Source organism: Staurois parvus, unplaced genomic scaffold (genome assembly GCF_062004578.1).
Source record: "Staurois parvus isolate SC_StPar_1 unplaced genomic scaffold, SC_StPar_1.0 ptg000210l, whole genome shotgun sequence".
NCBI lineage: Eukaryota > Metazoa > Chordata > Amphibia > Anura > Ranidae > Staurois > Staurois parvus.
In genome coordinates this window covers 2013973-2300000 of record NW_028318006.1, presented here as the reverse complement: position 1 = coordinate 2300000, position 286028 = coordinate 2013973, and the positions used below count along the sequence as shown (strand labels likewise).

Sequence of the window (286028 nt, the reverse complement as noted above, 5' to 3'; positions counted from 1 at the left end):
TGCTCGGGTGCCCCCATAGCAAACTGGGGGCACCTGACAAAAGGAAGGGGCCAGGAGCGCTGGAGGAGAACTCAAGAAGAGGAGGATCTGGGCTGCTCTATGCAAAACCACTGTATGACATTTTTGTTATTTAAAAAAAAACAAAAAAAAACAAGACTTTAGCATCACTTTAACTTCACTATCTGGTCTACAGCATCTGGTATTCCCAGGTGATGCACTGAGAACTGAGCAATCAAATGCTGCTGAGTTCAGTTCTCTGCTTCTGCCCTTCCAGCGCTCACTGGAACGCTGGGCTGTGGAGGGGGTGGGAGGTGCTGGATCAGGCTCTCGGTGGATCGCTGAGAGACTGATCTATCTGCTGATCCAGGCTTCTGGGTGGAACCTGACCATATGGTCATAATCTTTTCAGAGCCTAAACCGGCTCAGTGATGTCAACCAACAGCATGATTTAGCCTGCTGTTGGCTGAAACAGTGTCACAGGAGTGCAGCACTAAGTGCCCTTCCTGTTACCTATAGGAAAAGTATAGCCAAAATAGCTTTGGCCTTTAATAACAGAGGTGGTAGTTGCATTTATGCATTGAGTTTGCATGTCCTCTCTGTGCCTGCGTGGGTTTGCTCCGGGTACTCTTTTCTTCCACACTGCAAAGACATGCTGGTAGCTTAACTGACTCTTGTCTCAATTGGCCCTAGTAGGTGTATGTATGAATGTGAGTTAGGGACCTTAGATTGTTAGGTTCATTTTTTTTTTAATAGCAAACATAATATACTTACATACTCCCCTGCTGGCATTCCAGGCCCCTCCCTCCTGCCAAGTGCTCCCATAGTAAGTAGCTTGTTATGGGACACCTGAGCAGGCTCAGTCCCAAGCTGCTCCACTGTGTGTTCATTCACATATGGAGCTCGGCCCTGCCCTCTCTCTCTCCTTACTGGCACACTGGCTGTGATTGACAGTAGTGGGAGCCAATGGCTACTGCTGCTATCTCAGCCACTGAGGAGGGAAAGGGACCTGGGAGAGCCAAGGCACTCGTACACATCGCTGGATTGGGATGGGGCTCAGGTAAGTTTTAGGGGGAGGTGGGGACGCTGCTGCACACAGAAGGTTTTTTTACTTTCATGCATAGAACGCATGAAGGTTAAAAAAAAAGCCTTGAGTCTTTACAACCACTTTAAAAGAGCAGATAAATATCAAAAGCCCAGCCCAGTACAACACATAAATAGTTGAAGACCTCAATTGTGTCACAACAATCAAAAACTAGCTTCAGGGGTAAATCCCTAACAACATTTCTGTGGTGCTATGGTCCATTAAAATGCACCAGATTAAAAAATCCCTGCCACCTGTTTTGGCAACTTTATCAACGTGTGCCAAATTCAGGTAGTTCTTAATAGCGCCACTTTTACAAATCATGTGGTGTGTACCTGCAAAATGTAATTATCTTTCCTTCACTAAATTGTTAGAAAGTGTTTTTCTCTACATCACAGAAAATGATTGTGCATGTTCCTACTTTGTAAAGTGTGGTTAATCCAACTATATAGCTGATCAGTTGGTGTAAAGGTCTAACATAAAGAATGAACAAATTTTATACACTTCGAGTCCAGATATTTTCACCTCCTTCCAGTCCAGGCCAATTTTTAGCATTCAGCACTATCACACTTTGACAATTACTCAGTCATGCAGCACTGTATCCATATGAAATTATCCTTTTTTTGAGACAGATGGAGCTTTCTTTTGGTGGTATTTAATCACCACTGGGTTTTTTTTTTTTGCTATATAAATGAAAAAATACTGAACATTTAAATATAAAACTTTGCAAATAGATAATTTTTCTTCATAAATGTAGGCCAAAATGTATTCTGCTACATTTTTGGGGTAAAAATAACCCAAAACAGTGTATTTTATTTAGTCTGTGTGAAAGCTATAGAGTCTGCAAACTATGGATATATATTTGAAAATTGATCAGTTGAGATCCCAAAATACCGGACGCTGGTATGGCATATGGCAGAGACATGATCAGGACATTAGCATGAGGTATGGCAGTGATCAAGATGCTGATCTTGCAATAGCCAGGACACTGTTATGGGGTATGGGGGTGATCAGGATGCTTGTATAGGGTATGGCTGTGATTAGGATGCATGTATAGGGTATGGTGGTGATTAAAACGATGGTTTGGCGGTGATCAGATCACTGGTATGGCGGTGATCAAGACGCTGGTATGGTGTATGGAGGTGATCAGGGCGCTGGTATGGTGTATGGAGGTGATCAGCGTGCTGGTATGGTCTATGGCGGTGATCAGGGTGCTGGTATGGCATATGGCAGTGATCAGGACACTGATATGCTATATTAGGGTGTTTTGTGCACACTCGGGCTCCCTGCATTGTTAATTATTGATATTGTGAGGCAGTGATCAGGGGCACTAAACTGGGGCACTGGGGTGGCCTGCACTGCAGTGTGTCTGTACAAACAACCTGACAGGCTGCTGTACACTCACACACTGCAGGATCGCTTCTCTCTGTTCTCATACTGATCAGAGAAAAGCAATCTTTACTTTCAGTTTCAGTGTATACTATGTGAGTGCTGTGATTGGTCACAGCACTCACATGGCAAAACAACACATGATCACCCAAACACAGCGGTAATGTGATCCGCTGTATCTGGGCGACACACCGATCACCGTGATGCGAGCTCTGAGAGCCGCACAGGAGCCATTGATGCGGGCTTATGTACAGGAACGTTAGCCCACAGCGGTGCTGCTTCCTATCCGCCGTCTATGTAAAATGGGTGGATGGGAAGAGGTTAAAAGCGTTCCATGTGCAAAAAAAAAAAAACAACCCAAACTAAAAAAAAAAACCTGGCAACTAGCTTGCACACTCTGCTTTCCACATACAGATAAGGCTGCTTTGACACTGATGTGGTTTTCTTCTGCTTTTGCGTTTTAACCACCTCCCGACCGCGCTATAGCCAAAAGCTACAGTGTGGTTCACTGGCTCTAGGAGGGCGTCCATGGATGTCCTCTCAGAACCACACCCCGTGCGTGATCTGTGATCGCTATGTCATTCAGACACAGCTGGTCACATGTCCTGTAAAATGCATATGCATTTTTGCTAGGATCATTGTGAAAGTAGCCTTAGTGTCACAATATATATGAGTGTGCGTATATATATATATATATATATATATATATATATATATATATATATAGTGCAGCACTTGATGGTGTTATATCAATACCAATGTGTCTTGATAAATCTAGCTTGAAAACCCTTGAAATTTGTGCGTGAGAGAGGGAACCAACAGTGCTGCAGATGGGCACAGCACTGGATACAGGACTCAGATAAGTATTTACAGAAGGGGGTGGGGGAAACAACTAGTAGAAGGTTTTTTACCATACTGCAAGTATTAAGGTAAAAAACACTTTGATTTTAGAAAAACTAAAGTTCGTTCTTGAATTTTTTTTTTTAGTTTGTGGAATTGTATGTCTGCAGTTGTGGTACCATAGCCAGCCAAAAGTTTCTTTAACAACCAAAAGCAGCCCAGCTGATGGGTGGACAACAGAACAAAGGGTAACAGGCTGACAAAAACTATCAAATGGGCCCACAAAAGTCACCTGAAAAACATAAAACCAAAGCCAACATCAGCTAAGGCCTAAATGTCCACCTGGTAAATTTTATCGAATGTGTGAACAGAAGATCAAGTACCAGCTTTGCAAATCTGGGAAACAGATGTATGATGTTCAAAAGCCAGTGAAGCACTAACCAGGAAAGGGGGAACTTTGCTCTTGAGGTCAAAAGCTTGAATGATGAGCTGACAAATCTGCCTAATGATAAAAACGAGAAGCAGGCTGGCCTGGCACTGACAAAAAAAAAAGTTGTAAGGCTGCATTCATATCTCTGCCTCATATGCGTTTTTTTTAACATGTTTTTGTGCTTTATCCATTAGGCAGCCCATTCATTTGAATTGGCTGACCTACGATCGACAAACGCAGCGATATGTGGGCACATTTGTACATGAAAATTCATGTCTGCTGTCCATGTTTGAGGTGCTAGTAACAATTAATGGCACCTCAAGTTTGACATGTTTTTCACGCATTCCTTGAACATGTGTGCAAACGTGATTTGCATGCGTTTACTGAACACTTAGATGCAAATGGATCCTAAGGGCAGTGCAGTATAACACTTCCCAATCCCAGCACACCTACATTTTTGTTAGTGTCCTGGCAGAATGGATGTCTACTCTCCTCAGAGGCAAAATGAATCTTGAATGTTTGCTTTTCTCAAACAACTTTCTTAAGTTGCTGCAAAGCCAGAAGGAGCTTTTTTAACAGCTTTCTGGATCGACTGATCACTGGCTTTACCACAGAAGCTGTACCTGCTAAAAAGAAGCTGTGCTTGTAGCATTTGTATGTACAAATATGGACGCAAACATCCATTTTGCTAAAGATCCTCCATCTTGTGTCATCCTCGCTCCAAATCTCCCCTCCTCCCTTTCTGTTGAATGGCATGTTGTCTGGTGTGTGCTGAGTTCAGCAGTGCACAGGGCACAGCTGGATACCCTTCATGGTTGTAAACCCCATTAGCTGACGCCATGGTGTCTGTCCCACTCTTGCTCTGAGCTGCTCATAAAGCTATAAACCCGCCAGTCACTGGACTTGAAAGCATTCCGGAATAGCAGTAAAACATATCTGTCAGGAATGGACTCGCCAATAGTGGTGGGACTCACCTGCCTTGTGGGTTGCAGTACCAGGACTCGCCAGCGGGTGCTCTCAGCAACCAGAGGCTCACTCCTGCAGTCAGCCAAAACACCTGAGGCTGATTGCAGGAGGTGCATATAAGGAATGGCCAGACTTGCAATCAGGGCCTTGGTGTATGTTTCCCAAGAGCCCCTGTACCTGCATCCTGTTTGTGTCAGGAATGGACTTGCCAGTAATGGTGGGACCCACCTGCCTTGTGGGCTGCAGTACCAGGGCTGGCCAGCGGGTGCTCCTGGCAATCAGAGACTCAACCCTGCAGCCAGCCAAACACCTGAAGTTGATCATGCAGGTGTATTTAAGGGATGGCCAGATCTGCAGTCTCTGCCTTGGTGTGTGTTTTTCCTGGGCCCTGTATCTTGTTCCTGCATCCCTGTCCCTGTCTGACTGATTCGTTGCTGACCCTGCCTGATCCGGACCTCTGCTGACTTCTCCTGTTTCATCCCTGGCTTGTGACCCCGACCATTCTCTGCCTGACCCCCTGTACCTACCTGCCCGATTGTTATTGACCCGGCCTGCCTGATGACGCTTGCATTGTATGTACTGTTATCTGTGGGTGGTTGGTTTGGTTCGTTTGCACTGTGTTATGTTTTAGTATTGCACTGCGTTTATGTTTGTATTGTTAGTCTTTAATAAATTATATTGTTCATAACTTATCTGAAGCCTGCGTTTCCCTGCGTCAGTCACATACCTCTGGTCACACCCCAGAGCCCTGACATTACACCAAGGCCAATCCTGACCAGAAGTGGCTGCACAGGGAAGCCATCTTGGCTTGTTGCTGGGAAGGATGGATCTTGATGAGGTTATGTATTTATCTCTGCTAGTGTTTGATGACAGAGAATATGCTTATCAAACTCTGAAGGAGTATCCCAGGGATGAACTACTAGAGTGTATATGGATCGCTCATTGCCTAGTAGATCAAGGCACAGAGTTCTCTGAGGTGCAGCCATTGATTCAGGTTTGTGCTGAGTTGGTTTCATCTGGTACCCCCCGAATGCAGGGATGAATTTTTGCCCCCATTTAGTGCCGACCAGGTAGAGTCCCTGGTATGGTTATTAGAGGATGATGTGGATTACTTTCTGGAGCGTTATTCTGCATGTTCACAACAGGTACTAAGAGATTGTATAAACGCAGTGCAGTCATCGACCAGACAGGCTTTGTGTAAACTGAGCTTCGTTCAACCCATACTGCAGACATGGTCAGACTTGTTGCACCCAGCCTCAGTCAGCTTACAACATCATTCCTCCACTCAAGGCACTCTTCCTGCATCCCCGACAGCACCCCCAGTGACTGCCCAGTATACTCTAACTACCACATACCAGTCCTCTGCTCCCACTCGCTGCACCTATCCTTTCTTTAACCCTGTAAAGAAGTCCTCTGTAGCAACTGCTCCCTCCTCTGTTCCATCTTCCAGCTCTTCTCTGTCCTCAGCTGCCCCATTCGTTTGCAGACCTGCGTTTACTTGCAGTGCCCCAGTAGTTAAAACCAGAAAAAAGCGGAAATTCTTTCCAACCAGTACCATCCTGTCAGTATCCAAACCGGAGAACCTGCCTTCCGTGGTTCAGCCTGGTGCCTCGGCACCCGCACTTCAGCCTGATGCCTGTACCCAGCCTGATGCCTGTACCCAGCCTGATTAACTGATCCAGCCTGATGATCCTATCACGCCTGATGACCCAGTGCCCGCTGTCGAGCCAGACGATCCAATGCCTGATGACCCAGTGCCCACGGTCATACCTGGTGACCCGATGCCCGCTGTCGAGCCAGACGATCCAATGCCTGATGACCCAGTGCCCGCTGTCATGCCTGGTGACTCGATGCCCGCTGTCGAGCCAGACGATCCAATGTCTGACCCAGTGCCCGCGGTCATGCCTGGTGACTCGGAGCCCACTGTCATACCTTGTGACCCGATGCCCGCTGTGGAGCCAGACAATCCAATGCCTGATGACCCAATGCCCGCTGTCATGCCTGGTGACCCGATGCCCGCTGTCGGGCCAGACGATCCAATGTCTGACCCAGTGCCCACTGCCTTGCCAGATGACGCGGTGCCCGCTGGCGAGCCAAATGACCTGGTGACCCAGTGCCCGCTGTCATACCTGGTGACCCGATGCCCGCTGTCGAGCCAGACAATCCCATGCCTGATGACCCAGTGCCCGCTGTCATGCCTGGTGACCCGATGCCCGCTGTCGGGCCAGACTATCCAATGTCTGACCCAGTGCCCGCGGTCATGCCAGTTGACTCAGAGCCCACTGTCGTGCCTGGTGACTCGGTGCCCACTGCCTTGCCAGATGACGTGGAGCCCGCTGGCGAGCCAAATGACCTGATGCCTGATGACCCAGTGCTCGCTGTCATGCCTGGTGACCCGATGCCCGCTGTCGATCCAAATGACCTGATGCATGGTGACCCGATGCCCGTTGTCATGCCTGATGACCCGGTGCCCGCCGCTCCGCCTGGGGGCCCGGCACCCCTCCTGGGGGCCCGCCGCCTGCCGCCCCTCCTGGGGGCCCGGTGCCCGCCGCTCCGCCTGAGGGCCCGGCGCCCGCCGCTCCGCCTGGGGGCCCGATGCCTGTCGCCCCGCCTGGGGGCCTGGCTCCCGCCGCTCCGCCTGGGGGCCTGGCACCCGCTGCCCCGCCTGGGGGCCCGATGCCTGTCGCCCCGCCTGGGGGCCCGGCGCCCGCCGCCCCGCCTGGGGGCCCGGCGCCCGCCGCCCCGCCTGGGGGCCCGGCGCCCCGCCTGGGGGCCCGGCGCCCGTCGCCCCTCCTGGGGGCCCGATGCCCGTAGCCCCTCCTGGGGGCCCGTGCCTGCTGCTCCGCCTGGTGGCCCGGTGCCTGCTGCTCCGCCTGGTGATCCGGTGTCCAGCTCGATGTGCCTCTGCCCGGAGTCCAGCTCGATGTGCCTCTGCCCGGAGTCCTGCCCGATGTGCCGCTGCCCGGAGTCCTGCCCGGTGTGCCGCTGCCCGGAGTCCAGCCCGGTGTGCCGCTGCCCGGAGTCCAGCCCGGTGTGCCGCTGCCCGGAGTCCAGCCCGGTGTGCCGCTGCCCGGAGTCCAGCCCGGTGTGCCGCTGCCCGGAGTCCTGCCCGGTGTGCCGCTGCCCGGAGTCCTGCCCGGTGTGCCGCTGCCCAGAGTCCTGCCCGGTGTGCCGCTGCCCGGAGTCCTGCCCGGTGTGCCGCTGCCCGGAGTCCTGCCCGATGTGCCAGTCTTTGATATCCCGCCAGTTACCAGACCCGGGCGGTGGAACATTTTGCCCAGCTAGGACTGTTTGGAGCGTCCTGAGGCCGCTCCTTGAGGGGGGGGTACTGTCAGGAATGGACTTGCCAGTAATGGTGGGACCCACCTGCCTTGTGGGCTGCAGTACCAGGGCTGGCCAGCGGGTGCTCCCGGCAATCAGAGACTCAACCCTGCAGCCAGCCAAACACCTAAAGTTGATCATGCAGGTGTATTTAAGGGATGGCCAGACCTGCAGTCTCTGCCTTGGTGTGTGTTTTTCCTGGGCCCTGTATCTTGTTCCTGCATTCCTGTTCCTGTCCCTGTTCCTGTCTGACTGATTCGTTGCTGACCCTGCCTGATCCGGACCTCTGCTGACTTCTCCTGTTTCATCCCTGGCTTGTGACCCAGACCATTCTCTGCCTGACCCCCTGTACCTACCTGCCCGATTGTTATTGACCCGGCCTGCCTGACGACGCTTGCGTTGTATGTACTGTTATCTGTGGGTGGTTTGGTTCGTTTGCACTGTGTTATGTTTTAGTATTGCACTGCGTTTATGTTTGTATTGTTAGTCTTTAATAAATTATATTGTTCATAACTTATCTGAAGCCTGCGTTTTCCTGCGTCAGTCACATACCTCTGGTCACACCCCGGAGCCCTGACATTTTGCTTCCTGTCTGATCCTGCTTGATCCCTGACTCTGATTGAACTCCGCCTGTCCTGACCTCTGCTATTCCTGACCACTCTCCAGTCTGCTCGTTTGGTACCTTGTCTGCCTGATTGTTCCTGACCCGGCCCGTCTGACTACGCTCTGCCTGCTCCTTTGTACCTTACCTGCCCGTTTGCTACTGACCCGGCCTGCCCGACTACGCTTAGTATTGTTCTTTTGTTATCTGTTGGGGGTTTTGGTTTGTTTGCACTGTGTTTATGTTTAGTCTTGCACTGCGTTTATGTATTGTTTAGTCTTAAATAAATTATATTGTTTATACTATATCTGAAGCCTGAGTTTCCCTGTGTCAGTCCACACACCTCTGGTCATACCCAGAGCCCTGACAATATCTCATTTGGAAACCACTTTTTCATACACTTTAATAACTTCTCGTAGGAAATACATACAATGAAACAAAACATATACAGTCATGGCCGAAATTGTTGGCACCCTTGATATTTTTCCTGAAAATCAAGTATTTCACACAAAAAAGGTATTGCATTAACACATGTTTTGCTATACACATGTTTATTCCCTTTGTATGTATTGGAACAAATATAAAACAGAGGCAGAAAAGCAAATATGACATAATGTCACACAAAACCCCAAAAATGGGCTGGACAAAAGTATTGGCACCCTTAACTTAATATTTGGTTGCACACCCTTTGGAAAACATAACTGAAATCAGTCGCTTCCTATAACCATCAATAAGCTTCTGACACCTCTCACCCGGAATTTTGGACCACTCTTCCTTTGCAAACAGCTCCAGGTCTCTCTTATTGGAAGGACACCTTTTCCCAACAGCAATTTTAAGATCTCTCCACAGGTGTTCAATGGGATTTAGATCTGGGCTCATTGCTGGCCACTTCAGAACTCTCCAGCGCTTCTTTGCCATCCATTTCTGAGTGCTTTTTGACGTATGTTTGGGGTCATTGTCCTGCTGGAAGACCCAGGATCTTGGACGCAAACCCAGCTTTCTGACACTGGGCCCTACAGTGCGACCCAAAATCCTTTGGTAATCCTCAGATTTCATGATGCCTTGCACACAGTCAAGGCACCCAGTGCCAGAGGCAGCAAAACAACCCCAAAACATCATTGAACCTCCACCATATTTTACCGTAGGTACTGTGTTTTGTTCTTTGTAGGCCTCATTCCGTTTTCGGTAAACAGTAGAATGATGTGCTTTACCGAAAAGCTCTATCTTGGTCTCATCTGTCCACAAGACGTTTTCCCAGAAGGCTTTTGGCTTACTCAAGTACATTTTGGCAAACTGTAGTCTTGCTTTTTTATGTCTCTGTGTCAGCAGTGGGGTCCTCCTGGGTCTCCTGCCATAGCGTTTCATTTCATTTAAATGTCGACGGATAGTTCGCGCTGACACTGATGCTCCCTGAGCCTGCAGGACAGCTTGAATGTCTTTGGAACATGTTTGGGGCTGCTTATCCACCATCCGGACTATTCTGCGTTGCAATCTTTCATCAATTTTCCTCATCCGTCCACGACCAGGGAGATTAGCTACAGTGCCATGGGTTGCAAACTTCTTGATAATGTTGCGCACTGTGGACAAAGGCAAATCTAGTTCTCTGGAGATGGACTTGTAACCTTGAGATTGTTGATATTTTGCCACAATTTTGGTTCTCAGGTCCTCAGACAGTTCTCGTCTCCTCTTTCTGTTGTCCATGCTTAGTGTGGCACAGACAGACACACAATGCAAAGGTTAAGTGAACGTCTCTCCTTTTTATCTGCTTTCAGGTGTGATTTCTATATTGCCCACACCTGTTACTTGCCCCAGGTGAGTTTACAGGAGCATCACATGCTTGTAACATTCTTATTTATCCGCAGTTGTGAAAGGGTGCCAATACTTTTGTCCAGCCCATTTTTGGAGGTTTGTGTGACATTATGTCGAATTTGCTTTCTTTCCTCCCTTTTTTTGTTTTGTCCCAATACACACAAAGGGAATAAACATGTGTATAGCAAAACATGTGTTAATGCAATACGTTTCGTGAGAAATACATGATTTCCTGGAGAAATATCAAGGGTGCCAACAATTTCGGCCATGACTGTATTCCGACAGATCAGTTTAATGCGAGTCACCTGGTACCTTACATCCCTAGATTACGTCTACCCGAGAGCAGAAAGCGATATCTCCTTAACCGTCCCAAGCAAATATGTCATATTTGGTGTCTGGATGTTCAGAATATTATTCTACCAGTGGATAGGATGCTACATGTACCTATAGAAGGTGATTGAGCATAGTATAACTTGGCAGGGATTTCAGTCCTAGCCTGGGTCTCCGCCCAAAACCCCCTTCCCAAATCAGGTGATTGGCCCTTGGCTTTAGTAGACACCCCCTGCTGGGGGACTAGAAAATAGGCTGTCAGGCATGGAGAAGATGATGAAGAATTCTCCCTTTTAACATCAGGAACCAACTTTGGGAGAAAAGGTACGCTTTTGCTCAGGACACTTGAATCTGCTTAAACCAAGTACTCTGGCAAGTGTTCTACCTTTCTAAACTTCTTTCTGTTATCTCCCTGCTGTGTTATTTTTCTCTGTATTTTTATATATATATATATATATATATATTTGCTACATCTTTTTCTGTAAATATTTTTATTGCACCATTTTGACCTTTTTAGTAATAAATCCTATTTTCTGAAAAGTGTTGAATTGTTTCTAAAGCTCTTTAATGCAAACTAAGAATCCCTGTCTCTGAAGAGCGCTACTGTGTGTTTTAAACTTCTGCATACATCTGCCTGCAGTGACAGTGTGTATACAGACGCTTATTCAAACATCATAGTGTTACTGCTAAGATTGGCGAGTTTCCTCCTCCTCTGTATGTGGTGGCAGTGTTAAGGGTTAATTTCGTAATTAACCTGACCCAGTAACAATCTCAGGCTGCGGCACATAGATCGTGGTCCAGTGAGCTGGAAAATATTTGTGCAGGTTGCAGCTGAGCGTGGCATTGTTACATTGTTGTTTAGATTGGCTAGTCCTTCAGTCACAAGTTGGGGAGAAGGGCTGGGGGTCTGACACCGTGCCTGTCACAGTGCTGACTTTTAATGTGTCTTGAAATTAGGTTCTGCATAGGGCACTCACCTAGATACCTATGGTGCAATGTGCTGAGTCAGCTGCAGAGTGCTTTAGAGGTCAAGGGCTGCTGTGCAACGTATCTGGACTAACCCTATCCCTGAAGACCCCTTATAAGGTATGTCCTCCAGGGGGGCAAAGACTGGCAGGAGTGGCTCTCTTTTCCCCTGTTCCTGGAAGGGTGTCACAGGGCCCTTCGTGAACATGGTGAGTAGGGCTTTTTCCATGTTTTGCAGGGAGCCTGTTTTGGTACATACAGTCTGGTTACTTTCTAAGTGGTTAATCCTCTGAACTCTGATCATGATACAATCGGTTGCATTAGTGGTAGTGGGAAGGGGGACACAGATTTTAAACTTGGCACTTGAGCAGACTGCCTTCTGCAGCTGCTTGGGCTCTATGTCCTTCTGCTTCTGCGTGAGTCCCCTCTATAATAGTTACTGTATACTGCACCTGCAGGCACCAATTTTCTCTGAATGCACACAGGCTGGTCCAAATAGACTACCTACCATCTTTGCACTTGCATCAGTTCTATAACACTGTTCAACAGGTAAAAAGTTTTGGGCATAAAATTAGCTAATCTTACATAATTTTGGGGTGCTGAAAACGAAAATGACCCTAAAAAATGTTGATTGGCTCTAGTTTCCATGATATATTCACCCATCTAATGACGTAAGCCATTCAAAATTATGATGCAACTTCAGCTGCATATTGCGCAATTGATACTGGTGACCAATAGAAAATTGCATGTATACTGAGATGATGCAATATTAGCCTTTAATTGCATCACTTCACTGCATAAAAGCTGCAGTATCTGTAGCTGATTGGAGTTCGTCTTTACATTTTGTTTTATGCTTATATAGGCTACTCAGTAATGCCTCGAACTTGTGTGAATAAAGCAGATAATTTCTGCTATATCTGCGGTGAAATAACTTTTATCTCACAAAAAAGGAGGATAACAGGAATGATTAAGAAAGCCTACAACTTGTATTTTGGCTGCAAGATAGGAGACCAGGACAAGAGCTGGGCACCACATATATGCTGCAATTCTTGTGGGACGGCACTGGAGCAATGGTTGAATGGAAAAAAGGCATCTATGCCTTTCGCTGTGCCAATGATTTGGAGAGAGCCAACAGATCATGTTAGTAATTGTTACTTTTGTATGGTGCCTCCAATTGTAAAAGGGCTAAATAAGAAGAAAAAGTTATCTGTGCACTATCCAAATATTCCATCGGCAATACGTCCAGTTCCTCATGGAGAGGGGCTACCAATTCCTAAAGCACCAGAATCCTTCGTGGTTGAGTCAAGTGAGGAAGAACCTGAAGCGTGTAGTCACGTGCAGTTGTAAGAGATAGCCCTTTCCTCGAATACAAGAGAAAAGCCAAGAGAAGCAAAACCGACACAAACTGAAGACAAAACTAGTGAGAATCCTAAGTATTAAAATGATTCAACTTAGCTTATGGCTATAATTTTTCTTTGTAATCCTATGCAATATATTATGCCATTTAGGCTTTGTTATGTAGTCAATATCACTTGCTTTATATTTGTGGAAAGACATCTATCTATATAATTATTGTGCATTATGTAGTCATTACGCCTATAGTAGAAAACTTTCTGTTTACAGAAAAACTAGAGCCAATTGACAAATTTCATTGTTATATTTGAACTCAGAATGTGAAATTCATTAAGAAATGGATCCTTTTGTTTCCAAAACTGGCGAAAAATAAAAATTTGTTGAACAGTGTAATCCTTTGGTATCCTGCTGCCTTGCAAGTGACCTGGTCACGGGCTTCATTAAAGAATATGTAAATCCAGCATTTCATACAGAGGGTACATGATCACTTATAAAAAGAGTATTTATAATACTTTTTATATGTATGCACAAATGTTTTGCCTTTCATTTCTGTTTTAAACTGAATGGGTTGTTTTTCAAGTGAGGGTTTACATATACTTTAATGCTTTCTGCTCAGGCAACAAATTTGTGAGCACTCTTGTGGACGGTTTCTCAGTCTTTACTAGTATGGCAAATCATAGGTGCAAGGGCAGAGGGTCTAGGGGCATGGCCAGCCTGCCTGTGCCAAGAGGTAACATGCTACCTTCTATAGGGCCTGGCACTGATAGCCTGGAACGCAGTCACAGAACAAGGGTTTTGTTCAAGAGGAGTTGCAGTCTGCATACATTACATCAAAACTTAAGGATACCATTTCAGTCCTTATTGACACACTTCTCATAAGACAGGATTTGGAGCTGCCTGCATCAGCTACACCTAAAGTAATGAGCTTGGCTTTTCACAAGAGCCTCCAGCTTTTAACACTTTTTCAGTGCATTTCCTATTGTATCCTGTCTTGTATAGTGATTGATTGTGACCATGTCCATCTGCCAGATGTCTTAAGATCCTGGCTGTATCCTGAGGGATCCTTCTATCCTCAAGCAACTGGAGCTCATGCCTGTGGCCCTACTCTAGTGTGTTGTTGGGCTAGCAGATGTTATACACCAAATATTCATTCTTGGCCTTCTTTCGGTACATATGTACAGGACCCTTTGACTCAAATGTTGGTCTGTAGAGCATCTGTACAAGAAATGTCTCTACGCTGTTTGATGGGGAACACCTCTTTGGCAAATCCCTGGTCAACCTCATTAAGTAAGTCACCTGTAGGAAGAGTACTCTTTGTCCCAAGGGATCATAACCATCATTCCAAAAAAGGAGAGGTTTTGAGGATTCTAGTCAAACCTGTTCACCCCCAAGGCCAAAGGGGGGGGCATCTGCCTTATACTGGATCTAAAGGTTGTTAACACCTTCTTCTGGGTACAAAAACGTATAGAATGGAATCCGCCTGATCTATTGTTTCTTCGCTTCATCCAGGAGACCTTCTAGCCTCTGTGAACATCAAGGATGCCTAACTGCATGTCCCCATCTTCCTAGTTCATCAACAGTACCTGCATTGTGCTGTGGGCATCCAACATTACCATTGTTGCTCATCCCCTTGGCCTGTCCACTGTCCCTTGGGTCTTCATCAAGATGCTAGCCCCTGTTCCTACTCTGCTTGGCTCTCTGGGCACCCCCATAGTGAGATATTTGGAAACGTTCTTCTAAGAGAACAGTTGACTCCTTTAGCCACTGTCCAACTGACTAAGCAGACCCTTCAAAGATTTAGGTTGATCATAAATTGTTAGGAGTACATTAGGAGTTGCACATGCCCCTAGGCGCTCAGCGGCGCACCCCCGATGGACAAACCAGATCACAGTGCTTGCCACCTGGCCGCTATGAGTGGCTGGGATATCATGTGATCACTATGACCAAACATAGTGATCAAATTATAACAATGTAAACAAACTATCATGAATGGATTTCCATTCATGAACAGCTTGCTTACGGGTGTGATTTGTGATTGACCCACAGCAATCAAATGGTACCTGGCTACTTGTCCATGTGATTAGCTGTAGCCAATCACAGATAAAAATTATAAGCAAGCTGTTCGTGATTATTAACCAATTCATGACAGCTACAAATATTGCTTATACAGTGGTTATAACTGTATAAGCAATAAGTGTATTAAAAAAAAAAATCCCCAATGACCCACCCAGAGTAGTAGAGCGTCACTATGATGACATTGAACTACTCTGATGAAAGTATGTAAAAATAAATAGTAAAACAAGAAAACAGATGTTAAAAAATAAACAAAAGTTTTAAAAATTTAATAAAAAAATTATTTTTGTTCTTACATACTGTCACCAGTCAGTATCCCTGATCACTGCTGCACCAGTCATATAATGATGCTGTACTGCACTGAGGAAAGTATGTAAAAAAATGTATTTCATTTCCTCATTTTTAAAAATATTTTTAAAAAATATATAAATTTACCATGCGCTTTACTAAATACCTTGAGCAATCTACTTTCCAAAAAGAGGTCATTTGTACTGTCCTGGCATTTTAGAGCCTCAAGAAACGAGATCAGCCGTCAGTACATCAGAAATGATCAATTTTCATATATATATATATATATATATATATATATATCCTAGTTTGTAGATTCTAGAATTTTCACACAGACTAAATAATATACACTGATTTGGGTTATTTTTACCAAAGAAATGTATCAGACTACATTTATGAAGAAAGATTATTTACATGCAAAATTTTTTAACCGTAACTAAGAAAAACACATTTTTTAAAAAGTTTCAGTATTTTTTGTTTATATAGCAAAAAAAAAACAGTGGTGATTACCACTAAAAGAAATCTCTGTGTGAAAAATGATATAAATTTTATTTGGGTACAGTTTGCATGACCGAGCAATAGCCAGGTAAGTAGCGCATAGATGAATAACAAAAAATGCCCTGAAGAAGGTAAAACCTTCCAGAGGTAAAGTGGTTAAAGACCATCTTCTGAACCTATTAGGGATATTCCTATGCTTAATCTTTTTCATTACCCCCAATTCTGCAAGGCGAGTTTCTGAATTGGTGGCCCTAACCTGTAAAGAACCCTTTTCTTGTGCTACATGCAGACAAGACTGTTTTGAGGCTTATGGCCTCTTTTCTTCCCAATGTGGTTTCTTCCTTTAACAATAACCAGTACATTGTTCTGCCATCTCTCTGTCCTGCTTCTAAACATCCTAAATAGATTTCCCTCAATTGTCTGGGAGAGGTACAAGCTGTTGAAGTTTATCTCTCAGCTCCAGCACCCTTTCAACAGTCCAATTTGTTTAACTATTGCTAGGTGGATTCAACATCCCATTATTCAAGCCTATGACCTCAGGGCGATGTTGCCCCTTTCCCAGATACAGCACGCTCTACTAGATTGGTGAGCTTTTCAACATCAGTCATCAGTTGCTCATATTTGCAAAGCAGTCACCTGGGCTTCTTTTCACTCTTTCCTTAAGTTTATTAGATGTTAAAGAAGAATTTTTGTTATGGCATTACATGCACAGGTACATTGGTACGTACTTTGGTATATTTTATACCTGTAGGATCCCTCTGGAAGCTGAAAATCAGTGTAGTAGACACCACTATTCCAGTGATCCCCAGTGGCCTCAGTGCCCATGTGAATGAGGCCTTAAGCAAACTTGCATAATAATTCCCTGTGATGAGTATATTCCAATTAAAGTGTTACTAAACCCAGGACCACGCATTGACTCTATTTGGTCTCCCACAGTACACACATGAAAATGCAATTATATTAGTAAATATAAACTGATAAATACCTTTTCTCATCAGCAGTTGGAGCAGTCTTGTGACTTCTATCAGTGTTCATGAAAGCACTGGTTAAAGCTTGTAGGAGGAGTTTTTTTCTGCTCTAAGAGGATGCAGAACCCCTGACCTCTGTCTGGACAGTGCTGATTGGTCCTGTGCTGATCACATGCACTCTCCAAAGAAAAAAAAACCTCTCTAGCAATAATACCAAACTGAGCATGTGCAGAGTGACTCCACACGATATGTCTTAGAAGAAAAGAGGGAGGCACTGGAAGAACGGGAGGATCAGAGAAATCAGGATCAAGCATCCTTTTTACACAATGCAGAGGATTAACCCCTTAGGTTCCACAGTGAGTATATCAAGTATGCTTTACTGCATATACAGACTGATTTTACTGTTTTGGTTTAGTAACACTTTAAGAAGTATAGTGAGGCTAGTGTTTGAAAGGCCACTAGTGACATGTGACATGAAGTTCCCTTGGCAACTACAGAGACAAAAAATAGGTTCTAACTTTCACATATGCTCTGAAAGTGTGTTCATACAGTGGATGTAAAAAGTCTACACACCCCTGTTAAAATGTCAGGTTTCTGTGATGTAAAAAAAATTAGACAAAGATAAATAATTTCAGAACTTTTTCCACCTTTAATGTGACCTATAAACTGTACAACTCAATTGAAAAACAAACTGAAATCTTTTATGGGGGGAGTATACATAAAAATTGAAAATAATGTGGGTGCGTAAGTGTGCACACCCTTTTGTAACTGGGGACGTAGCTGTGTTCAGAATTCAGCAATCACATTCAAAATCAGGTTAAATAGGAGTCAGTACACACCTGCCATCATTTAAAGTTCCTCTGATTAACCCTAAATAAAGTTCAGCTGTTCTAGTAAGTCTTTCCCGACATTTTCTTTGTCGCATCTTACAGCAAAAGCCATGGTTCGCAGTGAGCTTCCAAAGCATCAGAGGGATCTCATTGTTAAAAGGTATCAGTCAGGAGAAGGGTACAAAAAGAATTTCAAAGGCATTCGTTATACCATGAAACACAGTGAAGATAGTCATCATCAAGTGTAGAAAATATAACGCAACAGTGACATTACCAAGAACTGGACGTCCCTCCAAAATTGATGAGAAAATGAGAAGAAAACTGGTCTGGGAGGCTGCCAAGAGGCCTACAGCTACATTAAAGGAGCTTCAGGAATATCTGGCAACTACTGGCTGTGTAGTACATGTGACAACAATCTCCCGTAATCTTCATATGCCTGGGCTACGGGGTAGAGTGGCAAGCCAAGCCCGGCTAAATTTTTCAAAACACATCTGAAGTCTCCCAAAAGCATGTGGAAAAATTTGTTATGGTCTGATGAAATCAAGGTTGAACTTTTTGGCCATAATTCCAATAGATATGTTTGGTGCAAAAATAACACTGCACATCACAAAAAGAACACCATACACACAGTGAAGCATGGTGGTGGCAGGATCATGCTTTGGGGCTGTTTTTCTTCAGCTAGAACTGGGGCCTTAGTAAAGGTAGAGGGAATTATGAACAGTTCCAAATACCAGTCAATATTGACACAAAATCCGCAGGCTTTTCCTAGAAAGCTGAACATGAAGAGGAACTTCATCTTTCAGCATGACAATGACCCAAAGCATACATCCAAATCAACATAGGAATGGCTTTAGCAGAAGAAGATTATAGGTTTGGAATGGCTCAGCCAGAGCCCAGACCTGAATCCAATCGGAAATCTGTGGGGTGATCTGAAGAGGGCTGTGCACAGGCGATGCCCTCGCAATGTGACAGATTTGGAGTGTTTTTGCAAGGAAGAGGGCAAATATTGCCAAGTCAAGATGTGCCATGCTGATACTGTAGACTCATACCCAAAAAGACTGAATGCTGTAATAAAATCAAAAGGTGCTTCAACAAAGTATTAGTTTAAGGGTGTGCACACTTATGAAACCATATTATTTTAGTTTTTTATTTTTACTTCCCTCCACCTAAAAGATTTCACTTTGTTGTTCAACTGAGTTGTACAGTTTATAGGTTACATTAAAGGTGGAAAAAGTTCTGAAGTTATTTATCTTTGTCTTATAATTACATCCCAGAAACCTGAAATTTTAACAGGGATGTGTAGACTTTTTATATCCACTGTAGCTGTGTTGTCCCTGTTGGGGAGACTTCCTTTTTCTAGTGACACCGGGACAGCAAGTGATGGAAATCTCCTTAATAAAGACACAGGAATAAAAAACTTCAAAATTAAGTAACATTTAGGCTAAAGTTGAGCTGTAATTTTGCAGATTCTACATTCTAACTTCCCTTCCCTTTTCCTTATGTTGTGGACAAGAACATGTGTGGGCAATGGGTCACAGTTAACCTGTAAGCACATTTTTTGGCTAAAATATATGAATTTCTAAACTTTTTTTTTTTCACTTTACATCTAGATCAGCAGAACATTGAAAATAAGTTAACTTTATAGCCCTTCGTGATTGATTGGATGTTTGAATTTGCTTAAGTGTTTAGACCTTTTATTTCATTTGTAATCGGTGTTATATAATATCAAAAAGTGTCACTTTTGTCTTTCTTACTGAGGATTGGGAAGGGGGGATTCCAGCCAAGTGCTTTAATTAAACAGAACATGTACCGCCAATACGCAGAGCTCACTGGCCAGTTTTCATTGTCATGCCCCCCAGAAGCCAGCCCCAAGCAAGTATGAGCTAGCCTCTTAATGTGAAGTTCCCCATGTACATACGGTGCATTAACCCCTTAGTGACCAGTTTCCACTGCACTAGCAATAACTCTCAGTGGCCAGTCCTCAATGTAAGTGTGTTAACCTATCTCAGGACAGTTTCCAGAGTGTGTACACCCAGCATATGTAAGTTAGCCCCTTGTTGGACAGTCTCTAGAAAACGTGTGTTAACCCCTTAATGGTCTACACCTAGTGTACCTGCAGTAACCCATTGTGAATACCAACCAATGCAGTTACAGTATGTAAAAACACTTCTGCCCTTCAGTGCAAAGAAGGGAATGCACAGTGTTTTGCACTGTGCTAGGTTGCACATAAAGCAGTTCAGTTGCACTTTTGTGCATTTTAAAATGTTAAGAGCCCACTGAACTAGGCTGCCTTAAAGTGGTATTAAACCCAAAAGCAAACATTTATTATATTGCAGCTTTCCAATTTTTTGAGAAGGCTGTATTTGTTTTTTTTAATTTTGTTTTTTCTATCTGGTGATCCAGCCAGTAAGTCTGTCGTTTTTCAAAAGTACAATCTCTCCATAAGAATGTATCATTTACATAGGTGAGACAAACCATTTAACACTAGCAGGGATGCTTAGAATGATGCAGTGTGAGCTGGAGTTTGGCTTCAATTTGTTAATGTATATACATCTGCTAGCGCATCTAACATTCCCCCCGCCAGACTGACAATGCTGCAGTCCTAAGGTGCCCCCTGTGCTCTTTCATGCAGAGTGGGGGCACTCTAATAAAGAAGGTGTATTACTGGCCAGATCACAAACAGAAGTAAAAAGTTTCAAAAGAAAACTAATATAGCCATCACATCTAATGATTGGTAAGCTGCAATATTTACGTTACATTTGTTGGATTTAATATCACTTTAAATAATATGTTACACCCAGTATTTCATATTCCTGCTATGTGCCTGCTGTATCATGTACTTGTGATAAAACCTATCCTGTTCTCTTTGTGCTGCTTCCTTTGTGTAAAATACCTGGTGATGCTGCCAGTACCTCTGCTTTCCTATTACAAACTGACCATGCTAGGCATGAGAGCACATCCATCTTGGTGTGGTCAGTGTTCTGGCTGTGCTGGGAGCAGGGGCGGACTGACCATTCGAGCACTTGGGCACTGCCTGAGGGCCCGGGGTCAGTAGGGGCCCCATGAGATGCCCCTGGTACCTTTCATTGGCTTTATCATAGGCTTTTTGGGTGTGGGCGAGGACACAGGGGCCCCATGATCCCCTATTGCCCGGGGGCCCCATGACTTGTTAGTCCGCCCCTGTCTGGGAGCACAGTCTGCCTGTACTTCAATGGCCAAGATGTGTGACACACTCACCTGCACAGCCTTTCTCTGGGAAGATTAGTATACTGCTGTCTCTCCTCCCCTAGCTTGCCCCTTATGCAGCTGAGAACAGAAAATATGTGATCACTTATAAATATATATATATATATATATATATATATATAGTGACAGGAAGGCAGAAAGAACTAGGGGATGTGTCCAGGATGGGTGGTATATTATTCCCAGGTTCCTGCTCTACACCGACTGTTTCTCCTTCTGTGCTGTGTAGTGAGTCTGTTTGGCTCACTGATGATTTCATGAGCTCAGCTGTAGTAAGTTTAAGGGCTCTGGGCTCTATAAAACTCCCAGGCTGCTTAGAGAGAATGCTCCAACCTGGAACCAGTTTGCTGTGCAGGACAGACTGGGGAGCAACCAAACAAGTAAATATGTGTGATCTTGGACTAGGAGATGCTCTGTGTGGACACCTTGGGGTTTATTTACTAAACCTGGAGAGTGCAAAGTCAGGCTCACTTTTGCATAGAAACCAATCAGCTTCAAACCACAGCTTGTGCAATTAAGCTTTGGCAATGAAACCTGGAAGCTGATTGGTTTCTGTGCAGAAGTGAGCCTGACTCTGCACTCTCCAGGTTTAGTAAATAAACCCCCCTGTGTCTGAGCAGCGATAGGCTGTATCCAGACAGATAGATAAGAACCTGTGTTTTCAGTTAGAGGCCCAGTGTGGCAAGGCTTTATTTTCTGTTTGTATTTTATTTTGCTGTTTTGAACATATCACCTTGTGTTTACCAGATTTGTAAATAAAGCACAACTTTCTTCACCAAGATCCTGCTGTCATGCTGAGCCTCTTTCACCATGCTCTGGCTCACCAGGGGGGTCAAGCAGAACCCGCCACTGGGCTAATCGCTCATACTATTTATATATATATATATATATATATATAACACACACACGTTTTGCTTGTGTCATTTCTATTTTAAACTGAATAAGTTGTTTTGTAAGGTGAGGGTCTATTAATGCAACCTGCATCAATGCATGAGGACACTTGAGTTAACATGCACATAAGTATGAGTGTTGGCCTAAAGATAAAACCCTTTTAAAGGCCCGTTTACATTTCCTGCAGTAAAATGCATTTTACGTCCATTATTACTACATGGTTTGTTCACACCTACGCCTGTTCACTTCTCCTGCACCTTAGTACATTTTGTGATTTTCACATCAAAATATGAACGCCCTGGAGGAGGGAGAAATGCGTCATTTCCAGTTCCAGTAAAAGCTTTGTGATGCCATCAGTGGTGCTCCGGAGCCATTGTTGCCATTCAAACACCTATTGATGTGGGAATCACAAAGTTAAAAACCATTTAATGCCTTTATTGTCTTGTGACATGTAAATGCAATATTACTTCAGTTTTAACTGAATAAAAAGTAGTACGGTATTACACTATTAGTGTCCCCCTTGTGTGTCCCCCTTGTTTTTTGCATTTGATGGTCGTTGGAGATTATTAAGTAAGCATTTTCACGCTGAATCTGGTTTATTCCTGGGAACACACTTCACCAGTAAAAGATTTTTTGTTTTGACTCTTAAGCCCAGTCCATCGAATCTGGTGAGTGTGGATTGTACTGGAAGGTGATCATGGAGTATGGTGTGGGGATATCATTTAAAGAACACATTTCGTTTTGGCACTGTTTTCTATTGGAGCACTTAATCACCGTTTATTTGAGACAGTGGATTTTTTATTATTTCATCACTATTGATTGTTTGATTTTTGCGCTGTATTGCATTTATGTTTAAGGGAGGTTTTACACTGCCCCACTACAGTTTGGCCAGCGTGGGTGCAGCTCAGAGTACACTTGGTTTTAGTGCGGGTTACCTTTGTTTTCCCATAGACTTTCTATTAGATGGGGTATTTTTGGTGCGTTTTCTCAAAGTGTACCAAAGATGCAGCATGCAGGACTTTTGGTGCACTTGTAGAAAATGCTCAATGTAATAGAAATCTATGGGAAACCTCACATAACCTACAGAAAAAAAACTTCCCTAAGTGGAAGTGTTAGCTTTTTAAAGCAGCCCCAAGTGTGTTTGTAGCGCATCTTCAGCATTGAAAATCTCTATATTAAAAGTTTCTTCAATTTTGAATAGTGCATGGAAAAATAAATGCATTTGAAATATTCGTACATATTTATAAATGGATGTTGTAAAGCTTGTCAAAATGCATTATATAACAAAAGCATACATGTGAAATGATCTTAAACAAAAATCTTTTTGGTTCGAATGTGCATATGCAAATGCATTTTTAGTAAACTAGATCCCACCACACGTCCACCTGAATCTGAACGACTCTCCCTTCTTACCCTCGGATCACATATATGCAGCTGTGCAGGCTGCATTTTGCGCAGGCATTAGAGCCCATTCATTTGAATGGACTCCCGTACACCGTGACACGCAGGGAAGAAGTCCCTGAACTTCTGAAAATGCAGCCCGCACGGGAACCTTGGTTCTCAGTACGGTTGCGTTTTCCAGTGCGGGCAACATGCCATTAGAACATGCCATTCCTCTGTGCGGGAGGTGCGGGTGCATGGATTTTCATGTGGATCCGCAGTGGCACCACCCGCACATATTTGAACCAAGCCTTACTGCACCACCTTGTGGCTCTAATTGGTAGCCTAGAGCCATTGTATCCCAACATAGGAACAAACTGAAGTGCAATTCAACTGAACTTGTTTGATTCATTTTATCTCATTTCATTTTGCTGTTTGCGAAACAACAAAACATGTCAGTCTTTCTGAAAATGTTGTTTCCTTGTTCAACAAGCTGCGCTGCACCTGCAAATGTTCCCAGTGTAGTAGAAACACGCAGAGACATGCATTCCAGACAAGTTATAACATGGGAGATTTGCAGCTGTGATTTGTCTTTTTTTATAGGATACTTAAGATGAGCACATTTGGATGACAATGACCTTAAAGTTCAGAGTGCCCCAGGAAACGTGCAAATTGCATCATGTTAACAGTCTACAGTTTAAACACATTTCTTTAAATTGTGACTTTTTGACAGGTTATATATTTCAGTGATTATATCTACTTATACCAAAATGGCATATATTGCTAATATGAACATTGGAATATCAGCGATTTTTGCAGATAGCTCTTATTGTTACATAGACCAAAAAACATATATGGTCTTATGCATAGAGGGGCATATCTCCACCCATCTCCATATCTCCAAGTCTAGGGTCACATTATGCAGGTTCTGGTTTATGTGTTTTTCTGTCGTGTTTTGCATTTTTGATCATGTGTTTTTGATGAATTTTGTGATGTTTTTTTGTTTTGTTTTTTTTTGAGGGCTATGAAAGTATGACAGTTCTGTTCATGTAGTGCGACTTTGATATGACTTTACACTCCCTGGAACTCAAGTAGCATCAAAGTATTGCAGAAACCTTTATGTCCACAGTAACATGTTAGGCTTGGGGTTAAGGGCTAGGGTTAGGGGTAAATGTTCAGATTAGAGTTAGGGTTAAATGTTGGAGTTAGGGTTAGGATTAGCGGTAATCATTAGGATTACAGTTTGAGTTAAAGTTAGGGTTAACAGTAATTCTTAGAGTTAGCATTCTAACCCTAACAATTGCCGCAAACCCTAACAATTACCCCTAACCCTAATATTTATCCAAGCCCTAAACTCTAACATTTAATCCTAGCCCTCAACCCTAACCCTAGCCCCTAACCCTAACATGCTACTTTTATGTTACTTGACTGCTAGGGAGTGTAAAGTTGCATCACATGAACAGAACTGTCATACTTTCCTATTAGCCCCCTAAAAAAATGCAAAACACAAAAAAATTGTAACACTTTTTTGTCCATTGTAGTCTATTACATGCAAAACACAATCTGCTGTAGGAAAAAAAAAAGTCTCTGACTCTTTCCAAAAAACGACTCAAAATGCACAGATGTGAACTAGATCCATAGGATCATTTCCTCAAAACACACTAAAAAAAGGGTCAAATATTGGAAATGCATGCAATACAAAACCCATGGGAGTTTATCAAGATATGCCATAAACAACTCACAATAGTTTTAAAAGCAAAAAATATTTGATTTAATAGATACAAATGTATTAAAAGACATTCATATGTAACTGTGAATAAAAGCACAATTGGAGTACGTCCATCAAATACTTGTTAGTGGGAACATTCAGAATTACAACAACAAAGTAACAATGTGAAAAGAGTAACTGGGTTATATCATAAATATCTCAATGCATCTGTTAACTGCTTGTCTAGACATGCTCTGGGACATGTGTGTTGGCTGTTTTACCATTGGACCATTCCTCTTTTTCCATTATTTGAAGTTTACTCCCTCCTGCTGGCTGTAGGGGGTGGTCTGCGTGTGTAGTGTCTCATCCCCTCACCTTGGCTCCTAGGACAGACCTTCTGTGATGGTCCTCATCTATCAAGCAGTTTCTTTGCTGTTTTTATCACATTGTATAATATGATTTACATTCCGTCAGTCATACTTTCTAATAATAAAGTGAATGAGGATTCACTGGGCGTGTTGAGAGATTTATGATATAAAGTGGAATATACTTTAAGCTGGAACTAGTCTGTAACCCCCCAATGCACACATTCTCACACACACACCTTCTCCTCTGGCATTAAACAATTCAATTTCATAAAATCAGTGGTCCATAGAGGCTGCAGCAGCAGACTTCCAAGAGGAGGTGAAGCTTAATGCTGACAAAAGGGGAAACCCTGTGTATAGCATAGGCCTGGAAACGACAGGATATCCTAAGGGGCACAATGAGTGCTGTAGGCAGGAAGGGGACAGGGGGTGGGCAGAGGGGGGTGGTTGCCCTGGGCGCAATGGTTTGCTGTAGGAATAGGGGTGCCTTCCTTCTGTTAAAAGTAATAGTAGTGACAGTGATTTTGACAAGCGAGTGACTGTGTTCCAGTCTAGCAGCTGAAACCCTACCTTTCAGTTGGTGATATTTTATCTAAATGTGAAACTGCAAAGGCTATATCCTGAACTACTCAGAATGTATTTTAAAGGTACAAAACGTAAAGAGGAAATATATGCATTGTGACGTAATTGTTGATCTATACACCATACACTTAGCTTGCAGGCACGAGTCTGGCTAGGTCAACCAGCTGGTAAATAAGCTTGTTTTCCTTAAGTTTGTGTCTGGCGTTTTCCTGGAATTCCCAAAGTTGCCATTACAATACTAGGGACAATTTGGACAGGAGCCAATTGCCTTACCAGCCTGTCTTTACAGTGTGAGAGGAAACTCACGCAGGCACAGGGAGAACATGCAAACTCCATGCAAGTAGTGACATTGTTGGAATGTGAACCAATTAGACTAATGCTGCTAGGCAGATGGGCCTACCACTTAGCCACTGTATTTATACTTTATCTTGCTGAGAGCATCAACTTAGTTAAGGAAAAGGAAATGTTCTTTATCATGTCTTGCTCTTTTAGTCACTTTAGTCAGCCAACAATCAGCTCCAGGAAGGTCAAAGAAGGTCTAAAGTTACCTGTGAGTACTGTTACAATAAGAAGACACCTATGTGAAGCCAAGCTGTCTGCAAGAAGCTCCCGCAAAGTCCCACTGTTGAAAAAAAGACGTGCTGAAGAGGTTACAAGTTGCCAAAGAGCACATTGACTGGCCTAAAGAGAAATGGCGCAACATTTTGTGGACTGATGAAAGTAAGATTGTTCTTTTTGGGTCTAGTGGCCGGAGACCGTTTGTCAGACGACCCCCAAACACTGAATTCAAGCCACAGTACACTGTGAAGACAGTGAAGCATGGTTGCGCAAGCATCATGATATGGGGATGTTTCTCATACTACGGTGTTGGGTCTATTTATTGCATACCAGGGATCATGGATCAGTTTGAATACATCAGAATACTTGAAGAGGTCATGCTGCCTTATGCTGAAGAGGAAATGCCCTTGAAATGGGTGTTCCAACAAGACAACGACCCCCAAACACACCAGTAAACGTGCAACATCTTGGTTCCAGACCAACAAGATTGACGTTATTGGATCTTAATCCAATAGAAAACTTGTGGGGTGACATCAAAAATGCAGTTTTTGAGGCAAAACCAAGAAATAGAGAAGAACAGTGGAATGTAGTCCAATCATCCTGGACTGGAATACCTGTTCACAGGTGCCAGAAGTTGGTTGACTCCATGCAACACAGATGTACAGCAGTTCTCAGAAATAGTGCTTATACAACTAAATATTAATTAAGTGATTCAAAGGAAAGCTAAATCTTCAAACATTTTTCAGTTTATATAGTGAATGTTTGAGTTTGTAAAGAAGAATACAAACACTGCTATTTTTTTGAACAGTCTAATATTCACTTTTCTTCCATTTTTTTTTAGAGGAACAACACAAATTTGATATATTTTTTTCTTAATGTTTTGATTTGGACTAGAATGTGTAGTGTTCCCAATGCATTTGTGTGTAAGACTGTATTGCAGCTTCTCATTTGTACTGTATATACTGTAGCTCAGTCTCTACAAAGGCTGCTTTAGCAAGTAAACTTTGTCCTGTTTGTAATGTCCAATCCTTGAAACAGAATCGCAGTGTTCAGGAACAAAGGTTGTGCTAGTTGATTTGTTGCAGATCCACAAAACAGTAAAAAAAAATAAATTAGACATTCAGACCTCAATTCACACATTGGCCCCTCTAGCTAAGTAGCCCCTGCCAGATACTCTTCACTGGCTTTAATTTATAACCACTGACATTGGAATGATGAGGTTTTGAAGGGCTAAACGAGATACATTAAAGTGTGTGTTGAAATGATTTTCTATTTACAAAGATCTATTTTAAAATTTGCAAATATGAAAAATATTAATACAAAAGTAGGCATTGCCTGGTCAGGCTTTTTTGAATCATAGAGGCTTACTATTCTTTACACCATCCAGACTCTGCTGCCACAATAGGGATTACAATTCCTCTATTTATACTCAAAACCTTTTTTTTGTATTTTTCAGATTCGGATAGAGTTGAGAATTGCTAGAACGTCTGTCAGGTCTCTACTGGGGAGATTCCCTGTTTCTGCCTCAGTGACTGAGACGGAAGGTTTTCCCACTGCTGTTTTATATTCTGCTCTTCTCTGCTTCATGTGTTTTGCTATTGATTATGTACTCCATACCTTTCAGTCATATTTAGCAATGCTGTACATTACATACTGTACTTAAAGATTATCTCCCAACAAATGTCTACTCCCCCTCTATCTAATCACCCATTATATTTTAAAAATCTACAATAAAAGCCCCAAATAACCAGCTGAATTTGTGACAAGTAAAAGTAACGTGGGGCCCTGATTATTTTATTTTCAGGACTGCAAAGTGGTAGGGTCCTTCTTTTGAGTACTTACCTCACTGCCTAGGTAACATGAACACTTCCCATTGGCTGTCAAGTGTCAGTGTTCTCTCATTCTCAAAAAGAATGGACAGCAACACCACCAATCAGCAGAGGGCCCAGAATGCAGATCTGGATTACTGGTCTTTAGTACCAAAAGAAGTACTGGTGGGAGGCATGCTACTTTAGAAGCCCTTAAAGAAAACATAGAATAGTGGGGAAGGGGGCTAATAGGTATGAGGGGTTTATTTGCCCAGAGATATGTTTTAAAAGTACAATTTATATTCCACAATCTTGGTTTTCTATACTTTGCTATACATTTTATACTCCATAATGCATACCTCTCAACTTTTGGACTTGAGAATGAAGGACACATTAAGTGGGTGTGGTTTAAATTATGCTCAATATTGGCCGCGGCTTAGTAACTGCTCCCATACCCTTTTAACCCTAACCCCCTTCCCCATATACACTTCCTCCTCTCTGCCCTCCCCTATGTAATCTCTTTTGGGGGTGGGGATTTATGGGGTTGAAGTTGAACCTCAACTCCCCTTCCTGCTCATAGCTGCACTCCCCTCCCACTAACCTATGCACAACAACCCATTCCTCTACTAACCTCTCTTCCCCAAGCCTCCCCTGCTCATTTCTGAACCCCCAAATTCCCTCTTTGCTTACCTCTGTACGTTCGTCTGCTTGTCCTTACACCTAAAACCCCCTTCTCTGCTAAATTCTGCACCTGAAACTCCTCCCCCTCTGCTAACCTCTGTTCCCCAAACCCCCATCTCTGATCATTTCTGCACCCCAAACCCCCCTGTCTGCTTACATCTGCACTCACCTTTGCACTCCAACCTGCCGTTCTGCTCATGTCTTCATCCTACTGCCTCTCATCTCACCTTTGCACCCCAACCCCCCCTTGCTGACCTGTACAGCCCAATTCCGTTCTCCTATAACTTCTGCACCCCAAACTCCCCCTCTCAGCTAACCTCTGGACCTCCTCTCCCTCTCCTAACCTCTGATCTCCTCTCTGTTCACTGTTGCACCTCATTCTCTGTGCTAACCTCTGCGCCCCAATCCTGCCCTGCTCATCTCTGCACCCCCACCCCCCTACCCTAATTACCTTAGCACCCCCCTCTCTCTACTCACCTCTGTACCCCAGACCCCCTCTCTGCTCACCTCCTCACTCCAAATCCCCTCTTGGCTCGCCTTTGCACCCTACTCTCTGTGCTAATCCTTACACCTGAACCCCCCTCTGATCCCCTTCTCACCCTGATTTCCGCTTTGCTCACTAGAACCTCAGGGCAGGACTGTTCTGTGTGTGTGGCATACATGAGGCTGTGGGCGGTGCTGGCCATGGTAAGTGAATCACAGGCGGCTTAGATTTATTTATAGTGATCATACTGGCTGCCGGATGGAGTACTACTGCACGGAACAACTGTCAGAAAATTTGGTCAGAAGACAGAATTCATTCTGAACCCAAGGCAGTGACATATACAGCATTTGCATGGCACCCCCTCTTGTCCCAGCCCTGCACTTCCCTGTGCTGTGCCAGCAGCTACTGCAGTATTTGGCATCTCTCCCTGCCGGTTGCCTGCAAATTAAGTCAGTGGAGCCAAGAGCCGGAACTCGTTCTGGCATTGGGCTCCAGGATACACCCTTGACCTCCAGGACTCTTGAACTCGTTCTGGCATTGGGCTCCAGGATACAGCCTTGACCTACAGGACTCTGAAACTTGGTTGAAATTCCAGGAAGGTCCTGCAGATTCTGGGATGGTTGGGAGGCATGCATAATGATCTGCTGTGTCCAGTGAGCTGTACAATATATATTGCACTATGGTCTACTGCATGATCTGTGCTGTATATTATTTTGCAATGTTTGGGTGTGAGTGCTGTTATGTATTATATATGCTGCGCTTGAAATTATACTATCACATAGTCCATTTCCAGTGTCCTTTATGCCCAGCCATCCCAATATGCTTATCTTTCATTATCCTCATCTATAGCGGCTTTTAAATTTCATATGTTTGAGTGTTTGAAAAATGTTTTTTTGCTTCTATCATTTCCTGTAGCTCATGTGATATTCAGGAAGCTCTCAATACCAGCATGCATTGCCTTACTGCATCACAGAAGAGGACATGATAGGGTGTGTTCACCTGTCTGGACCTCACCTCTTTTATTACTATACCACCTTCTACCCACTTTCTGTACATTCTACTTTAGATCTAACATCAGCTTTGTAGTGCAAGTGCCTGTCTGAATTGATACAAATTGAATGGAATGTTCAGATGTGTCCTCCTATTCCATAGTTCTGGTAAATCTAAAGGAAATTATACAGAGATTGTTCAATCAGATTGCTTAATGTATAGCCATCTTTATGCAAGTACATAGGAGGATGGAGTGGACAGAGACTCTCAGTTGTTATGTTCACATCTCTGCATAGCTGCATTTATTATTTTTTATTAAAAGGTGAACTTATCCTTTAAGAGTGTTTACTGTGGAGATCTGGCAATTGATATTGTGCCCATTTGCTGTTCACATGATGTACAGCCATTTGGTCTGGTGAGCACATTAGACTGGTGGTAGTGCAACATGTAGAGATTCATCTTTAGTTTTAATTTGGTTCACTTTATTCGCTCTTTTTATTTACAACCTACTACACTATATATGCTACCTTTGGGGAGCATTTGTCCCCCTGATTCTAGTTTCATCACCTACATACCACTTCCATTGAGGGACTAATCTGTTGGTTGCCATCTCCAAAAAGCCATTTCCTTTTAAGGAGTCATTCCAAAGAATTTCATCTACTGGGAAGGATTTGGTTGAGCTGCTGTGTATAATTTGTGCAGCAACTCTCAGTGGTGCCTGCATTTGAGTGGTGGTGGGTCTCACTGAGGACTTTTTGTTGGAGAATTTGATGAAGATTGCTATTTCACTGAAGAGTATTTATCACTAGGTGAACTGTTATTACCAGAGTCTCTTCAGTGGATGAACTATTTGTATATGTATGTGTCATGTTTCACATGACTGTCATATTGACTGTCATATGCCTTTAAGTGTTTCTATATTTTGTTTCTGCTCCTCCCTTTCCTTTGGTTTAGTTAATGCTGTATAGATAGCCCTTCCCCTTTCCCAGAAATGCATTGCAGCTCTAGCCTCATGTCATGGAGCAGGAAACATGATCTTTTTACCTATCGAATGTTCATTCTGGTAAGATTCTCTCAGTTTATGGAATAAACTTCACAAGATCTACAAGATGTCTTATTGATTGAGTCACTGACTGTGGTACCCAACTGAGGTTGAAGTTATCGCTATCTCATCACAACTGTAAGTTACAGAGATCACACTATCAATGCTTAGATTGGAGAGACAGAACAGTATGCTTATGTTATGACACTTGTACATGTTGCATACTAGCTGGTGACATAGCACTCTCAGAGCAGGTGAGTCACATATGTATGATTTCATGGGACCTTCTAGAAAAGTTTGGCCCTCACTTGGAGGTTTATTTGATAAATAATATAGGCTTTGCAGTTTTTGTTTGAAATTACTTTTGGCCCTCTCTGGGAGGGTTATTTGATAGATAATATACATTTTTGTATTTTTTGCATAGCCTCTCTCATCTGTTCTGGAGTAAGTACTCTACCCTCTTATACTGCAAGTTTTTCAAACACATGAAACTAGGTTTAATTAAGTTGTTCTAGGTAATATCCTTGCACTTTGATACTTCTATTTTTTGTATACAGTATTTATGTATTTTAATGTGAGTACTTTATATAGATTACACAAATATTGAATTCCCCTATACAGGCATATATATAATCTCTTTTGGTTGTGAGGTGCTTTGAGATTGGGTTCCTCCCCATGGGCCCGGCAGACTGTATCACCATTCACACTTTTCTGCAAGTGCATTTAAAGATGAAAGTTTTCACTTTTATTTGTGTTCATTTTTTTGTATGTGTCTTTTCCATTCTCTTACATCCAGAGTGGGTATGACTAAGATAAATAGTTTTTTTTTTATATTATGAAATGTATGCGTTGTATTTTTAAGATTCTGTAAAAAAAAGTCTAAACTTTCTAATTACAATTTATTTGTGCATATTGTTGCAGCAGTTTTATATTGAGATCTATGGTCCTGATGAAGCAGTGTTTTCCTGCAAAACGCATTGACCCTTTACAAGTTGGTCTCAAGACTATATGAACAGCTAATACACATACAGTTAGGTCCATATATATTTGAACACAAGCACAATTTTAGTTGTTTTCAGGTATTTACCAAAACATATTCCAGCTATAGTTATATAATGGATATAGACTTAATTTGAGGGTATGTACATCCAAATTGGAGCAAAGGTTTAGGAATTACAACTCTTAAGAGTAGCCAGCCCCCCTTTTTCAAGGAACCCACAGTAATTGGACAATTGAATGGTGGAGGCAGTGTGAGCATACATGGCTTCCAGTGGCACTGGGTCATTGATGTTTATTGATGATGTGACAGAAGACAGAAGCAGCCAGATGAATTCTGCAGTGTTTACAGATATACTATCAGCCCAGATTCAGCCAAATGCAGCAAAATTGATTAGACGGCGCTTCACGGTACATATGGACAATGATCCAAAACCCATTGCAAAAGCAACCCAGGAGCTTTTGAAGGAAAATAAGTGGAATATTCTGCAATGGCCGAGTCAGTCACCTGATCTCAACCCAATTGAGCATACATTTCATTTGCTGAAGGCAAAACTAAAGACAGAAAGACCCACAAACAAAGAACAACTGAAGACAGCTGCAGTTAGAGCCTTTGGTAATATCCATGTGTTCCAGACTTTAGCCAGTCATTGCCAGTAATGGATTCTAAACAAAATATTAAAATTTTATTTATGATTATATTAATTTGTCCAATTACATTTGAGCTCCTGAAAATGGAGGGACTGTGCATAAAAATGGTTGCAGTTCCTAAAATTTGTACTTTAATATTTATGTTCAACCCCTTGAATTAAAGCTGAAAGTCTGCACTTCAAATTCATTTGGATTATTTTGTTTTAATTTATTCTGGTGGCATACAGAGCCAAAAGTATGAAAATTGTGCCTGTGTCCAAATATATATGGACCTAACTGTATATGGTATTAAATTCATTTAACTGACATGTTTGTCATATCAAAGTGCTAATATTTTACAGTACTTTGAAAAAGTATTCATACCCCTTGAAATTTTCCACATTTTGTCATAACCAAAAACGTAAATGTATTTTATTGGGATTTTCTGTGACAGGCAACACAAAGTGGCACATCATTGTGAAGTGGAAGGAAAATAATAAATGTTTTTCAAAATTTTTTTACAAATATCTGAAAAGTGTGGCGTGCATTTGTATTCAGCCCCCCTGAGTCAATACTTTGTAGAACCACCTTTCACTGCAATTACAGCTGCAAGTCTTTTTGGGTATGTCTCTACCAGCTTTGCACATCTAGAGAGTGACATTTTAGCCCATTCTTCTTTTGCAAAATAGCTCAAGCTCTGTCAGATTGGATGGAGAGCCTCTGTAAACGGCAATTTTCAAGTCTTGCCACAGATTCTCCATTGGATATGGACTAGACTTTGAATGGGCCATTCTAACACATGAATATGCTTTGATCTAAACTATTCTATTGTATTTCTGGCTGTTTATCTAGGTTTGTTGTCCTGCTGGAAGGTGAAACTTCACCTCAGTCTCTAGTCTTTTGCAGCCTCTAACAGGTTTTCTTCTAAGATTGCCCTGTATTTGGCTCCATGCATCTTCCCATCAACTATGACCAGCTTCCCTGCCCTACTGAAGAAAAGCATCCCCACAACATGATGCTTCCTCCATGTTACACGGTGGGCATGGTGTGTTCAGGGTGATGTGCAGTGTTAGTTTTCCGCCACACATAGCATTTTGCTTTTAGGCCAAGTGTCCAATTTTGGTCCCATCTGGCCAGAGCACCTTCTTCCACATGTTTGCTGTGTCCCCCACATGGCTTCTCGCAAACTGCAAATGGAACATCTTATGGCTTTCTTTCAACAATGGCTTTCTTTTTGCCACTCTTCCTTAAATGCCAGATTTGTGGAGTGCACAACTAATAGTTGTCCTGTGGACATATTATCCCACCTGAACTGTTGATCTCTGCAGCTCCTCCAGATTTACCATGGGCCTTTTGGCTGCTTCTCTGATTAATGCTCTCCTTGCCCGGCCTGTCAGTTTAGGTGGCCATGTCTTTGTAGGTTTGCAGTTGTGCCATACTCTTTCTAATTTAAGATGATGGATTGTACAGTGCTCCGTGAGATCTTCAAAGCTTGGGATATTTTTTTATAACCTAACCCTGCTTTAAATTTCCCCACAAATTTATCCCTGACCTGTCTGGTGTGTTCCTTGGCCTTCATGATGCTGTTTGTTCACTAATGTTCTCTAACAAACCTCTGAGGTCTTCACAGAACAGCTGTATTTACACTGATATTAAATTACACACAGGTGGACTCTATTTACTAATTAGGTGACTTCTGAAGGCAATTGGTTCCATTAGATTTTAGTTAGGACTATCAGAGTTAAAGGGGCTGAATACAAATGCATGTCACACTTTTCAGATAGTTATTTGTAAAAAAAAATGTTGAAAACCATTTATCATTTTCCTTCCACTTCACAATTATGTGCCACTTTGTGGTGTTCTATCACATAAAATCCCAATAAAATTAATTTTACATTTTTGGTTTTAAAATGACAAAATGTGGAAAATTTCAAGGGGTATGAATACTTTTTCAAAGAACAGTATATTTTCATTGCTTGTCTGTATTATACCTTGGAGGTATTCACAAAGTCCCATTTTGTATCTCCCTTTTTATATAGATGTAGTAGTATCTTGCCCCCACATATAATATATATCTTGCCTTTTATCTGGTTGCTCAGCACCAGCATACTCAAATTAATGACCTATGCAAGAAAAAAATTGATTGCTGGGTATTTAGTGAGAACACTGATCATTAATTGATTGTATTGGAAATTCATGCACTTGCAGAGGTGGGAGGAAGCATCTCCTAGAGTAGGAGGGCAGGAGTTAGGTGTGTTAATGAGGTCAGCTGGTGAACTCCTTCCTGTGTCTTACTGGTTTTCACCAGGAAGTAATAAAGACATTTTCCATATAATAAACTAGAGGCTGACGTAAGGGCCGGTGTAGGAAAAATAGCTTTTTCTTTTCTGCAAATGAATACATTAATGCTATACTGGTACATAAGGAAGCTGGAATTTAGAAAAAAAAAGGTGAATTTAGCCTTTAAAGCTGAACTCTAGTCAGCCATAAGATGGTAATAGTAGTAGGTTATAGCCCCCCTGATTGTATAGTCTAGGGGTAAGGGAGCAAAATTACTGCCTTTCATGCTCCCACATGTTTACTCCACACCATAAGTATGGCCCACAAAGTCACTCCTCTTCACTGATTGGGTGGTCACAATCTCTCTCTGACGTCATCACGTGACCAGCAATCCTACATTGCGCATAAGGACCATGAGGGCCTTCCCACATACTGCTAGTAAATGAGAGCACCGGCTGTTGGTGGAGTGACAAATAAGGTAATTCCTCTACTTTATCTTCTAGTATAAAAGAGCATTTAACTGTTGATGTGTGCAGGGAGCTTTAACTATTGCTATTTTGTGGGTTTCCTGGAGTTCTGCTTTAAATAGCAGAAGCAAGGATTCCAGCACAACAGTCAACAGCCAAATGTCAGTTTGAAGGGGTTTCCTACTTTAAATCTTCAATAAAGTACACAAAGGTACATCAAACAGAACACATCGTGCTGTATGCTCACACAGCCATTCATATTAACCACTTGCCCTCCAGAGGATTTACCCCCCTTCCTGACCAAGCCAATTTTTGTGATCTGACGCTGTGTTACTTTAACTGACAATTGTGTGGTCATGCAACTTTGAACATACATGAAATTTATGTCCTTTTTTTCCCACAAATAGAGTTTTCTTTCAGTGGTATTTGATCACCTGTGCATTTCTTATTTTTTGCGTTATAAACAAAAAAAGTCTGACAATTTTGAAAAAGAAACATTTTAGATTTTTTTGCTGTAAAATATTACAGTAAAAAATCAAATTTTATCAGAAATTGTATTCTGCTACATGTCTTTGCTAAAAAAAATCCCAATACGTGTAAATTAATTGATTTACGTGAAAGTTATAGCGTCTACAAATGGCGATATACTGGAATTTATATTTATTTATTTTTTTACCAATAATGGCAGCGATCAGCGACTTATTATGGGTTTGCAGTGGGCATTCTGACATTGAGGGTAACTGACTAACTGCCACTGACATCCTCAGTGACACCAATATAGTGATCAGTGGTAATAAAAAGCACTGACACTGTCCTAATGACACTTGGCAGAATGGGGATAACATCTGAGGCTATCAACTGGTTAACTGTGTGCTATGTTGTGTTTTACATTGTGTGCTGCGTGTGTTTTACTATGTAGACAAGCTGCTTTGTATTGCTCTGCTATGCAGAGCAATACAAAGCAGCCTATTCGTGCTGACAGGGGAGAGATCTGTGTTGTTTACATACAGACCTCTCCCCTGTCAGCTCCACCGATGATCACCGAGTGCCGGCTGAAAATTTGGTGGTCAGGACCCGGTGAGTCATATGCCGAGGAGCCAATAGCGGCGCGGGTAGGGAGTGTGTGCGTGCCCCCTACCCAGAAGTGCAAAATCGCGTATATATACGTGATGTTGCGCATCCCTGCTGCCCTGTAGCAGTACGTCTGTTATAGGGCGGTCGGGAAGAGGTTAATGTGGCTTGTTCCTTTGCTACTTCCAATCACACTGCTAGTCTGACGCTCTCTTTATCTCACACACACACACTGAAAGGCTCTTACCTTAGTTAGGATGCACCACACCTAGACATTGGTGACATATGGGCTATTCTTTTGTATTGCTAGTAAGTTATGCATTAATTTAAAATAGTACGAAAAAAGAGTTATTATTTAAATGTTAGCAGATTTTGAATTAGAATGGACATCTGCATTTGACCAAAATAGCTACATGAAAAGCATGTGTGCTTGAATGCTCCAGATGTATTTAATGATGCATTGTGCATGGTATGTGAAGCTGACCTAATCAAAAACAGGTTTGGGCCTAGTAGCTATCTACCATTACTCTTTAAACATGAATTTTGACAAATGAACTATAAGAACGGACGTGATGCACACAGCAATAAACACTATTTGTATTATTTTCTTACTATTCACATCTCATGACAAGAATAAAGAAGCTTCAATTTGTGGACTTTTTCTAAAAATACTCTTTGAAACACTGGCTGGCTTCAGTATTTTTTAGTTACAAACCGGGAACAAGCATACTCAAAATGAATGTCAGAAATGTGGCTGAATTTCTGTCTCTATTCATTCAAATCCGTGTGGAAACCAAAGCATCAGAATGATATTCAGGGAACTAAAATTTATTAGACGGAAAGGGTGATTCTCTCATAACAGATATTGTAAAAAATATATTAGACTATATTAGAAGCTTCTGAAACAACCAACAAAAATGCTGTACAGTGCAACAGTGCTCCCCCATGTTCCTACACTGCATAGAGACAAGTGTTGGGGAAAGGAATGGAAAATGGGAGCGGACCAAAGGAAACTACAAAGGAAATTCAGAGAAAGAGCAAGTAAAAAGAAAGACGTTAACAGAAAAGGACGGGCCCATTTTTTAGAACCACCTATTTTTTGCCCTGTGCTGTTCCTGGGGCATTTTTCTTCAGTCATAATCTGTAAAATTCATCAAGTAAACTTCAAGTAATTCATCAAGGATTCAAACAAGCAAGGCCATTTTAAAGTGATTCTAAAGGCTTTTTTTTTTTAAATAACAAACATGTCTATACTTACCTGCTGTGTGCAGTGGTTTTGCACAGAGCAGTCCGAGTACTCCACTTCTCAGGTCCCCTGCTGAAACTCCTGGCTCCTCCTTTGTCTGGTGTCCCCACAGCAAGAAGCTTGCTATGGGGGCACCTGCTGCTCCGTGTGTCCATTCAGATATGGAGCCGCGGCTCGGCCCTACCCCTCTCTCTTCTTATTGGCTCACTGACTGTGATTGACAGCAGTGGGAGCCAATGGCTCCTGCTTCTGTCTTAGCCAATGAGGAGAGGGAATCCTGGGATAGCCGAGACTCCAGTGCACACTGCTGGATTGAAAGGGGGCTTAGGTGATTATTAGAGGGAGCTGGGGGATGATACAAGGAGAATGTGTTACCATCATGCATAGTATGCATGAAGGTAAAAACGTTGAGCCTTTAGAACCACCTTTTAAGTCTACTATTAAATGCATTCTTGATAATTAAACCTGAACAGGAGCATTCCAAAGAAAATATATAGATATATACTATATTGCCAAAAGTATTGGGACATGTCTCCAAATCATTGGATGCAGGTGTTTCAATCACCTCCATGGCCACAGGTGTATAAAATCAAGCATCTAGGCATGCAGACTGCTTCTACAAACATTTGTGAAAGAATGGGTCGCTCTCAGGAGCTCAGTGAGTTCAAGCGTGGTACCATGATAGGTTGCCACCTGTGCAATATGTCCATCTGTGAAATCTCCTTGCTACTAAATATTCAACGGTCAACTGTTAGGGTCAGTAGGGTCAGTGCATGTTGAAGTGCGCAAAAGTAGCCAACTGTCTGCAGAGTCAATAACTAAAGACCTCCAAACTTCATATGGCCTTCAGATGAGCACAACAGTACATAGAGAGCTTCATGGAATGGGTTTCCATGGCCAAGCACCTACATCCAAGCTGTACGTCACCAAGTGCAATGCAGAGCGTCGGATCAAAATGGTGTAAAACACTGCACCACTGGACTCTAGAGCAGTGGAGACATGTTCTCTGGAGTGACCAATCATGCTTCTCTGTCTGGCAATCTGATGGACATAGAACCAGCAAACACAAATGCTCCTGCGCTTGGGGATGGACTCGCTGCAGGCTACAACCACACAAGGAATGTCCTGGAACATGCACACCTTGCTGCCCTCAAATGGACTGGGGAAATCCAAATATACTGAATGAGGAAAGAAAAAACAGAGGATGCACAGGCCTAGTGCATTACCATAAAAAATGTTTAATAAAAAATAAAGTATGCACGCCAGTGGCTCTGAGGAAGAGGCAAGTCCTCGAAACACGTCAGCCTTTTGGATGTCTATACTCCCTATTGCGGACTGTTACTCAGCGCGGTGTTGACCCAGCTGTTCTTTATGATGTGCCTTGACTATATTGTCGTTTGTGAGTACAACACATACTTTATTTTTTATTTAAACATTTTTTATGGTAATGCACTAGGCCTGTGCGCCCTCTGTTTTTTCTTTCCTCAATCTGATGGACATGTCTGGGTTTGGGCAGTTGCCAGGAGAACGGTGCTTGCCTGACTGCATTGTGCCAAGTGTAAAGTTTGGTGGAGGGGAGATTATGGTGTGGGGTTGTTTTTCAGGGGTTGGGCTTGGCCCCATAGTTCCAGTGAAGGGAACTCTTAACGTGTCAGGATACCAAGACATTTTGGACAAGTTCATGCTCCCAACTTTGTGGGAACAGTTTAGGGGTGGCCCCTTCCTGTTCCAACATGATTGCACACCAGTGCACAAAGCAAAGTCCATAAAGACATGGATGAGCAAGTTTGGGATGGAGAAACTTGACTGGCCAGCACAGAGTCTTGACCTCAACCTGAAAAAACATCTTTGGGATGAATTAGAGACTGGGAGCCAGGCATTCCCACCCTACATCAGTGCCTGACCTCACAAATGCTCTTCTGGAAGAATGGTCAAACATTCCCATAGACACACTCCTAAACCTTGTGGACAGCCTTCCCAGAAGAGCTGGAGCTATGGTCAAACATTCCCATAGACACACACCTAAACCTTGTGGACAGCCTTCCCAGAAGAGCTGGAGCTATTATAGCTGCAAAGGGTGGGCTAACTCAATACTGAACCCTATGAACTAAGACTGTGATGCCATTAAAGTTCATGTAAAGGCAGGCATCCCTATTCGTTTGGCAATATAGTGTATGTACCTTTATAGCACATATTGTTTGAAATTAAACAATATTCATATATTTGTATGTACATTGGTTTTTGTAAAAAAATTGCCAGTACTTGGTTATTTATATACCATTGGAAGGTATAAAGTGCTAGATGTTTTAGGTATTTATATTACATTTTTTTATGGGTTAGGTCAGTGGTGGGCAACCTTCTTTTTCAACTGAGCCAAATCTCACCAAAACCACGATTGAAATTTATTTGGAGAGCCACATTTTTAAAACTGAAAATACATCCCCCATATAGTAATTCATCCCCCATAGTAATTCATCCCCCATATAGTAATTCATCCCCCATAGTAATTCATCTCCCATATAGTAATTCATCCCCCATAGTAATTCATCCCCCATATAGTAATTCATCCCCCATATTAATTCATCCCCCATATAGTAATTCATCCCCCATAGTAATTCATCCCCCATAGTAATTCATCCCCCATATAGTAATTCATCCCCCATATAGTAATTCATCCCCCATAGTAATTAATCCCCCATATAGTAATTCATCCCCCATAGTAATTCATCCCCCATATAGTAATTCATCCCCCATAGTAATTAATCCCCCATATAGTAATTCATCCCCCATAGTAATTAATCCCCCATATAGTAATTCATCCCCCATAGTAATTAATCCCCCATATAGTAATTCATCCCCCACATAGTAATTCATCCCCCATAGTATTTCATCCCCATATAGTAATTCATCCCCCATAGTAATTCATCCCCCATATAGTAATTCATCCCCCATATAGTAATTCATCCCCCATATAGTAATTCATCCCCCATATAGTAAATCATCCCCCATATAGTAATTCATCCCCCATAGTAATTCATCCCCCACATAGTAATTCATACCCCATAGTAATTCATCCCCCACATAGTAATTCATCACCCATATAGTAATTCATCCCCCATATAGTAATTCATCCCCCATAGTAATTCATCCCCCCTATAGTAATTCATCCCCCACATAGTAATTCATCCCCCATAGTAATTCATCCCCCATAGTAATTCATCCCCCATATAGTAATTCATCCCCCATAGTAATTCATCCCCCATATAGTAATTCATCCCCCATAGTAATTCATCCCCCATATAGTAATTCATCCCCCATATAGTAATTCATCCGCCATAGTAATTCATCCCCCACATAGTAATTCATCCCCCATAGTAATTAATCCCCCATATAGTAATTCATCCCCCATAGTAATTCATCCCCCATAGTAATTCATCCCCCATATAGTAATTCATCCCCCACATAGTAATTCATCCCCCCTATAGTAATTCATCCCCCCTATAGTAATTCATTCCCCATATTGTGTCAATTCACTTACCTTTGCTCCGCGCGTTCCTCTCGCCGTGTTCCCGCGCCGTTCCGGTCTTCAGGGCGCACTGTGAGAGGAGAGGAGTTCGTCACGCTGCCCTGCCTACATCCTGACAGCCAATGTTTGCCACGCTCCGCGGGCCGGATTAAAAGGTCCGCCGGGCCGTAGTTTGCCCATTGCTGGGCTAGTTGCAGTGTCCTGACTTTTGGGGTGGCCGCCCGAGAGGAGGGAGGGGAGCGGGCGCCCGGCACACAGAAGAGCCGCATTAAACTGTGTAAAGAGCCACATGTGGCTCGCGAGCCGCGGCTTGCCGACCACTGGGTTAGGTTCATGTTATTTCTTATGTGTTATTGTATTTGAATAAAAAATGTATATACAATTTTTGAAAGCAAGGTTGCTAGTGTATCATAGTTTGCATTTATGAAACATTTCTGAAAACAAAAGGAAGTGCCTTAATGGTTTTATTGAATATAACCTACTATAATTAATTTTAAAAGGCGAATACTGTATATGACTAGTTTACATCTCAAACACCTTTATTGCCATCTGTGTCCTCACTGGGAAACGTATCATATTTCCTGTGATGTTATAGAAAAAATATACTAACCGTTTTTTTTTCATGTGTGCGGTAATGTTTTGGAATATTATTTTGTTCTCAAGTTGTTATCAAGTTTGATCATAAGTAACAATGCAAGGGCTTAAAGTAAAGGTCTGTGTGTAATCAATACAAACATATTAAAGTACATGGTTACAAAGTAGAAATGGTAATTGCAGAATATTATTAATATTAAGTGCCATCAACTCAAGTCTGAGTCCTAATGACTTGATGAATAACAGCTCTAAAAAGAAGTCGGCTTTGTGTTAGTCTGGTGAGATCCTCCATTGTATCATCCCCACAGGTGTAGTCAATGTGTCCAACTATGTAGTAGTCAGTCCCCCTCTTCGCCTGGTTTCTTTGATCTTCCCAAACATTGTTTCCTTCTCCAGTGATCTCTCTCTTATGACAGTCACAATTTCATCATTTGGGCTTCTAGTGACATAGCCGGTTTGATCTCTTTCAAAATTGATCTATTAGTTCTGTGGGCTGTCCATGGCACACATAAAGTCCTTCTCTAGCACCAATGCTCAAATGAGTCCATCCTCTTTCTATACTGTTTCTGAAGTGTAACTGAGAAAATTACAGCATAGACAAGTCTGTTTTCTTGGGTTTCAGTGTAATCTCTTTGCATTTGAACACTTTGTGAGAGTCTTCATTGTGTAGCTACCCAGTGCAATCCTGTGGAAAAAGTCCTTGCTGCTAGTTGTTTCCTTGTTTAGGAGAGAGCCCAGGAGATTAAAATGCTTTACATTCTGTTACATTCTGTCACCGTCAAGCTCACAATTGTTGCCATTTTCAGTGTTCATGATCTTCGTCTTGTTTATATTCAGGTCTAATACCATGTTACGATTTTCAGTTTTATATTTTTTGTCAGTAGATACACCATATTTTGTTTGCTGCTGGTGATGAGCATTGTGTCATCAGTCAGTGTTGACCTATTTAGTTCTCACTGCAGCTTCTTGATTTCCTTTAACTATGTTATGTGTTTAGGTATTCCTGTTGGCAGCAGAGTCCTCTATAATTTGTCATGATCCACCCAGTCAAGCGCTTTGCTGTAGTCAATGAAGTAAAAGTATATGGACTTTTGATTTTCTTTGCTCCTCTCTAATATCCATCTAACATTGGCAGTTACCGGTATATCTCTCGTTCCTCTGCCTTCTGTGAGCCTAGACTGAGCTTCAAGTAGTTCTTGCTCAATGTATGACTGTATTCTTTTTTGTAATATATTCAGTAACACTTTGCTGGCATGTGGAATTAATGTTATCATTTTGTAGTTGTTACAATCTTTGGCATAGCCTTTCTTCAATATAGGAATGAACAGTGACCTTCTCCAGTTGGTTGGCTGTTTTTCCCTTCAGACATAGCTGATTAAATACCATGATAGCACCTTTTGGAGCCTCTGATTAACTCGCCTATATCTGGTGACTTACTGTTCGATAAAGCTTTAATTGCTGCTATGACTTCTTCCTTTAGAATATCTGGTTTGTCTTCGGCGTCACTGTCTGGTTCACTTTCTATAGTGTTATCCACACTGCTTTTTTTTATATACATTTTCCGTATAATCTTTCCATATCTTTTTAATGTTCTCTAGATCATTCAATATAAGTCTGTTAGAGTCCTTTAAGTATCAGCAATCTAGGTTTGAATTTAGGCCATAAAATCCTAATGTCCTGAAAAGTTAGTCTTATTTTTTCCTTTTACATGCTCAGCTTCAAATTTTCTAACAAATATATTTGAGATATCTTTCTTTACATTTCCGAACTTGGCATTTAAACATCCGATTCATTTGAGATACTTTTTACTTGGCTTGCCTTTTTTGTTCTGCTACTTTTCTTCTATGCAGATGTAGTCAATTTGATTACAATGCATATCTTTTGGAGAAGTCCATGTGTATAGCCAACACTTGTGGTGCTGGAATTGTGTATTCATGATGGGCAGTTGGTTAGTTTTGCAAAACTGTGCAAAATTATCACCGGCTTAATTTCTTTCTCCTAAGCTGTCCTTTCCAACCACTGCATCTTTGGATTTACATCCTACTTTTGTATTGAAGTCCCCCATGATGATTTGATTTGCTGCTTGATCTTTTGCTTTTTGAAGCTGTTTGAGAAACAACTCATCCTCCCCTTCTGCATCTGTTGTTGGAGCATTCACTTGGATCAGGGTGACACTGATTGGCCTTCTCTGTAGACAGATTGAGATGACTATACTGATAGTATTGTATTTTTAGTACCATCTTTGAGAGCTTATTGTTGAGAATGCCACACAATTATTCCCTAGAAGTATCATGACCAGAGTAGAATATCCAATGTTCATTTCATTGAAAGTGTCTTTATCCTGTTCATTTGAATTTGCTGACTCTTAATAAATCGATGTTGGCTTTATCCACTTGATCTTTAACAATTTCTAATTTGCCTTGGTTTATTCTTTGGACGTTCCATGTTCCTGTGGTAATAACATGATCTCCTTTTGATCTTTTTGATCATGCTACTCGGGAAGAGCTGATGGTCACCAAGAGTAAGCCTGGTAATTATGAAGCTGATGGATCAAAGCCTACAGGACGTCCTGATGTTGCTTTTGATCTCCTTTTTCTGTCCAGTAACATCAACATCGGGATGTCCCATAGGCTTTGATCCATTGGCATCTTAATTTCCAGGCTTAATCTTGGTGACCGTGAGCTCTTCCCTAGTAGAATGATGAGTTCCTTCCAATCTTGGGGACCATCTTTCAGCACTATACGATAGTTTTCTTAATTTTCTCATCATCCCATTTTGTTGGCATAATAGAAAAGTAGAATTCCAGGCCTTTCTTCTGTGCAGTGTTGTTAACATTGTGATGAACGTGGTGCCCAACCCCTGCCCTTCTCACCAACTCGTGACAAAGGACCAGCCAATCTCACACTAAGCTGTCACTCTCGTAACAATGCCACTCTCAGCTGCACCCTGACCAATAATCCGGTTTAAGGGATGGGTGCTAGGAGGTGACCAAATGTATGCTCAAGTCCCAACTACAGTTTTACACTAAAATGAATAACCTCCAATACGTGCAGGTGGTATTCTAGTGGCAAGATTAATATTCAGAATTATATTTCGAACCCAGGGATACTAAACACAGTGTACCTTGTCACCCAGGAGGCAGGAGACTGCATTCTCCCCTTTAGTATGTGCTAACATAGTCATGTATGACCGTGATTTGTTCGGAATGATATTCCCTGTTTAAATATATACCTAATATTAATGTGTCCTGTTCCTGTTGAATACTATGAATTGTATGTGGCTTTGTAAAGTTGTGGAATAGACGTTTTATGGCACGCTCTGCATTCCTAGAGCCTTACTGGCCTTGCAGGTCATGTGTGGCGGCTTGACTGAATTATTATTGTTTTATGATAGGGCAGAGGAAAGTGTTTTTCATGGTTAGTGGAAACAGACATCCTGCCAAGACTAATTAGCTGTTTACAGCCTGGCCATCTGTGTGTTTTAATTAGGATAAAAGGTTCTTTTGAAGTGTTAAATGTTACAGCTGCAAATTCCAGTTTTCAGGAGGAGGGAGGAGAGGAATATCATTGCTCATGAAAAACAAAAATGGCTGTCGCGTACATGTTCCTTGTCCCTATTGCGCATAATCGTTACAATCGTTGTCACATCAAATGTGATCTTCTGCCTTCAACACTGCCCATCTGCTGCCCAGATGGGTGGTAGATCATTAGTCTGGTATCTCCGCCAGAACCTGTCCGCCTTGGGAGGTGGGAGTAAAACTAACAGCATAGCTTTCGGCTTCATAGATACACGCAAGCTCCAGTGGCTATGTACACACAAGTCTCAGTGGTGAAAGCCTATGTACCATGTCCAGGGAATTGCAGAATAGGTAGTTCCGCAATACAAAGTTGACCTCTCAGAGAGAGACTTTTTTAATGTAGCCTGTGTTTTTGGGAGACTGTCCTCAAAGAGAAGACAAAATAGGCTCCTCCAGCACAAGAGCTGGTGTGGGCCAGAAAAGTATAAGGAGGAAGTAGGTAAAAAATTAAGGAAAGATAAAAAAGGGGGTATAAAAGGGACAAGGGGTAGTAAAGAGATAAGAGGTGAGGGGAGGGAGAACGATGTGAGAGGGATGCCTTATGTAAAGGGTGGGAAAGTGGCAGGTCCTGTTGATAATGTACTTCTATCTGTAGGTTAATTGATTATGTACTTATGGAGGTAAGTAAGTCTTGAAATTGAGTAGTGTCTACAAAAAGGATCCAGTGTAACACAATGGAGGTACATTGGGCATAGCAGTATTACAATTGTGCTGTTAGTTCCTCCATACATATAAGGTGGTTGTGTTCCCCAATCTATTCTCTCATTTGAGGGAATAATTAGACTTCCAGTGCCTGGGTATGAGAGATGCTTTATTCATATTTCATGTCTGAGGTTTACAACTACTTTAAGGTTGGGGCATCAGAGACTGAAACCAAAGCAAAGATATTATATAAATTCAAATAGTATCTATATGGGCAGGACAGTGGCTAAATGGTTAGCACTTTCGCCTGGCAGTACTAGGGTCGCTGGTTCAAATCCAGACCACGGCACCACCTGCCTGGAGTTTGCATGTTCTCCCTATGCCTGCGTGGGTTTCCTCCGGGTACTCCGGTTTCCTCCCACTCTCCAAAGACATGCTGGTAGGTTAATTGGCTCCTGTCTAACTTGGCCCTAATATGTGTATGTATGGATGTGAGTTAGGGACCTTAGATTGTACGCCCCTTGAGGGTCAGGGACTGATGTGATTGTACAATATATATGTAAAGCGCTGCGTAAATTGACGATGCTATATAAGTACCTGAAATAAATAAAAAGCCTTTTAGTATGTTTTTTATAGCTCTGAGGAAGAGGGTATACCCCTCAAAACATGTCAGACCATTTGTCATCTGTTTGTAGAACATTTTGGATATCTTCCCTCACAGCTATTCTAGCCACAGAGATGTGGAAAGACCCTGTCTGGACTTCATTTAGACTTGTAATTTTAATGGTTTTGTGAGTATATTCATGTGTTTTGTCAAATGGTACACCACTGGAATTTTGACTGGGGTTAATACTGGTGTACCAGATGGTATAGTATGTCGACTTAGGAGAGGGTAAGCAATTTGTTGCAGATAATTGAGTTTCTGTATAGTCCACCCAAGCACCACATCCCCCCATACAACTCTTATAAACAGCTGCAAGTAGTCTTTGAAGTTGAGAAGAGTAAGAGCCTAGAAAGGGGGAACACAGGTAGGGAGAAACAATTGGCAATGATTTTCTGCAGCTGCAGCATACTGCGAAATTAGCTCCAGTGATGAGGAAGAGGAGTGGGAGATGATGATAAGGTATGAGCCTACGGTTAACCTTCAAAGCTCAGGCATTCAGACAAACGGTTGATAATTTACCCTTTTCAGTGAGAGCTCAACTTCATATATAATATTAGTTTTCATTCATTGACAGATTCCCTCTCTCAATAGCAGTTAAGGACGCTGGCAAGTGCAGGCACCTCCGAGTTTTTAACAGCCAGTGATGTAACCTGGCTCTGTTTACTTACATGGCTGGGAATAAGCAAAGGAGCCTGGGACAAATAAAAATTGTGTGGGGGTAACCCTATAATACAAACCAGAAATGTTTCTGTTGGTTTAAGGCATTTGGGCACCACCAATACCCAGAACTATTGCCATATGCTATGGATTTTTATTATATATGCATGTTGATGTGAATAATTTCCAGATTTTTAGACTGGGCAGGGTTTCTATGGTTTGAGATTTTAAGCTACTAACCCATGAGATCTCACTGAAGTAGAGAAAACACTGATTGCAGTGAGATTGAGAGATATGGAGAATGTATGCTAAAGCAAGGTACATCCTGTGGTCTGCAGGAATGTTTCTGTGTGGTTATGGTGTCTGGGTACCACCACCACCATCAAAAAAACAATATTCTTACAGATGTGTGATTGTAGCATGAAATATACAAGGGTTGATCCTCTGCTCTACAAGAATATTCACGTTGAGTTACGGTGCTTTTTCCCTATAAGTACTCAAAATGCAATTTTTACAAAGCTTTTTTTATGGACATAGAAGTTGTTCATTTTTGGTCTGTGCAGATATTGCATTGGCCAATAATTTTTACGTTATATTGCAGTGCCTTATAGTTCAACACAGGTTCAACACAAACATGGATTTTAGAATCCTTATTAATGTTTTAGCCACTCATCTATCAAGGGTAGTTGAGTCTTTAGTTGATCTGGACCAAACTGGGTTCATCCGTCAGAAATCCACCGACGTTAATATTAGGTTATTTATTTACATTCAGGCCCCACATTCCAATCAAGGTAGCATAGTAATCATCACGCTTGATATTGAAACAGCATTTTACTAGAGCTATATGCATATGGAGCTTGAGAGGATGGGATTTGATCCCTTCTTCCTACATTGGATAGATCCCCTATATTGTAACACACAAGCATCTATTAAATTAGCTATCAGCCTCATTTGCCATCAGGTGAGGTACCTCACAGGGTTGTCCCCTGTCCTCCTCATTATTTGCTCTCATGATGGAACCCTTAGCAGTAGCTATTAGAACAAATCCTGCTGTGAAGGGCCTTCTGGTTAGCAAATTGGAGGAGAAGGTAGTGCTATATGCAGATAATATGCTTCTTTTTCTCCAAGACCCCAACCTTTCCTGACGTGCTGCTTTAATAAATTTACAAGAGTTTTCAGTTAATTTCTGGCCAGGGAGTAAATTGGTTGAAGTCAAGTATCATTCCAATGATCCCACCTTGAGCGCCAGTAATTTTCCTCTTTGGTGGGTAACAAAGATCAAATATTTAGGAATTTGGGTCTCTGATAATCCAGCAGAATTTGTGCACTTAATTTTTCTCCTCTATTGGGATTAGCTAAACATAAAGTAGTATGGCGATCCCTACCATTACCTCTCAAAGGTTATTTAATTAAAATGAAACTGCTTCCTCTCTTTTTATATATCCTCAGGAACGCCCCTGTTTGGAACCCTTTATCCCTCTTTAAACAAATAGATGCCTACATGACTTCTTTTCTTTGGAATAACAGTTTCCACAGACTTAGTTTATCAAATTTGAGACAGCCCCTCAGTTGGATTGGCCCTTTCAAATTTCTATCAGTATTTCCTGGCTGCCCAGCTCCCACATGCCCATAACTGGCATGGATAATGTTCTGTCCCCACTACACGTGTTGCCCTGTGGCGTGTATGCAGCTCGACAGACAGCTAAACCTTCCTGCTCTCCAATAAGCCAGACTATGTAAATCTTGATGCTTTATTGTAAAAAACAGGGTTGAGGTGAAACTATGGTACAGTTACAGTTCAATTCAATACAGGAGGAATCAGAGGACCCTGCTCATTAAAGATTACAATCTAAGAGGGAGGGTCAAGTGATAAGCAAGGCAATAACTGTGAGAGATGAGCTGATGGAGAAAATACAAGTACAAATGTTAGGTGGAGGCAGGATAGGCTTCTCTGAGGAGAATGCTTTTCAGGGATTGCTTAAAAGTGGACAAAGTAGGAGATAGTCGGACTGGTTGGGGTAAATAGTTCTGTAGGACATGAGAGGATTGGAAGACATCCTAAAGGTGAGCATTGGAGGAGGCGACAAGGGAGTTAGAGAGCAGGAGGTCTCAGGGGGCAGAGTTGTGGATGGCTTTGTAAGTTTTGTTAGTATTTTGAATTCAATTTGTTGGGTAAGCGGAAACCAGTGGAGGGATTGGCAGAGAGTAGTAGCAGACACTGAATGGCTGGTAAGGTAGATGATGCTGGCAGCAGCATTTGTGATAGACTGAAGGGGGGATGGCCTATGTAAAGGTAAATCAATGAGGAGTGAATTGCAGTAGTTTAGGCAAAGCTTTGTGGTGTCATTGGTTAGGATAGTACATATTAACTGACCCAGGGAGGAGGCGTAGATTGATAATAGGAGAGGTCCAAGAACAAAACCTTGAGGGACCCCGACAAACAATGGAAATGCAGAGGAGGAAATAAAATGGTAAGAGTTGAAGGTAGAGAGGAGTTGATGGGGACTGGATGAGAAGTTGTTAACGAGAATGATAAAATAGGTCTGCTTTGCAGTATGGAGGCAGGAATTGTATTTTTGAAGGGCATATTTTTATTGGTTGAAATCTTTGAGAAATAGTCTTAAACCACAGTGAGAGTGGCTGGCTGGGGAGCCCAGGAGTGAAATCGCACATGCCTGTTAGAAATGTGCCTGAGCCTGATGAAGACGAGATCCATTCCAAATCCAGAGAGGGAATCTCTTATCCAGGGAGCAGCACCCGCTTAACCCCTTAAGGGGAACTCTGGTTGATGTGGATCACCATTAAAGCCCCAGGATCCTTTTTGATGACCATCCACCCCTTAGAGGGAAGACACCTTAGTACCTGGCTTGCTTTGATGACTTATGGAGTTATAATTACAGGTGCATTATATATGCGCGTCCGGTGAGTGCGCATTCCTTACACAACTACTGCACAGACACCGGTTTCCAGGAAAGCAGGCACCTAAAGAGCACTAGAGTCACTTTTGAACTGTTTATATTTATGTACTTCACACTTGGATATATATATTTATTTGCTTTTGCTTGAGAATTCTGGTCTGATCTGTTTGCTAAGGTCGTGGGAGTCGAGGCCTGATTCTGTATATAGTGCGGGAGGCGAATGTGTCCATGGAGGATGACAGTGAACTGTTGTAGAAAGAAGTGGCTAGGTAAGGGCAGAACAGGGGTGCAACAGGTAGCAAAAACAAAAGGCCTGGTAGGGTCTTAACCATTTCCTTTTCTATCCAAAGCATGTTTTGGGTTTATTACTCAGTCATGTTTCAATAAAGGAATTTGGATCATGCTTTATTGGTTTTTTTTTACTTCCTCTGGATCAGCTGTGGGTATAGAATAGTGTATATGGAGGTTTTCGATTTCTGTGTTTGTGTGCTTTTTTTTTTCTGAACTGGATAGACTTTTTTTTTTTTTCATCTAGATTAACTATGTAACTGTAAATAATATGACTTGGTACAAGTGTAGTTATATTAATAACTTTTGTGTGTGGCTGCTTTCTAAAAGGCAAGAGTGTTTTAAAATGACTTTCTCCTTGTGGTACTTGTGCTTGCCCTCTAGCATGGACATGCTCTGTGAAAGTTGTATCCATCGGACATTAGAGAGCACAAAGTTAGGGTGCAGAGCTAATGGCAGTAGCCCTGTACCACATGCTCTAACACAAACTTTGCAACTACATACAGTACATTCAAAATATAGAAAACACTATCACTAGACATATGCAATGTTATTATTGCACTACCCATGCTCACTGACACACCCATCACACATCAGAAGTCTCAGGCAGCTTGCTGATGCTGGTCAAAAAATGGGAGGAGCAGGGCAGCAGGTGGTATAAAAGGGGCCGGATCTAGTAATAAAATTGCCGGTCCTGTCCCAGGAGGATAAGCACACTAGTTTATATCAAATGGCAGGTACTTTCTTTTATCTCTTGGTACAGATCTCTGTTTTACCTGAAATGAAGGAACTTTTTTTAGGTACAGACATTAATTTTCCCATGGTTCAAATTGGACAAATAAAATGTGAATTACCACCTTAACCTTAGTTGATGAAGTGGCCTGCTACTTGTATGTTACCCCCCCCCCCCATACCTTTTTTATATGTTATCCCCCATACCTTAAGTAATAACTTTGTTGGCAAGACAAAACTATTCATTATGGCTATCTATTTGACAGCAGACTGTTGGTACCTTTTAAGCAAGTCATCCTGGAATAGTTGTCCTTCCCCTCTTGGTATTGGGGTACTGCCTTGAACATCTCCTCCCCTGGTTATTTACCAATCCCCACTTATCCCACTTTTTTGCAAGTAGGATGGAACCATATGTGAGTTTAAGACATACAGATTAGTAATAATATTATATCAATGCAATTAATGCATGTAACTGATGTACCATATACAGTGTGTGTATGTATATGTGTATATATATACAGTATATATATTCATTCTCTTTCATATGCTATATGAATTTTTGATCAGACAATGTCAGTTGAGCACCTGGAATACTGACCTGTTGAGCACCTATTAAGAAGGAATAATTTAAGGGCAATAGGTCTTCCTGAGGGCTCCAACATATTTCCTTGTGAACAATACACTGAGCACTTGTGAATAGAGCTATTTCCTTCCATTCATTTTAAAGGACACTCAGAGTTCCATCCAAAAAACAACTAAACTACCACTGCCAAGAGGACCTCACCCATGGCAGATAAAATCTTAACCGTGTAAATATTTATGAAGATTAACAAATGTATAATGAGCATAACTAGCACAACACAGAAAAATCTTGTTCTGCTGTGAAGATAAATACATCATCATTGATGTCAAGGCAGGAGGTGGGGTTCTCAGCTCTTCTGTTCTGTAGTCTTGGTCCCTTGGCTTTCTCTTTTCTGTCATCATTGGCTATGGCAGGTTTCATTACTAAAGGCTCATGGGCAGCTCTTGAAGTTCATTCTGGTACTGGTTTCTTTAACTTAGGCACTAATCTCCATATTTGATTTATGGAATGTATTTTAGGACTCCTCCAGACCTGTGTGCTGTGGTAAAACACATGATTTGTGAAATCACACACAGGTCTATTCTTTCATAGCTTAGGGCAGGTTGCCAGTCTACTCAAAATGAATGACCAGGCACATTAATAAAAAGCATGGAGGGGGGATTTACTAAAGTTGGAGCACTGCATATCACACTCAGCTTCTAGCTTCAGCTAGTTCAGTTAAAGTTAAAAAATTAAAGGTAGAAGGTGATCAGTTGCCATGCACAGCTGCTGAATATAAAATAACATTTTGATGTTCTTCATTAGCACGTGAGTATGTTTTAGAACTTAAAGAGAAATATAAGCATAGTTGTTTACTGAGTTTTGTAGAATGCTGTACTGTGGAATGCTTTTGTACAAGTAGGGGCATGTGAGTTCCATCTCTTTATAGCTTCTTGTGTGGACTGGTAGACTGAAAATCTTAAAGCATTTGCTGCTCCCTGCAGGTCAAGTGAAATCTCCAAGACTCACCAATGTTCTTCCTAAACAGGTGACAAAGTGAATATCAATTATTTATTTAACTGTGTATTATTTAAATACATTTATTAGTTTTAAAAAATGTTTTGTAATGAAACAGTAGGAAACTATTATTAGAAATCACATAAAGCAATATGAATGTCAACATACTTACAGGTAAAAGACTGTGTGAGCAATCACCCAATTTCAACAGCTACTTGTGCCTAAAGTGGAACTTTAGTCAGAAAATGAAATCCTGCTAGATCACTTCTTGCTAGTCCCTTTTGCAGGTATAGCTATGTAAAACATTAAAAATAAGTGCCTACTGTGCAGGGGCGGACTGACCATTTGGAAACTCGGCACTGCCCGAGGGCCCAGGGTCAGTATGGGGCCCCATTAGATGCCCCTGGTCCCTTTTTCATAGGCTTTTTTTGAGTTTGGGCAAGGACACAGGGGCCCCATGATTCCCTATTGCCCAGGTGCCCTATGAGTTGTCAGTCCGCCCCTGCTACTGTGTACTGTTTAAAATCCAGTGATTTAAAGTAACACTTTCGCACCCTGCTCTGCAAATGCTCAGTTGCTCTCTATTTTGTGGCACTGTGCCGAAAATGTAGAGGCCAATCTGCTGACAGCCTCAAGATTTACTGCTACTCAGGGGCTCTGGGCTTCAGTAAAATGACAGCCTCCAGCCTCTCAAAGAAGAAACAGGAACAATGCTGGAGGCAATTTAAAGCACCCACTAATTTTGGTAGCATAATTATTAAAGCGGTTCTTCAGCATAAAAATAAAAGATACTATAGCTGCTGATTTTTAATAATAGGACACTTACCAGTCCAGGGATCCAACGCTGTCCTCACCTTAGCCATCTATTCACCCATCTTCGGGTCAGGCGCCAGCATATTTATTTTGGGAAGCCACCTGTGACAGCTTGCAGCTTTACAGCCAGCTTCCCACAGCACATGTATGAGCCATGCTGCACTTTGTGAATGATCCCGCAGCTTTCTGGGACCTGTGATGTGTCCCAGAAGGCTGCGGGGGGAAGAAGGGGAGGCAAACTTCCTCTTGGCTTGCCTAAGAAATCTGACCAGAAGTGGGAGTGGGTACCTGTCAAACCCAGATACCCGCTCCCCCCCCCCCCAAAAAAAAAAAAAAACAGGTGCCAAAACTTTAAGAGAAGGGGGGGAGGCGGCAGACATGCAGAACTTCCCCTTTTTGGTGAAGTTCTGCTTTAAATGTGGAACGTATGTTCCTTGCTAAAGAACATTTTTTTTAATCACGTCATAGGTAAAGTTTCTCTTTAACCAGCTGACTGGGACTTAGAGGGCCTGTCATCTGTGGATCTAGTCTGGTATTACAGGGAGAGAGTGTCCAGAAGGCATTGGAAGGAGGCAGCCAATTGACTGAACACATTTGTGGGTACAAACTGGTTTGAGACTCTACAGACTGTGTGCTGTTGCCACCCTTCTGGTGTTAGAGTCAGCTATGTGTGCTTAAAGGGGAAAAAAGTGTCCTGAAGAGCTTAGTCTATTTAAGTTTTAGTGAAAGGACTTTACTTGGAATGTCCAGTGAGGAATATTAATCCCCTCAAGCTACCGCTACAACACTCAGTCCATTCTTTTACTTGTGTAAGGACTTGGGTCATAGTTCTGCTGAAGAGAAAGTGTCCTTCATGTACATAGTTCTGGAGTATCCCACTCAATTCCTCAGCCCCATCCAAGTTACCCAAAGTATAAAAACACCAAAAATGACCCCTGGACTGTTCATTGAGCCAAAGAGTGACTGTGACTGTGTGCCTGGCTGCAGGGCAACTACTGTGAAAAGAACCCTAGGCATCCTTCAAGCGGCTCCTATGGGGGTAGCGATACATTTAAACCACATATATCTAAGGTTTGGTGCTCTGTTTGCTTTTGACATGCATTATGTCATCATGTCAAAACTCTCTAAGGGCCCCCAGAAAGAAAGCTATGGATGCCTATGATTATGGAAAGGGATTTTAAAAGATCAACAAATTATTTGCAATGAATCATTTCACTGTAATGAAAATAGTCTACAAGTGGCATAGATTTTAAAGGACTGTTAACTTGTTCAGAACTGGCTGACCTGAAAATTCAGCACAAGAGCTGACCCCAAAATTTCATTATGGCACCTGCAACAGGTGGTGTCAACTCAAAAAGATTGTATTAAATTGAAATGCATGAGAAGTGTGCCAATAATAGCATTTGCTACTAAAAAAACAAACATTACAACAAGACTACAGACTGTTATTAAACAGATTGCCCTTCTATAACAATGTGTTGTGGAGTGACAAATTAAAGACAGAGTTGTGTGGCCACAGTGATTGTAGACATGATCTGTTTGTAGACACTACACTAATAACTGAAGAAGGTTTGTATGAAACCATGAAACAAATTGTCTTTGCACATTGGGAGCATGGTTTTGTCTCTTAAGAAAATGTAACTTTGCCCAAGTGTAGTCCCAAATGAGAAATTAAGCATCTAAGACACAAACTTACTTCTTTGAAGCCTAGGTCCTTTGGGTTTAGGATCTCATATACACAGTAGTAGCTAGAAAGTAGTTCCTGAAACCAGTTACTTGAAATCTTTGGCAAACTGCTACAATTCAAGTCATTCTCACAGCTCTTGAGGGTGCTCACATTTGCCTAGCTGATCCTCACACAGCTTGGCTGAAGCAGCAAATAACAGCAGCAGGTGTTCATATGTGTATGCTTTGCATTTGGTTCTACAAGGCAGATTTGGCCTAACAAAGGTTCCTATATGTGCTCTGCCTGCCCCAAAGCATCCTCCCCTCAGCCTCATGGTTCGCTTGAAAAAGCCAGACCTACTGTATGGATACCGACTTTTTCCCAGCTTACTATAGCTAGTAGGTGCAGTATCTCTGGAAATATAGCTTGTCTATCTTAGATGTCACTTCCTAGCATTGCTTTAAGTGCTGACTTGAAAGGCTTGGCAAATGCAGAAGCGAAGATAAGTTCCTAGCTCTGGCACTTTGGTGGTGAAAGGAGGGCCCCCTCTCCTGCCCTTACATTGCTCTAGTTGTCTCTTGGACTTGGCTGTCAACTAGCCCTGCAGATTACACTATCTCTGCCTCAGGGTGCACCTTGATTGCCAGAGGACAATGTCTCAGCATGGGAGGTGCAGCTTTCTGCACCAGGCACCATATTAGAATAGATAGAGTGGGGCTTAGTGGGAAACGTTGAAGCTTAGCACAAAGAAGGTTTGTGAGCTGGAGGTTTCTCTGCACTATTAAAGTCTGAAATGGAAACTGCAGTTCAATGTTTCTAAATGTAAAATAATGCACCTAGGGAAAAAGAATCCCCTGAAAGAGTACAACATTGGGGTACAATGTTGGCCAGCACTACAGGGGAAACAGACTTGGGGGTACTTATTTCAGATGATTGCAAAATGAGCAAACAGTGTGACCAGGCAGTGGGGAAAGCAAGTAGAAATGAAGGATGCAGCACTAGAGGGGTCACCAGCACGAAGGAGGTGGTCCTGGCTCCCCTAGTTAGACCTCATTTAGAATACGGTGTCCAGTTCTGAAGACTTCACTTACAAAAAGATATTGATAAGATAGAATAAGTTCAGAGATGGGCAACAAAAATGGTGAAAGGTCTGGGGGATAAAACATATCAAGAGCGACTTCAGGAACTTAACATGTATAGTCTGGAAAGAAGTAAAAAGGGAAGACATGATTGAAACCTTTAAATACATCAAGGAGATGAATAAGGTTCAGGAAGTATTTTCAACATGAAACCAAAATCAAGAACACTGGGACATGACCTTAAAGTGATTTTAAAGGCTTATAAAAAATAAATAACAAAACATGTCTATACCTACCTGCTGTGTGCAGTGGTTTTGCACAGAGCAGTCCGGATCCTCCTCTTCTTGGGTCCCAGGCCGGCGCTCCTGGCCCCTCCCTCCTTTTGGGTGCCCTGACAGTAAGCAGCTTGCTATGGGTGCACCCGCTGCTCCATGTATCCATTCACACATAGAGCCGCAACTCAGCCCCACACCTCTTTCTTCTTATTGGCTCACTGGCTGTGATTGACAGCAGTGGGAGCCAATGAGGAGAGGGAATCCCAGGACAGCCAAGACTCCAGCGCACATCGCTGGATCGAGAGGGGGCTTAGGTGAATAGTGGGTGGGGGTGGGCAGGGGATGCTGCACACAGAAGGTTTTTTGCCTTCATGAATAGAATGCATGAAGTAAAAAACATTGAGCCTTTAGAATCACTTTAAACTAATTGGAGGAAAGTTCAAAACTAATCTCAGAAAGTATTATTTTACTGAAAGGGTAGTTGATGCTTGGAATAACTTCCAGCAGAGGTAGTAAGCCAGTCAACATTAAAAAGCTTTAAACGTGCTTGGGACAAGCATAGATCTACACTCAAACAAAACCGTAAACGAAAAAAAAAAAAAAATGGGCTGCCTCAATGGACCACTTGTTCTTTTTCTGCCATCACTTTTCTAAGTATGACCTTCTTCTGAAAATGTTCCTTTCCAGGCTATCAAGCTGAATATTTTGAATATCAATGTTTTCTAAGGCTGGAAACAGTAAAGTCAGAACTATAGATACTTGTGCTTGTCCCAGGTCAGTGTAAAAATATAAGATTACAGACAAAATAAAACTATTAGATTTGTATGATATCTAGTAAAGCAGAATTTCAGAAGGAGAGTTTAGCCATTTCAAATTTATAGTTCTTTCACCACAGTTCCAGCTCATGCAGTTTACCTTCCACCTATCACCAGCAGGGGGGGACGTAGCAATATTTAATGACACCAGGACCAGAAATAATCCTAACAAAATTTAGCAATGGTCTATGTGGGTTGAAAACAAAAAAAAAACTTGCAGTTTTAGAAGACCTTGAAAGAAAGTTGTAACATTAATGTAAAATGGGTGAACTTTGCTAGCTGGCAATAATGCATAATATTTGGATTTCTATATTCCTGCCCTAGGTGTATGCGGACACATACTTAACTCAGTTAGTTTAAACTTGTTTTGAAAAAGCAGCATGTGACCAGTAATGAAAGACATGCAGAAACCCATTACTTAAATTACAGCAGCAAGACATTGGTATGTTTTTGTGAAAAGTGCTACCAATACAACATTGTTAGCTTAATGTTACATCCTCAAACTCTATTTCATTCCTAGATTGTAAGCTCTAACGAGCAGGGCCCTCTGTTTCCTCCTGTACCAAATTGTATTGTAACTGTAATGTCTACCTTCATTTTGTAAAGTGCTGCGCAAACTGTTGGCGCTATATAAATCGTGGATAATAATAATTCAAGTGAATTCATGTCATCAGGTAAATGATCAGGTTGCTACTGCTTTAGTCCACAGAACATCAGCAGGTAGAATATTCTGCTAAATCATTGCCTGCAGCTCCTTTTCCATCAAGTTACCTGCACACCCTTTTTAAAAACCACATTAGCAAATTCCTTTTTTTTTTAACCTGATAAAAAATATAAGTTTCAGAGGAACAAGGCATAATCATGTACTACCTGCAAAGTCATTTATATTTTGGAATTGTCCTTGTTAAAGCAATACTAAAGGTTCTTTTTTTTTCTGTAAAATAACAAACATGTCTATACTTACCTGTTGTGTGTAGTGGTTTTACACACAGCAGCCTGGATCCTCCTCTTCTTGGGTCCCCCCAAGGCTCTCCTGGCTCCTCCTGTCGGTCGGGTGCCGCCACACAAGCAACTTGCTATGGGGGCACCCGCTGCTCCGTGTGTCCATTTACACATGGAGTTTTGGCTTGACCCCGCCCCCCCTCTCTCATTGGCTGACTGGCTGTGTTTACGGTTGCCACCTCATCCCTTTAAAACCAAACACATTACACAGGTTCTGTGGCTGATTAAGGTGGTAATTAAAAATACTTTATCTGCATTAAAGCAGTCACATAACCTGTGTAATTAATATGTGTCGGTTTTAAAAGGATGAGGTGGCAACCCTAGCTGTGATTGACAGAAGCCAATGACTCTCACTTGCTATCTAAGCCAATGAGGAGGCAGAGACCCGAGACAGTCGAGGCTATTGTGCACATTGCTGGATCTTGATGGGACTCAGGTAAAGTATTGGGGAACTGGGGGCACTGCTGCACACAGGTGGTTTTTTACCTACATGCATAGAATGCATGAAGGTTAAATACCTTGAGCCTTTACAACCGCTTTAAATTTTGACACTGGAGCATTGCTTTCTGCCAGTATGGCTGAACATATGATTAATATTTTGTCATCCTGCATTAAATCTTCATCCTGCCCCAGTTATATTACATACTGTCTTGTTAAGGGTCAGAGGTCCTAGAAAACGAAGACCAACTCTGCCCAGAATCAATAGAGCTTAAAGTGAACCTGTTGTCATTAGCTGTGCATTCTTGTGTCCCTGCGCCTTTAAGCAGGAGTGGGCTCCCTCCAAGCAAACCTGCCCTTAATTTGGAGACAATCAAAGATATGAGTTAGGACCACGGTATACAGATGAGCTTTGGCACGGCACCCTGGATGCCTATATATATATATATATATATATATATATATATATATGCAAATGTTTGAACTAAACCCTCTGTTTTTAACATGAATTGTTGGACGTGTTTTTGTTTATTTTGTTTTTTTTGCAGGCTAGCTTGTAAGTGTGCTGGGAATTTTCAGTCGTTATCAAGAGTATCCCGATGCACTTATACAATAAACAGAAAATTCACCTGGTTTTAAGCATGCCACAAATGCACAGGCATGAACCCTCTGTGCCTTAAAGTGCAATGCTTTGCCAAAAAATAGCGTGATGTTTTTAGGTGTGCATTTAGGCGTATTAACAACCCATTCAAATTGAATTGGCTTCCCTGACGCAACATAGCTCAGTGCACAAAAACGTGCAGTAAAGACATAATAAACAGTCCTACATGCACTTTGTGTTTCTCACCTGAACAAGATATATATTGGTCATGTTGTTTCATGGTGTCATTTGTTGCCCTGTACATACAGCCTATAGTAGAGTGAATCTTCAAATTCCTTTGTCAGCAATTTCTGTTTGTGTTCAAACATGAGTGTAACGGAACCGGAACCCAGACCGCACTGAGTTTTTCCGTTATAGCACAACTTCCCCTGTCCGAACACCATCCACGGACCACGCCCTTGGAATCCCTCAGGAAAATAAAGACAACACCCAGCTCCTACTAAAACAGGAAGCCAACAACCTTTATTTTACACAAAACACAGAATATATACAGAGGGCGGGAAAACACAACCAGGAACAAGCAATACATCATCAGCCCACCCTCTCAGTGGGAAGGGCTACAGTATAGGCAGGAAACACCTCATCACCCCTCCCCATCCAACCAGACACAGAACAATGGGATGCAACCATGTGGCAAAGGACATTGACCAACCCCCACACCAATACACAAACAGTACATCCCATAATAGTTGGTTGGGCAGGAAGACACAGCACCATGGGGGGGGAGCACATGGCAGGGACAAAGGGACACACACTATACACAATACTGGGACATTCACACCCTGTACCCCTTAACAGGCACAGGGTGGGTTAAACATAATGAGGGGGACATGAGCTGACCAAGCGGTCCCCCCACCCCCAAAAGTCACTCCCGTCACAATGAGGCTTGGAGCTGCACAGGTTAATGCATGATCTGTCTGTAGTCTAAGAACTGACCTTTCCAGTGAAAGAACTATACACTGCTCAAAAAAATTAAAGGAACACTTTGAAAACACATCAGATCTCAATGGGGAAAAATATCATGCTGGATATCTATCCTGATATGGACTGGGTAATGTTTTAGGAACGTAAGCATGCCCCATCGTTTGATGGAAATGATAATTAACCTACAGAGGACTGAACTCAAAGACACCCCGAAAATCAAAGTGAAAACATGATGCAGCAGGCTAGTCCATTTTGCTGAAATTTCATTGCAGCAACTCAAAATGGTACTCAATAGTTTGTATGACCCCCCATGTGCTTGTATGCATGCCTGACAACGTTGGGGTATGCTCCTAATGAGACGACTGTAGGGTCCCTGGGGTATTTCCTCCCAGATCTGGACCAGGGCATTATTGAGCTCCTAGAAAGTCTGAGGTACAACCTGGCATTGTCGGATAGACCGTAACATGATAACCCAGAGGTATTCTATTGGATTAAGGTCAGGTGAGCGTGGGGGCCATTCAATGGTATCAATTCCTTCATCCTCTAGGAACTGACAGTGGGTCCAAGGATTTAATTCCGATACCTAATGGCATTTAGGGTGCTATTGTCTAGCCTGTAGAGGTCTGCGTGTCCCTCCATTGATATGCCTCCCCAGGCCATCACTGACCCACCACCAAAATGGTCATGCTGAATGTTGTTACAGACAGCATACTGTTGTCCATGTTTTTTCCAAAACCTTTCACGTCTGTGCTCAGGGTGAACCTGCTCTCATCTGTGAAAAGCACAAGGCACCATTGGTGGAACTGCCAATTATAGTGTTCAATGGCAAATACCAATCGAGCTCTATGGTACCGGGCAGTGCGCACAGGGCCCTCTAGAGGACGTTGGGCCCTCAGGCCACCCTCATGAAGTTTGTTTCTGATTGTTCAGAGACAGTCACACCAGTGGCCTGCTGGTGGTCATTTTGTAGGGCCCTGGCAGTACTCACCCTGTTCCTCCTTGCACTAGGGAGCAGATACTGGTCCTGCTGATGGGTTGAGGACCTTCTATGGCCCTGTCCAGCTTTCCTAGAGCAACTGCCTGTCTCCTGGAATCTCCTCCATGCTCTTGAGACTGTGTTAAGAGACACAGCAAACCTTCTGGCAATGGCACATATTGATGTGCCATCCTGGAGGAGTTGGACTGCCTGTGCAACCTCTGTAGGGTCCAGGTATCACCTCATGCTACCAGTAGTGACACTGACCCTAGCTAACTGCAAACCTAGTGAAAAACAGTCAGAAAAGATGAGTAAGGAAAAAATGTCAGTAGCCTCCACCTGTAAAACCATTCCTGTTTTGGGGGTCATCGCATTGTTGTCCATCTAGTGCACCTGTTGTTAATCAGTTTCAGCTGCTTTGGTGTAAATGAAATTAACAACCCTCTCTGATACTCACTGACCAGATCAATATGTCATGAGTTTAATTGACTTGATGCTATACTCAATCTAATCAGTTAATGCTCTGGAGGTGAGCAACGAAGGGAAGAGATGTTTTCATCACATTAGCTCTCCCAGAATTGTGGTGCAACAGAGAAATTGTGAGACATGGATTGGATTCTGCATGACCTGTAACAAGAAGTTTCCTGTCCCCTTCTTAATTAGGGACAAACTCAGTGAATGAAAGTACCGTATATGGAAATAGGAGAATCGGTCAGCCATGTAAGGCAAACAAACATCACAAGGAATAGAACTACACTGCATACCTAGTTTAAACAACCAAAACATTTAAAAGTGTACATTCCTTTTAACATATTAATTGGCACATACTGTATTTGAATATTTTAGAGCTCACACCAGGCTGGTGATTTTTTCCCCAACCAGTATATGACAATGCTGGGTGTTGAAGTCAACATTAAAGTCAACTTATGAAGATCCCATTCACATCAGCTTTTGTATTTGAAAGGGTCCATGGGTTGTTCGCTATACCTCCACCTCCAGGTTCCCTCCAAGGCCCTTCACTGGCAGACAATGCATCCTGTAAGCAGAGTGGCATATAGAGAAATGCAGAATAGGGTCACAATCTTCACATTTGCCTAATTTTTAAGCTCCCAAGAAATCTGAAAGATAAAATGCAGAATGCAGAGTCCTGGGTTTAGTAACACTTTAAATCTAGTAAGCACATTTTTCTTACTATCAAGATGGTGGCAGTTGCAACACATATCAAAGTGAAGTTAGTTAATGGCTTTGGTGTAAATCACAGGTTGTGTTATCTTACCTTGCATCAGAATATAACGCAGCAATCAGACACTTTTTGTACTTTAAAGGATAAGTTCTCCTTTTGGAACATGTTACATGTTCCACCCTAATTTGGGGTAGAACCTGTAACATGTTCCAGCAGCTGCAGCTTCTCCACCTTCTAGTGACAGCGAGTGCGGATCTTCTCTCGACGCCCGCTGTCACTATTTGAAAATAAAGCAGCTGTGTGGGGTTCCACCCATGCAGCCATGTCAATCATTCATTAGTTTACTGTGAATGACTTGAACAACAAATACCAAAAACCTTTTGCGACTGATGGCTTGTAGCTTTGAATGGACTGTGGGGTCGCCTCATAGTTCATTCACAAGCCCTGCAGCTTGTAAACAGTAAGCCCACATGAAGGTAGGGGCTGAAAGATGTAGGACATGTCTGCAGGAGGGTAGCATTGCACCCCTGATCCACTAATCACCGGTGCAATGCTTTCCAGGCTCCCTAGGGAAAAGATAATAAATGCACATACAGTATGTGTGTAGCACTGGGCTGGACTCAAGAAATATTTTCCCAGCAGTACTGAGAAAATAGACACAGAAAGGACTTTTTTCTCTTCTCTCCTGTCATTGACAGCTGCAGGGAGAGAGGGGGCTAGACTGTGCCCTGACTGGCTGTTGCTACAACTGAATAGGACTTTCCCCTAGGAACCCTGGGGAAGGAGGACTTCTGATTGGCTGCCTGAGCCAGGCTGGCTCCTGATTAGCTGTGGGATGTTTTTAGCCCCACCACCACAGGGAGAAAGAGGAGATCCAAGTGAGATCTGATTAGAGGGTGGTGGGAGCCATTTAGAGAGCCTGGAAACCACTTAGAGAATAGGATTGCCTGGTCAGTACAATATATGCCCGGGAAGTGTTCTGTGAGTAGGGAAACAGGATTGAGAACTTTCTGTGACAGCTGTTACAGAGTTTGGGAGCAGAACTGTGTTGCGTGCGCTCAGAGAGTGTTAACCCAGAAGCCTGTGTTAGGCTCCATGTACACGAGCCTACCCTGACCTCCGGCCGTGGGAAAACGCAAATCGCCGCAAAACTGCCCATTCCTTCAGGGTGTATCAGTGTTCTCGGATCCAGGAAAGGGGCGAGTCATCATGGGTGAAGGGCAAAAGGGACTCCATGAAGGGGCTCCATGTACACGAGCCTACCCAGACCTCCGGCCGTGGGAAAACGCAAATCGCAGCAAAACTGCCAATTCCTTCAGGGTGTGTCAGTGTTCTCGGATCCAGGAAAGGGGCGAGTCATCATGGGTGAAGGGCAAAAGGGACTCCATGAAGGGGCTCCATGTACATGAGCCTACCCTGACCACCGGCCACGGGAAAACCGCAAATCGCAGCAACCGCGGTACCGCAATTTTTCATTTTTCCGCAGCCGGCGGTCAAAACGTTCCTATCCTGAATGCGATTCTTCTGCATTCAGGAGAGGAAGGTTTAACCTCACCTAAACGCGGCAGCTCCTAAACTCTGCTAAAAGCCTGTGTGCACATGGACACATAGGCTTTTATGAAGTCGAGTTTAGGAGCTGCTCATGTACATGAAGCCCTACAGAACTCAACGCTGCAAGAAGCCACAGGACTGTTGTTGTGAGTTGCTGACCACATGCTGTTGCCAGAGGATCTGTTCTGCCAGGAAAAGTGTGCTGCATCTCAATCACATGCAAAACTGTGTGCAGGGAACAGACTGTGGGCTGCAGCTATGCTGTGCACTAATGTCTGCAGCGAGGGAGGAGAGACTGTGCTTCCATTCCAGAGCATTCCAGCTGCTGACAGTGACCATGCATTCCAGCTACCTGCTAAATCTGCAGAAAGCTGGCTCGAGAGGGAGGACCCTTTTGCCAGCCACCCCTCAGGGCCAGAATCAGTCATCAGTAGTGAGAATCTTCCAGCCACCATCTTGTTTATTTTACTGAGCACTCCAAAAGCAAGGGACTTATTGCCGGTAGACTCTCTACATAGTCCCACTGGCCAGTGGTTTGGCCTGGCATCTCTGTATTAGGTAGGCTGTATCTCCATTGCCAATGCCATTTGTATTGCTGTACTGTATTGGATTGTCATTAATCTGCAATTATAAGCCAGTATCGCTCACTAGCACCCACCTAGTGCTTGTTTTTGCACCAATTTCTTCCCAGGTGGATGTGGTGAACAAACAGTGACACCCTATGAATTGTGTCACCTAACAAGGTGCATATATTGTTATATCGTTAACAGTTGTTAATAAACTCATTCCTTCAGGGTGTGTCAGTGTTCTCGGGTCCAGGAAAGGGGCGAGTCATCATGGGTGAAGGGCAGAAGGGACTTATTACAATGACCAAGCGGCTCCTTTGAGGATGATGCTACATGTGCATTTAAAAAGGTTGGGAGAACCACAATCGGGCTCAGGGTAGGATTTCTGCTGCTGTTCCTAATTTTGAGATATGGATTGCGTGCACGTCGGAAAATAATTACACGGACAACTGTCCAGTACAACCACTTTCACATCATCTCATCTCTGTTTATTGCAGGGCGGTGCTTAACCTTTTATACATAGAGAACAATAGAGTATACGTCACTATTACGTATATACAGTCACATTCTGAAAGGCACATTTTGCTTGGTTGAAATATAGGAGAAATGTAGAAACTTGATGCTTGCTTCTCATCCCGTTATCTCTGTTCACTCCCCTTCACATTCCCAAAGTCTAAGTGAAATCATCTCAGTGCGAAGGGAGGGGTTGAGAGCATCGCTCTGAGCAAAACAAGTTAAGGAGGACTGCAAAGCCCAGCAGACAAAATATATATATACTCACAACACATATATTTAGAAATATAAAAAAGTATAAAAGTAACTATGTATAAAATGTATATTTTAAACAGAAAACAGAATAGGCATTTTACCAAATCCATCACAGTCCCCCCTTAAAATGACTATTTTACTCTGTCCCTATAAAGCCTAGCTCATCTGTCCTTATGTACCTTGGAACTCTTTTATGCTGTACGTTAGACGGGTGATGACTATTTCATCACCCCCCTTGCCACAGACTTTGTACATAAGGAAGTCAGATGCTATCCCTACAAAATTGTGAGATTGCTGTTGGTGGGGAGGGACTGTAGAGGAGTGAAAGGTTTATCCTCTTCCATCACAAAAGGGTCCTCCTCTTCTTGATGGAGAAATGTAGGTGTGCTGTTGTCTACAACCTTGCTTATTAACTTCTTTACAAATAATAGAATACAACATACAATCAGAGCTAAAAGAACTAGAATTATTAGTACCGTTACCCCTATTTGGGCGAGCACTTTTTGCCACCCACTCATCCAGCTAAAATATTGATCCCACAGGTCTGAGATACCTGAGTTCTTCTTCAGCTCCACTGACAGATCTTCTAATTTTTTTATAGCCAGAGTAACCTTACCATTCGGGCTAGTATTGTCAGGAATATATGTACAACATGTTCCAGTTCCTTCTATCATTTTACAGACACCTCCTTTTTCCGCTAAAATCATGTCCAGAGCCATCCTATTCTGGAATGTCATGTAGGATGTAGGGGCTAACTGGTCAACGATTCCTTGGAGGGCATCTCTGGTGTAATTCACAAACCTCTGTTGGTTGTAGTATATGTAATCTATCCAATCTACATTTTTATTAACAGTTATTATGGGGATCAAAAATTCGAAGCCTGCTTTTACTTGGTCTCTTGCTTTGAATTTATTAGGCACCCCCCTTGGGACTCCAATGGCATCTATATACACTTGTGGGTCAAAACTGCCAGAAGGAGCTTTTCGCTTCCTCCTACGGCCAGGCGTTGGGTCAGGGGTATTTTCTGCTAGGATGTGGAGAGGCATAATGACCTTTGCAAGGGCATACTCACCAGTCCAAATCCCTTCCAATCTTATTCTAATCTTTTGGTCCCCAGTAATCATCCATGACACATATGAATACCTGGTCACTACTATCGGAACATGCTCGTTGTATTAAGATTATGGTCATAGCACCACATGGGATCTATACTACAGAAATCAAAGGTAAAAATAACTACATGAGTGTTGGATGAGTTGTACCAAAATATAGTGGTGTCGCCTATTTCGGTGATAACCACCTGTTGAGCCTCTGTCAGACTTATAAGAAAAAGGATATACAACATAGTTGTCATGGTGTAGATGACTCCTTTTCCTCAGGGGTTGGACATTCTTGCAGTGGGAGGCGTGTATCCAAGTGTTCTTCCCGGCCACCTTGACAGAAGTGGCTGTGGTCAGCAAAACTTGGAATGGACCATTATATCTTGGCTCAAGGGAATGTTTCCTCATAAATGTCTTTACTAATACCCAATCTCCGGGTAATAGGCTGTGAGTTCCTGTATCTGACTCAGAATCTGGAATGGAGAAAACACTTGGACATAGATATGGGTTAATTCACGTGATAATACAGTCACATAATCAGTTAACACATCAGATTGTAATTGCAACTGTTGCGGAAAGTAACAGCCAAGTCTGGGGGGCTGAGCTAAACAAAATTTCTTAAGGGGACAGGGCATGTTTCCCCCGGGGGGTGTGTCTGACACTAAACAGAGCAATGGGCAAACTGTCTGGCCAACTCATGCCAGTCTCTTGGGCCATTTTTAGCATCCTGTTTTTTAGAGTCCCATTCATCCTTTCTACCTTCCCACTGCTTTGAGGGTGATATGGGGTGTGTAAGGCCAACTCGACCCCCAGTGCTGTCCAAATCTCTTTTATAAGGGTTGCTGTGAAGGCTGGACCCTGATCACTCTCTATCACCTCTGGGATCCTAAATCTACAGACTACCTCACTCAGTAGTTTCTTAACCGTGGTCTTGGCTGTCATGTTTGTAACAGCATAGGCTTCCGGCCAACCAGAGAACATGTCCACCACCACTAGAGCATATTCATATCGGCCACTTTTTGGCATCTGTATATGATCAATCTGTATCCTCTGGAATGGATAGAGACGTTTTGCCAGATGTTTCTGCGGTGTCTTTTCTGTCCTCCCCGGGTTGCATTTTGCACATACTACACACGAGGCGCAGTAATTTCTGGTTAAAATGGTTATCCGTGGAGCCCAGTAATACTTGCTGATCAGTGAGTTCATTAAGTTCTTAGAGAGATGTGCATGTCCATGCGCCCATTGGACAATTGCTGGATACATATGTTTTGGTAAACAAATTTTTTCCTTTCATCGAATACAATTCTCCATTGTAGTCTGCTCCTTTATCAATCCATTCCAGCCTTTCTTCTGTATAAGCGGCCATTTACATAAAAATCAGGTATTGCTTGTCAGATGGCACATGCACTGCCAAAAGTATCTGTACTGAGGTCTCACTCTCCTCTTCAGCCACCTCAGACGTTTTTCATTGGTTTTTCGCTGCTTCTTTGGCAGCTATATCCGCCAAGTGGTTCCCTCTGGCCTCTTGAGAATTCAGTTTACCATGTGCTTTAACCTTCAAGACAGCCACTTGGTCAGGCAGGAGCAGTGCATCCATTAAATCCTTGATGGCTGGGCCGTGTTTTACCAGTGTTCCAGCCTCTGGCTTTCCAGATGATACCAAATTCATAAGCTACTCCAAAGGCGTACCTTGAGTCTGTGTAAATATTAGCTCTTTTACCTTCTGCCATCTTACACGCTGTAATGAGGGCTTGAAGCTCTGCTTCCTGGGCAGAGAAAGTTGGTGATAATGCTCCTGCTTGTAGAATTTCAAATTCCGAGGTCACAGCATAACCTGTGTGGTACCTTCCTCTTTCATCTGCATATATGGAGCCATCCACAAAAAGTGTGTAATCAGGGTTTTCCAGAGGAATTTCACTCACTGTAGGGAGATGTGTGGTTTCCATGCGCATCATTTCAAGGCAGTCATGTAGAGTAGTGCAGGGGTCTCCTTCTTCGCCTTCTTCTCCCCCCTAGAAAAATGGAAGAAGGGTGGCTGGGTTGAGGGTGAGACACCTTTGGAGGGTCACATTGTCAGGAATGAGGAGGAAGATTTGCAACCGTAGATGTCTGGCCGTGAACTGGTGTCGGGGTTGTACTTGATTCAGGATGGCAGCAATGTCATACGGTGCCAGAAGAAGCAGGAGGTGTGCTAAAACGAGATCTGAAGTTTTGTCCAACAGTGCTTGAGCAGCGAAGATGGCTCTTTAGACATGAAGGACCACCCCTAGCTACGGGGTCCAAATGGCAAGAATAGTACCCAATGGGTCTGGTTTGCCCTCCATGTTCTTGAGCTAGGACCTCCGTGGCGTGGCCTTGCTTTTCTGACACAGTTTGAAAGGTTTCTCATAATCTGGAAGTCCCAAGGCAGGAGCGGTGGATATTGCTTGCTTCAGCAGAATAAAATTGTCCAGGGCCTCGCTTGACAAAGTAAATGGCACAGACTTGAGAGCATCAGGGATTCATGTCCTGCAGTAGGATATGAGTCCAAGAAAGGCATGCAGTTGTTTAGCTGCTTTAAGTTGAGGAATATCCTGGATTACAGCTACACGGTCCCCCAGTCTTGTTTGAAAATACTGCCATAAGGAGTGACACGGGTTTGCCCATTTCCTAACGAGAGTTGGGGCGTGGTGGTTGATATTCACGCTGCCCTTCTCGGGGGTCCCTGTCTTGTCTGGGATATCTTGGGGCTCTGCATTCTCTTCTAAAGTGTCCCCGTTTCCCACAGTTATAACAGGTGATCCTTTCCCTGATATTTGGCAATGGTGGTGGACGAGTGTAGGTGGGATCTTCATCATTGACCACCATAAGGGGCGCTGGGTTTTTTTTTTTTTTTTCTCTATGCCTCTGGCCGCCAACAGTAAGTCAGACATCTTCATAGAGCGGTATTCAGGGCGGGCCACCATCAGACCTTTCCTAATATCCTCTTTGAGCCCTCAGACAAAAACAGTTGAGAGCATGTGTGTATGTGCCTTTTCATATTGAGAGAAGCCCAGATCATCAAAGGCCTGTATGAGTCTGGCATAATACTTCTCCACAGACTCCCCTTTATCTTGGGTGATGTCTTGAATCGTGGTAGTCTGATCCGCCAATTTCTCCTTTGCCCAGTCATGGAGCTGGGCACAAAACTCCACGCCTGAAGAATAGGAAATAACACTTGTCAGGCAGGCATCATTGAAGGCCGTCTGCATAACTGGCCAGAAAACATGTCCTGCTTTAATTTGGCGTAGACTGAGCAGGTCTTTCCAAGCAGCTGAGTAAGTTTCTTGTATCTGCACTACCCTGCGATAAAAGGGTATTGGCTGTTTCTCTGGGTCAGGCAGACTCGTCACTAAGGCCGCTGCTTGTGATGGGGTAAAAGCGACATACATTACCGGTGCCCCTTCCGGTAATCTTGAATGTCGGGGCTGTTTTGTGCACCATTCCTGTTTAGTTTGTACTCCACTGTGCGTGGGTTTGGGAGTCAAATCTATTGGCGCCCTTGTCACTTGCAGCTGTTGATCACTCCATTCAGATGCATCGTCATTCAATTGGACATCTGACATAGGTTTGGGAGTCATACCTATTGGCATCCTTCCTGCTTGCGGTTGTTGATCATTCAGCTCGAATACATTGTCATTCATGTATCCGGCTTGTGAAGGTGATGCTTCCATATTGGGGAAAACGGGAGTGTGGTAGGAAGCATCCTGGTTTAGAACAGGGAGAACTGGGTATATGCCTTATTTAGGCCTTCCGGGTGTACCAAGATGGCTGCCAGGCAGAAGTGCACTGGGCTGGACAGGAAATGACCATACAGATGTAGCAAGATGGCTGCTAGCAGGAAGTGCACTGGGCAGGGCTGGGGTGGTGGGCATAAAGTGGGCGTTAGATGAAGGGCAGGGCTGTCCCTCACCTCTTCCACCCCACATTCCAACATAGGGCGGTGGTTTTAGCACACACTTCCATTTACAATTTTGTGATACAAATACATTATACAATTGCCATTTTCTTGAATTTCTTCCAACTATCCTTCTTTATGCAACACTTTTCCAGTTCTGTTCCAAACTTCTGTCACGTTCAGCAAACCTTCATCACATAACATTCCTCTCTGTTCCTACAATGATTTATGCCAGTCCTCTGACCTTCAGCTTACAAACTTTCGCTACTTTAGATAACTTTTTAACTGCTTCACTTCCTTCTCTCCTCTTTACACTATCACATACTAATAATCCTTTCTGTGGCTTGACTGTCTTCTGACCCATCTTCCCCCCTCTCTCTGGGTCACCCAACTTCTCACTCTGTTCTGTTCTTTCACCTTAGTCTCAGCTAACGGTTTCAGAGGCAGTGAGGGCAACTATTAAATTAATATCCCTATTCCGCTGCTTCAGAGGCAGCGCGGGCAACTATTAAATTAATATCCCTATTCCGCTGCTTTCTGTCTTATCTCAGAACAAACAGTGATTCACAAATACACTCAGAACAGGACATTACACCTGCCGCCCCTCGCTCCGTGAAGCCTCAGCAGCTGAGCTAAACCCTCAGGGGTCTCACACCGTCAACCCCGAGTCACCGTCCGTAGACGCTTGTTGCAAGGTTCCGTCTTCCAGGGGCCAACAGCTCACCTGGTCAGAAATCTCATTGCAACATATTGCAAGGTTCCGTCTTCCAGGGGCCAACAGCTCACCTGGTCAGGACACTCATTGCAACTTATCTTTCAGTCTACTGAGTTATCACAGTCGCACAGGACGACAAACATTGAACAAATACACAGTCAGCAGAGATCCAATGGCAGGTTCGTTAAACAGCCCCAGGCGAGAAATAAAAATTACCTGCCGCTCTTGATGACCTCTGGAAGCCGACAAAACTGGCGCCAAGGCTGGACAGAAACAAATCGTACAGTGGTAAGTATAAAAAGTACCTACCGTACTCTCAGGGGTGCGCAAATCCCTTTTGGTCTGTCCTGGCCAGCCGCTCAGTCTCACGTGCGGACTTCCATCGGTCACAACCTGGGGCCCCGCGTGGGCGCCAGCTAAAAAGGTTGGGAGAACCACAATCGGGCTCAGGGTAGGATTTCTGCTGCTGTTCCTAATTTTGAGATATGGATTGCGTGCACGTCGGAAAATAATTACACGGACAACTGTCCAGTACAACCACTTTCACATCATCTCATCTCTATTTATTGCAGGGCGGTGCTTAACCTTTTATACATAGAGAACAATAGAGTATACGTCACTATTACGTATATACAGTCACATTCTGAAAGGCACATTTTGCTTGGTTGAAATATAGGAGAAATGTAGAAACTTGATGCTTGCTTCTCATCCCGTTATCTCTGTTCACTCCCCTTCACATTCCCAAAGTCTAAGTGAAATCATCTCAGTGCGAAGGGAGGGGTTGAGAGCATCGCTCTGAGCAAAACAAGTTAAGGAGGACTGCAAAGCCCAGCAGACAAAATATATATATATATATACTCACAACACATATATTTAGAAATATAAAAAAGTATAAAAGTAAATATGTATAAAATGTATATTTTAAACAGAAAACAGAATAGGCATTTTACCAAATCCATCACACATTTATTATTTTTTCCCCAAAAGGTGAACTTTATCCTTTAACTTTTAAAAGTAACATTTGAGCAGCAGCCTGAGGGAATTGTAGATATTAAGAGAGATTTTGAGTTGAGTTAGTATACTGCCATACATTAGGGTGTACAAAGTAAAATACACCTGCGGTTGTGACACCTGGGGGCCACAGCTGCAGTGTCATTTCTGCCTGCCAGCATGCCTTGCGCTCGGCTATATATGTGGAACCACTGGCACTCGCATTTATACATGCAAGTGTATGGGTGTATTTTTCAAAATGTAAAATAAATTTCATTTTTGATGGCCACTTTTGTCGCTTTACATGGCTGATAGTCTAGCTATTGTTATCCAAATGGCAAAAAAAAAAAAAAGTGTAAAACAAAATTGTGTAGCTTTTACATATTTTGAATTGCTATTTTGACCCTGTTTTTACTATTGTCCAAGTACCAATGTGTTTTTCCTGCTGTCTAGTGTATGTCTAATTATATTAGCTACTTGAAGAGTGGCCGGTTTTATCCCTTTCCAGTCCAGGCCATTTTTCTGTTTTCAACACTGTCACACTTTCAATGACAATTGCTCATTCATGCAACACTGTACTCAAATGAATTTTATATAATTTCTTTGTGACAGCTAGAGCTTTCTTTTTTTCTGGTATTAATTCACCTCTGGGTTTTTTACTTTTTACTATATAAAAGGAAAAAAGACCTAACATTTAAAAAAAAAATTCTTATTTTCTGTTATAACTTTAAAACATATATAAGTAATGTTTATGCATAACTTTGGGCCAAAATATATTCTGCTACATTTCTCTGGTAAAAAAAAATAAATCAATGTACAGTATATTATCTAGTCATTTTTGAAAGTTGAAATCCTGATGTACTGACTATCTCTTTCTTGAGGCCATAAAATACCAAGACAGTACAAAGACCTCCAAAATGACCCATTTTTGGAAAGTATACAGTCCAAAGTATTTAGTAGAAGGAACAGTGAGTTTTTGAAGTTGTAAGTTTTAGTCACTTTTTTTGGAAAAAGAAGAAATACAATTTTTTTTCACAATGTTATAATTTTACACCCAGAACACATTCTACTACTCCTTCTTAGTATGAGGCTTTTTTACAGCCTAGATGCATTAGGGGCCCAAAATCCAAGGATAGACGTTTGGGCTTTTAAGGAGCATGAAGAATGCATAGAATTTCCTGACTACCTGACATATTTCTTGAAGTTTCAGGACAGGAGAAACACCCACAAAATGACCACAATTTGGAACGCAAACACCCCAAGGTATTTTCTGAAAGGCTTAATTAGTCTTTTTCAAATGCCATCTTTCCACAAGTTTTTGGAAAATGCATGAATGAAAATGTATTTTTTTTGGATTAAGAATACCTCTTTAGACTCCAGAGAGAAAGAGAGATATTTTACCCCTGTACAACTTTACCTCATCTGGAATATGGAACAAAGGCCTGGATTTTTTCTTGGATACACAGGATATAACTGGTTACTAACATTTATAGGTAAAGTTGTTCCAGGGATCAGGGAGAAAAATTTTCCCCTGCAGGAGCGACTTAGGTCATGCTTTGCTGAGTTTTTTGCCTTCCTCTGGATCAACTGTGGGTATAGGATTATAACCATTTTTCTTTTTTTTTATGGTTGAACTGGATGGACTTTTGTCTTTTTTCAGCCAGACTAACTATGCAATATGATATTTCTAACATACAGTGAGGGTATATTTAGATTTACACCCTAATACAAATTCTACTACTCCACCACTTTTTCATAGCCTGGCCACATAGGCATTCTAGGGGAATGAATTACACATCTAATTTCATGACTACCTATCACATTTTTTTGAGGCCCTGGAGCACCAGCATATGAGAAACACCCACAAAATGACCACATTTTGGAGAGTAAACACCCAAATGTATTTTTTAAGAGGCGTGGTGACTTCATTTTATAGCTTAGTGTAGTGTCACCTATAGAAATCCCCTTCTCTGCAAGCCTAGCTTAATGGTACAGGGCTGCCTTCAGGAATGCCATGTTTACTGGCCAGGAAGTACAGGAGGCTGAAGAAAGGAACAACAGAAGAGTTCTGGTGATTCCAAGAGTGCAGTTGTCAACAAGGGATGAATGGGACTGGAGTCTCACAGGAATGTAGTCAATGGAACATGCAGATGAGTCAGTTCAGGCGACAGGAAGAGACATGGTCAGCAAAAAGGCAAAAGATTGGTAAAAGCAGCAAGCAGAAACGTGCTCAATAAACAGGCCAAGGTCAGCAGAGGTGGCAGGCAGAAGCAATGTTGCATTGGTGTGGCATTGAACAGGAATACTGATGTTGACTGCACTGGACTGATGACACTGGGACTGGTGTGGCAGTGACCAGAAACACATCTGCTGACATACACTGGGACTGGTGTGGCAACAATCGGTGACACAATTGCTGGCTTACATTGGTCTGTAGACACTGAAACGTGTGTAGCAGCAATCAGGAACATTGTTGCTGGCTTACAGTGTGGTCTGGTGACACTGGGACTTGTGTGGCAGTGATCAGGAACACGGTTGCTGGCTTTCACTGGTCTGGTGACACTAGGACTGGTGTGGCAATAATCAGGGACACTGTTGCTCTGGCTTACACTGGTTTGGTGACACTGCAGCTGGTGTGGTAGTGATCAGGAAAACTGTTGCTGGCTGCACTGGTCTTGTGTGGCAGCAATCATGAAAACTGTTTCTGGCTACACTGGTCTGGTGACACTGTGACTGGTGTGATGGTGACTGCAGACACTGTGACTGGTGTGATGGTGACTGGAGATACTGTGACTGGCTGCACTATTAGGGCTCATAAACAGGCAAGGTTGGGGGGGAGGGGGGCATACAACCTCATGGTTGAGTTGCAGTTTAACTGCCCCTCAACCACTACCCCCTTTAGTTGGAGAGGCAGCGGCCAGGGATGTGGACATGCTGCTACTGCAATGCTTTACTTTTCAGTCTTGGCATGGTTTTTACCCCTATATACCCCCCCACTTGCCCCCACGATCCTGGCCTTTCCAAGTGACTGGGAGTGCTTGTGCTGGGTCTTAGGGGTTAAAGCTAGCATTGAGGTGATACAAGGCCTCCTCACTGCCTACCAAATCCTCTCTGAAGGAACATGGAAAACTTTTCAGAGAGCACCACACATATGAATGAGGTCTTATGAGCACACTTGGACTGGTGTGGTGGTAATTGGGAACACTGTGAATGGCTGCACTGGTCTGGTGATGTTGTACTGCTGTGACTATGGTTAGAGGCAATGGCTGGCAGCATTGACATACAGTAATATCAGCGCATATATAATAACAGCCATTGTACATGATCATTGCCACACCACTGTCACCATAACAGTACAATGTCACTATGGAGAATATGACATTTTACTGCAGTAGCTAATGATCAGAATTACTTCTGTGCTGGCATACAGTGTCATCAGTGCAGCAGTCAACATTGTTGAACACCATTCAGCTGGGCAGTATGATGTCAGCAGTGTGACACTGAACATCTCAGAGAAGGTTATCTGTGGTTTGGTTTTGTAACACTCTGCTTACTATAGTCTTTATGACTGTAGTAAGGAACCAATTTTATGTCCATAGCTAATAGCTGTGAGAGGAAACTGTCCAAAGGAGGCAGACCTGCACCCTTGTTTACAACTATGATCACTGTGATTGGTCACATGGTTTCATTGGCCCTGTACCCCCATTCTTTGATCTGCTGTAGGAGCTAAGCACAAGCAGCCCATATGTATACATAAACACACACACACACCATAAATGAGTACACCCCAACAGATTTGTCGTTAAACCTTTACTTTCCTTTCAGAATCAACATTTTCTATGGGACACTGTACTACAAAATATTGCCACAAATTTGGGCCATTGATTGAAAACAAGATTTCTTAATTTGCACACACAAAGTAATTTTCCTAACAAATTCAAGACCATGTTGAAAAAATGAATACACCCTAATGAAAGTTTTAGGAGAAAAACTAAATTTTAGACAGCAAAATCCTAATTAACAAAAAATAAACTACAGGTGAGTCTAATTATTCAGCAGACAGTTGATTATAAAAGGGCATTACTTAACAAAGAAAACCCCTTCCCATTTCATGCTGTCAACAATGGCATCACGTGGAAGAGAAATGTCACAAGGCCTGAGAAAGAAAATAATTTCTTTGCACAAGAAAGGTGAAGGCTACAAGAGGATCAGCAAAGCTTTACTTATCAATCAAAATACTGTAGCAAAAGTGATACAACAATTTTACAAAGATGGAACTACATCCAACTCACAGATGTTCAGGCTCCTTGACGGGAGCATCTTCTGATGAGAAGGGTTGAAGAAAATTGCCATACAAGTTCACTGCAGTTAGCTGAAGAAGTAGTAAGCCAATCTGGGGTGATTGTTTCCCGTGACACAATATGGCATACACTGCAGAAGAATGGCATGCATTGGTGTCATCCACGTGACACAATATGGCGTACACTGCACAGGAATGGCATGCATGGGTGTCGTCCACGAATGAAGCCTCTCCTAACGCCAATGCATAAAAAAAAGCCTGCCTAGAATTTGCCAGGGCCCATGCTGGAAAAGAAGACTACTGAGATTCTGTACTCTGGAGTGGTGAGACCAAGATAAATACTTTTGGAACTGATAGCTTCAAAACTGTATGGGAGTACCAAGAAAAATGCATGGTGCCTACAGTAAAACATGGTGGTGGCAGTGCTCTTCTGTGAGGCTACATGAGTGCTGCTGGTGTCGAGGAGCTGCATTTCATTGATAGTATACTGTTGCATTTCCAAAGAAGAACAGGGCGAAATTGATTCAGTGGCCAAATATGTCTCCTGATCTGAACCCAAACACCTATGGGGAATTCTGAAGAAACAAGTTGACTATCACTCAGCATCCAGGCTCTAAAAGAGGTTGTTCTTGAACAACGGAAAAAAGATAGATGTTGCAATATGTCGCCAATTTGTTCATTCCATGCCTAGAAGACTTGGTGCTGTCCTTACAAATCATGGAGGTCATACAAAATACTAGATGTAGTAGTTTTTGTTGTGGGGTGTTTTCATTTTTGTATCACCTAATTTGAGTAAAACTGAAGATTTTTTTAATCTAAGTTAAATTATTAACCTTACTTTCATGTAATGAGCTAAACAAATGTTCTATAAAACTCAGTTTTGTCAAAAGTTTGGAAATTGTTTGTGTTCATTGCGATATTGATGAAAATATTACTTTTCAAAAGGTATGTACTCATTTATGTTGAGCACTGAATATACAGTACATACACACCCTCCTGTATTGACACTTATCCTGTCTACCCATTTTAATACAGTGGCCAGATGGGAAGTGGATAAAGTGTATGTAAAACACTTTTTTTTTATAAAAAAGGGAAAGACTAACTCCAGTAATTTTATTGCTGAATATGCCCTGATAAGTAGAGTCTTCCCGCACTATTTGTCCAGGTGACCATTGTCAATCCTAATCCCAAATGTCACTGTTGTTACCAGAAAAAAAGGTGAGGGTAAGTGTTCACATAAACTGCATTGCTGAAAACTCAAAATACATAATATACAAAAATCATGATAGTATGAATAATATGTGAAAGAAATATAAATCACAAAATGTTCGTAAACTAAATAAACTTATGGTGAAATCAGATTAGATCAGTCCCCACATGGTGCGATGAGATCAGAAGACTTCCAAAGATAGCCAATGTGACACCATCCACTCCCATGCAAGGCTTACCAGAAGATAATTGTCAGTGACATCAAGGATAACGTATGATTATACTCCTCCACAGGCCACCCAAGGTGATGACAGATAATCCTCCCAGATCGATTTCACTAGATATAATGGCTCCAAAATGAGTTAATTAAAACCGGAGCTCGAAGTATTATGCATGTATTGAAAAATTACTCCACATAAAACCGCGTAAAACCTTCAAAGATCAGAAATGTATTCAAGTAAAGCTGCACTCAAACGATAAAAGGTACAACTTAGCATGTACAAACACTAAAGCGAGAATTTCCAGCAGCCAAGACGGCCACCGTCCAGTCTCGCATATGTGGTCGTATGTGTGCGCAGCTTCTCCCTACGCTTTTCATCACAGAATATGTCATCAGGGCCACACACACACGCCGCTCCACGCTCATATATAGGGAAAGCCGCCACAGTGGATTGACCACATAGGATAAAAGCCGCAGGGGGAGGTGTTCAAACACCTGCAGCCTAATGCACCACTGTGTTTAAATAGCCACTCCTAAGGCACTGATACCCTACAGCGCCATCTTGTGGTGAAAAACATATGAAGCCAAAAAAAAAAATATGACTACAAATTCATGAATGTGCCGCAATGCCATCTTGTGGCTAAAAATTATTAAACAAATCAAAAAAATAAATATAAATAAACAATTTTAAAATGATAAAAACTATTACTAAAATGTATTTTAATAACAATCCTATTTGGCCGAAGCCATTTAATACAAAAATAAATGCAACTCAATAAATATAAAATACAATAACCCCGAAGAGAGATTATGTTAGTAATAAGTCAAAAATGTAACTAGTATTAATAAAACAATTAATATCCCACTCAATATTCAAACCCAAAGGGGCATAAGGTTTGAGTCGGTATACCCCCAATTGGAGAGGTAGTAATGCCAAAAGAACGATTTCTAAAGCTGAAACTAGGTATCTTATTACTAATCCAGTTAGGAATCAGTCAACTGTCTCCTCCCAATTTGTTCGTTCCAATTTATCCAATGCCTCATTTTTCAATCCTCCAGGTAAAGTGCTCTCCAATATCCCTAAAGTTTTTAGGGATCTGGTTCTAAAAGATTTGGAATTGGTCAGGATTAAGAATGTCAAACGTCTTAAAGATCTTATTATAGGAATGAATAAACTTTGTGCTAGGAAAGACGTGGTATTCTGAATAAGAAAGAGAATACCTGATTTCAACTGCTTACCAATGATTACCAATCATGTATTGTTTGCCAAAGATACACAAAAGTTTGGAGAACCCTCTGGGTAGACCCATCATTAGTGGTATTGATTCCATCACGGCCTGAGCAGGCAAGTACATTGATCATTACTAGCAACTGCTAGTGGTGGATACACCCTTATATTTGAGGGACACTAAACATGTTATTAATGTTTTAAGCAGGATTGGTTGGAAATCAAGTTATCTGTTACTGTTGATGTAGCTTCCCTTTATACAGCGATTTCACATCAGTTGGGTTTCAAAGCAGTGGAGTCTTTTTTAACTCAAATACATCTATCCCTGCACTTAAAAAGAGCTTCATATTTTATTTACTTCATTATTGTATGACTTTTGGCATAAAGGTTCCTATTATTTACAGAAGAAAGGGGGCGGCCATGGGGGCCACGTTTTACCCCAGTATGGCCAACATTGTTATGACAAAGTGGGAGGATGATGTGGTTCTAGGTAGTAGAAGGCTGGAGCTAACTTTTTGGAGGCAATTCATAGATGATATCCTCCTGATTTGGGATGGTGTCACTAATTCATTGGATTTGTTTTTGAATGATAATTATAGAGGTATAGCCCTCAGTTATGAAGTTAGTTCCAGTTCAGTGCATTGTTTGGATTTAAGAAGTAGTGGATGGCATTCTCACTACATCCACACTTTTAAATGAAAAACAGATAGAAATGGGTATATCCCACCAGATTCTTGTCACCCCTGTTTATGGTTATCAGTAGTGCCGAAAGGGCAATTTTTGCACCTTAGATGCAACTGCATGTAAAGAGGATTATATAAATGAAGCTCTGATATTGAAATTAAAATTTTTGGAAAAGGGGTACAAGGCAGAGTATTTGGATAGATTAATACAGGAGGTGGGATGTCATAATCGAGAACATCTTATTATTGACAAAAAACTGGTAGTCCAGGATAGTCCTGATTATTTTTGTCTGGCCTTTTTCACTACTTTCCCAAGCCAGCATTATGTTGTCAAACCATTATTCAAAAACATTAGCCAATCTTGAATAATTATCGAATTCTGTGACCAATGTTACCCGAACACCCCACTGTTATATTCGGGGGGGTAATCTTAGGAATGGATTGGCACAGAATGTGTCAAATCCACCAACCTGGCCAGTATTTGTTTGCCAATATGGATGGTTACCATCTGTGTAGGAAGTGTAAGGCATGTCAAGTAAATTCTTTTAGAGGGAGGAAAATGACCAATTTTGTGTCTGCGCAAACTGGTAAAACATATGAAATATGATTGTTTATTTCATGTGCAACCTAAAATGTGGTTTATATGTCGAGGTGTCCATGTGGCTTAGAATATGTTGGACGCATTACACGGGCCCTCCATGATCGCTTAGGTGAACATATTTTTAACATAAGGAAGGGCTATAAAGAACATAATGGGGTTTATTTACTAAAACTGGAGAGTCCAAAATCAGACTCCCTTCTGCATAGAAACCAATCAGCTTCTAACCTCAGCTTGTTCAATGAAGCTTTGGCAATGAAACCTGGAAGCTGATTGGTTTCTATGCAGAAGGGAGTCTGATTTTGGACTCTCCAGCTTTAGTAAATAAACCCCAATGTGTCCAAGCATTATACTTTAAAGCACAATAATAATCCTGAGGATACTACGTTTATAGCAGTGGAGAAATATTTCCCAAATTGGAGAGGTAATAATTCCAAAAGAATGATTTCTAAAGCTGAAACTAGTTGGATTTACCAACTCAAAACTTATGCCCTTCGGGTCTGAATTTTGAGTGGGATAGTTAAATTTTTGACCTATTGATAACCTGATCTTTGGGATTACTGTATTTTATATGTATAGAGTTGCATTTATATTTGTGTTAAATGGCTTTGGCCAAAGAGGATTGTTATCTATTTAAAATAAATTTTAGTAATAGTTTTTATAATTTTAACCACTTGCTCTCCTGAGGATTTAGCCCCCTTCCTGACCAAGCCTTTTTTTGCTATTTTGCACTGCACTATTTCAACTGGTAATTATGCGGTCATGCAATACTGTATCCAAATGAAATTTACATCCTTTTTTCTCAGAAATACAGCTTTCTTTCAGTGGTATTTGATCACCTGTGCACTTTTTTGCGCTATAAACAAAAAAAGACAATTTGGGGGAAAAATTATATTTTTACTTTTGGCTATAAAAAATATATAAGCTCAAAATTTTTCATAAATTTAGGCCAAAGTGTATTCTACTACATGTCTTTGGTAAAAAAAATCCCAATAAGTGTATATTGATTGCTTTGTGTGAAAGTTATAGCTTCTACAAACTATGGTATAGATACTGCAATTTACGCCATTTTTTGCTATACAGCACTGCGCTAGTTTAACTGACAATTGCATGATCATGCAATGCTGTACATAAATAAAATTCTCAGGTTCTCCCAATGGCACGGGACTGCCCGATAAGGCTGAGGAAGGCCACGGGGGAGGGGGGCATCTTCTCCTGCTGCCTGTAGAAGCAATCATGCAGTTAATTAGCCACTAGATTTGCTTTTACATGAAAGCCAACCGCCGGCTGAAAAAACGATACCAGGGTGTACCAGTACGTCGCTGGTCCTTATTGAATGTAAATGCTATGTTTTTTTCTTTGTTATGCAGCCTGTGGGCTGAATGTAAAGAAGAGCAGAAATCTCTGCCAGAAAGTGTGTGGTATGCCCACCATTAGAATATACTGCCCTGCATCTACCCACTTGTAATGGTGGGCGCACAGGAAATGTTCTTGTTATGTTGTTCAGCCCGTCAATCAGTCAATGTAAATGAAGAAATCTCTGCCCCCCCAATTTTTTTTTAAATATATAACAAAGCATAGGGGCCATCCACCCACTGGCCATCCCAGGCCCCCATGTATCGGCATATATGCTCTTTTTTTAACTGAGGATGAAAAAATCTCATCCAACAGCACTGCACACACCTACTTATGTATATTCTGAGAGCAAGAACCTGTTGCTGTCAGAATAAACAAGTCAGCGCTGCAGCTGAATGGCATTCCTGCAAACAGCAATGGTTAACAATAAAACAGTAACTCAATAAAAACAACTTTTTTATTGAAATATGTGTGCAAAAATGTTATAAATATATATGCCGAAGCATAGGGGCCATCCACCCACTGGCCACCCCAGGCCCCCATGCTTCGGCATATATGCTCTTTTTTTAACTGCAGATGAAAAATCTCATCCAACAGCGCTGCACACATTGACTTCTGAGAGCAGGTTCCTGTTGCTGTCAGAATAAACAGATCAGTACTGCAGCTGAAAGCATTCCTGAAAGGAAAACAGCAATGGTTAACAATAAAACCGTAACAATAAAACAGTAAGATTGTAACAGTAGAACAGTAACAATGACAACAAAAAAAACTACAAATATTTTTGATTTTTTAAATTTTTTATTTTTTTTTGTACTTGTACTTTTTATTTTTTATTGGGTTTTTTTACTTTTTTTTTTTTTACTTGAACTTAAACCAGATTGTAGAGTCTCTCAAAATGCAATAGCCAGTTTCCTGACTACCTAACATCTTTCGAGACCCTGTGCAAACTTGTGTCCTGAACTGTGCCATGCTGTGACCTATACTAATACTCCACTAGTGTGGTAGCGACGGAAGCAGTCCTTGAGGCAGAGACCAGGTTGGCCAGGACAGGAGGGACAAAAAAAAGCGGGTGCCACCTAACTCCATGTCTGCTACAGACACATCTTTTTTGGGGTGTCCTTTGGGTTGGGGTACCAGGAATGGCATCGGAAAAATGCCTCTCATTCAGCAGGCTAACTGCATCTGTGTTGGGGGTTTGGGTCACAGCACCTTCTGGATACAAAAGGGCCATGATGATCTCTTCCTGGAATTTTAGGAAGGATCCACTTCTTCCACTTGCTTTGTAAAGCACAAAAGAATTATATATAGAGCCAATTGAAATAAACAGACACTTTTTTATACCAGCATCTGGCTTTTTGGGAAACTAAGTACGGCTTCATCATCTGATCATTGAAGTCCACCCCTCCCATATTAAGGTGATAGTCATGGACACACAGGGGCTTCTTAGCAACACCAGCTGCCATGGCAATTTGGATGGTCATGTCTGCATGAATGGAAGACAGGACAAAAACATCTTGTTTGTCCTTCCACTTCACTGCGAGCAATTCCTCATTTCTCAAGCAGGCTTTTTCCCCCCTTTCTAAGATGGGTATTTACAAGCCGTTGGGGGAAGCCCCGGCAATAAGGTTGCACGGTGCCACATGCGCAAATTCCAAGATTGTACAAATGTCTAAATAGTGGTATGCTTGAATAAAAATGATCCACGTATAAGTGGCACCCAATATGGAAAAAGGATGACACCAAGTCCCAGACTATCTTGCCACTGCTCCCCATGTAGTCTGGGCATTCTGGGGACTCCACGTGACTATCTTTTCCCCCGTAAATCCAAAACTTATATGTATAGCCTGTTGCCCTCTCACAGGTCTTATACATTTTGACCAAATATCGGGCATGCTTGTTGGAGAGAAATTGTTTGAATGGAAGGTGGCCAAAATAATTAATTTGTGGAGCCTGTCAAATTCAGGGTCACCCCAAGGATGACCGAGTGTATTGTTGTTGAAATGCATAAAACGCATTATACTCTCTCATATCTATGTCTGGCCATGGCAGCAGAGACCACAGGCATATGATAAATCGGGTCTGTGGACCAATACAACCACAATTAACTTTTTTTTAGTAATGCCCATGTTGAGGGTTAGGCCCCAAAAACTTTAAATTCGGCAACTGTAATAGGGTTTCCATGCGAATGATCTGGCAAGGTTTGAATTTGGGTTGGTGGCGATAAACTGTTGTGCATGAAAATTGATTTGATCCACAATCAATGCATACAGATCTTCAGTGAAAAACAGCTCCAAAAAAATCAAGGGGAGAAGTTAAATTAGCTTTTTCCACCTGAATTCGGGGTTGAGCAGTGAATGGGGGAAGTACGGGTGCTGCCGTATTTGTGGGCTGCCAATCAGGATTTGCAAGCATATCCAGAAGAATATTAGGGGCTCTACAGGCCTGTGTGCGAATTCTTGGTGGCTGCGGGACAATACTTGTGCTCGCCACCATACCAGCTTGTCCTACACTTATGGGACTCGCTACTTCACCAAGTGATACTGCAGTGCTGGTATGTATAAGACCAGGATGTACTAGGCCGCTGGTGCTCGCCAGTTCATCAGAAGGTAGAGCAGCAATAGTACTGGCACTCATGCAATTGTAACATCTCAGCAACCTGAGAATGGGGTCAGGTACGCCTGATCTTAGCAGGGACCGCTGTCTACAGGTTCGTATTCTGAGGCTGATTGTGTCAGTGAGGCTTCCCCTTTGCTCTCACCTGACATGCTCAGAATCCTGTAGGCCTCTTCACTAGAGTACCTTTCTGTTGAAATTTTTGCAACTAAATTTATAGTTACCTAGTGTGACTCACGGGAAAAAGAGCACATGGCTGTCAGGGACTGCTTGAACCGCTACAAAAAAATTTACCGGCAAGTACTAACAGAGATCAGGTCTGATTCTGCGAACACTGCGTTTTTGTGTGCAATGTATCAAGTGACAGTGACGGTGACCTACTGACACTGCACTTGCTGGGGAAGAGGGGGGGGGTAAGCATAGGGGCTAAACACAGGTGCTGGCAGGTGTTGGGGTTGATCCTGCTAACGCTGCATTTTTTGGGACACTATACTAATGTGAACGCTGGTATAGTGCTGTTCTGATCAAAGATATTGATCCGTTCAGATACTAGCAATGGAGGTTTATTGTGTATGTGAGCGTGTTCATGGAAATTGAGGGGTTAAATGTGATTACTGGTGTACTGACGGGCAATCTGAATCTATTTGGAAGGGACACTGACACTAATGCTAAGTGAAGTTGCTGGCGACACTAGTACAGTGATCAGCAAAAAATCTGTACACTGTACTAATGACACTGGTGACGGGGCAGTGAAGGGGTTAACTGGGGACGGGGGCGTGATCAAGGGGTTAAATATGTCCTAAAGTGTTCTGTGTGCAAGTGTGCTGTTTGTACTCACTGTGTCTTGATGCTTCTCTCTCTGGGGCGGAATGTGCCCAGAAAGAGATTTCATCACTTCCTATATCTGTGTAAGTGTAAACACAGGTACAGGAAGATCCCTGATAGGACAGGGATCGATCATCCAATTTAGGCCTAAAATCACTATATATACGTGATTTTGCGCACCCATGCCGCCCTGTAGCAGTATTTCTGGGGCATTCGGGAAGCGGTTAAATTAATATTTTATTTATATTTATTTTTTTGATTTGTTTATTAATGTTTAGTCACAAGATGGTGTTATGGCACATTCATGAATTTTTAGTCATATCTTATTTTATTTTTTCTTTCTTCTTTTGTATCTTGGTGTCATAAAGGTTTTTACCACAAGATGATGCTGTAGGGTATCAGTGCCTGATGAGTGGCTATTTAAACACGGTGGTGCATTAGGTTGCAGGTGTTTGAACACCTCCCCCTGCGGCTTTTATCCTATGGTGTCAATCCTCTGTGGCGGCTTTCCCTATATATGAGCGTGGAACAGCATGTGTGTGTGCCCCTGATGATGCCCCAGGACCCCATCTGTGACAAAACGCGTAGAGAGGAGCTACGTGCACAAGTTACCGCACACATGTGACTGGCCGGTGGCCATCTTGGATGCTGGAAGTTCTCGCTTTGGCGTTTGTACATACTGAGATCGATCTGGGACAATTATCTGTCATCACCTTGGGTAGCTTGTACAGGAGTATAATCATTTATTAGCCTTGATGTCACCAACAATATCTTCTAGAGCACAGATTGACCACTTTTAGCAAGGGGTCACAAACCTCCTGGTAAGCCTTGCATTGGAGTGGATGGTGTCACATTGGCTATCTTTGGAAGTCTTCTGATCTCATTGCGCCATGTGGGGACTGATCTAATCTGATTTCACCATATGATTATTTAGTTTATGAACATTTTGTGATTCATTTATATTAATTTCACATATTATTCATACTGTCAGGAATGGACTTGCCAGTAATGGTGGGACTCACCTGCCTTGTGGGCTGCAGTACCAGGGCTGGCCAGCGGGTGCTCCCAGCAATCAGAGACTCAACCCTGCAGCCAGCCAAACACCTGAAACTGCTTATGCAGGTGTATTTAAGTGATGGCCAGACCTGCAGTCTTTGCCTTGGTGTGTGTGTTTTTCCTGGGCCCTGTATCTTGTTCCTGCATCCCTGGTTCTGTTTCTGTTCCTGTCTCTGTCTGATTCGTTGCTAACCCTGCCTGATCCGGACCTCTGCTGAATTCTCCTGTTTTATCCCTGGCTTGTGACCCCGACCATTCTCTGCCTGACTCCCTGTACCTACCTGCCCGATTGTTATTGACCCGGCCTGCCTGACGACGCTTGCATTGTATGTATGGTTATCTGTGGGTGGTTTGGTTCGTTTGCACTGTGTTATGTTTTAGTATTGCACTGCGTTTATGTTTGTATTGTTAGTCTTTAATAAATTATATTGTTTATAACGTATCTGAAGCCTGCGTTTCCCTGCGTCAGTCACATACCTCTGGTCACACTCCGGAGCTCTGACATTACACCAAGGCCTATCCTGACCAGAAGTGGCTGCACAGGGAAGCCATCTTGGCTTGTTGCTGGGAAAGATGGATCTTGATGAGGTTGTGTATTTGTCGCTGCTGGTTTTTGATGACAGAGAATACGCTTATCAGGCTCTGAGGGAGTATACCCGGGATCAACTGCTAGAATGTATACGGATCGCTCATGTTCTAGTAGATCAGGGCACAGAGTTCTCTGAGGTGCAACCTTTGATTCAGGTTTGTGTAGAGTTGGCTTCATCTGGTACCCCTCAAAGCAGGAATGACTTTTTTCCGCCATTTAGTGCAGACCAGGTAGAGTCCCTGGTATGGTTATTAGAGGATGATGTGGATTGCTTCTTGGAGTGCAGTCTTTGGTCAGACAGGCTTTGTGTAAGCTCAGCTTTGTTCAACCCATACTGCAGACATGGACAGATTTGTTGCACCCAGCCTCAGTCAGCTTACAAAAACCCAGTCCTGCTTCTAATCTATTTCCTCAAAGCTCTATTCCTGCATTCCCAACAGCACCTTCAGTTACAGCCCAGTATACCCTGCTATCTACCGCATGTCAGTACCCTGTTCCCACTCGCTGCACCTATCCTGCCTTTAACCCTGTAAAGAAGCCCTCTGTAGCAACTGTTCCCTCCCCTGTTCCATCCTCCAGCTCTTCTCTGTCTCCAGCTGCTCCATTCGTTTGCAGACCTGCGTTTACTTGCAGTGCTCCAGTAGTTAAAACCAGAAAAAAGCGAAAATTCTTTCCAACCAGTACCATCCTGCCAGTATTCAAACCGGTGAGCCTGCCGTCTGAGAACCTGCCTTCCGTGGTTCAGCCTGATGCCTCGGCACCCGCACTTCAGCCTGATGTCTCTACCCAGCCTGATGTCTGTACCCAGCCTGATGAACTGATCCAGCCTGATGATCCTATCATGCCTGATGACCCGGTGCCCACTGTCATGCCTGGTGACCTGATGCCCGCTGTCGAGCCAGACAATCCAACGCCTGATGACCCAGTGCCCGCTGTCATACCTGGTGACCCGACGCCCGCTGTTGAGCCAGACGATCCAATGCCTGATGACCCAGTGCCCGCTATCATGCCTGGTGACCCGATGCCCACTGTCAAGCCAGACGATCCAGCGCCAGATGACCCGGTGCCCGCTGTCGATCCAGACGATCCGGTACCTGATGACCCAGTGCCTGCTGTGATGCCTGGTGACCCGAAGCCCACTGTCAAGCCAGACGATCCAATGCCAGATGACCCGGTGCTCGCTGTCGATCCAGACGATCCGGTACCTAAGGACCCGATGCCCGCTGTCTAGCCAGACAATCCAATGCCTGATGACCCAGTGCCCGCTGTCATGCCTGGTGACCCGATGCCCGCTGTCGAGCCAGACGATCCAGCGCCAGATGACCCGGTGCCTGCTGTCGAGCCGGACGATCCGGTACCTGATGACCCGGTGCCCGCTGTCGTGCCAATTGACTCAGAGCCCACTGTCATGCTTGGTGACTTGGTGCCCACTGCCTTGCCAGATGACGCGGTGCCCGCTGTCGAGCCAAATGACCTGATGCCTGGTGGCCCGGTGCCTGCTGCTCCGCCTGGTGGCCCGGTGCCTGCTGCTTTGCCTGGTGATCCGATGTGCCTCTGCCCGGAGTCCAGCCCGATGTGCCGCTGCTTGGAGTCCAGCCCGATGTGCCGCTGCCCGGAGTCCAGCCCGATGTGCCGCTGCCCGGAGTCCTGCCCGATGTGCCGCTGCCCGGAGTCCTGCCCGATGTGCTAGTCTTTGATATCCCGCCAGTTACCAGACCCGGGCGGTGGAACATTTTGCCCAGCTAGGACTGTTTGGAGCGTCCTGAGGCCGCTCCTTGAGGGGGGGGTACTGTCAGGAATGGACTTGCCAGTAATGGTGGGACTCTCCTGCCTTGTGGGCTGCAGTACCAGGGCTGGCCAGCGGGTGCTCCCAGCAATCAGAGACTCAACCCTGCAGCCAGCCAAACACCTGAAACTGCTTATGCAGGTGTATTTAAGTGATGGCCAGACCTGCAGTCTTTGCCTTGGTGTGTGTGTTTTTCCTGGGCCCTGTATCTTGTTCCTGCATCCCTGGTCCTGTTCCTGTTCCTGTCTCTGTCTGATTCATTGCTGACCCTGCCTGATCCGGACCTCTGCTGAATTCTCCTGTTTCATCCCTGGCTTGTGACCCCGACCATTCTCTGCCTGACCCCCTGTACCTACCTGCCCGATTGTTATTGACACGGCCTGCCTGACGACGCTTGCATTGTATGTACTGTTATCTGTGGGTGGTTTGGTTCGTTTGCACTGTGTTATGTTTTAGTATTGCACTGCATTTATGTTTGTATTGTTAGTCTTTAATAAATTATATTGTTTATAACGTATCTGAAGCCTGCGTTTCCCTGCGTCAGTCACATACCTCTGGTCACACCCCGGAGCCCTGACACATACTATCATGATTTTTGTATGTAATATATTTTGAGTGCTGCACTTTATTTGAACACTTTGTATGAGGTGCCTGGTATCAAGGTATAGTGTCCAGCTGCTATATATTGGTGTTTACTTTTCTCTGAGCACAGAGTTAGGATTATATTAAGTGTTCATGTCAACAAGTAATGTTTTCCTGCATCTGGCATGCACAGCAAATGCAGATCAACAAGATTCCATTGACTTTAACTTAGCAGTACCCATGGCTATGTTTGACCTGCTTTGAAAAATATTGATTCAACTAGAACACCCATCAACATGAACCCTAAATTTTCCCATGGAGACACCTGTTCTGTTAACTGTCGAATTCCTCTCACTATGAAATTTTTATTTCACTTACTGGTTGTAAAGGGAAATCTCAGTGGGAAACAGACACCAATAAAAAATCTGATGAGGGTACTCAATTCAAAACATATATTTTAATATAGTATTTGACCCTGCATTCACTATATCAGGTCTCCCACAGTACACAGAACATGGAAATGCAATTATTTTAGTAAATATAAACTGCTAAATACCATTTTTCATCAATCTTGTGCCTTCTATCAGTGTCCAGCAGAGCACTGGTTAAAGCTTGTAGGAGGAGTTTTCATTCTCCTCTGACTGGCCTATGAGACTGCATGATCCCTGACCCTCTGGATAATGCTGATTGCCCCTGTGCTGATCACATGCACTCTCCCAAGAAAAAAAAACAGCTCTCTTGCAATACATACCAAACTGAGCTTGTGCAGCTTGCCCCCAAGGCTCTGTTCTATCAGCAGATGAATTGGGGACAGTAGAAGGGAAGGATCAGATAAGACAAGATCAAACATCCTTTTTACACAATGCGGAGGATCAACCCCTTAGGTTCCACAGTTGAGTATAACAAGCATGCTTTACTGCATATACAGACTGATTTTACTGTTGTGGGTTTAGTAACACTAACTATAATGTAAATAATAAAGCTATAACAAGCCTAGAGTGTGCTCTAGGAAAATGGACTCTGCACTCTGGATCCTGCTCAGGCTGCTGTTATGCAGGAGTGGTGGTATACACTGGACTGTGATGTGTTCTCTCCAATAAATATTCAGTCAGAGGTGTTCAGAGACAGGTGGTCACTAATTAGCATCTGAAGTGATCTAGCCTCCTCTGGATGTGACACCTAAGTGCCAATAAGATTTATCTATAATCAGACTTTGCCACTTTCCTGACGTAAAAGAGGAAATGGCTGGAGACAGGTTGGCTTCATGTCAGCAGGAGACCAGAGCTTTAAAGTAGCTACATACATCAAAGGAGTATGTTTCATCCCTCATAAAAGCTAAAATATTAGTTGCAGAGAGATGAAAATACTTCCTTCTGATGGGGCACTCTGTGGGCTGCATCGGCATATAAAAACTATATTTGTGGACTATGTAGAATGCCAGGAAAATGCAGGAAATGGTTATGTGGCGCTGGAGTGCGACAGCGGAACAGTGATTGGTACTGTCACGATCGGACTGATGCGCTGGTGTCGGAAATCCAATTCCCGACTTGGTGATTCAAGCCGGTCTTGGCCAGTTGACTTTGGGCAGTTAGGCACCCAGAACATCCTATTGGCGGGTACAGGAACACCCCCCAGGGTCAATTGGCCAAGAACTAATGTCCCGCCTATGTCCATATCCCCATAAATTGAGGACTCCAACATTGGGACAGTGTGATTCATACGGAGCCAGATCTATTTGACTGACTGATTGCTGATTCTCTCTGGATAAATCTGGGTAAAAGTTTTATTCTGTTTTATTCACTTTTATTTTATAGTGAATAGTCTGTGTGTCTTCTTGTATTTCTGTAACTTTTTATATTTTGTACATATTTTATGCACTGCCCAGTTCCAGGATATTAAATCTTAAAATTAATAAGTGACTTCTGTGTATGTAAACTGGCTCATATCTCCGGAGAGATTAGATTGTATTGTATTTTAGTGCCTTTATACGCTCGGTCAAGCGTGTTGGCAGATTGCATGCAGATTGTAAAGGTAACAGATCTGCCAGACAGAGATCTGTGTGTGGGGTGTCCCAGCAGACCGTTCTGCAGATAAACTGTTGGGTGGTGGCAGGCTACCTTTTGTGGTGTGTCTGGTGTAGGGGTGTGTGGACAGTGGAGGAATGATTAACAGCGGGGTTCTAGCTTGTAGGATAGCTGAAGGGATCCTAGAAGGGTGTGTGATTGCTAAGCTGCTCCTCAACTCTAATTAGTGCACCAGATTGTATATAAGATTTGTATCTGCCAGTGTGTGGGGTCGACCAGCTGGATTGGAGTCTCCCTCCGGTGGTGGCCAAGAGGTAGTGCGGGCTGTGAAAGTATATCACGGCCGGTCTTATATACGGTTTTATATATTCAAAGTTAAGTCTCCCTTATTCCCTCTTACCCCAAGTCACGGCCGCACGTGCGCGCCTTGGTTAGCTAGTTGCTGTGGGCGTGGCGTGTGGGGAATCCGTGACAGGCTCACGCATGCGTGCAAAAATGCAAGCACACGGGTGCACACGCGGGAGCGTGCCCACTGTTTCTGGCGCCAGACAGACTATTTAAAGGAAGCTCTTACTCTCTGTCAGTGCTGACTGGTCTTCAGCTAACTTCCTGTTTCCCGCTGTATCCTATGTGTATCAGTTACTGACCCGGCTTGCCATTGACCTGCTCTTGGATCCTGTTTATGCTTCTGCTCATCGGTTTCTGATCCTGGCTTCCTCCTGACTTGTAATCATTAAAACAAGGACAAGCTTCCCTTTCTGGATGGCTTTAGGCAGATTTCTGTAAAGTTGGAAATACATATGCCTCTTTTGATCAGTTCTGTAGGGCAGCAATGTGGATACCTACCCTAATCGGACACTGTAGGTGACTGCTGGCCAAATATTACTACAAGCTTCATCTTCACCCTAAATCTAACCATACACACACAATTACTCACATGCAGTCTCTTTGGCTGAACAAGAGAAATCAACCAATTCTCCCATCCACAGTAAATATCATGGATGGAATAATCTCTACTGCTAGCTGTTATATTTAAGAGCTGGCACACCCACTACTGCCTAAATGACTGAACAGTGACTACATCTGACTGAATGCAATCAATTTTTGGTCTGTAATTTTCCACTTGGCTCTTGATTAAGAAATTGAATTTTGTTGAGTTAGATGATGCCAACAGGGCCACCCATGACCAAAATTCAAGCCGTATAAGGCTAGTTTAGGGCTATATACATTATATCATGATGGGTGCTGTTAGGAAACCGTTATTAATGACAGTCATAACTATGAGCTAATAATTTAATATATAAAACAAAAAATCAATGCTAAAAATTAATAAATGGCTAAACAATTAAGTGAAAAATATAGCCAAGTATGTGATACAATTAAATCATGAAACAATAAATGCCACAAAAAGTGTCCATATGAAAACAGTCCAAATAAAGTTTCTCTATTGGAGTGCCTCTTCCCCCAAGAAAGATCCAAACCACAGGTGAAAGTGATAGATGCACTTACAGGAGAAACTCAAAAAATTAGAATATCATGCAAAAGTTCATTTATTTCAGTAATGCAACTTAAAAGGTGAAACATATATATGAAAAAGACTCATTACATGCAAAGCAAGATAGTTCAAGCCGTGATTTGTCATAATTGTGATGATTATGGCTTATAGCTCATGAAAACCCCAAATCCACAATCTCAGAAACTTAGAATATTGTGAAAAGGTGCAATATTCTAGGCTCAAAGTGTCCCACTCTAATCAACTAATTAAACCATAACACCTGCAAAGGGTTCCTGAGCCTTTAAATGGTCTCTCAGTCTGGTTCAGTAGGAATCACAATCATGGGAAAGACTGCTGACCTGACAGTTGTGCAGAAATCCATCACTGACACCTTCCATAAGGAGGGAAAGCCTCAAAAGGTAATTGCAAATAAAGTTGGATGTTCCCAAACTGCTGTATCAAAGCACATTAGAAGGAAAGTTATGTGGAAGGGAAAAGTGTGGAAGAAAAAGGTTGTGCACCTTTTTCTTCCACACTTTTCCCTTCCACATAACTTTCCTTCTAATGTGCTTTGATACAGCAGTTTGGGAACATCCAACTTTATTTGCAATTACCTTTTGAGCAGGGATGACCGCAGCCTGGAGAGGATTGTAAGGAAAAGGCCATTCAAAAGTATTGGGGGCTTTCACAAGGAGTGGACTGAGGCTGGAGTCAGTGCATCAAGAGCCACCACACACAGAAGGATCCTGGACATGGGCTTCAAATGTCGTATTCCTCTTGTCAAGCCGCTCCTGAACAACAAACAACGTCAGAAGCGTCTTACCTGGGCTAAAGAAAAACAGATCTGGCCTGTTGCTCAGTGGTCCAAAGTCCTCTTTTCTGATGAGAGCAACTTTTGCATCTCATTTGGAAACCAAGGACCCAGAGTATGGAGGAAGAATGGAGAGGCACACATTGCAAGATGCTCGAAGTCCAGTGTGAAGTTTCCACAGTCTGTGTTGATTTGGGGAGCCATGTCATCTGCTGGTGTTGGTCCACTGTGCTTCATTAAGTCCAGGGTCCATGCAGCCATCTACCAGGAGATTTTGGAGCACATCATGCTTCCTTCCGCAGACGAGCTTTATGGGGATGCTGACTTAATTTTCCAGCAGGACTTGGCACCTGCCCACACTGCCAAAAGCACCAAAACGTGGTTCAATGACCGTGGGATTACTGTGCTTGATTGGCCAGCAAACTCTCCTGACCTGAACCCCATAAAAGAATCTATGGGGCATTGCCAAGAGAAAAATGAGAGACATGAGACCGAACAATGCAGAAGAGCTGGAAGCCGCTATTGAAGCATTCTGGTCTTCCATAACACCTCAGCAGTGCCAGAGGCTGATAGCTTTCATGCCACGCCGCATTGAGGCAGTAATTGCTGCAAAAGAGGCCCAAACCAAGTACTGAGTACATATGCATGCTTATACTTTTCAGAGGTCCAATATTGTTCTATGTACAATCCTTGTTTTATTGATTGCATGTAATATTCTAATTTTCCATATAATTTAGCCATAATCATCACAATTATGACAAATCACGGCTTGAACTATCTTGCTATGCATGTAATGAGTCTATCTCATATATTAGTTTAACCTTTTAAGTTGCATTACTGAAATAAATGAACTTTTGCACGATATTCTAATTTTTCGAGTTTCACCTGTATATCACTTTCGTGCCAAACAATGTGCCACTGATTTGGAAAAATCCACCACATCCATCACTATGTAAAAGGGCCCCTGACCAGACCAGTTGGACCATTACATTAGAAATGGTCATGATGAGCTTAATAAATAATATCCAGATCTGATCCCTGAACCCAATAGCATATGTCATCAATGTGTCAAAAACAAAGACCCATCTATGGTGAAGAATGTTCAAAAACTTCTTGTTTTTTAAAATTTTCAAAAGTGAAATAAGAATTTAAAAAAGCTTACATAAAAGCAATGTGGCAAGCTGATGGCTTCAGCATATAGAACGTCAAGAACAGCCGGCAAACATACAGACCGGCGTTACTACGCGATGACATTATGCACCCAGTCGTGGCCTGTACGTGTGATCGCAAAGTAACACCAGTCTGTGTGTTTGCCGGCCGTCCTTAGCATTCCATATACCAGAGCCATCAGCTTGCACATTGCTTTTATGTAAGCTTTTGAACATTCTTCGCCATGGATGGGTTTTTGTTTTTTATCCATTGATGAAATCTGCTATTAGCTTCAGGGATCAGCTGTGGTGGAGCCAGATCTGGACATTATTTATTGAGCTCAGCATGACCATTTATAATGTAATGTAACTGGTCTGGTAGGAGGCCCTTTTACATAGTGGTGGATGTGGTAGAATTTTCCCCATCAGTGGCACATTGTTTGGCACGAAAGTGATATAATTGCATTATCACTTTCACCTGTGGATTGGATATTTCTTGGGGAAGAGAAGCTGCAATAGAGAGATACTTTATTTGAACTGTTTTAATATGAACACTTTTTGTGGCATTTATTGTTTCATGATTTATTTGTATTACATACTGAGCTACATTTTTCACTTAATTGTTTAGTCATTTAGTGATTCTAGCACTGCTTTTTGGTTTTAAATGTTTGTGTCTAACTGGTATCGTTATAGCGGCTGCTTGTTTATATGAATTTATTTCTTAGCGTGGGTTTACTCTTTGGTTACTATCCTTGATTGTAAGCTCTAAGGAGCAGGGCCCTCGAACCCCTCGTTTATCGCATTGTATTGTTATTGTACTGTCGCATGTATTGTCTCCCATTGTAATGTACAGCGCTGAGCGAACTGTTGGCGCTTTATAAATACTGTGTAATAATAATAATGAGCTACTAATTCCTTTTCTGTCAGCTTTCCCTTTAACTGTAGTACTCCTCTGTCACAAGTTAGCCTGCAGTTTCTTGTTTGTGTATTCTTACCTCCTTACTGCAGTGCTGTTCCTGATCCTTTCACATTTGTGTGTTTGTCTGCTCACCTATGGGCATTGTCTGCTGTTCTCTGGGTATTATTTACTTCCCTTCCACCACTTCCTGGCCTGCCTCCTTGTTTGCCTGCCTATACAAGACATGCTCAGTCTAGGCCACTTTGCTTGAGCAACTTCTTAGTTGTCTGAGCTCCTGTGTGTTGCGATCTCCTGTATCCTACATTTGACTACCCGTGCAACGACCCCAGGTTCATCCACTGACTGTGTGATCTGCACCCATCCTGACCTCGGCTTGTCTGTCGGCTTCCCTGTTGTCTCCTGGATTGCACTCTGCTCACGTGATTGGTCTCCGCATCCTCAGCTGGGCATACCTGGGGGCCGTGACCTGGTTCCAGCTTGCTGCAAGTCCATCCCCACCATCAGCGTCTCTGGTGAAGAAGCAGGCTGGGGCTTAGACTCAGTTTCACAACTTAGCTTCAGAACTGGCATGGAATAATGAGGCCTTTTCTGTAACCTTTTGGCAGGGTCCAGCAGACCGTATTAAGGATGAACTAGCTGGAAGGACCATACCAAACACCCTGGATGATTAGATTGTTCTTAGCATCCAAATCTATATCCGCTTCCAGGAGCAAGATCTGGAAAGGGCCATGTCACCCCCCAGTGGGTTTATTTGCTCCTGTTTTCCAGAAAACCCCTGATCAACTTACTTTTGCAACCCTACCGGCATCTGAAGAGCCTATGCAGTTAGGCTGAACATGCCTCACTCCACAAGAGCAATCACGTCGCCTAAGATTTGGCCTATGCCTTTACTGTGGGGCTGAAGGTCATATAATTTAAGTCCTGTTCTGTCCGTCTGGGAAACTCTGGTCTAGGTCACTCTGAGGGAGTTGATTTAGACCAGAACCTGAATTCTGCCACCTTCCCTTGATTTATCATACCTGTCTCCATTCATTGGGCCCTGAACTCGTACCAGGTTTCTGCTTATGTGGACTCTGGGGCAGCTGGGAACTTCATCGAGCAATCTTTGGCCACTTAATTGGGCATTCCTCTTGTCCCCTTGATGACACCCGATTGGTATCTACAGTTGATGGCTCTACCTTGGCCTTAGGACTTCTACGCTTCTGAACCACCTCCATAACTATGCAAGTTGGCGCTCTTCATTGTGAGGAGATCTCCTTCCTGATCCTCCCTAAGCCTTCAAGTCCCATTATTTTTGGACTTCCATGGTTGCAGAAACACTGATACTATCTTGACTGGAACTCTGGCCAAGTATTGTTTTTGGGGTCAAAATGCAATGGGACTTGTCTCCTTAAGGTGCTCCCACCTCGCACTGTACCTGTGGCTGAGGCCACCACCTCTTCGAGCTCCCTCAACATTACCAGGCCTTCCAAGATGTTTTTGGTAGTAAAGCTTCTCCTCTGCGTACTCTTAGTGCAGGCCCCCTTCCGAAGCTGTCCACCTCTAGTTCCTTACCCTCTTTGCTGCCCAAACCATTGGTCCCTTTACATATGTGCAGCTCCCTTCAGCTGCTTTGAACCCAGCTGTGGTTTCCACATTAGTAGCTACAGTGCTTTCTGTCCCCTGCCCTTCCCCCATAGACCCTACAGTACCCTCTGTCCCCTGTCCTGCCCCCATACACCCTACTGTGTCCTCTGTCCCCTGTACTGCCCTCATACACCCTACAGTGCCCTCTGTCCCCTGTATTACCCCAGGTTCCTGTTCTGCACAGCCTGTCTTGCCCACTGTACTAATATGTTTTCCCATTCTTACTCCTTCTGAGGCAAATGTTTCCAAGAACTTACATTTGTCAGCTTCCAAGTACAAAGTAGCTGAAGATTGTCTTCGCCGGGTGAGTCACAAATTTCTCCCTGGTGACAAGGTTTGGCTCTCTACCAAGAATATACGTCTATGGGTACCCTCTATGAAATTTGATCCTCGGTTCATTGGTCCCTTTAGCATCCTTTGCCAGGTCAATCCTGTTGCTTTTAAACTTCACTTCCTTTGACATTTGAGAATCCCTAATGTTTTCCATGTTTCTCTTCTGAGACTGTACATCAACAGGTTTTCCTATCCTCATTGTCACCCCTCCCCCAATAGTGAGTACTTCGGATCAGTATGAAGTCAAGCAAATCTTGGATTCCAAATTCATCAGAGGGAAGCTCTTGTATCTATTGACTGGAAGGGATATGGTCTTGAGGAGAGGTGTTGGATTCCTTCTACTGATGTTTCTGCAACCCGTCTGGTGGAATTTTTTCATCAGAAGTTTCCCCTTACGCCTGGCCCTAAAAAAGTGGGGAGACTTTGTAAGGTGGGGGGGTGTACTGTCACAAGTTAGCCTGCAGTTTCTTGTATGTGTATTCTTACTTCTTTCCTGCAGTGCTGTTCCTGATTCCTTTCACTTGTGTGTTTGTCTGTGCTCACCTATGGGCGTTGTCTGCTGTTCTCTGGGTTTTATTTCTTTCCCTTCCATCACTTCCTGGCCCGCCTCCTTGTTTGCCTGCCTATATAAGACACGCTCAGTCTAGGCCACTTTACTTAAGCAACTTTTTAATTGTCCGAGCTCCTGTGTGTTGCAATCTCCTGTATCCTGCATTTGACTACCAGTGCATCAGGAATAATACAGAAATCAGGGGTGGCATCAATCAGTTGAAAAACAAAGTCAAACAAAAAAGTTAGCTCAGCAACAGAGGTGAAAAAGGTTTATACACAGAGCACACCCTCAGAGCAAACTCTACAACATGCAGAGCTAAGAAGAATTGACACAAAAAATTACAAATAGTGGGCCACAGTCCCATGTTTGCACATATCTGTGTATATGTAACCAAGGTCATACTGGATTTGCCATGGTGGCATTGTACAGATAAGATCCTTATAAAAGCCAGTCCGCAGGGGTGATGTGCAGAGGAAGAACCTATTGTGTACTGCAAAGCCTAGCAGGTGCATGACCATGTACTTTCTGTAATAGTGCACACAGAGAAGGTGCTGCACAGCACACACAAGCACAACATTGCACAGGGACAGGGAGATTACGGTCTTTCATCTGGATCCCTGTCACCGTTTTATTGTCAGGCAGATGGTATTTTTTTCCTTCTGTTTTTAGTATTTTTGTAGGTTTGTCTGGACAAAGACTGACAAGAAACAGGCAGGGAAAATGTTAGTCTACTTGTATAGAACCAGTGACAGCAGGAATTCAAAGGAACAGAAGTTGGAGATTCAGAGAAATTTTTGTGCCCCACCTTTGTATGTTTCAGCAAGAACGGTTTTTGTAGCCCTGAATTTTTTGACAACGTAATAATATTCCATGATAGTATATTCCCTGCAAGAAATATGCCTTAACCTTTTTTTTTTTACAACCCCTCTTGTTTGGTCTGATACGTTCCTGATCTGCTACACTTTTTTTTTTTCTTTTTTACAACTTAGCTAGACTTCTGGTATTTGACCTGATCTCCTTTTGCCTCTGGTTATGACTTGGCTTAAATCCTAGTTTGTGGGGTCAATTCACTAACGGTTATTACATATGATGTTTGTAGGGTTTTTTAAATATTGCATGCAATAATAAGAGCCAGTTCTTCAAAGCAAAATACTTTGGCTGCTCTAAATACTATTATTTATCTTATAGTACAAAAATAATAGGATATAATACTCATGTGCTGCCAAAAATAAATAAGCACCTAAATGTGTTCCCACATCAATACAACTCCCCAAGAATAGTACTGTGCTGCCCTCTAGTGACCCAAAAAATATACTAATAATAAATAAACACCCTCCTCAGCATCAAACCCAATGTTTAATAGAATAAATCTGTGAAACAAATAAAGTCAATAGTAAATAAAAACAAAAAACTGGCTGAGCCACTAAATCCAAACGATATGTGAAACATAAAAAATACTCCAAATCAAGGAGCCAACCTATAATAAACACCTCGCTGAGCTGAAGAATAAAGTGTAAAAAAACAACAAAAACAGTAAAATATGTGAAACGTATATCAGAAATAAAACATGATCACAATAGCAGTAAACACCTGGCTGAGCTGTAATAAACACCCAGCTGACCTGAAGCATAAAGTGTGAAAATCCACAAAAACAATAATAAATTATTGTGAAACAAATGCCCGGCTGAGCAAGCAACCCCCAGAGGAATAAATATGTGATGAGTCAAGTAAATGTTAAACTGGGCTAGATATTCACAAAAAGTGCGTAAAAAAAGAAAAAAAAGATTAGCAACTCTACTGAATATATACAAAAAACGATACATGGTGACTAATAGATAACACTTAATAAAGGGCAAAATGTAGTCCAAAAGTGATATAACAGTCTCTTTCTTCCAACATTTAAAGTATTGCACCAGTGACTTCAACAGGTGTGCAAATCTATTGTGCTCCTCCACCTTCAGACATGCAATCTCACCTTAACAGCTGACCCATAGAAAACATAGGTCCCCATGCACTCAATATGAATCCCACTGGATCCTCTGTTTCCACAGGTCTCTCCAGGCATTCTCAGGAACAATCCTTTACGTCTCCACTCTGATGGTTAGGTGCTCAAAAGATAATGAACTCCTCATAGTGTAGTAAGGCTTTATTACCATAAAAATGTATAACAAATGCTACTCACATAGATACAAGGTTCACAGAACCTATTGCAGGCATTTGAGGGAAAAACAGGGTGAACACAGATGACTGAGCACGCACCAGAAAAGACATCACAAGCTTCCGTCCTACACGTTACGCCACAAGTCACGTGGCTTCTTCAGGTATCTTATGGTACAGGCAGTCAATATTTTAAGAATGTACAGAATAACAATGATGGTCACTCTACACTGACCATTAGGTCAAGGGCCAGTTCACACCAGAACGTGCTGCAGGAAAGGTGCATTCCATGTGCATTATCCACACCGCATTCAAACTGCACTGCCTTTTGTAATCTGCTGCAGGTGCCAATACATTGTTAACAGCACCCAAAATGTAGATTGCAAATGCAGTGTGCTAATAGGCACCAGATCGCAGAGTACCACAGCACCATGTGATTTGGTGAGGTGTGTTTTTCAAAAGTAGAGTGTGCACTTCTTTTTTGTACGTTTCGAATCGGTTTGGAGCCCATTCACATGATGGGCTGCAAAATCGCACTGCAAGGGAATGCGCAGGAATAGTACAGGAACATGGCCAGAACAAGAACCTTCATAACCAGATCACCAGGTATTATTTTAATAATAATGAATTTGACTTTTGAATAAACAGTAATGTTAAAGTTTAGGTGAGAGTTTAGACTCCTAATTTTTTCCCAATCCATGTAGTGTGTTGGCGCATATTTGTGAAGTATGAATGTGCATTTCATTAAGGCAGCCCATACATTATGAATAGGCAGTGATAGCATGCAGGGCACCACAATGCTGTTTGTAATGCATTGCATTGTAAAACACTGTAGCATGGTTGAAATAGTGCATTGGGATACTATCCTAAATTAACAGCAATGCAACATACGAACAATTGTGCTTTAATGCCTGGTGAAAGGTATGATGCCACATCATAAAGACATGAATGGGGCCTTAGTGATTGGGTTTATACATACTTTATTCTGTGCTTACAAAAAACACTGTATTGCATATGATTTATTGTATTTTATAGTCTCAAACTTTGAAACTTGTATGTGTGCTTCCAGATTTATAAGGATCATACATTATGATGTATTTACATTATTTGTTGCTTCACTGTCTAATAAGAGAGTGACCTAGAATAAGCATGCAGCCATTGAAATCCAAAATGTCAGAACCCCTCCTGCATGTTTTTCCTAGTCAGTGTTTTGATAACTAGTGAAGCTGAGCTGACCGCCTTGGGGCCTGCACCATAAAACAAGTCAGCAATTGAAACATTGGTTTGATGTAACTGGTTTCAGTGCAAACAAAGGTGCAGCCAATGAAGCTAAAACTCTCAATCTGCATACTTATTTTGGACCACTGACCAAGGAATTATTGAAACTATTGAATTAGCATGACAGTCAGGAATTTATTAATTTTTTTACTAAGCTTACACTTGTGATTTGGGGGGGTTGGTAAAAACATACAGTTGAGCTGCATTTTTATTGCTCCCCAACCACCCACCCCTCAAGCTACAAAGGCAGCCGGATGATGTTGTGTACCTGCCAATGCTTTGTTTTGTGGTGGAGCAAGAATTATCCTCCCTGTTGCATTTGCTGATTATTACAAATGAGTGAATAAAACAACACATAAAGTGTTATAGTGGCTCTAAATTAATAGTGATGGGGTGATATAGTGAGTACAACACAATAAAATGTGAATAAATTAATAAAATTATATCTGTGAATATAAAAATGATATATAATAATCCAAAGTCCACAGAAATTGTTCCTCCTTCTTTGGAATCCACCATGTGCTGTCCAATAATACCCAGGTGCCTCAAAGTGTCCCCCACATGGATGTGCACTCACCAATAGTTGCTGCCTCCTGTCACAATCATGCACCCAGGGAAAAAGGTGCAGTTCTCCATTTTACCCCAAACTTTGGCATTTTGGTATTTCTCTTAAATTCCTATGCAAACACCTGAGGGGGGAGGTGTGCACACAGAGCCAGGCACAGAGGCTCACTGTATTGAGAAGGCTTCATGTATCTCCTCATTCCCCCTCCCTCGGGAATGCAAGCAGCTTATGATGCTGAGCCCTGCCTAACACTTCCTCTGCCATATAAGGTAGGGAAGATACTAGTTGATGTTGTGTAGAAAAAGAAGAGGTTAGTTTTTGTGAGGAGTCAGACAAGTGAGGACCATCTCGATACAACATCTATTGGACAGAATGCAAAGGAGAATCTCGTGGCAACAACGAAACCCAATGCGAGACCAGAAATCCCTTTTGTAGCTCATCAGACTCGACACTGCTTAACTCCAGGCTTTTTTTTGGGCAAGTACTTATTTATGTAAACTTCTTTCTGTTATCTGTTTGCTGTGCTCTGTATAATTATATGTTACATCTTCTTTATGTAAATATTCGTACTGCACCCTTTTAACCTTTTGGTAATAAATCTTACTTTCTGAAAGGGTTGAATTGTTTTTATAGCTCTGAATTGCAATTTACGAATCCCTGCCTCTAAAAAGAGCGCTACAATGAGTGTTTAACCCTCTGTATAACCGGTCTGTAGAGATAGCGGTATACTGTCGATTAACCAATCACCCTAGTGTATTGCTGAGTTTCCTCTTTCTCTGTATAAAAAGGAGGTGGTGGCAGTTTGAAAGATTAATTAACCTGACCCAGTAACAAGCGCATTCAGGCTGCCGGTACATCGATTGTGGTCCCATTAGCTGGAAAATCGTTGTGCAGTATGCAGCTGGGTGTGGCATTGTTACGCACGTGACAGCGCGGTTTTAGATTGGCTAGTCCTTCGGTCACCAGTTTGGTGAGAAGGGCTGGGGTCTGACACCGCGCCCGTCACATATTGGTGGCAGCAGTGGGATAGTTACATTAGGAGCTTCAGTGCAGTGTTAAAAATTAGCTCTGCACTGAAGGATTGTAACCTTTGTGGAAACAGTCCTTAGAAACAAGCGGTGCATATTTTATATATATATATATATATATATATAGAGATATAGAGAGAGAGAGAGAGACATATAGCAACAGCTCCTATCTTTTTCTACTTTCTATTCTATCTTTGCTTGAAATTATGCCTGGGGCAGCAGAATACGAGAAAATGAGCAAAAATTATTTGAAGGTGGAATGTACCTCATGAGGATTGGACGTCTGTCGCAAAAATCGTGAAGATTTGATTCGGGACCTATTGGAGCATGATATCCGAGCAGAGCAGAACTCGGGGGAACTTGACCATGGCGGGGTATTGTTACGCACGTGACAGCACAGTTTTAGATTGACTAGTCCTTCAGTCACGAGTTTGGTGAGAAGGGCTGGGGTCTGACGCCGCACCGTCACACCTCCCACTTTCGTGGTTGGCAAAACAGGCTTCAAAGACTAATTCTCCAAATATAAGTGGATTATAACCAATGGGGTACAACCATCATGGAGGTATAATGGTTCAAACTATTAAGGATTAAGGATTGGGCAGCACAGTGGCTAAATGGTTAGCACTTCCGCCTGCCAGTACTAGGGTCGTTGGTTCAAAATCCAGCCACAGCACCTCCTGCCTGGAGTTTGCATGTTCTCCCTGTGCCTGCGTGGGTTTCCTTCGGGTACTCTGGTTTCCTCCCACACTCCAAAGACATGCTGGTAGGTTAATTGGATCCTGTCTAAATTGGCCCTTGTATATGAATGTGAGTTAGGGACCTTAGATTGTATGCCTCTTGAGGGTTAGGGACTGATGTGAATGTACAATATATATATGTAAAGCGCTGCGTAAATTGACGGCACTATATAAGTACCTGAAATAAATAAAAAAAATATAAATTAAGGATTCCATACTGTACATTCTAATGCTTATGTATCTATAAGCATGATATGCCTCTTCTTTCCTTTCTTTATAGGCTTTTCTGGAGGAGTCAAGGCAACATTCAGCAGAGGTGATCCATGAAGAGATTATGGTGGAGGTGGAGCAGATTGCAGACTTGGCTCATTCCTGCTCTGGAAGAACACCACCAAAGGGACAAAATGTAGGACGATTCAGATTGTTCCGTCAACTGTTCTGCAGGAAATCTAATGTGAAGGTAGTCTTGTGTGAGGAGAATGGGCCCTTTTTGCTCTCAGTGCTGTGTGTGTGGTGTGACTCCAATCAATCTTTGAGGCACCTGGTTATTATTAGACAGCATGTGGTGGATTCCAAAGAAGGAGGAACAATTTCTGTGGACTTTGGATTATTATATACAATTTTTGTATTCACAGTAATTCACTGATATCATTTTATTGATTTATTCACATTTTATTGTGTTGTACTCACTCACTATATTACCCCATCACTATTAATTTAGCGCCACTATAACACTTTATGTGTTGTTTTATTCACTCATTTATTACGGTTTAAAGTGTCAGCAGTTTTTTGATTAATATATATATTTGTTGAATATATTTAATACACTAAGCGCAATTTAATAGGTGTTGATAAATATCGCATACACATTTATTTAACACACTTATTTAATACATTTGCTGATCATTACAGCCTGCCAAATGCGACCTATTGAAGTGAATGGGGCCACCCCGCAACCGATGTGCATGCTTGCATTGCGTTGCTACAGGATTTTGGGGGTTAAAACAGGCAGTGAGGAGGCAAAATATCACAACCTTACTGCTTGTCAAGTGCCCTCTAAAAAGCAATTCACTCTTCAGAGAGCAATGCTTATGTAAGCAAGTCCTTACAAAGAGATGTAACTATGGCGGCCTGCTTTTTCTAACAGCATATATTTCCTTTAGTGCTAGAATGACACCACAAGTGTGCTCCATCAGACACTACTACATATCTGGCAGTGGATGGAATGGGTACAGACCTAGGGAACAGCACATCTACCCACTCTAAGGGAGGATAGGAAAAGAAGGTGAGAAAGTGAGCTACCACTGAAATGCAGAAGGTGAACATCTGCCAGGGGCTTGTTACAACATCAATATACCTGACTTCTGCATGAGTAGTCACTCTTCTTCTTTAAAGCATCACAGCAAATCTAAACCAGGAAAAAAGTTCAGCTGATTAGATCATGTGCCATGCTAGCAGTCAGCAATGTGTAATGTAGGAAAGGGGCACAGAAGACCTTTTCTATGAGTCATTTGTTGGGAATAATGTCATATTTTAAAGGAGATAAATGTGATACTTGGTAATACTTACTGATCTCAACAGCTCTTTCCTGGAACTTCATCTTCCCTCAAAAAATGACAGTTCATGTGCCCTTAATTTGGTGTTATTTGTATGCTGCTTAAATATACTTGAAAGCCCACAGGATCCCGTGTTGTTCCCTTCTCTCTCATGGCTCTCCTACTACAGGCCCCGTGCTGTGCATTCATCTTTGTTTTTTTTTTATTTAACTTTTATTATTTTGTTTATAATACAAAAAGGAAGCTCACATCTTGGGCTCCTTTCACATAGGTGGACTCCGCCAGCGGATCCATCTGATCATCAAGGGATCTGTCACACGTTAGCCTGCAGCTTCTTGTGTGTTTATTCTTACCTCCTTGCTGCTCTTGATTTCTCTCATGTGTGTTTGTCTGTGCTCATCTGTGGGTGTCGTCTGCTATTCCCTGGGTTTTATGTCCTTCCCTTTCATCACTTCCTGGGCCGCCTCCTAGCTGGCTTGTCTATTTAAGACATGCTCAGTTTGTCCCACTTTGCCTGAGCAACGTGTTGTCGGAACGCCCTTGTGTTTCTACTGTGAATCCTTTATAGGCTGTGTACCGACCCCGGCTTCCTTCTTGACATTGCTAGTTTTCTGCCTGTCCTGACCTCGGCTTGCCTACTGGATTCCCTGTGTCTTCTCCCATTGTACCCTGCTCCCGCTAGTGGTCTCCTCTACCTCAACTGGGTGTACCTGGGGGCCACGACCTGGTCCCAGCCTGCTGCAAGTCCATCCCCACCATCAGGGGCCCTGGTGAACAAGCAGGCTGGGGCTTAGACTCCGTGCCCTGGGGAACCCCAAGTTGTGGATCAAAGAGCTCACTACCACAGGTGCTGACAGTTTGCTCAGGCCATGAGCTCCTCGGAGACACCACGGCCTCTCCTGGAACAACTTCAGGGTTTGGTGCAGAGAGTCGATGTCCAGCAGGCCTATCAAGAACAGATTATGCACTGTCTGCAGGAACTCTCCTCATGGTTGGATCAGCTACAGCCCACGGCCACTTCCTCACCCTCTGCTTTGGCTTCGGTTCCGGCCCCTGCTCCTGCTGTTCAACCTTCCACTGTTCCCCTAGTGGAACACTATCCTGCGAGACTCCAGCTGCCTCCACCACCTCACTTCTCTGGTGATCCCAAGGCTTGTTGAGGCTTCATCAATCAGTGCTCGATTCATTTTGAACTAGCAGCAGATCATTTCCCTACTGATCGTTCCAAAGTGGCATACATGATTTCCCTCCTTTCAGGTGAAGCACTGGCTTGGGCCTCGCCACTGTGGGAGCGTCAAGACCCCACTATCTCCCAGCCTTCCAGCAAGCTTTCCGGAAAACCTTCGATGTGCCCGGCAGGACTTCATCTGCTGCGGGAGCCCTTCTTCGGCTACGCCAAGGTAGCATGTCGGTCGGTCAGTATGCAGTTCAGTTTCGTACCTTAGCTTCGAAACTTTGCATGGAATGATGAGGCCCTTTATGCAACCTTTTGGCAAGGTCTAGCAGACCGTATTAAGGACGAATTACCCGGAAGAAACATACCCACTGTCCTGGATGACTTGATTGTGCTTAGCATCCAAATCGATGTCCGCTTCCAGGAACGAGATCTGGAAAAGTCTGGTCCACGTCACTCCCAAGTGGGTTTGCTTGCTCCTGTGATCCAAAAATTCCCTGAACCACCTACCTCCACAGCTGGGCCAACTTCCAAGGAACCTATGCAGTTAGGCCGAACATGCCTCACTCCACAAGAGCGATCGCGTCGCTTAAGACTTGGTCTATGCCAGTGATGGCGAACCTTTTTGAGCCCGAGTGCCTAAAACTGCAACACAAAAGCAACTTTTTTATTTCAAAGTGCCAACACTGCAATTAACCACTTGCCTACCGGGCACTTCTACCCCCTTCCTGCCCAGACCAATTTTCAGCTTTCAGTGCTGTTGCACTTGACAATGACAATTGTGCGGTCATGCAACACTCATTTTTTCACACAAATAGAGCTTTTTTGGTGGTATTTATTCACCACTGGGTGTTTTATTTTTTACACTATAAATGAAAAAAGAGCAAAAAATTAAAAACATAAAAGGTTTTCTTTGCTTCTATTATAAAATTTTGCAAACAGGTAATATTTCTTCTTTGATGTGCGTTGGTGAGGCTGCACTGATAGGCAACATTGATGAGGCGGCACAGATAGGTAGCACTGATGAGGCGGCACTGGTGGGCATTGATGAGGAGACACTGATGATGCACTGATATGCAGCAATGATGGGCACTGATAAGCAGCACTGACTGATATCACCAACTGGAGGCACTGACAGACGGCACTGATCGGTGGCACTGCTGGGCATCATTGATGGGTGGCACTGATGGGCAGCACTGATGGGCAACACTGCTGGACAGCACTGACAGGTAGCACTGCTGGGTGGCACTGCTGGGCAGCACTGACAGGCGACACTTTTGGCTATAGCATGGTTGGCAAGCAGTTAATCTCACCTCTGGCAGTGTCGGTTTGGCTTCCAACCAAGTAGCTCATTCCCCATCCACGCTGAACACATCGCCCCTGGCCCCGGAGTAGTGTGGGAGCCTCTTCCTCTCTTCCACACCCATCCCCGGCTACATCACCCCTGGTGCCAGATCCGCATAGGAGCCGTTTCCTCTTGTCCACACCCACCCTGGCCCCAGAGACATGTGGTAGATGTAGTTTGATGGGGTCCAGTGTGGACGGGATCTGGATGGCCGGTCCGTGTGCGCTCATCTTCCTCTTCTTCCTGGCGTGCCCACTGAGATGGCTCTGGGTGCCAGCTCTGGCACGCGTGCCATAGGTTCGCCATCACTGGTCTATGCCTTTACTGTGGGGCTAAGGGTCATGTAATTAACTCTTGTCCAGTCCGTCCGGAAATCTCTCGGGGTCTAGATCACTTTAAGGGAGGTGATCTAGACCAGAACCTGAACTCTGCCTCCTTCCCTCGATTTCTTATACATGTCTCCATCCATTGGGCTCTGAACTCCTATCAGGTTTCGGCTTATTTGGACTCTGGGGCAGCCGGAAATTTCATCGAACAATCCTTGGCTGCTGAATTGGGCATTCCTCTTGTTCCTTTGATGACACCCCTATCAGTATCTGCAGTTGATGGCTCTATCTTAGCCTTAGGACCCCTACGCATTCGAACTAACAGCATAACTATGCATGTGGGTGTTCTTCATCATGAGGAAATCTCCTTCCTGGTCCTTCCGAAGTCTTCAAGTCCCATCATTCTGGGACTCCCATGGTTGCAGAAACATTCACTCTCTCTTGTCTGGAACTATGGCCAAGTATTGTTGTGGGGGTCACAATGCCATCAGACTTGTCTCCCTAAAGTGTGTCCTCCTAGGTCTGTACCCGTGGCTGAGGTTATCACCTCTCCGATACTCCCTCTGCACTATCAGGCCTTCCAAGATGTCTTTTGCAAGAAAGCTGCTGACTTTTTGCCACCTCACCATCCCTATGATTGTGCTATTGACCTTCAACCTGGGTCTTCTCCACCATGAGGTAAAGTTTACCCTCTCTTCATTCCTGAGACTCAAGCCATGTCTGAATATGTCCAGGAGAATCTGCAAAAAGGATATATCCGTAAGTCCAATTCTCCTGCTGGGGCTGGCTTCTTCTTTGTGGAGAAAAAAGATGGTATGCTACGACCCTGCATTGATTATAGAGGCCTCAATGCTATCACCGTCAAGAATCCGTACCCTTTACCTCTTATTTCGGAACTCTTTGACAGACTCCGGGATGCTCAAATTTTCACTAAGCTAGACCTCCGTGGAGCATACAATCTAGTTAGGATCCAAGAGGGTGATGAGTGAAAGACAGCTTTCAATACCAAAGACGGGCATTATGAATATCTAGTAATGCCCTTTGGCTTGTGTAACGCTCCAGCCGTCTTCCAGAACTTCGTTAATGACATTTTTTCTGATCTTCTGTATGTTTGTGTCATTGTCTATCTGGATGACATACTCATTTTTTTCTCCAGATTTAGGAACTTATCGTCAGCACGTGAATACTGTTCTACGTCTTTGGGACCACCGCCTGTATGCAAAATTGGAGAAGTGTCTCTTCAAACAAACCCAAGTTCCTTTTCTAGGCTACATAGTCACGGATAAAGGGCTGCTTATGGATCCTGGGAAGATAAAGAAAAAAGACCAGAGGGTAAAGGACCCAGAGGCCAAAATGGGGGTCCAAATGAGGACAAACTGCAGCCTTGAAAACCAAATAATAAATAAAAATAATTTAATTTGCAGTAAAAAAAAGTACAAATATCACAAAGATATATATGGCATGATAAGCTAAAATATACAAAAAAATTACACAAAAAATTACCTCACCACCACCCAGGGGGAAAGAAAGTCAAAAGCAGAATGGCAAGATCAACCTGGACAACACTAGACATGCAAAAAGTCCCATAAAGATGTGATGAATAGTAGACCTGTGATGAATAGTATAGTCTCAAAATTTGAACAAGACAGTGAAGATGACAAACAGGTGATGATATAGATAGCTCAAGAAGGTATAGTGAGTACCAAGGACAGGATTCATGTATAAATCACATAACCATATAAACATACACGAAAAGTGCATAATAATTTCTTTCCCCCTGGGTGGTGGTGAGGTAATTTTTTGTGTAATTTTTTGTATATTTTGGCTTATCATGCCATATATATCTTTGTGATATTTGTACTTTTTTTACTGCAAATTACATTTGTTTTTGTTTATTATTTGGTTTTCAAGGCTGCAGTTTGTCCTCATTTGGACCCCCTTTTTGGCCTCTGGGTCCTTTACCCTCTGGTCTTTTTTCTTTATTTTCCCATTTATGATTAGGATCCCAAGGATACCACATATATATATCTATGTGAGTCAGCATTATTCATAATTGGGTCATTATCTTTATTCGGTAATTTCTGACCCTGAGCTTTGGGAATCCTGGTGTGTTTTATTTTTTTTATCTGCTTATGGATCCTGCCAAACTCCAAGCCATCTCCAACTGGCCTCAGCCCTCCGGCTTGAAAGCCACACAGCTCTTCTTGGGATTCACTAACTTCTATCACCAGTTCATTCCTGATTATTCTTCGCTGGTGGCCCCAATCACTTCTTTGACTTGAAAGGGTTCCGACACCAGAACCTGGTCTTCTGAAACAGTCGACCCATTCCACAAACTAAAATCCGCCTCTCTGCATCAATTCTCGTACGTCCAGACATGTTTCAGCCTGTTTTCTTGGAGGTAGATGCTTCATCTTTGGGAGTGGGGGCTTTCCTGCTCCAAATGCATGATGGTAAGCTCCGTCCTCGTGCCTTCTTCTCTAAGAAATTTTCGGATGCTGCAAAGAATTACACTATCGGTAATCAGGAATTGCTGGCGATAAAGCTGGCACTACAGGAATGGCGACATCTGCTGGAGTGATCTCCACATCGCATTCTGATTTATACGGATCATAAGAACCTCAAGTATCTCCAGTCCGCCCGGCGTTTGAATCGCAGACAAGCACGATGGGCTCTCTTCTTTGCCAGATTTAATTTTGACATTACCTTCCGGCCTGGTTCCAAAAATGCCCGTGCGGATGCCTTGTCTAGATCATTTGACAGTGCTGACTCTGAGTGTCATATTGAGCCAGAGCCTATCATTTTTGCCAATCGGATCCTAGCCACTAGCCTAAATGCATCCCACCCGGAAAGACCTTGGTGGTTCCCGCTATTTGTCCCAAGTTACTCAAATTAGCACACTACTCTAAAAATTCTGGACATCCTGGGGTACAATGCACCTGTGCCTTCCTGCAGCGTCATTACTGGTGGTCCTCACTGCGCAATGATGTTGAAGAATATGTCCAGGCTTGCTCCATTTGTGTGCAATAGAAGTCCTCCATGTCTGCTCCAGCAGGTCTCTTTTTACCTCTACCGATTCCAGATGAACCTTGGCGTTGCATTTCTATGGACTTTATCTCCGAACTACCCCCTTCTGCTGGTTCTACTTATCTGGGTGGTTGTGGACAGGTTTTCTAAAAAATGTGCCTCCTAGCTCCACTTTCGGGACTTCCTTCGGCGGTCACGTTGGCCTCCAACTTCATTAAGGAAATCTTTTGTCTTCACGGTATGCCTTCACACATTGTTTCTGATAGAGGGGTTCAATTTACAGCTCGCTTCTGGAGGGCTCTAGCCACATCCTTCGGAGTCGAGTTGGACTTTTCTCTTCAGCCTTTCATCTGCAGTCTAATGGCCAAACCGAAAGGGTCAACCAGAACGTGGAACGCTATATTTGTGCCTTCATTTCGGCCCATCAGGATGATTGGGTAGACCTTCTACCATGGGCAGAGTTTGCCCTTAATAACCATGCCAGTGCCAGTACTGGTGAGTCCCCCATTTTCACGGTGTATGGTCATCATCCTTCGGTGCCATTTCCTGTTCCTATCTCCCCTACGGTACCCGCGGCTGCAGATAAATGATCATTCAATTCCATCTGGGCAGAGGTTTCCAAGAATTTACATCTGGCAGCTTCCAAGTACAAAACGGCTGCAGATCGCCATCGCCACGTGAGTCCCAAATTTCTCCCTGGTGACAAGGCTTGGCTCTCTACCAAGAATATCCATCTACGAGTACCCTCTATGAAATTTGCTCCTCATTTCATTGGTCCGTTTACCATCCTCCGCCAGGTCAGTCCTGTTGCTTTTAAACTTCGCCTCCCTTCACATCTGAGAATCCCTAATGTTTTCCATGTTTCTCTTCCGAGACCGTATATCATTAACAGGTTTTCCCATCCTCATCATCATCCTTCCCCAATAGCGAGTACTTCGGATTAGTATGAAGTCAAGCAAATCTTGGATTCCAAGTTCATCAAAGGGAAGCTCTTGTATCTATTGACTGGAAGGGATATGGTCCTGAGGAGAGGTGTTGGATTCCTTCTACTGATGTTTCGGCACCTCATTTTTTCATCCGAAGTTTCCCGCTAAGCCTGATCCTAAAAAAGTGGGGAGACCTCTTAAGAGGGGGGGGGGTACTGTCACAAGTTAGCCTGCAGCTTCTTGTGTGTTTATTCTTACCTCCTTGCTGCGCTTGATTTCTCACTTGTGTGCCTGTGCTCATCTGTGGGCGTCGTCTACTATTCCCTAGGTTTTATGTCCTTCCCTTTCATCACTTCCTGGGCCGCCTCCTAGCTGGCTTGTCTGTTTAAGACATGCTCAGTTTGTCCCACTTTGCCTGAGCTACGTGTTGTTGTCGTTTCTACTGTGAATCTTTTATAGTCTGTGCCGACCCCGGCTTCGTTCTTGACATTGCTAGTTTTCCGCCTGTCCTGACCTCGGCTTTCCTACTGGAATTCCTGTGTCTACTCCCGTTGTACCCTGCTCCCGCTAGCGGTCTCCTCTACCTCAACTTGGTGTACCTGGGGGCCGCGACCTGGTCCCAGCCTGCTGCAAGTCCATTCCCACAATCGGGGACCCTGGTTGGGGCTTAGACTCTGCGCCCTGGGGAACCCCATGTTGTGGATCAAAGAGTTCACTACCACAGATGCTGATAGGATCTGTCTGCATATGCAGAGCGGACATGGACACAGCCAGCTTTCCTCTATGGGCAGTCGGATGTAAACATCTGACTGTCTTTGGATCCGATCCAGTAGACGGATGGGGAATAGATCGTCCATCCATCTGTTTTTAGCGGATTGGATGCAGGCGGTGGATACAGGTGATCAGTTTCCATCTGACCACTCAGAGGACAGCTGGCTGTATCTGTGTCTGCTCTGCAGCAGTGGAGCAGACATGGACCTGTCATACGCTTGCTCATTTGACAGATCACCCGCTGAATAAGTCGATCCACTTACAGGTCTGCCTTGTGTGAAAGGGGCCTTACATCAGTTTATATCAGTTCAGTTCTATTCAGTTTACATCAGTCTACATCCATTCAGTTCTGTTTCAACGGATCTGGACGTTGACTGTTCCGTTTGAAAACAACGGACCTGAACTGACATTGATGTAAACTGATGATTATCAATTTACATCCGGCCATCCATAGACATACATTGTGGTTCAGTCTGGATCCATCTGAAATACTGCCAGATGTATCTAGACTGAACACCCATGTGAAAGGGACCTAAAACACACACACACACACACTATGGGGGGGCCTGTGGTCTTACAAAAAACGTGTCCAAGCAAACCCCTTTTCTCCTTATTTAATCCAACCCTTGCTACTTGTTATCCTTTTTACTTTATTACCACTTTCTTCCACTGCATTCCCCATCATATTTTTGTCTCTCTTTCACCTTATCTAACTTATTGGGATTCTCTCTTATTCTCAGCTGTCCTTTCCTATTCTCCATTTCCCCCCTTTACTATATAACCGCTTCCTCACCGTCCTATAGCAGAAATACAGCTGCAGGGCGGCAGGGGTGCTCAAAACCACATATATATATATATATATATATATATATATATATATATATACACACACGTGATATAGAATTTCCGAGTAGGGGTTGCCGGCGCCCAGTGGTTACTGAGGATCTCCGACTGGGAGGAGGGCTGCTTTGTTTACTAACAGTTCTCCTCACTGTCAGCTCGGGCACACTGCTCTGCGTGGCTGTGCACAGCCATCCAGAGCAGTGTGCTTACAGTATAGCACCAACATACCACCCCCAGTAAAACACTCCCAGCACACAGTTAACCCTTTGATCGCCCCTCATGTTAACCCCTTCCTGCCTAGTGCCATTAGTACAGTGTCAGTGCTTTTTTAGCACTGATCACTTTATTGGTGTCACTGGGGATGTCAGTGACATAAATCATTAAAAAAAAAAATATATATATATATATATATATATACACATATACATACATACACACACACACACACACACATTATATTTCCAAAATAATTTTAATCAATATGTACCATAAAGGTAAATACACTATATGACTGGGGATGTCAGTGACACCAAGTCCGTTCCCCCCAGTGTCAGAATGCCCGCCGCAGTCCCGCTATAAGTCGCTGATCACTGCCATTACTAGTGAAAAAAAAAAAGAAAAGAAAATTCCAGTATATATACTGCCATTTGTAAACGCTATAACTTTCACATAAACCAATTAATTTACATGTATTGGAATTTTCTTTAGCAAAGACATGTGGCAGAATACATTTTGGCCTAAATTTGTGACGAAATTTGATTTTTAAAATTTTTTAAACTTTTTTTTACTGGACATGTTTAATAGGAAAAAGTCAAAAATATATTTTTTTTTATAGCGCAAAAACTAAAAAATGCACAGGCAATCAAATACCACTGAAAGAATGCTCAATTAGAAAAAAGGATGTCAATTTCATTTGGGTGCAGCGTTGCATGCCCGTGCAATTGTCAGTTAAAGTAACGCAGCGTTTTAAAGCAAAAAATGGCCTGGTCATGAAGGGGGGTAAATCCTCAGGAAGGCAAGTGGTTAAATAATCATTTTTCACACCTCTTCTCTCCATCTTATACAGTATTATATAAGTAATCATTATATATATATATATATATATATATATATATATATACACACGTACACACACTATATTTGCAAAATAATTTCAATCAATATGTGCCATAAAGGTAAATATACTATATTGCCAAAAGCATTGGGACGCCTGCCTTTACACGCACATGAACTTTAATGGCATCCCAGTCTTAGTCTGTAGGGTTCAATATTGAGTTGGCCCACCCTTTGCAGCTATAACAGCTTCAACTCTTCTGGGAAGGCTGTCCACAAGGTTCAGGAGTGTCTCTATGGGAATTTTTGACCATTCTTCCAGAAGCGCATTTGTGAGGTCAGGCACTGATGTTGGGTGAGAAGGCCTGGCTCCCAGTCACCGCTCTATTTCATTCCAAAGGTGTTCTATCGGGTTTAGGTCAGGCCAGTCAAGTTCCTCCATCCCAAACTCACTCGTCCATGTCTTTATGGACCTTTCTTTGTGCACTGGTGTGCAGTCATGTTGGAACAGGAAGGGGCCATCACCAAACTGTTCCCACAATGTTGGGAGCATGAAATTGTCCAAAATGTCTTGGTATGCTGACTCCTTAAGACTTCCTTTCACTGGAACTAAGGGGCCAAGCCCAACCCCTGAACAACAAACCCACACAATAATCCCCCCTCCAGCAAACTTTATACTAGGCACAATGCAGTCAGGCATGTACCATTCTCCTCGCAATCATCAAACCCAGGCATATCCATCAGATTGCCAGACAGAGAAGACATCTCCACTGCTCCAGAGTCCAGTGGCAGCATGCTTTATGCCACTGCATCCGACACTTTGCATTGCACTTGGTGATGTATGGCTTGGATGCAGCTGCTCGGCCATGGAAACCCATTCCATGAAGCTTTCTATGCACTGTTGCGCTAACTTGAAGGCCACATGATGTGTGGAGGTCTTTAGCTATTACCTCTGCAGACAGTTGTCGACATCTGCGCACTGTGCGCGTCAGCATCTGCTCTGTCATTTTACGTGGCCTACCACTTCGTGGCTGAGTTGCTGTTGTTCCCAGTTGCTTCCACTTTGTTATAATACCACTAACAGTTGACTGTGGAATATTTAGTGGCAAGAAAATTTCATGGATAGACTAATTGCACAGGTGGCAGCCTATCATGGTCCCACGCTTGGATTCACTGAGCTCCTGAGAGCGACCCATTCTTTCACAAATGTTTATAGAAGCAGTCTGCATGCCTAGATGCTTGATTATATACACCTGTGGCCATGGAGGTAATTGGAATACCTGAATCCAATGATTTGGAGGGGTGTCCCAATACTTTTGGCAATATAGTGTATACAGTTTTGCCCAAGTTATATAAAACCCAATTTCTCCTTAGCCCCTTTCTCCTACTCATCTTATCCTTCCCCCTCTGAATATATGCATTGGGGGAGGTTTACTATAACTTCATGGTGCAAAAACTGGTGCAGCTGTGCATAGAAAGCAGCTTCCAGGTTTTATTGCCAAAGCTTAATTGAATAAACTGAAGTTAGAAGCTGATTGGCTACCATGCACAGTTGCACCAGATTGTGAGTGCTCCAGTTTTAGTAAATTACCTCTATTGCAGGGAGGGTATGAGGGAAGATAAAATTCTTACTTCCTCTTCCCCCCTCAGGCCATAGAAAGCAATCAGTGATATTATGTACCACTCTTAAAGTGTTACTAAACCCACCACAGTAACATCAGTCTGTATATGCAGTAAAGCATGCTTGTTATACTCACTGTGGAACCTAAGGGGTTAATCCACCACATTGTGTATGCAAGCTGTTTTAATCCTGTTTTCTCTGATCCTCCCCTTCTTTTACTGTCCCCAATCCATCTTCTATAGTACAGAGAAGCAGTGGCAAGTCTGCACTTGCTCAGTTTGGTGTATTGCCAGAGATTTGTTTTCCTTATTGGGAGGGTGCTCGGCCCAGGGCCAATTGGCGCTGTCCAGAGGGTCAAGGGTCATGCAGCCTCATAGGACAGTCAGAGGAGAATGAATACTCCTCCTACAAGATTAACCAGTGCTCAGCCGGATACTGATAGAAGTCGAAAGACTGCTATATACTGCTGATGAGAAAAGGTGTATATAGAAGTTTATATTTACTAAATAATTGCATTTCCATGTTCTGTGTACTGTAGAAAACCGGATATGCAGGGTGATGGGTTTAGTAACACTTTAAGTGAATATCTATGTGACTTTAATAGAGAGGACCTAAAAGGTGTCAGTGGATGTCTCCTCTTCTTGTTCTTTCCTTCCTCTTCCCCAGTACTCTTCTCTTGCCACTACTCCCTAACTAGGAGTGGGGGGAACTATGAGGATTTTTCCATCTTGTACATATCCCTATATAAGTGCATCACTTCCTCCATTAACTGGGTTTGATCCACTTCCATAAACCACTCTGCTATAGTTGGTACCTTCCTTGTTTTTCAATTTTTAAGAATCAGCTTTTGCTGCATTTTGCAGGTATGCTATTATGGTTTTCTTATATTTTTCTCTGGGGATTTTTATATCATAAGAGACATTGCCAGAGGTCTCTCTTAATCCTTAATTTGCTAATCAGCTCAACCAGGTTTAGAATTTTTCTCAGTAAGCCTATATAGAAGGGCAGTATCACCATATATGAGTGTAAGTTCCTAATTTGCTACAAAACATGTCGATGGTGAGCATTGTTTTAACTGATGCAGCTTTAGCAGTACATAGTACCACCTGCCAAAAAGCTTTTAATTCATATCTTTTTGTTCACATCCACAGAGGTTGAAAACAGTAGATCCATAATTTTACATTTCCAATCTTCTGATATGGTTTGATTCAAGTCTTGCTCCCATTTATTGAGAAGCTTGGATACTCTGGGTCCATGAGAGATAGCAATATTTTATAAATATTGGCACTACTGTGCTCATCTTTGTTTTCTTTATCACGGTCATCAGGAGCTGGCTTTCTCTTCCTTGTTCTTGCAGCTGACCCCTGATGACGTGGTGCCCACACCTTCTTTCTGATGCCTCCTTGAATAAATGATATTAGTATCCCAGGAGGCTCCAGGGGGAGACTGACAGATCATTCTTGGCTAGGTAATAATGGAGGCGGGGGCAGGTTGAACAAGAGTAAAAGAATAAAGGTAATCAACAATTTTTTTCAAAATGGGCTGGTTTTATTTTTTTTTGGAGGATGGAGGGGGGATAGGGATGATGGAAAGTGTAATTTTTGAGTGAAGGTTCGCTTAAATACTTTTCCTTCCAGCATCGGACAGGCACTTTTGGGGGCCAGTGAATGGAAAGTGGTGGTCTCTTTGACAGTATGGTTTATGTAGCAGCATGCAGATCGCTTTGCTAATACTGCAGCCTGTCATAATAGTTATGAATTGAATGCTGTGTATGCATGGCTGATGACATCATTTTTCAATCGTGGAACTCAGCACAAATTATCTAGGCAACAGGGTGACACCTGGGAAATCCTGAAGGAAAGAAATCGTGATTGCTGTTACCTCGCACAACTAAGGTCCCATTGCTAGAAGGTACTGAATACATACCTGTAGATGGTAAGTGGTAAGGTAGACATGATTGCTTCTGGGAGTCAACCTCCAGTGTTAATTGGGTGGAGGTACTGCATAGTGTATTAGGTTTGAAGAAATATCAGATTAAACTGAATACTTGACTTTGCACAGTGGCAACATTTCCTTGACAGCATTAGCATTCTTAGTAACATAGCTGACATAGTTCTGAGGTTGGTTAACTATGTATAATCTCACTTTCACACTGATCCGCCGCAAAAACGCACAGGCATTTTTACTGCGCTTTTGCCGCGTTCTATGAGCATTTTTAAAGGACAGGTTACTTAAAAACTGCACCAAAAATGCTTCTTAGAGGGGTTTTTGAGGTGCTTCCATTTATTTATTTTTTAACTCCCCAAAAATGCGCCAAAGATGCTGCAAGCAGGAGTTTTTACACCACACCGCAAGTGCAACGCCTCAGTGTGAAAACATACATAGATATACATTCACATACATCAGGAAGCAGTTTTCTTGAGCTTTTCAGGTGCTTTTTTTAACGCAAAAACGCTTGACAAACTCTTTGCAGCCTTAGGAGCATAAGTCAACTAATATATTTATAAGGCGTACTGATGTGTAATTTAGCCCTCATGCATACTTGATGTTTTGATAACACTGGTAACGTTAGCTGTGTAAAGCTCTATCACGTTAAAAACGTGAGGTTTTTCAGCTTTTTTTTAGGGTTTTGGCATTACCATTTAGCGGCATTTTCCTGCGTTTGCGTTTTTTAGCATTTTTTGTACCCCCCAAAGTGTTTTTTTGGTCACAAAAAGTCCAAAAATGCCGGTTTGCGACGGTTTACTGCATTTTGCCGTGTTTTTCAGCACTAGAGCGTTATTACAGCTAAAAAACTCCTCTAGAAACCCACTAGTTTAGACACATAGGATAACATGGTGAGGAATTTCACTGTAGAAAAAAACGTCAAACTCCAAAAACAGCAGCTGTAAAAACGTCAAGTGTACATGAGGGCTTAGAGCCTTATTCACCCCCTAACATAGGCGGTGAATAAGTTTCAGGGGGTAAGTCTTTTCAGTACAAAGCCAAGATCATGAATATGGGGACATGACCTCAAACTAGCAGGAGGGAAGTTCAGAACTAATACTTTTAAAAAGTATTACTTTTAGAAAGTATTTTTTTACTGAAAGAGTAGTTCATATGTGTTTGGGACTAACAGATTTATACTTGGACGAAAGAGTAAAATATATATATATTTTAAAAATGGGACAGACTTGGTCTTTTTTCTGCTTTCACCCTTCTATTTTATATGCCTTATTTTGTGTCGAAAGATTGGGCTATCATGACAGTTTCCTCCTGCGAGTTCTAGATAATCCAGTCCAATCCCATGGGAAAGCCAAACAAATAAAAAATCCTATCAATGTAAATGAATTAGCACCTTACTTCTGTAAGGTAACATTTGTATGTGTTGGTCATGTAGCCATAGTCAATCTGTCAGCACACTTTGATCATAAGAAGATGTGTCACTGCATTACTGTCCTTTGATCTGGGGAGATCTGACCCATTTCAGCCGAGGCTTCCTTTCGTCATTTTCATTCAGGGTAGGACTATTGGGAATATAACGAAACAGCTTCCCATGACATTTGAAATTGAAAACATTGCCTTATTTATTCACTAGTGTCTATAAAGCTCTAAACAACTTACAATATATCAGTCCTATAAAAATAGAAGTGCCAAGGGTCACTGATCTTCAGCACTGACATCCTCTTTGACATTAACCTTTTCAGTGCCAGAAGCTTTTTAAGATTATGCAGAATTTACTTGAAGTACACCGTAAATCTCTCATTAATGTAGCAGCAAAAAGGTTAATCTTGCCTGGCTGCTGTATGTCACCAATAGAAAAAAAAAATTGCAAAGCTCAGCTACAGAGGTATTGCTATCAGAAAAGGATAAGAAGCATTTCTGCCTTAAGCCACAGCTGTGTTTTGTGCCTGTGTATTATGAAGGCCTGCTAGACCGGCTGTCTAAATGAGTAGCTGTCTCTCACCCCTCCCATCCCCTCCCTTTTTTTCCCCTCTCCTGTTCTTTTTTTTTTTTTTTCCTTCTCTTTTCCTGCTGAGCGATTGCAAAAAGGAGCTTTTACGCTTCTGTTCAGCTGCGCTTCACCCTAAACGTCTATTCATCCCACCGTCATCGCTTCCTATTTTGCGCTCTGGAGTAAAAGGGAAAAAAAAAAGGCATAATCGTTTAACCCAGCAGCATCATCGCTGAAAGGTAGGGGAGGCTGAACCGAAGGCACTGTCAATAGGGAGACAAAAATAATTCCTCTTGTGATTTCAATTGTGCACTGTTTATTTATATGTGGGTTAGGAGAGCTTAAAGGCCTGCAGTCTTATGTCAGACAGTTAAGATTGGGTTTCTTCCATATCCTTGCATGTTTCTATTTATAGAAGACCGCTTGTTTATAACCATCCATATTTATTTTACAAACCAAAATTATACCATGTATTGCATCGTATACATTGTACAATTCTTTTTTTTTTATTTAGATTTTTTTTTTGCTTTTATTACATATTTTGACTTCAAATTGTAACCATATACTACATTAGTCTGGTAAAGTCAAGTTTGTTTCAGCTATCTATATATTTTGCAGATTGTTGTGACACTTTTGTTTGCATGTCATTTTTTTATTTTGCTATCTTGGACTTGATGCTTTATGTGTGTTGGTATTCAAAGGTTCACAATGAAATCAATTCAAAATCTGCTTTTTTAATTCAGCTGGTAATATAACGTGGGTGTGTGCATGGAAATCATGATGGTATATCTGATGATTTAACTCCTTTAATGCCAGAGGGCATGTCTGTGATTGTAACTTTTTCTATTTTATGACACACAGACTCTCCTCTTCCTGTTTTTACAACATGACTCTCAGTGATATCTTTATGAACTATGAGAATTTCCTACTAGTAGGATTTTGTTTTTGTGTTTATATGCTCATAATTTGGCCAGCCGGAGTAAAATATGTACCTGTATTGTGGACGTTGATTCACCCAGGGTCAGTGATATGTTGTTTCTTTATGCCTGGGACATGTCTTTCCGATTATCAGCATGCTGACAATATCTGGGATTCATGGTCTCCTACTGCCTGCAGTACAATAGGGCAGAAGGTGAACACTAATGAACTCTTCCACTGCTTCAGTATTTTCTGTGAAAGCTAATTACCATCAACAGGCTCAGTGATGACTGTCAGATGAATTTTAATCTGATGCACACTGTTCGGTTGCTGAGCACATTCTAGGTTTTGCCCCGAATGTTGTGAACTGTACTTCTCTCCCCCGTTCACAGGCAAGAGGGGCAATCTCAGTTTCTTTATGGATTCTTCTAATATTTCTTGCTCATCAAAATACAATCTGCTAATAGTGATGGGCAAATCTGCCCTGGTTCAATTTGTCATGGGTTTAGTGAATCTTGTTAAATTTTGTGAACCCAAACTTAGAAGTGAATCCCAATGAAGTCTATGGGGGGAGGGGGGGTGGTGGTGGCGGCAGCGGCGATGAATCGTGTGGTTAAATTCTGGTTATTTTAGATCTAAGAGGCAACCTACACATAGGAAGCTGGGCATTGCAATGGGGGATATGTATTAATGGGGAAAAAAAAAATAAAAGAACAATACCATTTCGGGGGGGTCTTTTTTATTAGACTTCAAGAGCACCATTAAAAATACACAAAGCCTTTATAGGCATTATAAAACTTCCTCCCTGTAGCTTGTGTTCTTCCCTGCATAAGATTTACATTGATCATGTAGTTTTATGGTGTCATTTGTTTTCATTTACGCACAGCTTATAATAAAGTCAATCTGCACATTGCTGTATGAGCAGTTTCTGTTTGTATTCAAACATGAGGTGTGCAGCATGGTCAATGTATGACCTCTGTCTGTAGTCTGATAACTGACATTTTCTGTGAAGAAACTACATATCCCTCAATCCTTGGATCTGTCAGTCTAGTGCAGGTGAGAGGTGCACAGTAATTTAGATCTGACACAGCCACAAATATGCACAGCATTCACAGATACAAGCTTGTCATGCAGCTGGAAGATTTTTCTTTTTTTATATATTACATTTAGCATTTGTGATGTGACACAGAGTGCATGGCAATGCATGCATTGGAGACTGTGTGATCCAGAACAGGAAGTTGTCCCTTTGGCAAATAGGGTCAGGCTAGATGTAGCAAAGCCCAGACATAGGGGACTTGATACAAACTGCAGCCACGTCATCTCTTAGATTGTAAGCTCCAAGGAGCAGGGCGCTCCTAAGCATCTTGTATTGAACTGTATTGTTGCTGTATTGTCTCCCATTATATTGTAAAGTGCAGATCAAACTGTTGGAGCTATATAAATCTTGTACAATAATAATGTGAGCCACTCATTACAAGGTAAGGCAAACATACACAAAACCGCAGAGAGAATAAAACTACACTAATCCTCATAAAACAAAACATTTTACAGAGTATAATACCTTTTTTTTCAAATAAAATTTTTTTGTTTTTTAAATCTTTTTTTAAATTTACAAATACAAATTAAAAAGACTATTTACAAAGAGAGAAAAACAAAATATTAAAACTCAAAGAAAAAACTCACAAAAGGAAGGGCAAGACAAACATACAAGAAGGCGTATACCCTAAATCCCAATTCTATTCTCATAATATCCCTACTCCTTCCCCTGAAAAAAAAAGGGGGGGGGGGACAGTAGGACAGGCGGAGGCCCCCACCCCAAATTGGTGTGAAATACTGAAGTTACCACACCCTGCTACCCAATCCATATTTCCTCTCTTACACCCCCCTATCCTCCCTTCCCACCATTCCCCATCCAACACCTATTCCTTGTGTTGTAACAAAACATGTCAATTGTGATATTAATTATAGTGGAAAAAAAAAAAAAGAGGATTTTGTGTAAATTGTAGTTATCCCCCCCATATTCTCCTTTTCAGGCCCATGATGGCAGTTCTGCACTCAGTGAATAGTGAAACTTCCAGACCTTGTTTAAGGCCTTAAAGCTGTACTTGGTGTTACAAACAGTACAACAGAAACAGTCTCAGTATCAGTGCACACCGTCAGCGTATATTTGGCTGTGGAATTGCTGTGTTTTTTTTTCTTTTACAGTTTGATTGGGATGCTGTATGTAAACCAATTTTATATATTTCAGTTTGAAAGAAAAGGCTTTTTATTTATTTAGGTAGTTTTAGTAGAGACCCATGCTTTCCCATCAAGTGCTAATAGACCCACTTTGACCACTTTTGTTAATACAAAACTGTATTGCCACTGGCCAATTTCTATGAAGCTCTTATTAGGAATTAAGAGATGAAACAAGCCAGCAGCAAGTGAGGGAGAATTGGCCAAAACATACTAGAGAAAAGGAGTATAGGTAGGTATTTTGCTATAAAAATGGAGACCATAGATGACACAGCAGTGTAAAATTGGCCAGCAGCAGGACAACTTTAAATTGAAAGACTAGTCCTAAACTTACTGTAGACAAAGGGTAGCATTGGCCGGTAGCAGGACAGTTATAACCACTTCCCACCCAGCCCCCCCATTCCTTTCATTAGATCTGTATGCCCGGGGGCGGGAAGGATTGTCGGTCATGTGACCACCATGATAGGCTGTCATAGTGTTCACTTGCTCAGGAGCCAGTCCCACTGGCCTACTGATCATTGGGGAAGTGAGGGGGGCAGAGCAGTCTGATAGCTTAGTCTCTGTGCGGGGAGTAAGAACCTGGAAGCAACATCCAGCATTCCTTCCAGTTTCTGCTGTCCCTTTCCCATGCCATTGCAGCTAGGGAAGATGCTAAAGAAGTTCGACTCTCTTTTAATGTATGATTTCTGTGCTCATTACTTTGAAGTCTATTTGATGCCATGGATTACTTTACAAGGTTTGGTGCACATTATTTCTTACAGGGACAAGGGCTTTGCCGGTATGTCTGCCTTGTCCTAACTTGTGTATTGGTATATTTGGAGCTATATCAAGACACTTCTTTGCAGATACCAACTGGTTATGACCTCTGTGGGCTCCTTGCTAAACATTTAATCATCGAGATTGTTCTTTGTGTATCACATGCACCTCCTGACCAGTTCATGTAGATGGTTTCAGCCACACACTGTATATTGGTTCAAGGATGCATATTCACAGTTGCATCAAGTGTACAGATGCTTGTGTTTGTATTTGCACATTGATCAATGCTGTATTTGTTGATTACTAATAGGTATACCTTTTCTACTTGCCAACGACATGCCTACATAGAGTAGATATTATAATATTCCATACATTTTTACAGCTGGAAGGATACTTATTTCAATGTGAGTTGGATCTGGGAGGTTCAATGATAATAAATACGTTGAGAGGGTAGTGGTGTACTGATTTTAAGTAGGTTTGGGAGGGTAGAGGTCAGCTTTTATAACTGCACTGCCTCATACAAACACTAAAAAAAAAAATACGAAAAGGTAAACCTATGTGGGGATCTGCTACTCTCTACAATCTGCATTTATAAATGCCTGTAAATATATTATACTGTATATGCTCTTCCTGTCCCTGGGTTGTTGGCTTGAATCCCCAGAAGGAGTAAGCAGATATGAGAGAGAGAGTTCAGCCACATGTCCTGTTCATGCTGCTAAATGCCCAACCAGATTCCTCCAACACAAAGATAGATGCTGCATTGTGGTCATCCCCGGGAGCCCCTGCAGCTGAACTTTGCCACCACATTCATCTGGAGGTATCTCTCTATTAATAATTATGTCCTGTCCTGAATGGAGGCACTACCAACATGGTATCAATCCCACCCTTCCTCTTAGCGAAAATTCTGGATTCTCTTACAGACATACAGGTTTAGTGCAATATCCTGTTTAGGGAGGGCTGTTTCTCATCACCTCCCCCTCCCTAAAAGAGGGCTACAGTTGTTACTCAGCATTTTTTTGCAACTGGGGTATTTGTACATCTATGTCCCATCCAGGCCATGTTTCTGGATCTTCACAATAGCCAGAGGGGGATGGGTGGGGGGTGATTGCAAGAAACCATGGGAGATGTAATTGTGCAGTGTCCCTAGTCACTGAACTGCTATTACATCTAAGCCATCTTGAGAGAACACAAACTCCAGGCACCCTTTAGATGTGCATGCTCCAGGAAGGGACCTTATATTGACTTTGGCTATGCAGTCTGCCCGTAAGTTGCCCGATTATAGTCTCAGACCTGCTATTGGAACAGTAATCCAGCAACTGATTAGCACAGCACAACTGAAGTCTGCACCATCCAGTGGCCAGCAGGGAGGAACATGCTAAGCTAAAAGGATGTGGAGATGTGTACTTTTGCTCTGGCTAACCACTCATTATAATTTATGCTTAAAGTCTCTGCTCTTAGTGCATTTAACTGCTTAAGGACAGCCCTATAGCAGATATACTGCTACAGGCCGGCACCTGTGCACAAAGTCACGTGTATGTATAGGTGATTTTGCATCTCCGGGTAGGGGGTGCGTGTGAGCCCTACCCGCACTGCCATTCGCAGCTGCGGATGTCAATCACCGGTCCAGACCGGTAATTACCCGGTGGCACCCAGTGATTACCGACAATCACCGACGGTTAGGAAGACTGTTTTGTTTACAGTCTTCCTCCCTGTCAGCTCGAGCACACTGCTCGGGATGGCTGTGCAGCACAGCCATCCTAATCAATGTGTAGTAAAGCACCCCTCGCCCCCTAGTAAAACACTCCCAGCACATAGTTAACCCTTTGATTGCCCCTCAGATTAACCCCTTCCTGCTCAGTGCCATTACTACAGTGTCAGTGCTTTTTTTTTCTTTTTCTTTTTTTTAGCACTGATCACTGTATCGGTGTCATTGGGGATGTCAGTGACACCAAGTTAGTTCCCCCCCAGTGTCAAAATGTCCACTGCAGTCCTGCTAAAAGTCGCTGATCGTCGCCATTACTAGTAGAAAAAAAAAAATCCCAATAACTATGTCGCCATTTGTAAACACTATAACTTTCACGTAAACCAATTAATTTACACGTATTGAGGTTTTTTTTTTTCAGAAAAGACATGTTGCAGAATACATTATGACCTAAATTTGACAAAATTAGATTTTTTAAAAAATTTTTTACTGCACATGTTTAATAACAAAGTCAAATTTTTTTTTTCTCAAAATTGTCGGTCTTTTTTTGCTTATAGCGCAAAAAATAAAAATGCACAGGCGATCAAATACCACCAAAAGAAAGCTCATTTCGTGGGAAAAACATTGCATGACCGCGCAATTGTCAGTTAAAGTAAAGGAGTGTCATAACGCAAAATATGGCCTGGTCAGGAAGGGGGGTAAATACTCAGGAAGGCAAGTGGTTAAAAGAGAGGTATGTGTTTTTGTTTGTTTTTTGTTTGGTCATTATCTGTCCCCAGCCTGGACTAGCTTAGTGAAGTCAGCCAACAGCGGACTTTAGCCTGCTGCCATCTGAAAATGGGTCACAAGAGTGTGGAATGAACTTCTCCTTTAAATGGGTGGCTGCAAAGGTATATATTGAGACAGCAGAATTAAAAGTTCACCTTTTAGTAAAAAATAAATGCACTTTTTTTGCAGGTAAAAAAATGTGCATTCATTATTTTTGTGTGCAGGAGCCTTTAAGCATTACACCAGCGATCAGCAGACCTGTAAGAATATCTGCCGGGATGTACGAGCAAGCAGATATACTAACAGGAAGAATCGATGAACTACCACAGTGCTCCTCAGCGCCATGGTACTTCATGAGGACTACAAGCTGACAGCTGGTAAGGCTGTCCGGACTTGTAGTCTCTCTTTCACAGAATACTGTGAATGAATGACGTGGCCGGGCTACAGCCACGTTTTTTTGAAAATTTGACAGCTAGCAGGGGGCTGGCTAGCTGTCAAAACGGGGAGTGGGGGCCAGTCAGATCGTAACATGTTACACCCTGAATGAAGGTGAACTTATGCTTTAATTGTAAGATGAAACTATTGAGAATTGAAACCTGAAACATATCTGTAACTTTTCTTTTTTTTCTTATACTTTACCTTTTTGCTGGAGTTGCAAAATACAATCCAGGAAAAAAAAAGTTAAATAGAAGTTAAATTCCAGTGCATACTTGTTCTAGTATCGTTTTCATTGAAACAGAAAAGGTTCAGCTTCAGCACCCTGAAACCTGTAGCTTGAAAACTAAAGAAATGTTGGCTTCCATCCAAGGCTATCAAAAAGGTATTTTTCTATATGACAAATTCCTTAAGCTTTGAAATCTCCAAGGGCAGGATCTTTAGACTTGCAGCTCCAACTGTTTGGTGCTGACTAGCTAGCTAAATCCAGGAGGTGGTGTTTCTGGATGTATTGATAACCACATTAATAAACACCATCTCAGCAAGAAATGGGAGCTAAATACCCCGACCTTTCCCAACAAACCAGTACCCTTTATCTACATGTCAGTGTTTGTTTATATGGACAGAAAATAGTTCTTTAGTATACATTTCACATACAATAAGCCCAGATGTCAAACAGCCCAGGTGCAGCGTCAGATGCTCATGTTTGCAAGCCAGCTCTTGGTGCAAAGGAGGTCACTAATGCATTTCCAGGAGGTTCATCTTGTTGATTTTGTCAGCTTCAGTAATTTTGTGAACTCGATGACCTGAAATTGCATTGACTGTTTAGCAGACAAGGAATGCTTATGTTTCTTTTATCCCAATAATGCATTTTTCCCTAATTTTTGCCTTTTAAAAATTCATGTACCATTTATTCTGTAATATATTCACACAAAAAATCCTAAGTAAATAGACAAGGCTGATAAGCTAAGCATTGCCATTGAATAAATATTACATACTATAGCTGTGACAGCTCCAAATTATTTACTATGTTTCTTATATTCTGAATCTGTGTGTAATATTACATCTGATTTAGATGCCATCCTTGTTATGCTACCTGAAATTTAGAATTCCAGGATCCAAAAAATACACCTACACACCTTCCTGCTCTTTTTGAGCCACTTTTCCCCCCATATTTTTACTTTTAAGTAGAACTAACCCCACCAAGTTAGGTTTCCCAAAACAGTTCTATTCAAGGCATGCCATGGATCATAACTGTCACAATGTGCCATTTGTTGGCTCTCAACTGAACAGTCAAGCCATCAAATGGCTGGTGTCAGGACTGATCACATGTGCAGCACCATGGCAACTGCTGATCGGAGGCTAAGATGGCAACTTCTTGGCTGTAAAGGGTAGGAGGATTTAACCACAAAAGGTGGGTTTTCCTTATATCTTTTTAAATAACTGTGGACACCATCCCTTTTATTTGAATAAAACCAAAGAAAACCCTATACCCTCCCCCAAAAGAAGGAGTTAGGAAAAAAATTAGACTTTGGTCTACCTTACAGCAAAAACTAAATAAATAAAACCAATGAATGCATTTCATGTTGAAATACCAGATTTATCAGCTGCCAAGTCCCCAGAAGCTAGAGCTAATCTCTCCACCTGGGAAGACCATGTACGAAGATCCAAATGGCCACCACCATGAGAATGTGTCTCTTTGTGATCCTTCTTGTATTCAACAGAAAATGATTTGGATCGTGTTCATTGCCTTTGATTAAACCACATGCCCCATTGCCAGATATATTCACCTTGGAAGACAGATTGCCATCAGATCCACAATATGGTCATAATGGTGGGAAAAGAGAGGGAGGAGAACCCCCAAAGTTTTGTGTAAAAGTGTAATCAAAGTTTTGCCACATCCATAAATAAACTTCACCTTTTTGAACATGCACCACTGTGGGTCAAAACTGACTCCCCACACTCAATGTCAAAAAACCCCCATGGAGACAGACAATCAGAGGCCCCATGTTCTATGCAACCAATAAAGCATTTGGCTCAATGAAAAAATGAAACCGGTTTTCAGCAAATCAATATGGTGCCCCAGCGGGACAGTTTCATATACATATGTTTATGTTAACTTTCAGTCATAACTTTTATAGGTGTCATTCAAAATGCAGCTGAAAAAATGCATATGCTTTATTGCACATACAGTATATGTGCATTTGGAAGTAATAATTTATTCTGATTATAATGCATTAACTTGCAAACATGCATAAACATGCTAGGTAAAAAAAAAAAAAAAACTTACAGTATCAGCTCCCCCCCACCCCCAATACTTGCCTACTCTTTCGACTCAGTTCTGTGCCTGAGAGCAGCTTCACTGACTTCTCTCTCCTCACAGGCACAGAGGCAGCATCGGGAGCCATTGGCTCTTGTTGCTGTCAAATTCCGTGAGAGGCCAGTCAGGGCCGAGCCATGCTGTGTATGTCTTTGGACACACAGAGCCTGGCTCAGGAGCAAGCACAAATGAGTGCTCCCATAGAAAGTGGCTTGCTATGGGGTCACTGCAGTAAGGAAGAGTCAAGAGCACTGGTGGGGGACCCAAGAAGAGGAGGTTTGGGGCCACTCTATACAATACTATTGCACAGAGCACGTGAGTATAGTATTTTTTTTATTTATTTATTTTTTTAAATTGCTTTTAATAACGCTTTAAGGGTTTGAAGACAGTGAGACCAGACATCATCGGGCATTCCATTGGGTTCTGGGGAAGGGGCTATTTACATTAGCATGGACTGGAAACCTGTCAGATCTGACTGAAAGCATACTTGAGAACAACCAGATAATATGCAGAAAAATCTGCATTGGGTGACTGACATCTGAGACAGAATAATGTAGGAGTTATTCTTGCTTTAAAAAGACGAACAGATGTTAAATAGGCTTGATGCTTATGTGCACATTTTACACAGATACAGGCAATGCTACAAAAACAAAATTATTTCTGCTGACAAAGATTCTCTTACTTGTGATTTGGAAGAGTTATCCGTAGCATGCAATCATCCTTTTATTTATCATCCAAATTAAATGAACACTTGTTTATTATTATTTATTACTATGAATTTGCCATCTTTAACGGAGTGTCCACATTTCTAAAGATAAGGAGAGAAAGAAGCTCTGGCACATATTGATGTTATGGAAGTCTATTTTAACCAAGAAATCCAAATCACATTAGGCTTTGATAGATAAATCTTCATAGACTGGATTTTGAAGTTCTTTATCATAAAGGTCTCATTCACTGAGCCATTCATATGTATGTAGCTAGATAGGAAGGCTTGGTAATGAACAGACTTCAGTGGCTTTTTTCATCTTGGTAGACCAGTTGTTAGTAATCTAAATGACTATCTTAGTATATGCACTAGAAGTGGCGCTTACCCTTTTAGAAAGAGGTTTTTGTATCAGAAACAGAGTTGTCAGTCTGCTTTTTGTTTTGGGTTCCTACAGTGATTTGGCTTTACAACACACGATCATAAATAGAGCATCTAGTGGCCCAAGTATTTGGTTCTGAAACCTCATTTATAATTTTGACTCTCAGATCGTAAATCCTTGCGTCCTGCAGAAGCCCTGTAACAAACTTGGAAGAGTGATTTTGTTCCTAGCAATTACTGAGATTCCGGATGATACATTTTTTGACAAACAAAAAGGGCAAGTAGTAGATACTTCACTAGCAGTACTGAGAAGGGGTAACGTTCTAAAATGAATTGTAAATTAAATCGGTAGTTGGGAAAATATCAGGTTTAGTACAAGCTGTGGTTTGTTTTTTTTTAAAAAGTATCCCAGTGTGTAAACGTTCACCTGCTGGTCTTTTTATTTACCTGTAAATAATTTTCCCTGCTTTAGAAAAGAGAGGCTGGGCACTTCCCAGTAAAATCCCATCTTTATCCACCAATTCATAAAGCTGAATTTTTGGCCATTCCTATGGTGAGGCTAAAGCCAAGCTCATTTGCTACTGTGTATGTTCAGCCACATTTACTGAGCACTGCACCTTCATTGAAATCAAGTGCTGTTTTTGTTCTGGTGCTTCTATTGAGCACTATTCCTTCTACTGGGAGTATGTACAGCTTTGTGTTTTGTATAGATTTCTCTCAATTTTCCTGATTAGTGCAAGCTCTGGTCTCAGGCAAGCACCAGGTGCAGAAGATAAGCACTGTCGGTCACAAATACAGTCAGGTCCATAAATATTGGGACATCGACACAATTCTAACATTTTTGGCTCTATACACCACCACAATGGATTTGAAATAAAACAAACAAGATGTGCTTTAACTGCAGACTGTCAGCTTTAATTTGAGGGTATTTACATCCAAATCAGGTGAACGGTGTAGGAATTACAACAGTTTGCATATGTGCCTCCCACTTTTTAAGGGACCAAAAGTAATGGGACAGAATAATAATCCTAAATCAAACTTTCACTTTTTAATACTTGGTTGCAAATTCTTTGCAGTCAATTACAGCCTGAAGTCTGGAATGCATAGACATCACCAGACGCTGGGTTTCATCCCTGGTGATGCTCTGCCAGGCCTCTACTGCAACTGTCTTCAGTTCCTGCTTGTTCTTGGGTCATTTTCCCTTCAGTTTTGTCTTCAGCAAGTGAAATGCATGCTCAATCAGATTCAGGTCAGGTGATTGACTTGGCCATTGCATAACATTCCACTTCTTTCCCTTAAAAAACTCTTTGGTTGCTTTTGCAGTATGCTTTGGGTCATTGTCCATCTGCACTGTGAAGCGGCGTCCAATGAGTTCTGAAGCATTTGGCTGAATATGAGCAGATAATATTGCCCGAAACACTTCAGAATTCATCCTGCTGCTTTTGTCAGCAGTCACATCATCAATAAATACAAGAGAACCAGTTCCATTGGCAGCCATACATGCCCACGCCATGACACTACCACCACCATGCTTCACTGATGAGGTGGTATGCTTAGGATCATGAGCAGTTCCTTTCCTTCTCCATACTCTTCTCATCACTCTGGTTCAAGTTGATCTTGGTCTCATCTGTCCATAGGATGTTGTTCCAGAACTGTGAAGGCTTTTTTAGATGTCGTCTGGCAAACTCTAATCTGGCCTTCCTGTTTTTGAGGCTCACCAATGGTTTCCATCTTGTGGTGAACCCTCTGTATTCACTCTGGTGAAGTCTTCTCTTGATTGTTGACTTAGACACACATACACCTACCTCCTGGAGAGTGTTCTTGATCTGGCCAACTGTTGTGAAGGGTGTTTTCTTCACCAGGGAAAGAATTCTTCGGTCATCCACCACAGTTGTTTTCCGTGGTCTTCCTGGTCTTTTGGTGCTGCTGAGCTCACCGGTGCGTTCCTTCTTTTTAAGAATGTTCCAAACAGTTGTTTTGGCCACGCCTAATGTTTTTGCTATCTCCCTGATGGGTTTGTTTTGTTTTTTCAGCCTAATGATGGCTTGCTTCACTGATAGTGACAGCTCTTTGGATCTCATCTTGAGAGTTGACAGCAACAGATTGCAAATAGCACGCTTGAAATGAACTCTGGACCTTTTATCTGCTCATTGTAATTGGAATAATGAGGGAATAACACACACCTGGCCATGGAACAGCTGAGAATCCATTTGTCCCATTACTTTTGGTCCCTTAACAAGTGGGAGGCACATATGCAAACTGTTGTAATTTCTACACCGTTCACCTGATTTGGATGTAAATTCCCTCAAATTAAAGCTGACAGTCTGCAGTTAAAGCACATCTTGTTCATTTCATTTCAAATCCATTGTGGTAGTGTATAGAGCCAAAAATGTTAGAATTGTGTCAATGTCCCAATATTTATGGACCTGACTGTAAATAGGTATTTGTCTCCTTCAAAGCTGTGTAGTGTGGCAAAAGTGGGAAGGTGTGGTGGTGGGGTAGTTGTTGACCATGCTAACTCTGGATTCAAAGCACGATGAAGATATGTTTCATCATTATGCCTATTTTCTCTAGGATCAAAAGAGGGCTTCAGATACCAACTTACAGTGGAATTCCAGGCTCTAACAAAGTCTAAAAGTGCTTCCACCCCCTTCTAAATCCTATTCTAACTACCCTGTAGAAGGAAGATGCTCATGTTTACCTATTCTTGGCACACTCTGGTATGGTCACATGGTCTCTCCATTGGCTGAGTCAGGGGAGAGGAGAGATCGTCAACAATAGATGAAATATCTGGGCAGTAATGACACCCATAAGCTTATTATGGGAGATCTCCTTGTCTACTGTCCCTTCTCTCCACTGAAGCCGCCGCTGGGAGCCAATCACATGATTGGACTGGAGCCCTTTGAGAATAAGTATCTTCCTTGTACAGAGTAGTTAGAAGGGAGTGGGAGCCATTTTGTAGCTTGATTAGAACCTGGACCCTTTTGAGTTTGACTTTGTGAAATAGTTTGAAAATCCCTGTAACCAATACCAAGCATATTTGTTGCAAAAAACTCATTATCCCAAGTTTTATACACCATGGCATGAGCTAGAGTGTCCGTATTAAGAAGATACGGTACATTAGTTCCTCACTGGCACATGTCGCATTCAAGAATATGTTAACATATTATAAACAATTGATCAAAGGAAAATAATTATCAGTAATACATATATATGGCTTTATTCAATAAAGGATTCTTATTCATAGAAGGTAATTTTAAGAGCCCAACTTTGGGCTAATTTTTTGGTCATAAGGTTCCCTTAGCTAGGATAGTGAAAGTGTTAGTTGCAATACTTATCTGGAGTGTTCCCTCACAATACTTCTTTACCACCACAAAATCTTCCAGGTGGAATGACCCTGGGTGTCATTCAGCTTGGAAGACTTCAGAGGTACTGTGAGTACAGTGTATTATCATAGCAACCTGCACTTAGCCCTGGTTCACACTATTGCAGACCATGCAGTTTGCGTTTGCTTGGGCACAGCAGCCCATTCATTTGAATGGGCTGCTGTGCCACATTTCCCACAGGAAAAAGGTGCGCCTTTTGAAACTCGGCTGCAGGGAAACCGCATGGTCTTTTTGATCATGTGCTTTCCGCACCCGCAATCGCACTGCAGGCTGAGATGCGTAGGGATGCCATTCAGAATGTATGGCAGCCCTGCACATCTCGCAAGAGCAGCACGATTAGGCTGTGGCTAGTTGCGGGAGTGGGAACAGGTGCGATTTCTGCAATCTGCCCACAGCCTGCAAGTTAGTTTGAACCTAGCCTTAGTGTATTGCCATAGTGTGGTACTGATGTCCTTCTGCTGGACTGCCAGGAGAATACTGAACAGGAAGAAAACCCTGCATGTCGCTTAACTGGCCTGAAAACATTATAAGAGTATTTAAAAAAAAAAAAGACAGCATAACAAACTGCTGAGGAACCTTCAGGTTGTGGTCACCTGGCAGGAGGAAGAGTTCAAAGTTGGGCTTAAGTGCAGTTACCTAGAGAAAGCCAACCTACACTAGGCTGACTTCTGAAAAGTAAACTGATAAGCTTAGTTCAGTTAGTTTAGTTCTTATTCAATCCTTTTTAGGAATGGAAAAATGTTAATTGTATTGATTGAGATCAACTAGGTGTGTAGAAAGTAGGCCAAATACAGGTTATAAAGCGGCACATGCAAATTTTAAAAGATTTGCTTTAAAATGAAACCAATAGTTTGAAACTATAAAAATGTGATGTCCCTGGGTATTTTTTTGTTTGAGTTGTAGATGAACTATTACCATAATGTGATGCGTCTATTGTCTAGTCAGGTTGGACATTTCTGAAGCTCTTTATCTGTACCACTGCTTGAGCAATTTGGCTATAATGGAAAGAAGATATTCAATAATAATAGCCACATGTGAGCATCATGAAAAAATATATAGTCAAGGCTGCGCAGGTGAAAATGTTTGAATTGTTCAGCTCATACTTGAACGTTTGGCAGAGTCCTACAAGTTAGGGTCTAGAACAGCATAATTATAGTGGAGAAATGTTTCCCTTGATTAATTCAACTGTTACTGTGCTTCTGGATGCAAGTCTGTCAGGATAACATAGTCAAGATGTAAAATTTAAATCTGGAATACAATTAGCAGTTTGCTGTACAGGAAATCATCATGTAAAGTGGCTAAAAGTTTTCATGGGTATTTTTAGATATGCAGTAGTATCTTTTCATATAATATGAATGATAACTGTTTTGTTTATCCACTTGATATACCCCCTTCTTCACCAGGCCATTTTTTTGTGGTACAGCACTGTGTTATTTTAACTGACAATTGCACAGTCATGCAACACTGTACATAAATGACATGTATTTTTTTCCTCCACAAATAGAGATCATCAATTTTGGGGAAAAAAAACTGATTTTTTTTGTTTTCTACTATAAAACATATCCCATAAATACATTTTAAAAAATCAAATTTCCTCAAATTTAAGCCAAACTGTATTCTTACATAATTTTGGGTAAAAAAAAAAAAATAAGTGTATATTGGAATGGTTTGCCCAATTTTATAGCGTCTACAAACTGTGGGATTTATACTGGAATTTTTTTTTTTGTCAGTAACTACTAGTAATGGCAGTGATCAGTGACTTATAGCATGACTGCGATATTGCAGTGTACATTTTTACACTGACTTTGGGAACCAGTGGCACTGATACAGTGATCAGTGCTAAACATTTGCACCGACACTGTACTAATGACACTGGCTTGGAAGGGTTTGAACATCTAGGGCAATCAAAGGGTTAACAGTGTGCCTAGCTATGTGTTTTCTGTACACTTTGCTGTTTTGACTAAGGGAAGTGATGGATCCACACTTCCCCCTTTCACAAGATCCATCACTTCCCCCTTTCAGAAAGGAGCTCTGCTTTGTTTACATAGGCACAGCTCCGTTCTGTGTGCCTGATGATTTGTGGATGCCGGCGAACATCCATTGCCCAGCACCCGCAGATCTGTTTCTGCTGTGAATAATCACAGCCAAAGCAGCCTGCTGGCAGCACGCATTCGCCCCCCGGGATTGAAGTGCAGAATCAAGGTTATATATGTGATTTTGCACAGGAGGGCTGCCCTGAAGCAGTATACCTGCTATAGTGCGGTCTTCAAGTGTTTAGATAAACAATTGTCATGAAGTGGCATATTTCTGCACGCAAGGGGGGAGAGTAGACTGAGCATAAATATGAGTCCCCGTTTTGGCTCTGCTGTTAACTGGCCTTTATAAATCTCATAAACCCATTGGGTTCCTTTACTAAAACTGGAGCGTGCAAAATCTGATGCAGCTGTTCATGACAGCCAATCAACTTCTCACTACAGCTTGTTCAATTAAGCTTCAACCCAAAAAAAAAAAAAACCTGGAAGCTGATTGGTTTCTATGCAGAGCTGCACCAGATTTTGCACTTTCCAGTTTTAGTAAATCAATCCTCTTAACTAAATTGGGTAATGAAAATTGCAAAATTGTGGCAGACTTTTTTCTGGATATGGATCAGATATTTATGTGCTTGTATTTGTAAAAGTGGGGAACGAGTAACTGATGGGCATGGTGGATGGCTTCTTATCACTCTCCCTTGGACTCCCATTACCATAGCAACTGTCAGCTGACCAGATGCATGAGTTGGATATGTTCGCAGTATCTGAGGATAGTCACTGCAGAAATAAAAGCTACATTGTACCAGTATCTTTGAAAGAAGTCCTACAATTGGTGGCAAGTATAGGATAGAGTGGGACTGTACTCAGGACTGGAGTATACACTCCAGAGAACAGATCTGAAAGATGGAATGCTTTATATTGAACATGCTGGATTGTCAAGAAATCACCTAGTTAATGTATAAGAGGCAGTAACTCAAGGAATGGTTAAAGTGGAGCTCCATTCAAAAGAGGAAGCTCCTCTTTAAGGCCTCCTCCCGATTTTTACAGGTACCCGCTCTCACTTCCACTCTGACCGCCAAAGTGATCGGAAGCGGAAGTTCTCCTCACCACCACCCCCCCTCCCTCCCCGCAGTCTTTGGGAATGTGTGACAGGTTCCAGAAGACTGCAGGACCATTCAAAGTGCACAGCGCCACTCGCACATGTGCAGTGGGGACCCGGCTGTGATGCTGTCACAGCCAGGTGCCCGTAGTAAAGTTGCCAGTCCTGGGGAGAGAGGAGACAAACTGACAACCGCTGGCCCCCGAGCATAGCTGAAGCAGGCCATACATGGGTCAATTTCTGAACGATTTTTCGTTTGAAAATGTCGTTCGCTCTGTAATCCGATGGTGCCATCAATGATTTAAAAAATCATTCATTTTTCACAAATTTTCCAACATGCCCAACAAAATTAGGAACCATGAAAATCAGCCAGTGCCATTGCCCCACGAACAAAGCGAAAATCAGTCGATTATTCTTAGGTTTGATTTTCTAATGAAAAATTGTTCGAAAATCAACCTATATATGGCCTTCTTAAGGATCGTGGGACAGGTAAGTGCCTGTGTGTTTATCAAAAGTCAGCAGCTAGTTTGTGTAGCTGCTGGCATTTAATTTTTACAAACATGACTGGAACTCCGATTTCAGCGTATACTGGTAGCACAGGTAAACTAAAAACAACAGGATAACACATTTTTATAAAAAACGTTTTATTCCTGAAAAACTTTCAGTGCTTATGATAGACTTATTCAAGCTGAACACAAATCTGTAATACTCAGGATGCCTCATATTAGTGCAGCCAATTCGTCCCAATGGACAACCATTGGACTGCTATCAGGGGGACGTATGCAACACCTGTGCATCCCCTTCCGGAAAAACACGGCCCTGCACAAAACATACAACAAACTTCCCCATGTGAACGAGGCCACAAAACAGAGAGCTCTTATGTGTATGGTTGATGTACGGTATGTAGACTAGGAATCCTGGAATCTCTGATTACAGAGAGAAGACTGTTGCCATGGCTTCAAGGATGACATTTTCATCTTTTTTAGCTGTTCTTGAAAATCATGGCTAGCTATAGGCTGAAATGTAAATGTCATTTTTCATAGCATTATAACATGGTTGGTGTATTTATAAGTAAAAATTATCATTGCATTATAAAAATGGCTACAAATATGTGATGAGATTTATATATATATATATATATAATTTTTTTTTTGCGGTATAATATACATTTTATTTTAACTTTTGCTCTTCTAATCAGAGTAGCCAGATTGTTCCATGCTAAAATGAGAAGTTTAGCCAAAGCTCGTTTGTTCTGCACTCCTGTGACTCGTTTTCAGCTGACAGTGGGCTAAAGGTCACTCAGCAGGTCCAGGCTGGGGAAACATCCCGACTTTAGAGTTGGGATCCACCCAGATGTCTGGAATGGCACCTGGCTCAGCCTCTCAGCGAGGCACTGAGGGCCTAGGTCAGCCACTCCCACCCCCTGCACAGCCCAGCACTCCAGTGAGATCGGGAGTGGGCAGAGCAGATAGCCAGAGACTGACCGTCACCAGCTATCTGCGCACTGAGAACTGAGTGATCTGAGGTCTTTGATTGCTCAGTTCTCTGTCTTAGAGCCTGCAGGGGACAGATGCAGCATCCATTTAGGCAAGTATGATTTAAAAAAAAAAAAAAACCACTAAACTTCTCTTGTGTGATAAATAGATCCACAAGTATTACTTTTGTACTTAGGGACAAAGCTACTGTGCATCCAGAAAGTATTCCCAGGGCTTAACTTTTTTACACATTTTTTTATGTTACAGCCTTATTCCGAAATGCATTAAATTCATTTTTTCCTCAACATTCTACAAACAATACCCCATAACAACCACAATGTGAAAGAAGTTTGTTTTTTAAATCTTTGCAATTTATTAAAAATAGCAAAAAAAAAAAAAACACGTACATAAGTATTCACAGCCTTTGCCATGAAGTTTCCACAACTTGATCGGAGTCCACCTGTGGGAAATTGTTGACTGGACATGATAAGAAAAGGCATAAACCTGTCTATATAAGGTCCCACAGTTAACCGTGCATGTCCGAGCACAAACCAAACCATGAAGTCCAAAGAATTGTCCGTAGACCTCCAAGACAGGATTGTATCAAGGCACAGATCTGGGGAAGGGTACAGAAAAATTTCTGCAGCACTGAAGGTCCCAATGAGCACAGTGGCCTCTATCGTACGTAAAGGGAAGAAGTTTGGAACCACCAGGAATCTTCCTAGAGCAGGCCACACAGCCAAAATGAGAAACCAGGGGAGAAGAGCCTTAGCCAGGAAGGTAACCAAGCACCCGATGGTCACTCTGAAAGAGCTCCAGCGTTTCTCTGTGGAGAGAGGAGAACCTTCCAGAAGAACAACCATCTCTGCAGCACTCCACCAATCAGACCTGTATGGTAAAGTGGCCAGACAGAAGCCACTCCTCAGTAAAAGGCAAATGGCAGCCCGCCTGATGTTTGCCAAATGGCACCTGAGGGACTCTCAGACCATGAGAAACAAAACTCTATGGTCTGATGAAACAAAGATTGAACTGTTTGGCCTGAATGCCAAGCGTCATGTCTGGAGGAAACCAGGCACCGCTCACCACCTGACCAATACCATCCCTACAGTGAAGCATGGTGGTGGCAGCATCATGCTGTGGGGATGTTTTTCAGAGGCAGGAACTGGGAGACTAGTCAGGATCGGAGGAAAGAAGAGTGCAGCAATGTACAGAGACATCTTTGATGAAAACCTGTTCCAGAGTGCTCTGGACCTTAGACTGTGGCGACGGTTCATCTTTCAACAGGAGAACGACCCTAAGCACACAGCTCACATAACAAAGGAGTGTCTCTGAATGTCCTGGAGAGGCTCTGAATGTCCTGGAGTGGCCCAGAGCCCAAACTTGAACCCTATTAAACATCTCTGGAGAGATCTGAAAATGGCTGTGCACCGAACTCCCCATCCAACCTGAGGGAGCTTGAGAGGTACTGCAAAGAAGAATTGGAGAAATTGCCCCAAAATAGGTGTGCCAAGCTTGTAGCATCATACTTAAAACAACTTGAGGCTGAAATTGGTGCTAAAGGGGCTTCAACAATGTAGTGAGCAAAGGCTGGGAATACTTATGTATATGTGGTTTTTTTAGTTTTTTACTGTTTAATAAATTGCAAAGATTTCAAAATTAACTTCTTTCATGTTATTATGGGGTGTTTGTAGAATGTTGAGGGAAAAAATAAATTTAAACCATTTTGGAATAAGGCTGTAACTTAACAAAATGTGGCAATACTTTCTGGATGCACTGTACCTTTCTCTGCCCTCTTGTGCTAACATTTGTGTATGCTGTCAGTGAATGTAATCTTGTATAGAGGTAATCTCATGCAGAATGTGGAGGAGTGAAAATAGTTTCTTACATGGGCAAACAGGAGGAATGAAAAAATAGTAGAGTTTAATGATCAAGCCTCCTTGTCTGTGCAGTTGGTTATGTCATTGTCAGAAAATAGCACACTGGCCTTGCCACCCACTTCTGGGTGCTCAACTGAAATGCAATCAATCAGTGATCCCTAAATGCACAGACATCGATTTTTATTTTTCTACCTTAACTTTCATCTTGCATAGATCGTTCATTTTGGCAGAATGTGCTGAGTGAGCAGATAACAGCCTATGTGGATAGAGCTGTAGTATTGAAAACAGGAGAATTGTTTTCTGGGTTCTGTAAAGTTCACATACACTATAAAATCTGATTGTACAATCTCTCCTTTGGATCTCCCATCAACTATGTAGTGCAAGGGCCTGCCTAATTGGATACAGAGTGATTGGGTAGATAGGTGGGTCCTCTTATTCCATAGTTCTGGAAAATCTACAGGAAATTGTACAGATTGCATTGTGTATGGCCACCTTTTATACACCTAAAATTAACTAGTTGCGCTTTCAGTACCATTAATTAACGGCACACAAAACACAGAATCAAATACATTGCCACTTGTTTTTTCACATGGAAAAATCGCAGCAAAATGCATAGTAAAAAACATGCAACTCACATCATGCCAAAAGGTTCCATGAGCCACTTCTAGCACAACCCATTGAAATCAACAGGCTGCCCTATGTGTGTCCCAGATAAAACAAGCCAAAAAAAATGCTCCCACTATGCTAGATGTGAATGGGGCCTGAAAGTGAAATTGGTTTGTTTACACAGAACAATGAGGCTCCATTCACATCTGTGTGTTTGTGAACGCATTGCACAGAAAATGCACGCTTTGCCTTGCATTTCAGAAATGTGCTGCACCAAAAATCACAGCAAGAAAAGCACCACACTCCACTCTTTAAAAAAAAAAAAAATTCTGAAGCTTCTTTGGGGTGATTTCTTGCACGTATGGCAGCCCATTCAAATGGATGAGCTGCTCTATGCATGACAAGTGAAAATGCTCGAAAATGCCCACCAAAAAAATGCATGAATGAAATGAATATGAATTTCCGTTACGCAGAGATGTGAACGGTGCTTGACAGCTGAGTGTCTCCATCCACTCCCTCCCATGTACTTGTATAAAGATGGCCATACACAATGCAATCTGTACAATTTCCTTTAGATTTTCCAGAACTATGGAATAGGAGGGCCCATCTATCTACCCAATCACTCTGTATCCAGTCAGGCAGGCCCTTGCACTACATAGTTGATGGTAGATCTAAAGGTGATTGTACAATCAGATTGTATAGTGTATGCAAACAGAACGCAGAACACAATTCCCCTGTTTTCAGTACTGCAGCTCTATCCACATAGGCTGTTATCTGTTCACTCAGCACACTTTGCCAAATGAATGATATATGCAAGATGAAAGTTAAGGTAGAAAAATAAAAATCAAATGTCTTTGTATTTAGTGAGAACAGTGATCACTGACTGATTGCTTTTCATTTAATATTCATGCACCTGGAAGTGGGTGGGAGGTAGGAGGGTAGATGATGCAGGGTGCGTGCCGATGAGGTCAGCTGGTCACGGCCTAAAGTCTCTCCCGGTAGTAAGGCAGAAGTAATGGAGAAGCTTTTTGTACAGCCATCTGGACTGACATAAAGGTGGATGGGAAAAAAGGGGAAAGCTTTAGAATTTCTGCAAAAGAAGTAGATTAATGCTATATTGGTACATAGGAGAACTGGAATTTAGAAAAACATCCTTTATCTCGAATCTGCGCCCAGTACTAAAACACTAGGCACGGTGTACATATCGCATGTTTCAAGTGATGTTCTATAACCAGGGGCGGACTGACAACTCATGGGGCCCCCGGGCAATAGGGGATCATGGGGCCCCTGTGTCCTTGTCCAAACTCAAAAAAGCCTATTAAAAAAAGGTACCAGGGGCATCTCATGGGGCCCCCTATTGACCTCGGGCCCTCGGGCAGTGCCAGAGTTTCCAAATGGTCAGTCCGCCCCTGTCTATAACCCATGTGGGCCCGTGGCTGCATATGTTTGTCTTTTGTTGGCTAGTATGGAGCTGATCCTTTAACCCCTTGGCATCGGCGCCTCCTGGCTCTTTAAGGGTTTTAGGGTCATGTAACCGCCGTGATTCACTGTCACCTGATCGGGAAAGGTCCAGAATGCAAGAGGAGATCTGGACTTTTCCATGAGTACCGGACATGGGCGCACGCTCTCAGCACGTTTTTCTTAATTGCACGCAAATATGCGGCTGCTCAGCGTCAAGGCCCAGACGCCAGGAGGCCGCACATTTGTATGCGGCCGGCGCCAAGAGGTTAAGACATACTTCATGCAGCTCCTAGCGCTCCACTTCTGTTTCTAGACACATGACCAACAATGTGCACAGGTTCAGGTTCAACATCAATCATGTCTAATTTGCTGAGAACCTTTTTTCCTGCTATGTCTGCTGGGGTTTCCTTACCATTTTTATCTCTCACGTTGCTATAACCTCATTACAATATCAAGCTTGGTATTGTGATGTTGCCCTATAGAAACTTCCAGTACACTATTATTGTGGTGCTTAGAAAGCCTTCATGAGTCAAGTGCCATGTGAGAAGCCTTTCACCTTTCCTATGGTATTACCCATATGAGGGTCAATAGACACCCCAAGTGAATTCATGTGATGGATAAAGTTTTTACCTGTAGCTTTTGTAACTGATTATTTTACATTAGGGTAGCAGCTTTCCTAGCCCTTGGGTGATCTGTATGCATTTCATGTTGCGTTCTTGCATATTTTTGGACACACTTTCTACATTACTGGTAGTAGTTGGCACAATGAACTAGCACTTTTGAGATAATTTGCTCACCAATAAAAGAAAACATTGAATCATTTACATGTAATGCTTGTTTTTAGTAACATTTCTTTCTGGTAGGTCATTGTTTTTATCACCAAACAATTTAAACATGTTCATACAAAGTTTTATGAAGCTCTGAGCTCATACAGCTATGAAATTTATATGCTTGTAAATATTAATGTGAGACATTGCCTCTTTTTTCAGCAAAGTTTTCAGTTTTATCCAAGTTTGAAAGCACTCCACAGAAAACTACTGTTTAGAAATAGGTTTTATAGTAATGCAAGGATATATTCAAATAGAAAAATGCACAGCTCCAGGCTACTTATTGTAATTTGATTGCCAGTGGCTGGGATGCTGGCATTCCTGGTGTCTCTCATGACCACCAACTACATAAATGACATAAAAAAAAACAAAATGGAAGCTGTGCTTTTCATATTTTGCTGCTGGTAACATTGATTGGATCCAGTGGGCACTCTAACCTCCTGAACTCTTCCCAGTTTGCTCATCAATGAATGCAGTGTAGAGGAGGAAGGAGAGATAAGGGTTTATATACGTCATGCTGTATAATCGGTTTCTTAAAGACCACACATTACAAGGCTAGACTGATTTGTAATAAATATCTAATTTCTAAAAATACCAAATGATAATAATGCAAACCCTAATGAATGAACAAATAGACAAAATAAAAATTTGTAAAGACAAAATGTTATATATTTTCTTGAACATGACATTATACAAGTAAAATAGGACATAATTCAAAGAGTTGAGTAATGACCATTTCCCTGGTTCATGCCAACATGGTTTATTTTTCATGTCAGCAAATGTGTGACCATATCAAAATTGTCAAGATATAGGATTGTTGACAATAAACTTTATTTGAATGATAACATTTTCTTCAATTCAAGGCTAGACATGCTTAGCGTAGTGCCACAAAGAACTCTTATGATATTGCCATGGGGTGGACTACTTACTTGGCTGGTGGAAGGAGTGTCTGTGGCTGCCAGGCATAGTGTGGGAGCCCACAAGGGCCTTTTTACTAAGGCAGTACCAACCTGTGTGCCTGGTTTGCCGAGCTGGTATTTTTTGGGGAGGGAGATGTTGGACATGACAGCTGCACTCTCTCTCACTGCAGCTGTGGCCCCCGCCGGCTTTTTCACTAGTCCCTGACTGTGCTAGATGTTCACACTGCTGCAGGTCCTGCTCAGCTGCACTCATTTGTTATCCACCTGATGCCTGCATTCTTGACTCAGCTCTTGTATGCTCTTAATCAAGATTTTAGAACGTAAATGTATGTTTCATTGGTGTCTATGTGGTTTAGCTAACTTCTGAACCTTGCACTTTGTACGCAACGCACTCCTGAATCCCGCACACTGTGTGAACCGCACTCCTGAATCCCGCACTCCTGAATCCCGCACTCTGTGTGAACCGCACTCCTGAATCCCGCACTCTGTGTGAACCGCACTCCTGAATCCCGCACTCTGTGTGAACCGCACTCCTGAATCCCGCACTCTGTGTGAACCGCACTCCTGAATCCCGCACTCTGTGTGAACCGCACTCCTGAATCCCGCACTCTGTGCATAATGCATTCGTGAATCCTTCCACACTTTGTGACTCACTCTTGAGCAAAATCATTTGTAATGGAAACTTTTAATTCTTTTTTTTTTTTTTTAATGATTGTGCTGGGCTTTGTGTTCGTGAGACTCTGGTTTGTGGCACAGCAATCAAAGTATATTTTATAAGTACAAGGAAGCTCGGGTTTTGTTTACCACACCCCTTATGCCCCTCCCATATTAAGCATTTTGGCCATACCCATTTTTTCCAGGCTACACATGCCGCAGGTCACTTCCTCCCTCAAGTATCCCTCATTATAAAGTTCAAAAGTTGGTAGGTATGGGTAAGTAATTTCAGTATTCAATAAAGACTTGACTATTTATGAACAGATTTTGGTGAAAGAGATCAAATTAGATTCCTAGGTATGTGCTTAGAAAATCTGCTGGGAAATCTCCAAACCCCAAATGGTTGGGAGGCAATTATTTGAAGCAAAAAGTGGAATAGATATTTAGGCTTAAAAGATAAAGTTCACATTGCAAATACTGCCTACCTTGACAATTGGCTTATTCAATAAGAATGAAGCGATACATACTGTAAACCATAGCCACAGAGTTACTCTTTAAGGCAGGTAGTTCAGATCTGGTTCCTATGCTTTTTTGCACTTTGCAATGCCTTATTAAATAAGTCTACATCTAATGTTTTGTTTGGCTTCTCCAACCATAATTTTTCAGTTTTCCTGACTTCTACTCCAGTACAATTTTCAAAGGTTCATCTAAATTATGACTGCATGATTATTTTCTGTGATAGTATTTTTATAAAATATCAGCAGGGTTCTCCATTTGCCCAAAAATAATAAAATGGTCTATTTATATCTGAATACTTAATGATACAATGCTTGAATGTACTGCAGCACTAGGTACAAAGTACATTTCAGGTTACAATAATGGCACTTTTTGGCACTTTTTGTCTGATATGTCCAATGTCTCTACTGCTATGGCTTTCAATGTGCACAAGAGTGGTAGTATTGCTAAGGGTGAAGCAAGTTTACTAGTTGTAGAGTTAAAAATAATCAGCTTCACCTGTGACATTACTGGACCATGCATACAAAGCAGCAAACCGCATCATGTGAATGAAGGGCCTTCAATACTTCTTTCATGTTAACTCCTCTACAACAGTCTGAATGGGAGCTACACTCCAATTTTCAAATGTAAAAATATATTAATGTGCCAAAGTTGTATAGATTTGAAACCCCTCTCACTTTTCTACCGGATGGAACATTTATTAATAAAACTTCTTAAAAATTAACTTCGCTATCCTTTTACATCAGATCTGTCATCTCCACACCCCTCCCCTCTTATTCTTTATTCTTTCCCCAGATCTTAGATCCACCATCTTTGATTTTGCATTATTTTTGCTCATATTCTCAGAATAGGAGGCTCCTCCAAAGAAGGTGCAAGGAAATTCAAACTGTCTTGCGGAGTAATGGAGAGCCAATGAAATGAAGAAATACATAAAACTAGTATTATCAGTCTGCTTTCCTGGTATCTTTTAGATGAGAGAATGCAAAGAGTAGAGAGCATGCATAGAAAGATGGGAAAAATGTAAACTCAGATAATGCACTGCTCAAAAAAATTAAAGGAACACTTTGAAAAACACATCAGATCTCAATGGGGAAAAATATCAAGCTAGATATCTATACTGATATGCACAGGGTAATGTGTTAGGAACATAAGGATGCTCCATCGTTTGATGGAAATGAAAATTATCAATCTACAGAGGACTGAATTGAAAGACACCCCAAAAATCAAAGTGAAAAAATTATGCAGCAGGCTTGTCCATTTTGCTGAAATTTCATTACAGCAAATCAAAATGGTACTCAGTAGTTTGTATGGCCCCCACGTGCTTGTATGCATGCCTGATGATGCTGGGACATGCTCCTAACAAGACAACAGATGGTGTCCTGGGGTATTTCCTCCCAGATCTGGACCAGGGCATCACTGAGCTCCTGGACAGTCTGAGGTGCAATCTGGCAACATTGGTTGGACCGAAACATGATATACCAGAAGTGTCCTATTGGATTTAGGTCAGGTGAGCGTGGGAGCCATTCAATGGTATCAATGCATTCATCCTCCAGGAACTGTCTGAATACTCTCACCACATGAGGCCAGGCATTGTCGTGCACCAGGAGGAACCCAGGACCCACTGCACCAGCGTAGGGTGTGACAATGGATCCAAGGATTTCATCCCGATACCTAATGGCAATCAAGCTGCCTTTGTCTAGCCTGTAGAGGTCTGTGTGTCCCTCCTTGGATATGCCTCCCCAGACCATCACTGACCCACCACCAAAACTGTCATGCTGAATGATATTACAGGCAGCATACCATTCTCCATGGCTTCTCCATACCCTTTCACGTGTGTCACATGTGCTCAGGGTGAACCTGCTCTCATCTGTGAAAAGCACAGGGTGCCAGTGGGGGACCTGACAATTGTGGTGTTCAATGGAAAATGCCAATCGAGCTCTGTGGTGTCAGGCAGTGAGCATAGGGCCCACTAGAGGACATTGGGCCCTCAGCACACCCTCATGAAGTCTGTTTGATTGTTTTGTCAGAGACATTCATACCAGTGGCCTGCTGGAGGTCATTTTGTAGGGCTCTGGCAGTGCTCATCAGGTTCCTCCTTTGCACAAAGAAGCAGATACCGGTCCTGCTGATTGGATTAAGGACCTTCCAGCTCTCCTAGAGTAACTGCCTGTCTCCTGGAATCTCCTCCATGCTCTTGAGACTGTGCTGGAAGACGCAACAAACCTTCTGGCAATGGCACATATTGATGTGCCATCCTGGAGGAGTTGGACTGCCTGTGCAACCTCTGTAGGGTACAGGTATCACCTCATGCTACCAGTAGTTACACTGACCCTAGCCAAATGCAAAACTAGGAAAAAAAAACAGGAAAGATTAGTAGGGAAAAAAATGTCAGTGCCCTCCACCTGTAAAACCATTCCTATTTTGGGGATCAACTCATTGTTGCCCAACTAGTGCACCCTTTTGTTACATAGTTAGTCTGGCTGAAAAAAGACAAAAGTCCATCCAGTTCAACCATTAAAAAAAAAGTTATAATCCTATAACCACACTTGATCCAGAGGAAGGCAAAAAAACCCAGCAAAGCATGATGCAATTTGCTCCTGCAGGGAAAAAAATTCATTCCTGATCCCCCAAGAGTCAATCGGATATTCCCTGGGTCAACTTTACCTATAAATGTTAGTATCCAGTTATATTCTGTGTATCTAGGAAAGAATCCAGGGCTATTTTTAAATCAATCCACTGAGCTTGCCAAAACCAACTCTTGAGGGAGTCTATTCCACATTTTCACAGCTCTTACTGTGAAGAAACCTTTCCGTGTTTTGGAGATTAAATTTCTTTTCCTCCAGACAAAGAGTGCCCCCTTGTCCTCTGTGATGACCTCAGGGTGAATAGCCCTATATTGAGTTCACTATATGAACCACTGATGTATTTATATATGTTGATCATATCCCCCCTTAATCTCCTTTTCAAGAGAGAATAAATTCAGTAATTTCATTAACACCAAAACAGCTGAAACTGATTAACAACCCCCTCTGCTACTTAACTGACCAGATCAATACCCCAGGAGTTTAATTGACTTGATGCTATACTCCTGATTAAAAAGTGTTCCTTTTAATTTTTTTTTTGAGCAGTGTAGTATGAGTACTGTGAAGCATATCCTCAGTATACAGTATGTCTTAAAGTGAAACTTTAGGTAAAAATAAAAAATGAGGCAACAGGCACAATTTTTAATACAGAAGGGACTTGCTTTGTCTCTTCTAGAGTAAAATTACCTACGTGCCTGTCCGCCCCAGTACAGTGAACTGTGCACACTCAGTTCACTGTAGACGTTCATCAATGCTGAAGCTGCCGGAGTCCCCATGCATGTGCTGGAGTGATATCATCCCTGCACAGACAATGAAAGCAGCCGGCATTCCATGGTCGGAAGTTGGCCGCTCGAAGATGTCAGCGGTTGGTGAGGAGCTCCAGCATGTTGCATCGCTGGAGCCAAGGTGAGTATAGTTCTGCTTTAATATAGCATTATATTATAGAAATATGGAAGTTTTTGTTTCTGCCCTCCTTCTAAAAATGCTGGTTGCTTGGCAACCACTGAATCCAGTACTTTCTGAATTCATAATCAGATTAAATGCATTCAACAAGTAAAGTCATAGTAAATTCAGAAACTTTGATCTGCATTCTTGTTCAAGGCCAGTGACTCAAACTGTTGTAGTTATTGTATCCATATGACAGCCAAGCAGCTAGCATTTTCAGATAAGTCAATAATCGGAGCTTACATATTCCTTATGCAGAGGTTTCCTAGGAAACTAGGAACAATAGCCTCTTGCAGAAGCAAAAAGTTTAGCACACTATAAAAATGCCTTTATTAATAGACTAGTATTTAAAGACTAGGTGGATATAAATGTTCCCACTTCTGGGTATGCAGAAGTAAGTAAGACTTTTTCACTTTCCAACTGCCAATGATATCATATATAGCATTGCCTGCCTAAATAGCTAATGCCAGATACAATCACTATGGTTGTTTTACCAAAGGCAAATAGGCTATTCACTGTGCAAGAACATTTTCCATTAGCTTGGTGAATGTAGCAAAACAATAGTGTGGTAGAAAGAATACCCATTCATTTGCAAGGAAAATTACAAGAAATAATGTATTCCTTGCACATAACTATATGATGAAAGTCAGCAGTGCGCCAGTTAATTCACTAAGCTGTTGGAAAATTCCCTTGCAAAATGAACCGCCTATTTGATCTTAGTAAATCAACTCCAAATAATCAAAACAAGTTCACAACTGCATCAGCCATCATTTATTTTTAACAAGGGATGGCCTTGCTGCTGATTGTAGAAATAACTAAAGTGGCTACAAAGCCATCCCATCATTTTTACGGTATTAAAAAATTGACACTGCTCCTCTCTGTTGCTGTCCTCCTTAGTTTTACAGGTACCATTACATGTTGACCTGGTCACTATAGCTGAAATCTCCAGATTGGTTCCCATTCTCCTGACTGACTACAAGCATTATGGTGAAGGATGATCGGGGAGGTCGACATTTGAACCCACAATTGCAGTCGGTGAATGATTGTGGTCTCAAGTTGAGAGCTCCTGCAGTAAATGAACCAGGGAGTTCTAATTAATGAACATTAGGCTCAACATACCAGCACTGAGAATAACAAAAAGATGCTACACATGTAGCACTACCACCTTAGGAGTCGCTCTGTTATTTTTGGGCTTCCTGTCGTTCTGGACCCCTTTCTGAAATTCCAACTCCTGCTGACACCACAGGATTCTTTTGACCAGAGTAAATTACGACCAGAAAGTAGACACACACAAATGACAGTAAACTGATATGAGGTTTATATTGAACTTCAATGTAAGCTTGGTTAGACAGTACAAAATGATATTGGTACTTGGAATGGCAATTATTACTCTTAGCAATTCTAAGCAAAGAAACAACACATAAAGCAGAATCTCAATCGTTGTTAGCAGGCCTGCTTTCCAGTTAGCCCAATACCTTCAACCTGAGGCGTTGTCAACCGCAGTGTGCAATGAAAACAGCAGAACTAGCTCACTTTTGACCCTCAGAATCTGATGGCAAGGCTTAAATCTGAGATAGGAGAAGCTCTTTGACCAGGGCAGTCAGTTTCTCTTTGATTGCAGTAAGGATTTCTCTGGGTGCTTGTTGATGCACAAGTAGAAAGTGATTTAGGTGATAGTTCCTTAAAGGAATAACACAAGGAGAGGAAGAAGAAAGGACAAGAAACCTCCCTTTAAGTGGCACTTGACTTGGGTGTTGTCCCCTCAAGAAAGAAAGGCAGCTTTAGGAAAATAGTTTTAAAGTGGCAGTAGGGCTTGTTGGCAAAGGGCAGCTCCACTCTGGGCTGCAGTAATCAAATGGCAATGGTAGTTCCTTTTTAAGAGGGTAAGCCAGTGGTCAAGGGAGCACTGATGTGATAGGGCTTGCAGAAGGTGTACACTGTGGCCAGCTTTGATGATTAGACTGTGCTGCAAATGTGTTCAACAGCAGTGGCTTTAGGAACTAGGTCGCAACATGTGTTAACTGGATACAATGTCCGCAACTGTGTGCAAGAAAAGCAGCAGATATGAGGAGACTGTCAGTGTTCTCTTTTCTGAACTGGTGTATGGGATCTCTCACCCAGTCGTTTGGCTTCCAGCAGGTCCTGGCTGTCTCTCCGTCAGCAGATGGGAGGCCCCTACAGGTTCTCCGGCCTTACTTGCAGCATTCTGTCCAGCAATCGTGCTTCGGGTCACCTGCTGCAGACTGTCTCACTGAACAGGGTGGCAAGGCTAGTGGTCAGTGACTCCTCCTTGCTTCTCTTCTCTGGCGCTTTGGCCTGGTGCGGTTCTCCGGCAGTCAGCACAAATCTCTCTGCTTTTGCTCTCCAGCTCTCTCCCCTCTCACTTTCTGTCCATTCTCCTGAGCTACTGTATATATCTGCCTCAGTCCACACACCAGCTCTTCTGGGAAAAGTAGTCCTCTGGTACACTGCTCCTCGGCAAAGTCCTGCGATTTAGTGTACAAGATCCACGGGGCTGCTCTGCAGAATGTGAGTGCCAGTGAATTTGCAGGCCACTGCCATTTTGTGTTGGTTTTAACATCCTGCAGCTGACATTACAGCAGGGGTGTTACACACACTTTGTATACACAGACGTGTTCTAATACATGTACACACAGTTGGATAGAAATCCCTGCACATGGAAGAGGTTTATAAATAATTTCAGGAGCATTATTTTAGTATAAGATTTTTTTTGTTTGCAAGGGTGTACACCTTTCTAGAAATATTTATTGACCTTAAAGAGTAGCTTCACTTTTGTTGAGAAAATATCTGAGTGATCACTGTACTGTGCAAGGATTTTAACAAACTTTGTTAGATTCCTACCTGTTTCTGTTCTGAAGAAACAAGCTGTTTGTTGTCTGTAGAGTGAATGTGAATGGGAGTGCGTTTTCCTTCAATAATCAGCTGATACACTTACAGTGCTCTGAGGAAAATTTACATTCCATTAGAAGTGTTTAACCCTTTGAGAGTATCTCACTAAAAATGAAAATGTTGTTGCAGATGATGCCGAAAATCTGACTCATATCTTAGTGCAGTCTTCTTGGAAAATCGGTGAGCCAATCACACAAGCATGAAAGAACATCTTGGAGGGGGGGGGGGGAATCTGGACTTCAGTTTGCCATATTGCATTAAATTTTATAGAAAAAATCCCATTACAATATGGATATATATAATTTTTTCCCTTTTATCTGTATTGACTCTAAGTAGTCGTATGGAGTCTGCAATGTTGGTCTGCCCTAGAGCTGAACTTTAAGCCATAGCTGTATAAATGAAACCAGGATTAGACAGCCCCCCCAGAGCAGACATTATTGGCTAATAATAAAGGCTTTTACTTTTAATACGATTAAAATTATGAACAGGTTAAGTTTACTGCTTCTGTATTGGAGCAAACTGGAGTCTTGTCCTTTTCTCTAGAGTGCCAGTTTTAGAAGGCAGAGAGAGACTTTTGCTCATTGTCCCAAAGCCTATGTTGTACAACTCTACTCTTCTGGTAAGTTTCCATGACAGCCTTAGACTGCATGGAGTTGGTATGTAATTCTCTCTCAGTGGTTTGCAATAAAGCTGTCAACTCCATGTTGTGAGTGCTGCTTGAGAAAAACCTGTGCATCAAACTGAGAGAACCAGGCTCCAATGTCACAAATTTAAAAGTACAAAGTAAACATTGCTTTTCACACAAACTATCTGCATGGAGGTTTTTAAAGTGTTACTAAACCCAGGACCCTGCATTCACTATATCCGACCTCCCACAGTACAGGGGATATGGGAATGCAATTATTTTAGTAAATATAAGCTGCTAAATACCTTTTCTCATCAGCAGTTACAGCAGTCCTGTGACTTCTATCAGTGTTCAGCAGAGCACTGGTTAAAGCTAGTAGGAGTTTTCTCTAGGAGGATGCAGAACCCCTGACCTCTGTCTAGGCAGCGCTGATTGGCCCTGTGCTGATCACATGCACTCCCCCAAGAAAAAAAAAAAACAACCTCTCTTGCAATACACACCAAACTGAGCATGTGCAGAGTGTCCCCATATATGCCTTAGGAGAAAAGAGGGGAGCACTGGAGGAAGGGGAGGATCAGAGAAGTCAGGATCAAACCACATTTTTACACAATGTGGAGGAATAACCTCTTAGGTTCCACAGTTGAGTATAATAAGCATGTTTTACTGCATATACAGACTGATTTTACTGTTGTGGGTTTCGTAACACTTTAAGTGTACCTGTTCTGGGCACAGATTTTTTTATTTAAACACTGTAGTTAATATTGTTTTTTAAAAACACCAGTCAAAAAAGAAAGTTATGCACTGCCACTGCTGGCCTCCTCTAAAAATGCTAGTTGCCTGGCAGACTTCAGGACTACTTAGTCACAGATGTGAAACAAAATCAAGTGAAAGCCAGAGAAAAGTTAAAATCCTTCATGCCTATACTTGTTCTGTTACAGTGACTCATGAGTTCTTGAATATTCTGACCTCTGGGAAAACCAGAAATCCTCCATTGCAGCGGGAATGCCCCCACACTGCAAGGGTTAGATTCTCATGTACATCTAGGAAACCGTATAAAGCACTTACCTAGTTGCCAGCCCCCTGATGTCAGCAAGCTCAATGCAGGGCCCAAAACCCTGCAATGGACATAAGGACGCTGAGGGACCATTCCCAAACCAGAGCATAGGGGCATAGAGGAGATTACTGGCTGTCAGGGAAGCGAGGGTAAAACTGCTTTTACCTTTGCCTGATTAAAAAAAAATGCTTTTGCCAGACCCCTAGACATAAAGAAGCATTTAACCCTCGCAGTGTAGGGATTTTTTCCTGGAGATAGATTTTCAGTCAAAGCAATCGAACAGGTAGAACATTATTCTTATTAGATGTAGAGGTTAGCACTTGATAGAAAAAACATGAGAAGAAATAGGGGTGTTCTAGGGTGACCCACCGGTGTGTGTATAGATTTACATATAAATAACCAACTCTAAAGCCATAATTGCAAAAAAAAAAAAAATCCTAACAATTTTAAGAAACCTATTAAAAGCACAATTCATCCACAAAAAAATAAACTGGTCACAGTTTAGAGTTACACTGTCACAAGTTAGCCTGCAGTTTCTTGTTTGTGTGTTCTTACCTCCTCGCTGCAGTGCTGTTCCTGATCCTTTTCACATGTGTGTATGTCTATGCTCACCTATGGGCGTCATCTGCTGTTCTCTGGGTTTTATTTCCTTCCCTTCATCACTTCCTGGCCCGCTTCCTTGTATGCCTGCCTATATAAGACATGCTCAGTCTAGGCCACTTTGCCTGAGCAACTTCCTAGTTGTCTGAGCTCCTGTTGGCTGTAGCCTGCATTGACTACTTGTGTACCGACCCCGGCTTTGGTCTTTGACTGTGCTTGTTTTCTGCCTCTCCTGACCTTGGCTAGTCTATTGGATTTCTGTTTGTCTCCTCCCATTGTACTCTGCTGCTGTTAGTGGTCTCATCATCCTCAGCTGGGTGTACCCAGGGTCGTGACCTGGTCCCAGCTTGCTGCAAGTCCATCCCCACCATCAGGGGCTTTGGTGCAGAAGCAGGCTGGGGCTTAGACTCTGCACCATGGGGAACCCCAAGTTGATTATCTACAAGGGCTCACTACCACAGGTGCTGATATACACTTTTGTATTAACGCGTTTTGTGGTAACAACCGCTTTTTAGACCATTAAACTCAAGTATGACACAGGATCTCTAGAAACAGAAAACATACATCTAATAAACACTATATTGCCAAACGCATTGGGACATACCCCTCCAAATCATTGAACTCCGGTGTTACAATCACCTCCATGGCCACGGGTATATAAAATCAAGCACCTAGGCATGCAGACTGCTTCTACAAACGTTTGTGAAAGAATGGGTCGCTCTCAGGAGCTCAGTGAATTCAAGCATGGTACCGTGATAGGTTGCCACCTGTGCAATAAGGCCATACATGAAATGTCCTTGCTACTAAATATTCCACGGTCAACTGTTAGTGGTATTATAACAAAGTAAAAGCAACTGGGAACAAAAGTAACTCAGCCACAAAGTGGTAGGCCACGTAAAATGACAGAGCGGGTCAGCGCATGCTGAAGCGCACAGTGCACAGAAGTCGCCAACTGTCTGGAGAGTCCATAGCTAAAGACCTCCAAATTTTGTGTGGCCTTCAGATTAGCACAACAGTGCATAGAGAGCTTCATGGAATGGGTTTCCATGGCCGAGCAGCTGTATCCAAGCCTTACATCACCAAGTGCAATGCAAAGCATCGGATGCAGTGGTGTAATGCATGCTGCCACTGGACTCTACAGCAGTAGAGACGTGTTATCTGGAGTGACGAATCACACTTCTCTGTCTGGTAATCCTATGGACATGTCTGGGTTTGGCGGTTGCCAGGAGAACGGTACTTGCCTGACTGTATTGTGCCACATGTAAAGTTTGGTGGAGGGGGGATTATGGTGTGGGGTTGTTTTTCAGGGGTTGGGTTTGGCCCCTTAGTTCCAGTGAAGGGAACTCTTAAGACATTTTGGATAATTTCATGCTCCCAACTTTGTGGGAACAGTTTGGGGATGGCCCCTTCCTGTTCCAACAAGACTGCGCACCAGTACACAAAGCAAGGTCCATAAAGACATGGATGACTGAGTTTGGGGTGGAGGGACTTGACTGGCCTGCACAAAGTCCTGACCTTAACACGATAGAACACCTTTGGGGTAAATTAGAGTGAAGACTGCTCAGACATCAGTGCCTGACCTCACAAATGTGCTTCTGGAAGAATGATCAAACATTCCTATAGACACACTCCTAAACTTTGTGGACAGCCTTCTCAGAAGAGTTGAAGCTGTTGGGCTCCGTTCACATATATGCATGTTGTGTTTGATGCTATCTCCAGTGCTTTTTGCAGTTTGTTTTGCGTTTTTCTACACACGTTTTTGATGCGTTTTTACCGTATTTTGCTTTTTTTTTTTTTTGTTCGGCTTCTTTTTTTGTCAAAGTGGAATTCTTTTTTAGTTGCTGGACAGAACAAAAATGCAAAACACGGCAAAAACGCACTACCGTACATTTCAGCAGTGTCTCCATTGAACTCTATTATAGGAAAAATGCTGCTTTTTGCTTTTAAAAAAGTTGCTGACCCTTTCCAAAAATGCAGCAGTTCAAAAAAGCATAAATGTGAACATGTTCATGTGCATGTAAAGGCAGGTGTCCCAAAACGTTTGACAATATAGTGTGTATATATACATGCATGGCTAATACAATACACAATACGTTAGTCAATATATAAATTGGCCCATAAGGAGAAACATTGGACAAACAGCACAGAAAAGGAAAAAAAAAAAAAGGAAAAAATTGTTTCAAAACACAAAACCAAAATAGAATAAACCAAGGTGAAATCACTTCCATCTCTTCAACAGAGACTTATTGAGAACAGAGTCACCAATCCTCTAATGCCAAACAAATCTACAATAACTAAACACAGAGAGAATATCAGCAAGCTCGATAAGACCATCCAGCAAGTCACCCACCCCTATATTAGATACAGTATATATTAATTACCAGGGCTTTTTTTCTCAGAGGAAAGGTGGTGGAACTCCCCCACCCAAACCTGGCCACGCCCCCATCAAACCCTAGGACCACCCCTTTAGAGAACAGGAATGCAAGTAAAATTTGGGAGGGGCTATAAAAGTAAATGTATGGAATTAACACCGCCCCCCCCCCCACATTAGTAAGAATAGCGAGTAACACTGCCCCCCCCCACATTAGCAAGAAAAGCGAGAAAAATTGTATCGCCGCTCCTTACCTGATGCTGACGATCCGCGCTATGGTAGGATCGACGAGCAGAGGGCGTGATGACGTCAGCGCGCACCGCCGGGTGTACTAAGATACACCTTTCCTATGGGGGTGGCCGCGCGCCCCCGATGTTTACACGCTGGCGGTAGAGGGGGGGGGTGAAGCGTGCATGTCCCCGCTCACCGGCTGTGAGCAGCGGCAGTGACAGGTGCCGGGCACGCGCAAGCATGACATAAACAAGCCGCGTCCGGCACCTGTCACTTTCGCTGCTCTGCATAGCTTGTCAGCTCTGCAGAGGCAGTCGGTGAGCGGGGACAAGAAGAAAAAGGTGGCGGAACGCAGTACCGCCGCGTTCCGGCAGAAAGAAAGCCCTGTTAATTACACTCCAGATCCCTACTATACTCACTTCAACATCAAATATAGCTCACATCAAAAATCCAAAGGTGGGTGGCATCCAAACCAGTCATATCATGGTACATTTCCACCCATCATGGAGTGAAAACGATACATCTGGTGAAATACAGATAAAATAATGAAAAGGGTCTGTACTTTATGTCCATATACTGTAGTTCTTTCATGACAGGTGAAGTGTAACATCATTAACCTCCCAGGCGGTATAATTATTTCAGATTTTTGGTGCTGAAAGCGGTACCATTTTTTTGCATGGAAATATGTAGTTTTTTTAATTGTAGGCCTGTAATTTAGGAATAACTCACTGAAATCTGTCCGAACAAGAGTCTAATAAACATTCCGGATATGATAAAACTTGAAACACGAAATCATAAATTATAATTTAATAAATACTCATAAAAAATAATAATATAATAAATTTAATTCAGTAATATAATCAAACCAAAAACACTGAAATTTGAAATATAGCGCCAAGTTCGCACATCGCTGAGCAAAGTCGCAAAATCATTTTCAGTGTCTGATGACGAATTTCCCCACGAATCATTATCACTCAATTCTGCAAGTGGTTCTGATTTACTATTGCTGTTCTCTAGCCGGTCTAAAACCGATTTTGACATAAAAGGGATGCTTTTTGGACGCCGTGGACTTTTCTCAGTTTCCAGGCAGAAAGAACAGTCAAAATGCAGGCAGGGCACAGGACAAAGCAGTAGGGACAAAATGTGTGTGAAATGCTTTGAAACAGCAATGTTTTACTATGTAATAATCCTTTTAAAAAAAAATTCATTTTTTAAAATTTTCATATTTGCCGCTGGTTCCGGCGCCCATACGTCCCAACGTCACAGGGACCAGAACATGGAAGCCAGATGCCGCCATCGGCCGAAGGAGATGGCCGGGGACGCTGCAGGGGAGCGGAGGACAAGGTAAGCGCTGCAGGGAATCCCTGAGCAACGCCGCATGGTAAGCCTGAGTGTAGCTCGGGGATACCGCTTTTGGTACTGAAACTTTACCCCGAGCTACACTCAGGAATACCGCTAGGGAGGTTAAAGTGTATAAAGAATAAAGCATGTGTTGAGGCTTACCAGTCCTTAAAGCGATTTCTAAAGATTAATTTTTTTTTTGTAAAATAACAAACATGTCTATACTTACTGTGTGTGTGCGCAGTGGTTCTGCAGCCTGGATCCTCCTCTTCTCAGGTCCCCCGCAGACTCTCATGGCTCCACCTATGTGTCGGGTGCCCCCACAGCATGCAGCTTGCTATGGGGGCACCTGCTGCTCCGTGTGTCCATTCACACATGGAGCCGCGGCTTGGCCCCACCACTGCTCTCTCCTCATTGACTGACTAGCTGTGATTGACAGCAGCAGGAGCTCCTCTTCATAGCATAGGGCAAGGTGTTCTGCATTGCTCCCAGTTGTCCCTCTGTTCTTTTTTTTCTTGTGTGTGTGTGTGTACCACTAAAAAAAAAATATAAATACATTTTTTATATATATATATATATATATATATATATATAATGTATTTTTTAAAACAAAATAAATGCTTCCTACCATGCCTAAACCATTTGTCCAATCTCTAATTTTAAATCTTTGCATGTGTTATTTTAAAAAGGTAGAGTAAAAGTATTGCTGAAAAATCATTTGTGGGTTTATCCAATTACTTAGTTTATTAATTCTCTGCAGTCTATGTAACTCGAGATGTAGCCTTTTACCTACGGTACATAATTTGTGCTTAAAGGTGTCCCTTTTCTTTCTCAGCACAGAAAGTCCAGAGGTGAACTGGGCATGTCTGATATTACTGCTTCAGACAAGACTGTGGAGAACACAAAAAACTTACTGGATTTCTGGCAGAAACCGTGGTTTATTTATTTATTTATTTATTTTTTCAATCAACTACTTATTATATAGATATACTTTCAGTTGTACACTGTATATTTACTAGACCAAAAAGGAAGAAAATAAGAGAAATGTGTTGTCTGGGTTTGCATATACCAGGGATGCTCAACCTTTTGAAGAGCAAGGGTCAAGTGATTTGGTAACCATTCACGGCCACAATGAGATGAAACTGTTCAGAATTAAATTTTTTTTATTTTGAATAGCATAATGAAGATTTTAAATAACAATCAGGATCATCATTTTCTGTGGGACCAATCCTCTTTGGATGTTTACCCACTATTTAATCACAATCGCAAAAAGGAGGAGAACAGACAGGTGGAGCAGATCGGATCGATCGTGGGAAAGGGGCTAAGGCTGCTTTCACACTGATGTACTGCGGTTTACCTGCACTGTGGGTGCAGTGCAGTGCACCTGTGGCTTTCCTATGGGTTAGCTGTGCGTTGCCATAGGCTTCTATTAAATCTTGCAGGTTTGGTGCACTTTCTGAAATCACACCAAAACTCCTGCATTCAGGAGTTTTGGTGCACTTTCAGAAAGTGCATCAAACCTGCAGGACATAATAGAAGTCTATGACTTGCAACTAACCCACAGGAAAGCCACAGGCAGGGGCGGATTGACCATTTGGAAATTTGGGCACTGCCCAAGGTCAGTAGGGGGCCCCATGAGATGCTCCTGGTACCTTTTTCATAGGCTTTTTTGAGTTTGGGCAAGGACACAGGGGCCCCATGATCCCCTATTGCCCGGGGCCCCATGAGTTGTCAGTCCGCCCCTGGCCACAGGTGCACTGCACCCACAGTGCAGGTAAACCGCAGCGCATCAGTGTGAAAGCAGCCTTGGGCCCCTTTCTTTTTTTTTTTTTTTTTTTTATGTGCTCATATATGCCAATTGCTAAACTGTGATGTTTAATTCACAGGAAGAGCTGTGAAAAAGTGGAATAGACTCCCTCAAGAGTTGGTTCTGGCCAGCTCAGTAGATACACAGAATATAACTGGATACTCTGGATACTAACATTTATAGATAACGTTGATCCAGGGAATATCCAATTGCTTCTCGGGGGATAAGGAAGGAATTTTTTCCCCAGCAGGAGCAAATTGGATCATGCTTTGCTGGGGGTTTTTTTTTGCCTTCCTCTGGATCAAGTCTGGGTATAGGATTATAACTTTATTTTTTTTAATGGTTGAACTGGATGGACTTCTGTCTTTTTCCAGCCAGACTAACTATGTAACTCTGCAATAAACCGACCTTCTATCTTTCTGCTTCTGCGGGGAATAGCTGTTAGAAAGGTTCCTGTCCCAGGCGAAGTGATACCAAATGCACTTTGCTTGGAACAGGAGCTGGTGCTTTAGAGGAAGCTGTGGCTCATACTCCCTCAAATAGCCACTTGCTTCCTCCTGTCCCGATTCCACCCACATTGATGCTCGGGGATGGCAGATTGGCAATCCATGATCTGGGCTTGCTGACCGACCATCCCAGAGCAGGAGGTTGTGGGCCATATCCAAGGGCTCAGTGGGCCATGTGTGGCCCACAGGCTACTGGTTGAGCACCCCTGGCATACACTTTAACCAGTAACCACTAAAAATTAGCTCAATACATTTTGTGAGCATTTTTTTTTTTAATTCTTAAAATATTTTCATATTTGTAGCTATTCTAATAAATCTTAATGTTTTGAACATTACAGGTTTTTAACAACAGATAAAAAGAATGGTTTGTGATCAGGTGCACCAGCGTGGTGCATCTCCATCCCTATTTCAACAGCACATTACACAGTATTATTTTGCACGTGGGACTTCATATGAGGAACGTCACTGAGTTAACAAATCTAAACAGAACAATTCTATAATGTATTGTAAATACGCAATATACCTAATTCACACATGTTTTTTTTCTAAAAAATAGTCAGTCTTTGTTTTTATGGTTTTAAAACAATATATAATAAATATAATTGCACCAAATACCAGGTGGTAGGAAAACTTCCCCTCTTTCTGCTGTAATTGGTATACTTCAGATAACAATCCATCATAGTATATCACAACGGGGGGGTTCCACCATCATTGTGAAACTGCTCAACATGTTTCGCGAAAGAATACTGCTTCAGGAGCAAAAGGTGCTAAATCAGTTCTGTAAAGACTAAAAGATTTACGCTGCTAGTGTTCTACATCTGTTGAGTATACCATTAAGGGAGTAGGGCTCTTTTCCCTCCTGGGGGGTGCTGGATAAACACAGAAACTTGACTTATGGTCTGCAGTTTGTACTACAATGGTATGAAGTTCACAAACAGTCCTAGGAAGAAGTAGGACCCATATACAATCCAGCTTTTCAGGTGCTATAAAAAAAATCAATTCATTGCATTTCCTGGGATTAGGATCAATGGCTAGAACAGATGGGGCAGTCATAAGGAGTCCAGCATGTTTATGCCCAGGGAGCGTCTTTCAAATTGTGTTAAGAAGTAATAAACCAAATCATTCTCTTCAATCCTCTCAAGACTTCCTGCTCTCTATCTCCCATGCTTGCCTCCAGGACTTCTCCAGAGCCACTCCAATCCTCTGGAATTCTCTTCCCCAATGTGTCCAACTATCTCCTACTCTGTCCAGGTATAGACGATCCCTAAAAACTCATCTCTTTAGAGAGGCCTATCCTGCCCCCACCTAACTGCACGTTTTGTTGTTTTTTTTCTCCATCACCTTTTGTATCAATTGACCCTCCTCTTAGATTGTAAGCTCAAACGAGCCGGGCCCTCTGATCCCTCCTATATTAATTTGTATTTTAATTGTGCTGTCTGCCCTTATGTTGTAAAGCGCTGCGTAAACTGTTGGCGCTATAGTCTGTATAATAATATGGAGCTTGCTTGCGATGGACTACAGACAATTTCCACCAGAGTTTCTCCGATTTAGAAAATCAGCTGAAGGTGTTTTTTACATATTGTAAGCTAGTTACTGCCGAAGTTTTGGGTAGACATAACGTATGATGACTGGAATCTATCCACAGAGGTGTTTTACAACTGTCACTAGCATAGCATGCAGCTGTTTAACTCGTAACGCTTCAGATTGTTTGTTTTTATTTCTTTAAATGGAAAAACAAATTCACAACACTGAAAATCATACCTCGTTATCAATATGAGGCAACATATTTTAACCAGAAAGTAAGTTAATGCTACAGTGTAATATATATAATGTGATCATGGAATGGAAACAGTTCTCCTTTATAAGCATGCTGATGAAAGGATCTATAGAGTGGACTAAATTATTCATTGATATTGAGTTGTGTGTGGAGTTAACTGCTGGGCGCAGATGCCGGATCTGAAATGTAGGTCAGTTAAAAGCTGTTCAGTTATTATTTGTATGTCGTGAATTTGTTTTATTGGATCATTCAACAGCTTAACAGTAAAAATGGCTTTTGTTGTGGGGAGAAATAATTTTTACTAAATGGACTTATGATGTGATGGGATTATTTCACTAATGCAATTTTAAAGGTGTGGGATTTTAATAAATGTCTTAATTTAAAATCCACAAAAAAAAAAAAGTGTAACATGATCAAGGCTGTGGAGGAAAATATATATATTTATAGACCTTCTTTGATTGTCACTAGGGCTGTGTTTATGTAGCTTTTTACTTCCCCTTCTGTGGATGGAAAATGGGCCTTGATACCTAGTTAGACGTTTTCAAAAACCGAATCATTTATGAGGTTTATGGCATTTTGGTTTTGCGGATAATTGTTTGAAAGCTCTTGAAAATTCTAATTCCCTCATTATTTTAAATTATTGACTTGCAACAAACATGCAAGTAAAGCTAGAACTTTTCACTTGCTGCATGTCAGTGACTCGCATAGCTGCCAATTGTCTGATTTAGAGTGAATGTCTTTTATTTTTGGAACCAAATACCTGTTTTCTCCCCCAATATCTTTTTGGTCTAATGTACAGACTTCTATTGATGTGTAACTACCAAAACTCTTCAACTGCATTAAACTTGTCATTCAACCTCTAAATTATGAACTTCATTTTGAAGAAAAAAAAAAAAGTATAAGGCCTTATTTACGTAGCAAAATGTGTGAAGTGTGGCAGAAATCCAACGGATTCCTGCGAATTGATGTACAGCTGCTTGCAGACGGTTGCAAGAACAAACTGGCCAAAGCCACCACTGTCCTCTAGTGTTCAGATGAAATCGCACATGGGGGGGACATGTGGCGAGGGACAGATGAATCACCCCTGGATGAAAGTTCGAATACATCCAAACACCGGTGGACAGATGCTGCCACTGTGAACTGCTATTGTTTTGTACAGATGGAATGTCCACAACTGTCTGGAAAAACCTGTACATTCAGCTGCAGGAATCCCCTGGATTTTTCCTGCACCTGGCACACTTTTGCCATGTAATGGAGGCCTTAAGGCCTTTTTCAGATGTTTGGCAGCCCTTGCTACTGCTCCAAAAAGTGACAGTTGACAGGCAGCTGAAAGACGGTATGTCACCTCTTCACTGCCTGTTTTAACCCTGAATGGCGAAACCACTGTGCTGCATTGCTGGTGGTTACAGCACTGCTCCATTCACCATTGGCCATTCATGAGTGGTGCTGCCACTGGATTAGGATTCTTTTTTTGCTGTAGCCATAGCATGTGTACAGCCCTGATAGGCTGAATGTCCTCCTTTTAGGTGGGCGGTAAAATAACTCAACAACCTGCTTTTACCTCGCTACCCATGTGGACGAGCCCTTAGGAGATGAAGTAATGTGGGCATAAGCAATCATTTTTTATTTATTCTGTGCGTAATGAAAATATGGCAGGGTTGTGTCCTTTTTCTACATATGTTGTGCTAAAAAGGATCCCGCTTTCTCATCTCAGAACGTTGGTAGGTATAGTGACATACTGGTTGATAGGTGAAGTGATGTACTGAAGCCATTGAAGCAGCAAAACTGGAAACAAGCATTTTCAGAAGGTGAGGTCAGCAGTGGCAGTCTAGATATTTCTCTTCCCAAAGGTATTCTTTAAATAGACTTTGGGGTTATTTACTAAAACTGCATGGTGCAGCTCTGCTGAGAAAACAACCAGCTTCCAAGTTTTATTGTCAAAGCTTAACTGTACAGGTTGATGTTAGAAGCTGATTGGCTACCATGCACAGCTGCACCAGACTTTGAGTGCACCAATTTTAGTAAATCTCCCTCCTTTGTCACTCTAAAAATACTGAATGATGCTGATAGGTATGAAGAGCCTATAATCCAAATTAATGTTCAGACTTGTGAAAATAAATTTATATTCAAGACTATTAATATATTTCAGCTGTCAACACTCAAATATGAATATTATTTCTAGTGCAGTACTTTATTGTAAAGTGATTTTATACAGAAAAAATATACAAACATATTATCTAAACGTTATAAACAATTTCAATATATATTTAGAACATGGCTTGGTAAACCATTATCCTTCATCCCATATTTTGTATCTAAAGTACCAAGGGACTTTAAATGGGCATAAATATACACGGTAGCACCAATAGTTAAATTCATAAAAAGATAAGCATGCAAGTATAAAAACAGAGATTATTTTATTGTACAAAAGTTAAAAGCACATGTAGATACCACAACACAAAACCTAAAACATAAAAAGGGGGTTAAGACATTGTATTACAGAGATTCATGCCCCATAAAGCTCAAAGGGTTTCAAATGAGGCATATCTTCGTCAGGAGCTTCTGTGGATGGGTTCTTTTTTTATTGAACCCTAAAACTTAAAGATATAAATGTATACAGCAGTGGCTTAAACCACCACATCTTTTCTCCAAGAGGAGGTTACCAAAAAGTCAAGAGCCCAGGGACGACAGGGTACGCACAAGGGCCACTGAGCCCAAATATTTTGTCCACTGCCGAGGGGCGGACTGACCATTTGGAAACTCGGGCACTGCCGAGGGCCCAGGGTCAGTAGGGGGCCCCACGAGATGTCCCTGGTACCTTTTTAATAGGCTTTTTTGAGTTTGGGCAAGGACACAGGGGCCCCATGATCCCCTATTGCCCAGGGGGGCCCCATGAGTTGTCAGTCTGCCCCTGCCACCGCCCCTTTCTGAGAATGCATAAGCACAAGGAAATCTTGATATGTGTGCAAAATCCCAAGACTGGAGCTGGCTGTCAACTAGCAAAGTGTAGAAGAGCAGGACTGAAGGTCACAGCTAAATCCTGTCTTCAAGGGTGAGTGTAAAGACCAGCAAAAGAGGTGACCTATTTTGCCTAGACTAGAATGAAGTAGCCTCAGCCTGCCCACAGTCTCCTGGGAGAACGTCACACATCCTAGGAGGCTACAGAGCCAGTCTCTCTTTTCCTCTCAATCTCATGTAAGTGCAGTGGGGAGTCAGCTATCAGTCTTCAGGAAGAAACAGCCAGCTTTCTCATTCATTCAGCAGTATACACTGTACATCATGCAGATAAAAAGCTGCATAGTGAAGCACTATTTAAAAAAACATTTTTTTTATTAAAACAATAAAATCAGTAAACTCACATGTTCTGTGTACTTGGTGAACTCATGAAAAAAAAAGCTATAGAATATCCTCCTATCATCAAAAAGTATTTAGCTAGACCCATGATACCATATCTTAGATCACATGAGCTCACACACAATGGGAAACAGTATTTGTGTCCCAGCATGTGGTATTAGTATAAATGTTATTTATTATTAATCTCAAGTGATGAGCCAAATGCACCTGGGTTCAGTTCAGGGCAGGTTCAGCAGACAGGATAAAAGTTCGAGTGCCAAATCACAACTCAGTTAGGCCCCTTTAACACGAACGTTCCGTTTTTTTCTTGGAAAAAACATGACTGAACTGATGAAAAAAAAAAAGGATCAGTTCATGTCCGTTTTTCATCAATTCATGTCAGTTTTTCATCAGTTTACATCTGTTTTTTCACCCATTTACATCCCTTTTTTTGTCTGTTTACATCCCTTTTTCGTCCGTTCCATTTTTTTAACAGAAGAAAAGTATAGGGTCTTCTTCCGTTCAAAAAACGGATGTTAACGGATGCGGACAGATTATCATCCGCTAGTCCATAGAAATACATGGGTGTCTGTTTTTCATCCATAAACGGACAGATGAAAAACAGACATACAGAACACCTGTGTGAAAAGGGCCTTAAAGTTAATGGGAGCTGAATGTTTAAAAAAAAAAACTGTCCTGGATATTTTCTGGGCTAATAGGCAAGGCATTCTCAAAAAATGGCATGGAGGCTGCACACTTCCCTGGGGGACATGTACCAAAGCAAAACATGTTTTTAAATTGTTTGGCAAGTAGCAGTGATTTTAGTAATGCTTAAATTGAAATATTAAAAATGCAAAATTCCATTAAATCACATGCCTAAGGGATGCCCTGACCCTGCTTGTGAAGTGGTGCATCTGCACAATGTATACAACTTACTAAAGCAACACTGACATTTACAAATAATAAATTGTGTTTAAATTGACAGCAAATGACAAGTCCCACCCGCTATGCTCTGTTCATAAACACATGGCCAGGGATTCCATTCATCTATTCCATTTTTTTCTTTCCCCAAAGATGGGTTTTAATACATGTATGAAGAGCAGACACCCAGAGGTGTCTGCATATACTTGCAGCAACTTCTAGTGGGTGCTTACCATGGGGCGAACTGAGCATTCCGGCACTACGCGGGGTCAGTAGGGGGTCCCATGAGAGGCTCCTGGTAGTAGTTAGTGCACTATTGTAATGTTTTGAAATTGCTGCTCACATTTAGGTACTAGAAAGAGATTTGTTGTATTTTCTTGGATGTACATTTATATTCTATATTTTGTTAACATTTTCAGCTGAGACATTTGTCGCACATGTATATGATGTTAATGTATTAAAACATTCATTTTGGAAATGTACTGTTGCTGCACTTTTAGTGTAAGTTTATTTTTCTTTATTTTCTTAATTTATTTAACATTTATTTTAAACATAGAGAAATTCTGTAATGAATGCATGTAATGTGGGCAGTGCAATATGTAGGTTGGGCTTTGTGTGGGTGTGGTTTGAATGTGGGCTGGGATAGAAGGAGCCCATGATCTCATGTTGCCTGGTACGCTCCTGGTGCTTACTTTATGGCAGTAGTTAGAAGGGAACAGTCAACACAGCATTTTATAAAGGGGTAACCTGCAGTTGCAACAACTCCGGGTTCTTCTTCAAACAGCAAGGCACATTAATGGCCAGCAAAATGCACAGCAATTATGCAAGGCTTACAGAAAGGAGGTTGCACAAGGCATGCTTCCTTAACCACTTGAGCTCCGTAAGGGTTTACCCCTTTCATGACCAGAGCATTTTTTGGTATTCAGCACTGCGCTACTTTAACTTCCCTGGCGGTATTCCCGAGTGTAGCTCGAGGTAAAGTTTCAGTACCACAAGCGGTAACCCCAAGCTACACTCGGGCTTACCATGCAGCACTGCTCCGCGATCCCTCGATCACTTACCTTGTCCTGCGCTCCCGCAATGTCCCTCCTGCAGTGTCCCCTGTAATGTCCTCTGGCGGATTCCGGCACCTGTCTTCTGGGTTCCGTCCCCTGCGAGCGTCAGGACGTACGGGGGACGGAACAGCGGGAAATTTGAAAATGACAAAAAGTGACATTCACTAAAATCACTAAAATAACATAGTAAAATATTGCTGTATCAAAGCATTTCACATAAATTTTGTCCCTAGTGCTTGTCCTGTGCCCTGCCTGCATTTTTACTGTTCTTTCTGCCTGGAAACTGAGAAACATCCATGGCGTCCAAAAAGCGTCCCTTTAGTGCAAAAGCGGTTTTAGACCAGCTAGAGAACAGCGATAGTAAATCAGAACCACTTGCAGAATTGAGTGATAATGATTCGTGGGGAAATTCGTTATCAGACACTGAAAACGATTTTGTGACTTTGCTCAGCGATGTGCGAACTTAGCGCTATATTTCAAATTTCAGTGTTTTTGGTTTGATTATATTATTGAATTAAATTTATTATATTATTATTTTTTATGATTATTTATTAAATTATAATTTATGATTTCGTGTTTCAAGTTTTATTCTACCCGGGATGTTTACTAGACTCTTGTTCGGACAGATTTCAGTGAGTTATTCCTAAAAATTACAGGCCTACAATAAAAAAAATACATATTTCCATGCAAAAAAATGTACGGCTTTGTGCACAGAAATATGGACATAATCAGACCACTAGGGAGGTTAACTGGCAATTGTGCGGACATGCAACACTGTACCTAAATTACATTTTGTATTGTTTTTATAACACAAATAGAGCTTTCCTTTTGGTGTATTTGATCACCAAAAGAACAACCTCCTGCACTCAAAAGAATGCTCTGGTCATGGAGTGCCACAGATCTTTCACTATTTGCAAAAACTTTGTATCTCCCTGCAGGCCAGGGAAGCCCAGAAAATCCACTGAAAAACAAGAAAAGAGGGTGCACCAGCCTTGAGCATTACCTTTGCGATTACATTTATTGAATGATTAAAACAGATGCATACTCACAAACACCATGAAATGTCAAGCCTATCAGTATACACTTTATCATAGAGCCAAGATCCCTGAAAAAAGTTCCAATCACAAGAAGACCCTCAAAATGGCTGACGCATTTAGAGGGAGATCCCCTCTTCCTCAGAGCAATATTTTTATGCTGCATAGTCCACCATGAGATACTGTCCCACCTATTGATAATTGTATGCTCCACCCACTGGCAGGTGGGGTGTAGTTAAACTCGTGTGACTTCAGACATGATAAAATATGTTACAGACTAACATACGTAAGTATAAATACTATAAACATAAATATTTTGTTTAAGTGTGTATATATATATATATATATATATATATATATATATATATATATATATATATATATATATATATATATATATACATATATACACACACGTGCCTTCAATTCCCCCCTATATTGTGTAATGCAATAGCAATGTTTCATAAATAGACATGGCTGTCATAATCCATAATCTATAAAAAACATACCAATTTGTTTTATAATTCATGGGTTTGGAGATCACAAACATGTCCCACCATGAATGTTAACAATCATTGGATGTATACTTTGTTCAAACCCATGAGTTATAAGATCTCCGCCACACTTTCTGATCTGCCTCCAATTAGAGAGGAAGAATCACTTACCTGCCTTCAGGTTTGCAGTACGCTATGTTTCACCTGAATACCAGGTCATTCTGATCAGGCAAAGCTTCAGTACTTTCCCCATAATGCTGAAGCTAACCCACCCCCTCTCATCTTCCATACGTTCTTATTGGTCTGTGAGACAGCTCCTAAATAAGTGATGAGCCAATTAGATTGTGCGGATTGGGGGAGGCCTAGCAGCAGACCTTGACATTGCCTGGAAGTGTCTGAACTTCACTTGATGAGAAGGGTCCAGGACTTGGGGCAAAGTATTCCTAGGGACTTTCTAAGTAAACATACAGTGAGCCCAGGGACAAGACTAATATGCCCCCTAGATCCCCTAGGTAGACAGATTAGAGCAGATACAGAGCTATTGCTGTTTGAATCTTCCAGAGGTACATAAAAATGCTGTTAGACAGTTTAGTCCACCAGCTCCTGCCCAGAAGGAGGAACATACTCTTTGAAAACATGAATGCCATAAATATTAGTTTTTTTTCTGGGATTGAATCTAGGTTTTATTAGTTGTTTGCTAATTTACCAATTTAATTTAATTAACCTTTATAGTTTGAGCGTTGTCACATAAATTTTCTCCGAAGCCATATTTTCACGTTCAAGCTTACAACATAGAATATTCAATTCTAAATTGCTAGCAAAATGCTCTGCAGGCGGCATAAGTGCTCCCTGAGGAGTACACTACTTATTGTAAAGGCCTTATTAATTAGTACAAGGGAATAGAGATGTGCAGAAGCACAAAACTGCATTTCACATTTTCAATCAGTAGATCTCTTATGAACAAATTTATGCTACTGTGTAGTGGTCTATTCTACTGAACATTCATCTGCTGACAATTTGTGTGGATAATAAATGCACCTTTATCACATGATTTTAAGCTGGCCATAGACAGTTTGAATCTTGGCTCAGCTGGGACTGGCTGAGATTCGCACAATATACTCCTATAACATTAACTCATTTCTAATAAGATTATCATCTGTAAATACAAATGTTGGGATTTTTTTCAGTAATAATTCACATTAAAGATGTTCTTTTGGGTGTAATAATAAGCACATCAGATCCAGCACATTTCCAGTTGGTTCCTAAAGTAAAACCCAGAAATTCTTTATTGCAAACTTACATTGGTCCAGCTTGGCACAATGTTATTATCCATTTCTTATATCTGGAGGGCTAGTGAAAATCACTGTAGTAGCCTGTACTACATATAGCGATAGCCACAATCTTCTGATTCCTACTCAAGGGTCACTCACTCGGCACCCGCATGGCATCCACTCCTCCTCTCCACCTCCTGAAATCAGAGAACCCCTTGTATTCATTTGAAAAAAAAAACACTGTTCTCTGAATGGCGGATATGTCAAGCAAGCAACTCCCTGTGTTCAGGCCGCTTGGTTAGGACCCTTGGTTAGTAGCGCAGGCTACTACAGTGGTTTTCACCATCCCCACATGCCCTCCAGATAGATGATATGGATAATTATATTCTGCCAAGCTGGACCAATGTAAGCTGGCAATAAGGTTAATGGTCAGTTAGTTCCACTCTGTCTGCCTTAGCTTGCCATTTGCACATTATCATTTTTTTTAGTTAAAGAAAGAGCGTTTGGCACCACCATCAGCAAGCAGTTTGTACTTTTTTCCCAACTGTAGCAGGGTCACTGTTGACACAAATGGCTGAGAAATGGAGGTGTGCAGAACGATTAATATTAAATACTCATAACAGCAATGAAATAGAATTTTCACATAACATTACTTCAGAAGGAGTACTCTTTCCAGCAAAAGTGCTTTACCTTTCACTTTGATATCCACACCCTTGTGTGTTTTGTGCTTCAAGACAGAGCCAATGTCCTATCAAGATGAAGCCTCCCAGATATGTGGAATTTGAGCCCTAAGGAACAGTACAGGCATCAACATGCAATATACTTTGTAATGCACACATTCTCTATCAGGCTGTTTTTCTTTATTTCCATTTTCATTATTTATTATGTACCTCTAGGGACTATCATTTTAAATGATTTCTTGAGTGTTTTGCCTATTATTACTTTGTGTGTTCTTTTTTCTTACAAGTTCCCAGGAATTTGTAAAGACAGTTCGAAAACAGTAAGTATAGTAAAATGGATCTCGAAGCACAATTTAAAATAAATTATTCCAACTGTTTGTTAGGTGGGTGCAGCATGGTGCAGTGGCAGAGAACACACAGAGTCCTGGATTGCAGCAAACTATGTATTGTACAACTGCAAAACAGTACAGCAACCCAGGGGGGGGCACACCCAACTGGGAACCTCACAACAGTCAGTGCAGAGAGCTAGCTGTGAATATGCCCGAGCTGGCGACAACGCTTGTACAGGGGAGCAGAGTGCGTACTGGCCTGTCCAACCCAAGTGGGAGCTTGCTCAGATGCTGATGAAGGCCCTAAGATTTCCCACCTACACTAGCCAACTCACAACTGCTCACCAAAACCGGGTGCAGGGACTTAAAAAGACTGTGTGTTCCAAGATTGCTGCCAGGGTCAGTCGTATGCAGTGTAGCCAACCATAACTCTGTCCCAGGGGACCAAGGGAAGCGTAGAGAAACCCAGTTTCTGCTGACTTCCTCCTCCAGCTGTATTGCTGTTCCGGACGAGCACCACCTGCAGTTGAGAATATAAACTGCACCTGCCTACACGTTCTTCATAATAAATACATATGTCCTGTAAACTGAAAGTTGAAGAAGCCCTTCCATGGTTCCTTGCAAGTGCCTGGAATTTGTGATGCTGTTGTCAGGCTTGATAGTGTAGCTGACCAATATCACTGATTTTTTTTTTTTTTTAATTGGCTCCAGCTGCCCAAAGTACAACCTTTCCCAGGCTTTATGACTGCTGAACCACAAGGAGCATGCTGGTTGGAAAACACTGCCAATCGTGTACGTTGTAACATAGACTTTAGGCTGGCTGCATCCAAAGTCTTCATCCCTGTATTATGATGGATCTGTCCTGACCGAAAAGCAGGATGAGCACAATGTAACTGAACATGGTAGATGGGTGGAACCCAGTGTGATTTCACCCACCATATGTTGAAAGTGTTACCGAGAGGATCCAAAATCTGAATGTGTATATTCTGATGGATCTTTCCTGACTCAAATACAGGGTCAGTGTAAAGTAGCATGCAGATTCTGAAAATGTCACATGAAGGATCCAGAGTGATCCATGTATTCTGAGGAATCTTTCCTGACCCTGGAGTAGGGAGAGCACAATGTAATTGAACACAGGCATATGGGTGACGGCCAGTGTGATTTCACTCAGCAGATTCTGAAGTATCCAAAGTCTTAATCCATGTATTCTGATGGATCTGTCCTGACTCAAAAGCAGGGTGAGCACAATGTAGCTGAACAAAGACATATGGGTGAGAGCCAGTGTGGTCTTACCTAGCAGGTTCTGAGGTGTTGCAGAGGGGGAGATTTATTAAAATTGGTGCACTCAGAATCTGGTACACCTGTGCGTGGTAGCCAATCGGCTTCTAAATTTTGCTTGTTCAGTTAAGCTTTGGCAATAAAACCTGGACGCTGACTGGTTTCTAGGCATAGCTGAACCCAATTTTCCAGTTTTAGTAAATAACCCACACAGTGTCCAAAAAAATGCCTGTTTGGACAGTGGAATGGTTATTTCTTCACGAAGAAGCAAACTTTTGTTCTGTTTAAAGGCCTTTTATGTATTATTATGTGCCTGGTGTTCCAGTAGAGTTTCAACTGAGATTTCAGCACCTATTCAGACTCCATAAACAAAATACAAAAATATTAAGTGATAGTATAGTATTCTAGTACAAGCATAATGAATGTATAAAATGTTGTGATGTATTATGAAACTAGCTGTGGAATCTCACACTTGAAGCAAACCTAAAATGTATGTCCCCTTTGAATAAATAGGCAGGGCATTAGGTCATTGAGTAAGGGTAGTGGAACATAAAACCACCTGTCAGCCATAGAAATTAGTGCCAGTTTTAGGTGCAAAGTATTTTTGCAGATCTGCTCTGGGGAGGTGACATAACAGTCTTTCGAAGCAAATGATGGCTCTGCCTAATTGCCACCCACAATGTAGCTGCTACAAAGCTGCTAGTCCAGCTACTCTACCCCTTCACTTCCCTACATGATCTTTTATCTAGCTGTCAGGTAAGGAGTGAAAGTGTTTGTAAAGGTAAAAGGTTTTTTTTTATTTAAAACATTCTCTGCATTAAGGTAAAAACCCCTCTACATACTCGCCTAAGCCTGATCTTGGTCCAATGCTGTGTATGTCTGCAGCAGCTCCCCTCCCCTCTCCTGGTTCTCACAGACTTGGCTGAGAGCAGTAAGAGCCATTGGAAACAAATATTGTAAAATGTGCATTCTTTTGTGTAGTTCACAAAGATGCATTAAGGGTGACATAATATTGCCACTAACCTACTACTCGGTGAAAATATCTAAAATACTGGCATTGTTAGAGGACTGTCTTCTATCGCTGAAAGTAATTTATCCTGTAAAATCTTGTGTGCAGTTCATCCTGTTATCCTTTGCTTTCTTAATGCCTGAACTAATTGTCTTTGACCAGTGAGTACATGTAATCTGTGACATGTAAGCAAAGATGCTAACCCGCTTACTGACTGAAATTCCTCTTTTCTATTGTATATTCGCTGATACCAAGAATGAGGCCCAACCTCATCCTGATGTTTAGTACTGTCATGGCTAGAAGACAGTTTATGTATATAATCTAGACCTCATTCTTAATGTACTGTGGCTTCCCAGTAGGATTTACAGGGACTGAAGAAATGACTGGATTAATGGTCCTAGTTCTAAAGTGGGCTTACTTAGCATGGGTTAACCTAGGATATATAGTACTCCAATACAGATTCTATTCAAAGTCTTTATAGAGGATATCAGTACTTCCTTCACGTTTCTTTCTTTACTATGCTCATACAAAGAGCCCTTTGCTAACCATATGACCAAAGTGGCCACAGAAGACAATGCAAAAGAACCTTCTTCTATTGATAAACTCATATTGCTTCCAGCATTGTTTATCAGAGGGAAGATGCAATATATACTGCAGAGAAATGCTCATTTCTAATGGCTTTATCTAGTTCTGCTTTTGGTTTCCAAAGCTGTGTGCCCAGGGCTGGATTTGTGTCCAGAACATTTAGGGAGCCAGAAATGCACAAATGATTTTTGCTTAATGTAGCAGTAAGGTTCATAACCTCGCCAGTTGGTGGTCTTGTGTGCTTTAGTTAGTAATACAAAGGGTTGGTGCCTGTCCAGAAAAGTTCTAACAGTCCAAAAGAAATCCAAGCTTATGCAAGGTTTTATAAAGTCAGTAAAAAAATGTTTTGTAAGAAAAAGCAGTGCTTAATATTCATCAAAAAGTTTCTTTTTACTGAACACCTTCTAAATAGGTGAGGAATCTGCAGCCCTCAGGGCCCCTGCAGACAGTTGTCTATTTTGGTGCTTACTCAATTGTAAAGGAAAAATAGTGGTTGGGTTTGGTTTATTTATTTCACACTTACTTTTTTTTATTATCCATTACTTTACTCTTTTTATGTTTTTGTTTTAGCCCCTGTTTTTATTTTATTTTATAATGGATTTTGCTGAGAAGTGTCAAATGTGACCACAAGTGTAGCACTAAGCCCGAAGGAGTTGCCGAATTGCATTGAGTCTTGATGACTCGACCTTACCTGGATGCGGGACACATGTATTGCATTTTAAATGGACTTTTACTAACAAATAAAAGCCCTGGAAAGGAAAGGTTGATTAAGCAACATGTAACCGTAATTCCAATACATATTTTAATGTGTAGTAATGTAAAGGAACAGAGACAGTTCCAGCACATACCAAAGAATTAGCGACAGTATCAACAGTAGTGTATTCTAACTACTAAATCACAGACCTTGTCTACCACTGACTTAGTGGGGTACTAATACAGTCCTGTTGACATTGGTACTCCTCCCCAATGAGTGTTTGTAGTCCTAGTGTTAAGAGCTCTAGTCCCCTCCTTCAACATTGTTCAACAAAAGTTATATTACAACAAGTGGCCTCTCCCCAATCAGAAATTATGGTGGAGTTCTGCTCACCATCCAGTCTAGAATTGCTCTCCCATTCAGGGTGGTAATGTTGCAGGATGACATGGGAGAGGGTAGCTAGAGTAAATTTAGTAGCAAAAAGGGAAGACCGCACATAAAAATGTGTGAAGTTAGAGTAGAATGGAGAAATGGAGAAGTGCAAAGCACACAAAGAAATAATAATACAAGAATACATATATCTAAGATGCTTGGCTAGATCCAGGGCTATGCATAGATTATATCTGTAAATATATAAAAAAAAGGTCTTGTAATTGAAGTTCTTCCCTGACCTCCTATATCCGTATTTATTTTTTTACATCATGCCAATCATATACAGTAGATGTCAACACGGTACATGCATTGTGATTTGTGAATAAGGCTTTAACAAAGTGAGAAAACCTACTCTTTCAATCACAGTTTATGACAGGAAAACAGGGTGAACTAAGCCCTGAAGCCTTTCAGAAAACAGGCAGACTTTTACACGTGTATACTTTACAGCATCTGTGATGGGGAAGGGTTATCTTGATAAATAAAAAACATTTACAATCAGTTACTAGCCCTTGATATTAATTTCTGTGACTGCTGAGGCAGATGTTTTCCCCTTAAGAAGAGGAAGATTTTGTCTTTGCTTAAAAAAGTTTTTAATACTGTGGATACTTGTAGATCACATGATTATATATAAAGTGACTTTTTGGAGTAGTTACCCTACCCCACCCTTTTCTCATTAAATGTTGTGTGGAGGCATTAGGGTTCTAAGGGTATGTGATTCTCTACATGGAGGGATTGTCTGTATCTGATGATTGTTGTCAAGCTGTAGGCATGTTATGAAGGTTATTGAAGTGTATGTAAACCCAAAACAATGTATTACTGTATTACGATGTACTAATCCTTAAATGTGGCAGCTGTATTAGTCTACTTTTACCTGGCTTTAAATCTGTGTCACGACTGAGGCTCCCACGTACGTGTGCAGAAGTGACATCGTTGTGGCTCAACCATTCAGGTGGCCAAAGCCCACAGACCCTGGAAAGAAGACTTGGTGACAATGGAAGCCCTGTCAGTGGTGACAGTACGCCACTGGAGGGCTTCATTTCAAGGTAAGTCTTTCGTAATGTGCTAGTATGCAGTGCATACTAGCACATTATATTACCTTACAGGGAGAAGATTTTTTTTCTTTTATTAAAGTTTACTACCACTTTAAAAAAGACACATAGGCAATAAGCACAAAGTGCATGTGCTTTGAAAAGAGGAACATCTGAAGGACTGGAGCAAACTAGCCTCTAATCATATCAAAATACCTTGATTGTTGAGGTCCGCAATACAGTACTAATAATATGGTACATGGTCCCAACACAGTTTCTTTTGTCCCCGGGCCTCACCGATTTGCTTTCAGGGTTCAGGACTGGAGGGCTCAGCATTCCACATATGATGGACTTGCCCACAAATCCACAGGTTTTGGATTATACTATACAATTTTATATACTCCCTCACACACCTCCGCAAATCTACATCTGGTGTTCTATTGAACAGAGTGGTCAGGGAATTCCTGGATGCTCCAGACTATTCATTACTTTCATATTCATAGCAGCTAGAACCACCATTGCCAGTTCCTAGAAAACCTCTTCCATTCATTTTTAACTGGTCAAGGCCAATCTATCCTGGCTAGTCATCAATGAAAAACTGTACTGCTGTACTGAATGATAGGATGGAGGCCTTCAAGGGTGTCAGGGATCTCTGGATACATTGGGGCTGGTTTACTGAAGGTAAATGGGCTTCTCACTTTGCAACAGAATTTTTTAAAAGGCTTAGTGAATGTGTTAAAATTTTACTTTGCAAGGCCTACTCAATTACACACACGGAAAATTAAAAAACAGCATTTTTTCCTTGCATGATTGGGTGAATAAAGTCAACAGAGCTTTGCCTTATTCTCTAAGCTCTGGGGAAATTTCTCTTGCAAAGTGAACTATTTGCCTTCACTAAATCAAGCAGCATATCTTTCAAGAGCCTTGAAAGATGAATAGGTTGGTGACCTTACAAGACAAAAACCTGGAGCCACACGAAACCAGCTGCAATTCTATGACCCTAACTGAGCTACAGTATGTGACTTATGAATGTAATGTTTATCCTAGAGAATATAGGCACCTCACAATTTGCACCTAAGTTATCTGTATTTGTACTTGGAAAACCTCAATAAAAATAATTTGAAACAGAAAAGAGGAACACCAAAAGTGTTTAGGAGGATCTCCCAAAGAACCCACTGGTGGTCCCACTGCAGTCTTTTCACAAATCATTCCATGGACAGACAGACTGCTCTATTCTTCTTGCAGTAGAAGCAGACTGTATAACGTATAATAATAGCTCAAACTTTAACCATAGAAGAACTAAACTATTACATGACTCTGCTGTAAATATGTCTAAATACAATGAACCACACTTCAAAATAATGTTTCGTCCTATGAGTCATGGCTGCTTCCTGGGAAGATCAAAAGAGGGAATTATGAGTGAGCATCCATCCATCTCTACTATGTGAGCTTATATAGAGGATTCCAGTTTGAAATGTTCTGCATCTCAGGAAATTGTTAGAGTCACGTGGATCCCAAAAACATGAAGTATTTACCCCCCAAGAGGGTTATTTCTGTAAAACTGCAGTACACCTTTGATAAAAGGGTCAGAGTAGATATCAAGTGTTTCCTGAAGTTCTATAGGTGCCATGACACTGTTAAGTGACTGTCGCTCTACCAAAACATGGAGGACATACTTGACACAACCTGCAATAGCTGCCTTCCTCACCTTTACTGGATGCACATCTGTAGTCCTACTGGGTCCTGCTGAAAATTTGGCATTGAGATCCTTGTCCCCTGTTGGCAGCTGTAAGAATGTGTGACAATGGTCAGTGCTTGTGCAAAGTAAAACAATTGTTACATTGCAGGTGGTTGCATGGTTAGAAGCAGTTAAATACAATATAGCAATATGTTTACATTTACATTGGGTCTTTTTAACTGCTTCAGCTCTGCCCCATAGCAGAAATACTACTACAGAGCGGCAGCTGTGCACAAAATCACGTGTATATACACGTGATTTTGCATTGCCGGCCATGGCTGTTAAGCACCAGGTCCCGGAAGGTGATTACTTGCTGGAGCCCGGTGATTGCCGAGGATGGAGTGCAGAGCCATCCAAAGCAGTGTGATTACAATGAAGCACACCGACACTGCCCCCCAGTAAAACAGCACACAGTTAACCCTTTGATCGCCCCTCATGTTAACCCCTTCATGCCCAGTGCCATTAGTACAGTGATCAGTGCTTTTTTTTTTTTCAGCTTTTTTTTTTTAGCACTGATCACTGTATTGATGTCACTGGGGAAGCCAGTGACACCAAGTCAGTTCCCCCCAGTGCTAGAATGTCTGCTGCAGTCCCACTATAAGTTGCTGATCACCGCCATAACTAGCAAAAATAAAAAAATCCCAGTATAAATATCGCCATTTGTAAACACTATAACTTTCACGTAACCAATTACGTATTGGGATTTTTTTTAGCAAAGACATGTAGCAGAATACATTTTGGCATAAATTAATGACAAAATTTGATTTTTAAAATTTTTTACTGGACATGTTTAATAGCAAAAAGTAAAAAATATAGTTTTTTTTCCCTCAAAATTGCCTTTTTTTTTTTCTTTTATAGCTCAAAAAATGTAAAATGCACAGGCGATCAAATACCACCGAGAGGTCAATTTGTGTGAAAAAAAAGGGCGTAAATTTAATTTGGGTGCATGACCGTACAATTGTCAGTTAAAGTAACGCAAAAAATGACCTGGTCAGGAAGGGGGGTAAAAACTCAGGAGGGCAAGTGGTTAATATTCAAAGCAAATTCCCCCATCCATCCATGTCTCTGCTTTATTTTGCTGAGAAATCACATTGAAAAACACCCCCTAGAATTTCTGGTTGTGGCCATCTTGAGTAAGGGCAGAAGATTCATGTAGCCTTTACTTCCTGGAATTCATCTGCCCTTGGCTCAGGCATGCAGACAGGAGGGTGTGCTTAGCTCAGAAAGCCCCTCCTCCCCTCCTGAAGACTCCTGGGATGTATGATATCATTTGCCTAGGCATGGAAACCAGGAAGTAACAAAAGAAATGTAAGAAAAAGTTGAAAACAAGTTAATACTATCTACTTTCCTATCTATTTGCTAATGCTAGCAGCATAACAAAATAAAAATAGTGTTGACTGAGAGGGTAAAGTTCCACTTTAAAGATGCCTGCAAACACCTTCAGCAGTCTCCATGTCACTTCCGATACATCCAAATGTCGGAAGGTTTGAATGGCAAAGTTGTGTTGGTTTTTCCATTTCTGCCTGCCTTCAGCAAGTTACAATTTACTATTGGTCAGTACCAGAACCCTCTATAGGTAGTCCATTAGAGGTAAGATGAGTTTTGACACTACCAGGACATGCCAGAGCTCTGGACATCAGAATCACCTGGCATTTGCCTGGAAATTTGAAGGCTGCTAGTATGTTGCACTTTATCCAACAGCAGAATTTTCTTTTGATTTCTTTTAAAAGTGAGTTTTTTTAACCACTTGCCCTCCAGAGGATTTACTCCCCTTCCTGACCAGGCCATTTTTAGCGATATTGCACTACGTTACTTTAACTGACAATTGAACTGTCATGCAATGCTGCACCCAAATCAAATGTATGTCCTTTTTCCCACAAATAGAGAATTATTTCTGTGGTATTTGATTGCTTCTGCTGTTTTTTTTTAATTTTTTTGCGCTATAAACAAAAAAAGACTGACAATTCTGAGAAAAAAATATTTTTGACCTTTTTGCTATAAAACATGTCCAGTAAAAAAAATTTTAAAATCAAATTTCACTATAAATTTAGACCAAAATGTAGTGCTAACAAAAAGCTGACACTGTACTAATGACACTGGGTAGGAAGGGGCAGAGAAATACACAGCAGCATGTTACTGCTGGCAGGAGACTGATCTATATTACATAGTTAGTTTGGCTGAAAAAAAGACAAAGTTAATCCAGGTCAACCATATATATAAAAAAAAAAAAAAAGTTATAATCCTACACTCACAGTTCATCCAGAGGAAGGCAAAAAACCCAGCAAAGCAGGATCCAATTTGCTCCTACAGGGGAAAAAAATCCTTCCTGATCCTCCGAGAGGCAATCAGATATTCCCTGGATCACCTTTACCTATAAATGTCAGTATCCAGTTATAATCTGTGTATCTAAGAATCCGGTCCTTTTTAAAAACAATCCACTGAGCTGGCCAGAACCAACTCTTGAGGGAGTCAATTCCACATTTTCACAGCACTTACTATGAAGAAACCTTTCCGTGTTTGGAGAATTTCTTTTCCTTCAGATGTAAAGAGTGCCCCTTTGTCCTCTGTGATGACCACAAAGTGTGTTGTTTACTCACCGGTCTCTCCCCTGTCACTGTTTCTTGGTGATCACTGGGTGCCGGTGGGGAATCTTTGGCCGGGGCCCGGTGATCGATATCTGTAGTCACAAACGGCTTGGGCGGCGTATGCGTGCATTAGTCCCCTACCCGGAAATGCAATATGTGTGTGTGTGTGTGTGTGTGTGTGATTTTTTTTTTTTTTGACACCCTGTAGCAGTAGTTCTGCTATAGGGCGGAGGGGAAGCAGTTAAAGTATATGCAAACCCTATAATAAAATGTAATTAATTGCTGCTTACCAGTCCTTTTATACAGTACATGGTGGCTGCATTAATTTTCTTTTCCTCTATGTTCACCTGATGATCCTTCCGCTATCTTCTGCCAGTAACTGTTGTAGAGTGACACCACTCATGCACCATACCGTGTCTCTGTAAGAGCAGCATTGTCACCCTAGGACAGGAAGTGTTAGGACTACAGAACACCTTTCCTATGCTGATAACTTTAGAGTGAAGTATTCTGTAGTCCTCGGAGAACTGGGAACAATGCTAACTGATACCAATCAGCAGGGGCAGAGAGCACATTGAGTTAGTCAGCTTACAAGATTTCTGGCCAGATAAACAGTATTTTTTTGCACTTACCAAACAGATTTAACTGTACTGCATGTTTAACAGGCTAAAAGGGAGCAAATAAGAGAAGTTAATTGTTTAGATTTGGAATACCCTCTGGCTTGTATTATATAAAGCTTTATTTCATTTATTTTGGCTAGCATAAGATGAAAGAAACCTGGAAACCTGGGGCGCAAGGTGTTATCTTACTGCTTCATGAAGTAAGTTTGCTATTAATGCCTGGAAAGTGCTAGACTGCTATTTTACAATCTGCTGACGCCTATGTGACCTAGACCTTGCAACATAACCTACAAAGGGGTAATAAAACTAACAGTGCAACATTTTTTTTATTTAATTTAACATTACCAATTATTTTGCCATAATATTCCTTAATATGGTTGCAAAGATTTAAACTAACAGATTCCAGTTGTTGTATTACTGCATATTCATTCTTCTTACTGCTCCATTATCCCCGTCTAATAAATTATAAAATATACCTATACCCCTCAGAGCATAGGTGCAGGAACTCCACCCTTCCCATTCACCCAGTGTGTTCACCCTCTACCCTCCTCTGAGCACCGTTCCTGGATACCACGCCCTATCCCCCTCCCAGTACAGCTCCTTTTAGAGAACACAGAACCAAGCATCATTTTCTAGTGCTAAATAATTTCATGGAATTTACTACTGATAAGAGGCAATAAAATACCCTATAGCTGGCAACAATAGATCCACCCCAGGAACAATAGACTTCCAACAACCAGGTCTCCCCCTCCTCACTGGCTCAGACACATCAGTGGGAGCCAATCACAGTCAGTAAGGAGGGAGCAGGGCCACGTCACGTCAGGGTAAAATAGATCCCCTATCCCAGGAACTCCCAACAACCAGCATCAATAGATCCCCCAGCAGACAGCGACAATAGACCCCTCCCCAGGGGTGTATCTACCACGATCAAACAAGGCGTTTACCTAGGGCAGCAATATTTAGGGGGGCGGCACCGCACCCCGGAAGAAGGGACCTGATGAGCAGCAGCAGACAGAGCCATGCTGGGCCACCATCAGAGGGGTGCCACTGGTATTCTTGTAGGTGGCCCGGACAGCAGGAGGATCAGTGTGGTGGGGGAGAGCAGTTGTAGAAGGATGCACTGTGTATCTCTCCCTCCAGCAGGTGAAAGCCAGTTTGAGGTTTCTCCCCCTCTCCCTCCTGCCGGCTTTCTGCTGCTGGAAGGAGAGACCGACCTGGCCGGATGGAGGGGGTGCCCTGGTGTTCCTGAGTGGCTGCTTCCCCCGCCCGTACTCAGAGCTGGGACCAGAGGACAGCCTGGAGCAGGGAGAGATGTGGCTGAGGAGGTGAGCTGTGTTGTCTTCTCTGGGCTCTCCCTCCTGTTGTCCATGCATCACGGATAGATTGTATAGGACTGCACACACACGGTATGATTACCACCCCCTGCCCACATTTCCTGCTGCCCAGAGATCAGCAGCCCATTGAGGAGGTGGGGGGGGGGCGGCTAATCAGTGTGTGTGTGGTCCCATACGACCTGAGGGGGGGGAAGAGAGAGAGAGAATAATATATACATACACACTCATTGAACGCAAAATCTAAATACACTTCCCCCTCCCACAACAGTAGATCCCTCCCAGCATTGACTTATCCCCAGCAACATAATACCAAAGACCATTCCCTCTTAGACAACAAGAATCCCTGGATTTTCCTTTTAATCCTAGCTCCCCCCTCAGCCCCCCAAGTACTTACCTGAGCCCCATCTCGATCCAGCACTGTGCTCAAGACCAGCGGCTCTCTCTCATTGTCTCAGACACATCAGTGGGAGCCAATCGCAGCCAGTGAGGAGGGAGTGAAGCTAAGGCCATGCCATGCCACTGCGTGAGTATTTTATGGGCATGGAGAGAATGCATGAACAAGTGCCCCCAGAGCAAGCAGCTTGCTTTGGGGGCACTCAGCAGGGGGGAGGAGTAAGTTCCACCAATGGGAGACCCGAGAAGAGGATCGGGGCTGCTCTGCGCAAAACCATTGTACAGAGCAGGTAAGTATGACCTGTTGTTGATTTTTGGGGTTTTTTTGTTTGTTGTTTTTTAAGCTGAACCTCTTAAGTATCACTTTGAAGTCAAACTAAAGTCCACTGGGTGGGGATGGGCTATGGCGAAATGTGCAAATATGCACATTGTCCACAGTTGTCTCTATCAGGAACTCAATGAAAAGTAATTATCTGCAACTGGGGCTGGAGCAAATGCACACAGACAGGAAGTGGCTGAAAGAGGCTGAGGGAGATCACCAGCATCAAGATGAAAAATGGGGAATAGAAAGCTGAAAACCCAAAGCGTTTTGATTTAAGTCCCGACTCCCAACCCCGATGCCCACATATTTTGAGAAATATTCATTTATTCTGGACAGTCCTAACCCTTCCTCTCTGGGGATCAGGAAATAATTTTTTTCCCTGCAGGAGAAAATTGGATCATGCTTTGCTGTTTTTTTTGCCTTCCTCTGGATCAACTGTGGGGATAGGATTATAACTTTTTTTTTTTTTTTTTTATAGTTGAACTGGATGGACTTTTGTCTTTTTTCAGCCAAACTATGTAGTTTGTGGAATAATTTGGCTGCACAGCAATCATGTTGATGTCCTACTGTATTGCACACAATCTTTATGTTGTCTACAAGCAGACTAAATACCTTTTACAGGTCTGACCTCACAGACCTTTCTGAGATGGAAAAAATGCTGAAAGAGAAACCGAGTTCTCTCTCATTGTTGTTGGTACATTGGCTCTGTGCTAAATACTAAGAAACTGAAGCCGTGAATGGCCGAAGGTCAACAAGCCTATATAAGCTGATGACCCCATCCGCAGTTGAAATTACACCAGATGAGCAATGGGATTCCACTAGATAATATTTGGTCTTTTGTGTCATTTTGATCAAGGTGTGTGTCGTCTGACGCATGTCAGAGCTTCTGCTAAATTATATTTAGTTAGGTATTGCATACTTTACAGTTGTCTAACAGGCATTAAGCTAGAATTGCTGCATTCTCTGCTATTATAATTTAGAAAATGATGGTATGATAATTATTTTTAACTTCCTCCTCGTGTACATGCGAACTGTAGATCATTTGTTTTTACCTGGGGGATTCAGCTATGAGGAAACAGAGGAGAATACTGAGGTGGTAGTATCTGGCAAAAATCTGGGTCTGGCAAATTTGCCCCAAAACTTAAATCTAGACACTGTGTAAATGGTAACATATGACTGCTTCGTCCCACAAAATCGAATTTAATTGCTGTACCACAAGTGAGAGTCTAACAGAGGGCTCTGAGGAAGAGGTACAACCTCGAAACGCGTCAGTCACCAGCTATCCAGAGGTTCACAGTCCCCCACCAGACCACCTTAAGGGCTTCCTGGACCACGTTGCATCCCTTGCGACATGCTTTTCATTTTGATCTGATTTTATTTCTCTTGTGAGTATTTTACAATATATAAATACATTTCATTTTTAAGGTAATGCACTAGGCCTGTGCACCCTCTTTTTGTTTCTTAGATGCAGACACCTACAAACCTCAGCATGATGATTTTTAAAAAATGAAACTCTGCGTGCTTTTCTGCTCGCAGCCTACCTTGAAGAACAACGTCATTAACACAGTCCGTGACTGTTGTACAATATAGAATTAAGAGTGCAGAGATTGGAAGCATATCATGTACATTGGTCAGGAGTATTTCATATACAGCTCAGTGTACAGAGTGCAGTGGTCAGGAGTATGGCAATGTAGCGTATATAGTGCTAAGCTCAGGAGTGTGTATCGTACAAAGTGCAGGGTTCAGGAGTGTGTAACTCAGGCTTGGGGAGTGCATATTGGGGTCCAAAGCACAGGAGTGTATAACATACAGAGTGCAGGGGTTAGGAGTATGTAATGCACAGGGGTCAGGAGTGCATAACACAGGTTATGCAAGTTTTGCGCTTTGTATGTTATGCACTCCGGAAAGCAGGTTACACAGGCTTCAGGAATGCATAACACAGAGCGCAGGGGTCTGGAGTGCAAAATGCACAAGTGTTAAGGAGAGAATGCTCAGATACATAATGCATTAAAGTGTACAGGTCAGTAGACAGAGTACAACAAATAATTACCTCCCATCCCAAACCAAAATCCCCCAATACAGTTTTCGTCCCCTAGTATGGATCCCCTCCTACCCTATCTGCAGTACAGCTCTCCCTCCCACCCAGTCCAAATTTTCCCCCCCGGTTCAGCTCTCCCCCTCCATGCAGCCGATTCCCCATCACCAGACCAGTTCAGCATGAGGGAAGGTCATGTGAACTGAGCTAAGGAAATGTTAAGGAGCGCCTCGCTTGGCTCTGAACTGCTTCTGCCTGTCTGAGATCTGACAAGCTACAGATGCAGTTGCTGTGGTGCAAGTGAAATAGGCACTGCAGTGCAACCAATCACTTACAAAAAAAATAAAAAATTGATGGGCAGTCGTGCCCTCAGGGCCCAGGGCACATGCGTGTGCTGGGAGTCTGGCAACTGTCAGCTCCAGCTGCTGTACCGAGATGCTATGGCAGTATCTATGGCCCAATTTTACACTAACCCAAAGGTATTCATACATTTGACTACCTAGGTTAATTTACTAACACTATTAAAGCTGGTCCTGTGCTGTGCACATTCCTTATGTATTTTACAGTTTCCTTCAAAGATATTTTATGGTTTATTTAATAAGGTAGTGCAAGCTTCAGCTGATTCCTTACAATGAATTGTGCCTGATTGAGAGCATTTGGTGACTTTGTATTTACACTTTTCACCGTTCACCTTTATTACTATGCAAATATTGTGTTACAAATTGACATACTGTAAGAGAAACTTTTTTTTTTTTACCTCACTGAAGGTCTCTTCACACTTAGGAGCTGCACTAGAATGTAGTGTGCTTTAGGATGACTGCTATGCCAAAGCCCGGCTTTGCCCTATTTACTTTCTTTTTTAAGCAAACTAATATGGCAACATTTCATTAGGTTCTATTGGTGGCAGTACAGTGCAAGCTGGTGGATTGCCCCACACTGTGCTGGGCTGAAAAAAGTATTGTATACCATAGTTTTTTCAATGGCCACCATTGCAGTGGTGTGAACTGGCCAAATTTAGGAGACCAAGCTTTTTGCCTTTTCTTGCAGTGGGACTACACTGGAATAGCTGTCAATGCAGTCCTTCCGCACCTGGGGTGAGCAGACCCTTACACAAATTTTGATTCTTTTTCTTGTCTTTTGTCATTGTAATCATGGTTTCCCCTCCCTGAGCTCTTTCATCAGTCTCTCTAAGAATTGTGGCCTAGTGATTGGGTGTTGGATAGGACATCATGTCGGGTGAGACAGGTTCCTGAAAAAATTGGCTATATAGAATATCCTTTGAAAAGTGGTGTTTTAGGTAACACCAATTTTTAAAAGACTGTTGTTTATTTCTGTGTAAGGAAAGTAATCAAATTGTTTTCCAAAGAGTGTTTTAGTACAGTACTCACAGTCCTATGGCATATTGTTCTAATTCCCTTGACTATTGTGGTATGGTTTGCTGCTTGTTTTTTTATTTTTTCTCTCCAGATATCATGGAATTTAAAATGGATTAGCTTTTTTCACCACCATTTCATAACCATGATATTATTTGTTTATGCTGCTAACCTTAGGAAAATAAGTATATGTAGCACCCCTACTCCTTACCCCCGATGGATGAGGTGGAGGTGGATATGAGGACTCCAGGGTGGCCCGGTGGGCTAGCATTTTTCCTCTGAGCATTAGCTAAATTTATATAAGTTTACTAAAGGGCTGGGCCACATGATACCCAAACATTACCAAAAATGCAGACTTCAATCATCTGCTTACAGTAAATAGGGAAAAGGGGCCTTTAAGCAGGAACATGTATACCCTGGAGTCCCCAGAATTCCTACAATGTCCACCAGCTTTAGCTTTCTACTCAGCTCTATAGGACACTCTTGAGTAGCTACGTTTCACCCCTGGTGCTTCAATTCGGGTATCCCTGAATTCCTAGTCCTCTTCCTCTAACAAAAACCCTCCCCAGGCTGCAGGCCTGAGAGGCACTGACCTCAAGCACCAAGCCTCCTCTACTAATTGCAGCTCAGGAGTCAAGGGGCTTTCAGAAAGTCACCCCAACTATTTATATATCCTTCCCCAGCATGCACCACTGATAATAAATCTCCCAGTGGCTGGCCAGGAAGACATAAATGTTCATTGCTCAGAATTATTGTACGCTCTTACACTATACTCCCCAACAGCAGGTAGAAGCAAACAATAAAACCGTTTACAGAAAACCTAACTAAAGCAGAAGTACAACAATCCATGCTCAGGCTGACTACAGCCAAGCAGCATAAAATTTGGGCTAGGTAAACTACAGCTTAGGACAGAGTCTCTACACACAAAATATATGGGTACATCCCTTGGTGTCTGGGCAATTACCTTCACTTTTTTTATGTAGATCTACGGAAGTCTGAGAATGTTTTGAGATCTCGGCCCCACTCCTCGCTCCCTTGTCACTGGACTTCATTGACAGCGGCAAGTGCCAATGGCTCCCTCTGCTCTCACTGAGTCCATTGAGGAGAGACCGAGAGAGCAGTGCTGCTGCTCTCAGACACAGCACTGCATAGAAATCAGGCTTAGATAAGTATTTGGGCTGGCTTGGGGGGAAGCTGACAATAAAACTTTTTTTACCCTAATGCAGAGCATGCCTTAGGGTAAAAAAAAAAAATCAGCCTTTACAGCCACTCTAAAATATGAACTTCCTATTGTAGAACTCTTCTGTTTTAGGATATTTGTGTATTCTGTCTACCTTGTTGTATATTGCCCACTTGATTAGGTTTTCTGTACCTCTGTTTGTCTGTACATCTTCTATAAATGCAACTGTTAAAAAAAATAAAATAAAAAAAAAAATATATATATATATACGAACCTCATAAGGAGTGAAAAATACCGCTTTCAAAGCAATGGTACGATAATCTGATCATTGTTACACAGCTTTCGTCCGAAATTATTTGAAGGGACAAGCACAATAATGTTTCTCGTTTGATCCCAGATTGTATGATTTTCATTTTTAATCAGAACAGTTTTCATCTGAAAGTACAATACATTACATCACTTCTGAATTTTCTGTTGTGCAAGAATTTTTGTAACTTTTGTAACTCTTCACTTTCGAAAGGAGACTAGCATGCAAAAAAAATGGATGATCATTTGTCCAATATTTTCATTGTGTGTACGGGACTTTAGACTTGTATGGTAGGGAGGAGCAGTAAAGTAACAGAGTTGTAATGCAAAGCAGAAAGCAGCCATTAGATATCAGACATGGCTGTCTCCAGATCTACAGTATATACCGTTGTTCCTAAAAACAAGTTATTTAAAACTTGAACTCATTAAAGTTTATATATTTCTTGCTTCTAAAAACAAAATACAAAAGATTATACAAATCATTTTAATGTTCATTTTAACCACTTGCTCTCCAGAGGATTTACCCCCCTTTCCGACCAGCCACTTTTTGCGATACTGCACTGTTATTTTAACTGACAATTGTGTGGTCATGCAACGCTGTACATCAATGAAATTTATGTCCTATTTTTCAGTGGTATTTGATCACCCCTGCGTTTGTTATTTTTTTATATTTTTTGCGCTATAAACAAAAAAAGACTGACAATTTTGAAAAAAAATATATATATTTTTGACTTTTTGCTCTAAAACATATACAATAAAAGAATAAAAAAAAATGTATATTGCTACATGTCTTGGCTAAAAAAAATCCTAATACGTGTAAATTAATTGGTTTACGTGGAAGTTATAGCGTCAATAAATGGTGGTATATGTACTAGAATTTTTATTTATTTTTTTTAATGCTAATAACAGAGACTTATAGCGGGACTGCAGCGGGCATTCTGACACTGGGTGGGAACTGACTAACTGCCACTGACATCCCTATTGACACTAATACAGTCATCAGTGCTAATAAAAAACACTGACACTATACTAATGACACTGGGCAGGAAGAGATTAACATCTGGGGCAATCAAAGGGTTAACAGTGTGCTGTGTGTGTTTCACATTATGTGCGGTTTTATAACGAATACTTGCTGCTTTGTATTTCTCTCTGGTGCAGGTAGGGCAGGGCATGAGCGCGCCCTATCTGGAAATGAAAATCACGTATATATACATGATTTTGCGCAGCTCTGCCGCTCTGTAGCAATACTTCTACTATAGGGCAGCGGAAAAGCGGTTAAACCTATGTATTGTTGCAAAATTATTAGCTGTTTTACCTTGCAGTTCTGGGTCTGCATTTCAATTTGTATGCGGTCCTTGTGTTTACATGGGTTTTTACCAGTTTAGTTCCACAACACCCCAAAAATTTATATTTGTAGGTTCATGAGATTCCTCTCAAACTAGTCCTATTAAATGTATGCTAGCCATACAGTACATGTTTAAATGTTTACTCGTTCACCTTGCAAGTGGAACTAGAGAAATGAATCTGTTCTTCCATCCTTGAAACAGAGTGGATGAAGGAATCTCCCCTGCTGCCTATTGTATTTAGACAACCCCAACTGTCTAAATACCCAACCAGAGGCTGCATCTGACAGGAAGTACAGAGCTGCGCCTATGCTTACATAGGCACAGCTCTGTTGTGACAGGGAAAAGTGATCCATGGTGTGTCCCTACAGAGCTGGGAACATGATCCATCACTTCCCCTTGTACCAGCGCCATCTAGTGTACACCAAGCACATAGCTAGGCACACACTTAACTCTTTGATTGCCCTAGATGTTAACCCCTTCCCGACCAATATCTTTAGTACAGTGATCAGTGTCACTAGTTCTGACAAAGTATCAGTTAGTGTAAAAATATCCGCTAAAATATCACAGTTTCACTATAAGTCGCTGATCGCCGTCCTTACTAATAACATTTTTTTTTTTTTAAATTCAGTATATGTCCCATAGTTCGTAGACGCTATAACTTTTGCACAAACTTATCAATATTCCCTTATTAGGATTTTTTTTTACCAAAAATATGTAGCAGAATACTTTTTGGCCTTCATTTATGAATAAATTAGATTTTTAAAATTGTTATATTGGCTATGTTTTGTAGTAGAAAATAACATTTTTTTTTGTTTTTAATTTAAAAATGTTCGGTCTTTTTGTTGATAATGCAAAAAGTAAAAAATGCAGACTTGATCAAATACCACCAAAAGAAAGCTCTATTTGTGGGGGAAAAAATACATAAATGCATATTTATGTATAGCATTGTATGACTGCGCAATTGTCAGTTAAAGTAACACAGCGCCGTATCGCAAAAAATCGCTTGGTCAGGAAGGGGAGTAAATCTTCAAAAAGTCAAGAGGGGGCTTACCTTGTTTATATTAAACACATCTACTTAATGTTAGTGACTGCTATAAAAGTAACTGAACACCTTACTGTTAGTTACTGAGAGGACCTGTGCATTGGTTAGCAGGTCATTTCCATTCGTGTATGTGTTTGCAATATATTGCTTTAAATCTGTGGCATTGATTGGGTTTTTTTCTATTTGAGCAATTCTGTTGATTTATTCTTGTGTTTTGGATAATTGTCACGTTGCATGACAGACAGCCCTTTTGTGGGATATCCTAAAAAAAAACTCAAAAATTATTGGTCACTCTGTTACCTGCACTATCCTTCACCCATGGTAACTTTGTATAATATTGCCTTTAAATGTTCTTTTTTTTCCAGACAATTCTTTGCACATTTACAGCAACCATTAGATCAATCACCATTGGGCTCCATTTACACCTTCGCCTTCCAGGAACACATGCAGAGACGCATGTATCTGCATGTGTTCTCAGAAACGTACCAAAATCCACATTGCCTTAATGGTTGCATTAATTTTTAAGGGGATCCCAAACGCGGCTAGCAGTCATGCAACAAAACACACAAGGTTCTCTACAAAGAAAAAGGTGCCCTGTGGCAGCCCATTGAAGTGAGTGAGCTGTCCTATACTGTCTTGGGTCATGCAGGTGTGAATGAGGAAAAAAAAAACATTTTCTTCCTTTTTAGCTATACTGTATACTGTAGGTGTGAATGGGGCCTTAGATCAACTTTCTTCCCATTTGATTACAAAACTTTTGTTTCAGAAGTGATGTGACACATTTAACAGGTCAAACTCAAATGCTAAATTGATTGAAATAAAACTCCAATAAACTTTTTAAAAATCGTATTGTACTAAAAAGGTTCAAATCTTTTTTCTCTCAATTAACTATATTGTTGAAAATGTTTGTTCAATAAGGCTATAAGGTAGCAAAATCGTGTGTGTGTATATGTAATTTTTTTTAAATTATTATATATTTTTTGGTGTGTCGCTGCCTGAACTGAGCCATCTACAGGTCCGACTGACTACGGTCCTGTGAGACCCCAGTCCCAGCCATCCCCTGTGGACAACTACACTTCTGGATCCACAGGGACTCTTTTGTTCTTCCTTTCTTCAGCCTCCTGTAATTCCTGGTCAGTGGAGATGACATTCCTACTGCTAGCCACATACCAGTAGGCTAAGTTTGCTTGGCTTCTAGGATCTGGGACTGCTATAGGTGATGCTACACAAGGCTATATTCCCTGACCACTCATATAGAGGCGATCATTACAGTACATTGTTTATTTACAATTGGTTGATTTGTGTGATACAAAGGATACAATGTCCGGTATATAATTGGCCTATACAGTGAAAAAGTCTCGCACATGTGGAATTCCTATACTATATCGAATATGTTCTGTGGTGTAATTCTAAGTTTGACTATGCTGTATGTGAGAAATATCTTATCAAATTGACAACTTTTTGTAAAATAAATAAATAAAAAAATTTCATTTTCTTTCTGCATTTTCCAAAAACTTGTGACAAAAAAAAAATCTTCAAAAGACTCACCATGCCTCTTAAAAATACCTTGGGGTGTTTGCATCCAAAATGTGGTCATTTTGTGCGTATTTGCACTGTCCTTGTGCTCCAGGGCCTCCAAAAATATATGAAGTGGTTAAAAAAGAAGTCTTTATTGTTATTATGATAAAAAGATCCCATTCCGTTTCAAGAGTCATTCGTGTCAAAATCTTGACACAACATATTCTTCCTAATTGTATGTTGTATGTATGTGTATTTAGGTATTTCTTTACATAATTTAATCCTTTTATATCGCACTGACATAATCTTCAGTGCTTTACAGAGAACACTGAACCGTTCATATCAGTCCTTATAGAGTCTATCAGTCTAAAGGCCATTCTCAGTCATACAACTAGAGGCCAGTTTGGGTAGAGACTTAATAACTTTCAAATATTATTTTGGATTTTGTGAGGAAAATGGTGTACCTGGTGGCTCTGTCAGCACACTAATATCCTTCAGTCTAAAAAACTAAGGAGAGGGGTGATAAATTGTTGGCCAAACAGGTGCTGTGGGTGACGGCTGGCAGGGTAGAGTCCTTCATCCACAGATTACTCTTTATCAGCCTGTGGGCCTGAACAAAAAAAATTCTGCACTGCGTGGCATGCTTGAGGCTCTATTGATTTACACAGTGCTGTCAGTTCAACAGACTGAATATGCTTAAAGAAGAGCAAAAAAAGCAGAGGGATGAAAATATTGGTCATCTGATGTAGGCCCTTCATTGTACACTCGTAGGCTGGATAAGTTTTAGATCAGGTTTTATTACTTAAAGCTGAACTCTGGGATAAGGAAATGCCATCTAGGTACAAGAGCCATGTGCATTCTTACTTGATTATTGGTGTTTTGTGTACTTCTTCCTGCTCTCTCGCCTTGTGCAGGGTGACTTGTCTTGTCTCCGCCCCCTCTTTTAGTTTTCTGCAGGCAGTTGATAGTGGGTGGGTCTACTGGACCCCACCCACAGCTTTGCTTTCTGCACAAGCTATGTAGTGCAACATTTGCAAGATAACTAGTTTGACAAACCCATTTGGTGCGCACAAATAAGATTTATATTGTGTGTGGCTATTGAGAAATACATTTAAATGAGAGTTTTTATGCCTGGATTTCAGAGATAATTGTGTTGAAATCTGCAGGTAGATTCAGGACCAGGAGCGGACTGACCATTTGGAAACTCGGGCACTGCCCGAGGGCCCGGGGTCAGTAGGGGGCCCCATGAGATGCCCCTGGTACCTTTGTCATGGGCTTTTTTTGAGTTTGGGCAAGGACACAGGGGCCCCATGATCCCCTATTGCCCGGGGGCCCCATGAGTTGTCAGTCCACCCCTGTTCAGGACCCTGCTGTGCTATCTGTCAGGGGTGCCTAATTACAGACTAAACAAATTCTTGATCCAGTAATACAATTTATACAGTATATACACTGTATGTATTTCAACTCTGTGTTACTTTTTTTGCCTTGACTTCTTTAAAAACCAAGGGAAAAAAAAATCAAAGATAATGTGTGACTTGAGGCTTTTGGTAAATCAATCTATGGATGGCACATACTTTGCTTCAGGCTAGAGAATCCTTTTGAAAGTTGATGTTTTTGAATTTTTTTCTCTTTTCATAGCAGATTTGGAAGGAATCATGAGAGACCAATATCCACTGCTTATTAAGTGTAGAGAGAGCAGACACTGAACAGTCTTCTGTCTATGAGAATAACAATTACACATTGAGTAGGAGGGAATTATTTTCTGTTCTATTTCATTGCGGAAATTCACTTTACCAATAATATTCATTATGAGTTTATTGAGTAACCTTGTATAATATTCTTCTAAGCAGGGTAGTTAACTTTGTTTCATTCTGTTTTCAGCAGCTCCTACACTACGCAAGATGGTAGATGAGGGGAGACAGCTATTTATAGAAATGAATACAGATCTCTGTAAAGCTCATGTCTCCTTGGCAGACATCCAAAAGCAAAATAAAGTGGTAAACATTTACGTATGCATAGACCTTCACAGGGATCTGTAGATCTGGCATGACCCTTGCATGAAAAGGCAATCAAACACACAAAACTGGTGTCACATGCTCTCAATATATGTTCCAGAAGACTGTTCAGAACAGTGTTTGTGTGTGTGTGTACGTGTGTGTGTGTGTACACACACACACACACACACACACTGTATTGCCAAAAGTATTAGGACGCCTGCCTTTACACACACATGAACTTTATTGGCATTCCAGTCTTAGTCTGTAGGGTTCAATATTGAGTTGGCCCACCCTTTACAGCTATAACAGCTTCGACTCTTCTGGGAAGGTTTAGGAGTGTGTCTATGGGAATGTTTGACCATTCTTCCAGAAGCGCATTTGTAAGGTCAGGCACTGATGTCGGACAAGAAGGCCTGGCTCGCAGTCTCTGCTCTAATTCATTCCAAAAGTGTTCTATCGGGTTGAGCTCAGGACTCTGTGCAGGCCAGTCAAGTTCCTCCACCCGAAACTCGCTCATCCATGTCTTTATGGACCTTGCCTTATGCACTGGTACGCAGTCATGTTGGAATAGGAAGGGGCCATCCCCAAACTGTCCCACAAAGTTAGGAGCATGGAATTGTCCAAAATGCCTTGGTATGCTGATGCCTTAAGAATTCCCTTCACTGGAACTAGGGGGCCAACCTCAACCCCTGAAAAACAACCCCACACCATAATCTCCCCTCCACTAAACTTTACGCTTGGCACAATGCAGTCAGGCAACCTCCAAACCCAGACACGGATTGCCAGACAGAGAAGTGCGATTCGTCACCTAGAGAACACGTCTCCACTGCTCTAGAATCCAGTAGAGGCGTGCTTTACACCAATGCATTAAACACTTTGCATTGCACTTGGTGATGTAAGGCTTGAATGCAGCTGCTTGGCCATGGGAACCCATTCCATGAAGCTCTCTACATACTGTTGTTGTGCTAATCCGAAGGTCACACGAAGTTTAGAGGTCTTTAGCTATTGACTCTACAGACAGTTGGCAACTTCTGCACACTGTGTGCTTCAGCATGCCCTGACCCCGCTCTGTCATTTTACGTGGCCTACCACTTCGTGGCTGAGTTACTGTTTTTCCCTGTTGCTTCCAGTTTGTTATAATACCTCTAACAGTTGATCGTGGAATATTTAGTAGCAAGGACATTTCATGAATGAACTAATTGAACAGGTGGCAACCTATCACAGTACCATGCTTGAATTCACTGAGCTCCTGAGAGCGACCCATTCTTTCACAAATGTTTGTAGAAACAGTCTGCATGCCTAGGTGCTTCGAATTTATATACACCTGTGGCCATGGAGGTGATTGGAACACCTGAATTCAATGATTTGGAGGGGGATGTCCCAATACTTTTGGAAATATAGTGTGTGTGTGTACATATATACAGTGGGGCAAAAAAGTATTTAGTCAGCCACCAATTGTGCAGGTTCTCCCACTTAAAAAGATGAGAGAGGCCTGTAATTAGCATCATAGGTAGACCTCAACTATGAGAGACAAAATGAGAAAAAAAATCCAGACAATCACATTGGCTAATTTGGAAAGAATTTATTTGCAAATTATGGTGGAAAATAAGTATTTGGTCAATATCAAAAGTTCATCTCAATACTTTGTTATATATCCTTTGTTGGCAATGACAGAGGTCAAACGTTTCCTGTAAGTCTTCACAAGGTTTGCACACACTCTTGCTGGTATGTTGGCCCATTCCTGCATGCAGATCTCCTCTAGAGCAGTGATGTTTTGGGGCTGTCGCTGGGCAACACGGACTTATAATAGACCCCCTTCTCAACAGTAGATCCCTCCCAGCAACAAATGACTCCCCAGAAACATTAGACCCCATAGCATCAATAGATCCTCTCCAGCAAAAATAAATCCTTAGCACGCATATTAAATTGGCGCCAACCTGCATCTGGCAAGAGATGGCTTTCAATTGAACAGTCTTTCTGCTTGTTTACTAGGTGGCCTACTGTGGTTATTCCAGGACACTCCTCGCTCTCAATCTTTGCTCCCCTGATGATTTGCACCACCCTTTGAGTAGTTAAGGCCCTTACAGGCTCCATACTTTCAGCATTGTGCCCATCCACTATGACTCCTATAATTACTTCATTTGCTCCTGGGGTTATGGACAGGTCCTTTCTTGCCTCTCTGAGAGCAAATATTCTGAGTGCAGGACTTTTGGTTGACAGCCACTGGAAATCTCTTTCAAGTATCCAAGGTAAGTTTGATAATCTACTCCCCTTATGGAAGCTGTGCAGTTACAACAATTTTTTGTCTCGTTTGGGCACAGTGAGGTCCCTGGCTACTTACTTCCTTTGAGAGACTTTGCCCTTTGGAGGAACCAGTGACACATGGTCTCTCTCAGTCTTATTGCATGTTGACCCACCTGGCCGACCTCCCATCCCCGAAGTACTTGTCGAAATGGGAACAGGATTTGCAAACCCCTTTTACTGATCAGCAAGGCAAAAGAATTAGTGAAATTACTCTCACAAGGCCTTGTTATCCTGCACAAATCAGGAGATGGGCTGTAAAATCATAACTCTGTGGTATAGAGTCCCATCGATCCTAAACATTCTGTTCCCCTAGAGCGCTCTGCTTTGCTGGTGGTGCAATAAAAAAAGAGGGCACTATGCTTCCTTTCTTCTGGTCTTGCCTAGGTCTGCCATTGGGTCTTTAATACAGCTGCCAATGAAAGCTGTAGCCTTTCCTTTACATTTAACAACTGTACATTTATTGAATGGCCTGCGTACCTTTTGAGCTGGAAGCAGATCGCACCACCATGAACCCGGCTGTGGTTCACCAAGATAAATGAGACCCATAAGATGGAGTCTTTGATAGCCTCCGCTAATCATAGGGAAGAACGATGTAACAAAACCTGGTTTTACTGGATGGAATTCACATGCTCCCCAATATTCAAGCCATTACGAACCTGCAGACATAAGAAATGTTTTAGTTTCATCAGATAACTCCAAGGGCTTATGAGCTTTCTCCTTCATTATGCTACCCCCTAGATACTAGACAGACCTCTCCCCTAAGCCTCACTTTGTCTTTCCTATACCTGACCCATCCCTTTTCTCCCCCTTTTCCATTCCACCTGCTTTTGCCCTGCTGTGGACACATACATATATAAGTGAGTGCATAGAAAGATGGTCTCCTTGAGGTCTGAGGATCATGGTGTACAAGCACGTTTTGCAAGTAATCCTTTTAAATCCTCTTATAAGTCGGTAGTACTGCATGACTCTTGGATCCGCTATTGCATGCATACTGTACTGTTCCGCCTTATTGTTTGTGTGTAGCCAATAGTGGCGTCCCATGCTGCTCTATGTGGATAGGTCTTTACATATGACCTGTTGTTTGTTTGCCTATCAAGATTACATCTCCTGTATGTACTCTTAAAAATGTATATTAAAGAATAACAAAAAAAAAAATCTAGGGTCCAGTGTCTTCCCTATAGACATGTGGAGTTATGCTAAGATCAATGAGTCTTTTTCATGCTTAGTGATCTGAAGTTCACTAGCAAATTTACTAAGGAATGGCTCAAAAAGACAAAATAGAGGATTATGGACTTCCCTAGTCAAATTTCTGATTTAATACCCGATTACATTTTGTAGAGAAATTTTAAAACGTGCAGTTTATGCAAGGAAACTCGCAAACCTCTTGCCACTAAAAGAATTTTGCATGGCGATGTGGTCAAATTTTTCACAGAGTAGATGTGAGAGACTAGTGGGCAAAAATGCAAAAGATGTCATTTCACTTTACTCCACAGTGCACGATTACATCTATTGATATTTTGTTGATTTAAATGATTAAAAAGACATTGTTGCTTGTGTTTTTATTCAGCTAAATCACCTTTTGTCTGTAGGTTTTGTTTGAATGACAACCTAATGTTTGTCTGTTCAAGTATGCGAAAAGTCAACAATTTCCACGGGGTGTATTAAATTTTTTAACATGACTGTATACAGTATGTGTGTTTTAGTAAGACAGTCTGACATTCTGCATTAGAATTCCTATCATAGAGTTAGACTTTGGCCTGTTCGACCATGGACTAATAAGAGGCTGGAGACAAAATTAACATTTTGTGATGTTTTGTGGCTTGAAAGTCTTGTTAACCACTTCCAGTGGGCCGTACACATCAGAAATGTAAAAACTGCCATATCAGAAATATAAAAATTGCTCTGGTCCATAAGGAGTGAACAGGTGTGAGAGCCGAAGTGGTTAAGGATCTGGGCCACTGCGTCTTTAACTACCGATCTCTCATAGAGCTGTCAGTGGGGTTCCCCTACTGACAGCTGAAGGGTGAACAAAGCAGTTGCCAGCAGGTATTGGTAATTAGTATTGGCAAGTACAAAAAAAAAAAAAAAAGTGTTTTGGTACAGATTGTCGCTGGGAAAAAAAGGGTATCAGGGCATCCCTAGTGAAAACCGTATCCACGGTTGTCTGTAGGAGATCCTACAGACTCCTAAAAGAACTAACAAATTTATCAAAGACCTTTGCTTCCTAAGTGATCATTCACATACATTAAGATCTAAGGGCCCAAAAGTGGTCAACTTGCATATACTCCTCCAAGTTAGTCACTGCTCTATGTAGCATTCCCCACTTCTAAGCAAACTTTTCTGAATTGGAAATGTATCATAAGGTCCTGGCCATCATACATCTAAAATGTCCATACCAACAAGCCCTTTCTTTCTAATTAAATCTGCCTTCTACCAGTACAAGGGAGAGACAACAGGAGCACTCTTAGCACCCAAGTAAATTATACATTTTTATTTAAGGCAATGGTTGTAAAATGGTTAATAATGGTTGTAAAACCTGAAGGTTTTTTACCTTCATGCACTCTATGCATGAAGGTAAAAAACCATCTGTGTGCAGCAGTGCCCCCAGCCCCCTCAATACTTACCTAAGCCCCATCGCAATCCAGCAATGTGAATGGCAGCCTCAGCCGTCCCTGGTCTCTGCCTCCTCATTGGCTGAGACAGCAAGTGGGAGCCGTTGGCTCCCACTGCTGTCAATCGCAGCCAGTCAGCCAAACCACTACACACAGCAGGTAAGTATAACATGTTTGTTATTTAAAAAAAAAAAAAAAAAAAAAAAAAAAATACATATATATATATATACACACACACCTTTTTATAACCGCTTTATTCTGAGACTTTCAGTTCTCTACTGAAGAAAAAGCAGCGGAAAACCAACACAATTGGCCAGTGAGGTGCATACCCCTCATATGGAGGACCAATAAAAATATTTCACTAGACGAAAAGGAATTTCACAACAGTTTACAACATGGACCATTTCATGCAAAGAAAAAAAAAAAGTGGCTAAAGTACAGAATACAGGATACTTTTTCCAAAAAATCATTGATCCCAATACATCTGATTTAGATATAAAATGAAAAACTTCAGGAATCTGGGCAAACAATATGCCAACAATTGAAACCACACAGATCAACAAATAGGAATGATTACAATGATGTTGCAGCAGTTTTCCATTTCAGATGCAGAGAGCATGAAATGAATAATCAAGGTTACAACAGTGGTCATGCTGAAATAACAAAAAGAGAGAATGGGTTTACAGATTCATAGTGAAGTTCAAGCCCTGGACTCTGAACTAAACTGGGAGGAAATGCAAACTGCCACCATACATTCATACATGTTAAGCAATGTGTATTCAATTGCTGATTGGTCCTCAGTGGCTCTTTATCCAGAGCTATGAAGCATGATAACATGCCCATTGGTCCTATGAAGATACATTTGCCACCATCTATGCTTTCTCTAGGAAATCCGGGTCGCCTCTATTTATTTTTTAGTGCCCTCTGGTGCACATAGTTTTTAGTGTAGTTAGAGGCTTGTTAGAAGCCTGGGTGTGAGTCGGTGAGTTTCCTTTAGGTCAGGCTGGAGGGCTCTACAGGTCAGGCCTCTGGTACCTTGCTCTGGTTCTAGAAGCTTAGAGACATTTCTAGAAGCTAGTGGATGGAGGCCAGAAGGTGCTGGTCTGCATATCTTGCCAATCTCCAGGCAGGAGGCTTGTCAAGGTGGCCTAATCAGATGAGAGAGCCTGGCCAGCAGGGGAGTCAGGTAGAAGATGGAGTGCTGAAGTGTGCTGCTTTGTAGCTTGGAAGGGGACCCCGGAGGAGGGGGGTTCTGCCTCCAGGCTGGAGGTTAGAAGAATGAGAGAGAGAAGGACGTTCACTGAGGAAAAACAGCCTGATAGCCTGTAAGGAAACTAGCTCAGCAAAAGGCCTGAAAGCAGTTTACCCAAAGCTACAAGACACAAGGACCGTGAGTACCTCTACACCCCCAGGGCCTACAAGGGACAGGGTTGCTAGGTACCATACCCAACTCCCTGGGACAGTGCTGCAAGTCTGTTATATATTATATTTATAATGTATAATATATGTTATATTATTGCTCTGAGATACTCTTCAAGACAGCCAGGTGGATGGGCAGTTCTAGCTGGGGTCTGAGGAGATTAATATAAAGAGGGGACAAAGTGCTCCTTACAGAGACTGTGTTACTGATCTGTGAAGAGACTAATTCTGCTCAGGAGGGAGTAATGTCCATTTATGTACAGAATTTAGGAAGTTTGTCCTCAGAGTTATTGTTTTAGCTCAAGTCGGGCCCTATCCAAATTGCTAGATGTTAGATAGGGGGAAAAAAATCCAGCAGCTCTCAAGGGGGTAGCTCTACATGTGGGGGCTCATCCAGGATTCCGTTATGACAACTTGCATGGCCCTTTCCTGCAGCAACCTCCTGTAAGGAATCAGTGGGAGGTTGATGACCCTAGCCAAATGAGCCAGAGATGAGACGTTGTGTTGTGCTACCTGCTTTCTGGAACTGTGTATCCTGCCAAGTATGTCGTTACTTGTGATGTTGCCCGAAGCCACCACGCCGGGCCCTTTCATTTATGTGAAGTTCGAAATTCTTCCTGCTGCTCAACAGGTGGATGGGGCTAAAGACTGGACTAATTTTTAACCTGCTCGTTTCAGCGAGAACTGTATTGTTGCTCTGCATGCTGTCACCCGTAGCAACCATGGCGGGCTGCTGTATTCATGTGGACTACAAAAGTCATCCAGTTGCCCAACAATGGCAGGGATTGATGACTGTCCTGCTTAAAATCCTGATAAAATCAGTGGGAACTAATCTCTATACCTTTGTCTGTAGCAACCATAGAGGGCTATAGCCTTTCAGTGGATTACCAATGTTTCTCAGTCACCCAACAGGGGCTGGGGTCAAGGACTGCTCTTTGATTAAACCTGCTAACATCAGGAAGAAATGGGATGTACATGGACTGGTCAACTATTCCTGCAAAGACACAGCACATGGTAAGCCCATGCAATCCAGCTCAGCTGAGGAAGGGTTAACCCAAGCATGAGAACAGTCCTGCAAAATAGTGCTGCTGGTACAAGCATGTCTGGGGGAGGGGCGCCCAATACACCCAACATGGAGGGAGCGTGCAGGGGAGGAGCAAGATGGAGGATGATGTATGGGTTTACCCCAAGTTCTTGTTACCTGAAATGCAGGATAAGAATCTGGTTGACACCGGAGTATATCTGGAGAACCAAGGGGAGTTCACCCTTGGATTAATTGGAAGTACGGAGAGGCTGTGTCTGTGCCCCTGCTGCAGGAAGCCTACGGCCGTGGTCAGTGCATGGATCAAGTGCGGGCACTGTGGAGAACCACTGGTGAGGCTGACACCCAGCGATTTGGCACCCATTACATACAGTGTGGATCTGCAGTCAGGCCTGTGCATGGAGCTGCCAATAAGAAAGTCTGTGAAGGCCAAAAAGAGTTGGTAAGCTGATGCCCAATATATTTTGCCAAAAGTATTGGGACACCCCTCCAAATCATTGGATTCAGATGTTCCAATCACCTCCATGGCCACAGGTGTATAAAATCAAGCACCTAGGCATGCAGACTGCTTCTACAGACATTTGTGTCTAAGGAGCTCAGTGAATGCAAACGTGGTACCGTGATAGGTTGCCACCTGTGGAATAAGTCCATCTGTGAAGTTTCCTTGCTACTAAATATTCTACGGTCAAGTGTTAGTGGTATTATAACAAAGTGGAAGCAACTGGGAACAGCAGCAACTCAGCCACGAAATGGTAGGCCACGTAACATAACAGAGCGGGGTCAGCGAATGCTGAGGCGCACAATGCGCAGAAGTCGCCAACTGTCTACAGAGTAAATAGCTAAAGACCTCCAAACTTTATGTGGCCTTCAGATTAGCACAACTGTGCATAGAGCGCTTCATGGAATGGGTTTCTATGGCCGAGCAGCTGCACCCAAGCCTCACATCACCAAGTGTAATGCAAAGCGTTGGATGCAGTGGTGTAAAGCACGCCACCTATGGACTCTAGAGCAGTGGAGACGAGTTCTCTGGAGTGACGAATCGCGCTTCTCTGCCTGGCAATCCCATGGACGTGTCTGGGTTTGGCGGTTGCCAAGAGAACAGTACTTGCCTGACTGCATTGTGCCAAATATAAAGTTTGCTGGATTATGGTGTGGGGTTGTTTTTCAGTGGTTGGGCTTGTCTTCGTTCCAGTGAAGGGAACTCGTAAGGCATCAGCATACCAAGACATTTTGGACAATTTCATGCTCCCAACTTTGTGGGAACAGTTTGGGGATGGCCCCTTCCTGTTCCAACATGACTGTGCACCAGTGCACAAAGCAAGGTCCATAAAGACATGGATGAGCAAGTTTGGGGTGGAGGAACTTGATTGGCCTGCACAGAGTCCTGACCTGATCCCAACAGAACACCTTTGGGATGAATTAGAGTGGATGAATTAGAGCAGAGACTGCGAGCTAAGACTTCTCATTCTACATCCGTGCCTGACCTCACAAATGTGCTTATGGAAGAATGGTCAAACATTCCCATAGACACACTCCTAAACCTTGTGGACAGCCTTCTCAGAAGAGTTGAAGCAGTTATAGCTGCAAAGGGTGGGCCAATTCAATATTGAACCCTACTGACTAAGACTAGGATGCCATTAAAGTTCATGTGTGTGTAAATGCAGGCGTCCCAATACTTTTGGCAATATTTTGTGTGTGTGTGTGTGTGTGTGTATGTATGTACAATTATATATATATATATATATATATATATATATATATATACACAGTGAGGAACAGAAGTATTTGAACACCCTGCGATTTTGCATTTCTCCCACTTAGAAATCACGGAGGGGTCTGAAATTCACATTGTAGGTGCATTCCCACTCTGAGAGACAGAATTAAAAAAAAAATTCAAGAAATCACATTGTATGATTTTTAAAGAATGTATTTGTCTTGCACTGCTGAACATAAGTATTTGAACACCTAAGAAAATCAGTGTTAATATTTGGTACAGAAGCCTTTGTTTGCAATTACAGAGGTCAAACGTTACCTGTAGTTCTTGACCAGGTTTGCACACACTGCAACAGGGATTTTGGCCCACTCCTCCACACAGATCTCCTCTAGATCTGTCAGGTTTCGGGGCTGTTGCTGAGCAACACAGAGTTTCAGCTCCCTCCAAAGATGTTCTATTGGATTTAGGTCTGGAGACTGGCTAGGCCACTCCAGAACCTTGATATGCTTCTTACGGAGCCACTCCTTGGTTATCCTGGCTGTGTGCTTCGGGTCGTTGTCATGTTGGAAGACCCAACCACGACCCATCTTCAATGCTCTGACTGAGGGAAGGAGGTTGTTGCTCAAAATCTCACAATAAATGGCCCCATTCATCCTCTCCTTAATACAGTGCAGTCGTCCTGTCCCCTTCTAAGAAAAGCACCCCCAAAGCATGATGTTACCACCCCCATGCTTCACAGTAGGGATGGTGATCTTGGGATGCAACTCAGCCTTTTTCCTCCAAACATGACGAGTGAAGTTTAGACCAAAAAGTTCTGCTTTGGTCTCATCTGACCACATGACTTTCTCCCATGCCTCCTCTGGATCATCCAGATGGTCATTGGCAAACTTCAGACGGGCCTGGACATGTGATGACTTGAGTAGGGGAACCTTCCGTGCAATGCATGATTTGAAACCATGACCCCACGCAGGGGTGTTCACCATCAAAACAAACAAAAATATTCAGCCTCCTGGCTCTCTTTATCAGCCCTGCTGGTTAGCAGTACCTCTATTTATATGGGTCTCCCAGACCACTGGCTAGTCCCAGCACATAGCGTTGGACTCCTTGAATGCACACAGCCTCCTTTCAAAATATGTATTTTTCTGTACACAGCTAACAGCCACTTGCACACAGCTAGCAGCCCCTGGCTGCTCTGGCTCCCACCTCTCCTAGGTGGAGCCCTCCTGACTCCTGGGCAATGACCTCCTGTCTGCCGGGGTGGAACCCAGAATCATGGCTTGGCCTCTAAAAAAAAAAAAAAAAAAAAAAAAAGGCCTGCACACACCTGTGCAATCAGTGTGCTGACTACTTTCAAAACATGATCCCAGGATTGGAGATTTCATCCCTCCCAAATCACTTAGAAATCTCCAGGCCACAGGTCCCAAAATGGGCTTTACAAACCTAAACAGGAAACTTATAAACCAGTTTCCTCTGCATTAAGAGAACTACCTGGAGCCCCTCAACCTGTATAATTGTGAATCCTGGGTTATCACTGTGATTTTCTCCGTGGCAGGATACCGCACTGCCACTATATATATATATATATATATATACACAAACTCTATTGTGTTAAAAGTATATGTAAATCTAATCACTAAAATCACATTATCAGACTTAATGTATATTATGTGATCCTGCCATAATGGTCCTTGTTCAAGTACTACCTGTTCTAAGGTGGCAGTGCTCTCCCTGTTTAACAAGATATGCTAATATGTTGTTAGCCTGTTACTCAGGCTTCTGATGGAAGCTACATGTGGCACGTCGTGCAAGTATCAACCACTGTTGTCACCATTAGAACTACCCAGAGAAATGCCATGCAGCCATCGCTAAAGTAGATACAGACAGAAAGTGGTTGATGACCTGCAGGTGATCAACAGCCCTGAGATGCAAAAGACAATGAAAAATGGCAAACCAGTGTATTATTTATAGAAAAAAAAATTAAAAAAATTGTTTGACACAAACTAAAAGCATTTAATTGTACAAGTTACGTTTAACTCAATTACTGGGTTCACCAAAGCTTCTGCTGTGATATGTTTTTCTCCTATCCAACAAGGGCTGCTTGAACCCCCATTTGACTGTGGATGTAATTATATCATCAGGATCTGGCTACAGAGCTCATTCTTTCTTTGTGGTGATTGCAGTTATCAATATTGATTGACACCTTGGCAGATGAGTCTGAAGTACAGTACAGCATTCATCATCTGAAAGGCATTCATGCAGACTTGACTTCACCAGCTGCAAACACTGCAATCAAAGGCCAGTATGCAACAAAGACAATAATAAAACGGTGTGTGTATGCATGTATATGTGTGTGTATATATATATATATATATATATATATATATATATACACACACACACACACACACACACACACACACACACACACACACAATATGTATGTTTATTATGTATGTTTGTATAATATAATCATCCCAATCTCATACCACCTGTCCTAAACAATTCAAATAAAATGCCAATAAAAAGTGGGATACCTTTTTAATTCTGAATCTTGTACAATGATGTCCTAATTCTTTAACTTCTAATTGTATTTAGAAAGGGGATTTGAGCACAACTGAAGTAGAAAACCTCTTTTTCGGGAATCTGCTGCCACATGAGGTTCTTGAGAAGGGTTTTCTTTTCACCCCCGAAATGTTGGCATTTTCATCTTTCTCTCTCTTTTCTCCAGGGTCTGGCTTTTCTCTTTCTTATTAATCTACTCAGGATGCTAGCACTTGCAAATCTTGAATGCAATTATGAACATCAGCTGCTAAGTGGTGCTCATATTACCTATGTACATACATGTAGTATTTTGGATATGGATTGGATTTAACAGTATAGCAAATACTCCTATGGTTTTAGGTCTTATGTGATATGACATCATTGGATATTTGTACCTATTTGTACTACTGTGCTTCAATATATGAAAATAATTTTATATCTAGAGTATTCTTTGGATTGTAATACTCTGTATATTTACAATTATTGTACTAGCAGATGTTATTCTGTGTAGGGAATTAAGCACCCTAAAAAAATCAATAATTGTTGGCTGACAATAGTGGTGTGCAGACCTTTTATTGCCAATTCTAGCAGTCAGATGTACAGACTTGATTGAACTTCCCAAAGACTGCTTTCCTTTGGTCATGTAGGTGTGTGTGTAGGTGTGTGTAGGTGTGTGTGTGTAGGTGTGTGTAGGTGTGTGTAGGTGTGTGTGTGTGTGTGTGTGTGTGTGTCAGTCATGCCCCGTACACACTATAATAAAATCGTACAAACATTTTCATACGAGGACCGATCATCCAATAATCGGATTGTTAGTACACAACTTTCAAGAGCCAATCACAACAATTCATGCGACAATATCCGAAGGGACAAGTGCAAACATTTTTCTCGTACGATACTAGTTTGTACGATTTTTGTTTAATCAGTGCAGTAGTCATCCAAAAATACAATACCAATACAATACATGACATCACTTTCCAAATTCTTTTCTTTCATAGGAGAATTTCCATATCTTTAGTAACCTTTTCACTTTTGATGTGAGACTAGCAGGCGAAAAAAAAAACGGGTGATCGTTTGTCCGATATTCTCATTGTGTGTACGGGGCTTAAGAATTATGTGCAACATTATCATGAATAACTTTTAAAAGTATACGGGATTGTCTTTCCAATAAATCATTTAGTCTAGCAATATGATTTTGTTCAGGATGCAGGATAAAACCGCAACCCATGATTCTAAGGAATCTGTGTAGCTACTAACACAAATGACATTTTATTCAGCTATAGTTTCAGTGCATAGCCATAGATGCTTGTTTTTCTTCTACTGCAGTCTATTAGATCATTTTTATATGTTTAACTACCCTTCGCAGTATATACATATACCACACTAATGTTGTTTTTAATTCCACTTCCGGGGATCTGCTGTATGTTTTAGAGTGTTGCTGCGAACTATTCCTGAATTAGATGTTACCATAACAACGTTTATTGGCAGAGACTGGGAGGCAGAATGTAAACTGATTTTTAGCTACCATGAGCTGCGTCACTGTGTAGGCTCATCAAATGCGGCATGAAGAACATTACTATAAATGCGGAGACAACTGGGAGTTTTTAAGAGAGCACATTAGCATATTGTGACTAAAAATAATTGTCACTGAAGATGTGAAACATTACAAATGTCAAGTTTTTGGTACCTTTTCAAACCCTGTAAACACTCTCATGGGATTATTTATGCTAGCCAGATGCTGTATCATAAAACATATAGAAGACCATAGGTGTTTTGTGTCTAAACATCCTGAAATGTAAAAGTTGGTCATCTTTTTCAAGGAATATGGATATGTACCAGCTGATATTGTTGGTATCCTAGTTCATTAAAACAACACACATTACAAATCTAACTCTGCATGTTAAAAACAATGTTAAACAAGCACTCTTCTCAAAGGTTAAAAATATACACTTGCATTAATCTAGACACTGCTGTAGGGTACCAGTGCACAATCGTCTCTATTTTGATAATATGGTAATCTTGAAACTGCTGCTGTGTTATTTTAATTATGGGTAGAGGCCATTGGGTTATGTTTTGGATACTCCATTGGTGAGCTCTCTCTGCCCTAATTCTAATTCCCTTCTCTGTTCCTGACCCTCTTTGCATGTTCCTTTTGTGGCATTCTTCATAATATAAACCAAAAGTTCATTGGTGCAGGATGAACCCCTTATAGGGGTAAAAGCAGGTGTGCATACACAACTGTGTGTAATTGTAAATGTCTCAGGAGCTGCGGGCAGGATGACTTGGTGTAGTGTTAAGCAGAGCACTGGTGGTGGATAAGTTGTGGCAGAGGTAATGAAGGGGAGGACTATTTATTGGTATCAGGGACAGCTATTAGCTTATGTAAACTTTGATTCTTTTTTAGTTTTCAGTGTCAGTCTCTGGGACTGTTATTTTAGACATGCCTTTGTGCTAGTCAGTGATAATGCTACCTATTATGTTGGAAACAGAATACTGAAAGGATGCTAGAGGATTGGCATGAAAGAACTTGGACTACAAACTGGGCCACATATCCATTCTGAAAACTCTGTAATAGATTGCCTATCCGCTGTGCTGGGACCATGGAGACTCCATAGAAACCATCACAATCATTTCTAGTTATGGTCTAAAGTTTTGATATTGAGTTTGTCTACTAGGACAGCCTAACAATTATCAATGAAATGGCAGAGGCAGTCTGCAGCTGGTGTTAGGTGAGGTACATATCTTGATAGATCTTCAGTACAGTGTCCCTTATGGGTGCCTGCAAGAAATCTCCTGTTTTACTCTGAGGGTTCCAGAGCTAAAGCATGCCTATGCAGAGTAGTCATCCATCTGTTGTGGCCCTGGCACTGATATGCCCGTCAGTATGTAAACCTATATGGTGCCAGTCAATGCACCTAAAATTTGTAAATGTTTATATTAATCAAACATTGATATACGAGAAATCCTTCTCACACTAATAATGATTATGACCCACTGCCCCTCCACCCCTACATGAAGGGAAATTAAATCAACCAAGTAGAATGACTAACAACCTGTGAATTACATAAATATACATCTTCACATTTTTTTGCACCAACAAATTCAAAAGATATTATATTCTGGTCATTATTGCTTAAATATGGCAGGTGATATGCTTACAGAAGGGAAGTAGTAAACTGGAGACTTTTTCCTGGCGGAAACATTCCATCAGTTATTATTTTTCCCTAGGCAGAATGGCATGGCAATCCTAGACTTAGGATGTTGGGGGTGGGGGAGTGGTTAAGAGGTAGTCCTGTGACCAACTTCAGTTAGTCATTGTTGGTGCTACTTCTAGTTCCATTTGCTTGCACGGTCTCATACAATGTGACAGCTGCTTAACAATTCAACCTAATGGGTTGTCGTTAAATCATCCTGTTCCTCTGTGCTATTCCACATCAACAGTGGTGTGAGCTTGGTAGCCAGAAGGGAGAGTGACAGATGACTAGCAATGTGGATATTCAGTGGGGGGAAACACTTAGAATATGTATATATTTCTGCCGTTTCTCTACTTACAAGGCACAAAATATTACATTAATTGGTGAATGTATCTAGATTCTAATAAACCAGTGGTCTCCAAACTGGAGCCTTGGGACTGGATACAGCCCTTTTGTTTCCCTTTTATCTGGTCCTTGGGGCACTATTTCATCCAATGGCACCAATGATGAAGCACAATTACTTCCATTGACACCTACAATGTGACACAATTTTTCCTACTAACAACAACAATGGGGCACTATTCCTAACACTGACACCAAAGATGAGGCATTGCTTACTCCCACTGACACAAGGAAAATTTCTATTTCTGCAGGCCACTGTTCGGCCCATCTAAAGTCTGAAGGACAGTAAATTTGCCATTTGTTTAGAAAGTTAAAAAACCTCTGTACTAAACCATATGGCTGCATTTGTAGCACTAGCATCATGGTCAAATCGGCAAACAAGGTACTGGGCACAAACTTTTGCTCCCTATCTGGACACTTAATAACCATTCACTAGTGATAGCAGGTGGCAAAAACAGACAAGCTGATCCATATTGGTACAATGATTTTTCAGTGTCCATTCCTCTCCCCTATTACCACTGGACAACACACTAGACGGTGGGCAGCAAAAGAAGAAGCAAACAAAAGATGTTTTCGATATTATTTCTTTTAACCCAATATTGCATTCTAAACCTTGGAGTTTTTATAGAGCTTTTCTTCCACATCAATTACAATATTTCACTTAGATTAAGCCAGATGTCATTTTAAATAGCAAGGCAAATGCTGTGAGTGAAGACTAACAACTGTGGTTTGAAGGAAAGTACTTGATAGGTTGAGGAGCAGGAAAATAGAACAGTACATTTTGCCCAAACGTATCATCTTAACATGTTGCTCAGCATGATCTCCCTTTTGTGACAATGGTATAGTCAACTATTTGATCTGCTTGTTCTTTATATATGTGCCTGTTAGCACTTGAAAAGACAATGTGCACATTGTAAAGTGACTTTAAAATATATTTTGTCTATGTAGAAGCTAGTAAGATGCAATTTATGTTTTTGCTTTATTCCAAAAATTTAAAAACAGCCACAATAAAAAAAATATACCACATGCAAAACTGTAAGTGAAATGTATCCCTAATAGTAAAATTTTCTTGTCCCACATAACAAATATGAACCTGATCCCAGATTAAAATTAACAGTTGTGAATTAAGGGGTTTAACAGCTCAACTTTTGTTATGGAATCACTGCTCCCCAGTTCTAAAAAGTACACAATAACCACATTTTAGAGATATAATAACAATTACGATTACTAAAAATAGCACTGTAATATTTGTATCCTGGAAACTGATTTGCTATTGTGAGGTTGGGAAGAGTTTCCATTTTGCCACCTATGATGCTGAATTGGCTTAGTTGTTGAAGATGTTTTTCCTTTACCATCTTCTGGGCTGAACTGTGGAAGCTGAAAGGTTAAACTTGATGGACATGTCTCTTTCTACAGCTTAGTCAACTAGCTCACATTAGTTGTCTGTGTTGTCTTTTTAATATGGGATACTTGATTGGCAGTCAGTGTTTCCAGTTGTCCTATTTCTACAGCTTTCGTTCATGGTTAGATAACCCTGTCATTCCATATATTAATTAGATTCAGGAAACTAAACCACAGGCAGAAAAGGCAAAACTATGAAGGCAGCATTATCCCCACGTGTGCATATATGTATGTGTATATAATATGTAAAAACCTTGTACAAAATACATTTTCACAAACAGTCGATGTTTTCAAGTGTTTCAAAGGCTAAACTTCAGTTGATTAAGATATTTAAATATTTTTCTTTAACTGTATACACTGATTTTACAGGTTTTTTTTAGCACATGGGTTAGCAAACTTTTTCACAATCCTATTTAGAAGAATTAGACAAACTGCATGCCAGTGAACAATAGCACACCATAGTCATATGTTTTTTTCAATGTTTGCACTTGTACATAGTTGTACTGATAAGGGCAAGTTAAACTCGTTGGCTATTATACTGTTGCACACACAAAACATGTATGAATTTAACCTGCAGATTAGCCACAATTCCTGCACCTTCAGTCGTCAGGTCAGCCCCAATTCCTGCACCTTCAAACTTCAGATCAGTCTCAATTCCTGTGCCTTCAGATCTCAGATAATCCCCAATCTCATTGCACCTTCAGACTTCAGATCAGCCCCAATTCCTGCACCTTCAGACCTCAGATCAGCCCCAGTTCCTGCTCCTTCAAGCCTCAGATCAGCCTTAATACATGCATCTGAAAACATCAGCTTAATCACATTTCAAGTATCTGCAACCTTCAGGTCAGTCCCAGTCCTCGCACCTATATACATCAGATCAGCCCCAATTCCTGCACCAATGAGCAAGGGTGTAAATAGGCAGAACACATCAGGATGGTCTCCAAAGAGGTCCACTGTACTGTTGCCACAGGCCTACCTAAGAAGCCAAAGCTATCAAATACAGATGTTGCTTTTGCCTTTAGTATTTGTGTTAGAGGTTTCTGCCATATTAGATGTTGAAGCATTTCCCACAGCGTAGAATAGGTTTTTTGCTGTTGTATGTGTTTTGTTAATGGCTACTTCACTTACATTTGTTTACCCAAATATAACTTAATTTAAAAAGAATTGTGCATTAAATTGCCAGCAACAGTAAGTTTTGACATGTTCTACTTCATGTAAATTTAAGACTTGTTTTCAGGAGGATTTTAATTTAGTATTTGTGACTATTGTTTCCTTTTTCACTTTTATATTATACACATACCATGTAAACAAGACTAAGGTCTTCTTCACACCAGATTTATTTCTATGCATTGTGCTTTATTCGTGTCCAGGTTAAGTATTAAAGTTGACCTGAACTCAGAAAGCAAAGATTTTCTGTTTTATAGGGAACTTCTAGAAACCCTAACAGTACTTACTGTAAGCAGTATCCTGAAAAAATTACCTTTTGCCTTGAATTCCTTATAAAAAATAGTGTTTCTTTGAGAAATGTTGCTTTTTTTCTGAATGTATCATACCTCTTCCCACAGGTTCAGCAATGGTGGATATAACTTTCTGTTCGTGGCACAACTTGAAAAGTTTTCACTAGAAATGATTTTTTTCCAATCAGTCAGTCGGGACCTGACTGGATAAATATGGGATGTGCCTCAGCTAAACATGTATCTACAGTACAAAATGAAGAGGATACACAAAATGGCAAGAACTACCAAAATGGAGATGCCTTTTGTGGTAAGTTTCTTCCCACATAATGGTGACCTAATTCACATCATAAGTCTTAAAGGAGATTTCAATTCCAGTCAATGTTTATTGACATATCCAAGTATGCTTTTACTAGTGGGATTATAGGAGCAGCAAGTTATGGCAAACCAACCCATACTTAGCTATTTTTAACCCCAGACTTTTTAACTAGTTTCTTGGATTTTGAAGACATTACAACACACAGATCTGCCCTGGATCCACCAAGGGGACATCTTTGTGATGCTTAAACTGTTTCAAATAGCACATCTCAAATCAAAGGATAGTGTCCTTTTCCCTGTTCATCAGATTACTAGATTTTGCAAATAGTATACTATTCCAGAAAATAAATTGGCAAGGCTGTGGCAAATTTATTTCTTTATTTTATTTTTTGAGATTTGCAAAGTGACATTTCTAGGTCTTGAAAACCAGGACACCTATCCATGAGATCTGCCAGCTGCTCTGGTTCTCCAAGTTACTATTGCTCTTTTAAATGCACACTTATGTTCTTGCCCTAAATATACTCCTTTTACATGTTCCTCCTTCTTGCTTTTTCATCCCTTTCTTCTAATTTTGATATATATATATATATATATATATATATATATATAATATTTATTTTAATTTCTTAGTTTACAATAGCTTATATGTATAAGTGTATATGTATATATTGAATTTTCTGCATGTAAATATAGTTTGGGACTTTCCTTTGGGGTTATTATCGATTTGAGCAGCATTTAATTGTTTTGTCTGTCTGGAGGTCTTGGACTACAGAGATTGTGGGATTCTAGTTTCACCTGATATATTGCTATGGATAGCATCTTCTTTTTTCTATCCTGATCCAAAATGATCAAAAAGTTAAGCGGCTCATACAGACATGTTTGTTAAGCAAATGTATACATAACACCATTAGTTTATTTAAGAAGCAGCCCACTAGGAAGCCATTATTTGTAATTTTTCCATTGTTTCTATATAGAAATATTTTTGCTGCTTTGTTCTTCTGGATAAATTTTTTTTTAAATAATTTTAAATGGAGAACAAATTGGTTAATAAAATTTATATCAATTTATACTGGAATGTCATCTGTCTTCTTTTAGGCTAAGACATCTTTGTTGTATGTTAAGCTTACTTGTTATGTTAGTCTGCTTGTTCTGGTGCACAATACAAAACAGTGTACACATATATGCACATAAAAAGGATTAATATAAAACAAAGTGGTACTCACAATGGAAGAGAAGAGCGAATACTCATACATTTGCAGGAGCCTTCTTCTCTCTACCTCTCTCTTAGATAATGTGATGATGTATTCATTTTAGTTCACTGTCTGTGTCTTAACCAGGTCTTTATTCACTGGCCCTACTTTCCAGCTGTAAGAGGTATTTTGCAAATTATGTCCAATTTTTTTTTAGTCTTTCAGTGACTGTCACTGATTTGTACAATCCCTCTTAATCCTACGTATTTCTCGGAATCAGTAGCATCTGCTTGTATTTAAACTATATGCTAATCTGTTAAACTATACCTATCATAAAAGAGGGGGCACCACTGATGGTCTCTTTCTTAAAATCTTAGTTGTCTCTCTGTGTCTGATTTAGAACAGATCTTCACACCCCCCCCCCTTTTTTTTAACCCCTGCTTACCTGATGCTGTGTTCTGCACATTTCAGATACTCACCCACCCACTGGATCCAGCATGGACCTTCTGGAGATCCTCTTCTTTTCTGCCCTGACCAGTCCTGCTGCGCCATCTTCTTGTGTGATGCCATCAGAGGGCTGCTGTCTCTTCAGGTTCAGCCGGTGGCCTCCCAATGATGTGCCGCTAGGTCTGCCCCCCTTGTCATTTGACAATGAAGGACTATGCCTCCTGAGATATGTGACATGCATATCCCAGGAGGCACTGCAAGCACAGTGCTGGTCATTCGCCTAAGTGAATGACGTGGATGGCCTGCTAGAACTCTTTTAGTAGAAAAAAGGTAAATTGACAAAAAAAAGTTCCCTATTTCTGTAATGGAGGGATGGATGTGAGGGGACTTTCTTTTGAGCGTGACTGTCTACTTTACATATTTCTGAAGTACAGACTCAGAACACAGATCTAAAAATGAAAAGACAGAAAATAGCAAAAATCTCATATATCCATACTTGGTCTGGGTCAGGACACAGAAATTAATGAAACCAAAGTAGCCCAGTAGATAAGAAGCATTTAATAACAAGAAAGAAAGATCAACAATGGAAGCTTGCATATGTCTTTCATAACAGGTTTTCTTTAACAAAGAAAATGTCACTGGCGAAATTTGCATATTTTCCATGTCTGGTAGCCAGGTTAGCTGCATGGCAAGGGCAAGCTGGTTTCAGGATCATTTGTCAGTGTCATGCATTTCCTCATTGACACTCTAGATGGCAACAGTATCACATGTTATAAATGTTATGAATCATTAACCCATAACAATGGTGCACATTAGACAAGCCAAGAATAAATACATAAAGAGGCGGATGACAAAAGAAAAAACACAAATGTATAAAAAATATAATAAAAGAAATAGACATTGAGAGCCTTTATGGTATACAGAAGAAGACATGCAATGAAATAAGCCCAGTCACCCATATGTATAACAAAACTTGACAATGCAATCTAAAAAGAAAATTATCTACTATACCTCTTAAAAGCAACAATTCGAAACTACTTGTAAACATATACTGTACGTCATTAAGAAATGTAGAGGATTTATGATCATGCGCACTAGAAGAAAATGCATAATTCGTATACATGCAGTATGCATATTCCTCAACCATCTCAAATTCCCTCAGACTGTCCTGAGATTACTTTCAGCAAGCCTCTGATTGGCTGGAGCGCACTGCCGTGTTTGGGTGACAGGTGTTCATATTACCTCAACACAGTGTGTAAGCGCCTGAACTGAGAGTCATTGAGGAACATCGATAAGTAATTAAGGACATCAAGTGCTGAATGAGTTAAGATGAAAGAAAGCTATGGATTGCTTGTTGGGCGTCACCCATACTTTATGGATGAAGCGAAGGGGGATGTGTGTCTACATGCTACTGACCTCTGCACTCTGCATTACTTACCACTGTTCTGTACATTACTTGTTCCTAATTCCTGCACTCTGCATTGCCTTCTCCTGACACCTGCACTTTGCACTACTTATCACTAGCCCATGCACATTGCATTACACACCACTGACCTCTGAACTCTGCATTATGTACTCCTGACCCATGCACTTTGCATTACTTACCTCTAGCCCCTGCACATTGCATTACACACCACTGACCTCTGAACTCTGCATTATGTACTCCTGACCCATGCACTTTGCATTACTTACCTCTAGCCCCTGCACATTGCATTACACACCACTGACCTCTGAACTGTGCATTATGTACTCCTGACCCCTGCACTCTGTTATATTTAATCCTGACCTCTTTATTACCCACTACTTATCTCTGGACTCTGCATTATTTCTGACCCCTGGACTGTGGAATACATACTACTGATCTCTGAACTCTTTGTTACTTACTACTGACCTCTGCATGTTCAGAGATCAATAATAACCATAACCCTAATGTTACTAACTTCAACCCTTGAGTTACTTTCTACTTCTAAACTCTGTGTGCTTATGGGTAAGTAGTAACCCTAACTTACTCCTAACCTCTGAGTTACTTACTTTTGACCCTTGCACTGTGCATTACTACCCACCAATGCCCTGTGCATTAGATACTACTGATCCTTGCACTATGCAATACATACTGTTGACCCTTACACTCACTAAGTGTTGCATATTACTGACTTCTGAACTCTGCCTTACATACTGCCAAACTCTGAATTACACACTATTGACACCTGCTCTCTGCATTACTACTGACCCCTGCGCTCTGCATTATATACTACAGACCTCTGAACTCTGGCTTACTTACCCTTGACCCCTGCAGTATCTTGACAAAAAACTCACTGGCCTAATCCAGCTCAGCCAACCAGGCTGAACCCAGCCAGCTAGGCTAGAAGTCAGCCCAACCAGCCAGCCAGGCCAGAAGTCAGCCCAACCAGCCAGCCAGGCCAGAAGTCAGCCCAACCAGCCAGCCAGGCCAGAAGTCAGCCCAACCAGCCAGCCAGGCCAGAAGTCAGCCCAACCAGCCAGCCAGGCCAGAAGTCAGCCCAACCAGCCAGCCAGGCCAGAAGTCAGCCCAACCAGCCAGCCAGGCCAGAAGTCAGCCCAACCAGCCAGCCAGGCCAGAAGTCAGCCCAACCAGCCAGCCAGGCCAGAAGTCAGCCCAACCAGCCAGCCAGGCCAGAAGTCAGCCCAACCAGCCAGCCAGGCCAGAAGTCAGCCCAACCAGCCAGCCAGGCCAGAAGTCAGCCCAACCAGCCAGCCAGGCCAGAAGTCAGCCCAACCAGCCAGCCAGGCCAGAAGTCAGCCCAACCAGCCAGCCAGGCCAGAAGTCAGCTCAACCAGCCAGCCAGGCCAGAAGTCAGCCCAACCAGCCAGCCAGGCCAGAAGTCAGCCCAACCAGCCAGCCAGGCCAGAAGTCAGCCCAACCAGCCAGCCAGGCCAGAAGTCAGCCCAACCAGCCAGCCAGGCCAGAAGTCAGCCCAACCAGCCAGCCAGGCCAGAAGTCAGCCCAACCAGCCAGCCAGGCCAGAATTCAGCCCAGCTAGCCAGACCAAGAAGTGATCCTAGCCAGCCAGTACAAGAAGTGAGCCCAGCCGGCCAGCCAGGCCAGAAGTCAGCCCAACCGGCCAGCCAGGCCAGAAGTCAGCCCAACCAGCCAGCCAGGCCAGAAGTCAGCCCAGCTAGCCAGACCAAGAAGTGATCCTAGCCAGCCAGTACAAGAAGTGAGCCCAGCCAGCCAGGCCAGAAGTCAGCCCAGCTAGCCAGACCAAGAAGTGATCCTAGCCGGCCAGGCCAAGAAATGATCCCAGCCGGCCAGACCAAGAAATGATCCCAGCCGGCCAGGCCAAGAAGTGATCCAAGCCAGCCAGGCCAAGAAGTGATCCTAGCCAGCCAGGCCAAGAAGTGATCCTAGCCAGCCAGGCCAAGAAGTGAGCCCAGCCAGGCCAAGAAGTGAGCCCAGCCAGGCCAAGAAGTGAGCCCAGCCAGGCCAAGAAGTGAGCCCAGCCAGGCCAAGAAGTGAGCCCAGCCAGGCCAAGAAGTGAGCCCAGCCAGGCCAAGAAGTGAGCCCAGCCAGGCCAAGAAGTGAGCCCAGCCAGGCCAAGAAGTGAGCCCAGCCAGGCCAAGAAGTGAGCCCAGCCAGGCCAAGAAGTGAGCCCAGCCAGGCCAAGAAGTGAGCCCAGCCAGGCCAAGAAGTAAGCCCAGTCGGCCATCAGTCGCCCTCAGTCTGGAGCTCCATGCAAGTTTTCGCCACATGGGGTAAGGATGATCATGAGAAAAGTGAGGGATCAGCCCAGAACTACATGGGAAGAGCTTGTGAATGATCTCAAGACAGTTGGGACCACAGTTACCAAACAAACCATTGGTAACACAATACGCTGCCATGGATTGAAATCCAGCAGTGTCCGAAAAGGCCCCTTCATCAAGAAGGCACATGTACAGGCCTGTCTGAAATTTACCAATGAAAATCGAAATGAATCAGAAAAGGATTGGGAGAAAGTGCTGTGGCCAGATGAGATCAAAATTGAGCTCTTTGGCATTAACTCGACTCGCCGTGTTTGGAGGAAGAAAAATTCTGACTATGGCCCTAAGAACACCATCCCTACAGTCAATCATGGAGGTGGAAACATTCTTTGGGGCTGTTTCTCTGCTAAAGGTGCACGCCGACTTTGCCGCTTTGAGGGACCAATGGACAGAGCCATGTATTGTAAAATCTTGGATGAGAACCTTCTTCCCTCAGTCAGAACACTGAAAATGGGTCATGGATGGGTTTTCCAGCATGATTATGACCCAATACATACCATCAAGGCAACAAAGGAGTGGCTCAAGAAGAAGCACATTAAGGTCATGGAGTGTATAACGATTGTGCGCAATAGAGACATGGAACCTGTATGTGACAGCCATTTTTATTATTTCATGAGAAATGATCTTCCTCCCCTCCCTCCTCCTGAAACCTGGAATTGGTTGTTGTAAGTTTTAACGAACTTCAAAAGAGTCTCTTATCTTAATTAAAACACAATAGATGCCAGAGCCTAGGCCTGGATGGCAGCTGTAAACAGCTAATTAGTCTTGGCAGGATGTCTGTTTTCACTAACCATGGAAAACACTTTCCTCTGCCCTATTATCAAACCATAATAACTCAGTCAAGCAGTCACACATGACCTGTAAGGCCATTAAGGCTCTAGGAATGCAGAGCGTGCCATAAAACATATATTCCACATGTAACAATTCCACATACAATTCATAGAATTCAACACGAATAGTGCACATTGATATTAGGTATATATTTGAATAAGGAATATCATACTGAACAAATCAAGGTCATACATGACTATGTTAGCCCAAGGTATGCTGTGTTTGGTATCCCTGGGTTCGAATTATAAAATTCTGAATAATAATCTGCCAGTTGCTAGAATACCACCTGCACATATTGGAAGTTAATATTAGTATGAAATTGTAGTTGGGACTTGGTCATAAATTTGGTATCCTCCTAGCACCCATCCCCTAAACCAGATGATTGGTCAGTTGTTCTCGGGCAACACCAATTTGATATAATAGGAAGGGACTGACCGGATTTAGTATGGAGCTCTCATTTAACATCAACCAAGGAACATCTTAACGGACTTGAGAGCCATGGCAAAGTTTTTGCTTGGACAATTGGACTCTGCTAAAACCAGGACTTTGCAAGTATTCTGCCTTCTTAACCTCCCTAGCGGTCTGATTATGTCCATATTTCTGTGCTCAAAGCGGTATGTTTTTTTGCATGGAAATATGTATTTTTTTTTATTGTAGGCCTGTAATTTTTAGGAATAACTCACTGAAATCTGTCCGAACAAGAGTCTAGTAAACATCCCGTGTATGATAAAAATTTAAAACACAAAATAATAAATTATAATTTAATACATAATCATAAAAACTAATAATATAATAATTTAATTCAATAATATAATCAAACCAAAAACACTGAAATTTGAAATATAGCGCCAAGTTCGCACATCACTGAGCAAAGTCGCAAAATCGTTTTCAGTGTCTGATGACGAATTTCCCCACGAATCATTATCATTCAATTCTGCAAGTGTTTCTGATTTACTATCGCTGTTCTCTAGCTGGTCTAAAACCGCTTTTGACCTAAAGGGATGCTTTTTGGACGCCATGGACGTTTCTCAGTTTCCAGGCAGAAAGAACAGTAAAAATACAGGCAGGGCACAGGACAAAGCACTAGGGACAAAATGTATGTGAAATGGGTTGATACAGTAATGTTTTACTATGTGATATTAGTGTATTTAGAGAATGTCACTTTTTGTCATTTTCAAATTTCCCGCTGTTCCGTCCCTCCGTACGTCCCGACGTCTCAGGGAATGGAACCCAGATGCCGGCATCTGCCGGAGGACATTGCCGGGGACACTGCACGAAGGACATCGTGGGAGCGAAGGACAAGGTAAGTGAAGAACAGATGTCGGTGCAGCACCGCATGGTAAGCCCGAGTGTAGCTCGGGGTTACCGCTTTTGGTACTGAAACTTTACCCCGAGCTACAGTCGGGAATACCGTCAGAGAGGTTAACTCCTTTCTTTTATCTCTGTTGCATTATCATTTTCTTTATTTCTTTGTAGCATTCCTTTCCATTAATATTTTAATTGCACCATTTGACCTTTTCATTAATAAACCCTATTTTGAAAAGTGTTAATATTATCTCTAAGGCTTTTAATGCAAACTAAAGAATCCCTGTCTCTTGAAGAGTGCTACGGTATATAATAATCCTCTGAATATACTTGTCTGTGGTGACAGTGTGTTACAGATGTTTATTGTTCACATTTATTCTTGCTACCATTGTGAAGGGTTGATAGGCCCAAAGCTATCTGGTGGCAGTTTGGAGTTTGAAGGGTTAATTGCATAATGAACCCAGACAATCGCTCTCAGGCTGCTGGCACAGATTGTGGCCCCGCGTGCTGGAAAATCTTTGTGGAGGGCGCAGCTGAGAGTGACATTGTTATGTAAGTGACAGCATGGTGTGAGATTAGTTGGTCCTTTGTCATGAGTTGGTGAGAAGGGCAGGGGTAGGGCACCACGTTTGTCACAGAGTGGCCTAGCCAGTCTCCGGTCCTTAATCCTATAGAAAATTTATAGAGGGAGCTAAAATAACAGCCAAGAAACCTTAAGGAATTAGAGAAGATCTGTAAAGAATAGTGGACCAAACTCCCTCCTGAGATGTGTGCATACCTGGTAAACTACAAGAAACGTTTTGCCAACAAGGGTTTCTCCACCAAGTTCTAAGTCATGTTTCGCTTGGGGATAAAATACTTATTTTACTCACTGCACCTCAATTTATAACATTTGTATCGTGTTTTTTCTGGATTTTTGTTTCAATCATTTTAAATACACCTATGATAAAATTTATAGACCCTTAATTTCTTTGTAAGTGGGAAAACTTTTCCCCACTGTACATAGGAAGAACTGGATGGACCAATGTCTTTTTTTTTCAACCTGTAAACTACTGTATCTACTGCTCTTCCTGTCTGGAAATTTCTTGAGGGGTACAGAGTCAGCCTTAACAGCAATTTCTCATCCCCTAATAACACAGTACTTGATTTGTGTTATATTCACATACACACAGATTTTCAATTTAATTTGCCTCAACAACATCCCTGATGTGGCCCAGTCTAACTCCCAACACATATAACAGCAGTCTGGGCTGCTATGGCTATTGTTAATGCCCTGAAAATTACATACCTGAGCAAAGTCTTTCTGGTCAAACACAAGTGACGGAAGGAAAAGCTATATTTAAAGACAGCTGGGAAAAATTGTACAAAAAGAAAAAGGGGGCAACTACTAATGTGACGAAAAATGGCATCTGACCCCTGCCCTTCTCACCAACTCGTGACAAAGAACCAGCCAATCTCGCACCATAACAATGCCACTCTCAGATGCGTCCTGCACAAAGATTTTCAAGCTCGCGGGACAACAATCTATGTGCCTGCAGCCTGAAAGCAATTGTTACTGGGTTAGGTTAATTACGCAATTAACCCTTCACACTGCCATCACCACCTTTTTACAGAGAAGTAAGAAACTCACAAATCCCAGCAATAACACTATGATTTTAGCATAAGCGTCTGCAACACACACTGCCACCACAGACAGGTATATTCAGAGGATTATTACATAGAGTAGAGACAGGGATTCTTTAGTTTGCATTAAAATCTTTAGAGACAGTTTCAACGCTTTTGAAATAGGGTTTATTACTAAAAAGGTCAAAATGGAGCAATTAAAATATTTACAGAAAAAGATGTTACAAAGACATAAATAGAACAATAAAGCAACAGAGAAATAAAAGAAAGGCGTTAAGAAGGCAGAATACTTGCAAATCCTGGTTTATCCGAGTCCAATTGTCCGAGCAAAAATGTTGCCTTGGCTCACAAGTCCATTAAGATGTTTCTTGATTGATGTTAAATGAGAGCTCCCCTCACCAAGCCTGTCAGTCCTTTTCTATGATATTAAAAGGGGTGTCACCTGAGAACAACTGACCAATCATTCAGATGGGTGCTAGGAGGTCACCAAGTTTATGACCAAGTCCCAACTACAATTTCATGCTAATATTAACTTCCAGTATGTGCAGGTGGTATTCTAGCAACTGGCAGATTAATATTCAGAATTATATTTCAAACCCAGGGATATCAATCAGAGCGTACCTTTGTCACCCAGGAGGGAAGAGACTGCTTTCTTCCCTTTCCTATGTGCTAACATAGTCATGTAGGACTTTGTTTGGCTCGGCATGAAATGCCCCATTCAAATATATACCTAATATTAATGTGCCCAGTTCCTGTTGGATGCTATGAACTGTACGTGAAATGGTTACATGTGGGATAGACGTTTTATGGCATGCTCTGTATTCCTAAGCTCTAATGGCCTAACAGGTCATGTGTGATTCAATCAATATATACCCTTATAAACCTCAAAAAGTCAATACTTTCTCCCTAGAAAGTGCAATAATATATATACAACCTTTTTGTGAATTATAAAAATAAATAAATAAAATAAATAAATTTCAAATTATAAAAACATAATGTGCAACAAAGTCCCACTAATCCAGAAAAATGTCCAAAAAGAAGTCCAAAATAGTGTCCACAAATATCCCAAATATATTCACTCTTTTCATCCACTGAAAGGATTGGCTGCTATTCCATCCAAAACACACCTCGAAATAAGATATGAAAATATCTAGTGCATTACCTCAATAATAATAAAAATGGTCAGTGGGGGCGGAGCCTAATCATGGCGGCAGCGGAGAGCTCGTGGTAGGAGCTTTCGGCCAGAGCCCCTCCGACCGACCACCTTGTACCTACCCACAAAATGTCCCTGTAATATGGAGCCCTAGAAGCCTGAGACCTACCTCGGTCTGGAGGGCTTCCTTGGCTGAGAGGCGGCCTGCGTGAGGAAGAGCTGGGGAACGGAGATCATCGGAGAGAGACGGGGACGCTGAACGTGGTTGCCGGGAAACAAGGAGGCGAGGCCGGGACATGTGACTGGCCGCAGTGCATTCCTGGGAGCGAGGAAGCCAGCCGGCCGGCTGGAGGCCGACGGAGGAACAGGAGAGATACCGTCCTGCTGGAAGACTAGCCACTGCTGGAGTCCGGTGGAGGTGAACTGTGAGGAACTGCCTACACAACAAGTAAACGGAGGAAAGTCCTGGAGGGCCCCCCTGAGAACAAGAGAGTCGATCTGCTGGAGAATTGGAGCCTGGAGCAGTCTCATGAGAGGAGCAGGGACGGTGAGTGACTCCGGCTGTGACCTCAAACATAAAAACTGTGTTGATTCTGGAGAGACTGTGTCGAGCTGAAGGAGGACAGAGAGAGAGAAAAGGGGGGGGGGTCCCCAGAGAATATAAAGGAGAAGAACGTAAGGTGTAGGCAAAAAAAACACAGAAAAGCTAACAGAAGGGCTGGGATCTCTATCTCTATATCATACTGATTTCTTCCTTCTCTGTGTAAAATTCAAGATATGTGAGAAAAATAAAAGAAATAGAAGAAATGAAAAATAAAAGTGCAAAAGGAACCGGCCTAAAGGAACCCAAACGGGTACAATTAAAAAGTACACATCCCAGGGAAACCTGACCCCGGAAAGGCACCAGAGTAGAAATGACAAAGAACAACTAGATTTAAGTATGCAAAGTAGTCCTAAACAATTAATGGATCTTGACATCAGCAGTCAACAAATATCAGAGACAGAAAATGAACTACAAATCCCAAATAAAAAAGAGATGACAGAGATATTTAAAAATCTGGAGAAAACTATAAAGCAAGAAATGGTAAATATTCGGAGTGATCTGGGGCAGCTGCTGTTAAGAGTGGAGGAAACGGAGCAGAAAGTTAAAAATCAGACCCAGATCATTTCCGAATTAGAAAAGAAGATATATAACATGGAAAAAGTTCAGGAAAAATTGCTGTATAAGGTGGAAATTCAAGAGAATAGAGAAAGAAGGAGAAATATAAGGATAAGAGGAGTACCAGAAAGCCTAAAAGGAGAACTAATGGAAGAGGCGGTTTGTAAAATTCTGAACTTTATAACGGGATACTCTGATATGGAAAGGACTGATATAGAAAGTCTCTTTAGAAATGGGAGACTCCAGGTGAACCGTGAGAAGGACAGGCCGAGAGACATACTTGTTAAATTTTATGAACTGCAGCAAAGGGAAAGAATCTGGAGGAAAATTAAGGGAAAAGCAGTAATAAAATATGGAGAAATGGACATCCAAATATATGCGGATTTGTCACCGGAGACTCTCCGAAGGAGGAGAGCTCTGAGGCCTTTGCTGGAGCAGATGAGAAAACAGAAGGTGCAATATAGATGGGGGATACCGGAGTGTTTAATAGGATGGAAAAACGGAGTAACAGCCCAATTGAGGTTCCCAGAGGACTTAAGAAATTTTTGAGATAGATTGGAAATGCAGCGAATTTAAATTATTGGTTGGGAAGAAGAACCCGGGGGAAGTGGATTGAGGGGAGGGGAGGGGTAGACACTGGTGGAGGGGGGGGCGGGGGGAGCGGAGGGGAGAGAAGATGTGAGTGTTTCTTTTTTTTTTTTTTTTTCTCTTCTCTTGCCCCCGCTCCGTCGCCTGTCTCCTCCATAACCCCTCTAGCTTGACTCTCTTTTCTCTTCCTTTTGTTAAGAAGTATAGGTGGAAGGGGGGTCAATGGGGAGATCTGGTTGGAGGGGAGGCCGTTCATGGGAGGAGTGTAGCCCTAAGGATAATATCAAAGGTGGACGTTATTTCCACAAATGATGCTTAGGCAAAGCGAAGGCCTAAAAAAAGGGGGGTGGGAGTGATGGCAGTGATGCAGGGGGGGGGTGGAGGGGAGGAAGGGGAAGAGGAGGGAGGGGAGAGATGGGGGAGATAGGGGGGGGGGGGACAAGGGGGGAGAAAAAGTTAGTAGGATAAAAACGCTCCATAGGAATAAGAAAGAGGAAAGCAAGGAGGGAAAAGGGGTTAGAGGGAAAAGAGTAAGATGGAAGAAATCCAATATATAACCTATAATGTAAAAGGGTTAAGCTGCCCAGGAAAGAGATTTAGGTTGTTTAAAGAATTACAACATAGACAATCTTCAGTGGTATTCCTGCAAGAAACACACCTAGAGATGGAGTCGAAGGTTAGATTGAGGACCAGATATTTTCCAACATGGTTTTATGCGGACTCACCAATTAAAAGAGCAAGGGGAGTTGCTATAGGCTTTGCCAAGAATATAAGGTTTGAGGTGGAGGATAGATTAACAGATCTGGAGGGAAGGTTTCTGTTTTTGAGAGGTAGATTACAGGGAATTGAGTGCACAATAGCAAATATATATAGTCCAAATAAGAAGCCGGAGACATTCATGAGAGAAGTGTTGAAGAGATTGATGGATTTTAAAAGAGGGTGTATGATCGTAGCGGGAGACTTTAACCTCTGTATGGATCTGCGAATGGACACTAATTCTGGTATGCAGAGAGAGGAAAGCAAGTCCTTGAGAAGGTTAAAGAAACTGATGCATGAGTGTCAACTGGTGGATATCTGGAGGATTAGGAATATGAAGGAGAGAGATTATACTTTCTTTTCACATGTACATGAGACTTATTCTAGACTAGATTACATATTAGTAGAACATCAAATGATAGAGTGGGTGGGGGAAGTAAAAATAGGAGAAAGCACTCTGTCGGATCATGCCCCGGTTGCAATGAAGTTAAATGGGGTAGAGAGGAGAGAGAGGGATATGTGTGGCGGATGAATGAGGCACTCCTCATGGATGAAGAGATTGGACAAAGAATTGAGAAGGAAATTGAATGGTTTTTTGAAGAGAATGAGACAGAGGATGTGTCGGTTACAACGGTGTGGGAAGCACATAAAGCCTACATTAGAGGTCTTCTCATTGCAATAGGGACAAAAAAGAAAAAAGAAAGGAGAGAAAACACAAACAGAATATTAAATGAAATATATGATCTTGAACAGGTACACAAAAGGGAAAGATCTAAGGAGATAATGCAGCTGTTAATAAAGAAGAAAGAAGAATTAGAGAAAGTAATGGAGGAAGAAAAAAGAAGAGTCTTTAATAAAATAATATGTGAAAGGTATAGATGGGGAGATAGGCCGGGAAAGTATTTAATGAGAACTTTAAGAAAGAAGAAAAATAGAAATTATATTGAGAAAATAAGAAATCCCAAGGGGGAATTTGTACACGCAACCAAGGATATTGCCAGAGTATTTAAAGAGTATTATAGTGGCCTGTATAATATCATTCCCCAGGATATCTTTAAGAAAACGGAAACAGTAAATAGAGGGAAAAGGAAGTTATACCTAGAGGACGCAGGTCTACCGAAATTAGGAGAAATACAACTGAACTCTTTAGAGGAAGAAATAACTTCAGAGGAAATAGAAATAGCGTTAAAAAGTATGGCGGGATGGAAAAGTCCTGGTCTGGACGGATATACGGTAAAATATTATAAAAAATATAAAGAGCTTTTAATACCCAAGATGAAGATCTATATGAACGCCTTGGGGAACGGGTTGGAGATGAGGGGAGAATCTTTACAGGCCAATATAGTACTGATACAGAAGGAGGATAAAGACCCCTCGCAATGTGAAAGTTATCGACCAATAGCGTTATTGAATGTAGACACTAAAATATTTGCAAAGGTGCTGGCAAATAGACTAAAAGAACTGATGCCGGAGTGGATACACAGAGATCAGGTGGGGTTTGTCCCGGGAAGAGAGGGTAGAGATAATGCTTTGAGATCACTGTTGCTCATCCAGGAGGGTAAAAAAGGAAAAACCCCAATGATGCTGATGTCGATAGATGCTGAAAAGGCATTCGACAGAGTAAGTTGGGGTTTTATGATGGATACCCTGGAAGCGCTAGGATTGGGAGATAGAATGAGAGGGTGGATTGGAGAGTTATATAGAGGGCCTACCGCCACCATAATGGTAAATGGAGGAAGATCAGAGCAGTTAAAGATGTCAAATGGTACAAGACAGGGATGTCCACTGTCTCCATTGCTGTATGTGTTATCACTGGAGCCCTTGTTGTCTAGGATAAGGAAGAATATAGATATAAAAGGAATAAAGATAGGAGATCGAGAACATAAGGTTGCGGCGTATGCGGACGATCAGATGTTTTACGTTGGAAACCCCAGAACATCACTTCCAAATTTAATGAAAGCATTGAGGGAGTATGGAGAACTGTCAAACCTGAAAATTAACCCGACAAAGACTGAAATCTTAAATATAAACCTTAAAAATAGTGAAAAAGAAAAATTACAAGAGGAATTCCCTTTCCTCTGGAGAGATAAAGAGTTAAAATATTTAGGAATAAAACTATCAACCTCAACAAAGAACCTATATAAAGCCAATTATATAGCATTATTAAATGAGATCAAGGAGGAGCTCAGGAGGGTGGGAAATGGAAATCCTTCATGGATAGCGCGCATAAACCTGATAAAGATGGTAATTGTTCCCAAAGTATTATACAAATTCCAAATGATTCCAATCAAACTCCCGGAGGCATATTTCAAAGAACTCAGGAAAATGATAATAAAATATATATGGAGAAATAAAAAACCTAGAATAGGTTATGAGACGTTGATTAGAAGTAAAGAGAGAGGAGAATTGGGGGTACCAGATTTAAAGAGATATTATAGAGCGGGGATTATTGCGAGAATCTTTGACTGGATCCATAACCCGGAGAAAAGTTGGGTTAAAATCGAGAATGCACTGAGTGGAATAAGTTTAAGTAAAAGTATTTGGGTACCGGCACAATATAGGGAATTAGAGGAGAGCACTAGCACATACACTTTTAATGTTTTAAAAGAATGGGATTTACTACACAGACAAAAGGGGTGGGTTTTTAATTCACAATTAATACCACTTAGAAATACAAAATATTTTATTCCAGGTATGGAAGTATAGCAGGGAAATGGATCATAAAACAAGAGGCGCAATTGAGAGATATAATGGTGGGAGAGGAAATCGGGTCATACAAGGAAATGGAGGAAAGAAAGGGAGAAGTCTTTAACAAGATGGATAGATTGAGATACTACCAATTGAAGTATTTTTTTGAAAGCCTCCCAAAGCCAATAAGAACTAGAAAAGACTGGAATCCGTTCGAGAGAATATTTGAGACACGGGGAAATGGTAGACACGGAATGGCAAAAATATACAAGATATTAATGGAACTTGACACTGACACAAAATTAATGCACGTAGAAAAATGGGAAAGAGATAAGGGAAGAAAAATAGAGGAGCAGGAGCAGAGGAAAATGTTCACATTAATTCACGAAAATATTAGTATGAGGGAAGTAGAAATAAATTATAAGTGTTTAAATAGATGGCACATTACCCCGAACGTGGAGCACAGGATGAATGCGGAAATGTCACAGATGTGTTGGAGAGGTTGTCGCGAGGAGGGCACGTGGTATCATATGTGGTGGGAGTGCCCAGAAATACAGGTGTTTGGCAGAGGATAGTTTATTTGATAAGAAAAATTACCAAAATCAATATAGGATTGGATCCAGAATTATGTCTCCTCCATATCTCAGAACTCTCAACGAAGGTATATAAGAGTTCGGGGATATGGCAATATCTGACCGCAGCAAAGAGTCTGATCCCCAGGTACTGGAAGAAAAGAGAGGTGCCAACTGAGGAGGATTGGATGGGAAGAGTAAATCAGATATCTGGGACAGAAAGACTGTATTATACGTATGAGGACAAGTTAGAGATATATAATAAAAAATGGAAAGCCTGGGAAGAATATAAAGCAAAGGTGAAATACATGATGAGATAATTTTCCTGGAAGTGGGCTTAAAATGGAGTTTAGGAACAACAGAAATATATGGAGTAAACGAGACAAGAGAAAGGGTGAGCGTGGGAGGGAGTGGGGAGGAGGGGAGGGGATGAGGAGAGGGAGGGGGGGGGTGTATGGGAGGGGGGATGGAAAAGGAAGTTATGTATATAATTAATTAAATTATATAAGGAGAAATTACTGTTTAGATAACTATTTTAATAGAAATGTGGAAATGATTTGTATATGACTTGAAAAACAAAATAAATATTTATAAAAAGAAAAAAAAAAAAAAAAGAAAAAAAAAATAATAATAAAAACAACAATAATCACCCCGTGCAACCAAAATACACTTCAAATACACTTTTAGTGAAGAAAAAAAAAAATTAAATTAAAAACGTCAAGGCGCACGTACGTAGACTGGAAGTGTCGCCGCGGCCATTTTTTTGGTTTTTAACACATGGTGTTTGGTTGGAGAAGTTTCTAACCATGTCTGGAGCTGATAATTCTAATTTTAAATGTAAGTGTTGAATAAAAGGTTATCCATATACTTGAAATACTAGTCCTGAGACCCTGTTTATCTCTCTGAGGACCTTGGAAAGAAAATAAATAACTTGGAAGATGAGGTGGATAAATACTTTTCCATAATATTGTCTGAGCATTTCCAATACTCATAAGAGGGTAATAGTATTTAGTACTACTGTGTGCTGGTTGATGGTAGACACTGATTTGCAGTGACTACAGAGTGTTCACAGTTTGATGTGTGTGATTATATGCACTATAAGAAATTAATTTAAAAAAATTTTTTTTCACTAAAAGTGTTTTTGAAGTGTATTTTGGTTGCACGGGGTGATTATTGTTATTTTTATTATTATTGAGGTAATGCACTAGATATCTTATTTCGAGGTGCGTTTTGGATGGAATAGCAGCCAATCCTTTCAGTGGATGAAAAGAGTGAATATATTTGGGATATTTGTGGACACTATTTTGGACTTCTTTTTGGACATTTTTCTGGATTAGTGGGACTTTGTTGTACATTATATGTTTATAATTTGAAATTGATTTATTTATTTTATTTATTTATTTTTATAATTCACAAAAAGGTTGTATATATATATATAGGTCATGTGTGATGGCTGACTGAGTTATTGTTTTACGATCGGGCAGAGGAAAGTGTCTTTGCATAATAGACATCCTGCCAAGACTTATTAGTGGTTTACAGCTCTGGAGCTGGCCCCTATTTGTGTTTTATTTACGATAAGAGGCTCTTTTCAAGTCTGGTACAGCTTCAAATTCCATTTCAAGAGGAGGGGTGAAGGATGATTGTTCATGAAAAACAAAATGACTGAGACCTTAACAAGATGGCTGTCGCATACAGCTTCCATGTCTCTATTGCACATAATCGTTATAACTAAAACATACAGTAAACACAGAGAAAAAAGGGTAGACCCAAAACAGAAAATAAAATGTTAAGACTGTATAACACAATGCAGGGTGTGATGAACATAACTGGGCAAAAAAAGCTTCTCAAGGAGAAGAAGCAGCTGAAGTCGGTAATAATAGATAAGGCATTTGATATTCTATAATTATATATTATCAACAGAACTGATTCTGTTCTTCAATACAAATTAGGTTAACTCTTGAGTAGCACAAAAGACCAGAAGAACAACAAATCTAAAAACATCTGCTGTAAGGAAAACTCTCTTTTTCAGTCCCTGAAGGAGGGGAGCAAAGTCTGATACTGGAATCTGAAATGGCAGTACGGAAATTAACAAATGACTCCGCTTAAAAAAATTAAAACCAAAGCTTTGTTAAAAGGGAAATGCTAGGATTCTGAAAGACCATCTGAAGACACACTGACAAAGACAATCTGCAAAATGTTTGTAAAAATATGTGTGAGAAGTGCACACGATCATATTACACTGAACACTGGTTGCAGCCTAAAATGGCCTGGTTAAAAAGATCATACTCACTATATACTGTATGCTGCACAAATATACTACAGTCCTGGTACCCACAACATATGCCTTAAAGCAGTGTTTCTCAACCTTTTTTCAGTAAGGCACCCTTTAAATTCTGCTCAATCTCGAGGCACCCCATTCTAAAATGTAAAAAATTCAACTAATAGTTTCACATAATGCAGCAACATCCACACACATTACTCTTCCAAAGCAAATATGCCTTTGCACACTGCTACTAATACTTCAGTATTTCTCTTCTCCTTCAGTTTCTCTCCCTCACTTAGCTAATGTGACCCAAGTGCTGAAGAAGAGGGACAGGGGAGGGGCAAACAAAGATACTGTGCAAGCACCCAAAAACCTCCATGTCAACTGATTACATCATTGGTTGCTAGGAGGCCAGCGGCTGGAAGGTAGTAATAATGCACAAAGAAAACTGGTGGCTTTGTGTAACTAAGGCAGTTCAGATCTACTGGCTGGCTTGTATACAATTTTTTGGACATTTTTAGAAATTTTGTCAAGGCCCCCCTGAAGAAACCCGAAGGCACCCAGGGGAATCTTGACACTCTGGTTGAAAAAGGCTGCCTTTTAAGTATATCTAAACCCCATATTTTTTTCTTCACTTTGGGTAGAGTAGGGTTTGCCACGGTTTTTTTTTGCCACATATGAGAGTTATCTCTGCACTTTTTGTCAAGTAGGCACAACTTCTAATAGTAGAAATAATCCTTCCTTCCTTGGCAGCAATTGCAAACCAAAGTTGATTTCAACATCAACGATCTTGTATCTGTCAAATAACATAAACTATATAATTAGAGAGCTGTCACGTTAATTGCACTCATTACTTTTATTGAACCCCCAATAAAGTAGACTGGTAAAGGGCCCACCTGCCACTTCACTAGAAATACTCCACCGACCTGCTGACCAGAGGAGAGCAGTATATGTTGTTATTGGAACAGCAGTGTATAATGATGTGGTCTACGGTATAATGCCTGTGTCATGAAAATTAATTGACAAGGGGATTTCCACATTTGTTTCCAATATGGCTAACTGGAGGAAAGTTAATGAGGGAAAGTTAACAATGCTCTGTGGATTTCACTCTGAGCAGTTTAATATAAAATCAATGTGGATATGGTTTGAATACATTTGAAATTTTCTTGCAGACGAATACAGATTCAAACCAGTTGAAGAAGTCAAGTACATGAAAAATGGGGAGGAAGAGGAACAGAAAATAGTAACCAGGAACCAAGAAAACCTGGTAGGTGGTAATTATTAAATCTGGCTTTCTTTTATAATCTGAAAATATTGAGCCCACCCAGTAGTATGTTTACTAAAATGGTCATGTAAAAATGTAAGGGAATTCAGGGCACATCACATTTGTGAGCACGCTTCCTCAGCATTAGAGATGGGCTTGATGTTTGAGTCGAACACAAGTTCGACTCTAACATCAGCAGTTTGTGTGTTTGCCACGCCCTACAATGCACTGTGCTCTCACCATGATTGGCCAAAATGAAGCACCTGACCATAGGTCAGATGCAATGCTTTTGCCAATCACAGCACAATTGGGTGGAGCTACTGGTGACATCACCACTACCTCCGCCCAATTGTTTATATCTGACCCGCAAATGTCAGATTGCAGCGAGTGCTCAATAGGTGCAGACGGGTTGGTGGGCATCAGGTTTCTTTTAAACTCGGTGAGTCGGCATTGTCAGGACAAATCTGTACGTCGTGATTGATGATGGATTACAACGATGGAACCATTTGTCAAAAACCTCTTTTTTTGGGGGGGGGGGGGTTCTCTCAATTAAAGGAATTTTTCAAAAGTCTGGTGTCTTTTTATTTTTTCTGCATTTAACCGTTTAGTAAATGGGTACACCTTACTCATTCACAAGGGGGGGCAGCATCAGGGTGCTCCCTTATTTAAAGGGGTACCATCATGCTAATGAGCCCCCTGCCCACAGACCCCCACAACCACTGGGCTAGGGTTCTGAGGAAGAGGCCACCACCCAATGCCGAGGGCACATGGCGTGGCAAGGGGGGGGGGGGGTGCGTAGATCAAGGGCTAAGGCTTGGGTAAGGCTTTTGGGGGGAACCCCATGCACTTTCCCCCCATTTTTGGGAGGTGGGGTTCCCCTTAAAAGTCCTACCAGGCCTAAAGTATTAGGGGGGGACCCCACATACATATACACATATATATATATATATATATATATATATATATATATATATATATATATAAAAATTGTAAATAAAAATGTAATTAACGAAAAAAATGTCATGTCAGTCCTGTAGCAGGTTCTATACATTAGCATCTATACATTATTCAATATAAAGCAGCATACTTACAGCACACATAGTAAAACAGTACACAGTTAACCCTTTGATCGCCCCAGTTGTTAACCACTTCCTTTCCAGTGTCATTAGTACAGTGTCAATGCTTTTTTTTTTAGCACTGATCACTGTATCAGTGTCACTGGGGTTGTCAGTGGCAGTTAGTGTCAGAATGCCCACCGCAGTCCCGCTATAAAACAAAATTCCAGTATAAATACCACCATTTGTAGATGCTATAATTTTCACATAAACCAATAGATTTACATGTATTGGAATTTTTTTTTTTTTTTAGAAAGGACATGTAGCAGAATACATTTTGGCCTAAATTCATGATGAGATTTGATTTTTAAAATTTTTTTACGGGATGTTTTATAGAAAAAAGTCAAAATTTATTTATTTTTTTTTTAAAATTGCTGGTCTTTTTTTGTTTACAGCTCAAAAAATAAAAATCGCAGAGGCGATCAAATACTATCAAAGCAAAACTCTATTTGTGGTAAAAAGGACAAATTTAATTTGGGTGCAGTGTTGCATGACCGCGTAATTGTCAGTCAACGCAGCGTCGTATTGCAAACAATTGCCTGGTTAGGAAAGGGGGTAAATCCTCTGGAGGGCATGTGGTTAAGCAATGAAAAATAACTGCCCCTTTAAAAATGGTACTTTTTGTTCCCCGCTGATTAATGTCCCTCAGGGCAGTACCTGAGTCCCCATACCCCTTTTATGGCCAATAACTTGCATACAAGACTTCAAAATGGGCACTTTTGAATTTATAAGTTCAAGTCCCATAGGCTTGCATTGAGTTCGAAGTTCGCAGTCAAACGTTCATTAGGTTTGAACTTTTGGCCACGAACTGAACACAAGGGCTGTTCGGCCCATCACTGCTCAGCATTTTAAACATATGGATTGCAGAGTTTTTAGGTACTCAGGATGGACACAAGCTGCCATCCCTACTCTGCCAAAGGTTCAGAAAATGCCTCGAATTACTGTAAGGAAGGCCATCTGTGATGCCCTTTAATCCAGGGAATGCTTGGCTTTCTAGGGAAAGACACTTTGTACACTTTCAAAAAGTTGCTGGTGGGTTGAGGGCAGGTGCCCTTTTTGCACTTTTTATGAAAACATTCCTAAAGCTAAAAGGGTTATTTTGAAAGCAGTAATGTCCCATGTTTAAGGACAAAAGGTTATGGGCCCTGTTTAAATTGGTTGTAAACCTCAGTCATGAAATTTGAACAAAGCACAGATATCTATAGTGTTTGGTTGTCTCTCTGCAAAGCTCTAAGTGTCATTTCTTCCTGGTGCTTCATTCCTCTGTTATCAGCATGCGTCACTTCTGACAAGTTTTCCCGACACATGAGATGTATTTGTGTGGGGGGGGGGGGGGGGGAAGAGCTCAGCAGACTAGCTTGTCTTTTCACAACATACAGTGGGGCAAAAAAGTATTTAGTCAGCCACCAATTGTGCAAGTTCTCCCACTTAAAAAGATGAGAGGCCTGTAATTGGCATCATAGGTAGACCTCAACTATGAGAGACAAAATGAGAAAAAAAAATCCAGACAATCACATTGGCTGATTTGGAAAGAATTTATTTGCAAATTATGGTGGAAAATAAGTATTTGGTCAATATCAAAAGTTCATCTCATTACTTTGTTATATATCCTTTGTTTGCAATGACAGAGGTCAAACGTTTCCTGTAAGTCTTCACAAGGTTGGCACACACTGTTGCTGGTATGTTGGCCCATTCCTCCATGCAGATCTCCTCTAGAGCAGTGATGTTTTGGGGCTGTCGCTGGGCAACATGGACTTTCAACTCTCTCCAAAGGTTTTCTATAGGGTTGAGATCTGGAGACTGGCTAGGCCACTCCAGGACCTTGAAATGCTTCTTACGAAGCCACTCCTTCGTTGCCCGGGCGGTATGTTTGGGATCCTTGTCATGTTGGAAGACCCAGCCACGTTTCATCTTCAATGCCCTTGCTGATGGAAGGAGGTTTGCACTCAAAATCTCATGATACATGGCCCCATTCATTCTGTCCTGTACATGGATCAGTCGTCCTGGTCCCTTTGCGGAAAAACAGCCCCAAAGCATGATGTTGCCACCCCCATGCTTCACAGTAGGTATGGTGTTCTTTGGATGCAACTCAGCATTCTCTCTCCTCCAAACACGAGGAGTTGTGTTTCTACCAAACAGTTCTATTTTGGTTTCATCTGACCATATGACATTCTCCCAATCCTCTTCTGGATCATCCAAATGCTCTCAAGCAAACTTCAGACGGGCCCGGACATGTACTGGCTTAAGCAGGGGGACACGTCTGGCACTGCAGGATCTAAGTCCCTGGCGGCGTAGTGTGTTACTGATGGTAGCCTTTGTTACGTTGGTCCCAGCTCTCTGCAGGTCATTCACTAGGTCCCCCCATGTGGTCCTGGGATTTCTGCTCACCGTTCTTGTGATCATTTTGACCCCACGGGGTGAGATCTTGCATGGAGCCCCAGATCGAGGGAGATTATCAGTGGTCTTGTATGTCTTCCATTTTCTAATTATTGCTCCCACAGTTGATTTGTTCACACCAAGCTGCTTGCCTATTGCAGATTCAGTCTTCCCAGCCTGGTGCAGGTCTACAATTTTGTTTCTGGTGTCCTTCGACAGCTCTTTGGTCTTCACCATAGTGGAGTTTGGAGTGTGACTGTTTGAACTTGTTATCAGTATAAAAGACACCTGTCCACAACCTCAAACAGGTGTCATTGATACAGGTAATGAGTGCAGGACAGAGGAGCCTCTTAAAGAAGAAGGTACAGGTATGTGAGAAACAGAAATCTTGCTTGTTTGTAGGTGACCAAATACTTATTTTCCACCATAATTTGCAAATAAATCAGCCAATGTGATTGTCTGTTTTTTTTTTTCTCATTTTGTCTCTCATAGTTGAGGTCTACCTACGATGCCAATTACAGGCCTCTCTCATCTTTTTAAGTGGGAGAACTTGCACAATTGGTGGCTGACTAAATACTTTTTTGCCCCACTGTAGCGCCTATGTGCTGTGTGTTTGGGGCGGTGTCCCTTTCACCTCTAACTGCGGCTCCCTGCTCCCATCTCTGTGATACTGCCAATTGCAGAAGAATTTTATCTAAGAGCAGCCCTTTTGAAGGGACGTACAAAACAGAAGACTGTAGATAGACAAGTAAAACCTATGCAGGAGGATTTGTTTCATCAGCTGGGGCTATTCACTTCACTGGGTATATGTGAAGGTTTACAACCATTTTAAGACCTTTTATTTTTCACAGTGGCATGCCCTGCAATGCAACCTGCAGTTTTTGTCACTTCTGTGGTGTCAGTTTCTGTTGTCTTCCACTGCATGTGGTTTCAATTTCCATCCTTCAATCCCTACATCACAGTGTGATGTAGGTGTTGGAGGAAAGAACCAGGTATTTGAAACTTTTGTTGAATGCTAAAATGTCTAATGCAGGTTGTAGCCCTGGAAGAGTGGAATGTAGGGAAAAACTGGCTAAAAGAAGGTCATTGCAGGAACCTGTCGTTTTTTGGATTTTTTTTTTTTTTTTTAAATGACAGGGTCTCTATAATTAATAAGCCTTACATAGATGTAGGTAAACTTTAACATTTGTATTTAAATTTTTTATTCCTATAATTTTTTTCAGGAGAAAAGTGCCACTCATAATATTCCTCCTAAAAACAATAACGAAGCGCAAGGAGCAGGGTATCCACATCGAATAAAGTAAGTTTCCATCAAATTCTCCTTTTATGAAACTACTGATTATGGTTGAGCATTTTACTGCCAATTACTATCTGTTAAAACAAATGAATTTAAAAGCTAGACAAATATTTGTCCATTAACCTTTTTTACCCAAGGATTTTAAGAGCACCTGCAAAACGTTGCTTGCACCTAGAACCCAATTTAGCATAGGAGTTGGAAACATTCACCTATCATGGCCATATTTCCCCTACTATCTGGTTCACTGATGTTTCGTGAATATTTTTCAAGAAAAGAATAGATCTGAGGCTCTGGATCCAAAGTGAGTTTACTCAAAAAGTGTGGAGTGGAATATATCCTCTACTATCTGGCAATAGATTGCTCCTTGACACCCTCAAGTCCAGTGCAGGACTAGGAACTTTACATTATTCTTGATGATATCAAAGGGCATCTGACCACCAGGAATAGGGAAGGAGAGATTGCTGGGATTAGGCTTTAAGCCTGGAGGGAGCATATGGAAGTGGAGCATCGGGTAAGTAAAGCTTTTTTTTTTTTTGCAGTCCCCTAGACCTAAATGAGCATTTAACCCTTGCAGTGCAGGGGCAGTCCTGCTGCAAAGAAGATTTTTTTACTTTCCCAGAGTTCAACTTTAATGCACCATTCATATATAAAAAAAATAGATGTTCATTATATCCACTTCACATAGAGTGCATGTGCAAACAAAATCTGATTTAGTTATACAGTATATGATTTATCCAAATGCCACACAGCAAACGTCCCCCCTATTCACAGAAGGAACCTGCCAAAAAGTATGGGAAGTGAGTCCTTCAAACATAATAAGTTTGCAAATGGACATATTGAAAAATGCAATACACATAGCCAAATCTTGTATACTATCAAAAGTGTACAGTAGGTAAGCCAGGCTTGCATACTGTGTGGTTGATTTGCTAAAAGCAAATAGGCAGTTTACTTTGCAAGTCATTTTTAATTTATTTTAGTGAAAGAGGTAAAGCTCTGCTGGCTTCAGTCATCCAATAATGTGCAAGCAAAAACCATTTTTTAAAAATATATTCTTTGCTTATGAATGGGTATTTTTTGCAAGGTGAATTTTCACCACATTCACAAAATTAAGGAAAACTCCCCTGCAAAATGGAAATTTGTGAAGATGCCTATTTGCCTATGGTAAATCAAACCCTATGGGGTTTATTTACTAAAGCTGGAGAGTCCAAAATCAGACTCCCTTCTGCATAGAAACCAATCAGCTTCCAGGTTTCATTGCCAAAGCTTCATTGAACAAGCTGAGGTTAGAAGCCGATTGGTTTCTATGCAGAAGGGAGTCTGATTTTGGACTCTCCAGCTTTAGTAAATAAACCCCTTATGTGTCAGGACAACTTCTTTGAGTAAACAAATGCAGATTGAAAGAAAGGTGTCTTTAAATACCCAAGTGATTACTCCAAACATAGTTATCTGTCTACAGATGAATAGCTTGAAATGTATGGGGCAAAAGGCCAAGTCTCCTATACCATCAGATAAAACTATAGCCAAACCAACCTTACATGCTGTGTATCAGAATAGCTTATTTAAGTGGATAAAACTAAATGCATATGTCTTTAAATCAACAACCACCATGCTGTAAATGAAAACCAGGAGCCAGCCATCCACACAATGTCAGTCTGTGCTGTATTTCAAGTACTTCATTGAAAAAAATCTCTTCATTAAAAAAAAAAAAGCTATTAAAGACCATGTCCAATCCATGCAGCACCAAGCAAACCCTACCAGTTTTATCCACTCCTGGCAGCTGCATCAGGAGACCATTTGCCTTAAAAAATTTAGAATGCAATCTCTATCCGTAATAGCTTCTACAGCCATTGCAAGGTGCAAATATACTCTTCGTGCTTTCATAATTATTTTCCCTATTTATGTCCCTGAACTTCAAAGTTCCAATGTATAGCAATGTTTACTGTTTCTGTGTCCAACCAATAGAAGCGAGATGAAATGTATGTCTTTAAGGCAGAGGAGGGTCTGTAATAAGAACCAATAAGGCTTGGCAAATTGACTTTAGTGTGGAGTCACTGGGGAAAAGAGATACACAGATGCCTGAATCTTCAATCTTTACTTTTGCCCATTTTGTGGACTACTACTTCTTATGTAGGGGCTACATAAACCAGAAATTTAAATGTAGCAGATGGCTATGATAGCTATAATAAACCTGTGTATAGCAGAAAACAAACACACCAGAATGCATCAAAAATGCATCAGACCCCAGTATAGGGAGAAAAACAGAAAAAAAGCATATGGAATACATCTGTAAATGCATAAAAAAAAACAAAAACGCACCAGAACGCATAAAAAATGTATTAAAATCTCACATGCAGAAGCGCATCCAGAATGAATCTGGAGTGTGTTTTTGGGGTGTGAATCAGCTCTATAAGATGAAAAGAATCTACGTGTTATATGACTAGCCAAAAAGGGAAGGAAGACAACCAATCAGAGCCCACATATTGAACAACTTAATTTTTTCTGTGATAGTCATGTGTCACTTGACATGTAAAGAAGTCAATCTCTGGGCAAGTTCTAAAGTTCCCTCATTCCCTCACGTGTCACCAACCCCAACCCTGTCACCACTGTTCCCTTTATTTCTTCCAAAAATCAAGGTAGTTTCTTACTCACCTGAATACACCATCATATCTCAGTGCCTCTTCCAGGAGTGATGACCGATGATCCACTGATGCAGTCTAGACACAGTGCTAACTGGTCTACTTGCCATCCCCCTTTTTTTTTTACGTCATGTTGTCAATGGAGTTTTTAGAACCAGTGAGGACCCCTCCGATGGACAGCCCCTGTGAAGTATGTAAAACCGTGATGTAGACACCCAAAGAAAGACCCTTCAACTCTGCAATCCAAATTAAAGAACAATTCGGGTCTGGTGCCTTATGTGACCACAGAGGTAAGTATTTAGGGATTTTTTTTTTTTTTTTAATTGGGGAATTATCTAGAAGGGGATGGGGTAAACATTTTGGGGGTTGCTGCTTTGAATGGTAATGAGACCAGGTTTTTGAAAGTCTGTTTTATAAATTAAAAAAAATTCACTCGGTGCCACACTTTGTATACAACGTTTTTGACAATCAGATTGGACAGTGTATGGGAGACTATTATAGTATCAACCACCAGCTGGCATGTAATGAAATGTTGAGCATAAAACGAGTCCTCATACATTAACACACAAATAAAATGCAGTAAAGTACATTTAAAAGTCCCATAGGCTAAATAAACAAGTGAACCAGTTAAACTCTTTTTGGCTACCAATGCCAGTGGAAACCAGGCTGCCTCTTGGAATGGGCTGGGAACCCATGCACTGTAAAAGAGAAAGGGATGAGAGGATGAGGTGCCAAGCCGCCAATAGTGTAGCAGAATTTTTATTCACAAAATACATAGTAATGCACTCACAAATGTCCAAAGGAAATGGTATGTAGTGTGGAGCCGTTGGGTGGAATCCCATCAGTGCAGGAGCTGCTCAGATGTCAAACCGCTGCAGAAAGGCATGCAGAGAGCTGGGTTGGAGTTCACACTTCCCACCAGGTTTGGAGAACACAGAAGAAGCTTTAAGCATTCCACGGCATTTTTCTTCCCATCGTGATCGGAATCCCTCTTTGTTCCGAGTAACAGCTATTCGATCAATATCCAACTCAGAAGGAGAGAGATTCAAAAAAATTTTGTGCACAAGAAACTTATTGGATACAGTGTATCCAGAACGTATTCACAGCGCTTGACTTTTGCCACATTTTATGTTACAGCCCTTTTCCAAAATGGAATAAATTAATTTTTTTCCTCAACATTCTACAAACAATACCTCATAATGACATCGTGAAAGAGGTTTGTTTTGAAATGTGCAATTTATAAGAAATTAAAAAAGTCGATAAAAATCACATGTACATAAGTATTCACAGTCTTTGCGCAACACTTTGTTGAAGCACCTTTAGCACCAGTTACAGCCTCAAGTTGTTTTGAGTATGATGCTAAAAGCTTGGCACACCTCTTTTTGGGCAATTTCCTCTCAAACCCCATCAAACGCCATCTCTCAAACTCCATCAGGTTGGATGGGGAGCGTCGGTGCACAGCCATTTTCAGATCTCTCCTGAGATGTTCAATCGGGTTGAAGTCTGGGCCACTCCAGGATAGTCACAGAGTTGGCCCATAGCCACTCCTTTGTTATGTGGGCTGTGTGCTTAGGGTCGTTGTCCTGTTGAAAGATGAACCGTCGCCCCAGTCCAAGGTCTAGAGCGCTCTGGAACAGGTTTTCATCAAGGATGTCTCTGTACATTGCTGCACTCATCTTTCCTTCGATCCTGACTAGTCTGCTTGTTCCTGCCACTGAAAAACATCCCCGCAGCATGATGCTGCCACCACCATGCTTCACTGTAGGGATGGTATTGGCCAGGTGGTGAGCGGTGCCTGGTTTCCTCCGGACATGACGCCTGGCATTCAGGCCAAAGAGTTTAATCTTTGTTTCATCAGACCAGAGAGTTTTGTTTTTCGTGGTCTGACAGTCCCTCAGGTGCCTTTTGGCAAACTCCAGGTGGGCTGCCATTTGCCTTTTACTGAGGAGTGGCTTCAATCTGGCCACTCTACCATACAGGCCTGAGTGCTGCAGCCATGGTTATTCTTCTGGAAGGTTCTCCTCTCTCCACAGAGAAATGCTGGGGCTCTTTCAGAGTGACCATGGGGTGCTTGGTTACCTCCCTGGCTTAGGCCCTTCTCCTTCGATCACTCATTTTGGCTGGGCAGCCTGCTCTAGGAAGATTCCTGGTGGTTCCAAATTTGTTCCATTTATGGATGATGGAGGCCACTGTGCTCATTGGGACATTCAATACTGCAGAAACTTTTCTGTACCCTTCCCCAGATCTATACCTTGATACAATCCTGTCTTGGAGGCCTACGGACAATTCCTTGGACTTCATGGTTTGATTTGTGCAGTTACATGCACTGTTAACTGTGGGACCTTATATAGACAGGTTTATGCCTTTCCTAATCATGTCCAATCAACTGAATTTCCCACAGGTGGACTCCAATCAAGTTGTGGAAATATCTTATGGATGATCAGTGGTAATAGGATGCACCAGAGCTCAACTTTGAGTGTCATGGCAAAGGCTGTGAGAATACTTATGTACATATGGGTTTTTTTTCATTTTTTTATTTTTAATAAATTGCAAAGATTTAAAAACAAACTTCTTTCACGTTTTCATTAAGTGGTATTGTTTGTAGAATGTTGAGGAAAAAATGAATTTAATCCATTTGGAATAAGGCTGTAACAAAACAAAATGTGGCAAAAGTTAAGCGCTGTAACTACTTTCTGGATGCACTGTATTTAAACTCAATAGCCGTTCGCCCAAGGGTCTCAATGAGGACCTGGAAATGAACACTATCTTCTAATTCCAATACTCCTCCTCCCGTGTTCCAGTCATGCTTTTCTTATTCTCAATAAGCAGTGTATCTAACATTTCTGATTTATATATATTTGTATTTTTTTTTTTACCTTTAATTTATTTTCCATCATTGTTTGCATACATATTTTCATAGCCCCAGAGTCATAGATGACGCCTTTATGTGCGCATATAAATGTATATTTCATATCCATAGTTCCTCATCCTTCATTTTTATTGAGTTTTCTTTATTGTGGATACACTTAGTACCCACATAGTTTGTGGGGACACAAATTACACCTTTGGTTTGAATGGCACAATGCATCATTATATATACTTATTTTATCCTAGAGTCGTATGCTTTACGTAAAGTTGCACATAGTATTATAGTGAACAGAAATATGAATTTGTATTTACTTAAAATGTTTCTATATCAAGTGCGATTATGCATCTTAATTTGCTCAATACACTATAACACTAAATAATCCCAGGTTGAAAACCCCTTTGGTCTTGTGCTGTAACATTCGCTTTTTTAAAAATATTTAAAAAAAAACCAATTTCTTTTCCAATTTTAAATACTTTATACTTTGTTTTTACTATTTAAAAAGTCAAACCAACATTTTTAAATTGCTACTTTAATTGCGATACATATATTTTCCCACTTATGAACAATTATAATTACCTTTATATTTTATTATTAATAATATCATTGTTAAACCTTTTGTTCCCTCTGTTATAAATGAAATTTCCCTTTTTTAAACCAATGTTTTTGTGTTAATTTATATACAGAACATATTTATGTTCTGTATATAAAACTGATTTATTGGTTTGGTTTTGTGGTTAGCACTATATTAGTTCCTTTTGAATATGTTACATACATTCTTTCATGACATGCAGCAGTACAGTAACATCATAATCACCTATAACAGTGCAAAAGACAAAAACACAACAATTTAATGAAATATTTCTCTGTGGTATAGCACCACAATGGCACCAACATAATGGTTTCCGCTTGGGGAGAAAACTCATGATGAAGACCATAAAATAATAATTTTATATTGGGGTGTTGTATTACTCATAATAGACCTCACTGGGCAGGGAGAGTGATAATGAAGAAAATGATAAAATTAGAATTCTTTTATATTGTGTGAATTGTTTTTCCCTGGAGTGCAGAAGCATCATCTGCAGCATTGTGTGTTTTCTGGTTTTCAGTGGCATCAGTATGATTGTCCATGAACTGTGGCATAAAGTCAAGCACAACCAAAGTGAAAAAAAAAAATCTTGACTGAATGTAACTGCAAAACAGAAGAACAGAGCGAGCCAATCTTACTTAACCACAGCAAAGGGATGTTTTTATTTTTGTTTTCCCCCTGAAATCAAAAGAATTGTATATGGATTCTGGGATTAAACATTTATAGATTGCAGCAAAGTGTTCTAAGAGGTTATATTAAAATAAATGTAGTGCTGCTCTTACCTATTTGTAACATCATCTGAAAAAACACAGATGTTTAATAAGCATCAGTAAACACTACCTTGAATTCTCTTTATTTTACTTGATTCAGTTGTTTACGTGCATTATTACTTTAGTACTATAGTACTATATCAAAGAAAACAGGCACTTAACCAATTAGCACAGACAAACTTAACATATTGGGCTCCATTCACAATGCGGTATCTTACCGTATCAGAATATGCGGTAAGATATCGCACACAGTTTTTAAAAAAATGTTTTGAACTTCACTAAACACTACTAAAATACTGCATGAGTTATTTTATGAAGTCATGCAGTATTTTAGTAGTGAAAACGTAATTTACCATGTTAAGGATTGGGCAGCCACTGGCATCCTTAACAACCAGTAACTGTCATGGTTGTTAAAGAGTGGGTGGCCGCCGTGTCCTTAACAATCAATGCATCGTCAGCTGTCAGCAGGGTTCTCCACTGACAGCTGACTGTAAATGAAAAAAAAAAAGGAATTACCGATAATGAAAAATTAAGGAAAGAAATGGCTTCGGGTTCCTCCCAATCCATACCAGGCCCTTCAGGTCTGGTATGGATTTTGAGGGAAACCCCCACACCAAAAGTTTTTTTTCTTTTAAATGGAGTGGGGTCCCCCCAAATCCATACCAGACCCTTATCATGGAGCCCGGCAGGTCAGGAAAGGGAAGGGGGAATGAATGAGCACCCCTCTCCTGAACCATACCAGGCCACTTGCCCTCAACATGGAGGGGTGCTTTGGGGCAGAGGGGGGTCTGCTCCCCCCCAAGCACCTTGTCTCCATGTTGATGAGGACATGGGCCTATTCCCCACAACCACTTGCCAGGGTTGTGGGGGTCTATGGGTTATTGGAATCTGGAAGTCCCCTTTAAAAAGGGGGCCCCCAGATCCTGTCCTGCCTCCTCCCGTCGCTAAATAAACTAAGAGGTAGTGCCACCCGGTGATGTTACCAGGTGGCACCGCCCCCTTGTGATGCCAACTGGGGGCATGCTGGGTCAATGATGTCACAAGGGGTGGTGCCACCATGTGACGTCATTGGGTGGCACCGCCCCTTAGTTTATTCAGCAGCTGGAGGTGGCGGAGTTGTCAGACAGCGGTAGCCTTCGCTGGGAGTGGAGGTTTTTTTTTTTTCCCAGGTCGCCAGTGGTGGCGGGCATTATGATTGACGATGGATCTACACTGGGGGACATTTTTTTTTTTGTTCTTTTAATAAAGGACTTGTCAAAAAAATGCCTACTTTGTTTTTTTTTCTTATACACTACACTCTACTAAGGGTTCCAAGTACCTTATATTCCTTCACATGGGGGGGCTGGGGGCCCCCTTGTTAAAGAAGGCTTCCAGATACCAATAAGCCCCCTGCCCACAGACCCTCCCCCCCCCCCCCCCGAACCACCAGCCAGAGTTGTGGAGAAGAAGCCCTTGTCCCCATCAACATGCACAAACTATGTTGAGGGCATGTGGTCTGGTATGGTTCAGGGAAGGGGGCATGGGGGTTCCCCTCAAAATCCATACCATAACCAAAGAGCCTGGTATGGACTTGGGGGGGGGGGGGCAAATACTGTTTATTTTGCCAGAAATTCTTTTGTTTATATTCAGCTGTCAGCGGTAAATGATGCAGAACAGTATAGTGAAGTGACAGTTTCAAGATCGCATGCAGTATTTAGGGACAATGTGTCTGGATACCTACATACCGCATGTGATCTGGTTTTGTGAATGGAGCCCATTGTCACCTGGTATGGGTGATAATGAAGTAAGCATGGAAATAGATTAATGGTAACAACAAAATTTAGTGTGCAGGATGATTAGTAATAAGGACTAGGTATAAGATGACACGTGGTATCTAGATCAGCATAACCAGTAGCAAGGTCACCTAAAGTGCAGCAGTGAACAGTAATAAAGCTTGGTTTACTGAACACAGGAACTATACTGCCAAAGTGCATTAATGGTGACTATGCAGGGCCTAGTCCAACTGTCCATAAAAATGAAGGAAATGGGTGAAAGGAACAAAGGGAACATACAGGATGGTTTTACAGGAGGGGCAGTCCTTTATGTTGTTTTTCTGCCAGCTATCATTGGAGCCCCTTAAGAAGCATTAGTGCATTTACCAACAGTTTTATTAAACTAGCATACAGTGTAGTAAAGGTGCAATATAGATGTGGTACAAGTGCTGTATAGGTGTAGTATACCTACTATCTTGTCTTCAGTAACTCAGTCCCTACTAGCAGTGTGAACAATGGGCAGTGAGCCCTCTCACCAGTCCCTGTGGTGTGGCTGTAAACGCTCACTGTAGAAGGGGGGGGGGGGCCTCTTTCTCTCCACAGAATTACATAGTTAGTCTGGCCGAAAAAAAGACAAATGTCCATCCAGTTCAAACATTAAAAAAAAAAAAAAAAAAGTTATAATCCTATACCCACAGTTGATCCAGAGGATGGCAAAAAAACAGCAAAGCATGATCGAATTTGCTCCTGCAGGGAAAAAAATTTCTTCCTGATCCCCTGAGGCAATCGGATATTCCCTGGATCAATTCTACCTATAAATGTTAGTATCCAGTTATATTCTGTATATCTAAGAAAGAATCCAGGCCTTTTTAAAGCAATCCATTGAGCTAGCCAGAACCAACTCTTGAGGAAGTCTATGCCACATTTTCACAGCTCTCACTGTGAAGAAACCTTTCCGTGTTTGGAGATTACATTTCTCTTCCTCCAGACGTAAAGAGTGCCCCCTTGTCCTCTGTAATGATCTCAGCGTGAATAGCTCTACACCGAATTCACTATATGAACCATTCATGTATTTATACATGTTGATCATATCCCCCCTTAATCTCCTCTTCTCAAGAGAGAATAAATTCAGTTCCTCTAATCTTTCCTAATAGCTGAGCTCCTCCATGCCTCTTATCAGTTTGGTTGCCCTTCTCTGTACTTTCTCCAGTTCCTCAAATTCTTTTTGTGAATAGGTGCCCAAAACTAAACTGCATAATCCAGATGAAGTATTACTAATGATTTGTACAGGGGTAATGTGATATCTCTCTCTCTCTCTGGAGTCTATACCTCTTTTAATACAAGAGAGTATTTTACTCACTTTAGAAACCGCAGCTTGGCATTGCATGCCGTTATTAAGCATGTGATCTACCAGAACTCCCAGATCCTTCTCCACCATTGATTCCCCCAGTTGTACTCCCCCTAGTATGTATGATGCATGCATATTCTTAACCCCCAAGTGCATAACCTTACATTTATCAACATTAAACTTCATTTGCCACATAGTTGCCAAATTAAACAGAGCATTGAGGTCGGCTTATAAGTTGAAGACATTCATTAAGGATGTTATTCCACTACACAGCTTCCCGTAATCAGTGGTGGGAAGTAAAGGGTGAGAGGATGCTCCGTTCTCCCTGTGGCATTGGTACAGATGTGATTGTACTGGTCTGTGCTGTGCTGTGCTGCCCTGGGTTGCTCCGCCCCCAGGTCTCAGTCTCTCCCCATGGATGATCCACATGCACATCTCTGCTCCCGCACTGCAAAGAGGAGGAGGTTCCCAGTGCAGTCTGGTAAAAGCGGTTTCACCACTCCCCTTCCTCCTCAGTGTCCTATGAGAAACTGTATTCTAAAGGTCCACAATATGTGTGTATAATAGGTGTGTATAATATATATATATTTTTTTTTTTTTTTCTTTTTTTCCAATCTGTTTCTACTTGAGTTTTTTTTTACACTCCCAATAAAATGCCCACCATGTTATTTTGCATGTGTCAGAAACCATTTACTGTGCTCACCTCACCTTTGGTCTCCATTATTCTTTTAGTCCCTTAGGAATACAGTAAAACTAGGAACTCATGACTAAATACGATTTACTTTTCAAAATTTAGCCAGAAACACAGTACAGTTGATTAACTAAATGTGTGTAGGCTGTTCAACTAGCAAAGAGAATTTTCCTTGTAACTTTTTACAGTGGCATTTTTTTCTTAACTTAGTATATGAAGATAAGCTCTGCTGACATAAATCATTCAATCATGTCCAAGCATCCATGTCCAAATCCATTTTTTTTTTGCACTTGAGTTCTTTTCTGCAAAGATAACTTATACTACATGCACTAAGCCAAGTGAAAATTCACTTTGTAAAGTGGACATGCACTACTTCTTTAGAAAACCATACCCCACTATCTATAAAAGCTTACAAGCACTCACATCGTTCTTCAGGGTATTGCTTGCCTGTAGAAAAGCATAGATGTGTATGCACTTAGCGTCTATTTACACTTGTGCACATGCACATTTGGCAATGCATAATTTTTCATTGTGTTTAAAGGGTCCAGTTATTTAACACTCATACTGGGGAAAAATGCACCCGAGTTCTTTTTCTCCAACACACTGCAAAAGGTATTAGAGCAGATTAGGGTGAAAACACTGCCCCTAATGAGGTCATATAATATAAAGTATAATGGTGGTATGCACCATTTCCCAGCAACCAATGACTTTTCTCAATCTAGAGCAGTAAGAACAATACACACCATTGTGTCGGCTATTGCACTTTGTTTGCCATTTCAAACATATCCACATTTCAGAAAATATTTATTTTTAATGATTGCATTGATGTGATAAATGTGGTTTTGTGTCACTATTTTGCTCATTTAATTTATAAAAGAAACATAAAATATAACATTGATATCTTTTGTTTTTCATTTTTAGCATACACATTTCTGAAAGTCAACAAGAGTTTTTCAGAATGTTGGATGAAAAAATTGAAAAGGTACCGTAATTTGATTGTCAAACTCCAGCTTTACCAGTTTCCTTTGGTAATTATTCAGCATTACAGATATAAAAATGGCAGCTTTTGCGGCAAAATGCACCGTCACCATTAAATCAGAACAGTTAATGCTTAAATGTGGTCTTTAGAGATTAATCCTTTGTATATATCTATTATAATACACGAAATCTAGTCAGTGTATATATTTATATATGATGTATTTTCTTTTCTTTTGTTAGGGTCGAGATTATTGCTCAGAAGAGGAGGACATTACATGAATGCTACCTCCTGTGAATAGTGTGTAAATATATTTTATGATGTATTACTCACTGGATATTTTCTACTGGACAGTGTATGAAAAGAAGATCTAAATGGCAAATCCTTGAAATATAGTGTTCAAAGAGGACTACTGAACTAAAATCGGACTACAATACTGTATCCTTGCACATGCTTATAATTATTTCAATCATGCCTGACTGTCATCTGAAAGAAGCTGGCGTATTATTGTAAGAGAGTTTAATGCTTCCAGATTTAAATGCTTCCAGTACTTAGATACTTTTAGCCCATTGAATGGTTAGAGTGCCCTGCACTGTGAGTTTTGTGTTTGAGAAAGAAGCGGCAGAGCTGAATGTTGATTTGTAGCTTGGTGAAAGTTCTGGGGGTACTTTCCAAACCTATCCCCCCTTCCTGCTCTTTATTTTTTCTGAAACAAAACATTTATCACACTCTAGTAACATTTCAACCTGCAGTTTTGCTGCACAGTCGCGTCCACATCCGTTTACTTTCCCCCTTTTTTATATATATATATATATATATAATATATTTTTATTTTGCTAAAATAAACATTTGTGTTTCATGTTCTTTGTGCGCTTTTATTACAGAAAAAAAAAACTATTTTTCACCTTGCAGGGTTGTCTGCATCTGATTTTAGAAGTGGAACAGTAAGCACATGACACCACTGTTGTCTGTCCTTTCTTTTCTGTAACTTCCCCAAATAATGACACTGGGATCAGTCACAGGATCATTTTTTGACAGTATTTATTGCCTGTTTTCTTGCATTGTTGTAGTATTTTTTGTGCCCCATGGGAAAAGTTGTAACTTCCTCAGGGTTATGGGGGTCTGTCCAAAGTTGACTATAGAAAATTCATGTGGACATGACATACCATTGTTTCTACAGTTACCATGTACATTACATGGCAGCTAATATGATTTGAGCTTTTCCCATTGGGTACAATGGATCTTTGAGACTGTGTAACCCTAAGGAAGCAATACGTAATATTGGTTAGAACGTTAAGGGTCAGGTTTTGTTACACAAATGCATTAAATGATTACTGATATCATTACCTATATGGCACTGTGATATTTTAGTATTCACAATAAACAGAAGCGGAATTATTCCAGAGACCTGATTTTGATTCCCACAGTAATGGCAAAATAAGAAAACCTTTTGGGTATTATGTGAGGGCCTGTTCATCTGATTCCAGGGCATTAGCAGCTGAAGAGTTAACTGTGCCATTCTACCAGCAATGTACGGTTCCATATAGAAAACACTAAGCTTAAACTTTCAATAATCAATTTTATTTTATTAATTTATTTTTTTGTCACAAGTTCTGTATGTGAAAATGCCTGTAGATGTTCAAATGGTGCAGACAGGTAAATGCAGTAAAGTGTGAATGTAAGCAAACAGGTAAATTAAATCTTGAAAAAATAAGTGTAATCCAGTGGGGAAATAAGTGCAGGGTAGACTCTGGGCTGTTTTCTGTTCAGGATTTTTTGCTCCCGGAGTTCTACTCATGGGACTCAATAAACACTAAAGACCTCAAAATAGAGGTTCTGCAACTTTCATTCAGGCTAAAACTGGACGTAGGTGGATAGAGTTTCAAATTAAAATTCTTAGGAGAGGTCTTAGGGAAAATCTGTACTAAAATTCACAGAACATTTGAATGTTGTTTCAAAGATTTTGTTTTGCTTTTAACATTTGATTTTGGAAAGAATGGACCACATACACTGTTGGAAATTTGTTAGAGAAAAATATTCCATTCTGCTCCTTCAAATTTTCTTCACAAATAATTAGACAAATGAACTTTCTTTGAACATTCTTTTCCTAAGAATTTTCATTGGAAATTCTACCCATCTATGGCCAGCTTAAGACTATGGACACATGAGGTGGGTGCACTGCAGAAAATCTTGTATACCTGTACCACAGGTGTGCTCCATATGCCAAGGTCACTGCATGTTCGTACATCTATCTCATTTACTATGTGGAAAGTATTTGCTGAGCAATAGTGAATACAAGACACTCCTTACCATCATACCATCAACTCTAAAACTATTGTTTAACTACTATCCCCCATCACTATACACTGATTCAATAAAACAAATGCAACACCCTAATTGATTAATCACCTGAATAATAAAAACATTCCACAACAAATGCTAAATGTACTGCTTCAGCTTCCATACAATCTTTCTGTAACCCTCTTCACTTTTCTGTACCCACTCCCGTTTGATCACAAAAAGTGGTTGCAATAAATAACTATAGTGTATATATAGACACAACTATTTTTGTTTCAGATGTGAGGTTATTTTTTTTTTTCTTGTTGTATGTGCCTTTCCTGGGCAGAGTCACTCTTTATTTGCCTGGTGACCACTATCGCTGAAAACTATATTTAACATTTTAGTGGTCACCAGAACAGGAGACTCCAATGTGGATACTTGTTTCTCTGACAGCCTTCTAACATGTCATTCCCCTTTATTTTGGAGAAACTTACTTCCTACTACACCTCCAGGACAGGAAGTGAAGGCCAATCTATCCATTGGAACACAGAAAGGGAAAAAAAAAAAAAATGAGTGAGAGGTTTTAACCCTTACATACTCTATCCCTAACTAAAAGAAAGGGCCACACATACACTCTAACTGTAATCCATAAAAACATTATTCATGGAAAGCCTAAAAACTACATTTATCTCAATTGTAAAATTTTAAAATGCGACAACTTCAATTCTCACACATATATAAACAATAAGTGCAGTGCTAAAAAAATTAATACAAAATAATAATTGTGGTTCAAATAAACACAATTGTTAAATAAAAAGTGCTACATTATAATAAGCGCAAAAAATGTCTGCAACTGTGAAAGTCAATAAACAGAAAATTGTTCATATAATGGTGAAAGTCTGACACCAGTCAGAAAATAGTGTCGCATAGAGATCCTGTTGCACAGGTGATATCAAAAGGATTTCGTGTGATTTTACTCCATTAAATTCGTGCAGGGGTTATGATAAAAAATGCACACTCACCAGATGCACATAATAAAAGCGCAATATATTGAATCATATGATGATTGTAAGGTCTGCCAGAAGCCCCCTTTAATGTGGACCAAGCAAGCAGCATAAGAAGAGACTCCCTCCTCTGGATCTGGGACTGCTCTGCAGCTGTTCTGCGGATAGTGTCCTGGAAATTGTTTGCTCGATACAGAACTAAGAAAGAAGGTGCCCATAGTGTAGTAATTAAATTAATTTATTGTGGTTAAAAAAAACAGTATCATCCACGTGGAGAAACATCAAATAGCAGAGCTTTAAAAAACCATGAGACTGACCAGCCTAAAATGGTCGCCATCCTCCTCCTCTGTCTTCAAAAAAATGGCGCCCGCTCATGCACATTGCAGGCTATATAAGGCCTTCCACTGACATCCGGCATTACAGACACACCCCTTTTGATAATGTGCATGCACACGAAACACATCAAGGAGGAGCCGTACGCCGTGACGTCACATTTATTTTACCATAATAAATTAGTTTAATTAATACACTATGGGCACCATCTTTCTTGGCTCTGTATCGAGCTAAACAATTTCCAGGACTCTATCCGGAGAACAGCTGCAGAGCAGTCCCAGATCCAGAGGAGGGAGCCTCTTCCTATGCTGCTTGCTTGATCCACATTAAAGGGGGCTTCCGGCAGACCTTACAATCATCATATGATTCAATATATTGCGCTTTTATTATGCACATCTGGTGAGTGCACATTTTTTATCATAACCCCCTGCACGAATTTAATGGAGTAAAATCACACGGAATCCTTTTGATATCACCTGTGCAGCAGGATCTCTATGCGACACTATTTTCTGATTGGTGTCAGACATTTACCATTATATGAACAATTTTCTGTTTATTGACTTTCACAGTTGCACGCAATTGTTTGCACTTATTATAACAAAGCACTTTTCATTTAACATTTGTGTTTATTTGAACCACTATTATCATAATTTTGTATTCATTAAACTTATTGTTTATATGTATTATTTAAGGTCTTTTGGTTCCTTTTTAGTGCACATTCTGCTGACCCTATTGGAATCCTGAGCGCTCGCTGTTTTTCTCATCAATTCTCACACATGTATGCCCTTTATGGACCACAAAGGTACATTTTAGTTATGGGGCCTATTGGTTTGAGAATAACGTAATTATTTAAGATACTGGATGTAATACACAGGGCTTTTTGTTTTCAGAAAATAGGTGCAGGAACTCCCCCTTTCCACCTCACCCTGTGTGTCCACCCCCTACCTACCTTTGAGCATCGTTTCTGGGTCATACCCCTTACCCCCCCCTCCCAGTACAGCTCCTTTTTGAGAATACAGAACCAAGTATAATTTTGTGATTCTAAGTAGTTCATATGGAATTTGCTTCTGATAACAAGAATGGCAATAAAATGGATTTCTTGTAGCTAGAAACAATAGATCCACACCAGCCACAATAGATTCCCAACAGCAAGCATCATTAGATCCTCCAGCAGCCAGCAACAATAGAATCCTTCCTCAACTGTAGATCCCTCCCAGCAATGATTGACCCACCAGCAACATAAGACCCACCTCCAGCAACAATAGATCCCCCACCAGCAGCAATAGACCTTCCCAGCAACAATAGACCCTCTGCCAAAAATAGATCCTCTCCAGCAACATTAGATCCCCCAGCAGCCAGCATCAGACCTTCCAGCACCCTTTGCAGTTACATACATTCAGTGCTGGAGGTGCTGTAACTGCACTCCCCCATGTTCCCACTGAAAAAAAAGTCATGGTAATACACATACAGTATTCTGTTGGCAATATCATCCTCTAAAAAAAAAAAATATTACACATATATTTTTTGTATTTTTTAATCCTTTTTGGCTATATGGATTAGCTCTAATTAGGGAAAATTAAAGGTTACGTAAATAGGAACAATTGTTATTTAAAAAAAAAAAAAAAAAAAAAACCTCTTCCACTTGCAGGAACTGACACTATAAGGATGGTTTACTAAAGGCAAATAGACTGTGCACTTTGCAAGTGCAGTTGCACTCATTTTCCGGCCAATGGGTGGGACCTGCATTCATAGCCCAGAGCTCTGTGTTAACAATCAACACAGAACACAGAACTCTGTACACAGGGAATGCTTTACGGAGATGAGGAACTTAGAGATCTAGTAGTAAAAGCAGTACACTTTACACATAGGCACACATTTAACCCCTTGATCACCCTAGATGTTAACCTCTTCCCAGCTAGTGTCATTAGTACAGTGACAGTGTTCAATATTACTTGATCACTGTATCAAAGTCCTTGGTGATGTCAGTGGCAGTTACTCAGTTCCGCCCTGCATTAGTTAATGTCAGATTGCCTGCCGCACTATCGCAGTCCCATTATAAGTCGCTGATCACTAACAGTAGTATATTAAAAAAAATAAAATACAAATTCCAGTATATACAGTCATGGCCGAAATTGTTGGCACCCTTGATATTTTTCCTGAAAATCAAGTATTTCACACAAAAAAGGTATTGCATTAACACATGTTTTGCTATACACATGTTTATTCCCTTTGTATGTATTGGAACAAATATAAAACAGAGGCAGAAAAGCAAATATGACATAATGTCACACAAAACCCCAAAAATGGGCTGGACAAAAGTATTGGCACCCTTAACTTAATATTTGGTTGCACACCCTTTGGAAAACATAACTGAAATCAGTCGCTTCCTATAACCATCAATAAGCTTCTGACACCTCTCACCCGGAATTTTGGACCACTCTTCCTTTGCAAACAGCTCCAGGTCTCTCTTATTGGAAGGACACCTTTTCCCAACAGCAATTTTAAGATCTCTCCACAGGTGTTCAATGGGATTTAGATCTGGGCTCATTGCTGGCCACTTCAGAACTCTCCAGCGCTTCTTTGCCATCCATTTCTGAGTGCTTTTTGACGTATGTTTGGGGTCATTGTCCTGCTGGAAGACCCAGGATCTTGGACGCAAACCCAGCTTTCTGACACTGGGCCCTACAGTGCGACCCAAAATCCTTTGGTAATCCTCAGATTTCATGATGCCTTGCACACAGTCAAGGCACCCAGTGCCAGAGGCAGCAAAACAACCCCAAAACATCATTGAACCTCCACCATATTTTACCGTAGGTACTGTGTTTTGTTCTTTGTAGGCCTCATTCCGTTTTCGGTAAACAGTAGAATGATGTGCTTTACCGAAAAGCTCTATCTTGGTCTCATCTGTCCACAAGACGTTTTCCCAGAAGGCTTTTGGCTTACTCAAGTACATTTTGGCAAACTGTAGTCTTGCTTTTTTATGTCTCTGTGTCAGCAGTGGGGTCCTCCTGGGTCTCCTGCCATAGCGTTTCATTTCATTTAAATGTCGACGGATAGTTCGCGCTGACACTGATGCTCCCTGAGCCTGCAGGACAGCTTGAATGTCTTTGGAACATGTTTGGGGCTGCTTATCCACCATCCGGACTATTCTGCGTTGCAATCTTTCATCAATTTTCCTCATCCGTCCACGACCAGGGAGATTAGCTACAGTGCCATGGGTTGCAAACTTCTTGATAATGTTGCGCACTGTGGACAAAGGCAAATCTAGTTCTCTGGAGATGGACTTGTAACCTTGAGATTGTTGATATTTTGCCACAATTTTGGTTCTCAGGTCCTCAGACAGTTCTCGTCTCCTCTTTCTGTTGTCCATGCTTAGTGTGGCACAGACAGACACACAATGCAAAGGTTAAGTGAACGTCTCTCCTTTTTATCTGCTTTCAGGTGTGATTTCTATATTGCCCACACCTGTTACTTGCCCCAGGTGAGTTTACAGGAGCATCACATGCTTGTAACATTCTTATTTATCCGCAGTTGTGAAAGGGTGCCAATACTTTTGTCCAGCCCATTTTTGGAGGTTTGTGTGACATTATGTCGAATTTGCTTTCTTTCCTCCCTTTTTTTGTTTTGTCCCAATACACACAAAGGGAATAAACATGTGTATAGCAAAACATGTGTTAATGCAATACGTTTCGTGAGAAATACATGATTTCCTGGAGAAATATCAAGGGTGCCAACAATTTCGGCCATGACTGTATAACAGTTTGTAGGCGCTATAACTTTCATGCAAACTGATTGGGATTTTTTTTTATCATAGACATGTAGCAGAATACATTTTGGGGAAAATTTATGAAGAAATTAGTTTTTTTTTTATTGGATATGTTTTATAGAAGTAAAAAATATTGTTTTGATTTTTCAAAATTTTCAGTTTTTTTTAAATTTATATTGCAAAAAATGAAAAACCCAGCGGTGATCAATACCACCAAAAGAAAGCTATTTGTTTTCAAATGATAAAAAAAATTTGTTTGGGTACAGCTTTGCATGACCGCACAAAAAGCAGATAAAGTAGCGCAGTGTGGTATAGCAAAAATGGAAGGGATAAAATCTTCTAGCGCTCAAGAGGTTCAGGCAAAATAGACATCCAGATTTACTGTATATGCACACAAACCAAGTTTAAAACCATACCCCAATGTTAACATCTGCTTAAACTAAAAATGTATAGTGGAAAATTTAAAGGTAGCAGTGTGGTCCTGCCATGTACTGTTCTGCTGGCTGGGAGTCTGAAGCCAGTGAGTGCAGCAGAAATACATGGCAGAGTCATATGGTCGCCTTCCACCATGGTGCTCTCTCTGCTGTACTAAACAAATAAAACTCTGCAGGGCATCACAGGCTTCCCACTGCAGCCTTCATAGGTTGGAAAATGTGGGCTATAGTGTTGCTGCAAAGTATGATGAGTGGAGAGCAATATATCTATTATAAATAAGCCCCATACTGTGAGCACCAGAACCTAGACAAAAAAAAAGTGGATGGGGACATATGAAATCACATTTATCTTCAAACACAGAAATCAACACCATTTTCTAAGTAAGACTTTTAGTCCATTGTAATGACGTCAAAGAGCTGTGACTGGACAGGCAATGAAGTAAAGCGGCTTCAGAAGACTGGTCGCATGGAAAGGATGAAGCCTGTGGGAGGGAGGAATAATGTACATTTTCAACGTACCCCTTTCCCCCCTAGCCAAATGAGCAATTAACCCATGCAATGCAGGGGGGAGGGGCAGAACCCTAGACCCCACTTGTACGGGTAAATTTTACAGCAGCCGTGAGTGGTTGTTTAATACTTGATCATACTTACAAACGATATAGTATGTGACTTCCTTAGGGCCTGTGTCAACAGGAACATAAAGCTTGCTTTTGTCATCGGTTTGAGATGCCTCCGAGATCCTTCTGAATTCATTGACAGGTGTATTTGACCAACTTCCAATATGCATTTCACTTGCGTCAAGCTGCTTCTGGCTTACCAAAGACTTGTATGGTGAAGAAAGCAGTTCTAATGCAAAAAAAAGACCAGTTGACACAAATCCAGTTGTATTCATTCCTTTCTTTTTACAATACTGTATATACGTGCTTAGCATAGAATAATACAGAAAATCTTTTTTTTTTTTTTTTCAAGCCCAGTTACACATTCCAATTGTTAAAAAGCAAGGATTATTCTGCTTGTGCAAAGGATCAGTTTTGCTTGATTCCTCCCATCCCCAGCAGCACACACAGGTCCCTATTTATTTGGACACAAGCACACTTTTAGATTTTTTCAGGTATTTACCAAAACATATTCAAGCTATAGTTATATAATGGATATGGGCTGAACGTGCACACTCTGAGGTTTAATTTGAGGGTATGTACATCCAAATTGGAGGAAGGGTTTAGGAATTACAGCTCTTAAGAGCAGCCATCCCCTCTTTTTCAAGGGACCAAAAGTAACTGGACAATTGAATCAAAAGCTGTTTAATGGCCAGGTGTATGCTACTCCTTTGTTATTTCTTCATCAATTAAGCAGGTGAAAGGTCTGGAGTTGATTCTAAATGTTGTATTTGCATTTGGAATCTATTGCTGTGAACCTACATCATGCGTTCAAAGGAGCTGTTCATGCAAGTGAAACAGGCCATTGTAAGGCTTTAAAAACAAAACAAATCCATCAGAGATAGCAGTAACATTAGGAGTCGCCAATCAACAGTTTGGTACATTCTGAGGAAAAATGCACTGGTGAGCTCTGCAACATGGCATGGATGAATATGTTTTGGTGAAGACCTAAAAAAAACTAAAATTGTGCCTGTGTCCAAATATTTATGGACCTAACTGTACTTACCTTTTATTCACTCATCTACAGCTTCATTTAGCACTGGGAGCTAAAAGAAACACCATTCTGGGAGTAGAGGAGCATGCTACACATTTACACCCGTATTTAGGGTGTAACATGTTGTTAAGCACCCTACCCCTCACCTTCTGAGTACCCAAGCGACACCCCCCCCCCCAAATGACCAACAAGGGTTCCTCTCCCCTGCAGCCGCTGTCACTTTTAAAATGGGCACAGCAGTCTGTGGCTCCACCCACAAATCTGCATTATTCACAGAGATATGTGAATGAATAAACTCTAAGTCCCATCTGCCACTGTGGCAGACAGACTTGTAGTTCTCACCGGACTATGAGTTTGCTGATCACTTGTAGTCTATTACTTTCTGCAGCTCAGTAATCAAAAGCATGTACAGAGGTACAGGCAGAGAGCTGCATTTTTTTGTTGATGTTTGCAGGAGCCTGACACTGCAGCCCTGATCCACTGGTCGTGGGTGTAATACTTTGCAGGCTCCTTTTTAAAAAAAATAGCAAATCCACATTTTTTTTACTGGCAAAAAAACAGGGATTTGCTTTTTACTCCCAGCAACTGAATGGAGTGGCTGGGAAGTGAAAGAAAGGAAAGTATACATGTCTGTGGAGGTCTGTTTTGCCATCCATGGATTACACATATTTACGTTAAACAAAACCCACACCGAATATAAGATTCACTCTACTGTACATTCTGAACAAGGTTCCTTTATCATAATTTCTTGGTTATGTTTTATTTATGCATCTGGATACTGTATGTATTTGTTCTATAAAGAGGTTTTTTTTTTTTTGTTTTTTTTAAATAACCTGTGCTATATACCTCCCTTCTTTGGATACAACGATAGTACTTTCGTCATCAATCATCTTGTTGGAAACATACTTGCAAATTGTAGCAAAATAGACATCTGTCATTAAAATAAGTTGCTCTCATGCATCAAAGCAAATCTATTTCAGCCTTTATTTCTAATTCAGGCTTGGAAAATGCCAATAATATGTCAGTTGGCTCTTCTATAAAAAATAGTTGGAAGCAATCTCTGCCACTCGCATAGAACAGACATGGAATGCTATTGATCGGGTATTGCACGCTATTACCAGTATGTTTTTTATGTGGGTTTTTCACTTTAAACTAAAGTCTAAGGGGCCTATCGGTAAAGTAGATAATGTGACTTTCATAAACATTTGTTGGTGGAGAGCCAACCAGTTGCATGTATTTTAAATGTATGACAGATTCTCCAAGAAAGAATGTTTGTGAAAATCACATTCTCCGCTTTCTGATTAGAGCTCTAAGTGTAAAAATATAGTGAGCGGAGTTCAGAAAGAGCGCACTGAAATTGTGTGTGTTTTTACCAGATTCATGTATATGAAGCGGTCAGAGGTGAGTACTGAGGTTAGAAGTGTTCATACTCGACATTCCTTCCTCAGTGTGCTTTGTTCTCGACTACTGTACCATAACAACATAAGCCTGGGAGTTTTGTAGGGGGGTGGGCAGAGTCTGATGGGGAACTGAGAGAGTAGTTCCCGATCAGGTCTGCCTTGCTTTTTGACAGTGCATGGCAGTAGGCAGATTCCATAGCAGCTAGTTCCCCACCACATCATCCTTCCCTGTGACTCATTTTTCCCCAATATGGCCATTGCTATAGTTGGGTGATGACATCACCAGTATCCCCCACCTCTGTTTACAATCAGCTGAAGAATCTGCCGACTAATAACTGCAGGGTCCGGGATAGAGCCCCGAGCTTGATTCCCAACACAGACTTGTCCCACTCTCAATACTGGCACCTCTCTGTACATCAGCTCAGAGCTGATCTTTATCACTAGTTTTCTAATCTGCAAAGTGGTGGTAAATCTTTAGGAATGTGTCACAGCCATAGTGACAGATTCTTAAAATGGCAGTAGTAAGAGCTACCAGATTTTGTTGCAAGTGGCAGAACTGTTACTGAAACTGGTGCAAATGCTTGACTGAATTAGGCACAGCTAGCTTTAAAGGGAACAGCAGGAAATTGTCAATTTTTTTTGTATTTTCCATAAAGTATCACAGAGTATCTATTCTGCTCTATGCTAAGAACAAAACAAAGTTCTAGTATTTCAGCTTGTATGTTTAACTGTAATGGCTTTCTATATATGGAAAATGTGCCCTTGCAAGAAGGCATACAGTATTAAGATCCTGTTTTTGCTTTTAAAAGCAGTAGACCACACTAGTCTGAGAGATCCTTTAAGATACACCAAATGAGCAAAACGTAATACACCGTCCTGTTTTAAAAGCACATCTAAACCCCCACAAAAATGTAATGTATTGCAATTTATATTGCTGAGGATCTTAGAAAATAGGGATTTATTTCCTATGATCCTCAGCTCCATCTAGTGGCCATAATGCAGTATTTTCTAGAACCACTCATCTTTTATTGAATGAATAACATTCAATTTGTAATGGACATAGCAGGAGAAAATTTGATTTTGCCCAATCCCCATCCAACAAATGTAGCAGCAGTTTCAATGGACAAATGGCTATGTGATATATATTTTTTTTTTTTATAAATTAACCCTTTTTGGCTAACTGCAAGCTTTCAGGGCCCCTTAGGTCCCTTCTTACAACTTTAAAAAACCTAAAGAAAAGACCAAAGGGGCCTTGAAAGATTTAATCTTTAACCACTTCAGCTCTTGCACCTGTATACCCCTGGTAACGCAGAGAACTTTTTACATTTCCACTATGGATATCTGCATGACTGTTTGTTCTGGAGTCAGTGACTTAATAAGTATTGAAGTCTTCGACAGTCAGGCAAATAGCATGTTTACAGGGAGGTCAGCATTAACAGTCTAAACATTTTTATTTGCACAGGAGTTCTTTTAAGGAAACCTGCAATGACAAAAAATCTCGAAGCTTCCATATCCTACTTCTGAATATGCTAGTAGCCTGACACTTATGCTACCCAGTTTTTTTTATTTTCATTGTCTTGGAACAAGTATGCAGATATGGACCTCTGACTTACTGATCTACATACTTGTACAATACTTGATAATACATACTTCTCAGAAAGCATTGAAGCCAGAGGGTCAGCATAGCAGCCAGGCTACAGTCATTGTATGTGGACATAAGCAATGGCAGTACAGAATGATTGGTTTACTTTAAGATGTGTGATATTCCAGCCAGGGTGAGAAAACTTATCAGTACTCATCCATCACATGTTGGTTAATACAAATACCAAGAGAAAATACATAGGTATCATTTTGGGTAAAAATAGAAGAGAGTGAGCTCAATTCACTAAGCTTTAAAGATCTTTACTTCCATAAATTCCTTTAGTTTTCGTAACAAGACCCAATGAGAGCAGAAAAGAATTCACATGGCTGGAAATAATAATTATGCAAAACACATGGGTTAAAGGTTAGAGAAATGAGCCAAGGATCTGTATATGCAGAGACCAAGGGGACACTTGGTATGAAAAGTTGGTGTGTCAACTTTTCTTTTTTTAAAAGGGCAACTATCATTACAGCTGAATAAAACTGACATCTCAATTGTCTGTGTACACACTCATTCTGAGTTCAAATAGTAATCCTTCTACATTTAGTGGGAATGTACAACTGACCATCATAGATCACATCACATGCACTACTGTATATAACACTGTATTTTGTCCCAGTGAAAAATAAATAGAAAAAAGTATTGCTCATCTTTATATTGTACGCAAGTTGCATACAGTTGTTCCGTTATTGTACACCAAGATTGTCTTAAAGAGGAACTGGACTCTGCTCTGGAAACTGTGCCCACAAAAGGCAGGCAGAAGGCAAAGGAGTAGTCACCAGTATTGCCTATGGTATTCCTTTAGCTGATCCTTAACCCCCCCCGGTGGCTTACCATGCCTTTCTGCATGGTGCTTCAATGTGGTGGTGGCCATCTTGGTAGAGCCAGAGATTTGCTTCCTCATGGCAGAGCCTCCACCAAGAGAATACAGTAATACAGTGAGCAATACAGTAGTAAAATCTCACTCCAAATCCCGTGAAACTAGCAGTCAGAAGCAACAGTGTTTTGGATCACACATTGCAAAGATACAGCTATGACGCTGTAGGCATAGGAGTACCTAGGCACACTCAGATACTGGGAGCTGTACTGCTATTCGTAGCAAGAAAATCAAAACTAAAAGGTGCATTTTTAATGGCGTTGCTTAGGCACAATAATTATTTCTCTAAAACAGAGCTATACTTCCCTTTTAGAGATCAGTTCCACTTTAAACATTTCATGGGTTATTGGTGAAAAACTTAATTGTTGTATCTGTTTCAGGACAGCTTTATTTGATGTAATGCTGGAGTTTCCATGCATGGACTATCTGTAGCATGCCAGATAATGTAATTTCCAAGAGTTGTAATGCAGCAGGTTGCTAAAACCTAGTTTATTTCACCAGCAGTACCTCAAAATTGATCTTTGAGTGCCAAATCAATTTCATGAGCCATGTGTGTAGAAGTGGATACTCTTGAAATTACTGGATAAGCAATCCACTTTGGAAATGCCAGCATGCACATTTAGATTTTCAAATTAAGACAACAAGAGAGACTTGTGTAGAACTATGAACACTGTGGAATTTTAGTAGACATATTTTTTTTTCTTCTTTATGCTGGAAAAATACATTCTATATAAAGATGTACAGGTGTCTACAGTGGGCTCTCAAACCCAATTGGCTACAAATTGTGTTTTGGAATGAAAATTGCCATCAACTTTTACCATTACACTAGCTGATTGTATTTTCAGTTAAACAAAATTTAATTGATGTCTATAGTTAGGTGGGACGCATAGTAGGACAGTATTTGTGATATTTACATATACCTGGAATATGAGTTACAACACTGCTAGTCTGATTGTAAAGACACAAGCAACACAGACCACAAAATCTACGTGGGGTCTACATGACCAAGAGTTGGCACATACACTCTTGATACATCCATCTGTTAATGATTCTATGGAGCTGGATTGAGTGAGATATATATATATACATACATACACACACACACACACACACACACACACACACATATATATATACATACACATACACATATATACATACATACATACACACACACATCAAATGCCTCCATGTGAAATTGACTTTACAGTAAAATCCCCCTTTATGCTCTGGTGGCAAATGGCTTTCTTTCCAGCCTATGTATATCTTCCCATGTAAAACATCTACAGTTATAAAGATAGAAATCTCATTCAGAGGTTCCTTATACTGGTCTTTAAACATGACAGAGTTCCAGCTTGTACATTCCCAAAACACCTTGTATTCTCAGAGTGAAGGGACAGCAGTGAGTGGAACTCTCCGTCACTTTGTTGCTGAAAACGCTGAGTGTAATATCCAGCCCTTGTGACTATGACTTGTACAGTAAACCTTATTATTACCTCATTAGAGGTAACCTATTTGACTGATCGAGTGTCCAAAAAAAAATGTTTTTTTTTCCCCAGAGATTTGCATTAACTATCATAGTTAAGTAATCAAACCTAATCGCCTCCTTGTTCCTAGCCTGTTACTGGACAAGGTTTATGCCTCCCCTCTTTATTTCAATCAGCATGTTCCTTCTCAGAACATGTGCATGCAACAGAGTCTTACACTCAAATATCAACCCTCCATTTTCCAGTTCTACTATGTAGAATTACAAGAAGCTGATATCAAGGAGGATTCCGTTACTTATAGTAGTTGCATTTATATTTTTTTTAATGAATCCACACTGTAACTGCATTAAACCATGCATTTATACCTGCCTAGAGTTGTGTTTTTTGTACTATAGTCTTGGAGCAGAATGCCTTTTTAAGAGGGCTAGCTGTAGACAGGCTGTAAACAGGCTTTAGCAACTTTAATGATCACTGTACTTTTAAACAAAGATACACTTTCCCCTCATTCCTTCCTTCGTTCCCACCTAAAGTTCCCCAATCCTTACTAGATGCATGCGTTCCTCAATCCCAAGGTCTTTGCCATTTGTTAACTTCTGGCTTCCCATAGCCTTTTGTGGGAGTGTATCCAGCCCTTCAGAAGCCATTTCATTTTTATTTATACCTGGGGAGGATGAGAAAGTTAAGGTTAGGTAGGGTGGGATGTTAAGATACCGTAAGTGCTCTTTCTTTGAAACTGCTCTTACACGCTGATCACACCAAACCCGACTTTGAAATCGTGCTACTTACAGTGAAGACGCACGATTTGAAAGTCGAATGACATGCCGATTTCAGGTTCGATTTGCAAGACAACTGACAAAGAGGTCTATGCAAATTGTACCAAAAGTAGTGCACGTACTACCTTAGAAATCGGTGTGGCTCTAAACAAGTCGAGACCACACTGATATGACTGCTGTGATTGTGGACAATAGAGTGCAACTTGACATTTGCAAATCGCATGCCGGTCTGCACCCAGTGTGACTTAACCTTTAAATGAGAAGAAGGGAATTCACCCCTTCAACAACATGACTTTCATAAATAGATACCACCACTCACCACTTTTTGTTTTCTGCCCATCAGAATCTTGCTCATACAAGTGTATATTCTTCACCTGGTAAATACATTCCTTTCCTGCAGTTAGGTAAGATATAGTATGCTTTTCAGAAAACAGATATACTATATCACATCTACTGAATTATTCTTTCACAATACCAAACTTGCCAATGATCACGTTTGGTAAGGTTGGATTTTTAAAAGTTAATAAAGCGTGGTTTATTGCAGAGACACAACAGATTACAACCATTTACATATATATTTTTAGACAACTGATGTCAGCGTTAGCGGTTTGTAAATTCTAAGCTCTAGTTTTGTACCTTTTTTTTTTTTTAAATATTACTACAATGCTACCGGTCTGGTGATTTTAAACCTATGCTTAATCATTCTCATACATTTATTAAAACTGACTGCTATGATAAATAACTCCTTTGGAACTCGGTATGCAATCTCGATTGACAGATTCTGTGGCTGAAAATGCTTTTGGCTAGTTTGGATTTGTATTTTTCTTTAAGAGATATGAAGTTATCAACCAAAGTGGAACTGCACTGCATCTGAGTACCACAAACCATAAATGCTATATAATTAATTTTTAATATTCAAAACAAACACCTCCATCCATCCATGTCTCCATGCTTTATTTTTCTGAGAAATCATTTTGAAAAACACCTCCTGGCATTTCTGGCAGTGGCCATCTTGAGTAAGGGTAGGTGATTCATGTAGCAGCTACTTTCTGGAATCCATCTGTCCTTAGCTCAGGCATTGGCTGAGCTGAGAACCCTCCCTCCCCTCCTGAAGAATCATGGGATGTGTGATATCATTTGCCTAGGCATGGAACCCAGGAAGTAACTGAAGGAATGAAAAGAAAAGGTTAAAACAAGTAAATATGATATACTTTCCTATCTATTTACTAATGCTAGCAGCATAAGGATTAGAAATCTTCCATGTTGATTGAGAAAGTGAAGTTCCACTTTAAGATAAGAACAGTACAAGAGTTACCTGCTCTGCATTACGACATAACAATAGAGTGTGCAATTGTATGTGACTCTTGGCAAGTTTACCATAGAAGAAATAAGTTCAAGCAAAACCCACATATTTACCTTTTTCCCCAAAACAGTTCCACTCAAGACATGCCTTAAATGATAACTGTGACAGTTACAAGTGTGCTTATGTTCACTTTCAACTGAACTATCAAGCCATCAAATAGCTGGTGTCATAGCTGAGCACGTGCAGCAGCATGACAATTACTGATCAAACAGAGGATAAGATGGTAGCCTACTTTGCTGGAAAGGAAAGGAAGATATTTTTCTTCAAGATCTATACAAGAAAATGTCCAAAATATAAACATCTTTGTGTCTGTCTGGTTTCCTGTGGAAATTTAGAAAATAGTTAAAAGGAGAAGTCTGGGGTTAAAAAAAAAAAAAAATCATACTTACCTCTATGCTGCAGCATTGCTGTGATGCTGTAGCTGTCCCACATTGATTCTAAGACCAAGAACTGAATGATCACATGAGCACTGATTGATCAGAATGGAAAGCAGTGACTGTGAGTCATCACTCTCTGCTTTGCTCCTCCAGTGCTCACTGAAGTGCCACTGTCAATCAGGTAGCTCGGTAAATCCCCAAAATATGGTTGGGATCCTTCCAGAGCCTGGGGCTGCTCTGTGATATCAGCTGACAGTGGGCTATAGCATGGGTTACAGGAGAGCAAAAGTAAGTGTCACTCATGTGACCTAACAGACTAATGGGGGAAGTGCAATAGGTGTATGATGATACCAAGGTATTACATTTTTTTGAGTAGGGAAAAATCAAATTGTTGTCACCTTGATTAAACTGACATTAATGCATACCAGCAGGGTTCACACTGAGCTTCAACATAGCATTTTTTTACCTTACAAAATATGCTCCTACATCACTCAGGAGATTTTGGTCCTTGCAGTGCACCTTAGAGAAACACTGACTTTTGCTGAAACTTGCCCCAATCTGCATTCCACCACACAATATGTGCACATTAATTTTTTTTTTTATATACAGAGGTAATCACATTCCACTGTGGCATTCAAAAGGAGGTCGTGCCAGTGCTTTGACTTTTCTGCAGTCCATTGTTTGGGTCTTTTATGGCATGATGAACCTCTTTTTTGAAGGCATAATGTCAGCCAGTGGTGCCTGTTATAGAATAGTTGTGTCAGTTAAATCACAGGTTCAGTGTAATGAACAATTGGGAAGAGGGGATCTATTCTGCAAACCTTTTTTTTTTTTTTTGTTGACAGCAAAGATTTAGGTCAAATTTATAATTGTAAAATGAGTGGGAAAGAAAAATCTGAACATGGCAAAAACCATAAAATGTATTGTAAATTGGCACTGTGATTTTTATTTATTAGATTTCTACTAGGCTAATAAACGAGATTATAAAAGTAATATTGGTGTGTAAAATGTGTTCCTTTAAAGTGTGAAGCAAGCTCAGAAGTCAGATCATGTGTTTTTTTTTTTTTTTGTAGAACAGATATTGCAGAATTCACCAACAATAGAAAACAGAAGTGTCTGTGCCTTTATGTAAATCTGCAGCCGAAAACTTCACAGAAGCAGCTTAGAGTGAGAACTCTTGCCATGGCAGATAATCAAAATGTCTGCACCCAGAGTGAATTTTGTTATGATATTGTAACAGTTATCTAGACTAACAGTCCAGACTTGGTGGATATGTTACTTTATCCAGTTAGTGAATTGCTGCATGTTAAAGTTGTGACAGATTCCAAAAGCTGAAAAGAAAAATCTATTAAAAAAATAAAAAAATCTGTTTCTGCTTTTATAAAGCGAATGTACTTGGCTGTCTATTTTGTTCTAAAGAGATTAATTTAAAATAAAATGTATATCTTCTATGGAGTCATGTGTGTTACTTTGCAGAGAGCACTACATTACAGGTTCTTGTTTACTTGTCTGTGTTTGCTGATGTAGATTAAATACATATTACTGTACTTATATTTTTCTATGAAAGCCTATTTATCTTTACACTGCAGATTTTACAAAATCTCAAAGAAATCCAAATTAATAGGAATTTAAAAAAACGCAGCAAAATAAACATGCATTGCTATATAAGAATAGATGTTAATCTGCCCTAAATATTTATAATTATTATTATGATAATTTATGTCTAGCTCCTTCAAATGTCTAAAACAAATTCATGAAAATAAAGAACTTTTTAATTAAAGAGAAAATTCCAGGCAACAGGTGAATTTAATCAAACTGTTAAAGTGGTATTAGCTCGAAAAATATAGTCCACTACTGAAGATTTGCCATAAATTCAGTGTAGACTGGGAGACTGTAGAGACTCCCAAATCTCTGTTTTGTTCAGGGCACACTGCAAAGTTAGTGGATTGTAGATTGTGGTAGTAGATTGGTCTTAGATACCTGTCTGCCCAGGTCACATAACTGCCTTGCCTAAACTTTGTTTACCTTGCAAGTGATGTGGACCTGTCACTACAAATTCTTGTTTACAAAAGAAAGAGAAATCTGAACTCATGAAAAAGATACAACATAGCTGATGGGAAAATGAGGACTGCTATTTGTTTCTAAGTGCAAAGCTGAAAGGCATAAATAATAAATCATGGAAATCGGCTGTGCAGAACACAGCGCTTCCTCCTTCGCATCCATGTCACCAGTGAAAAATGGATTTCAGCACTCTTACCACCAATAAGATCTGCACTCCAGCATACACAGGTCACTTACCAGTATCCATGTTACCTGTGAGAGCTGCATGGCAGCAAACACACAGTTCACTACGCAAGCCTGCATGGAGATTTACTGTACATACCTGTAAACACTTGCAGTATTGTTCCCTTATGCCAATGTCACCTCTGACAACACACACAGCTCACTCCCCAGCATCTGAATCTACCCTTCAGCACACATCTTATTTCCCATTATTCAAACCAACAATGAGATCTGCAGTTCAGCACAGCTCACTTTCTAATTCCCATGTCAACTGTGGGTAACAGCATACAAAGGTCACTAGTTAGTATACTCGAAGAGAGAGATCTGCCCCCAAGTCTTCATGCACACTGGACATTTTTACAGCTGCTGTTTTTGGCTTTTAACTTTTTTTCTACAGCCAGTAAACTCCTTAACATGTTATCCTATGTATCCATGCACACATAGACAGTTTTTGGCAGGGGTGTTTTTCGACTGAAACCCCCCCCCCCCCCCCCAGAACTAGTGGGTTTCTAGAGAAGTTTTTTAGCTATAAAAATGCTCTAACACTGAAAAACTAGGTAAATTGTGGCACACCAGTGTTTTTGGACATTTATTTGAGCAAAAAAAAAACCCCGCAGCACAACGCCACTAAACACTAATGCAAAAACACTACAAAATGCTGAAAAACTCACAATTTTCCCATGAATTTACACAGCTAATGTTACCAGCGTTCTTAAAACATCTAGTGAAGCCCAATACATATCTAGTGAAGCCTAATGCATGGATCATTACCCAGCATCCATGTCATATCAGCACAAACAGCCTGTTCCCCACTATCCATGCCACCATGGCAATTCTCAATCCAACACACACAGCTCTCTCCCCAGGATCCATGCCACCACCGAGATCTGCCTTCCAGCACATACCGCTCACTCTCCTGTATCCATGTCATCATTATTGGCATTCCAGCATATGCTGCTTACCTTCAAATAGCCAAATCATAAAGTATACTGCTCTCTCCCCCCATTATCTACACAAGGCTCACCCAATCAGTATCAATACCACCAGTGATTTCTTCTTCTACACTCCAACACACAACTTGCCTCCCACCATCTATTTCACCAGTGAGATCTGCCCTCCCACACCAGCACACATAACCACTTGAACTTTCCATAACCCATCATCAGTGATATCAACATACTACCATTATTTTTCCAATCTGTAAAACACCACAACTCAGGTGTGTTAGTTTAGTGGGTTGGAGTGCCATTCAATATGACATGCATTTAAGTGTGCATGTTAATGTGATGCATGGTCTCAATTACTTTAAAAAGTCTAAACTAGAAAAGTACATCTAAGCAAAAGACTATGCCTTTAGTAAGAACTTAGCTGAGGGACTTTTTAAAGTATTTTCCCACACAACTGTCTGCACTAACAAATGTACAGTATATATTCTGTAGTATATTTATCACTTATTATCCAGAGTAAGCCTCTGGGGAAGGTATAAATACATAGATACAATAAATGTAGCCTACTCACCTCTTAATGACTTTCATACCTGTTGCCCTTTATCAACCACAGCAATGTTTGCTTGTCAGGAATGAAAGCAATGTTAGCATTACATATTATACTGCTGTTATGCATACATTGTTGTTTGGAACATATACAGAATAAGGCTATTGTTTGGTAGTAATCACTTGTACTGAAGAACAGGTCTGAAATATATTAACCACTTGCCCTCCAGATGATTTACCCCCCTTCCTGCCCAGGCCATTTTTTTGCTATTTGGCGCTGCTAATAATTGTGGAGCCATGCAATGGTGTACCCAAACAAAATGTATGTCCTTTTTTCACAGAAATAAAATTTGTATAATTAATCCCGCATCAGCAACCAATATATTATATCTATTTCTTCTGATTATGAGTGGCTGCTCACAACGAAAAGTGTTCCCACCAAAAAAATCAACATACCAATATATACTGAACATTGCTGCACCTCCCTTAGTGCCAAATACCTCTCAATTATGATATAACCTAAAAAAAATGTACATGAAAGTGCTGATAATAACAAAGTGCAGATGCATAACTTACATAAAAGCAACCAATCCCTACATGTGCCAGGGTATAAACCTCATTAATTACATTAAAAATAAAAATAAAGTGCTCATTCTAAAGTGCATATATAATTTATGAAAAAAAGGCCATGAATGCATGCAGTAATTACAAATTAAAGTCCATGTGCTGTTCCAAACCCATGCATATGTGCATAATCCTCCACCATTCAAAGTCCACGCTCACCTCCACTATGCGACCTGCCCGCTTAGAGGACAAAGTGCTTATTTCCTTAAAACTGGAATCCTGAAGGCGATCTCTCTCTCATATATGGTCTCTCTCACATCCGATAACTCGCTCTCAGTGATTAAAATGGATCTATTTTGTATGTAACTGGCCCTTTAAATTAGCAATTTCTGGGAAGGTTGTTTAATTCCTCAAGTCCAGGTAACCCCAGAAAAAAAAAAATTAATTTGCTGTTGCCCCATTTTCTTTGTTCATTTTCATTCTTGCGATTCAAATTAGGAATTAAGGCGCCCTCTCTTCCCTATCTCTTTTCTGGAGTACCTATTGATCCATATGAAGGACTGCTTACCATCCAATTAAGAAGTGTACAAGGGGGAAGAGTCTGATACTGAGAGTGTGGGACTATATTTTCACAAGCGCATTTGACCTGTATGTGAATATGGGTCCCACTTTGAGAGCAAGACCATGTTGCTGTCAGAATAAACAGATTGGTGCTGCAGCTGAATCGCATTCCTGCAAAGAAAACAGCAATGGTTAACAATAAAACAGTAACTCAATAAAATGACAACTATTGTTTTTACATTTATTTTTACTTTTTTTTTTTTTTTTAACTGTTTTTTTAAACTGTAACCTCCAGATGTTAGGGTTTTGCAAAATGTGATAGCCAGTTTCCTGACTACCTAACTTCTTTCGAGACCCTGTGTATATATGTGATGGAAGCAGTTCTTGAGGTAGAGACCAGGTTGGCCAGGGCAGGAGGGACAAAAAAAATGGGTGTTGCATCTAGTTTTATGTCATATCTAAGTTTTGTGTCTGCTACAAAACATTTTTTTGGGGGTGACCTTTAGGTTTGGGTATCAGGAATGGCATTGGGAAACTGCCTTTCATGCAGCCAGCTAACTGCATCTGGGTTGGGGGTTTGGGCCATAGCACCTTGTGGATACAAAAGGGTCGTGATGATCTCTTCCTGGAATTTTAGTAAGAATCCAGTTGCTTTGTAAAGCACAAACGTGTACAGAGCCAATTGAAATAAACAGACTCTTTTTTGTACCAGTGTCTGGCTTTATGAGAAACTAAATACAACTTGATCATCTGGTCATTGAAGTCCACCCCTCCCATGTTAAGGTTATAATCGTGGACACAAAGGGGTTTCTCAACACCAGCTGCCGTGGAAATTTGAATGGTCATGTCTGCGTGGATGGAAGACAAGTGGAAAGACAAATGGGATGTTTTCATCCGAACTGTGAGCAATTCATCATAATTCAAGTAGGCTCTCCCCCTTTCTAAGATGGGTATTTACAAGCTGTTGGGGGAGCCTCGGTGATTAGGTAACACAGTGCCACATGTGCCAATTCTAAGATTGTATAACTGTCTAAATAAGGGCATGCTTGTATAAAAATTGTCCATGTATAAGTGGTACCCCATATTGAAAAAAAGGATGACACCAAGTCCCAAACTATCTTGCCACTGATCCCCATGCAGTCTGGGCATCCAGTGGGCTCCACGTGACTATCTTTTCCCTCGTAAATCCGAAAATTACATGTATAGCTTGTTGCCCTTTCACAGGTCTTATACATTTTGACCCCATATCTGGCACGTTTGCTGGGGAGAAATTGTTTGAATGCAAGGTGGCCATAAAAATTAAAAAGGGACACGACACAGATGTTTTGCTACGGCGTATACACATCTGCAAATTTCTGGTTAAGGTGATTTACGAGGGGACTAATTTTGTAGAGCTTATCATATTCAGAGTCACCTCGAGGATGACAGAGTGTTTTATCATATCTATGCCTGGCCATGGCAGCAGAGACTACAGACATACGATAAATCGGGTTTGTGGACCAATACAACTGCAATTCATTTTTTTTTAGTAATGCCCATGTTAAGGATTAAGTCCAGAAAAACTTTACATTTGGAAACTGTAATAGGTTTCCATGCAAATGGTCTGGCAAGGTTTGAATTTGGCATGGCAGTGATAAATTGTTGTGCATATAAATTGCTTTGATCCACAATCAATCCATACAGATCTTCTGTGAAAAACAGCTCCAAAAAAATCGAGAGTAGTTAAATTAGCTGCTTCAACCTGAATTCCGGATTGGGCAGTGAATGGGGGAAGTATGGGTGCTGCAGAATTTGTGGGCTGCCAATCAGGATTTGCAAGCACATATGGAAGAACACTATGGGCCTGTGTTTGAATTCTTGGTGGCTGTGGGACACTACTTGTGCTAGTCACCACACCAGCTTGTAATGTACCTATGGGATCAAGTGATACTGCATTGCTGGTACGTATAAGACCAGGATATACTAAGCCGCTGGTGCTCGCCAGTTCAACAAAAGGTATAGCGGCACACTAGTACTGACACTCTGCTGCATATGAGAATCATCATGCAATTATAACCTGGGAACGGGGTCAGGTATGCCTGACCTTAGCAGGAAGCTCTACTCATCATCTGAACCAGGCCCAGACTGGCCATAGGGCACTCTGGGCATTTGTCCAGTGGGCCGGGGCTGCCTGGATAGTATAGGGGGCTGGGCAGTACATAGAGGACCATGCATTTCTCGGTTCCTCTATGTGCCACCCAGCCGCCTCCTATCCATCTACTGCATGCGGTCAGCTCCTGTATGCTCCCCTGCGGCCGCTTTCCCCCCTCCCCTCATCTCATCTCCTGCAGTGCTGCGAGGGGGGGTAATCTGTCAGCATAATCTATGCTGCCACAGAGGGGAGAAGAGAGAGAAAGCTGCCCCTCCTCCTCCAGCTCTCTCCTCCTGTATCTGCCCCGCCTACACTCCCCACCAGACTTGTGTCTTCTTTCCTTCCCTACTTTCCCTCCTCTTTCTTTCCCTCCATCCTTTCCTCCTTTCTTTCACCCTTTCCCTTCTTTCTTTCCCTCTCTCTCTCCCTCCCTCCTCTTTCTTCCCCTCCCTCGCTCCTTTCTTCCTTCCCCTCTTTCCTTCTCTTTCCCTACTCTCCCTCCATCCTTTCTTTCCCTCTCTCTCCCTCCCTCCTTTCCTTCCCTCTCTCCCTCCCTCCTTTCCTTCCCTCTCTCTCTCCCTCCTCTCCTTCCCTCCCTCTCTCCCTCCTCTCCTTCCCTCCCTCCCTCCTCTCCTTCCCTCCTCTTTCTTTCCCTCTCTCCCTCCTCTTTCTTTCCCTCTCTCCTTTCTCTCTTTCCCTCCCTTTTCTTTCCCTTCTGTCTTTCCCGCCCTCCCTTCTTTCCCTCCCTCCTTCCTTTCCCTCCTTTACGTCTTTCTTCCTTTCCCTCTTTTCTTTCTTCCTTTCTCTCCTTTCTTCCTTTCTGTAACATACATGTAAGATTCAGGTAGTTGAGATGTGATTTGATCTGTAGAAATATGTAATCGTAGATCTAAACTGTAGTAAAACTGTATTTGTAGCCTCTATAGAATCCCAGAGAAACGCACAAAACGGTTATATGGTGCCTGATTGTAAGAGCTGAGCAGTTATTGGTACTGTCGCAACTGGACTGATGCGCTGGTGTCAAAAATTCTATCCATGACTTGGTGATCCAAACCATTCCTGGTCCAATCAACTTTGGGCACTTCAGAACCCAGAACATCCGGTGGGCTGGTAAAGGAACACCCCCCAGGGTTGACTGGCCAAGGGCTAAGTCCAGCCCACATCCATATTTCAATAAATTGGAGGACCCTGAGATATGGACGGGGTGATTCGTACAGAACCGGTTCCATATGACTGGTGAATCGCGGACTCTCTGACTTGCTCCAGTCACAGGATAACTCTTGGAATAAAAACAGAAATAAAACTTTTACCCCTTTTTTTTTTATAGTGAATAACCAATTGTGTGTCTTTTTTGTATGGTCTGTAAATCTTTTTTCTTTGTACATATTTTATGCACTGCCCGCTTTTGGGATAATAAATCATAAAATTAATAAGTGACTTCTGGGTACTTAAGCTCGGGCTCATATCTCCGGAGAGGTTGTTATTTTGTAGTGTCTATGCGCTCAGTCTAAGTTCATTGCCAATCTGTATGCAATGCACTGCGTGTTGGCAGATTGCATGCAGATTGTAAAGTAGCAGATCTGCCAGAGATTTGTGCGTGTGTGATGGCCCAGCAGACCAGTCTGTGGACAAACTGTTGGGTGGTGGCAAGCTACCATTTGTTGTGTGTCTGGTGTGGGGGTGTGTGGACAGTGGAAGAGTGATTAACACCGGGGTTATAGCTTGTAGGATAGCTGGAGGAATCCTAGAAGAGTGTGCCAATTGCTAGACTGCTCCCCAACCCTTAGAGTGCACCAAATTGTATATAAGATTCGTATCTGCCTATGTGTGGTCAGCCAGCTGGATTGGAGGCGAGTCTCCCTCTAGTGATGGCCAGGGGTAGTGCGGGCTGTGAAAGTGTATCACGGCCAGTCTTATATGATCAAACTCCCCTTCCTTTACCCCAAGTCATGGACGTGCACGCCTCGGTTAGCTAGTCACCGTTTGCGTGCGGTTTTGATCCGTGACTCTTTCCCTCCTTTTTTGGGATTGCAGACCGCAGCCCGCCCCCCCCCCCAACCAGAACATTCCCCAAATACAACCAATAACCGTTGATGAGATTCAACAAGCAAAATACAATAAATCGCACTTCTCTGGCTCAGTTACTGGAACTACCCCTGACTCCAGGGTTACAGCACCACACAAAGAGCATGCAAAAAAAAAAAAAAAAAGGGGGGGGAGAGCTCTTCTGCTTGCAGGTGAGCCACTGATGCCAAAAAATCCAGGTGCCCCTTATATCCTGTCCGCAAATGCTCCAGAAACTTCCGTGACTCCTGATTGGATCCGTGGAATTTGGCTTAACAAGATTTAAAAAGGGGCCAACACCAGATTTCTCCACACGTAACAAACACACCATTTACAACTTCAAACAAGCCAATTTGAGAGGGGAGGGGGGTTGGGGGCGGCCGCAATCCTATGAAAGTGGTCCCAAAGGTTTGTGCCCACTTTTGGCCATGGGATTGCAGACCGCACCCCCCCCCCAACCAGAACATTCCCCAAATACGACCAATAAATGAAATGAAACCATTAGGCAGATCGTGGTGAGAAATGGCCGTGGCACTTTATTGGTGTTACACAAATAAACCATGTACATACTATAATAACCGTTGATGAGAGTCAACATGCAAAATACAATAAATCACCCTCTTCTCAAAATCTAAATCACATACAACATCTGAACTCTGAAAACGTCCCCCACCTGCCTTCCTTGTGAACAAGGCCGGCCTAGCCCAAAGCAGCGGCCATTTAGATGCCAGATTGTAGGCCTAAATTAAAGATCCATCCAGGCCAACATCTGAAAGATGAAGTCCGTCCCGTCTATACAGACATGGATTTCCACCCTCCAGATCAACATGCCTGTACGACAAGCCACCCAGTGATGGCATGAATTTTTCCAAGGCCGTGTTAATTATTTTCCTTATTTTCTCGAAAAACCACATCTGAGGAGAGGACCACCAAGAAAACCTGGGAACAATCTCTGATAACATCACGGTCGTATAAGGTGAAGACAAGCAAAACCTATACAAATCCCTTATTCGTAAACAACAGGTCAAGTGTTCCCACCATGCCCAAGTCATTTCCTCCCAGGTGGACCACTAAAATATAAGGCAGGGGCCACACTTGAAACAACTGGGACAAATGCCAGTAGAGGTGACACCAGCGCATGCCTCTCACTCCTTTCCAATATACAGTGAAGGCTTCCGGCAACAAAGAGTTCCACAAGGATGACGCTGAAGAGCTCTTTTACAAGCCCAATATACAAATGAGTGACCTACAATCCAGATGCAGTGCTGGGCACCTGCAAATCGAGTCAAAAAAAAAAAGGTTAGGTCTAATGCATAACTGAAAACACTTAGACTTCCACCTACCCAGGTCCTTAATACCCGAGGGGGAAAAACCCAACCTGGAGGCCTCTGACGCCATGCCAATCCTAAATGAATGGGAAGAGAACTTGAAATGCAAAAGGCCTAAATGATTCAGGCATCTACGCAAAACAACAAACTGATATTTAGTAAGGGGGTGCAAATCCAAGTGGAGCAGAAACAGCCCCGAGTCTCGAGGACGCACAGCAAGGAACTGCCTAACGAGACTCACAGGACAAACAGAAAAGCCACAAACAGCTGGTAACGTTATCCATGCGCCCCTCCCCAGCTGATCAGTCTTGGAGTGACACAAAAACAAACGCACCAACGAATCATCTACTACGACATGCTCAGATAATATTCCCAAAAAGGCACACCTGGACAATAGAACCAGCTTGGATATTCTAAAGGCCCCAAAAAACATCAGGGAAAATGCAGCAAAGCCTCGTAATCGAAAAAGCAGACCACCGAAGCAGCACATAGGTCGGCCAAGAGCGCCATAGAATTAGGTCTACACTCATCAAGCACGAACTTGGACTTTCGATACCCTCTCAACGCCTGTTTTATCGAAAAGAACTGGGTACAAGAAGAGAGGCCTGATAATTTGAGAAAAAAAGAAACTCCGGCTAATATCTTGGACATGTGGCCATAGGAGTAACCAAAGCGCATCAAGGATGTCAAAAAAGGCTGCGATGGCCAATTCAGTGAGGGAATGGGGCAGAAAGCACCAATTATACGCAAAGATGACCCACCTTCTCCATGCCGCTGAATAATCCATGCAAGTGTGAGGAGCGATCGAATTCTTAATCAACTCCTGCAAAAGGTTCATATCAGGTCCCACAGGTGTGACGGACAGCTGAGGCCAATCTCGTCCAACTCCGGTAGCAACTGACGAAGCCTGGATACCTGAAAACGAGACAGTGAATCCACCAGAGTATTAGAAAACCCAGGAACATACTGTGCCTTAAGCCAGATGTTAAATTTTAAACAGAAAAAAGCTAAGTGTCACAAAAGCTGTACAACAAACAATGATTTAGAGGATAAACAATTCCCCGCAAACACCACATCCTTATTATCGGTACTCACCAAAATCAGTTTGTCAGCAAATTGCGTACCCCAAAGCTCCAGGGTCACCACCACCGGGAACAGTTTCAGCAACACAATATTCTTAGTGGCTTTTTTTATAAGCCAAGACTCAGGCCAAGCCCCGCAGCACCAATTCGACCGCCATACAGCGGCAAAACCCCTGGAACCAGCAGCATCAGTTTCTAACAAAAAATCTTGCGCTGACAGTGTCAGCCTAAAAAAAGGACTTACCATTGTACTCTGACAGTAAATTCGCCCAAAACCACGGGTCTTCCTTTAAGTCCCGGGTGAGGAATAAGTGAGCAGAGGGAGACTTATAACCTGAGGTGACAAGATACAAACATCTGGAAAAACTCCGACCAACCAGCATAACCCTGCAAGCAAAAGCCAGGAGCCCCAACAAAGACTGCATCTCCTTCAACAAAAACTTTTTCCAGAGAATAAAGGATAGAACCTGCGACTGGAGTTTTACCAACTTCATCTGTGGCAGCTGAAATTCCATTGCCACCGTATCGAGAAGAAGCCCGAGGAACTCCAAAGATGTGGTCCATGAGTATGCGAAACAACTGAAGCAAACTTGAACACAATGCCGATTCCGGGGGACCACTGAACAAAAAATCATCCAAATAATGGACAACGCCATCCCAACCAGCCTCAGCAACGTGCACCCAATGTAGAAAAGTTGAAAACATTTCAAAATAGGCACAGGACAAAGCCCATGGGAAGGCTTTTATAAATAAAAACCACCGTCAAAATAAAACCCCAGGGAATTAAAAAGCCAATGGGGAGATGGGCAACAGCTAAAACGCAGCCAATTGTAAAAAGATCTAGAGGCTGGCCTCCTTCTGTCCTCCTCCCTACCCACGCCAAGCCCGTCAGGCTTGCTAGCAAAATCCCTAAAAGTGGGGAGGAGGGTCAAAATGTCCACAAAATCCCCCTTCAAATTTTTTCTTTAATGAACAAGCTTAGGTGAAAACCAAGGGGGATACCTCACAAGGCAGCACCTCCTTCATGCATACCTTGGGGACGCTGGGCCTAGCTGGCAATGCTACGGGACTCTGGGGGGCTAAATGGCAAGGGAACATCCCCGGGATGGACAGCAACATGGGGGGGGGGGAACCAGGGACACTGACTTTGCCTCCTTGTCTGCCCTGGTGAACAGGGAAGACAAAGCACCCCATGGGAGAGACTCACCAGCAGCCAGAGGTTTTCCCGCAGCAGCCTGGGCAACATCGCGCCGAGCAGCATCTTCAGGCCGGGCTTCCACAGTCCTGGGAGCAGCGAGCGCCTCCTCCAGGAAAGTTCCTTCTGCCTCCGAAAGACACCGTGGGTCCGCCATTGCTGGTTGCTCGGCAACGGGGGAAGCCGACTGCATGAGGGATGCAGGCCCCATCCAGCTCCTCCCACTGTGCGTGCTGATAGGGGGCAGGTCCGACAGCCATGCCCCTCCAGGCTCCCATCCTCCGGCTGGACTCCAGAAAGATGGCGACGCTCTGCTTCCACCCCTGCCTCACGCCATCGCAGCCGGTCCGGCGGTTGGTAAAGCTGCCATCCGCTGCAGCAGACCAGACCCCTGGCCACACTCCTGGGCACCCTCCGATCCTCTCCAGGCTCAACAGGCACCACCCCGCCGCGGTCGGCTGGCTCGGGCGGGTCCCAGCTCTCCTTTTCAGCCAGCACCATGCAGCGGCGCAGCCACTCCTCCCCGCTGCACCTTCTCCAGGAAGCACTGAAGATTTTCTTCCAACATGGTACATCCGTGTTCTGGCAAAGAGCTCTTCGGCTTGCAGACTAGCCACTGATCCCAAACGATCCAGGTGCCTCTTGTATCCTATCCGCCAATGCTCCAGAAACTTCCGTGACTCCCGATTGGATCCCTGGAATTCTGCTTAACAAAATTTAAAGGGGCCAACACCAAATTTCCCCACACGTGACAAACCAACCATTTACAACTTCAAACAAGCCCATTTGAGAGGGGAGGAGTGGGGGATGGCCACAATCTCACGAAAGTGGTCCCAAAGGTTTGTGCCCACTTTTGGCCACTCTCTTTCCTTCCCTCCTTCCTTTCCATCTTTTTTTCTTCCTTTCCTTCTTTCCCTCCTTTCTCTTTCTTCCTTTCCCTCTTTTTCCTTTCTTTGCCTCCTTCCTTTCTTTTCCTCCTCTCCTATAAAATGAAAAGAATTGTAAAAAAATTCAATAAAAACCTACTGACACTGGTGGCGGAACTACCAGGGTGGCAAAAGTTGCTCATGTGACCAGGCCCTGGCATTCTGCCACCGTGCTCCGAGGAAATGGTCCCCGGGCTTTGGGCTGCTCAATCCAAAGTGCCTGGGCCTATTTTTTGTCCCAGTCTGGGCCTGGTCTGAGCTATTTTCAGGGTGCCGCTGCTGCCTACAGGTTTGTATACCGAGCCTAATTTTCAGTGAGGCTTCCCCTTTGCTCTCATCTGAGTTATAATCCTGTAGGCCTCTTCACTAGTGTACCTTTCGTTGGACATTTTGGCCACTAAATTTATAGGTACCTAGTGCAACTCATGGGAAAGAGCACCTGGCTGTCAGGGGCTGCTTGAATTGCTACAAAAAAAAAATACCTGCTAGTATTAGCAGAGATCAGGACTGATCTTGCTAACCCTGCACTTTTGTGTGCAATGTATCAAGTGACAGTGATCTACTGACACTGCACTTGCTTGGGGAGAAGGGGGGGGTTTAAACGTAGGTGCTAAACGCAGGAGCTGGCAGGTGCCGGGGTTGATCCTGCTAAAACTGTGCTTTTGGGAATAATATACTAATGTGAACGCTGGTAAAGTTCTGATCTGATCAAAGATATTGATCCGTTAAGACACTATACTACCAATAGAGGTTTACTGTGTATGTGAGCTTATTCCTGGCAATCAAAGGGTTAAATGTGATGACTGATGTAGTGTAGGGCAATCTGATGTCATCTGGAAGGGACGCTAATGATATGAAGTCAACTGTGACACTAATACAGTGATCAGTAAAAAAAAAAAAAATCTATACACTGTACTAACGACAGTGGTGACAGGGCAGTGAAAGGGTAACTGGGGGACAATCAGGGGATTAAATGTGACCTAGCTGTGCTTTTACTGCCTCATTGTGCTTTGACTCATGTGGATCTGGTTTCGTCTCTCTCTGGAACAGAATGTGCTCCAGGGAGAGAAGATTGCATCATTACCTGTGTCTGTGTAATGTAAACACAGGCACTGGCTAAGCTCTGATTGGGTACAGCCAATCAGCAGGTACAGGGCCAGCATCATTGGCCTGAATCTGCCGAGTGATTGGTGCTTTGCCAAATCACAGCACTGCTGGGCCGCAGGCGCACGCATATGCGCCCCCTACCCGTGAACACGGCGGGAGAGCAGATCACGTACATATACGTGATTTTTTTGCAGGGAGTCCGTCCTGTAGCACTAAAACATCTATAGGGTGGATGGCAAGCAGGTAAATTTACTCGTACTATACAGTCAACACATAAAATGGATAAAAGAATGCAATATTTGTTATTTGAATATACAATAGCATTGTCATATAATTTTCAACAAAAACAGTAAAATTAATTTAGCCCCTTGGTAATTAACATGATCTTGCACTTAAAGTATAACAAAAGGAAAAAAAGAGGATTTTTGACTTACAGTACTTGTAAATTCCATATCTTGGAATAACGTACAGGATATAGGCAGACAATCCATACACCGTGTGTTATAGGCGTGCACCTTCAGGTGATTGGACAAGGGCAAAGCTTTTGAGGACACGCTCCCTGCGTGCCTCCCATAATACCTTACCCCACTCAATAAGTCTTCAGTTTTGTAGCAAGCAATGCAGAGTTAACCAAGAAATGGAAGGGAGGGTAGCCTGTGTTCTGTACTGTAGTCCAAGATATGGAATTTACATGTTCATTTTGTTATGAATCGAGATTGGAATGTATACAAATATCTAAAAATGGACATAGTAATGAATATCAACTAATCCAAAAAAAGGTATAAACGAAATAAAAGAATGCATTTGTTTCATCCGGATGATGTCACCTGATGTGATAGTAATTCGGGCATATGGGGAAATTCATTCAACTTTTAAATTTGCTTGATAATTTGGCTTCGAGTAAAGTTCTCATTTCAACTGAATTTTTCATTGTTACAGTCCGTCAGTTTAGTTCCACAGTCTAAAGCAATTCTTAGGTTCGAAAAATTTGGGGCCACTGAATTTTCCATTTTTTATTGCATTGCGTCCAAAAATATCAAATAGTTGTAATTAATGAATAACAAATCCACCCTAAATATCAAAACTGAAAATGAATATATAGCAATCTTTCAAAAAAGTTTAAAACTTTTTTGAATCCAGTTGATCCAACAAATATACAAAATAAATGGCGAAGTATGATATGAAACAAGTGCTAAAACAAAATTGGTGCAATATAATGAATATGAATACAGGTACAGTATTTATACACCATGGGACATCTCCAAGCAATAAATAGGATGTGTCAGCAACAATAGGGCAAACAGAACTGTGCCAACAGACCCAATCTCGAGGAGCTGCTGCAAGAACCTTGAGGCCAAAAGCTGCATCAGCGACCAGGCAATGTAGAGATATTTCCTTTGGATGTTTAGGATCAGGGCAAATTGGTGAGGTCAATTTGCGTGTTGAAGTGGAAAGCTGGGACCACCTTCGGGAGAAAGAATGGCCTTGGACATAAGACAACCTTGTCATTGTAAAGTATGAGGAAAGACTCTTTACAAGAAAGTGCTTCCAGTTCAGAAATACAACTAGCAGACATGAGAGATCATCTAGGGAGATATCCCTGATCAGTTTAAAGGGTGTTTTCTGCAGGGTAGAGAACAAAGAGAGAGTGAAGCCAGAGGCCTTTGAAAAAGAATGGATAATGCCAAGACCTGACCTTTAAAAGTACTTAACGCCAATTTCTGGTTTAGACCTAACTGTAGGAAGGCTAAAATGTAAGGTGCAGAATAATCTCTGAGATCGAATTGCCTGTTTTCACACAAGGCAAAAAAGGATTTCCAGGTGCAAGAATACATCTTTCTGGAAAAGGCTCTTCTTGCTTTTAGCAAGGTGGGAATCAAAGAATCAAAAACCTCTTTTTTTTTAATCAAAGATTCGAAAACCTTGACATAACAGCACCCTGATTGGATGCCCCTTCAGAAGAGAGGGGGAGAGTCCTGCACTACAGGGCCAACCTGACTGCTCTGAGATGTTGATGGGAAGCTTGGCTTCCATCAGTGATGGTCTGCCTTGGACTGTTAGGTATTGGAACATTCCCCCCCCCCCCCCCACCCCCCACACACATCCTGAGAGTGCCTGTTGTATGGTGATAGGGAAGGAAGGTGATGATGGTGGTGATCCACTAAGATATGGCATTCCTGGCTTGGCTGGACAGGAGCATGAGAAAAAAATCAAGAGAAGTAGTCTGCTTTTTCTAGGTTGACCAGATGTTTTTCTTGATAGTTCTTGTAAAGAATTGGGTAAATGGTACTGCCTCAAAAGGAGGCTACCATTAGGTCTAGATCATTGAATAATCCCAATGTGGGATGTCATTTGGATCTCTATGTACTCGTAGAGAAAGAGCATCCTTTTTTTGGGAGAAAAACGTTTGCTTCCAATGGGCCCAGGAGCAGATCCAGGTATTCCAGGAGAAAGGAAAACTGGAGAGATTTGTTGAAAATCACCCAGCCAAAGTCCTGGAGCATCTGAACCAGTTACTAATGGTGTACCACAAGCTCTGTACTCAGTCCTGTTCTATTTAATCTATATGTAAGTGATATACCTCAAGGTTGGTTGGGTAAGGTATGTCTTTTTGCTGATAACACAAAGGTGTGTAAACAGGGTTGATATCCCTGGAGGTGTCTGTAACATGGAACATGAATGGCATTGCTGGAAGATTGGTAAAAAAAAAGTGGAAATTACAGTTCAATGTTTCTAACCGTAAAATAATGCACCTAGGGAAAAAGAATCCCTTGAGAGAGTACAACATTGGGGGTACAGTGTTGGCCAGCACTTCAGAGGAAAAGGACTTGGGATGTACTCATTTCAGATGATTGCAAAATGAGCAAACAGTGTGGCCAGGCAGTGGGGAAAGCAAATAGAATTCTAGGATGCATCACTAAGGGGGTGACCAGCAAGAGGAAGGAGGTTGCGATTCCCCTATATAGATCTTTAGTTAAACCTCATTTAGAATACTGTGTCCAGTTCTGGAGACCTCACTTACAAATAAGATATTGATAAGATAGAATGAGTCCAGAGATGGGTAACAAAAATGGTGAAAGGTCTGGGGGATAAAACATATCAACAGCGACTTCAGGAACTTAACATGTACAGTCTGGAGGAAAGAAGGGAAAGGGGAGACATGATTGAAACTTTTAAATACATCAAGGGGGGGGGGGTATGGTTCAGGAGGGCAATATTCTCAACACAACCAAAATCAAGAACACGGGGACATGATCTTAAACTAACAGGAGCAAAGTTCAAAACTAATCTCAGAAAGTATTATTTTACTGAAAGAGTAGATGCTTGGAATAAAGAGGTAGTGAGCCGGTCAACAATAAATAGCTTCAACCATGCTTGAGACAAGCATAGATCTATAAAAAGCTGAAAAAAAAATTCCAACCAAAAAAAAAAAAAAAACTGACTCGGTGGACAACTCTGTCTTTTTCTGCTGTCAACTTTTCTATGTTTCTAATTGTCCTGTGGACTTTCTCTGAGAGCCAGAAGGGATCAGTTCTTCAGGTCATCTATTTAGCTTGTGACTTGGATGCCCTGAGTTTTGAGAAGGGCAAGCAGAGGTGCCAAGATGTTTTTGAACACAATGAAAGCGAATGATAGGTCAAAGGGCAGTGAAACAAATAATGCTAAATGCATTAATCAACAAGTTTTTAATTTAAATTTGATTTAAAAAAAAAAATAAAAAATACAAGCATAGAAATTAAAACCACTCATCAAGCCACACATCCATGGCTAATTGTTTCACGATTAGAGAGTTTCCAATGGCTCTGAGGAAGGATATTTCGAGACGCCCTAACTTACAGTCATACATACATACATACATACACTAGGGCCAATTTAGACAGGATCCAATTAACCTACCAGCATGTCTTTGGATTGTGGGAGGAAACCGGAGTACTCAGAGGAAACCCATGCAGGCACAGGGAGAACATGCAAACTCCAGGCAGGTGGTGCTGTGGTTGGGATTTGAACCAACGACCCTAGTACTGCCAGGCGGAAGTGCTAACCATTTAGCCACTGTGCTGCCTGTACAATTGCTAGGTAACACAATCTACTAATCAGCCAATCAATGCAGTTAGGCATGTAGATGTGATGAAGACAACTTCCTGACGTTCAAACCAAGCATCAAAATGGGGAAGAAAGGGGATTTAAGTGACTTTGAATGTATCATGGTTGTTGGTGCCAGACAGGCTGGTCTGAGCATTTCAAAAACTGCTGATCTACTGGGATTTTCACACACAACCATCTGTATTGTTTTCAGAGAATGGTCTGAAAAAAAAAAAAAAAAATCCAGTGAGCGGTGGTTGTGTGGATGAAAATGCTTAGATGTCAGAGGAGAATGAGCAGGTTTCTGCAACATTCAGATGGTAGAGTCAGAATGTGGCGTGGATAACATGAAAGCATGGATCCATTCTGCCATGTATCAATGGTTCACAACGGTTCAGGCTGGTGGTGGGGGTGTAATGGTGTGGGGGATATTTTCTTGGCACTAGTAAGGTGTACCTAATAAAATGGCCGCTGTGTGTATATTTTCTGGTTTACCTTTTAAGGATTTGTAGTTCTGTACACACATTTTTCACACTACAAACAGGCAGATAACAAGTAGGTCTTGATTAACTCT

At 41.7% G+C, this 286028-nt stretch overlaps 1 protein-coding gene and 1 pseudogene across 2 annotated transcripts; one reads left to right on the top strand and one right to left on the bottom strand.

The window, feature by feature from the left end:
- The first annotated feature begins 121118 nt into the window (after window positions 1-121118).
- On the top strand, window positions 121119-268086 carry CUNH1orf21 (chromosome unknown C1orf21 homolog). 2 transcript variants are annotated; one of them, XM_089678825.1, is made up of 7 exons: window positions 121119-121314; window positions 213014-213212; window positions 232745-232839; window positions 237551-237627; window positions 249197-249257; window positions 249494-249551; window positions 267711-268086. In XM_089678825.1, the coding sequence occupies exons 2-6, from the start codon at window positions 213119-213121 to the stop codon at window positions 249530-249532; spliced, it is 366 nt and encodes a 121-aa protein (XP_089534951.1). In that variant the 5' UTR covers window positions 121119-121314; window positions 213014-213118; the 3' UTR covers window positions 249533-249551; window positions 267711-268086. The 2 variants fall into 2 exon arrangements, with proteins under 2 accessions (XP_089534951.1, XP_089534952.1); XM_089678826.1 differs by having other exon boundaries at window positions 249494-249555.
- An 8157-nt stretch (window positions 268087-276243) lies between these two features.
- On the bottom strand, window positions 276244-279495 carry LOC149461081 (uncharacterized; annotated as a pseudogene).
- Between the last annotated feature and the right edge of the window lie 6533 nt (window positions 279496-286028).

Excerpts from the sequence above, each read along its gene's own strand:
- CUNH1orf21 (XM_089678825.1), top strand. The coding sequence starts at position 213,119 with ATGGGATGTGCCTCAGCTAAACATGTATCTACAGTACAAAATGAAGAG. Across the intron at positions 213,213-232,744 it reads AAATGGAGATGCCTTTTGTG|ACGAATACAGATTCAAACCA; the intron begins GTAAGTTTCTTC and ends ATTTTCTTGCAG. Across the intron at positions 249,258-249,493 it reads TGGATGAAAAAATTGAAAAG|GGTCGAGATTATTGCTCAGA; the intron begins GTACCGTAATTT and ends TTCTTTTGTTAG.